Below are 275800 nucleotides of genomic sequence, written 5' to 3'. Positions count from 1 at the left end.
CAAGAAGTCTTTTTGGACTCCCTCCCATAGAGTGATACAGGGGTCTTCTCTGATCATCCACGATGGCCTGTCCTACTCCATTAAAGCTCACTTAGCTCTAGACCAGGTCTGTCTTTGCCTGAATCTGCTTACTCCTAGACTGGGAGTTCCAGAGGACAATGCCTGAGTCTGATCCATTTATGTCCCCAGCTTGGTCCAGAGCCAGTGCCCAGAAAACAACTGGTGAATGACTCAACATCTGTGCAGATGGAGAGTTTGGACCCATGTCCTTTTCCTCTCCTCCCAACCCGGCTCCACAGGTGCCCAACCGGTGCCAGCTGCCGGCCGCCCAGCCTCACCGGAGCTCCTGCTGTGCGTTGGTGGAGTCCAGCGTGTCCTCCAGCTCGCCCCGCAGTGCCTCCAGCTCCTCGCCCAGGTCCCGGCGCTGCTTCTCCGCCTTGGCCCTGGCCGCGCGCTCAGCCTCCAGGTCCTCCTGGGCTTCGGCCAGCCCAGCCTGCGCCTCCCTCAGGGATTTGAGTAGCTGGGCCCGGACTCCACCCTCTTCCTCTGCCCTGGGGGTAGACAAGGACCAAGGGGGTTAGTACAAGGACAGGCAGGGGGTGGGGATGATTTCTGGGGGCGTGGAGGGACTAGACATGGCCAGTTCCAGATTCGAATCCCAGCTCTGTCCTTGGACACGTGCCTCTAGGACTCAGAGCCTCGACTTCCCTAGCTGTAAAATGGGGATGACACCACTGGTATCACGAGGATACTAAGTTCCCTCCACTTGAGACCCCTCTGCCTTATCATCCCATGTGATGTTCATGCCCACGCAGGAAACTGAGGCGCAGAGTGGGAAAGTACTTGACCTGGCCACGTGGTCAGTGGGTGGCTGACCCCTGAATTCCTCCTCATAACCCCTCTAGGATCAAGCTCTTGCAAAGAGGAGCCGGATGAAGGGGCAGTATGGACTGCGGATTAAACAGCTCAGGGAAATATGCTGATCACAGTTTGTGTCCCCTGCTTGGCCACCTGCCCTGGCAAGTGACAGCCTCTCTGAACTGCAGGCTCCCGGTTTGTGAGAGAGCATGACCGCCCACGTCACAGGACTGCCAGGAGGGTGGTGATGGAAACAGTAATACATAAGTGCCAAAGGCTATGTGTTACACAACTCCACTTAGGAGAAGTAGCAATAATCAGCACATCTAGGCAGACAGGAAGCACACTGGTGGTTGCCGAGGGCTAAGAGGAGGGACAGATGGGGAGGGATTGTTTAATAGGATTTTTTTTGAGGTGATGGTAGTGATTGCATAGCATTGTGAATGTACCAAACACCCCTCAGAGGTATGCTTTAAAATGGCTAATTTTGCTATGTGAATTTCACCTCAACGCAAAAGGGGAAAAAATAACAGTAATAATGGAAAGTAGGAACAGACACACCACAGCATCAATTGAGGCCTTAGGGTGTGCGAAGCATGTCCTCAGCACCTTCTTATTTAACCCCCACACTAACCCTGGGCTTCCCTGGTGGCTCAGATGGTAAAGAATTTGCCTGCAACACAGGAGACTCAGTTTCAATCCTTGGGTCGGGAAGATTCCCCTGGAGAAGGAAATGTCAACCCACTCCAGTATTCTCACCTGGGAAATCCACTGGACAGAGGAGGCTGGTGGGCTACAGTCCATAGGGTCACAAAGAGTCCAACACGACTAAGCGACTAAGCGACTGTTACACTAACTCTGGGAGAGCTTCTATAATCACCCCCATTTTCCAGATGGAGAAACTAAGACTGGAGAGGTGATGTTACTCGGGTAAGGTCATGAGGCCAGAAAGCGGAGGAATTGGGATTTGAACTCAGAAGTCAGGCTGGAGGGTGCACAGTTCTTAACTCCCCTCCACCAACCCACGTCCCATCAATTCTGCAATCCACATTTCCCCAACATTGTAGCTGCTCTGAATTCCAGCTGCATCCATACACAAGGGCGCCTAAGGTCACAAGGGTGAAAAGCATCTAAAACAGTGAGCGCCATATCTGGCATACAGTAAGCGCTCAATAATTGTGAATGGCTGGCATTATGATGATTATGATTCCTAAGACGGCCAGATCACTTATCCAATCACAGCAGATTCTGAGTTGTTCAGCTTTGAGAGGCTGGGGAGAGGATGGGGGGAAGAAGAAGAAAAAAGCATTTGCTGGCCTCAGTGCAAGAAACTGTTAAATTACTAGACACGCAGGGCCCGCTTTCAGTTTTCCCTTAACCAGGCGGGCTTGGAACTCTGGCTGTGTCCATCTTACAGAAGGGTACACTGAGGCTCTGTGGGTTAGCGGGTCTCAGCCGGGCGCCTCCATCGCCGCTAGGCGGCGCCCTCGTGCCGCGCGCTCCGCCAGCCCACCCCGCACCTGGCCAAGGCGGCCTGCAGCTCCTCCTCCTTGCGGCCCAGCTGGGCGCGCAGCTCTTCTGCCCGCTGCTGCTGTTCCGCCATCTGCTCCTGCAGCTCCGAGCCCTCCACGTCCAGCCGCCGCTTCAGCTTCTCCAGTTCCTGGCGGCTCTTCTCCTCCTTCCGGAGGCGGTCTGGAGGCGGGAGCGGGGTGGGCCATGCATGAGGGAGCCAGACCCACACCCCCAGGGAGACCCCCAGCCCCCTCGCCCCAGTCATCGCATGCACTTTCGGGGCGTCAAGCTGAGCTCAGCCTCTTTTTCCACCCCTCCCCATCTTTTCCAGCTTCCCCACCCCTGGGATAGCCCACTGGCCCCGATCTGCAGCAGACCCCAGAGGCCGTCCTCTCCCCCACCGCCCCCACGCCCCCCGCCGGCCCCTGCCGGCTGGCCGGCTAGTTCTGCCCTGTCTTCTTCTCCCTGCCCCCCACCAGCCTCCTCCTGTGCTCCTTCTCTTCTGTTTCTGCTTCTGAGTCCTCAGCAAGGGACAGAGCGAGAAAAAAAAAATGTGTCTGAAACAGTTAGTGGGGCCATCAGCTAGAGTCACCCAAGATACCAAGGAGAGAGGAAGAGAACTGGATTGGGAAGGAGGACACACAACCTGTCCCCAGCCTTCTTTCCTGCCTGCATTTAGCAGATGTGACCACTGAGGCCCCACAGCACATGAGGACTGTCCCCCCACCCCACCCTCGCCCCTGCTGGAGTGTGCATAGGTCCCCCTGGGGGGCGGGAGCTCACCCTCCATGTCCGCAATGGTGGCCTCATATTTGAGTCGAAGCTTATTGAGGCTCTTGACTTTCTCCTCCTCCTCGGCTGCCTGGGATGAGAACTCGGACAGCCGCTCCTCCAGCAGCTTCCGCTCCTGAGCACAGTGGGAGGTGGGGGTGGGAGTCAGGGGCTCGTGCTCATCTTGGCTGTCATTCCCATCTGTGTTTCTGCTCACCTCCTTCCTCCCCTGACCCTTCCTGCTCCCACCCCTTCCCTCCTTTCCCATTCCCTAGTGTCTATGAACCCATCACACCCCCATCAGACTGTTAACCGCATAGACTCCCACTATTGGAAGGATACCCCCATTCATTAACCCGACGGTCCTTGGATGGATGCTCACGTTGATTCGCATCACCTGCTATTATAAACAACACTGCACTGAACATCCTTGCACTTCAGCTGCGTGTACGGGTGAGCCCTGGAGCCTCATCACTACTCCAGGTCCGATTTACGGACCAGCGGCATCAGCACCAAATGGGAGCTTGCTAGGAATGGAATCTCAGGGTCCCCCCCCGAGACCTGCCAAGTCAGAATCTGCACTCTGACAAGTTCTCCCTGTGATTCTTGGGCACATGGGAGTTTGAGAAGCACTGGCCTGGACCAGCATTTTTTTCTTTTGTTTTTTTATTATTTTTTACTTATTTTCATTATTTGTTTATGTATTTTTTGAGCAGCGTTTTTCATACCGTGAGTGGTTTTGGAAGTCTAAGCAGTGGGTTGGCACTACCTTAAAAAAGGAAAACATAGAACAGAGTAGGAGAGAAGAGCCATTGCATCCAAGGAATGTTCCAGAAGACTCCTGTGCATTGTTGAGCTCTCAACTCAGGCAACACTGCCTCCGGGAAGCCTGTCCTGACCACGTCTAGTGGAGGTTGGGCCATCCGCGTCCACAGTTTTCTATTCTTTTCTGACAGTTTATAATTAGTTCACAGTGTATGATTATGTTGATTTCCTGGGGTGACTCAGCTAGCATCCCCCTTGCCCATGCCCTTGTAAGGACAGAAATGGTTTTCTAGTTAGTTAAATGCCATATCCCCTGTGCCGAGCCCAGGGGTTTAACCCTGAGCAGGTTAAAGATGGTGGCAGACTCTTCACCACATGCCCAGCCATGGACAGAGTCCAATTCTCCACCCCTTGAATCTAGACTGAGTCTGCTTTAAGCTCTGCTGCTGCTGCTGCTGCTAAGTTGCTTCAGTTGTGTCCAACTCTGTGCGACCCCATAGACGGCAGCCCACCAGGCTCCCCTGTCCCTGGGATTCTCCAGGCAAGAACACTGGAGTGGGTTGCCATTTCCTTCTCCAATGCATGAAAGTGAAAAGTGAAGGTGAAGTCGCTCAGTCGTGTCCTACTCTTCGCGACCCCATGGACTGCAGCCTACCAGGCTCCTCCGTCCATGGGATTTCCAGGCAAGAGTACTGGAGTGGGGGTGCCATTGCCTTCTCTGGCTTTAAGCTCAGTGGTCTGCAAATCACAGCCTGCAGGCCAAACCTGGCCCACTGCTTGCGTTTATAAATAAAGTTTTATTGAGACGCAGCCATGCCCATTTGATCACAGGCCATCTGTGGTTGCTTTCACATTACAATAGCAGAATTGAGTGGTTGGCACAGAAACAGAGCGGCCTGCTGAGCCCTGAATGTTTACTATCCGGCCTTTTAGAGAAAACCTTTGCCAACACCTGATGTATAGAATTCAGAGAAGGTGATGTCAGTTCCAGGCTTAAGCTTTTAAGAGGCCTGGTTGCTTCTGCTTCTTTTTCTGGGAGTCCTGAGCTGCCAGATGAGAAACCCAGGCTCTCCTGTGAGCAGAGAGGCCGCATGAAGGAGCACCCAGATACCACCTTCCAGCCCCTGCCATCATGTCATGGCAATTCTTTAAGGGGACCATAGCCCAGTGGGCCCACAGAGCAATGGGATGTAATGAAATGGGGGTTGTTTTTAGCAATGAGGCTTTAGGGTGTCTGATGGCACAGAGATAAAGAATGACTCATAATAGCTGCTCAGTAAACACTGGCTGGAGTGAAGCTGTGAAACCAGAGTGACAGAGAGGCTAGGAGATGGGAAAAGTTCAAGGGAGACACAGCCAAGAAAATGGAGAATCCAAAGACTCCTAGAGGTGGGCATGCTGGGGGTGGGCGATGCAGAGAGGGACCCAGCCCACCAGTGGGCCCACACCCTCCACGCTTGGGGGCTCACTGGCCACTGACCTTGCTCAGCTTGGCGTTCTGATCTTCCAAGAGTAACAGATCTTCCCCCAATTTTTTCAGCTTTGCCTCCGTCGTCACCTTCTCCAGCTGCAGCTTCTGCCGGGCCCCTTCCTCAGCCTCGAGGTGAGTCTCCAGCTCCTGGAGTGTGGAGGAGGTGGGGTGAGGACCCAGGGGTGGGGACTGGGGTGTGATGGGATGGACAGGGGTGGTGGGGATGGCTCACAGACCCCCGGGGCTTGTGGCTCAGACAGGTCCACACTCTGGGCGGGGCTGGGAAGGACCCAACTATTACTTTCATTCATTGGCTCAATAAACATTGACTGAGTACCTGGCAGGGGGGCCAGGCACTGTTGGAGACATTGAACCTGGTGTTCAGCATACAATATCTATACACTGTCTACACTGTGTGTATAGATATCTATACACAATATCTCTACAGGATAGATATTATATCCTGGGGACCAGACAGTGTATCTGCTTATCCTTGTCTAGTGCGCTTCAATTACTTGGTAGTCCTTGGAATTATTTAAACAAAGCAATTGGGACTTCCCTGGTGGTCCAATGGTTAGGACTCCTCACTTCCAATGCTGAAGGCATGAGTTCAGAGGCATGGGGGTGGGGTCCCTGGCCAGAGAACTAAGATCCTGCATGCCATGTGGTGCAGCCAAAACATAAATAAATTAATTAAATAAACAAACCACATCTTCCTGCAGGAATGTGGGGTCACCTCATTCTCTTGTTACTGCTAAGCCTGCCTCCCATAGCAGCAGCTGGTTCACTGCATTCCTGAGTGCAACCCCACTGTGACTCTCTGTGTCATGGTGTCTGCCTCCCTCAGGCTGTGAGTATGTGCGACCAGTAACTTGCTTTGTAGCACATCTGTCCAGGATCAGGTGTGGTATGTTAGGCCATCTCCATAACCACAGGACAGGGCTCTCCCTCTCCAATGGGGTCAAGAGGCAATGATTAAAATGCTACTGAGTTCTCAAAATGTGCCCAGTCTGACTGAGGAGCTAAATTTTCAATTTATCTCAACTTCTCTTAAACTGAAAACCAGTCACTCAATTAATTATTGGGAAACTTTGAAGTATGTTTGGACCAAGTTGGGGATATGAATCTACTTGTTTCCACTGAAGAAGTTATGAAGCACAAAGGCCGATAAAGTCCTGCCAGTGAGAATTTAGCATCTGAATTGAGATGTGCCTTAAGTGTAGAACACATCTGCGGATTTTGAAGGGGAACCAAGGGAGGGCAGCCAGCCTCAGAATGCAGCAGCACAGAGGCAAATGGAGCCAGAAGATGGAGAGAGCCTGAGTACTGAGGCGATTGCTTGAGCACCTGTATCCAGCCATGCCTGAAGCTTACACAGTCTAGAGTCTCCCATTATTTGAAAAGAACAAACAAAAGTAGTCTCTTTGCCTAAGCCACTTTGAACTGAGACTTGTTTTTAAGAGGCAGGGCTTGCTGAAGCAGAGGTGGGCGGGGTCAACAGAAGGGGTGGGGGGAGGTGGCCTCGGGGCGCAGGCAGGGGGTGGGTGGGCAGACCTGTATGTGTTGCTGCAGCCTCTTCTTCTCGGTTTGCAGCTGGCGACTGCACTCCTCCTCCTCGCCCACGCGGGCCTCCAGCTCGGACACCACCAGCTCAAGCTCCTGCTTCCGGGCTGCCAGCCGGCCCCGGGTCTCCTCAGCCTCAGCACACAGGTCTGCCTCTGCGCGCAGCTGCTCTGCCAGGCGGGCACGCTCCTCTTCCAGCTGGGGAGGGGGTGGACGGGGGTCAGCGGCTGTTAGGCAGTGCTCCCAGGATGGCCCTCCGCCGAGCACCAGGGTCTCCTGCCCCCTGATCTAGTCTGGCCTGGGGGCCTGGGGGGCAGGAGGGAGGGATGGAAGACAGTCCCCAACCTGCCCGTCACCTCAGGATGAGCCCCAGTCACTGAGTCAGCCAGCTGGGTTCCGCCCTCTCCCTCACTTCCCTATAGTCCGTCAGTCCCCCTGCATCCCTCCTGCCTTGCCGCCCCACTCTGCCCCCATAACCCTAACAGGCTCAGGTTTCACCCTCTCCCAGTGGACTCTTCCCGGCCTCCCAGCCTCCAGCTTCTCCATCTCCAGTCCATCCTCCAGAGAAATGGCCTCTGGAGGACTTTCTGTCAGCTCACATTGCATTTACTACTCCCACGCCTAGAAATTCAACCAAAGGCAATAACTCGGAAAAAGCAAACAGAAAAAATGAACGAGAAGGGCTTTGCCTCGGCGTTATTTTAAGATACCAGAAATGCTGGCAACAGTGGAAGGTCCACCGCCTGCGGAGGGTGGCCCCGCCACGAAACTGGGCTCCTGCCCTGCCCCCGTGCTGGACCAGCTACCGAGCATCTTGTCTCAGCAGCACCAGTCCCACTCCCACCAGATACCTTGGCCACATCCCCAGGACCCTGCTCCCTGCATCTCACTGCTCACCACACCACAGTTTCCGCCCCCATTCTATTCCTGCAGCGGGCTCCGTCGGAAGCCCCGTCCACCACCACCAGTCCCGCCCACTGGCCCCGCCCCCGCACGGTGGCCCCGCCCCTTACCTGCGCCACCCGGCCCTGGAGCTCGCCCACCTCGCGGGCACTCTGCTGCTGCAGCTCCTGCACTTTCTGTAGTTCCTGAGCCCGCGCCTGCAGCACCTCATCCTGCCGCGTTACCTGCAGCAGCGGCTTCACCTGTGGGGACAGGAGGGGGTGTGGATGGCTGGCTCCCACCGTGGGAGGCCACTGGGCTCGGAAGCTAACAGCTCACGCTCTGAGGAGAGTCCCATTCCTGGGTTCCCATGCCAGCTCGTCCACTACTGGCTGTGTCACCTCATCTAGAAAAGTGGGATGAGAGGGGCTTCCCGAGCGCTCCAGTGGTTAAGACTCAGCCTTCCAATGCAGAGGGCACAGGTTCGATGCCCTGGTCAGGGAACTAAGATTCCACATGCCCGCTGGTTTGGCCACAAATTTAAAAAAAGAAGAAGAAAAAGACTCTGTGCTTTCAAGGAAGGGGGCGTAGGTTGGATCCCTGGTCGGGGAACTAAGATCCTACATGTCCCTCACTGGGGCCAAAAAATGAACAAAATTGGGAATAATAGCAGCCCCTATTTCACAGGGTTTTCAGAATGCATCAATGACTTCATATTTACCAAGAGTCTGGAACAGTCCAGGGTACATGACAAGCAGCACTAAAAGTGTCCCATTTTGCTACGGGATCGCTTTGCCTGCAGCAGCCACTGGCCACTCACAGTGTGCCTCAAAGTTCTTCATCCAAGTCCGTGGTGAAAGATGCACTTTACACTGTGTGATTCTGGCTGGAGAGACAGGCCAGCCCCACCCACACCTGAAGAACCCAAATGGAAGTCTGGACTATGCCCTGTGCGCCTTTTACCTTTCCTGACTTTAATGTCCATCCTTTCACTGTAATAAACTGTAACCACGTGTGTAACAGCTTTCCTAAGTTCTGTGAGTCCTTCCAGTGAATCACTGAATTCTAGGGGATCTTAGGGACACCCAACTCAACCCTAGACTCAGCTGCACCTAAAGCTATCCCGAATCTACTACCCATGCTGGTTTGAGTCGGATTTTCTGTCACCTGTTAACTGAAGACTCCCAAGGAACAAGTGTTGGGCTGATTGGTCCCATTTTACAGATGCAGAAAACTGAGGCCCAAACCAAGGAAGTCACTTGCCCAAGCAGACCTGGCCCCAAGGACCTGTCTCCTTGCCACTGGGGTCACCCCTCCAGGTGCCCTCACCTTGATGAAGAGCCGCCACCACTGCCAGTGTCTCAGCTTGAGGTAAGCCGCACAGTTCCGCTGCATCACCCTCAGGGCACTCTGCTGCTGCTGCCGCTTCTGGAAGGCCCTGGGTGGGGAGGCAGGCAGGTGGGAGAAGGGAGACGCGGCCCCTCCAGGCCCTGTCCCCTTAGCAACCATTATTAATTGCCTACTGGGCTTCCCAGGTGGCACTAGTGGTAAAAAACCCGTCTACTAACACAGGCGATGAAAGAGGCTTGAGTTGCATCCCTGGGCTGGGAAGATTCCAACCCACTCCAGTATTCTTGCCTGGAGAATCCCATGGACAGAGGAGCCTGGTGGGCTACATTCCATGGGGTCGCAAGCATCAGACATGACAAGCAACTTAGCCACACCAGCCATGTGCGAGCATTGTTCTATTGTTGATAAATCTTGTGTGGGCAGTTCATCAGTCTTTCTGCCCTTGACTCTGCCCCTGCCTCAGCTCCAGTTCAGATCTCATTTTCTACCCCACCAGACACCCCAGCTTCCTTCCCAGCCTCCAACCCATCCCTGACATGCTTCCAGAGAGGTCTTTCTATGCCCACAGCTGACTCGGCCCTCTGCTACTCCCACTGCCCCTGGACACAGTCCCTGCCTCTCAGCCTGGTGTTTGGGGAGTCCTTTATTCTCTGATCCTTCCTCTGGGCCAGTTCCCAGGGAGAAGGGGACTTTCCTGAAAACTCGCTGCCTGCCTGAAATGTGCCAGGCTCTCACATCACCAGGCCTGGGCAGGCTGTCACTCCTGCCTGGAACACCTTTCCCGTGGTCTTTCATCCACCTGGTCTGCAGGGCCTCTCGCTGCAGCTGTACGACCCCCACTGAAGCACATCTCACCCTGGACTGTGACCCTTTGTGCTGGTGTATGTCTCCCCGTCCAGATTGGAGTCCCTTGAGGTACCGGCCGCTAAGGTGACCACCTCAACCCAACGTTTGCCTGGGGCTTCCTCTGTTTTAGCATGAAGATCACGCATCCCAGGAAACCTCCAGTCCCAGGCAAACTGGGATGGTTGGTCACCCTATGGCTGAACTGAACTCTTCTCTGTGGTCCTAGCATCACTCAGGAGCCTCAGGGACTGTAGAACCAAGAAGCCTGGGCATCTAGTAGCTCCATCCTTTTGTATCTCAGCCCTTCTACCATCTCAGAGGCCCTGCCATCTGGAGCCAGCTGGTCAACCCCTTCCTGCATCGCCTCTGGGGACATCTGATCAACCCTCCCTGAACCAGTAAAGGCCAATGTGACCCCAAGAGATAGTGTGGAGCCCTACTTGCGAGCCAGGTATCCCCGGGCAGCTGCCTGGAAGGACACAATGATATCTGTGACCTTCAGGTCCCGCTCTTCCTCTAGCTGGGCCAGAACGCCTGCCCTGAAGAAGATCTTGCTTTGTCCCACGCGGTAGAGGTTGGGGTCCAATTCTAGGGCCTGGATCTGTGGGGGTGGGGGAGGGGTTGTGAGGAGGAGGGACGAGGAGTGGGGAGGTTTCCAGCTCAACCTTCTCCACCCCTTGAGACCATGCACACACATACACACACACACACACACACACACACTTGCACTCCACCTCTCACTCACCATCTTCTCGCAGGCCTGCTTCCCATCCATAAAGCCTTTGGGGATGGCATTGGGCGTCAGGATCTCATACCTGCAATGGGGGGACAGGGGTGGGGTAGGGTGAAGAATAGCAGCAGACTGTCACCACGTGGGGCCAGGCACTGGGCTCAGAGGGACAAATAACAATAGTAACAACGACACTAGGAACAGTAACAGAAAGAAATATTCAAACATCACCGAGGGTCGCTCACCAGGCTGAGAGCATTGATATCACCGCCAGGAGCAATGTCATCAATAAAAGCTCTCCTCCTGGGACACAGCATGTGTTGATTACCAGTGTTTAATTACACCAACACCATAAGTAACTGGGGCTTCCCAGGTGGCGCTCGTGGTAAAGAACTCCTCTGCCAATGCAGGAGACTAAGAGACACGGTTGTGATCCCTGGTTTGGGAAGATCCCCTGGAGGAGGGCATGGCAACCCACTCCATTATGCCTGCCTGCAGAATCCCATGGACAGAGGAGCCTGTGGGCTACAGTCTACTGGGGTTGCCAAGAGTTGGATGCAACTGAAGTGACTTAGCACACATGCGTGCATAGGTCATTGAGGTGTAAAAAAAGGTGCGTCTTGGAAGTGTGAGAATAACAAATGGGGGCTGATGTTTTTGAACTTATTACGTGTCAGGTCCTGAGTTAAGTGCCTTACAGATATTTCTTTTACATTTCTCTGTGCAAATCCTAATTTGAAAAGTACATTTCATTAAACACATACGTGTCCATCCTCAGCGCCTTTCTCCTTCTATGCCCGCTCCCTGGATCATGACATTTCATTAAAAATATGGATATGATATATACAACATACACACACACATGTATATCATATGCATGATATATTAATGTCATATATTAATATGCCATATTTTTAAACTGGTGATTGGGAAATGTGTGTGTGTGTGTATCTACGTGTATCAGAGTTTCTCAGTCACCAAGGATCTTGTTAAAATGCAGATCCTAATTCAGTAAGTCTGGGGAGGGGCCCCAAAATATGCATATCTAATAAGCTGCTGGGTGATACTGATGCTGCTGATCCAGGGACCACACTTTGAGTAGGAAATTGCAGACCTGAGCTGTCCAATATAATGCTATTGGCCACATGCAACTACAAAGAGCCCTGGAAAGATGGCTGGGGCAACTGGAGACCAGGATTTGTAATTGCATTTCATTTTAATTAAATGAAACTTCAATTTAAAAACTGAAGCAGTGCAAAATATTTTTCTTTTCAACACAATTCCATTGTCTTAATAGGAGTATATTTCTCTTTGACCATTGGAAATTTTGTGTCCAAGCTGAGATGTGCTATGGATGGAAGACATACACTGAACTTCAAAGATTCAGTAGGAAACAAAATAATGCACAATGTCTCACTACTAAATTTTTATATTGACTACATGTTGCGTGGGTGCTCAGTCGTGTCCAACTCCTGTGACCCCACGGACTGTAGCCTGCCAGGCTCCTCTGTCCATGGAATTTACCAGGCAAGAATACAGGAGTGGGTTGCCATTTCCTTCTCCAGATTACATGTTAAAATGATCTAATATCTTGGCTGTATTGGGTTACATAAACTCTCTTGTTATCATTAATTCCCCCTGTTTCTTTATACTTTTAAAAATATGGCTAATAGGAAAATTTTATATTGTATATGGGGCTCTCATTCTCTAGTGAATGATTCTGCTACATACAGCTTGTGTGAAGCATAACTTTTGTTTTAATATTTACCGTATATATACATGCACATAAATATCATATACATAATATATTAATATCAAATATTAAAGTGCCATAGTTTTTATTGGTGATTGAGAAATGTGTGTATCAGACTTTCTCAATCACTAGGGATCTTATAGGTTGATATTTTCTGTTCTCTTGCTCGACTGCATTTTTATAAGAAACGCTTGTTGCGATAACCGATTGCAACGTAGTGCTCTATGCCCTTTCTCTTGGGGAGCCCACTGAAGGGGACGTTGAAGGGGACGTTGCTCTCCTACAACACAGAGAAAGCTGAGACTCAGCAACCAAAGGAACTCGCCCAGGGGCCCCGCCCCTCCCCTCGCGCCGAGGCCACACCCCCGCCCAGCCCAGAAGTAGCGGCGCGGGAGAGGGGAGCTTTGAATGTTGATACGGTGGCTTCCAAACCTGGCCCCATCCCACCCATGTCGCTCACCGCTGCCGGAACTCCTGGAAGAGGATGCGGTTGGGAAAGCCCTGGCGACAGATGCGGATGCCCTCCAGAACGCCGTTACAGCGCAGCTGGTCCAGCACCAGCCGGGGGTCCAGCTTCCCCGCCTGCGGAGAGCAGTGACAGACACGCGAGGTCAGCGGCCACCACACGGGGGCGCCACGCACCAGCCGGCAGCCGGCAGGGGAACGCAGGTGGATGGCAGTTTGGGCAGGTGGAAAACGGTAGGCAATTTCATCTGGTTCAACCTATAAGTTTGGGCTTCCCAGGTGGCCCTAGTGGTAAAGAACCCGCCTGCCAGTACAGGTAGATGTAACAGACGCGGCTTTGCTCCTTGGGTCGGGAAGATCCCCTGGAGAAGGAAATAGCAACCCATTCCAGTATTCTTGCCTAGAGAACCCCATGGACTCAGCCTGGCAGGCTACATACAGTCCATGGGGTCGCAAGAGTCGGACATGACTTAGCAACTGAACCACCAGCCTATAATTTACTGAGCACCTACTATACGCCAGGCAGAAATGCCTGCCCCTGGGGAAGCCCACTGTCCACTGCAAGAGACTGACAGTGAGGTCAAGACGTCACTGCTGCTGCTGCTGCTGCTAAGTCACTTCAGTCGTGTCTGCCTCTGTGTGACCCCACAGACGGCAGCCCGCCAGGCTCCTCTGTCCCTGGGATTCTCCAGGCAAGAATACTGGAGTGGGTTGCCATTTCCTTCTCCAATGCATGCATGCATGCTAAGTCACTTCAGTCATGTCCAACTCTGAGCGACCCTATGGACAGCAGCCCACCAGGCTCCTCTGTCCATGGGATTCTCTAGGCAAGAATACTGGAGTGGGGTGCCATTTCCTTCTCCTCAAGACATCACTGATAAACGTCAAAAGTAAATGATTAACAGCGTTGCATGGCAAAGAACAGAGAAGAGGGGAAGGAGCGCAGGAAGGCTGAATTTGCATAGCATAGTCTAGGAAGGTGAACAAAGCACATACATTATTATTTGGGGCAGTTAACTTTCAAGGACTTCCCTGTTGCTCCACTGGCTGAGACTCTGGGCTCCCAATGCAGGGGGTGTAGTCCGATCACTGGGGGCAGAACTAGATCCCATATGCTGTCACTAAGACCCAGTGCACCCAAATAAATATATAAATATTTTTGCTATTGTTTAGTTGCCAAGCCGAGTCCGACTCCTTTGTGACCCTATGGACTATAGCCCCCCAGGCTCCTCTGTCCATGGGATTTCCCAGCAAGAATACTGGAGTGGGTGGCTATTTCCTTCTCCAGGGGATCTTCCCAACTCAGGGATGGAACCCTCATCACCTGCATTGGCAGGCAGATTCTTTACCACTGAGCCACCAAGGAAACCCAGGAAGTGTTCACCTCCTCCAGGGAGCCCTCCCTGGTTTCACTGTACCCCTACTACCTGGCACTTGGTAAAAATCTAAACACTACAAAAACTATGCATTCTAAAAGACAACTCTTGCCTTGCCCAGGCCCCCAGAATAATCAACACAATAACCAGTTTTTTTATGGAACTTCTAGATCAGTTGTTCTCAACCTCATCTACATGCTGGAATCTCCCTGGAGTGACAGCTTGATACCATTGAGCACACCGAACACCCACATCTTAAACTCTAAGCACCATTTTCCACGTAAAAGGACCAGGGCTCTATGGAGAAGTGGCTGAGTCCACGTATGCCATATTTCATCAAATATAAGGCACCCTCAATTATAAAACACATTGTTATTTTATATACCACCAAGAAAGAAAAACTCCTGCTAATTACACCCTGACAGGTCACTGATTGTTAAGCCACTTTCCAACTTCAGAGGGGCTTCCCACGTGGCACAGTGGTAAAGAATCCACTTGCCAATGCAGGAAATGCAAGAGATGTGGGTCTGATCCTTGGGTTGGGAAGATCCCCTAGAGTAGGAAATGGCAACCCACTGCAGAATTCTTGCCTGGAGAATCCCATGGACAGAGGAGCCAGGCGGGCTCTAGTCCACAGGGTCACAAAGAGTTAGAAACAACAGAGCAACTAACACACACACAGTATTTACAGAGAAGGGAGACACACACACAGAGCCACCTCCCCAATAACTGCAGCTCCTACTTCCTGAGGACAGTACAAGCCCCAAGCACCTAATTCTGTAGTTTCATCTTCTCTTATGTTGACCCTTCTCTTCTGGGTCTATTCTCTGATTTTCTCAACTAGAAAACTTACTGATGGCCTGGGAGGCCAGGCATGGTCTCCCTACACCTCCCCAGCTCCAGCAGCCTTTTTTCTATCCCTTGCACATTTCATACTCCAACCAACTACTGGGTTTTGGCACAAGCAGCTCTCTGCTTGAAATACCACTTATCCTTCCAAGCTCAGACCTCACCTCCTCCAGGGAGCCCTCCTTGATTTCACTGTATCCCTACCACCTGGCACTTAGTAGGTGCTCAATAAAATGTAAGCCCCATGAATGAATGAATTTTCCAGACAGGGCCATGAGCCTGGGAGGGAAAGCAATGTACTCAAGGTCACACAGACAGACAGCCAGAAGTGAGCCTGGGACCAGACATAGCTCCAACTAAATTCAATGACTGGGACTTTTCCTCTCCCCAGAGCCACCTTCCCTCCCCAGGCCAGGTCACTCACCCTCTTCTCATGGTTGGGGATGATGCAGCGGACGAAGCTGGGGTTGGTGTTGCTGAGAGTGGCCATGAGGCGGCTCAGGGACTCCTTGTAGAGTTGTCCCACTGTCCGGAACATGCCCCGGCGCGGGCGGCCACCAGGCGGGCCATCCCCAAGGCTGCTCACTTGCTCCAGCCCCACGATGCCCTCCACTGTGGGAGAAAGAATAAAGTCAGGGGTCAGTTTTAGGGGACTGAGTTGGCTGAAGTCCAGGATCTCATTATTTATAAGACCTGATACTTTACATATGAGCCATCTCTCATAGCCCAGCAAGGCAGGTATTATCAGCCCATTGGGCTGATGAGCAAACTGAGGCTCAGAAAGCTGGACAACTGTGCCCAAGGCCACACAACTTAGGATCTGAAGACCCAGGATCTGAACCAAAGTGGTATGAATCCTCTCAAACCCTGACCCTTCTTCTCCATTTTCCGTATCAGCAAATGATGATGATGATACCAAATGCTTCCTTAGCACAGATTCTCTGCCCGGTTCTGCTCAAAGCACTTGACATATATCGGCTTATTTATAAGCCTATAAGAGTCACCCCCATTTGACAGATGAGGAAACTGAGGCACAGAGAAAGAAAAGGGTGATAACCACAGGTGCATTTTTAGGAACTTAAAACAGTTTCATGTTAAAAATGCAGTGAAATGTGGCTTTATTATGATATTTGAAAAAAGGAAAAAAAAAAAAAAGAAGAAAAAAAAAAAGGCCAAAAATAAAAAAGAAATTTTAAAAAAGAAAAGAAAAAACAAATAACACCAACTACCTCCACAGTCACCATTTTCCCAGAAAGGCCTGATGATAACTTTGTCTTTTAAAAATACATATTTATTTATTTATTTGGCTGGCCGGATCTTACTTGTCACACGTGGGATCTAGTTTCCTGAGCAGAGATCGAACCCAGGGCCCTTGAACTGGATGCATGGCACCCTCGCCATGGGGCCACCAGGAAGGTTCTGTAACTTTGTTTTATTATTTGATGGTGTCACTTCAACTAGTGAGCAATAGCCTCTCCTTTGTCACAAATTCAATGTATTAAATCACGTGCGGTTCCAGAACCTGCAGCTGGGGCAGAATCTGATGGCCCGCAACCCCCAGTCGTGAGGGTTATGGAATCAATAGATAATTCTCTCGGAAAGCAGAGCTTGGTGAACAGTGGGGGTTCAGATATGGCATTTTCCCTCCCCAGGACTAAGTCTCCCCGCCCCCACCACCACGCTCCTAGTTATCATCGGAAGGACAGATGAGAGGGGAGGCTCTGGGTTCGAATCCCAGCTCGGTCCCTTACTGGCTGCATAACCTCAGACAGGTGATTTAACCTCTCTGGGCTTCCACGTCCTCATCTATAACAGGGTAGGAGCTCTAACACCTGATTGGGTGTCTGGAGGATTCCACGTGTTAATAATAGTAAAAGGGCTCGGCGCAGCACATAGCACACACTATATGCTCGGTTAATGCCAGCTGATAGAGGGATGGCCAAAAGATTCGTCCGGGTTTTTGTACAATATTACAAAAAACCCCGAATGAGCTTAATACTGTCATAATTGCTTGTATTTTTACATGCGGTTTAGTTCAAAGAAGGCCTTGAGCTGCCACAAAGAATCTGGAAACTGCTGAGGGAGCTGACAAGAGGGGGGAAAAGACGAGGGGGAGAGCTCTGGATGGAGAGGAAAGGGGATAGACATTCAAAACAGGTTCCCGGTCCAAAGGGCCCACCCTCCTCGTGCAGGAAATCTCACCCGTTGATGCACAGCAACACCCACCCCCTGATGGAGAAATGGCAGAGCTGTGCCTCCCTGAAGATCCTGGGGGCGATGGTGGGAAGGAGCCAAGGAAAGAGAACTGCTGCAAGCCCCCGTGTTCTGGGGGGGCGGTGAGGACAGATGGGGGAGAGTCAGGGAGATGGGGTGGGAGATGCAAGGGGAGCGGCATGAGAGGACAGAGAAGGCAGCAGGAAAGAAAAAGAAGAGAGGGTTATCAGTCAACAGTGCACAGCAAAGCAGGAGCGGAAACCTGACCTTAGCCATTAATTTTTTTTTTCTTTTGGTCACACTGTGTGGCATGTAGCATTTAGTTCCCTGATCAGGAATTGAACTTCAGCCCCCTGCATTGGAAGGGCAGAGTCTTAACCACTGGGCCACAAACTTTTAAGCCAGGGAGACTGTCCTATTCACATTTATGTTGACTAGTGATGGCACCAACGTTGGCTGAAAGGATAAATGTCCTCTGAGAATTTAATGCCTGGGGTTGCGGGGGTGGGGGGAAGAAAACCTCTTTTCCTAGAGGTTGGGTCTGTATCTGTTTTTATTAGGTATCCCCTTTTTGCCCTGGCTGCCAGGAAGCTCAGGACTAACTCAAGGTCCCCACCCAGCTTGTTGTGTTTGCCTCTCTGAAGAGAGCATGTCTCACTGGTCTCTTCCCCTGAGCTGCCAAGGATGCTGGGTACCCAATGCTGGGCTGTCAGGATGCCAGAAAGCAAAGCTGACTCTGGACTCAGGGCAGCTGTAGTGAAGACTGATGCAGAAATGGCCCCAGTTCCCCATCCCACTCTGGGACTGGCAGGTCCTTGAATCTGGGCTGGTCTTAGGACGTGCTTTGTTTGGGAGAACTGTGGAGGAGACAATACTGTGCTGGGTTTCAGACTAGGACACTCGAGAGGCTTTGCCACTTCTACTTTCTCTCTTGAAGCCTATGAGAGCCAAGCATATGTGGGGTAGAGCATGTGAGGGGTTAGGGGGAACGTCACGTGGCCACGAATAGGGCATGAATTTTAAGGAGGTTGAGAGGGGAGATTTTCAGTCTGAAGGAGATGTTTATTGGCAGAACCTGGTTCTGTTGCATGTGTATGCATGCTAAGTCTCTCAGTTGTGTCTGACTCTTTGTGACCCCGTGGACTGTAGCCCGCCTGGTTCCTCTGTCCATGGGACTCTCCAGGCAAGAGTACTGGAGTGGGTTGCCATTTCCTCCTCCAGGGAATCTTCCCGACCCAGATATCAAACCTGTGTCTTTATGTCTCCTGCATCGGCAGGTGGGTTCTTTACCACTAGCACCACCTGGGAAGTCCTTCTGGTTCTGTTACTGAAACTCAAACACTGCTTTTCAAACCTTCTTGTATAAATGGCATGAGATACTGTCTAAAATCAGCTCACTGTATCAAGATGCCCTATGCCATTTTGCTCTGAGTTTGTTTTGGAACGACTGTTCTTGATTATTTTGTTTTCTTGTCTAATTGCATGGGTGGACATTTCTACTTCAATACAAGATTAAAACAATTAACAGATTCTGGAAACCTGGAATCAGGGAAAACGGAGAGGCGGGTTTTGCTAGTTTTATAAATCATCTCTCAAACTTCCTCTAAGGATTGGAGACAAGCATGGACACAGCTTTTCTATCTGCCTCCTAGGAGTGTCCATCTGAAAAGACTGATGGCCAAACTCACATGGGTCTTGTTGGAACAGAAAACCAAAACTCTCTCTTGGTTTCTGCTCCTTCCTTCTTCCCTGAATCCCTGAAGGGAAAGCAAAGTCTGAAAGTTGACTAACATGTAAAACATCACTCATTTGAGTTCTCTTGTTATTCATTCTTTTTCAGTCAAATCTCTTGATCTTTTTTTGGGGGGTGGACCATATGACATCTACAATTAACTTCATAGCTTCCTTTTGACTATTCATATGCTCATTTATTTTGCTGGTCTGATTGCATAAAGTACTATCACCAAAACAGTATTTCACAGCAGTGTTGTCAGGGGGCATCCTTGTTTCATTTCTGATTAAGCTGGAGTGTTTTATCGCTTGGTGCGAAGCTGGTTTGAAATAACAATCCCTCAGTCACTAACTGGAAACACTATTGTGAGGCTGTTAGTCCTGATGTATCTGAGCAGACAACTCAGGTTCAGAAACAATGAAGGGATGCACAGAGCTCCGGGGACAGGGCCGGGGGAAGCGCGTCCTCACCGTCTTTCCAGATCTCTGCCGTCAGCCGGTCTGTGCTCTGGTGGAGCAGGGTTGCGACGTTGTCATTCAGAGGGTCCATGTTTTTCATCAGCCACTCGTTGGCCTTGTAGTCGACCTGAATGAGATCGGGCAGAGGAGGGTGGTGCGGGAGCGGACTGAGGCTCTTCAGATTTCCCAAGGAGCCTCCCAGAAGCTCTGAAAACCCCCAGTTGGGGTGGGGGTGGGGTGGGGGGGCGGAGAGCGTGCTCACGAGCGCGCTGGCGCCACCTTGTGTCTCTCTCCTGAACTTCACCCACCCGCCGCCTGGCTCTTCTACCCTTTCTGCCTTTCCCTTGGGAGAACTCTGGCCCCGCCTCCATGACCTCACCCACTATCATCACTTCTTTCCTTATTTTTGCAGGCACACTCTTCCTCAAACGTGCAAGCTCCTTTCCACCTCAGGATCTGGACACCTGCCGTTCCCACCCCCTGTGGCTCGCCCCCCGCAGAGTTTCACAGGACCGGCTCCTTCGCCAGGGAATCACAATCTTGGACCACCACGAGTCTCTGCCTGTGCCCTCCTGCCCCACCCTCCGGGGTGGCTCCCAGAGGCCAGGGTCTGAGTCTGAGTCAGAGTCCAGCACAGCACTGGGCACGCGGGAAATCTTAAAAAGTATGTGGGAAACAACTGAGTTCTGGGACAGGACACACGGGTCTCCTGCCACTCAGCCCTGGGGTATGTGGTTCCCTCAGCCTGAAGACCACCCCTCTCCACACGTCCTTCACCAGCTAAGTGTTACTCATCATTTAGACCAGGGGTTGCCAGATAGCCCCGGTCCGCAGGCCAAATTCAGCCTGCCACCTCCTTTTGTGAATAAAGTTTTATTGGAATACAGCCTTTATTTACGTGTGAACTTGTGGCTTCTTCTGTGCTATGATGGCAGAACTGAGTAGTTGTGCCAGAGACTGCTCCACAAAGCTGAAACTAGTGGCAGAAAAAGTTTGCTGATCCTTTAGTTATTTATTTGGCTGCACAGGCTCTTAGTTGTGGTGTGTGGGATCTAGTTCCCAGACCAGGGAACAAACCCCAGCTCCCTGAATTGGGAATGCAGGGTCTTAGCCACTGGACCACCAGGGAAGTCCCTGACCTTTGATTTAGAGCTCGATCAAGCATCAGTCTCCTCTGCGAGACCTTCCTTGGCTTTCCTCCTCTGGACTTTGATACTCTCTCTGTAGCTGCCTCCGTTAAGGCACTCATGAGCAGTTTATCCCAAGGGTCTGTATTAGTCTCCCTCCCAGATAAGGAATTTTGTGAGGACAGAATGATGTCTGATGTAGGTCCCCAGCTTTGCTCAGCACAGGGCTGAGCACCCAAAAGGCATATGTTGGCCAAATGAATGAATAAAATGCACTGAATTCTCCACCTGGTGAACTTCTATTCATCCCTCAAAACCTACTGCAAATATCCCCGCCTTGAGGAAGGCTTTGCTGACTTCATCAGACAGAGTCCTCACTCTGGGCCCCTGGCCTGGCTGTGACTTTTCCCAATGGACACCAGGTGGCTCCTGCCTACCCCTTGCATCCTCCCTTCATCCTCACTCCCACCCACGTGCCTCAAGGCTGCCCCACCACTCCCTGTTCCCTACCTTGCCCGCATAATGCAGGACACTGAAGTCGGCTTGATCCCGAAGGTGCCTTGGCCTCTGGAATTTGGGGTGACCACCCTGCTCCTGGGCTACCTTCTCCACAAAGGACTTGTCCGTGGCTTTTGGGAACCAGCACTCCTCATCTAGCAGAGCCAGGAGTCCGGGGGGGTTGGCCTGACCATTGAGAGAGCAGGGAGAAGCCTTAAGTCAGATCCCCCAAAACTGGACACTTAGGTTGCTGCTAATTTTTAGCTCTTGTGCCACTTGGGACCTACTAGCAAACAGGAGAACAACTATCACCGTTCTAGCTGTCAATCAGCCCTTGACTGGAGCAGGGCTGCTGGTAGGCACATTCTGGGTTCCGATCATCTAGCGGTCACACAGATCTAGACCGTTTTCCCCATTTAACTGATGGAGAAGTCCAAGGCCTGGAGAGGGGAGGGGCTGGACCAAGGCGACAAGGAAGGCAGAGGAGATGCGGGTGAGGGGCGGGGGTGGGGCGGGAGGAGCCGTGCGCTCACCGGCCGCTCGATGAGGTCGATGCAGGGCTGCAGATCGAGGCCGAAGTCGAGGAAGGTCCAGGGGATGCCCTCGCGCTGGTACTCCTCTTGCTCCAGCACGAACATCGTGTGGTTGAATAGCTGCTGCAGCTTCTCATTGGTGTAATTGATACAGAGCTGCTCGAAGGAGTTCAGCTGCAGTGGGGAAGGGACGCATGAGAGAGAGGGGCGGGGACCCAGCGGGGGTGGATAGAAACCCAGGAAGAGGGGACAGGGACCCAGGGAGAGGGGGACAGGGACCCGGAGTGGGGACAGAGGCCAGAGAAAGGGGGACAGAGACCAGGGAGAAGGGGACAGGGACCCAGGGAGAGGGGGACAGGGACCCAGAGAGGGGACAGAGGCCCGAGAGAGGGGCACAGAGATCAGAGAGGAGGTCAAAGACCAGAGAGAGAGGGGGACAGGGACCAGAGAGAGGGGGATGGGGACCCGGGAGAGGGGGACAGGGACCCAGAGAAGGGGAGCCAGGCCAACGTGGTGGAGCCCTCCCAGCCCCCACCAGACACAAAGAGCAGACCTGGAAGATCTCAAAGCCCGCGATGTCCAGGATGCCCAAGAAGGAGGCGCCCTGCCGGGGGCTGCGGTCCAGGGCTCTGTTGAGACGCAGGACTAGCCAGCGGAAGAGGCGCTCGTAGGTGGCCTTGGCCAGCGCCTCCAGCGCAAAGTCAGCCTGCGGGGTGGGGCGCACAGTGAGGACTGGGCCTGCCCGTCAGCGGCCCCGGTCCTGAGCCCTGGGGGCTGGCGAGGGGACTCTGGGTGCAGACGCTGCCATGTAGTGGGTCATCAAGAGTGATGACATTAACACTGGTGGACCGTTACTGAAGGCCTACTGTGTGCCAGGCCCTGTATGAGGTGCTTGGGGGCTCATTAGTTCATGACTCCTCCACCCAACGCTTGAACCAATTTCCACTGTAAAACAGGGAAGAGAGTGGGGTCTGGGGCCTAACACCAAGGTTGGAATCCTAGCTCTGCCACTTAAAGGCTGTGACCTGAGGCATGCGAATAAACCTCTGTGCCGCAGATTCTTCATCCGCTCTTTCACTGAGAGTGGAACCTGGGTCAGTGTGACACTCAGTCTCCTGTTCCCCCACTGTGCCAGCACCTTGAGTGCACTTGAGGGTCAGGCTGAGGCTGTAGCCCAGAATTGGATTCTGAAAATAGCTGGTCCGTGTTCACCTCTCCCCACCCCCCTGCACCACCTGTGTGCGTGCCGCTATCACCGCTCCCCTAGACTTTGACAGTGGCCTCCTCCTGTCTCTCTGCTTCCACCGGTGTCCCCTGGAGCCAATTCTCCACATAGTAGACAAGGCAGTTTTTATAAAAGACAAACTGAATCAAACTGGTCCCTGGCTTACATCCTCACTGGCCTCCTAAAGCACTTTGAAGAAAACTCACCTCCTTACTGTAGCCCTTAAGACCTTGGATAATCTGTCCCCTTCCAACCTCTCTGGCTGCAGCTTCTGTCACCCTCTCCCCAACTCTCTAGCCTCACTGATCTCCTTAGTGTTCCCAACTCACCAAGCTTGTTCCACCTTCAGGGCCTTTACACATGCTATTCCCTTTGTCTTAAACCATCCAAGCCTCAATTCAAATATCACCCCCTCTGAGAAGGCTTTCTTGACCACCTGAACTCCCTCCTGCATAGAAAGCCTCCCTGTTTCTTCTATTATCTGATTCCTTACTACCCTGAGCTCTCTGAAGGCATGGTCCTTGTTTCCACGACTGCTCTTATGCTAACACCTAGACAAGAGTCCGTAATTGAACAGATATTCAGCCAAAGTTTGCCGAGTGAGTGAGAAAGAACAGGCATAAGCTGTTTAAAAATCCAGGACTCTCCCTGTACCCACCGCCCCCAGCCTTGCCCACCTGTTCCTTGGTCTGTGCTTTCTGGACGTAGTCCCGGCCAACTTTGATGCGAGGGGTGAGCAGGGCACGGGAGAAATCCGTCACCCCCAGGCCCAGGAGGCGGCAGAGCTTCTGCGCAGCTGAGGGCAAGAGGCACCAAGATGGGGTCAGCACTGGGAGGTGGGGACAGCGAGGAGTGGGGGAGAGGGTGCGACCTCCCCAGCTGTTGGTGGGACTCCAGCCTTTCCCACTAGAGGCATTAGGGGTCCTAAAAGTGTGTGTTTTTTGGCCTAACAATTCTCCTCCTGGGACCCCAAGTTGGCAGAAATAAACCTGGAGGTGAGTAAAGGCTGGACTAAGAGGGTGTCCATCACGGTGTTATTTACAATAGAGAAAACCAGGAAGCAACCTGAATGCCCAATGGTTGGGGATTGGTTAAAGAGTCAGGGTCCATCCATTTGAACGAGTGTTCTGCAGCCACTAAGTATTATTATTATAAATAATTATTTAATAAGTAAATGATAATTATAAATTGTTATGTGGTACACTTAAGCCATGTACATTTCATGATATGTATGTTTCACTTCAAGTTCAAGAAAGAATTCTAAACAAATGTTGGACGCCAGTAAATGATACCCATGCTGAAGGGTCTTTATCAGTATCTGCAACTTTGAAATGTGCCAGGAAAAAAAGACAAGTGAACAGAGGACGGAAAGATAGTCGATGAAGCAAATGTGGTAAAATGTCAATGGTAGAATATTGGTGGTGGATCCGAGTGTTTGGTATAAAATTCCTTGAACTTTTCTGTATGTTGGAAAGTGTCTCAATAAGATGTTGGGGGGACAGCTCTTGGAATAAGAATCCATTGAGGTGGCCAAACCCAAAAGAAATCTTTAAAAATTCATTGATCTTCCTTACTTCTGTAGGAAAAATAATTGCCAAAATGTTAACGGCTCTTTTGGCAGAAGATGGAGGCAGGACTGTGCAGGAAGTTGTGTTTCTTCTTTTGCCTCTGAATTAAAATGATCGTTAAGAAGTGTTTCGAAGCTTCTATCACTTGCATCATGGGAAGTTAGCTACTACAAATACTCAGCACCAGCAAAAAGGAAATACACCTAGGAGGAGTTTTTCCAGCAGTGGTTATTTCTGAGAGGTGATGAAGATTTAAATCTGTCTCTCTCTCTGCAATTGCAATTTCTAATTCATCTGCAGTGATTTTGCCTTATCCAAGAATATCTTTAAATGGAAAAAAAAAAAAAGCACAAAAACCCAAACCCAGCACAGAGTACCACACTGCCAGTAACAGGATGGCCTATCAGGGTTCTAAGCCCTCCATGTGAACTTTTCCTAAGGGTTGTTTTTTTTTTGTTGTTTTTTTTTATGTGAACCATTTTAAAAAGTCTTTGTTGACCCCAATTTGTAAACCAAATGAATGAATGAGTTCATTCCGCACACCTGCTGGGTGTGTGAACCCACCACATGTCACAGGAATAGCTCAGATCAATGACACTATCAGAGATGCTCCTTCCGGATTTCCCTAGTGGTCCAGTGGTTAGGACTCTGAGCTTCCACTGCAAGGGGTGCAGGTTTGATCCCTGGTTCAGAATTAAGATCCTGAATACTGCATGGCTCCGTATTGATATTGGTATACATCCCACCACCACGAAAAAAAAAAAAGAGAGAGAGAGGAATGCCCATTCCTTCATATGCTCTGTGTTGCACAGCTTTTGAAAATGAGCCCATAGGGTTTCATAATCAGGACAGCAAGCTCTTCCCATCCCAAGGGGAAGGGGGTGTCAAGCACGATTCCATTTCTGTGATAATTATCTCCACATTGATATAGACATAGAACAAAGCCCAGAGAGAGCTGCCCCAAAATGTGAGCAGTAATTATGGGTAATTTCCCTGCCTTTATCCTTCGCTGTCTTGTCAGAGTTTCTTTCCCATCCAGATTGTATTATTTTATAATAAAGAAGCAGAGCTATTTTCATTTTGATAAAAAAAGGAATATCAACTATACTTCTGCTTTTGAAAGGCAGAAAAAAAAAAAAAAGCAAAGCACAGAGGCCAGGAGGAGACATGCCCAGCGCTAACGGTGGTTCTCTGGGAGGGGCGGAGATGATGGGGGACCCTGCCCACCCCCTCTTTGGCACACTAGTGTTGTTCACATTTTCAGCAGAGCTCACACTCTGTATAATCAAGTAAAGAGTGGAAGGTGTTTTTCAGTAAAGATTCAGCCAAGGGCAGGAAATCAGGGCGGGCCTGGGGGGAGGCAGCTCTGTATGAGGGTGGGTAGCGGGCCAGTGGTGGTACCTGTGTTGTCAGGCATGGAGGCTTGGTCAGTGTTCCGTTCTCTCTTCAGGACGATGTTGCCAAACTGGAGAACGGCCGAGACCATCCGCAGCATGGCTAAGGGGCAGCAGAGAGAGAGGTCACGACACATGGAGGAGGGTACGAACTAGTCCCTCAGAAACCCAGCAGAGACAACGAGGATGTGCCGCATAGCCCAAGGACTTTACTCAGTCTCTTGTAATAACCTATCATGGAAAAGCATCTGAAAAGGGATATATACACATATAACTGAATCACTGTGCTGTACATTGGAAACTAACACATAATACATCAGCTAAACTTCAACTCCTCAATTGCAAAAGGAAAATTTTAAAAATGAATCTAGCTTAAAACCTTATGTCAAATTACACCTCCACCTGACTCCAGGCAGGTCTTAAAATACCTGAATGGATAAATGAATTCTGTATTTTACAGACGTGCGTCCATGCTAAGTCGCTTCAGTCGTGTCCGAGTCTTTGTGACCCTATCAACTATAGCCCACCAGGCTCCTCTGTCCATGGGATTCTCCAGGCAAGAATGCTGGAGTGGGTTGCCATTCCCTTCTCCAGGAGATTTTATATACGAGGTTTGCTTTATTGCCATTTGGTGTCTGCTCATATCTGTTTTGGGCTTCCCTGGTGGCCCAGCGGTGAAGAATCCACCTGTAATGCAGGAACCACAGGAGACACAGGTTCAATCCCTAGGTCAGGAATATCCTCTGGAGGAGGGCATGACAACCCACTCCAGTGTTCTTGCCTGGAGAATCCCATCGACAGAGGAGCCTGGCGGGCTATGCACACTCGTCCATTTTATAAAGTTATGTATATAAGATTTATATATAAAAAACTATATATATATACACACACACACATATATATGTATATGTCACTCTGGTGTACAGTGGAAATTAACACAACATTGTGAATCAACTATATTTCAATAAAAAAAAGTTAAAGACACCTTATCTAATATATATAGCATTGATCACATTGAGCTCACAACCAACATTCACTATAACTGGAACCTGAAGGAAGCTTTTCTTACACACCTATTTTCTCTGTACCCAGCATCACAGTCTTCTTGCTCCTAGCGACGCCGGATGGCATTAAGCACTATGCTTGGGGGAGCATTTCAAACAGTGAAATCGCCAACCAAAAGCATCCCCAAAGTGAAAAACGTGGCACTCAGTAGGTTGCAGAAAGGATACTGGTTTGCAGTATGAGCTAGAACAAGAAAGCGGAATGCAGCCCCCGGGACCTCGGTTGGGTGCACCCTGGGCAGCTCAAAACTTTCACTCCTCTATGAATGACCCCAAGGACCACACAAACACCAGGACTGTTGGCTTGGGGGTTACAAATAACTGCCGTGTGTAGCTGATTTCTCCAACTCGGACGTTGTAAAAGATGGATTGTATTTGCATGTCTGTGAAGAGGAGCCTGGCTGGCTACGGTCCACGGGGTCGCCAAAAGTCGGACACGACTGAAACGACTTAGCACTCACGCACCAAAGGGGCTAGACATCTCGCCATAAGTGGGCAATGCTGCCCCCTAGAGGACATCCTGGGAACGTGCAGGGGTTGGTTGGCACAGGGATGGGCGCCACCCCAGCAACATATTGGGGTGTTTCTGGACATCACAGAGGCTGCGCGGGTGGGCACCAGACGTGATGCAGAAGCCTGTCTGTATCACAAAGAGATGTCCACATCCTGAGTGATTTCGAAACGTCCCAGTGGACATTCGTGTCTATGAATAATGGTTTCAAATGCTCTGAGACTAATCCGAGCTGCTTTACATATACGCACGAAAGTGTTTTGTCTGGTTTTAATACCCAGTGCATTTTCCAAGAGGGTAGTCACTGTGGTCTTTGGTTTTGTTCAGAACTTGATCTAGATTTGGTCAGGACCTCCCTAGTGATCCAGTGGTTGAGACTGGTGCTTCCAATGCAAGCGGTCTGGGTTCAACCCCTGGTTGGGGAACTACGGTCCCACATGCTGCCAAGCAACTGAGCTCTTGCACCACAACTAGAGAATCCAGGGGGCACAACGAAAGATCCACATGACTCAAAGATCCCAAGTGCTTCAACTAAGACCTAATGCAGCCAAATAAATAATTTTTAAAAAGGAAAGTGCACAGAGTCTGTGGGTCTGCTTGCTCCAAATTCAAGAGGGCAAGAGGAGAAGGGGGCGACAGAGGATGAGAGGATTGGATGGCATCGCTGACTCAATGGACATGAGTTTGAACAAACTCAGGGAGATAGTGAAGGATAGGGAAGCCTGATATGCTGTAGTCCATGGAGTCGCAAAGAGTCGGACATGACTGAGCAACTGAACAGCAACAACAAAATAACTCCATGCTGTTAGATGCCAGGTTACAGGGGTTTCTAGTGACCGGAAGGAGCTTGTGGGGACTTCAGGTGCTGATCATACAGGGTGTCACTTGCAGAAACTTTCCCAAGCTGGGTGCTTCAGTGCCAAGCTCACTTTTTGGCGTCTGTGCTACATAAGCTCCTGCACAATGTTTACTTAGCAGAAAAGCGTGGTGGGAGGTGGAAAGGGCAGGGAACTCTTCTGGGAGACCCGTGCCAAAAACGCGTAACCTGAATCTAATCAAGAGAAAGTGCTCCCACACTGAGGAAACAACTAGCCTTTAATCTCCCAAAGTGTCAAGGTCGCAAAAGATAGAGAAAAATTCAGGACCAGTTCCAGATGGATGAAGAGTAAAGTGTGACAGCTAGATGCAACGTGTGTGATCTTGGACTGGGGAAGTGTGCATGTGCGTAACAAAAACTTTTTTTTTTTTTTTTTTTTTTTGCTATAAAAGACATTACTGGGACAGTTGGCATAAGGTCTGTGAAAAAAAAAATTTTTTTTTTTTTTGCCATAAAGGACATTACTGGGACAGTTGGCATAAGGTCTGTGGATTAGATAAACAGTACCCATACTGCCAATGTTAATTTCCTAATGATGACCCTGCTGCGTTTGTGTCAGAGAATGTTCTTGGGCAGTCTGCACTGACAGATTCAGGGGGTGGTGAGATGAATAATGTCCCCACCCCAAGTGTCCACGGCCTGAATCCCACGAATGTTACCTCAAAGGGAGAAACAGACTTAACCGACGTGATGAAACTGAGGGTCTCAAGACAGGAGATTAGTCTTGCATTATCCAGGTGGGTCCTAAATGTAACGGGAAGGTCCTTCTAAGAGGGAGGCCGATGGGGCAGGCCACGTGAGCAGCGGTTAGAGTGATGTTCTTTGTTTCTGTTTTCCCTTTTTTGGCCCGGCCAGACAGCTTGAGATATCTTAGTTCCTCGACCAGGGATGGAGCCTGGGCCCCAGAAATGAAAGCACTAAGTCCTAACCACTAGACGGCCAGGGAATTTCCTAGAGCAACGCATTTTGAAGATGGATGAAGAGGCCACGAGCTAAGGCATGTGGGTGGCCTCTGGAGGCCGAGAAAGACAAGAAAACAAATCTCCCCGGAGCCTCCAGAAGGGACCGGCTCTGCTGACACCTTGATTTTAACCAGTCAGATTGATTTTCAACTTCTGACCAGGGGAGGGAAGTACTTCTGGTCAGGGAGTAAACGTGTTATTATGAGCCACGACATCTGTGGTCTTTTGTGTCAGCGGCCATCAGAAGCTAACACGAGGGGTGAAGAGGGCCCCGGGCAACACCCCTACTCTCGAACGACTCAGAACAAGTAATTAGAAAGACAGACGAGCATAAAGTAGACGTAGCAAGGTGGTGACATTTGAGAAGTATGGGAGAAGGCACGCAATGTTTTTGTGGACTCTCCACTACTTTTCTGTAAACCTGAAATTATTCAAAATAAAGAGGGTTTTAAAAAATCCCCGAAGGACTTCCTTGGTGGTCCAGTGGCTAAGACTGATTTCTAGTTGGGGACCTAGATTTCTAGCTGATTTCTAGTTGGGGACCTAGATTTCCAGTTGGGGACCTAGACCCCACATGCCACAAGTAAGACCCGGTACGGCCAAATAAATAAATATTCTTTAAAATCTCTGAAAACAGAAGTGGAGAGGGTGGTGGTCACTGGCTTGACAGCTTCAAGAAGCCTTGCTCTGGAGGACACACAAGAAACTGCTAACCAAGGTGGCCTCCTGGGAGCCCAGGACACTGGAACGATCACATACCTTTAATTTTTTTTTTTTTTAATTTCATACCCTTTCAAATGTGAGACCTAGTCTGGAAAACAAAATCACTGCTGAGAAAAGACTCAGTTTCTGGAATTAGGCAGTGAGATTGCACTGATGATCACACAGCCTTGGGAATATAGTATTAATACAAATACTGAGCTGTGTACTTGACAATGATGAATTTTACTGGTATGTGAATTCTAGCCCTCAAAGAAAAAAGGAAAAAGGCTTGGTAGAGTTTGTGGGACACGCCAGGATGTGCAACAAATATTCATTTTTCCACCGAGGTCATAACTCTTTGTCTATCGGTTCCTTATTCATCTTCTAACTGCTTCTAAGCCCTCCATCAATGTGTTCATGAATGAACTTCAGCTTGCCACTTTACGGGGCAAGAATCCCCTCCACAATCATCACTACCTCTGGGATTCAATCTAGTCCCTTGTCAGGATCCTTGGTACACCCTGTCCCCAACCCTCCCACCCGCTCCAGCCCAGGGTCCCCTCAGTCCAACCAGCCAAGCCAACCACGCTCTCGACATGCAACACTCTTTTGCCCCCAGGCTTTTGCCCTGGGACTTCCCTCACCCTACAGGCCTTCCAGGCCCATACAGTCCACGGAATTCTCCGGGCTAGGATACTGGAGTGGGTAGCTGTTCCCTTCTCCAGGGGATCTTCCCAACCCAGGGATCGAACCCAGATCTCCCGCATTGCAGGCAGATTCTTTATGAGCTGAGCTATCAGGGAAGCCCAGTAGTACCATCAGCTGCTGCTGCTGCTAAGTCGCTTCAGTAGTGTCCGACTCTGTGCAACCCCATAGAAGGCAGCCCACCAGGCTCCCCCGTCCCTGGGATCCTCCAGGCAAGAACACTGGAGTGGGTTGTCATTTCCTTCTCCAATGCATGAAAGTGAAAAGTGAAAGTGAAGTCACTCAGTCGTGTCTGACTCTTCGCGACCCCATGGACTGCAGCCCACCAGGCTCCTCCATCCATGGGATTTCCAGGCAAGAGTACTGGAGTGGGGCGCCATCACCTTCTCTGAGTAGTACCATCTCAGTTCAGCTCAGTCGTGTCCGACTCTATGTGACCCCATGAATCGCAGCACGCCAGGCCTCTCTGTCCATCACCAGCTCCCGGAGTTCACTCAAACTCACGTCTATCAAGTCAGTGATGCCATCCAGCCATCTCATCCTCTGTCATCCCCTTTTCCACCTGCCCCCGATCCCTCCCAGCATCAGAGTCTTTTCCAATGAGTCAACTCTTCCCATGAGGTGGCCAAAGTACTGGAGTTTCAGCTTTAGCATCATTCCTTCCAAAGAACACCCAGGGCTGATCTCCTTTAGAATGGACTGGTTGGATCTCCTTGCAGTCCAAGGGACTCTCAAGAGTCTTCTCCAACACCACAGTTCAAAAGCATCAATTCTTCGGCCCTCAGCTTTCTTCACAGTCCAACTCTCACATCCATACATGACTACTGGAAAAACCATAGCCTTGACTAGACGGACCTTTGTTGGCAAAGCAATGTCTCTGCTTTTCAATATGCTATCTAGGTTGGTCATAACTTTCCTTCCAAGGAGTAAGCGTCTTTTAATTTCAGGGCTGCAGTCACCATCTGCAGTGATTTTGGAGCCTCCAAAAATAAAGTCTGATACTGTTTCCACTGTTTCCCCATCTATTTGCCATGAAGTGATGGGACCAGATGCCATGATCTTCGTTTTCTGAATGTTGAGCTTTAAGCCAACTTTTTCACTCTCCTCTTTCACTTTCAAGAGGCTTTTTAGTTCCTCTTCACTTTCTGCAATAAGGGTGGTGTCATCTGCATATCTGAGGTTATTGATATTTCTCCCCGCAATCTTGATTCCAGCTTGTGCTTCTTCCAGCCCAGCGTTTCTCATGATGTACTCTGCATATAAGTTAAATAAGCAGGGTGACAACATACAGCCTTGACGTACTCCTTTTCCTATTCGGAACCAGTCTGTTGTTCCATGTCCAGTTCTAACTGTTGCTTCCTGACCTGCTTAATTCCTGCGGATCAACGGGGCTCAGCCAAGCGCCGCCCCCTCCAGGGGCTGCCCCGCCCCTTCCAAGACACCACACCCCGCCTCTCCAGCCCCTTTGCCGCCACAGTCACCGCACCATGCACCCTCCAGGGGTCACTCTTCCACTGGATCAACTTTAATCTATTTGTGTCATTTGATGCTCCCTGGGGGTCTCAGCGCTCCAGGGGGCAGAGGCTTGTTCTGTTTTGGCCACGCTTCCTTTCCCCCAGTGCCTGCAGAGATGCGGCCCAAAGATTCCATCAGATGTCCAATGAATGAAGAATGAATGAATACACGACAAAGGGTTAACGAGTGGAGGTGTTCTCTGGCTGTGTGATCTTGGGCAAGCCGATGGCCTCCTGGACCTCGGGTTCCATCCCCTCCCCCTGCAGCACAGTGGGCGGGGTGGGGCTGGGGTCAGGGGGCTGGCCAGACGGGGACAGCCAAGAATCCCGGAAACACTGGGAGGTTTTGCGGGGCAGGGAGCAGAGAGACACCTCCCAAAAGATAAATACATGAGGACATCTCCTGACGGACAAGGCCACCATCAACTGAATGATCATTCATCCTTAACGTCAGGCCCGACTCAGACTCGCGTTCCCCCAGTGGCCTTTAAATGGCCTTTCACGGTTGGCTTAGCAACCTGCGTAGGTGCAGAGCACCTGGTGAACCTGACGCCTGAGGGGTTGGCAGTCAGCGCTCGCTGGTGACTTCAGCCCAGCCGACCGCAAGCAAGCCCCGGCCTGCGAGGGTAGGGGCGTGGGGCTGGCGATGCTCTGACGGCCTCACGTGAGCGCGAGCCCGCCTCTCTGCATGTCAGGCTCCCTGCGCAACCTCCCCGGTGGCATTGACCGCGCCAGTGTGGACGGGAAGTCGGGGGTGGGGTGGAGGGCTTCCCTCCACCGGCCTCCAGTGCTCTCTGCCCTGGGCCTCCCGAGGGTGACCCAGAGGCACACACCTGCCTCTCTGGGAGCGGATCAGGGGCTGGCTTTGGAGTCAAACTGGGTTCCAACCACCTCCTGGTCAACTGTACTGACTAGGACGGACACCCCACTTCCCTGGACCTGTCTCCTTTTTCGTTTTTGTCTTTTGGCCGAATTGTGAGGCTTGTAGGATCTTAGTTGCCAGATCAGAGATAGAACCCAGGGCCATCCCAAACCTACGAGTCCTAACCACTGGACTGCCAGGGTTATGTGTGTCTGTCTCCTCTTTTGTCCAAAGGAGTCTAGAGAAAAAAATAAAACCGCCTGACCCCACTCCTTGGAAGGGAGATACAAAATCACACTGTTACGAGACCCCAGCCACCTGCCACACCAGCAGAAGCAAAAAAGGCGACAACACTGGCTGCCGGCATCCGCGTCGGGAACAGGTGCGACAGAGGCAGGGTCTGGAAACTAGCGCCCCCTTATGGGCGGCGGCGAGGTCGATTCAGCACGATTCTAAAAACAGCGGCTATTTCCCCAGCGGTCCAGTGGTTAGAATCTCGGCTTCCAATGCAGCGGCCGCGGGTTCCATCCCTGGTCGAGGAGATAAGATCCCACATGCCGCGGGGCGCCACCAAAAAAAAAAAACCAGTCGGGGGAAGAAAAATGGCGGTGACGGGATGGAGATTAGAGTTGAAGACCAAGAAGCCATGAGCAGGTAATTGTTGGTGCCTGGGGATTCATGACCTCCAGGGGCTGGTGGTAGAAACTGGCAGGAAGACTGCAAAGGGGCCCACGTTATCTTCTTGGGTCACTGAAAATGTTCTAAATTGATTTTGGTGATGGCTGCACAACTCTGTGAAGCTAAAAGCCACTGACTCATACACTTTAAATAGGTGAATGTTTTGGTATATGAATGATATTTCAAACAGTCGTTAAATGTCCTGCTAAGCTGGGTAAAATTTAAAAATGGCACTTCTCCTTGGACTCAGAATTTCGTTGCTAAGAACTGATGCTGCAGTTCTGTTCACCTGTGAGCACAGAGACCTACTTCTAAGGATGTTCTTGGAACTTCCCTGGTGGCCCAGTGGTTAAGAATCCATCTGTCAATGCAGGGGACACGGGTTCGATCCCAGGTCCCGGAAGATAGCCACATGCTAAGTCGCTTCAGTCGTGTCTGCCCCCAACCTCGCTGCAACTGGGCTCACTAGACCCAAGTAGCAGTGAAGACCCAGCACAGCCAAAAATAAATTTTTTAATCATAAAAAGAATATTTTTGGCCCCCTTTTGGGGGTATGTGTCATCCCAACAGCAATGGGATGCATTCACCTTAAGAGTGCGTCTGCAAGGGGCAGACATGTTCCAAGAGTCACAGTTACAGTGAAAGAGTACTGCAGGAGACATGGATTCGATCCCTGGGTCGGAATGATCCCCTGGAGGAGGAAATGGCTACCCACTCCAGTATTCTTGCCTGGGAGATCCCACAGACAGAGGAGCCTGGTGCGTTACAGTCCATGGGGTCGAAAAGAATCAGACACGACTGAACACACACACATGCCTGAACCTCAGTCCTGGAACTGGAGAATAATGTGTGTCTTTTCTTTCGTGTCTAAGATATTTCTGGCAGGAGATGCAGGAAGCTTAACAGTGGGCAAACTAGGGCTCAGGGGGGCTGGGGGAGACTCGGTTTTCACACGATGACCTTTGATCATATTCAGATTATGTCATTACACACGAAGTCGGTGCTGCAAAATTTTTGTCTCAGGTTTGCAAAAATCGGGGCTGCTGGCCGTGCCCACCACACTGCAGGAGGGTTACTTGAGGCGACCTGTGTCCAGAGGCCAGGAGGGACCTGCGAGGCCCAGGCCCCCACCGTCACTTCCCTCCAGAAATTTGTCAGCTGCCCAGGGAGGAGAGCGGAGACACACAGGCGGGGCAGTTACGCAACCTGCAGTTGGGAAATAGAGCGAGGAGGCCTGGGACCCTGTGTCAATATGCCCAAGGAAGCCCGGCCTGTTTGCAGCCTGGGTGGACAGCCAAGCTGGCACTGGGTCTCCAGCCCTCCCCACTGGCCCTGGAGCCAACAATAGCTCCCGGGGCCTCCTGCAGTGCCGGAGACCGGAGGAGAATGAGACCCAATCCGGCCCCTGCTCAGTCCTGGAAATCAGGGTCTTTCTCTACTGGACTGGTGAAAGGAATCACAGTTCAACCAAACAATGAAATGCCAGGCAGCCACAAAAAAGACTGAGATTCGCCCTCTATGTATGTGTCACGGGTTGAACCCTGTCCCTCTGCTGCTGCTGCTAAGTCGCCTCAGTCATGTCCGACTCTGTGCGACCCCATAGACAGAAGCCCACCAGGCTTCCCCGTCCCTGGGATTCTCCAGACAAGAACACTGGAGTGGGTTGCCATTTCCTTCTCCAATGCATGAAAGTGAAAAGTGAAAGTGAAGTCGCTCAGTCCTGTCCGACTCTAGCGACCCCATGGACTGCAGCCCACCAGGCTCCTCCATCCATGGGATTTTCCAGGCAAAAGTACTGGAGTGGGGTACCAATGCCTTCTCCATGTCCCTCTACTCCCTCCAAAAATATATTAAAGTCCTAACGCCTGGGACCTCACAGAATGTGACCTGATTTGGGTATTCGGTCATGGCAGCTGCAATTATTTAAATGAAGATGGGATTACACTGGAGTGCAGTGACCCCTAATCCAAAATGACGGGCATCCTATAAAAAGGGGAGGCTGCAGAAAGACACGCGGGCAGGGAGGTGCGCCCCGTGAAGCTGAAGGCAGAGATCAGGTGATGCTTCTACCAGCCAGGGGAAGCCAAGCTGCCAGGAAACCACCAGAAGTCAGGGGAGAGAAAGGAAGCAGAATCTTCCAGGACCAACCAACCCTGCTGACACCCTGATCTCAGACTTCCTGCCTCCAGAACAGGGAGATGATTGATTTGACGTGTTTAAAGCACTCATTTAGGCTTCCCAGATGGTGCTAGTGGCAAAGAACCCGCCTGCCAATGCAGGAGAAGTAAGAGACCCAGGTTCGACCCCTGTGTCAGGAAGATCCCCTGGAGGAGGGCATAGCAATCCACTCCAGTATTCTTGCCTGGAGAATCCCATGGACAGAGGAGCCTGGAGGGCTACAGTCCATGGGGTCTCAAAGAGTGGGACACGACTGAGCGACTTAGCACACCAGCAAGGCACTTGTGTGTAGTACTCTATGATGGCAGCCCTGGCAAATGAAAACAGTACTGCAAAGGAACTGCTGTCAGAAGTACTGTTTGGTGAGAAAGGGGCGGGGCAAAGCAGCAGAGCATGGGCTGATGAGCTGAGTGTTTCACCCCAGTGCTCCAGGGCAGACTCGGGGCCACAGTCAGGGTCTTCCCTGTACCCTCATTTCAGCCTCCTCTAGCCTTCACACAACCCAGAGCTGCTCCTCTGTGGTTCCCAGCCCTCCCATGGCTCCCTAGTGCCCTCAGAAAAAAGTCCCCCACCTCAACTGCCTCTGCGGCTTCATCTCCCCAACCACCTGGGTCACTGACTAATTGAGGCCATTCGAGAATTAGACAAGTTTCTTTCTTTTTTTTTTTTTTTTTGGCCATACTGAGCAGTGTGCAGGATCTTAGTTCCCTGACCACGGCTCAAACCTGTGCCCCTGCGATGGAAGCATGGAGTCTTGACCAGTGGACCACCAGGGAAGTCCCTCAAGAAGTTTCAATGCCTCAAACACACCATGCCTTTCCTGCCTCAGGGCCTTTGCACATACTGTCCCTCCCCTCCGCCGCCTAGTCCGTCCTTCCCTGATAGCACCAACATTCACATGTGAGCTCTCCAGACCTCCGTGCAATCATCACCATCTCACCATGTCCTTCCTGATCCCCTATTTAAAGCTCCCTCCCTTCTCCGTTCCCTGTTGCAGTTTTCAAACTGAGCCATGAACGGCCAGGTGCCCCTCCTTCCCATGCAGCCCACACCCCCACCCTTTACCAGGCAGGGTCTGGGCTCACTCACAGGTGATCTCCTCATGGGTGAATCCCAGGACCCGCAGGGACTCCAGCGTCTCCTGGAAGAGCTCGCGCTCCTGGCCCGGAGAGGAAGACGGCCCGTTGGTCAGGAAGCGGTAGTGGGAGAAGGGCTCCAGGAGCAGGTCAGCTGTAGGGGTAACGGCAGGGGCCAAGGTCAAGTATGAGCCGTAGCGTCAGACTCATGTCCTGGCTTCCTAAATGGCCACCCGAGGACGTGCATCACTGCCCCACTAGGGACCTTGGTCTCTTCCTCTGTCAAATGAGTCGAGATCCTTTCTTCACGGGTTTGGTGGGAAGGGCTGGCCTGTGAAGTGGGTACTTAGCACATCTCAGACCTTTCCTCTTCTCTCCTTTCATAGTGATTCTCAAGACGCAGAACTGCCCAGAGCAGGTGAGAGGCACACACCGGCAGAAGCAACAGGGCTGCGGATGCCCGAGTTAGCAGAAGCCACCGGACAGCAGGGCTCGGGCGGCAGAGCGTGTGTGGGTTCGGAAGCCAGAGCGGGAGGCTGGGTGCGGAAGGATCAGTAGGCGACCCAAGCTACAGTGTGGAAGGAGCCAGAATGCGAGGGAGCCGCAGGGCAGCGGGGCCGCCATAGAAGAGAGAGCCTGGGGCGTTTCCGCAGCCAGAGGGCTGGAGGGGCGCAGAGCAGGAGACAGAAGGGGTCTCAGGCAGGAGTCAGGAGGCAGGGGCTCAGAAGCCACGCAAACCACGATCATCATCGGGAACCACGCGGCGGCAAAGCTGGAGTCGTCACAACACGCGGCTGGAGGAAGTGCAGCCCCGTGAAGGTTCAGGAGAGGGTGGGCAGGAGCCATGTCCCCGCGGAGCTGGCGTGAGCAAGACCCAGGAGACAGCAGGAGCCAAAGGAGAGCAGAGTCTGGGGGCGGCGGAAGTAGAGAGGCAGCGGGATCTGAGAGGCAGAGAAGCCGCCACCCAGCAGGAGCCCAACATAGAGCAGGTGCTGGACAAAGGTTAGCGCCTCCACGTCCTCCTCCCCAGGGGGTCCGCATGCAACTTGCGCCCAGTCCCCCAGAGCCAGTTCCCCGACACTGACCCTTGAGCTGCTCCCCGGCGCCTCCCAGCAGCTGGTAGAAGATGTGGAAGCTACACTCGTCCTTAGCCTGGCGGATGGCCCGCGACTTCTCCAGTAGGTCTGGGTGGGCCGAGTCAAGGTGCCGCAGAGGAGAGGACCCCTTCCTGCTCTCTCATGGAACAGTAGAGGCGCTCACAGACCTGGAGGGCAACCTAACTGGACCAGTAACTGTGGACATGTCACTTTAGCCTTGTGCCTCAGTTTCTTCACCTGTGCCAGGAGCCTGATACTAACACCCATCCATGAGCCCTGAGGTACCGTGAGGGTAAATGAGTTATTATGTAGCCAACACCTGAGCAGGTGCCTAGTTTGTCGTTTACCGTGGATAAGAATGCTTCCCGTCAGGACTTCCCTGGCAGTCCAATGGTTAAGACTCTGCACTTCCAATGCAAAGGATGCAGGTTTGATCCCTCGTAAGGGAACTAAGATCCCACATGCCATGTGGCATGGCCAAAAAAAAACAAACCTCCTGTCATCATGACCCTCCCAGCCTCAGTTTCCCCGTACTGGGGCTCTCAGCTTCTCCCTTCTGGGAAAGCCAGATGGCTGGTTTATACACTAAAAATTGTCATGGACCACCAGGAACATGATACTTCCCAGGTGGCTCAGTGGCAAAGAATCTGCCTGCCAATGCAGGAGACAGGAGACACAGGTTCAGTTCCTGGGTCAGGAAGATCCCCTGGAGGACGAAGTGGCAACTCAGTACTTTTGCCTGGGAAATCCCATGGACAGAGGAGCCTGGCGGGCTGCAGTCCATGGGGTGGCAGAGAGTTGGACATGGCAGTCCAATGGTTAACACTTGGCCTTCCAAGTCTTACAAGGGGGTGAAGATTCAATCCCTGATCTGGGAACCAAGATCCCCACATTCGCAGCCAAAAAACCAAAACATAAAACGGAAGCAGTGTTGTAACTAATTAAATAGGGATATTAAAAAAAAAATGGTCCACATTAAAAAAAAAAGCCTTAAAAAATAGCATCTGCTTCACAGGGTTGCAGATATGAGGCACTGAATTAACAGACAGAGAGTTCTTAGGGTGGCCCCAGACACAAGGTCAACCCTCCAGAAATGTTGGTCATGAGGGATGCTGGTGTGGAAGGGATCAATCCATCTGTTTGGGGGTGAGAACATCAGTCCACAGCCTGGTCACTGGCCCTGAGGCAGAGACAGCCGAGCAGGAGAACCGTGCCCAGTGGGAGCAGCCCCAACGGGATGGGGAGTGTGGACAGGAGAAAGTTAGCATTCGGAAGCTTACAGGGAAGACACAGGTGAACAGGAGAGGCTGCTGGAGCCCTGGGGTCCACGGAAGCTCAGGGTGGCAGGATGGAGGAGGGGGTGGGGCAGAGAGAGCCCTGGGCTTTAAGAAGCTGTGTGAGCAGGAAGCACCATGAAGTGGGGTGATGGGCCGCAGGAACCGTGGGGATCAGGGGCTGGTGGCTGCAGGGGTCACGAGGCCTTGAGCCCAAGGAAGTGCTTACCAGGCAGCAGTAGAGTCTATGGGGCCCAGGGCTTGACAGGGAGGTCCCTGCTTCCTTACTCCCTAAGCCTCTAGTGGTAATGAATCTGCCTGCCAATGCAGGAGATGCAAGAGACTTGGGTTTGAGCCCTGGGTTGGGAAGATCCCCTGGAGAAGGAAATGGCAAGCCACTCCAGTATTCTTGCCTGGGAAATGCCAGGGACAGACGAGCCTGGTGGACTACAGTCCATGGGGTCACAAAGAGTCGGACATGACAGCGCACACACACAAGCCCTCTTAGGAGAAACTCTTTGCCAACACACTGCTTCTCAATCTCTCCCTGGATGACAGGGAGAGGGGGCAGGTATGGGACAGTGAGCTGACACCCCAGGGATGGAAATATGATTTGTTATTAATATGTCCACATTAATAATTATAGAACCCAGAAGGTCTAATAATTCATAATTATTAACCAACATTAACATATTAACATTATAAGGACAGTGCTAACTTAATCATTCATTTCTAATAATGATAGCTCATTCTTTTTTTTTTTTTTCTTTTGGCCCATCCTTGCAGTGGCTTGTGGGATTTTAATTCCCAGACCAGGGATTGAACCCAAGCCCTTGACAGTGAAAGCACCAAGTCCTAACCTGGACCACCCACCAGGGAAGTCTCAGGTAGTTCAGTCTTCCTTTTTAAAAATAAACTTAAATATATATATATATATATATATATATATATATATATATATTTGGCTGCACCAGGTCTTAGTTGCAGCATGCAGGATCTAGTTCCACTGACCAGGGATCGAACCTGGGGCCTCTGCATGGGGAACATGGGAGTCCTAACCTCTGGACCATCAGGGAGGAGCTGTGCTAAAAATGTACCTCACATTGTCCTTCAGACCCTTCAAGGGTAGCTTTTATGATTTGACCCCTTCTACAGAAGGGGAAACTGAGGCCCAGAGAGGTCAAATCACAGGCTTAAGGGCCCCCAGCCTCAAAGCCGGGATTCGACCCCAGGGTCAGTGTGATGTTTTCCCTTATTCTCTTAAGCTTTGCACTCCTGGACCTTCTGGGTTCTATCTTGTAAATTTCTTCTTCTGCTGCTGCTAAGTCGCTTCAGTCTGTGTCTGACTCTGTGCGACCCCATAGACGGTAGCCCACCAGGCTCCCCCATCCCTGGGATTCTCCAGGCAAGAACACTGGAGTGGGTGGCCATTTCCTTCTCCAATGCATGAAAGTGAAAAGTGAAAGTGAAGTCGCTCAGTCACGTCCGACCCTTAGTGACCCCATGGACTGCAGCCTACCAGGCTCCTCTGTCCATGAGAGTTCTAGGGAGCGTTTTTGCCACCGGTGGGGAAAGTTGGACACAGCTTGGCGGGAGTCAGCAGGCTTGCAAGGCCCGTCTTCGGCTGGTGTCTGGGAATCTGAACTTCAGGAGGCTGATAGCACGGGCTCCCTGCACCTCAACTGTGTAAACCAACATGCTTTCTGCTGAACATATGTTTTCCTTCACGGACTCTGAAATTTGGGTACGCGCTGGGCAGGCGGTGCCTATGTGACCAGCCCCCAATAAAACCCCCCAGTGCAGAGTCTCTGATGCACTCATCACACGTGTTGGAACACCTTGGGATTAAGCACGTCCCACGTGACTCCACGGGGCCAGGACTCTGGCCCCCACACGCCTTCCGCTTTGCCTGCATCGTTTCTCTGTGCTCGCGTACCCTCCGCCCCTTGGCTAGGTTGGGAAAGCGTTCTCTTAAAGGCTACGAGAGGCCCCGCCATCCTCCCCGCAACGTGGAGACGCTGCGCCTGCCCCTTCCTGAGGGTCTAGCGTCCTTCTCCTTCTGCAGAGCGGGAAACGGAGGCACAGGGTGGGCAGCAGGGAGCCAGGGCTCCGGGAGAGTGTGGACCCCTGTTTCCTATACGCGGTGAGACCCCGAGGGCCGCCCTCTATGGCCGCTACCGCTCTTCCCCGCCCCCGGGTGCCTCCTCTGGGCGGTGAGAGGATACAGGTCTCGATGTTGGCGCCCACGATATACCCGGCAACGTCGAAGTTGATGCGGATGAATTTGCCCTGCAAGGGAGGCGGGTGGAGGGGCTTAGCCGAGGGTCCTGCGGGCCTGGGGAGCACCCCCAACCCACACTCACCCCTCCGAGAGTCAGCCTGTCTCTTGACTATCTCCCTCCATCTGAACCCCTTCCGATCATGAGGTTCCAGCTGGGGCTGGGATTCGGTGGGGAGGGGTGCCTCCCGGGGAGAATTCAAGGTCCACGCGCCTCTAACTTCTTTCCTTAGGACCCAGGTCCCCAGTTCCCCTTCATCCTTCAGGCCCAGGAGCCGTGGACCCCAGGTCCCTCCCCGCTCACGGACCCACACGTCCTGTCTCCCCCCCCACCTTCCTTCGCTCCCAGTTCCAGGTTCATTAACTCGAGCCCAGGCCCCGCCCTCCCCCAGCACTCACAAAGCGGGAGGAGTTGTCATTCTTCACCGTCTTGGCGTTGCCAAAGGCCTCCAGGACCGGGTTAGCCTGAAGAAGCTGCCGCTCCAGCTCACCCTGCAGGGCGTCGGGGGATGGCTTGTCAGTGGCGGGGTCGCGGGGTGAGGGCACTGGCCCCGCTGGGGTGTGGGGTCTGGCTGAGTGTCTGTGTGTGAGGGGCCTTTGTGTATCTATCTGGGCGTGTGCCAGCTTTCCCGAATCTGGGCTTGCCCTTCAGTCTGTTGTGAAGGGAATGAGGAAACTTCTCTAAGATCCATTGTCCAGCGGAAACAAAACCAAAAAAGCAAGTCTCAGGACAACACCTACAATGTGATTCTATTAATAATAATAAAAAAATGAACCGAGAAAACACCACCACAGAACAAGACTCCCATATCTATACGTACAGACACATGTTGGTAGACGTTTAGAGAAAGGTCTGCAAGGATACACACCAAAATGTCAACAGAGTAAGCCACTCCAAGGAAAGAGGACTGAGAGAAGGAAAGAGGAAGTTCATTTTGCCTGGTTTGTCTGTTGTTGTTACAGTGAATGCATACTCATGTATCACTTGTGGACCTAAAGAAAAATCTATACCATCTATGTAGAGTTCTTCAAACTGTTTGACACAGAGTACACATTCAAGAAATGGTAGTTTCCTTCCGCAGTCAGGCTAATCCTTGAGTGGGGACTTTTTTTTTTTAAGAGCAGTTTTAAAAAATTGAAGTATAGTTGATTTGCAATATTGAGTTAGTTTCAAGTGTACAGCAATGTGATTTGGATATATATATATTCTTTTTTTCTGATTCTTTTCCCTTAAAACTTATAAAATATTGACTATTGTTTCCTATGAAAGTGCCAGTTGCGCAGTTGTGTCCGACTCTGCAACCTGGTGGACTGTAGCTGTCAAGGCTGCTCTGTCCATGGAACTCTCCAGGCAAGAATACTGGAGTGGGTTGCCATTTCCTCAGGGGATCTTCCTGAACCAGGGATTGAACCCGGATCTCCCACATTGCAGGCAGATTCTTTACTGTCTGAGACACCAGAGAAATTCAACTGTTCCCTGGGTATATAGTAAATCCCTGTTGTTTATTTATTTTATACATGGTAGTATGCACCTGTTAATCACCTACTGCCAATTTATCCCTCCTCGGGCCCCCATGGCTAGAGATCTTATTCTGAGCTTCCCTACAGCCACTTGGGTGTCAGAGCCAGGAACACAGTAGGTGCTCAATACATGACAACCCTCTTCTCCTCTTTCCTAGCCAGGTTCTCAAAGATCCCGACTATTTCTTTAAATGCCCTGTGAGCCCTCAGACACCAGCCTGAGGTGGGGGCACAAAGTAGGCCTGCCTACCATGAATGGAACTGTGGGTCCCTGGGCTGTGTGAAAGCGTGGTGACTGTGGGCTCTGCCTACATTCATTTAGCAGATCAGCAACAAATGGTAGTTACAGGCTCTGGGTTGTTTCCCACTGGGATCTGTGGCCGCTCTGCACAGATGCAGTAGGGCTAATATACACAGCTATGTGGTAGGGTCTCCACATGCACAACAGGACCACACGAAATGGCCCTGGGTGTGTGCACACAGTTGTTCAATCACTAAGTTGTGTCTGACTCTGCAACCCCATGAACTGCAGCACGCCAGGCTTCCCTGTCCTTCACTACACAGTTGGGCTGCCATAAGCAACCGTGGGGGGCCCTGGGTGTGTGCCCACTGTAGGGTTGCATGAAATGACAGTGTGGCGCCTGCTGTGCACATAGTAGGGCCATCAAAAGTGACAATGTGGCCTCCAGGCAGGGGTGACTGTCAGTGCCTTGGGACCTATCTGCCAGGACGACTGTGGGTTGGGGTGACCGGGGTGGTATTAGGGGTGGCAGGACTCGAGGTGATTCCCTGCTACTCACATAAGACACGGTGCTGGCGGAGGCCTGAGGAAGTCACAGGACACGAGACACGGACCAGGACACGGCACATGGAACATGGACAGACACACAGGTGAACGAGGTTAGGGGAGGGGGCAGGGGGTGGGATAGAGAGACAAGGGGCTGGAGAAACTGGCCTGTGGAGCGGGGTGCCTGGGGGTGGGGAGCGGGCGGTGGCCCCATCACCTGGGGTTTGAATCTGGGCTAGCCCTTCCTGGGCGTGTGACCTTGGACAGCCGACCCACCCCAGGTGTGACTTTGCTTTCCCATCTTTAAACCACACCCACCTCACTGGGGTGTTACAGAAATATAAGTCAAAGGACTAGGGCTATATATAAACGCTCACTTACAAAGCAAACCTGGGCACTGCAGGAACCTAAACAGGCCAGACACATAGTGGGTGCTCTGGGATGTAAGCTCCTACTACGTGCCAGAGGCACTGTTCCAAGGGTCAATGAGGCGAAGGACTGGCTGTTGCAATTTTTATGTCCATCATGCCTCGGCTCCCAGCACTATATATCAGGCACATAGTAGGGATTCGGGGGTGGGGGTGGGGCAGGGGCAGCCAGGAGGAGGCCTGTGACTGTGTTCTTCCATGGGAGAGGCGGGGAGTTAGTTAGGAGGGGAAGCAGAGCCTGAGAGGGAGGGAGCATCTGGTGGCAGGCTCCAGAGTACGTCCCAAGGCAGGTCACTTACCGGGACACCAGGCTCCTTCCGGCCCTTTGGTGATGATGCCACGTGGGCAAGGTACTGGATGACTTTCTTGGTGTTTTCTGTCTTCCCAGCCCCAGACTCCCCACTAAGCGGGGGCACAAAGGGAAGCAAAAAGGGTCAGCCCAAGTCACCAGGTAAGCCCCGTCCATTCCAAGCAGAGCCATGCCCAGCTGGGATCCCACTTCCTCCAGGAAGTCCTTCAGGATTACTCACGTGCAGAGAATGGACTGGTCCTCACGATCTGTAGGGGACAGAGGGGGATGGGTCACCTGGGAGGGTTTTTCCAGCGAGATGCTGGCCACCCTCTTTTCAAAATCCTTCCCAAGGGCTAAGGAAAAGCTGGGTTTTTGACATATGATCCTCCTAGATTCTAATACCTGATCCTGACTCAGCCTCTTTTGGCTGTATGGCTCTGGGAAAGCAGCTGTCCCTCCCTGAGCCTCAGTGTGTCCTGACCTGTAAAATGAAGACAACAAACTCCAACCGAACAGAATGTAATTCATTCAACAAACTTCAATTTGAGCCCCTACTATGTGCCGCCTCGGGCTGAATGATGACATTCAAAGATGTGAGAGTGAGATCCTAGACCCCAGGCTCAGCCTGTAATAGCAAACAGGCCACTGAATGTAGTGATGGTGACTGATGGCCCACGGGGGGTCATCTGTCCTGAGGGCAGAGAGCACAGCTCGGTCCCCACTGTCTCCTCCTCCGCTCATCCTGGGGCTGACAAGTTGCTGTTAGTCATTCTGCCGTGTCCAACTCTTTGTGACTCCATGGACTGTAGCCCCCCAGGCTCCTCTATCCATGCAATTCTCCAAGCAAGAATACTGGAGTGGGTTGCCATGCCCTCCTCCAGGGGGTCTTTCTGACCCAGGGATCGAACCTGAGTCTCCCTCATTGCAGCCAGAGTCTTTACCATCTGAGCCATCCCTTCAATAAATGCACACAGACCACCTACTAAATGTTAGGTACCAAGGACGGTGGGAAGTGGCAAGGTCCATGGCTCTCCCTAGGCTTTCTGACTCTGCAGGTCAAGAGTAAAGGCTGAGTTGACATTTCAAACAAGTTCCTAAGTGATGCTGAGGCTGATGATGAGAGGATTACACTCTGGGAAGCACTGCTTTGAAAATACAGCTTATATGCTGCCTACTATTAATGTCATGATAGAAAGATACAAACTTTAAAATGTTTAATATGTTTTTTAATATATACAAGTATTTATTAAAATAAATGACCTACAATAAATAGATAATGAGTGTATTATGTGTACCACATGGAATTATGGAATTTTGCCCCGAGTGATCAATTGTCATGGAGTAAATGGCACCCCTCTGATGGACATCCTTATACAACACACAACCTGCCCAGCTGTACACAGCGAACCCATGCTACCCATTCTCTAAGGGGTGGCATTCACTCACAACAATGTAGATCGCGTCAGCAACATAAATGTCGAATGAGTGAACACTCTTAAGAAACACTGTTTCAAGAGGAATTTTTGTAGAAGCCTGGAACCAATGAGCTTCCAAGTGATGCTTGTTGCGGGGAGGGGTAAACAAGGAGACAGATGAAAAGGGACCTGTCTGGTGGAACTCAGAGCCTTGCCCACTCGGCCCTCCATTTGTGTTCCCTCCTGCCCCACAAAGAAGCCTTGCAGAGTCTGAAATCCTTGAGCTGACATCTAATCCTGACCCCCAGCCCAGTCCCCATTGAAGAGGCACCTCCAGCAGCCCCCACCCCACACTCACCCTGGAGCATGCTTCGGTAGGCTCCCTCGGTCACTGCGTACACATGGGGCGGCACTTCGTGGCGCTTCTTGCCCCGGTACATCTCCACGATGGCCTCCGTGTAGATGGGCAGCTGCTTGTATGGGTTGATGACCACACAGAAAAGGCCGGAGTACGTCTGCAGTGGGCAAGAAGGGAGAGGGCCTCAGCTAGCTACCTGCCTGTGACCTAGGGGCAGCACGGAGTTGCCACGTACAACTAGGCAGGTTGTGCACTGCACAAGGACATCCGGCTAAGGGGCTGCCATTCGCACAATGACAATGTAGATTCAGCATTTGTTATGGTTTCAGGCTGATGGTTGAAAAGAAGCTTTCCAAATTGCACAAAGGTGCTGTATGAATGAGGATTCACAAGGGGAGAGAATGGAGGCTTTGTAGCCCTGTCACTGCTTGGACTCACACACGCATGAAAGGACCAAGTGCAAGTTCATCTGTAGCATCATTCTTTTAAAATAATGAAGGACCGGAAACGATCTGGATGCATGGTCATACAATGAATTCCTATGAGGTTTCTGGCCTCTACAGACAGAGAACTATCTCCAAAACAACATAAGAAACAAGGTAAGAACTTTGCAAGAAGAACACTTTTCTGAATTTGCTTGAATACACACAGAATATTTCTGGAAGAGTGCTTCCTGTATCTGCAGCCGCTGAAACTTGACGGGAACATGTCTGTGGTTTCTGTTGATAACAGACTCACAGGACCTGCGTCCACGACAGTTTTGGTGGTTCCCTCTTATTGGAGGACATGCTAAATTTCAGGTTTGAGGTGCGTGAAAATAAAGATGTAATTTTTTTTTTTTGCATCCAAGTTCATGGATGCCCTGAATTTGTCCACACACCTTCTGGGCCTGAGTTCAGGACCTGGTAATCATTTAAGCACTGTTCCAGCTCTAACGGAGCCTCAGGTAGACAAGAGACAGGAGGGATCAAGGCAGTTAGACCGGCTAGAGAACCAGCTGACCACCTAGCTAACACAATCCAGAGAGCTAACTAGTTAACTTAGCTGGGTCAAGCTAGCTAATACAGCCAGAGAGTTGCTTAGGGGCTCAGCTGTTGTTTAGTTGCTCAGTCATGTCTGACTCTTTGCGACCTCACTGACTGCCAGGCTCCTCTGTCCGTGGGATTTCCCAGGCAAGAATACTGGAGTGGGTTGCCATTTCCTTCTCCAGGGGATCTTCCAGACCCAGGGATCGAATCCATATCTCCTGCACTGGCAGGCAGATTCTTTACCACTGAGCCACCAGGGAAGCCCCAGGGTCTCAGCTAGTTAACTATGAAACCAACTAGCTACTTAGGCAGCTAGTTAGCTACTTAGCGAGTTAAATGACCAGCTGTTTACTTGTCGATTGATAGCAGAACTGCTTTAAGCTCCCAGACAACTTGAGCTTCTCAAGCAGAGTGAGGGTGTGGCCACCGCAGGCTGCCTGGTGCCAAGCTTTTAAGGATGGGAGGGTGGGTGGCCAGCCTGGAGCAGAACAACCGGTTTGCTGGGTGTCTGCCTGCCCCGCCAGCAGCTCCCCAGAGCTCTCAAAGGGCGGGGCAGCCAGACCACATTCCCGGGGAGGGTATCTCATGGCTGCTGGCGCCCTGGCCCCCACTTCTGGCTGGCTGAGGAGCCCACCTCCCGCACCCCATCCCCGTCCCAGCCCCCTCCTGCCAGCCATTACTTATAGCCAGGGCAACACCCTAGAGGGAACCTGAGCTGGCTGCCAAGGCCAGGGGGAAAGGGGCTGAGGCCGGTGCGCCTAGAGAGGGCCGGGGCCACCTGAGTGGCCAGCGCACAGCTGCAGAAGCCTGGCTGGAAAGGCCTGGGGCAGGACTCTGAGGGCGGACCCGCCAGGTCCAACTCCTCGCTGCCACCGCCCCTCCGCAGCCCAGTGACTCTCCCCTCAGTCTCGGTTTCCTCCCTGAGAAACCCTCCCCAGCTCGTTACCGAGGCGGTAGGGATTAAGGAAGACAGTGAATAAAAACCAGACAGCCCAAGGCGGGGCGGTAAAAGGCGCTCCAGTCGCGGCGCTGAGACACACTCAGGTTCCAAGCCCACCTGGGAGCTAAGACTTCACTCAGACTCAGATGCTGTGTCATCCCACGTATCTGGCCTGTGTGACTGGACTCCAGGTGTTTGCCCTCTCCGAGCTCAAGTTTCCAGCTCTGGAGAAATGGAGCTCCGAACCTCCACCATCTAGAAGGATTCTGAGAGTGACATGATGCCAAGCATCTTCAGGTGCCTCCCGGAGCAGAAGGCACAGTCAGCATCCAGCAGATGGGGTCCCCTTCTGCCCTGGGCATCTCAGGGAAGGGACCACATCAGGCCAAATAGCCTATGAGCAACAGGATCTGGTTTGTGGAATCCCGGACACCCCCCCTCTCCCTTTCCACTGGAAAGCACTGTCTTTCCCTTTGGCCAGTTAGTATTTACTAAGCACAGCCCAAGGACAAGCCAGGTGGAGCTTGAATCAAATCTTCTAGCTGGGTGGCTTGAGCACACTCCTTAACTTTCCCGGGTCCCCTTTTCATCACACGGGGATGGGAACAGTGCTTCTACAGAGGGCTTTGGGGAGCTACCCACAAGTTCATGTTGCAAGTACTGAGCTGAGCATGAGCCCTGGAACCCTGTGTGTGATTATTTTTTATTTATTTACTCAATTATGTCACATCTCAAAGCATGCAGGATCTTAGTTCCCTGGACAGGGCTCAAACCCACACCCCCTGCAGTGGAAGCGTGGAGTCTTAACCACTAGACCACCAGGGAAGTCCCTATGCACGCCTAATACGTTAGCTGTTAACTACTCCTGGGCCAATGTCTTTTCTTCTCCAAGCCGTCGGCAAAGGAGGTGATAACCCCTACCTCACAGCCTTATGTGGTGAGGGGGTCAACAAGATCATACTGAAATGAAGTTTAGAACAGCACTTCACGGAGAAAGCAGGCACTCCCTGAGTACTAATGATTATTGTTAAGGCCCAATTTCCTTCCTGTCTGGGCTTCTGGAAACTTCCATCTCACTTTCATTTGTCAGGTCCCAATTCTCTGACTCTCAGACCATAGCCTTCGCTCAGGCCTCACCATTTTCCCCCCTGAACTTTCCCAACAATCTTCCCACTGCTGTGGATAGAATAGGGGGTCTAGAGTCAGAAGGCCTGGGTTCAAATACTGGTTAAGCTGGTTGGTAGCTGGTGGGGCGTGGCCTAAGTCTTGGCCCCTCTCTGAGGCTCAGTGTCCCCACCGACAGACTGGGGATGATAGAAGATACCCTACAATGCTGCCGTGAGGGTTCAGAGTGTTTACTAACAGGAAAGGGGTGGCTCAGGGTTTTGGGTGCCTCTCTGATCCCCTGACTTTGATGAGGTCCAGGGCAGTGGCCTGGACAGAGGCTCACAGAGCTCCCACGGCTCACAAAGGCAAGTGAGGAATCCTAAGGGCCCAACATAGGCTGCAGAAGGTGTCACCTCAATCCAGGGCCAGAGAATCCTGAGGTCAAATCCCACCTCTGCCACCAAAAGCTGAGGGGCCCTGAGCCAGCCACTGGCCCCTCTCACGGCCTCACTCTCTCCCCCAAACAGGAGTCAGAATTCATAAAAATACCCTCATCTTGTGCTTATGACCCTTAACGGGGTGGACATTGAGGCCAGGCTATTTATTTTTATTTTTTTGATACATCTCATCATTTAGTGACATATTCTTTTATTACTTTCATGAAAGTTTTGCAGTTTTTAAAACACATAAAACCAGCACTTTTCCTTTTAGGGTCTTAGGGAGATATTTTGCATCTATTCTTGATGGGCCAGTTTCAATGAGCAAGGCAGTGAGACTCCAGCCCTCTAAGCTGGTATTCAGAGTGTGACTCTGCGGCCAGCTGCCTGGGTTCAAATCCTTCACGTCCATGTGACCTGGGACCCAAGTCACTTAACATTCCTGAAACATCAGGCGATAAGGACAAATCCCCAGCCCAGAAGTGAGCTGATAACCCACATGCAGCACTTAGAACAGTACTTGGCACATCATTAAGTGCTCGATAAATATTTGCTAGCCACCCATGATCATTATTTCTCATTATTATTGTCGACATTCCTTGTCAACATCTCTAATCCTGTTTGCTCTGAACGACACTCTGGCTGCCCATTAGAACCACCCTGGAAGCTTATTAAAAATGCCAGTGTCCATGTCACACCCCCCAGAGAGTCTGATTCAAATGGGGTGGGGAAGGGCTCCAGTGCTGGCATTTTGTAAAAATTCCCCAGCTGACTATAACAAGAAGGCAGAGCTAAGAACCACTGCCCTACTCCACCTGCTTGCTGTTAAGATTAAACAACGTGAGACATTGAAAGGTTAACAGTGACTAGGGCACAGTCAATCTCATTGTGACCTGCTGCTGCTGCTATGTCGCTTCAGTCGTGTCCGACCCTGTGCAACCCCGTGGACGGCAGCCCACCAGGCTCCCCCGTCCCTGGGATTCTCCAGGCAAGAACACTGGAGTGGGTTGCCATTTCCTTCTCTAATGCACGAAAGTGAAAAGTGAAAGTGAAGTTGCTCAGTCATGTCCGACTCTTAGCGACCCCATGGGCTGCAGCCCACCAGGCTCCTCCGTCCATGGGATTTTCCAGGTAAGAGTACCGGAGTGGGTTGCCATTGCCTTCTCCACTATGACCAGTCCTGTCTTAATCCTGCTGCTGCTGCTGCTAAGTCGCTTCAGTCGTGTCCGACTCTGTGTGACCCCATAGACGGCAGCCCACCAGGTTCCCCCGCCCCTGGGATTCTCCAGGCAAAAACACTGGAGTGGGTTGTCATTTCCTTCTCCAGGGAAACTTCCTTACCCAGGGATCAAACCCGCTTCTTCTGGGGCTCCTGCATTGCAGGCAGATTCTTTACCACTGAGCCACAGGGGAAGCCCAATAAGGAGCATCCAGCCCACTCCAGTACTTTTGCCTAGAAAATCCCATGGATGGAGGAGCCTGGAAGGCTGCAGTCCATGGGGTCGCTGAGGGTCGGACATGACTGAGCGACTTCATTTTCACTTTTCACTTTTCACTTTCATGCATTGGAGAAGGGAATGGCAACCCACTCCAGTTGTTCTTGCCTGGAGAATCCCAGGGACGGGGGAGCCTGGTGGGCTGCCGTCTATGGGGTCGCACAGAGTCGGACACGACTGAAGCAACTTGGCAGCAGCAGCAGCAGCACTGTATAACATGAGACGCCTGCAATGGGGTCTCAGGCAGTCCTGGTAATCCAATAATTTATCACTTGGCAACTAAGGGTGGGCATCGTCACCCAACCTGAGGGGAAAATTAGAAACAGCCTCACGTCGGTTCCAGCTGGGGTGCTGACACCCAGCCGCCCCACCCCAGGCAAGGCCCTCCCAGGGAAGGAGGCCACTCACATAGATGAGGCCGGAGTAGTAGCGCTCGCGGAGGTTGTGCAGCACGGAGGCCTCGTTGAGGCAGGTCAGCTCGGCCATGTCCTCGGCCTTGCTGAACTTGGGCGGGTTCATGCGCTGGATCTGGTCGCGCGGCAGCCGCAGCCGCCGGCCGCTCTCCGCCAGCTCCACCTCGGCCTCCTCGTCGCCCTCGTGCCGCAGTGCCGCGGCCTCGAAGCCGTGTAGCTCCGACGGCACCCACACCAGGCGCCGTGCCGTCCACTCCACCTGCGGGGACGTGCCCGAGCCCCCAGGCCCACTGCCCACGCCCGGCCCGCGAGGCGCGAACAGGAACGGCTGGGCGGCCTCGGGCACCGGGCCCGGCCTGGGGGGTGCCTTCCGCCCGGGCACCGACACGGTCACTGCTGCCATGGTCTGCAGGGAGAGAGCAGAGGACCAGGGTCAAGGAGGGGTTCCATCCCCACCCCAGATTCCCCTGACAGTCGCCACTGCCTTCCCCACCAAACCTCAATTTACATTTCTGCAAAATGGGTTCACAGACCTTTTTCACCTATTCTACCATCCACCTCTCTATCCATTCATTCAATAATTCGTGCGTGTGTGTGTGTATGTGGCTGGACCACGAGGCTTCCGGGATCTTAATTTCCCCACCAGGGACTGAACAGGGGCCACTGGCACTGAAAGCTGGGAGTCCTAACCACTAAACCACCAGCGAATTCCCAATTCAATAATTCTTGAATAACAATCTGAATGTCCATTGACAGATGAATGGATAAAGATGTGGTACAAATATACAATGGAATGCTACTCAGACATTCAAAAAACAGAATGAAGTAATGCTATTTGCAGCAACATGGATGGACCTAGGGGTTATCGTATTAAATGAATTGTCAGAGAAAGACAAATACCATATGATGTAACTTATATGTGGAATCTTAAACATGTAACAGATATACTTATCTAGGAATGAGAAACAGACTCACAGACATCGAGAACAGATTTGCGGGGGCCAAGTGGTGGGGGACGAGGGAGACAAGGATCGGAAGTTTGGGATTAGCAGATGCCGACTATTATAGATAGAATGGATAAACAGCAAGGTCCTACTGTTTAGCCCAGGGAACTCTATTCAATGTACAGTGATAAACCATAATGGAAAAGAATATATATGTATAACTGAATCACTTTGCTATACAGAAGAAATTAACACAACATTGTAGATCAACTATATTTCAATAAAATACATTTTCTAAAAATAATTCTTTAATAAGCCAGGCTATAATACTGTTCAAGGTGTCAGCCATATAGCAAAGAACAAGCCAGAAAAAGATTCCTGCCTTCCTAAGGTGTTTACATTCTAGCCCTGATCTGGCTATCATAGGAGCCATGGCCACGTGAGGCTACTGGGGAGTTGAAATGGAGAATCCACACTGAGATGGGTTCTGACCATAAGACACACACCCAGTTTCAAAGACAGCACAACAAAAAGCTCATTCGTGTTTCTTACATTTGGTAACATATTGGATTAAAAAAATACATCATTAGCACTTACATCACTTGTTCCTTTTTATATCTTTATTTTTAATGTGGCTAGAAAATTTTAAATTACACATTTGGCTTGCATTGTGTTTCTGTGAGTTAGTGCTGCTCTAATCCCAGGAGACAGATTCAAAGATAAATAAGTAAATTATACAGTATGTTAAATGATGATACATGCCAAGGGGGAGAATGAAGCAGAGAACAGGGACTGTTAGGGTTGAGGGCCATTGAAGTTTTAATTGGGGTGGCCAAGGAAACCGTCTCTGATGTGGCATCTGAATAAAGACCTGAGGGAGATGAAGGGAATGGGCCATGGGAATGTCAGACAAAAAAGCATTCCAGGCTGGGAGAACAGCCCGTACAAAGGCCCTGGGGCAGGCATGTGCCTCTATGTCTGCGGCATTGTGAGCGGCCAGTGTAGCTGGAGCCAGGTGATCCAGGGAGAAAGGGTGGTAGGAAAGGAAAGATTAGGGACAAAGGGGGTCAGACTGGGTCATGCTGAGGACCTTGACCTCATAGATGTAAGCCCTAGAACAGTGTCAACCTGATTTCTGTAACTCAGGTTCCCTGACCACCTCTAGGTTACCCCAGAACAGATCTGAATTTCATCACTTGGTTAGCAGTGGCTTTCTTCCCTGCAACCTGAAATCCTTCTCTTTACCACGGGCTGGCCCCATTCATTAACTTCTGCATTCACTCAACATTCCCTGAAGTTTTCTTAAGTCCTGAGCTCTGCCCAGAATGAGTCTGGGGATCCAGATATGAGTCAGATGAGGCCCTGCTTCGAGGAGCACCTGGTCTGGGGTCGATCTAGTCTCAGACACGTCTCAAACAGTCACAATCCAAGATGAGCTTTGAGATCCGAGCCAGCCTGTGCTAGACCCCCTTCCTGCCCTTAAAGGGGCTGCAGACCAGCAGGGAACAGAGCTTGGCAATCCCAGAGTAGTTTAAGCACCCTTGAGGAAAACTATGCCCCCTGTCCCTCACCGTGCCCTGCCCCTGAAGAAGCTGGAATCTGTTGTCTCCCACGGCCTCAGACGGCCACATCGCTGCCCACACACCAGTCACAGGACCCCCCAGTGCTCTGTCTCCCCCACCTTGGTGCTTCTGCCTCTGCCCTCCAGGCCCCCCAGCCCCCACCTCCAACATATCTCTGGAGATGTCCCTCCAAACACCCAGCTCCTCTTGGACATCTCTGGATCTGATCCCAACAGGCCCTTGTCTTTCCCTTACCTGGACACTCAGCTCCAGGCCACACGCCCTTCTTACCCCCAGGCACTCTCCCTACCACCAGTGGCCCCAGGCCCTCACCCTCACCCTATGACATTTGGTCCTGCTGCTCTCTGGCCTCAAACCCAAGGCCCCTGCATTCAAACAGTGGGCGTCTCCTGCCGTCCAATGCCATATCTTTCTCCACGTCCCAGGCCCCAGGTTGCCCAGACTGACCAGGCCTCCTAACTGGCCCTCATCCCTTCAGAGCCAAGTCCCATCCCTGGGACTTTACCCTCACCCTCACCCCACCCACTTCCTCTCCAGCTCACGGCCTTTGACCAGGAAGGGTTTGGGAGTTTTTTTGCAATCACCCAGCCCTGTGCCTCCCTTCACTAGAGCCAAGAGTCTGAGCCCCGGGTCCCTTCTCCCTTGGACCCAGGAGTCCAGGCCCCCAGCCCCTCCTCCTCCAGACTCAGGAGTCTGGGCCTCCGGCAGCTTACATTTCCAGGAACCCTCAGACCTCTCCTCCCTTGGACCTGTGAATTCAAGCCCCCTCACCTCACTGCAGCCGGCTAGAGGTGAAGAGGCTAGAGGCGAAGAGGCTAGAGGTGAAGAGGCTAGAGGCGAAGAGGCTCGAGGTGAAGAGGCTCGAGGTGAAGACGCCTGGGACCAACTTCTGAGAGCTGAGAACAGCTCTGATGGGGTGGCCTGGCCCTCTGGCAGCCCTGCCCTCCTTAACCAGCAGGAACACCTCTGCCAGGACTCATTTCTGTCACCATTGCAGGTGAAAGCACCTGCCTGGGAGGGGCAGGGACTGCTGGCTGGAAAGGAAGGAGCCAGGGATCCGCCCCTGGGGCAGGGATTGGGGCCCTTGGCATCCAGCCCTCTGACCTCAGTCTAGTGCTAGGATCCAAGGGTCCTCTCTGCCTCCAGACTCAGAAATCTGGGCACCCAACCCCTCCTCCCTCAGACCCAGGAGCCCAGGCTCCCAGCCCCCTCTTCCCTCAAGATGTACACATTCCAGCTCTCAGGGGAGTCCTGGTCTCAGCGCCTTCCTCCCTGGAGACCCATGAGCCCAGCCTCCCAGAGCCGTCCTTAATCAGACCTGGGGTTCCCGGCCCCGGGGCCCCCTCCTCAGATCCCGGAATCCCAGCGCGCAACCCCCATTTCCCCAAGACCCAAGTGCCTCACCCCGCGGACCCTGGGGGCTACCTGGGGGGCGCCGGCTGGTACAGGAAGCGGGAAGCTGGGGAGGGGGCCCAGGAATCCCCCGGCCTCTTCAGAGCTCCCAGGTGCGGCTACCTCCGCGGTCCAGCGCGGGGCGGGGCCACGTCGCGTCACCGGGAGGGAGTCCGGCTCTGATGTCACCTAGCACCTGCCCGGCTGGGGAAGGGGGCGGATCCCGGGGTTGCAAGGCCCTAGACAGGGGGATGGGGAGAGGCGGGGATGAGCCTGTTGCCAGGTGGGCGGCGGCGGCGCCAGGGCCCCTCCTCCTTTGGGCGAGCAAAGGTCAAGGACCCGCAGCGGAGAGGACTGAGGACTCTGGTGGTTCGAATCCCGCTCAAGCTTTCTGGGCTTTGGCTTTCCTCTTCGCGAATGGAGGTCAATGAAATGAATAAACCCATGTGGGAGAAAGTGCCCAGCCCAGCGTTTAAACAAGTAATGCCCGGAGACATCATTTAATCTCGCAGAACTTTAGTTTCCTCAACCCTGGAAACGGGGCCGTACAATCCACAGGGAGCTCGAGACATACCGAAGAAGACGAGAACATGATTTTCTAGAGTCTGGAGCTTCAGTTCTGTGAACTTAGGACTAAATAATGGTAACTAAGTGCACCTACTATGGGCCGAGGGTTTTCCGGCTTTTAGAACAGTTGACCAAACTCATAGAATGATCTCAAAACCAGTGAGATAAGGACAATCAGCATCTCCATTTCCCTGGAGAAACTGAGGCATGGACACGTGAAGGAAGTAACCCGCTCAAGGTCACACAGCCAGTAAGAAGGAGGGCTGGGGTTCAAGCCCAGACCATTTTCTAAAGAGGGGATTTGGGTGGAATGCGTAGTAGGTCCTCAAAGATTTCTAGTTCCTCTTCCCAAGTGGTAACTCTCAACCTCCTTCCCCATTTACTTCTTAGGAACTACAGCCGTCCTTAGCGGACTTCTGTTGGATTAAAAACGTTAAGGAACCCAGTACACAGTCGGTCTTCGAAGTGTTATTCTCAGCCCTGTCGCCCTGAGTCACCGCCTTTGTGCGGCCTGTTTTTCTTTCCCTGTTAAATGGGTGCAATATAACCCATCTCGGGTTAATATAAAGTTAATTATTTAGTTATAAAAATAAAAGTGCCCAAGTACATCGCGGGGGCTCAAAGATGTCTTTCCCCACCCCTCTGCTCTGCCAGTCACGATGATCCCTGTCTCCGGTCCGCAATTTTTACACGTGAAGACAGAGACACAGTCATCGAGTGCGGGGGATTGAAGGCAATGACTCAGTATTAAAGCGCCCAATGTCCCAAAGCGAGCCTCAGTTTCCCCATCTGCGAAACAGGCCTGGGGCCTCCAGCGAGGACCCGGACCCGGCCTCTCCTAGAGGAGGAACTCGAGTTGTGGGGGCGAGTGGAGACGCCCCGCCCCACCCCGTCCCCAGGCCCCCAGCTGCCGTCCCGCTGAGCGCAAGGTGAGTGTCCACGTCACCGCCCCTCCCCCGCAGTTCGCGCCGGCCTCCGGAGCCCCGACCGCAACCTCGGAGCTCCAGCCTCCCGGGACCCAGTTCCACTCCCCGCCGCCTCAGGCGGGCAGCGGGCCCCGGGCACTCACCGGCTTCCAGGGCCGTCCCGAGGCTTCGGCCTGGGGAGAAGGAGGGGCGGGCCAGCCAAGAAAGCCCCGCCCACACAAGCGCAACAGGGGCCAATCGGCGCCCGCTGCGACAAGCTATGGACTCGCCCACAGGGTGCGCACCCGCCAATCAAGAGGAGCGGCTGTCGGGAGGGGCCAATCAGAAGTTGCCGGAGTGTGCCAGCCGTGGGAAAAGAACAGCTCTGGAGCGTGGAGCTAGGCGGCACGGCAGCAGGCAAGACCCGAAGCCTGACAGGCAGGGGGTCCGACCAATGGCGAGGTACAAGGGGCGGCCAGGGGCGGGGAGCCCAAGGGACCTGGGTGAATGAGCCGCTTTGTGCACCAGACATGAATGAGGGCCTTTGTAAGGGTCGGCGTTGGGGGGGCGGCCGGAGGCCGGAATGCCTGGGTCCCCCGGGAGCCGGCAGGCATGAGAGAAGGGCGAGAGAATTCACTTTTGTCAAACGCCGGCCGCGTACCACCAGGCACTCTCCAGGCTCTCACCCACCCAGAGGTGTGGGCATTACTGTCAGTAATAATAATAATGATCCTTTATTGAGTGCCTGATATATGCCAGGAGCTGTGCTAAGCGCTTTACCTGCATGATCTCATTTAATCCTTACAACTACCCCCTTGGAATTAGTGCTGTTAAGATCTTCATCTTCCAGATGAGGTAAACCGAAGCTTAGAAAGAGGATGTCTAATTGCTGGAAGTCATAGAGCTGGCAAGCGGCAGACCAAGGACTCGGATCCTGCCAAATCTGACTCTAGAACTTGCGCTTTTAACCACCAGGCCACACCCAGACGTTGGTTAATGCTTCCCAAATTATAGATGGAAAAACAGAGGCTCAGGAGAGAGGTAGGCACCTTCCCAAGGTCACAAAGTAAAGGCTCCTCTGAACCCTGAGGTGGTGCCCACTTCTGGAGCTAGCATGTTCTTGGTGAGCCGTGCACCACTGGTCTCTGACCTGTGTCCCGATTTTACAGGTGTACACTGAGACTTCAGGAGGGGTGAGCAGCTAGGCTTGAGAAGGGGGAGGGGAGGCTGGACTAACAGGACTCAAGTCCCAGCCAGCCTGCCAACCTGTCTCCACTGCTCAACAGCTGTGGGGGCTTGAGCCTGTTGCTGGCCTTTTTTTGACATTCCATTTATTTATGCATCTGTCAAATGGAGAGGATGGCCCCTCTGCCCCCACCTTCACCACCCCTCCCCCCACAGCCTATTGCCAATGGGATCCTGTCAAACTTTGTCCAGACTGCACCCCTCCTCATCTCAGAACCTTTCATGGCTCCTTGTCAAAGTAAAAACCAAAGTCCTCACTGTGACCCACAAGACCCTGCATGATGTGGTCCCAGGGGGGCCCCTGTGTGAGATCAACTCACCTTCATTCAGCTCCAGTGATACAGGCTTTCTGGCTGTTCCTCAACTCCTCAAACACTCCCGAGGCATGGTTCTGCCTCAGGGCCTTTACACTGGCTGTTTCTTCCCACAGATTTTGCATGGCTGCCCCACCTCACATCATCAGGTCAGATCCAATGTCACCTCCTCCAGAAAAGTGTAAGTGATAGTCGCTCAGTCGTGTCTGACTCTTTGCGACCCCATGGACTGTAGCCCACCAGGTTCCTCTGCCTATGGGATTCTCCAGGCAAGAATACTGGAGTGGGTTGCCATTCCTTTAGCCAAGGGATCTTCCCCACCCAGGTATGGAACACGTGTCTCCTGCATTGCAGGAGAATTCTTTACCGTCTGAGTCACCAGGGAAGCACACACCTCCTTCAGAAGGCCTTTCCCAACCATTCTATAGAAAACATTTCACTTTCTTCCTTTGACTTCCTTGGTTTTTTTTCCCCCATAGCACTAGAAGAGGTGTTTTTTGTTTGTTTGTTTACCTTTTTATCGTCTGTCTCTCCACTAGAACGTGAGTCCCATGAGGGCGAGGATCTTTCTTTTGCTCCGAGCTGGATTCTCAGGGTCTGGCACACAGGAGGCACTCCGTAAGTGTTTGTTGAACCAACAGTAACAAGTCTTTGTGTGAATTAAATGAGTTAATATGTGCAAAGAGCTGTCCTAGTATGGGGGAAAGATTAAATACACAAATTATGATTGCTATCACTATTTATTGCTCTACAAACAGTCTTCTGATAGCATGCAGGAGAGAAACAAGAGAGAAAGAAAAAGTCTAGAACAAGGGAAAGAAGCCAGAGAAACGGGAAAGTTGACAGTTAAGAGATGGGGAGTGAGGAGACAGAAGGAAAGAGCTGGAGCTGGGCTGAGGGCAGACACGGGTGGGAGCATCCATCTCCCAACACCTACACTCAGCGATAGCAAAGCTGAGTCCTTATAGGCAAGAAGCTTTGAGATTGCCACAGGCACTGCCCATTTCTTTGCAGGTGGGCAAACGGTGCCAAGGAGGGGAGGACCTTTGCAAGGACATCCTCAGTGATTATACGGTTCACGTGTACGAAGGCTGTGTGCCGGGAGCATGGCCGTCATCATGCTGATGCCTCCTCGTGCCCGTCCTGTGAGCTGGCACTGTCAATATTCCCACTTTCAGGCCTGCAACGTGCCCAGGGTCTCCTGGCTGCCTTTGAAGGCAGATCTGGGCTCAGACTGCAGTGGGTCAGACCCCTGAGTCTGTGCTCTTAGCCAAGACTCCCAGACAGAGAGGAGAGCACCTGTTACCCTAGCCAGCGTGTCCACCGTGGAGTCCTCTTGCCATGAGGCTAACAGGAGCTGCTGTCAATTGAGTGCCAGCTGTGCGTGGGACACTGTGGCCTTTGTCTGTATCTAACTCATTGGATTCTTTCAACAATCCTAGGAGACTGATACTTTTATTATCTGCGTTTGATTGATAGAAAACTGAGGCGCAAATAGGTGATAATCCCATGTGCCCCAGAGAAGAGTGTGGACTGGGACACAACAGAAATTCAAGTGGGAATGAAACCTCTGGCGTGTACATTCTAACCATTTTCTACCTGGTAACTGGTGATGTCATCATTCGCACCCAGGGTCTAAACTGAAGATGTCGTTCTTTCTGCTCAGTGTATAGGATAATTGATGGCATCACTAAATGATAATAGGATGCCTGTTGCTAAGCACTTTTAATAGTTGCTGATATTTACTGAGTGCCTACTCTGCGCCAGGTGGGCTTCCCTGGTGGCTCAGCGGTAAAGAATCTGCCTTCAATGTAGGAGATGTGGGTTCGATCCAGGGCTTGGGAAGATCTCCTGGAGAAGGAAATGGCAACCCACTCCAGTATTCTTGCCTGGGAAATCCCATGGACAGAGGAGCCCATGGAGAGAGGAGCCTGGTGGGCTATATATAGTCCATGGGTTCACGAAAGTATGGGACACGACTTAGCAACTAAACAACAACAATTGTGTGCCAGGCACAGTTCCAGGTTCTTTGTATGTATTAATCCCATGATCCTCCCAATAACACTAAGTGGTACGTACTAGTCATATCCATTTTACAGTAAGGACACTGAGGGAAACCTACTCAAGACTACATAGTTAGAAAGCATGAGAGCCTCTGGATTTGAACCCAAGCAATCTGGCCCCAGTGTCTAGGGTGTGGATACCTATGTGAAATCACCAGAATGTACACCAGGTCAGAAGGAGGCACCCTGCTACCTCAGAGCTCTCCATCTGGCCTCCATCCAAGTCTGCCAGAGAGGGTCCTCAGCATAAAACTTCAAACTCATTCCCTTGATGGTCAAGTCATCCCCACCATGGATGGTGGATGGATGCATCCCACTGTGCATCCATCTCTTTACCCCCAGCCCTGGGATTGTCTCCATTAAACTGTGAGTTCCCAGCTCTCAGGGACTGGCTCTGATTGCTCTGTGGATCCTGAGGGTACAGGACAAACTGCAGTAAAGGAGAAACTTGGAAAATGAGGACAGATAGAATACTGCGATCGATGTGTGTAAGAAGAAAAGGAAATTGGAGTGTGGGAGCTCTCTCAGTTCCCAGAGATATTCCTGCCAGCTGGCACAGCCCCATTATTCTTAACTCATAACTGCCTCATTATGCAGAATCTGAGTAATGGGCATCAGAAGCATGGGAAAAAAAAAAAAACAGCTGGGACCTAAGTCACGTACAAAAACAAAACGTTGGAGTTGACAGGAGACGAGACAGGAAAGTCGGTGGCGGGGTGCGGGGGGCTTCTCTATGGAAGAGGGTTTGGGGGATTTTTTTAAGTGAGAAAAAAATGGGGGGAGCAGTTTCCACACCTGGCAGGGGAAAGGAGCCCCAAGTCTTAACAAAGAAAAATAAAAGGACGAAGAGTATGCTGAGTTTCTCTGTGGGTCCTGACTATATTCCTGCCTGAGCAGTTCCTCCGTGGCAGAGATGTGAATGGTTCCAGTATTTTATTTTTGGTCCCTGGGCTGTTGTTTTCCCACATGTGACTGGAACTGGCTCTGAGACAAGAGCAAGCTGGCAGCCTCGTGTGGGTCACAGATGAGAGACCGGCTCAGTTATGTGACAACAAATATTTACTGAGTGCCTACTATGTGCCAGGCCTTGTTCCTGATGAGGGGTCAGCACAGTTTTTCTGTAAAAGGCAAAGCAGTAAATATTTTCAGGTTTGAGAGCCAGATGGTCTCTGCTGTAACTATTCTATTTAGCAGGAAAGCAGCCATAGATAATATGTAAACAAATGGGTGTGGGTTTGTTTCAATAAAACTTTATTTATACAAACAGGAAATCCGAGGATTTAGCCTGTGGGCCGTAGTTTGCAGACCCTTGTACTAGAAGCCAAGGAGACAGAAGGGACAAAGATGTAGTTCCAGCCATTAGAGAGCTCACATCGATCTACTCCTACATGGCAGGCGAAGGGAACCAGTTCACACCTAAGTTAGATCTTGTCCCTCCTCTGCTCAGCGTCCACCCCTGGCTCCAGTCTCAAAGTTAAAGCAAGGTCCTACCCCACCTGGCCCTCCTTGTCCCCTCTCTACTCACAGCTTCCTCCCTCTCCCCTTGATTACTTTGCTCCAGCCATGCTGGCCTCCTCAATGAATCGCCAACACACCAAGCTCAGCCCTGCCTTAGGACTTCCGTACACGTCATTCTCTCTGTCCTGGAATGCAATTCCCTTAGAAAACCACTTGGCTCCCTCATCTCCTTTCAGTCTTTGCTCAGAGACCACTTCCTCCATGACGACTTATCTGAGCAACCTCTCCTCTGGATCACTAATACCTCTCACTGGTTCTGTGTTTTCTTTGACCACAGCACTGATGGGTGCAGGCTAAGTCGCTTCAGTCATGTCCGACTCTTTGTCACCCCATCAGGCTTCTTTGTCCATGGGATTCTCCAGGCAAGAATACCGGAGTGGGTTGCCATGCCCTCTTCCAGGGAGTCTTCCCGATCCAGGGCTCAAACCCTTGTCTCTTACATCTCCTGCATTGGCAGGCAGGTTCTTTACCACTAGTGCCGCCTGGGAAGTCCACAGCACTCAGCATTCTCTAACTTGCCAGTAATTTACTTACTACACTTATTACCTATTGTCTGATGCCTCCCATTATAATATCAGCTCTGCACAGGTGAGGATTTTTGTCTGTCTTCCCAGTGCCTACAACAGAGCCTGGCACTCAGTCGATCCTCAACAAATACTTGCCGAATGAATGAATGTGTTTTGGTGATGGACACAGACACCAAACGAACAGACATATAATTAGAAGCACAGTGACAAGTTGGGGTCAGTGCTACAAAGAAAAAGTACAAAGTGGAGGGTCAAAGACGGAAGGTCTTGGGGGGTTCTTTAGGGAGAGAGTCAGGAAAGGCTCCCTGAGGAGGTGACATTTAGAGTGAAAAGATCATATGACTTTGGATCTCTGAGGTGAGTGAAAGTCATTCAGTCATGTCCGACTCTTTGTGATCCCATGGGCTATGCAGTCCATAGAATTCTCCAGGCCAGAATACTGGAGTGGGTAGCCTTTCCCTTCTCCAGGGGATCTTCCCAACCCAGGGATCGAACCCAGGTCTCCCATATTGCAGGCGGATTCTTTACCAGCTGAGCCACCAGGGAAGCCCAAGAATACAGGACTGGGTAGCCTATCCCTTCTCCAGCAGATCTTCCTGACCCAGAAATCAAACCAGGGTCTCCTGCGTTGACTTTGGATACTGATGAATAAATACATGTATGAGTGGATGTGTAACTGATGGAATAAGTGGATGAATGCGGGCATAGATGACTGAACAGGTGGATGGATGGATGGATAGATGGATGGATGGATGAAGAGTATACACAATGAATAAGTGGATAGATGGCTGGAATAATCAATTACTGCATAAATGGAGGAAAAGCTGGACAAATGGAGGCAAGGATGGATGGAGGGATGGATAAATGATCTTTCATGCCTCCATACCTTTGCACATGCTGTGCCTCCTACTCGTTACACCCCTCTATCTCTTCACCCAGGAAACTCCAGATCAACTTCTCAAGGCCTGCTCTGTGCTCAGAGTGTGTCGAGGGCTTCCTGGTCTCACTCCACCCTATGCCCCACAGGAGTTTGCTCGCTCTCCTGTTGATGCTCTGATCACACTGGATTGGAATAATCTGTCTGTGAATAGCTTACAGACAGGCATCCTCCACCTCATTTCCCTAACCAGATGTACCCCCCAGGAATATCTGATGTATATTCTCTACAAAAAGTTTACTATGTAATATTATGAGGTTCCTGATCCATTGAAACTGTAAAATGATAAATATGTGTTGTTTTGAGTCACTAATTTTTTTTTTTCCATTATGCAGCAACAGGCTTGGGTAGTAGGCTCAGAGAGGTAAAGCAACTTGTCCCAGATCACACAGCCAGAAAGTGACAGAGCTGGAAATTGAACCCAGGCAGTCTGACTCCAGAGTCTACGCACTTAGCCACTCTGCCATGCTCCCTTTAAGCCTTGAACTTGCTGGAACATTCTTGGCACCTCCATCCTTTACAAATGTCCACAGCATTGTCCTGCTGGGCACCGTATCTCCCTAGAATACGTCTTTTCCCATCACTGTCAGATCACTGTCAGTTCCTGCTCCCACTCTGGGCTCCCATAGCCCTGCCCCTCCTCTAACATATTCTGACCTCCCTGGGTCCTGCCTGCTTGAGCCCAGCATTTCCTTGCCCACCAGACAGAGGTCTCTGAAAGATGAGAAGAGGGTCTAACTTATCACCTTGTCCCTGTATTCCTCGACACGGAGCCAGGTTCACTGGAGTCTGCAGGAAACCATGACTTCTTGGTGATCAGTTTGGCTCTTTGCCTGGTCTTTATCATCTTTGGAAGAGGGTGCTAATTATAGCTGCCCTTTATTGGGAGCTCGTGTGTGCCGACACCAGTTTAAATATTTTATACACAGGAACTCACTCAAATCATACATCAGCTCTAGGAGGCAGGTGCTGTCACAGTCCCCTCTCACAGATGAAGAAATCTGTGGCTGCGAGATGTCACCCCAGGCTGCACAGCTAGGAAGTGACAGGGCAGGACTCCAATCTGGGAACCCGCTCAGCCAGCCGATGTCCTGTCCCTGAGTGAACCCCCAGAGGGGCCATCATGGTTACCTTGGGGTCTGCCGTCCCCAGCCTTCACTCGAGGAACTGACTCAAAAAGTGGGTTCCTGCACCCTGCCCTAGAGGTGCCGGTTAAGTAGACCTGAGTGGGGCCCAGGCACCTGCATTTCTACAAGTTCCCAGGTGATCTTGTGGCACGTGGTTCTTGGTCATACCTAGGTCAAAGAGCCTGGCATCATCCTTGATTCCTATTTGCTCCTCACCTCCAACATCCAACCCACATATTGTCAACTTGACTTTCAAAAAGTCTCCAGGATCTGATCCCTTGTTGCCCCACCCCCAATGTGACCACTCAGGTCACATCCACCATGATCTCCTGCTTGGACCATGGCAGTCACCTTCTCTCTGCACCCCTGCTTCTGCTCGTTGCCTCTCTCAGCCCATTACCCTCAGTCAGCTCACGTCCCTCTGCTCAAAGTCTTCCTGTGGTTCCCATCTCACTCAGAATAAAAGCAAAGCCCTCACTGGGGCCCCAAGCCCTTCTGGATCTGACCTGCTGTCTCACCCCCCACCCTCTCCCCATCACCCACTCCATCCGTACCACCCTGCCCACCATTCCTTGAACACACTCGTGTTCCCTCCTCAGGGCCTTTGCATGGGCTGCTCCCTCTGCCTGGAAAGCTCTCTCCCAGATAGCACCATGACTCTCTCCCTTTGTTCACTCAGGTCTTTGCTCAAATGTCACCTCAGCAATGAGGCCTTCTCTGACCAATCTCTCTACCCATCGCAACCGGCCCCCAGGCACCCCGACCCCAGTCACTTGTTCTCCTGTCTGTTTTCCTGTAGCACTTTGAACTGTCCAGCATATTATGTCATTTTTATTTACCGTGCTTGGTATTTCCTTTCTGTCTCTCCTTGATCACAGAATATTCAGCCATATAGAGGATGGGGGCTGTGCTTTATTCAAAACTCTCTCCCAGCAAATAGAACAGTTCCTTGTACCTACTCAGTGCTCCATAAATATCTATGGCATGAATGAAATAAATCCTTTAAGAAATTCTGCTTGGCCTTCCCTGGCAGTACAGTGGATAAGAATCCATCTGCAAGTGCGGGAGACACAGGTTCAATCCCTGGTCTGGGAAGATTCTGTATGTCTCCAGGCAGCTAAGCCCATGCACTGCAGCTACTGAGCCAGCGCTTTAGAGCCTGAGACCGCAACTACTGAGCTGAGGTGCTGCAACTCCTGAAGTCTGCATGCCCTAGAGCCTGTGCCCCTCAAAAAGAGAAGCCTGAGCACTGTGAAGAAGAATAGCCCCTGCCCACCACAACTAGAGAAAACCAGTGCCCAGCAACCAAGACCCTGGCAACCAAAACCAAAATAAATAAATAAAAAAGAAATTCTGTTCAAGCTGGTGGGATGATGGGGAACTTTTAGTTCCTGGCTATTTTTACAGGCTGCTGATATTTTGAAAAACGACGACCATTACCTTATAATCCGGGGGGAGGAAAGGTCACCAAGCTACTTTTTAAGCATTCCTTCCCTTTCAAATTCAAATTTTTCATTACACAAGGTGGAAAAAATTCAAATAAGAGGGTACTATTTCCTTTGACCAGCACCTTCCTTCTCACTTCCCCTTTTGTAGGTACCCATGATAATATCTTGGTGAGGAGTCTTCTAAAAACATGTGCTATTTATTTACATCGGGGGTCTGCTGCCTGTGTCTGTAAATAAAGTTTTATTGGCACACATTGGTTTATGTATCATCTATGACTACTTTCACACTACAAGGGCAGAGCTGAATTATGATAGAGATGGTGTGATGGTCGAAGCTGAACATATTTACTCTTTGAGACTTTACAGAAAAAAATTGCCAACCTCTAATGAATACATAGAAAAAAGTATTTAAGGAAATAGTCCCACTAATTTCTTATGTTCAGGCAATGGAATTATACTTGATATATTGAACTGTGACTTATTTTTCTAGCTTATCAATATGTCTTGGGAGACTTGATGCTCCTACATTTCACCTTAAGCTTTTTTACACCTGCATAGTATTCCACACAGAGAAGGCAATGGCACCCCACTCCAGTACTCTTGCCTGGAAAATCCCATGGATGGAGGAGCCTGGTGGGCTGCAGTCCATGGGGTCACTAAGAGTCGGACAAGACTCAGCGACTTCACTTTCACTTTTCACTTTCCTACATTGGAGAAGGCAATGGCAACCCACTCCAGTGTTCTTGCCTGGAGAATCCCAGGGACGGGGGAACCTGGTGGGCTGCCATCGCTGGGGTCACACAGAGTCGGACATGACTGAAGCGATTTAGCAGCAGCAGCAGCAGTATTCCACAATCACAGTCTAATTCCTTTGACTTCTCTCCAATTGGTGGAGCTTTCAGTGACTTTCCAGGTTTCATCCTTACAAAAGAAAACCCAGCGAACGCCATTCTTCCTCCTTCCTTATGAACATGTAGAGATACTGCTGGGTCAAAGAGTATAATGCAGTTAAGATTTTCATAGAAGATGTCAAACTGACATCCACAAAAACACTAGTTTCCTTTTTAGGAAAGAAAATGAAAAATAAACCAATCTGGTAAAGTATTTATTCCCCGGCTGTTCTGTGGGAGTATCCCCCTGTAGGGGAGGGGTTCCCCTATAGTTTCCTGACCCCTGGACACGCTGTGGACTTTCCCAGTCCTGTGCACTGGCTGCTCCCTTCCCCACCCTTCTCTGCCCAGCTTGAAATGCTTCTAGGACCTCCAGATCCACCTTAGATGACTAGACAGAATTTTGTGACATCAGCTAAGTGCTTATCCTCTGTGTAGCAACTGTTTCTAAGTAGGTACCCACAGGAAAGCATGCACAGTGACATAAGAGGACATATCCAAAGATGCCCGAGGCAGTGAGGTGGGTGGGAGTCAGGACCCAGAGACAGCCACGGCGTCTGTTCCTTTGGGAATGGGCAGGTCAAAGGGAGCGGATTGCCCCACGGCGTTCAAGAAGCAATAAATCAGAGCTACATATGGAAAGAGGGAGAGATCCTAAGAACACATCGAGTGAAAAGAGTGAGACCCAAAACTGGGTCTATAGCACCATTTAAAAGATATAATTTCTCTTTCATATCAGTTTAGAAGATAGAGTTATACCAAGTCAGGCTGCCCGGCGTGCAAGCGTTTATACCTAAAGGATGCATGGATGTTAAATGTGTTGGCTTTGTTAAAAGGATACTGAGGAGGAGACAGGAGTAAGCGGGAGAATTAGAGAGAAAAAGAAAAAAAGAAAGCAAATAGAGTCTAGAGAAATGAGAGAGAGACAAGGACTGAAATTATGATGCAATTCTCTGCATTTAACTCTATCCTCCATCTCAGGAGGTCATCTCTTCTTGGGGTTGGGGTCTCCCCAAACCCTCCACTCCTCCGCCCCTTGGTCCCACCTCTTACCCCCATTAGAACCCAGGTTCACTAGACTGAGACTCTGTCCATGTCTCCCCAACCAAAGTAGGAGCATTTGGAAGTGGGGAACCAATTATGTGCCTCAGTTTTCCTCATCTGTAGAAGGGGGATAATGGTAATGGTCGCTATCTTATAGAGTTGTGGGGAGGTTAAATTAACTGATTCCTGTCCTGTGCTTGGCACAGTGAATTTGGCACATTTCAAACACTCCATCAAGGTTGGGGGCTGTTATCATATTATTAGTATCAATATTGGGATTGAGATTGGCCTCAGGACATTGGGAAAGGCCTCTCCCTTCATGAAGTCTTCCATGATTTCTAGCAGGGAGCTCTGCCAGTGCCTGGGGTCCTTTCAGTATAGCCTCTTCACCAGGTAGGGGCACTCACCTGTCGCTCTCCCCCACTGGGCAGGGAACTCCTCAAGGGTGGGGACCAGAGTTGGCTCCCCTTGGGTTCCTCAGAGCCCGACATAGTGGCCGGTGTCCCTCCGGCCTCCAGGACTGTCTTCCCACCTAAATGAAGTGCAGGCTGGGAGGGCAGATAAGGCAGGTGTATCATTAACGAATATATAGCAGGCTGTACATGATAATAGCCTGGTGACAAGGTAGAAACCATATATGGCAAAAGTCCCCATCTGGTTTCTACCTGCCTCCTCTCCTCCCCACTCCCCTGGATCGTCCCTGCGTTCCATCCTCCTGGGTGCACCTGGCCTGAGACCCAGCTCTGAGCCCCAGCCTGAACCCATGCAAGGACCTCTCCTTGGAATGCCCTTCCTTTCCCTTCTTTCATTCTCACTGTGACAGGTGATTCAGACAATGCCCACAATTCACCCATATGAACTCACCTTTCCACACTGGATGATCCTTGCCTTTGTCACGAATCCCTTCAGCATCTGATAAAGCCTACAGACTCTTTCTCAGAATAGTCATGTTGGGTTCATGGAGGTATAATTTGTAGACCAACAGATAATCACATCATCAATATGAGCTTTCCTGGTGGCTCAGACAGTAAAGAATCTGCCTACAGTGCAGGCTTCCCTCATAGCTCTCAGTTGGTAAAGAATCCACCTGTGATGCAGGAGACCCCAGTTTGATTCCCGGGTTGGGAAGATCCACTGGAGAAGGGCTAGGCTACCCACTCCAGTATTCTTGGGCTTCCCTTGTGGCTCAGCTGGGAAAGACTCCGCCTGCAATATGGGAGACCTGGGTTCGATCCCTGGGTTGGGAAGATCCCCTGGAGGAGGGAAAGGTTACCCACTCCTATAGTCCATGGGGTTGCAAAGAGTCAGACATGACTGAACGACTTTCACTTTCACTTTTCACAATGCCAGAGGCCCCAGGTTCGATTCCTGGGTGGGGAAGATCCCCCGGAGAAGGAAATGGCAACCCACTCCAGTATTCTTGCCTGGAGAATCCCATGGACAGGGGAGCCTGGTGGGCTACAGTCCATGATCGAAAAGAGCTGGACATGACTGAGCGACTGAGCACACACATCGTCAGTATGTGCACAAGTTTCCGAGGTAGAATTCATTCTTTGTAGTGTACAGTCCTGTGGGTCCTGACAGCTGTGCAGCCACCACCAAGATCAGGACACAGGGCGGATCCATCACTCTCGCAGTCCCCTTGTCCGGGTCTACAAGCACTGCCGCACTCAGTCGACTATATAGCCTCAAGATTTCTCTGTGTTAGTACATTCATGTCTTTCTCATTAAAAAAAAAAAAAAGGCAGCACAGAATTCCATAGCATAAACGCACCACAGTTTATTTTAGACAATCCCTAGTTGATAGGGGTGGATGGTCATTTAGATTAATAGACCGCCTGAGATTGTTTCCAGGATTTCACTATTATAAACAAGGAAGTGGGGAGAACGTGGAGGTCCTAATAGATGCCTTTCTGTGAACAAGGACCAGTTGTTTCTCTCTGCTGTTGTTTAATCGCTAAGTGGTGTCCGACTATTTTGGGGTGGATTCTAATAAATGGTACTGCCGGATGGTAGGGCACGTGCATTGTTCTCTATGCTTGTGAAACATATCAAGCATATGGAAACACTGGGGGAAAAAAGTATGCAATGAACACACAGTAGCACTAATTAGATCCTATAGATGTTACCCTTTTACTGTATTTGCTTTATTACACTTCCTTCCTTCTTTCTCAGTGGTTCTGAACCAGGAACAATTTTGCCCCCAGGGAGGACATTTGGCCACCTCTGGAAGCATTTTTTCATTGTCACAACCTGTGTGTGTGGGAGAGACTCTCATTAGTATACTGAAACCCACAGGACCGGCCCCTCATTGTCTGGCCCCAAATGCTAATGGCACTGAAGTTGAGAAACATGGTCGTCTGTCCACTCACTTAAATAATCAGTCCAGTTCATCCTACACACTTCATCACACACATGATCAGCTGGAGTTTGCTGTTTCTTCAGTGGATCTTTCTATGAGCAAATTTCTTTATATACAGCAAAACGCCCAAGTCCTAAGAACACCATTCAATGCGTTTTGATGAATACACACCCAACTATAAAAATACAGAGAACGATGGCATGCCCCAGAAAGTCACCTCATGTTCCCTCCCAGTCAATCCCTGCCTCCACCCCACCCCAGGCAACTACTGTTCTGATTTTTATCACCTTAGATTAAGTTTTATCTGTTCTAGACCTTTTTATAAACAGAAACCTACAGTAGGTGTTATTTTGTATCTGCTTGCCTTCACTCCACATCATGCTTTTGATATTCATCCATGATGTTGTATGAATGGGTAGTCTCTTCCTTTTTAAAAAAATTTATTTTTATTATTTATTTGGCATCATTGCATCATGCGGGAACTTTCTGTGTGGCGCCAGAGCTTAGTTGCAATGCAGCGTGTGGGATTTCAGTTCCCTGACAAGGAATCGAACTCAGGTCCCCTGCATTGCAAGGCAGATCCCTAACTACTGGGCAACCAGGGAGATCCCTGTAGTTGCTTCCTTTTTACCACTGTTTGGTAAAGCATAAGCTGGAATCAAGATTGCCGGGAGAAATATTAATAACCTCAGATATGCAGATGACACCACCCTTATGGCAGAAAGTGAAGAGGAACTAAAAAGGCTCTTAATGAAAGTGAAAGAGGAGAGTGAAAAGGTTGGCTTAAAGCTCAACAGTCAGAAAACGAAGATCATGGCATCTGGTCCCATCACTTCATGGCAAATAGATGGGGAAACAGTGGAAACAGTGTCAGATTTTTATTTTTGGGGGGCTCCAAAATCACTGCAGATGGTGACTGCAGCCATGAAATTAAAAGACGCTTACTCCTTGGAAGGAAAGTTATGACCAACCTAGACAGCATATTGAAAAGCAGAGACATTACTTTGCAAACAAATGTCCGTCTAGTCAAGGCTATGGTTTTTCCAGTAGTCATGTATGGATGTGAGAGTTGGACTGTGAAGAAAGCTGAGTGCCAAAGAAGTGACGCTTTTGAACTGTGGTGTTGGAGAAGACTCTTGAGAGTCCCTTGGACTGCAAGGAGATCCAACCAGTCCATTCTAAAGGAGATCAGTCCTGGGTGTTCATTGGAAGGAATGATGCTAAAGCTGAAACTCCAGTACTTTGGCCACCTCATGGGAAGAGTTGACTCATTGGAAAAGACTCTGATGCTGGGAGGGATTGGGGGCAGGAGGAGAAGGGGACGACAGAGGATGAGATGGCTGGATGGCATCACCGACTCGATGGACGTGAGTTTGAGTGAACTCCAGGAGATGGTGATGGACAGGGAGGTCTGGCTTGCTGCAATTCATGGGGTTGCAGAGTTGGACATGACTGAGCGACTTCACTGAACGGAACTGAACTGTATGCATATACCCATTTGTTCATCCCTTCTCCTATTGATGGACACATATATCCAGTTTGGGGTTATTATGAATAAAGCTGCTGTCAATATTCTTCTACTGGTCTTTTCCATGGATACAAGTTTTTATTTCTCTAGAGTGGAATTTCTTAGTCACAGAGTAGATGTGAATTTAATGTCTAAGAAAACACCACACCTTTTCCGGAGGTGACTATATTAGCTTCCTACTGCTCCTATTAAAAAAAATTGCCTATTAAAAAAAACCTGCATTGCAGGCAGTTTCTTTACCACTGAGGTACCAAGGAAGCCCATAGCCCTTGAGGAAGAACTAAAGACCCTTGACTATGCTTAGTGACTACATTATTACTATTTAGTCTCCTTTGACTGTTTTCCTTTGCTTCTGCATTTCTTATTTCTCTCATTAAACTTATTCTTTGACTAAAGCTTTCCAGAGACAAAAGGCAGGCACAGAACATAGGGCTGGGGAGGTGAGTGAGGGGCAGTGGGCAGGGATCGTAGGGGTTCTGTTCCATGTCAAATCCAGAAGAATCCGCCCAACTCAAGATCCTGAATCTAACCATACCTGCCGAGTCCCTTTTGTCACACAAGGTAATATTCACAGGTTCTGGGGACTAGGACATGGACATCTTTAGGGGATATTACTCTGCCTACCATTTACCTTCCTTCCAGCAATAAATGGGTGTTCATGCTGCCCCACCTCTTCATCCACATTTATCACTGTCAGTCATGTTAATATTAACCATCATGGCTGCCACTAGTCACATAATTCTAAGTTGAAATGAATTAAAGTTAAATAAGATTGAGTATCTGGTTCCACAGTCCTGCTAGCCATATTTCAAATGCTCAATAGCTACTGTGTTGGCAGCACAGACGTGCAACAGTTCCCTTTCCGGAAAGTTCTAGAAGTATCTACCAGGGAAATCAACCTGTCTCTTGCAGAAGTGACTGCCTTTCTTAAGATTACACAAATGTGTTATTATGCCAGACAACTGCCTTCCCACTAGGGTGAGAAGAGGAAGAAATAAAGAAGAGGTGAGAATGAGAAAAAAATCCAACCATAATAATAATTGTCTGGCACTTTATAAGCATTCATTACATTAAAAAAAATACACACTCAGTTACCAACTAATGAGTATTTACTGAGTGCCAGGTACTTTCTTGACTAAGTTATCTGATGTGTGTTTATTCCCAGAGACATAAAGGAAAAGAGAGAAAGACACTTTTGTTGTTGTTGTTCAGTCACTGAGTCGTGTCCTACTCTTTGCAACCCCATGGGCTGCAGCACTGCGAGGCTTCCCTGTCCTTCACTAGCTTCCCCAGTCTGCTCAAACTCATGTCCACTGAGCCGGTGATGTTATCCAACCATCTCCTCCTCTGCTACGCCCTTTCTCCTTCTGCCTTCAATCTTGCCCAGCCTCAGTTTCTTTTCCAATGAGTCTGCTCTTGCCATTGGGTGGCCAAAGTATTGGAACTTCAGCTTCAGCAACAGTCTTTCCAGTGAATATTCAGGGTTGATTTCCTTTAGGACTGACTGGTTTCATCTCCTTGCTGTCCAAGGGATTCTCAAGAGTCTTCTCTTCGAGAAGCATCAGTTCTTCAATGCTCAGCCCTCTTTATGATCCAGCTCTCACATCTGTACATGACTACTGGAAAAACCATGAAAGTGAAAAGTGAAAGTTGCTCAGTCTTATCCAACTATTTGCGGTCCCATGGACTGTATAGCTCGACCCCATGAATTCTCCAGGCCAGAATCCTGGAATGGGTAGCCGTTCCCTTCTCCAGGGGATCTTCCCAACCCAGGGATCAAACCCAGGTCTCCCACATTGCAGGGGACCCAGGTCTCCCACATTGCAGGTGGATTCTTTACTAGCTGAGCCACCAGGGAAGCCCAAGAATACTAGAGTGGGTAGCCTATTCCTTCTCCAGGGGATCTTCCCATCCCAGGAATCAAACCCAGGTCTCCTGCATCGCAGGCAGATTCTTTACCAGCTGAGCTACTAGGGAAGCCCACAGCTACTAGGGAAACCATAGCTTCATATGGAAAAGCCATAGCTTCCATATGGAAAAACCATGGCTTTGACTATACCAGCCTTTAAACAAGCCCTTTCTTTTCCAAATAGCAGAGGAATTAACTCTTTAAATTCCACATTACTTGGGGCCAGTCATCCTGAAAGAAAGTCTCTCATGGGTGTGCCTTGCACTTACCCTAAAACAGGGCTCATTATCTTCCCTGCCAAACCTGCTCTAATACCTCTACTTTCTCTCCTGGTAAATGGCCTCTCCACACATCCAGTCGTCTAGGTTGGCTAACAGGGACACCATCATCACTGCCTCTCATTGCCTACCCCCCACAACTGGACCATCTTGTCCCTGTCTGTGCCCAAGCCCATCTCTCCACCCTCAGGGCCACAGCCTCAATTCAGACCCTTACCTTATCCTCCTTCCAGGCCTCCAGGTTTCTCCTGTGGCCTGTCCCCCATATGGTTCCAGGTCTTTCTATGCCCAGAATTCATCCCTTGCTCAGTCCTCCCAGGGCTCCCACTGCTTCTAGAACAATATGTCAGCCCTTCAATTTTCATCTCTGCACAAGCACTGCCCCCTTTCCCAGAATTCCCTCCCCCTCTCTCTTTGGTGAACTCCTATTCATCCTTCAATACCCAACTCAAATATCCTCTCTGCCTGGGACTGAGAAGGAGGTTAAGTGTCCTAGGGATGCAGGGTTAAGATGCCTGGGTTAAGTGTCCTAGAGATAAAGCACCCTGTAATACAGCCTGGAACAGTCTCATCTAACTAACCTGCTCTTTCTCCTCTGTGTACGCCCAGGGGGTTCCTGCCTCCTTACCTTTACTGAGTCTGTTCCCTCAACTTGAATGCCCAACCTCTCTCTTCCACTTATCTGAATTTTGCCCATCTTGGTAGTTTACTAGGACTGTCATAACCAAGTTCTGCAAAAATGGGTGCCTTAAACAACAGATGTATCATCCCACAGTTTTGGAATATAGAAGTTCAGAATCAAGGTGTAGCTTCGGTTGGTTCCTCGTGAGGGCTGTTAGAATCTTCCCAGGATCCTTGGAGATCAGGACTCCAACATCTTTGGAGGGTTGGGGACATAATTCAACTTGTCAAAGCTCAGCTCAAACCCAGATTCTTCCTTAAATGTTCCCTCATTGCCCAACCCACACTAATCTATTTCCTAAGACTTCAGAGCCTTGTCCTCCAAAACCACTTCTTTTTTTCTTTTTAAATATTTGTCTATTTGTCTCTTCTGGGTCTTAGTTTTGGTAAGTAAGGTCTTAGCTGTGGCATGTGGGATCTAGTTCCCTGACCGGGGATGGAACCTGGGTCCCCTGCATTGGGAGCCCCGAGTCTTAGCCCCTGGACCAACAGGGAAGTCCTCCGACCCATTTTGTATAGATTTGTCCAGTTATTTTTGTCTGTATTCTGTAACTGTCCCCTTAGGATGGGAGATCACTGAGGGCAGTTTCAATGCCAAGGCCAGACTCTCTGTCCACACAGGGCACTGATGTATTAATACAAAGAAAGTGCTTGCTCTACATTTTCAGGAATAATAAATTAATTCAACACACATATATTGAGGACCTACTAATGACAAGCTCTGCGTTAGTCCATGGTGCTGCAGCAGTGGACAAGAAAGACACACGATCCTTAATTTCATGGGTTTTGCATCCCAGTGGGACGAGAATAAACAAGGTAAATAAGCCAGAGGGTGATACACACTATATCTGTTTCCTAGAGTGGCCGTTAACAAAGTACCACAGGGGACTTCCCTGGTGGTCCAGTGGTTAAGCCTCTGCACTCCCAGGGCAGGGGACATGGGTTGGATCCCTGGCCAGGGAACTAAGATGCCCCATGCTGAGTGGGGCAGCTGGATGGCTAAGAACAAAAGAAATTTGCTGTCTCAAGTTTCTAAAGGCTAGAAGCCTGAGATCAAAGTGTCTGCAGGGATGTGTTCCCTCTAAAACCTGTAGGAAAGAATTCTTCCTTGCCTCTTCCTAGCCGCTGGTGGCTGTCAGCAATCTTTAGCTTTCCTCAGCTTGCAGCTGCCACCCTCCAATATCCACTTCTGTTGTTACATGGCATTCTCCCTGTGCTGTATCTTCACAAGGTTCTCTTTTTATAAGGGCACCAATCACATTGGATTAGGGGTCCACCCTGCTCCGGTATGGGCTCATTTTAACTAATTATATGGGCAATGATTCTATTTCCAAATAAGGTCATTTTCTGAGCTATTGGAGGCTAGGATTTCAACATATCCTTTTGGGATATGTCGACGTCAGCCCCTCACACACACTAAGATAAAACACAAACAGAGAAGGGGGACAGGAAGTGGTGGGGTGAGGGGCTGCTCCCTCAGATAGAGCGGCCTGGGAAGGTCTCTCTGCCACTCAAGTCACAGCCTGAAGGAGAGGAGTTGACAGCGTTCTCCTATGAGAAACATATAAATTTCATCACCTGGTGTTTATGACATTCCCCTTGGTATCTTGAATGTGTTTAATTTGTTGGGTTTTGTTTTTTTTTTTTTCCTGCTCATTTCCTGGTTTGAAACCAGTGAGATTAAGAAGCAGTAGACTCATGGGGGTGTGGTTCCTGTAAGAATCTGAGAATGTTTCCACCATGTCGAATTCACTCCCATCAGTTCTGAGAAGCCCCAACAGCTGTGAGGCTGCAAAATCCTCCGGTCCCGATTCCAGCGAAAGGTCAGCGGGCCAGCTGCTGTAGTCCAGCCAAGGCCCCTACCAGCTTTATTTAGACTAACAGGCACACAAAAGAGGGGCTCACACCATAGGTGCACAGCTCAATGAATTATCACAAAGCCAGTGCATCCTTGGACAGGGCGGCCTGGCGTGCTGCGATTCATGGGGTCGCAAAGAGTCCGACACGACTGAGCGACTGAACTGAACTGAACTGAACTGAACCAGTGCATCCAGGAAGCCAGATTAAAAAAGCAGGACACCCCCTCCCAAAGCCGTCCTTGTCTTCCTTCCCCCAAGGCTCACCTTTGTCCTCTCTTCTAAAGCCATAGACTAGTTCTTCCTGTTCTTTTTATTCTTTTGCTCTCTTTTCTTTCAGTTCTTGTTCTTGAATTTCATATAAATGCAATAGGACAGCCTGTTCTTTCATAGGGTTGGACCATAAAGCAGGTTGAGTTCCAAAGAATTGACGCTTTCAAATTGTGGTGCTGGAGAAGACTCTGGAGAGTCCCTTGGACAGCAAAGAGATCAATCTAGTAAATCCTAAAGGAAATCAACCCTGAATATTCATTGGAAGGATTGATGCTGAAGCTGAAGCTCCAATACTTTGTCCACCTGCTGCAAAGAGCCAATTCATTGGAAAAGATCCTGATTCTGGGAAAGATTGAAGGCAGGAAGAGACGGGGACGATAGAGGATGAGATGGTTGGATGGCATCATCGACTCAATGGACATGAGTCTGAGCAAGCTCTGGGAGGTAGTGAAGGACAGGGAAGCCTTCGTGCTGTACTCCATGGGGTCGAAAAGAGTAAGACACGGCTGAGTGACGGAACAACAATGACAATAATCCAGGTTCTACATTGTGGATTTTTTTGTATGTCTGTATTTATTCATTTGGCAGCATTGGCACTGGCGATCTTCCTCACATCAGGTGGGATCTTTCACTGCGGTGCACGGATCTCTAGCTGTGGAATGGGGGCTCAGGGATAGCCGTCTCTCCCATTTAGTTGCTCTGTGGCATGTGGGATCCTAGTTTGCTGACCAGAGATCAAATTCGTGACCCCTGCATTCCAGGGCTGATCTTAACCACTGGACCACCAGGGAAGTCACTGTTTCGGATTGCTCATTCTCATTGTTGTATGGTGGGTGTTGGCAAACTAACTACAGCTTGGAGGCCAGACCCAGTCTGTTGCCTGTTTGTTTAAATAAAGTTTTATTGGAACACAGCCACACCCATTCATCTACTACTGTCCATAGCCACTCACATGGCACAGTGGCTGAGGCAGAGAGGGAAAGCTGAAAATATTTACTATCTGGTCCTTAACAGAAAAAGCTTGTCAGCCCCCACTGGATGACATTCCATTGTAGGAAGACAACACTGTTTATTCATCCAACTGTGAATGGGTATTTGTGTAGTTTCCAGTTGGGGGTATTACAATCGGGCTCCTAAGAAACATTCTAGCAGGGGTTGTCAAACTTTTTCTAATCTTTTTCTAATTAGATGAGTGATTATCCGCAGGGAGCAATTGTGTCACTCAGGGGATGCTTAACAATGTCTGGAGAGCATTTGATTGTTGCTAAGGTCTGAATGTTTATGTCCCTTAGAGATTCATCTGTTGAAATCCTCATACCAAGGTGATGGTATCAGGAGGTGGGACCTTAGAGCGGTGATTAAGTCATGAAGATGGAGCCCTCACTACTGGGATTAGTCTCCTTATAAAAGGGGCCCAAGGGACTTCTCTGGTGGTCCAGTGGCTAAGACTCCGAACTCCAAATGCAGGGGGCATGCCACAACAACATCCCGCCTGCTACAATGAAGACCTGGTGCAGCCAAATAAATAAAAAGAAATATTTTTAAAAGTAAAACTTAATAAAAGGGGGGCCCACCCCTACAAGCACGTTTGGATACAATGAGAAGCCTGTGACCCTCACTCAACCAGGATGGTACCCTGGTCCTCAACTTTCAGCCTCCAGAATTGTGAGAAATAAGTGTCTATTGCTTATAAGCTACCTGTCTATGGCATTTTGTTAAAGACAGACTAAGACAGTGGTCATGACTGGGGAGGAGGGGTGGGTGGAGCCAAGGGATGGAAATCAACATCCTACAGTACATAGGAAGTCAGCCCTAAATGTCAGGAGTGCCGGGGTTGAGAAACCCCCGCTCCAGAGCCTAACTGGAAGGGCAATTCGCGGAGCAGCAATAGCCCTTCAGATTAGCATAGCTAATCTGAGAAGCTTGTTAGAAATGTAGAATCAGGGACTTCCCTGGGAGTCCAGTGGCTAGGACTCTGCGTTCCCAATCCAAGGGGCTCAGATTCAATCCCGGGTTCCAGAACTAGATCCCACATTCTACAAAAAAAGATGGAAGATCCTGGGTGCCACAACTAAGACCCAGCACAACCAAAAACAAATTTTAAATTTAAAAAGTAAAGTTTGTTGTTTTTTTTTAAGGAGCCTTTTAGAAATGCAGAATTTCAGGCTCCACCCCAAACCTTGATCAAAATCTGCATTCGGGGGAAAAAAAAGTAATTTAGAATCTGCGCTTGAACACCTCCACCCCCAGAGGAGTTACACATTCATTGCCAGGCTACATAAAGAAGCTGCCAGGGCTTGTATGCATAACAATCAACATGAAAGCAACAGTTACCAACCCAGACTGACGAGGGGACAAGTATGAAGTCAAAAACCAGGAGATGCTTTACTGTCAGATGTGGGATTTTTTTTTCCCCCAAAGGGCGGTCAACTCTTGCTAATGTTCCCAGGATGGTGCAAAATCTCTCAGTATATGTACCAGCCACACCCCTGGAACAGTTGGTATAAACCCAAACTGAGAAAGAGGTAATTCAAGTTTATAGGCAAAACAGAGTTATGTTCCAGGCTCAGGTCATTATAAACAGGTTTTCCATTTACCCAATTCTCTTCCCCTTGGCTGCCAGTACCCAAGAGGCTGATGTTCCTTGATTAAGACCATACAGGCAGGATTCTAACCCTCTATTCTTATCTTCAAAAGACAAGCACACTTCCTGCTTACTCCATTCCTGTATTTACTCAATCTTTTACACATTCATTCATCACTCATCCTATATATCCCTCCAGACTCATCTATCGCCTCCTCAATGGGCTCCCTGCTTCCATCCACAGCCTATTCCCTCCCTGGCAGCCAGAAGGATCCTGTTAAAACTTCAAACAGATCTCATCCCCCCCTGCTCAAAATTCTCCCAAAATGGACTGAATGCTTGTGTCCCTCCCAAATGCATCTGTTGGGACTTCCCTGGTGGTCCAGTGACTTAGACTCCCTGCTCCCAAGGCAGGGGGCCCAGGTTCAATCTCTGATCAGGGAACTAGATCCAAGCTGCTACAACTCAGACCTGACACAGTTAAATAAATAAATAAATATATTTTTAAAGCTTTTGTTGAAGCCTTAACCCACAGTGTGACAATATTAGGAGGTGGGGTCTTTGGAGGTAATTGGGTTTAGCTAAGGTCATGAGGCTGAAGCCCCCAGGATGGGATTGTTATCCCCATAAGAACAGGAAGAGAAACCAGAGCTCAAGTTCTCTCTGCTGTAGGACAGAGGGAGAAACTGTCATCTGCATGCCAGGAAAACAGCTCCTACTGGGAAAAGTATCTGCTGACACCTTGATCTTGGACTTTGCAGCCTCCAGACTGTGAGAAATAAATTCCTGTTGTCTGAGCCACCCAGTCTGTGGTATTTTTTTTATGGCAGCCTGAGCCAGCCAAGACACCACCCCTGGCTCCTACCTCACTCAGAGGAAAGGCAAAGTGCTCACCATAAGGTCTATAAGGCATGTGTGACCCACCCCATCTCCCCTCTCACCCTGTTTCAAATCTTCCACTCTTTCCTGCACACACTCAGCTGTTGTCACACTGATTTCTTAGCTGTTCATTGAAAACGCCAAGCATGTTCCCACCCAGGGCCTTTGCACATGCTGTGCCCACTGCCCAGAAAGCCATCCCCTGGAATACCCTCCTGCCTCACTTCCTCATTTCCATCCAGATGTCTCCTTCATCACTGAGGCCTCCTCTGGCAAAATGATGGAAATTATCAGCAGCCCCCTTTGGTCTCATTCTCTTTTCCACTTTATTTACTTCTCCTTGGTGCATAAGACCATCTAACAGTTTACATGTTTTTGTTTGGCTGGTTGGTTTTATTTTGACTGCACTGGGTGTTCATTGCAGGACACGGGCTTCTCTAGCTGTAGCGCATCGGCTCAGTTGCCCCACAGTATGTATTTGGGATCTTAATTCCCTAACCAGGCAAAGAAATTGCATCCCTTGCACTGGAAGGCAGATTTTTTTTTCTTTTCAAGAGGTAAAATCCCAGGATATTGTGCCAAGAAAATAAGACCAACAAGAATAGATACAAATGAAATGACAGGTAATGGCAAAAATAAAATGGAAATTGAGAATGTAGTGAATTGTGCTTTAAGCGTACAGATAAATGATAGTGAAGGCTTAAATACGATACCAAATTTATACTTTAAAAAAGATTTTTAACTATTGCCTGTAACTCCCAAATCAATGTTGCTAGTCCTCAGCCCTCCCCTAACCACTGCACTTATGTCCAACTAGCTGGTAGACATTTCAATCTACATGTCCCAAATATACCTCAAAGTCCTCTCCTCCCCACCACCAAGTCCACTTCCCTTCTAATTCTCCTGATGACATCATCATGCTCTCTGTCACTGAAGTCAGAAACCTGACAATCCCAAGTCCTAATGTTTTCTCATTTCCAGTGTTCAAACTATCACAAAATTCAGAATATTCTAGTTGTTCAAACGGAGAAGGCAATGGCACCCCACTCCAGTACTCTTGCCTGGAAAATCCCATGGACGGAGGAGCCTGGTAGGCTGCAGTCCATGGGGTCGCTAGGAGTCAGACACGACTGAGCGACTTCACTTTCACTTTTCACTTTCATGCATTGGAGAAGGAAATTGCAACCCACTCCAGTGTTCTTGCCTGGAGAATCTCAGGGACAGGGGAGCCTGGTGGGCTGCCGTCTCTGGGGTCGCACAGAGTCGGACACGACTGAAGCGACTTAGCAGCAGCAGCAACGGTTGTTCAAAATTCCTCTCTTTATTCCTGAATCTGGAAGGCAGATTCTTAAAGTTACACGTTTAAAGTGTTCATTTGCTTTATGGTCTGTCTCTCCCTTCGGAACATAAGCTCCAGGGGTTTGTGTCTGTGTTGGTCTCTGTTATAGCCTCAGTGTCTAGAACAGTGCCTGCGTGTGTTGTCTCTGTGAATGAATGAATTCAACCAATATTTCTGCTGTGCTCCTAGGACAGGGGGGTAGGCTGGGTTCTGGAGACCTACAGAGCTCAGATAAGGATCCTGATCAGAGAGTTCAAGGTCTGGGCGTGGGGAGGGCTGGACCCCTAAAGGGAAAGAGAAACTGGATATCATAATACAGTCTGATAAAACTGAGGGAAATGAGTTTGGCAGTTGGAGGGGCATAGAAGACCTTTTAAAATAAACAGTTACCTCTTCTTCAATGCTAATACAGGTCTCAACCATGACCCATGGGCCAGCTGTCTGTTATATTAAATAAAGTTTTACTGGAACACAGCCTCGACTATTCTTTGATGCATTATCTGTGCTTCTGCCCAATAACAACAGTATTGAGTCATTGCAACAAAGACCATATAGCCAGCAAAGCAAAAAATGTCTACTAACTGACCCTTTACAGAAAAAGTTTGCCAATTTCTGCCCTAAAAACTCACATTTAATATGTATATGCGTGGTTCCCTTCTCACGATTTGTTAGTAATCTTCACCTCAGTCTTTATGATGAATATCCCATTTTATAGACAAGGAAATGGGGGTTCAGAGAGGTGAGGTGATTTTCCCAAGCTCACACAGCAAATCAGGAAAGGGCAAAGCTCAGAGTCCACTTGATTTTGCACCTTATTTTTCCCCTTAATAACGTATCTTGAAGAAGTTTCCATCTGCAATTGTGGGCATCTGTAAACTTTGTTTATTTTACAGTCTCCTCCTGAGGTTTTCCTGACAGTCCCCTCCTGATGAACATTTAGGGCATTTCCCCTCTAATCTGCTAGGATGCATAGGGCTATGGTGAATATTCACATGCTTAGTTCTTCAAGCTCATGCATGAGTGTTATCTGAAGGCCGAATTCAAAGATTGGAGTCCCTGGTCAAAGGACACATGACAGGTTGTGTCTTGGGCGTGGAGTTGAGTCCACTGGGCAAAGTGGGAAGGAAAGAATGGGGCAGACATTCTTCGCGGAGGGACCTGCCCAGACAAGGGTCTGGAGGTGTGAGTCAAGCTATTCTTGAGCGCTTGAGTCTACACAGTAAAGGGCAGGAGATGCCAGGTGTCTCCAATGAAGGGCTGGGCTCCATCCTGGGGGCACTGGGGAGCCATGGGAGGGCAGAGAGCAAAGGCGGGACTGGATTAACTCTGCGGCCCTGGAACCCGGCTAGATGGTGAGACTGGGGCAGGGAGGCCAGGGAGGGAGCTAGGGGAGAGGACAGAGGCTGAGTCTTGCCAATCAGAATTTCTGAATGGATCAATTGGACACCTCTCCTGCTGCTTCCAGCTCATGTTTATGGGGGTGGTAGTTGCATCCAGGAGTCACGTACAGCTGTGAGAGTTGGACCATAAAGAAGGCTGAGTGTCGAAGAAATGATGCTTTCAAACTGTGGTGCTGGAGGAGACTTTTGAGAGTCCCTTGAGCAGCAAGGAGATCAAACCAATCAATCCTAAAGGAAATCAACCCTGTACATTCATTGGAAGGACTGGTGCTGAAGCTGAAGCTCCAATACTTTGGCCACCTAATTCAAAGAGCTGACACATTGGAAAACACTCTGATGCTGGGAAAGATTGAGGGCAGGAGGAGAAAGGGACGACAGAGGAGGAGATGGTTGAATGGCATCACAGAACCAATTGTCATGAGTTTGAGCAAACTCTGGGAGATAGTGAAGGCTAGGGAAGCCTGACATGCTGCCATTCATGGGATAGCAGAGAATTAGACACAACTTAGTGACTGAAAAACAACAAATTGCATCTCAAGGGCAGAGGCCAGAGATGAGGCTAAATATCTTACAGTGCATGGGACAGCTCCCACAGAAGAATCATCCAGACTCAGAAGTCAGCAGGACCTCAGAAATTCTGATATTTATTAATAAACATAAGTTAACACTATAGAAACCTCATAGCTCAGGGTGAGAGGTGGGGCCAGGGCCAGGTGATCTGAGTTCAGTTTCTGATCCCATTACTTAGTCGCTTGATTTTTGGGCAAGTCTAACCTGTAAACCCAAGTCTCTTTATCTGAAAACTGGGGGCAACGCCTTACCTCCTTCACCGGGATGCTGTGAGGGGTAAATGAGTCATCATGTCTGAAATCTTAGCCCAGGGACAGGAGCAGAGTCACCAATGTTGGCTGTGGTCTTGATTGAGCCCCAGCTGTATACCAGGTGCCCTGAGGATATGTGGCAACTCCTTTCAGCTTCAAAGCAGCCCTGTGTGTGCCACAGTACAGATGAGAAATTAAGGCGGAGAGAGGCAAAGGCTCCTGCCCAAGGTCACACAGCGATTATGCGGCTCCCCGAACAGAGAGGAAAGGATGGAGCAGGAAGAAAGGAAGGAAAAGAAAAAGTAAACCGAGAGAAAGGAGAGCCATGGGAAGATGGAGATCCAGAGATGAAGGACAGAGACCCAGAGAGAGGGAAAGACAAAAAAGAGGGAAAGACAAAAAAGAGAGAAAAACAGAGTGAGGGGCCAAGCTTGAAGAAGAGGAGGGACCTGGGGAGGGTGTGGGCTGCCCTGGCCCCAGGAGCAGCCTCGGAGCCAAAGTCTGAAGAGAAACGGGGTAGCCGCCCGGCAGTCCAGGGCGGGTGACAGAGCTGAGAGGAAGCTGGCTGGAGGGTGTGACAGTATTTGGAGCCTGGAGTTTGTGGGTGTGAGGGTGCCCCACCCCATGGGTGTGAGAGTGCCCCAGGAGATGCCCCAGGTGACGGGCGCTAGCTCTGCCTCGGGGTGACACCCAGGCACAGGTCAGGGTGTATGTGTGTGTGTACTATTAATTCAGCAAACGGCACTGTGCATTATTTATTTTAATTTTTTAACTGAAGCCTAGTTGATTTACAAATAATAAATAAAGCTCCTCTGTCCATGGAATTCTCCAGGCACGAATACTAGAGTGGGTAGCCATTCCCTTCTCCAGGGAATCTTCCTGACCCAGGAATCGAACCTGGCTTTCCTGCATTGCAGGTGGATTCTTCACCATATGAGCCGCCAGGGAAGCCCACTGTCTACTGTACTGCAAAGTAATTCAGTTTTGGACTATACAGTCCATGGAATTCTCCAGGCCAGAGTACTAGAGTGGGTAGCTGTTCCCTTCTCCAGGGGATCTTCCCAACCCAGGAATTGAACCCAGGTCTCCCGCCTTGCCCAACGTTTCTCATGATGTACTCTGCATACAAGTTAAATAAGCAGGGTGACAATATACAGCCTTGATGTACTCCTTTTCCTATTTGGAACCAGTCTGTTGTGTGCTCCAAAATCACTGCAGATGGTGACTGCAGCCATGAAATTAAAAGACGCTTACTCCTTGGAAGGAAAGTTATGACCAACCTAGATAGCATATTCAAAAGCAGACACATTACTTTGCCAACAAAGGTCCGTCTAGTCAAGGCTATGGTTTTTCCTGTGGTCATGTATGGATGTGAGAGTTGGACTGTGAAGAAAGCTGAGCACCAAAGAATTGATGCTTTTGAACTGTGGTGTTGGAGAAGACTCTTAAGAGTCCCTTGGACTGCAAGGAGATCCAACGAGTGTCCATTCTAAAGGAGATCAGTCCTGGGTGTTCTTTGGAAGGAATGATGCTAAAGCTGAAACTCCAGTACTTTGGCCACCTCATGGGAAGAGTTGACTCATTGGAAAAGACTCTGATGCTGGGAGGGATTGGGGGCAGGAGGAGAAGGGGACGACAGAGGATGAGATGGCTGGATGGCATCACTGACTCGATGGACATGAGTTTGAGTGAACTCCGGGAGATGGTGATGGACAGGGAGATCTGGCGTGCTGCGATTCATGGGGTCGCAAAGAGTCGGACACAACTGAGCGACTGAACTGAACTGAACTGAACTGAACTCCCGCATTGCAGGCGGATTCTTTACCAGCTGAGCCACCAGGAAGCCCAGTTTTACATATACATATACACATACACATATTCTTTTTCGCATTCTTCCCCATTGTGGTTTATCTCAGGATAGTGAATAGTTCCCTGTGCTATACAGTAGGACCTACTGTTTATCCATCCTTATACAATAGTTTGTATCTCCTCATCTCAAATTTCCGATCTCTCACGCCCCACCCTCCTCCCCCTTGGCAACCACGAGTCTGTTCCCTGTGTCTCTGAGTCTGTTTCTGTTTCATAGATAAGTTCATTTGTGTCCGATTTTAGATTTCACATAAGTGATAGCATATGACTTTTGTCTTTGTCATACTTCGAAGTGCGGTAGTCTCTAGGGCCATCTGTGTCTCTAACACTGGCATTACTCCATCCTTTTTACAGTCAGCGATCTTCCACTATATACGCTTCTTTATCTGCTCGTCTATCAGTGGACATTCCTGTTGTTTCCACGGCTTGGTGTTGCAAATAAAGCCAACATGAACATAGGGGTGGGTGTATCTTTTTGAATTGTAGTTGTGACTGGATAAATGCCCAGGAGTAGAATTGCTGGATTATATGGCAACTCTATATTTAGCTTTTGGATGCACATTATTAATTTATAAAGCTTTTCTTTATTGCAAAATATAACACACATCCAGAAAAGGACATAACACGCAAGGTCAAAGCAACCCATATGTTCGTTGATGGATGATTGGATATAGAAAATGTGGTCTACCCATCCAATGGAATATTAATCCACCTTAGAAAGGAAGGAAATTACAACACAGGCTACAACATAGATGAACCTGAAGGACATTATGTTAAGTGAAATAAACCAGTGCCAGAAATGCAAGTACTGCATGATTCCACTTATATGAGATCCTTAAAGTCAAAGAGGAGAGTGAAAAAGTTGGCATAAAGCTCAACATTCAGAAAACGAAGATCATGGCATCTGGTCCCATCACTTCATGGCAAATAGATGGGGAAACAGTGGAAACAGTGTCAGACTTTATATTTTGGGGCTCCAAAATCACTGTAGATGGTGACTGCAGCCATGAAATTAAAAGACGCTTACTCCTTGGAAGGAAAGTTATGACCAACCTAGATAGCATATTCAAAAGCAGACACATTACTTTGCCAACAAAGGTACATCTAGTCAAGGCTATGGTTTTTCCTGTGGTCATGTATGGATGTGAGAGTTGGACTGTGAAGAAGGATGAGCGCCAAAGAATTGATGCTTTTGAACTGTGGTGTTGGAGAAGACTCTTGAGAGTCCCTTGGACTGCAAGGAGATCCAACGAGTGTCCATTCTAAAGGAGATCAGTCCTGGGTGTTCTTTGGAAGGAATGATGCTAAAGCTGAAACTCCAGTACTTTGGCCACCTCATGGGAAGAGTTGACTCATTGGAAAAGACTCTGATGCTGGGAGGGATTGGGGGCAGGAGGAGAAGGGGACGACAGAGGATGAGATGGCTGAATGGCATCACTGACTCGATGGACATGAGTTTGAGTGAACTTTGGGAGTTGATGATGGACAGGGAGGCCTGGCGTGCTGCAATTCATGGGGTCGCAAAGAGTTGGACATGACTGAGCCACTGAACTGAACTGAACTGAATTGAGAGTAGTTAAGGGCTTGCCAGGTGGCTCAGTGGTAAAGAATCCACCTGCCAATGTAGCAGATGCAGAAGACTCAGGTTCCATCCCTGGTTGGCAAGATCCCCTGGAGAAGGAAATGGCAACCCACTCTAGTATTCTCATCTGGAGAATTCCTTGGACGGAGGAGCCTGGCAGCCTACAGCCCATGGGGTCACAAAGAGTCAGACACAAGTATAGCTTGCACGCATGCACAGAGTAGTTAAATTCACAGAGACAAGTTAGAATATTGGATGCTGGGGGCTGCAGAGAAGAATGGAGTTAGAGCTTAATGGGTACTGAGTTTCAGTTTGGCCAGATGAAAAATGTTTTGGGGACAGATGAAGGTGATGGCTGCATAAGAATGCGAGTGTTCTAGAGGCCACCACATTGTACACTTAAAGATGGTGGAAACAGCAGGTTGTGTTGTATGTCCTTCGCTACAATTTTTAAACCATTTTTAATTGAAGTAGAGTTAATTTACAATATTGTGTTAGTTTCAAGTGTACAGCAAAGTGATTCAATTATACATAAATATATATTCTTTTTCAGGTTCTTTTCCATTATGGGTTATTACAAGAAACTGAAGATAATTCCCTGTGCCATACAACCAGTCTTTGTTATTTACTTACTGGAATGAAGTATATACATGAATTTGAAAATTGTAATTTGCAGCTTAATTGATGGCTATGAAATGAAATCCTTGTCCAGCGGGTCAAGAAAAAGAGTCCCGCCAGCCCCTCTGTCATAGGTCCGCCCTCCTCACTTCCCCATCATCACTTGATTTTCTCCTCCATGTATTGGCCAAGCAATCAGTCCGACCCTGATATTTGCTTTGGCCTGTTTTGAGCTTTCTGTCTATGGAATGGTAGGTGGTATCTTCTCTTGCGTGTGGCTTCCCTTGCCTGTCAAGCATGATACACGCCTTGGAGCTAGTGTGCGTGTCTGGAAAGCATCTCAGTGTCTTGCAGCATTCCATCGGATGCATGCGCCACAGTGGTTGTGGAGTTGTTGTTGTTGAACGATTCATACATTTATTAAGTCACACATGCAACACAGACCGCTCCTATGGCTCGCTGCATCAGTGAAATTCATTAGTTAGTGTTAGTCGCTCAGGGGTGCCTGACTCTGCGACCCCATGGACTGTAGCTCTCCAGGCTCCTCCATCCAAGGAATTCTCCAGACGAGAATACTAGAGTGGGTTGCCATGCCCTCCTCCAGGGAATCTTCCCCACCCACAGATCGAACCCAGGTCTCCTTCATTGCAGGCGATTCTTTACCATCTGAGCATTAGCAAAAGCTCAATGTAAAAAGGCCCCACATTTCTGTGCCTGCCAATTTAAAAAATTGTGTTCTAACGGTTGAAAGGTCCAACCTTGCATTCTTGCTAATGAACAAGTGGTAGGGAGCTTTGCTAGCAGCAGCAGCAGGGGGTTGACACCAGAGGCCCAAATGAACATCATTAGGCAAAGTGTATGTCCACGTGGGGCTTGTGAGAAGGAGGGTAAGAGTCCAAGTACAGAGTTGGCAATGGGGCAACACAGAGATGTTAGCGAGGTTCATAGTTGAAGAATATTTTAAATATTTAAAAGACAATGTCGATGAAAAAATTATAAAAATTAAAAATTTTCATTAAAAAACAAAAAATATTTTTAAAAACCATAAAGCTGCAACACTTGTTTATTATACCTGGGTGCCTGCTAAGTCGCTTCAGTCGTGTCAGACTCTTTGCCACCCATGTAGACTGTAGCCCGCCAGGCTCCTCTGTCCATGGGATTCTCCAGACAGGAATACTGGAGCTTGTTACTATGCCTGCCTCCAGGGGATCTTCCCCACCCAGGGATAGAACCTGCTTCTCCTGCATTGGCAGGCGGGTTCTTTACCAGGAGCGCCACCTGGGAAGCCCCTTTTAACACCCAGTTACTGAAAAGGGAAGGAAAGCCCTGATTGGTTTAAAATGGGAAAAGGAATGCATTTTTACTAATCCACAAAAGAACACAGCGGGTTTATCCAGTGGGTCTCTTGTTGACGGACATTGGGCTGGTTTGGGGATCCTTACAGAGAATGGAGGCTGGGGGCATCCCTGTCTCCTTGGCGGCCGCGTGCACCCATTTCTCACCCGCACACGCCGAGGAGGGGACGTGCAGACTGCCAGCCCTCCCGGATGCTGCCAAACTGTCTTCCAAAGGGCTTGTCCCAATTTCTCCTCCCACGGCAGTGCTTGAGAACAGGCCACTGTTTTCTGCCACCGCGCGGTGTGGACTGGGGCGTGGGGGCGGGGCACGGGCTGCAGACGGTGGGAAAACAGCCCCCTGCCCCACCCCCATCCCGGGCGCTGGCACCGCCATCTCTCATTCCTCCTCCCCCTCCCACTCCCCCGCCTCCCCGGCTCAAAGCCAGATCCCTCCCAGATCCTTTCCCTGGCATTCTTTCCCGCCTGCCTCGCGCCAACGCCAAACCAGGCCACTGGTGTTGCCCAGGGGAGCGGCTCATGGCCGGGACCGCGTCCTTGGCTGCCGGGTCCCCCTCCTGCTTCTGTCTCTATTTACTCGACCCAGCGCAAGTGGTTTGACCCTGCTAATCCTGAGTTTCCACCGCTATCACATGGAGATTTTTTTAAAAAGTGGCACGACCGTTAAATGTACTAAATCATGCCTTCATTCAGGCAATACACTGTTTCATGTCAATTACTTTACAAGGTTCAGAGAGCACAGTAAATCCTCTGAAAAGAATGGAGCAGCGGGCACCGCTTTTTACGATCACAATGGGTGCGTGGAGCATAACGTCTTTTCTTTATCATACAGTGTTCCAGAGCCTGGATGCTGGAACCCGACTGCCTGGGTTCAAATCCCAGCCCTCCCACTCTTTTTATTATTAGCTGTGCCTCCTTAGAAGAGTTTACTTAGCCTCTCCACTCCGAAGTTTCCCTGTTTGTCAATGGAGGTCAAACTGTACCTGCCTGATTGAGTCGGTGTTGAGATTAAATATAAAGAAAACACTTAGGACGGTGCCTGATGCTTAGCAAGGACTCAGTAACCATAAGGTGTTGTTCTGTGACCGAGTGATTGTCATGAGGATGACTTGAATTAAACACATGCTCAAGGGGAAATCAGATTTTGGTGGCAACTAGCAGGCTTCCCTAGCGGCTCAGTAGTAAAGAATCTACCTGCCAATGCAGGAGACATTGGTTTGATCCCTAGCTCAGGAAAATCCCCTGGAGAAGGACGTGGCAACCCACTCCAGTATTCTTGCCTAGAAAATCCCACAGACAGAGGAGCCTGGAGGGCTACAGTCCATGGGGTTGCAAAAGAGTCGGACACGACTTAAGCGACTAAACAACCAGCAGTTTCGACCCCCATTTCCCTTGTGGCCCTAAGCCTATAGAAGTTTACGGCAACTTCTGATGTCCAGACACACACCCATTTCACCATATGGCTGCCAGAGGTGGTTTTAGAACATACTCACACATTCTTTGACCCTCCTCCCTTCAAAAGGTGGAGACTAATTCCCCTTCCTTTGAATGTGAGCCAGACTCACTGGCTTGCTTCTAACAGATAGAATATGCTAGAAGCTATGGTGTGTGCCTTCAGAGACGAGTTCACGAAAGACATGGCTGCTTCCTCCTGGCTTTTTTTTTGGAATGTTCACTCTGGGGAAAGCCAGCTGCTATACATTGTGGACCCTTGACAAGCCTGTGGAGAGACCCACACAGCAAGGACACAACACTTTCTGCCAAGAGCCAGTGCCAGCTTGCCAGTGAGCCATTCTGGAAGCAGACTCTCCAGCCCCAGTCTGGCCTTCGGATGACTGCAGCCCAGGCTGAACGTCACAAGACCCAGTGACAGAACTATCCGCCTCCTAACACCTGACCCATAGAAACTATGAGATAACAAGCATTTATTGTTGTTTTCAGGCAGTGTGTTTGGGGGGTACTTTTTTTTTAAATTGGAAGATAATTGTTTTACAATGCCGTGTTGGTTCTATAAGTACACAAGTGTCCCTTCCCTCTTGAACCTCCCTCCCACCCCTCACCCCATCCCAGCCCTCCAGGTTGTCACAGAGCACTAGGTTGAGCTCCCGGTGATATGTAGCAACTTCCCATTGGCTATTTTATATATGGTAACGTATGTTTCGGTGCTACTCTCTCAGTTCTTCCCATCCTCTCCTTCTGGGGGCTACTTTGTTACACAGCTGTAGGCGATTATTACACTACCCCACCATAATGGTATGAGAGAACTTCTCTGACAGGCTTGTCTTCTCTCTGAACCAGTCCTCGACTTTCAGGGTAAGTTTTCTCAGCTCTCAGGTCCCTAAGTTTCAAGAAGGCTTCAAGCTGATCATTCAAGCTGCTCACAAATATCCCAACCCTCAATCCTTCTGGACCCCTGAAAGATCATTCTTCCTCACTCTGGTAAAGTGTGATGTGGCCTTGTGACTCATTTGGCCAACAAGCAGGTGTCATTTGAGAGTGAAAGCATTTAAGAACTGTGGGTTCTTTTCTTTTTTCCCCCTCTGCCAGAGTTCTGACCCGCCAACCAAAATGACACCACAAAAAAATAAATTTGTGGTTTTAAGCCACTGAGATATTCAGGCTATTTGTTACGGAAGCATAATTCAGCCCACTCTGACTAATACAAGCATCTTACATGCCCCCTCACCCCTGCCATACTCAGAAGTCCCCATGCTCACATACAAATCTTGTTTTCTCTCTCACACAACTCTCTCCCCTGCCCCAGCTCAAAAGCCCTCCCTTTCCTTTCCATTTCTAATAACTTCAGGTGTAGAAGATAAAGTAAATAATCTTCAATTCCTAAAACATATAAAAACAACCAGCTGTTAGATAGCACTTGCTATGTACTATTGTAAACTCTTTATATTGTTGTAGCTCAGTTGCTAAGTTGTGTCCGATTCTTTGGACCCCATGAACTGTAGCCTGCCAGGCTTCTCTGTCCTCCACTATCTCCCCGAGTTTGCTCAAATTCATGTCCACTGAGTCAGTGAAGCTCTCTAACCATCTCGTCCTCTGTCACCTCCTTCTCCTTTTGCCTTCAATCTTTGCCAACATCAGGGTCTTTTTCAGTGAGTCTGCTCTTGACAGCAGGTGGTCAGAGTATTGGAGCTTCAGTTTCCTCATCAGTCCTTCCAATGAATATTCAGGGTTGATTTCCTTTAGGATGGACTGGTTTAATCTCCTTGCAGTCCAAGGGACTCTCAAAAGTCTTCTCCAGCACCACAATTCAAAGGCATCAATTCTTTGACTTTCAGCTTTCTCATATTTTACGTTTTTCATTCTTGGGAGAACCCTATAACTTCAGGACTCTTGTTATCCCATTTTATGGATGAGGCAGTTGAGGCACAGAGAGAATTACCTAATTTCATGGAGGGCTCCCAATTATTAAGTGGCAGAGCTTAATTTTAACTAATTAATTAAAACGGGCAGTCTGACCCTAGAAGGACCCTTAACTGCCTGGTTCACACAAAAGCCAGTGTTTTATTTCTTATTCATTTACTCCAGTTTGCCCTCACCACCTGCTCTCTTTTCCTTCCCAGCCAGAGTCACTATTTCATCATGTTTATTGTGGTTCTTTTCTTTGCAGGTGCTCTTACGCATTGTGTATTTTTGCTTAGGACCCATGCATTTTACATTTATATAAACAGCACTGGGTTGTTAACAGTTTTTCACTCAGATGTATTCCTGGTGTGTGAGCACAGCCTAGTCGGTTGCTTCCTACCCACAGAACCCTCCGTTCTGGACACCCACAGACACCTCCTCCTCCCCAGTGATGAACACCAACTTGCCTTTGATCCCCTCCCCCCCCCACTAGAAACACCGCTGGGTTGAACATCTTTTTCCCTGATGGGCGAGTGTGAGAACGACTTCAGCCTCTTCTCTAAAACCAGTGGGAATTGCCAGACTGTGACATCTGCAGATAATCAATTTAACCAGGTTCTACCAAATGGCGCGTTAGCGTGGCTACATCATCAGAGAAACCAAACCTGTTCTGCTCCCTGATTCTTCCTGCCTCCCACCTGGACCTGAGGCTTTGGGGCTTAGAAGCAGAAGAATTTGCAGTTGTTTCCCCACCTTTGTTTTCCGTCCCCTTCTGATAACTCCTTTTCTTAGGGCAAATAGCCCCTTGCTTCCCTGCCTGCCTGAGGCATGGTAATAGGGAAAAAGGAAAGGGCGGGGAAGAGCATATCTTGATTCATGTCTCAAAGTTTGATCTGCACCGCATTAGCTGTAATTTTAAGTGGCTAATTCTGGGAAAGGTAGGCGAGGGCGGCAGGAAGCCGAGAGTGAGATTTCTCAGGTGGAAAAGAGAATTTCACTGGGGTGAGAGCACCCTCTTGTGGTCCAATCTCCCCATTACATCTTGAGTCATTATTTTTCTTCCCATTCAGTTCAGTTCAGTCACTCAGTCGTGTCCGACTCTGCGACCCCATGGACCGCAGGACCTGTCCATCACCAACTCCCAGAGTTTACTCAGTCTCATGTCCATTGAGTCGGTGATGCCATCCAACCATCTCATCCTCTGTCATCCCCTTCTCCTCCTGCCCTCAGTCTTTCCCAACATCAAGGTCTTTTCAAATGAGTCAGCTCTTCGCATCAGGTGGCCAAACTATTGGAGTTTCAGCTTCAACATCAGTCCTTCCGATGAACACCCAGGACTGATCTCCTTTAGGATGGACTGGTTGGATCTCCTTGCAGTCCAAGGGACTCTCAAGAGTCTTCTCCAACACCACAGTTCAAAAGCATCAATTCTTCGGCTCTCAGTTTTCTTTATAGTCCGACTGTCACACCCATGCATGACCACTGGAAAAACCATAGCTTTGACTAGATGGACCTTTATTGGCAAAATAATGTTTCTGCTTTTTATACACTGTCTAGGTTGGTCATAACTTTCCTTCCAAGGAGCAAGCGTCTTTTAATTTCATGAGTACAGTCACCATCTGCAGTGATTTTGGAGCCCCCAAAATTAAAGTCTGTCACTGTTTCCACTGTCTCCCCATCTATTTGCCATGAAGTGATGGGACCAGATGCCATGATCTTAGTTTTCTGAATGTTGGAGCTTTAAGCCAACTTTTTCACTCTCCTCTTTCACTTTCATCAAGAGCCTCTTTAGTTCTTCTTCACTTTCTGCCATAAGGGTGGTGTCATCAGCATGTCTTGATTCCAGCTTGTGCTTCATCCAGCCCAGCATTTCTCATGATTTACTCTGCATATAAGTTAAATAAGCAGGGTGACGATATATAGCCTTGATGTACTCCTTTTTCTATTTGGAACCAGTCTGTTGTTCCATGTCCAGTTCTAACTGTTGCTTCCTGACCTGCATACAGATTTCTCAAGAGGCAGGTCAGGTGGTCTGATATTCCCATCTCTTTCAGAATTTTCCACAGTTTATTGTGATCCACACAGTCAAATGCTTTGGCATAGTCAATAAAGCAGAAATAGATGTTTTTCTGGAACTCTCTTGCTTTTTCAATGATCCAGCAGATGTTGGCAATTTGATCTCTGGTTCCTCTGCCTTTTCTAAAACCAGCTTGAACATCTGGAAGTTCACGGTTCACATACTGCTGAAGCCTGGCTTGGAGAATCCTTCCCATTAACCCCAGCTAATTCAATTAGAATTAGAATCACATCTAATTCAATTCAAATGATACCTATTGGCACCATCTATGTGCTAGACCAGCAATGTCTAATTCAAACATAATTCAAGCCCCACATGTGATTTCAAACTTTCTGCTGGCCAAAATAAAAGGTAAAAAGAAACAGGTGACACTAATTATAGTGTTTTCTTTAACTCAATAGATCCAAAATATTATCACTTCAACTTGCAACCAATATAAAAATTATTGAACTAGTTTACCTATTATTGTACTGAGCCTTTAAAGTGTTCTCAGGACAGCCCAGGTTAATGTGGACACTAGTTTTTTCGTTAAAAACACTTGAGCTCTATTTAGACTTCATTACATTTACAGTTGAAGAGGTAGATTCCCATACTGAAATATTTTTCCAAATACATTTAAAGGGTTTAGATAACTGAATTGAGGTTCCATTTTTTTTTTTTAATCTAAGTTTGAATAGATTACAGATTCCCTGCTAGGGGTTGGGGACATGCTGGTAAAGAAGATACACATGGTTCTTGGCCTCAAGGGGCTCATCAGATGATATAAAAGAAAGACAAAAAATAATTATAATTAATGTTATGGCAGAAACTAACAGGATAATGAGTTAGAGTTAATGGCAAACCACCACGACTCTTCAGCTAAAAATAGTTTTTACATCTCTAAAGGTTAGTCATGTATGGATGTGAGAGTTGGACTATAAAGAAAGCTGAGCACAGAAGAATTGATGCTTTTGAACTGTGGTATTGGAGAAGACTCTTGAGAGTCCCTCAGACTGCAAGGAGATCCAACCAGTCCATCCTAAAGGAAATCAGTCCTGAATATTAATTGGAAGGATTGATGTTGAAGCTGAAACTCCAATACTTTGGCCACCTGATGCGAAAAGCTGACTCATTGGAAAAGACCCTGATGCTGGGAAAGATTGAGGGCAGGAGAAGAAGGGGATGACAGAGGATGAGATGGTTGGATGGCATCACCGACTCAATGGACAAGAGTTTGAGTAAACTCTGGGAGTTGGTGATGGACAGGGAGGTCTGGTGTGCTGCGGTCCATGAGGTCACAAAGAGTCGGACACGACTGAGCAACTGAACTGAACTGAAAGGTTTAAAAAGTCTGAATAACATTTTGTGACAAGTGAAAACCATGCAATTCGAATTTCAGTGTCTATAAATAAAGTTTTATTGGGACACACCTTTTCATTTCCATATTGTCTGTGGCTGCTTTCCTATTACAGTAGCAAGAGAACTATGGATCACAAATCCTAAAATATTTACAACCTGGCCCTTTCAGGGTATAGGCTGATCCCGAAAATAGAGGAGAACAGAAGGAGACATGCTTTACAGGGAGGAGTAATGTGGGAGGACTTCTCAGAGGAGGTGAAGCAGCAAAGTGTCACGAGGCATTTAAGAAAATTCGAATATGGTTAAACCAATCAAACCAATGTTAAAAATCCTGAGTGTGAATTTACTTTAGGTATTCTAGATACCTTGTATAAGTAGAATTATGCAGTATGTGTCTTTTGTGACCGGCTTTATTCCACTTAGCATAGTGACCACCAAGGTTTATCTGTGCTGTCACATATATCAGAATTTCCTTCCTTTTTGACTGAATAATATCCCGTTGCATGTGTATACTGCATTTTGTTCACCCATTTGTTAGTCGATGGGTTGCTTCCACATTTCAGTTTTTGTGAATAATGGTGCTATGAAGATGGGTGTACAAAGATCTTTTTCAGTCTCTTTTCAATTCTTTTGGATAAATACCTAGAAGTCGAATTTCTGGGTCATATAGTAATTTTATTTTTAATTATTTGAGAAACATCCATACTGTTTTCCATTGCAGTGGTGCCATTTTACATTCCCAATGACAGTCTACAAGGCTTCCATTTCTCCACATCTTTACCAAGACTTGTCATTTTCTGTTTTTTAGATGGTAGCCATCTTAATTGGTGTGAGGTGGTAGCTCATTGTGGTTTTTTTTATTTTTTTAATTATTTCTTTTATTTATTTATGCTTGGCTGTGCTAGGTCTTTGCTGCTGTACTCGGGCTTCCTTTAGTTCTGGAGAGTGGGGGCTACTCTGTAGTTGTGGTACCTGGGCTTCTTATTCTGGTGGCTTCTCTTGTTGCAGATCAGAGGCTCTAGGGGTACACGGGCTTCAGTAGTTGCAACACGTGGGCTCAGCAGTTGCAGTTCACAGGCTCTAGAGCACAGGATCAGTGGTTGTGGTGCACAAGCTTAGCTGCTCCTTGGCAAGTGGAATCTTCCTGGACCAGGGACTGAACCCATGTCCCCTGCATTGGCAGGAGGATTCTTATCCACTGCACCACCAGGAAGGTCCTCTCACTGTGGTTTTGATTTGCATTCTCCTAATGCTCAGTGACATTGAGCATCTTTTCAAGTGCTTATTTGCCATTCTTATATCTTCTTTGAAGAAATATCTATTCAAATCCTTTGTCCATTTTTAATTGAAACTAACATTTAATTAATCTCTACATGTTATATTTTCTTGAACAGATCTCTAGTCTTTCCTATTCTATTGTTTTCCTCTATTTCTTTGCATTGATCACTGAGGAAGGCTTTCTTATCTCTCCTTGCTGTTCTTTGGGACTCCGCATTCAGATGGGTATATCTTTCCTTTTCTCCTTTGCCTTTAGCGCCTCTTCTTTTCTCAGCTATTTGTAAGGCCTCCTCAGACAACCATTTTGCCTTTTTGCATTTCTTTTTCTTGGGGATGATCTTGGTCACTGCCTCCTGTACAATGTCACGAACACTACAATGTTAGTAGTTCTTCAGGCACTCTATCATATGTAATCCCTTGAATCTATTTGTCACTTCCACTATATAATCGTAAGGGGTTTGATTTAGGTCATACCTGAATGGTCTAGTGGTTTTCCCTACTTTCTTCAATTTAAGTCAGAATTTTGCAATAAGGAGTTCATGATCTGAGCCACAGTCAGCTCCCAGTCTTGTTTTTGCTGACTGTATAGAGCTTCTCCATCTTCAGCTGCAAAGAATATAATCCCTCTGATTTCAGTATTTACCATCTGGTAATGTCCATGTGTAGAGTTGTCTCTTGGAGAAGGCAATGCACCCCACTCTAGTACTCTTGCCTGGAAAATCCCATGGACGGAGGAGCCTGGTGGGCTGCAGTCCATGGGGTCGCTGGGAGTCGGACACGACTGAGCGACTTCACTTTCACTTTTCACTTTCATGCATTGGAGAAGGAAATGGCAACCCACTCCAGTGTTCTTGCCTGGAGAATCCCAGGGACGGGGGAGCCTGGTGGGCTGCCGTCTATGGGGTCGCACAGAGTCGGACACGACTGAAGCGACTTAGCAGCAGCGGCAGCAGCAGCAGAGTTGTCTCTTTTGTTGTTGGAAGACGGTGTTTACTATGACCCTCTTAAAGTTTGCAAAACTGTTAGCCTTTGCCCTACTTCATTTTGGAGAGAGAGACATACAGAGGATGTGAGTGTTAATACGGTATATTCGAGTATTTATTATACTGCTCCTGCAAATTTTCTCTAGGTTTGAAGATTAAAAAAAAAAAAAAAAAAAACCCAGGGCAAAAACAAAGTACATTTTCCTCTTCTGTGGCATCACTGAATTTGTTAAACATTTATCAAGCACCTAGGGCGTGCCAGACATTAGACAAGAGCAGTGAACACAACCCTGACCTCGGGGCAGTAGCATACCAGGAGCTCATCATATATCACAGGGTTTATTTGCTTCTCAGCACTTAATGCTGTGTCAGGATCTTATTTACTAATCTGTTTACTAGGTTTTACATTTCTTTTTCCTGGCTCACCTCCTTCCACCTCTGCTAGAAGGAACCCCCTGAACAGGAACTGTGTCCATCTCCTTCAGTGTGTCTCCAGCGCCCAGTACATAGTGGGCTTTCCACTGACATTTCTTTAACGGTAAACTATGTGAGTAGAGACTATCTCTGTCTCCGAGCTCCACTAGGAGCCTAGAACTGGGCCGGGCACATAGTAGGTGTTCAATAAATATCTGTTGAATTAAAGAATGTAAGTGCTGAAGAGAACAAGGAGCTCCTGCTTTTCTCAGCTCTAACCCTAATTTCTGGAGGAGCACCTGGCACATAGTAGGTGCTCAATACACATAAGTTGAAAGAATGAATGTTAGATCCAAGAACACAGGGCAGAGACTTCTGGGTTCTGAAGACTGTCTCCTTAGCTCCCAGCTCCACGCCTGGCACACAGTAGGTGCTCAGCCAACCCGCCCCAGCGCGCACTACCCCCGGGCCTCCCTGACCCCTCCTCTGCCTGAGGGGCGGGGCCGACCGGGGTGCCCTCTGTGACGTCACAAAGGCCCCGCCATGCCTCTAGCCTGGGCCCTTCTGCTGCTCTTGGGCCTGAGCGCCCGCCGAGACTGGGGCTGCCTGCAGTGTGACAACTCGGTGCGGGAGGCCCTGAAGCAGCTGCGCCTCGCCCTCATCCCCAGCCGGTTCCAACAAGGGCAGCTGCAGGCCCGCGCTCAGGTCGTGCTGCGGGGCATGGAAGGGCCTTTCTTCCGGGACTACGCGCTAAACGCCTTTGTGGGCAGAGTGGGTGCGTGCTGGGGCGGGGAGAGGGCCCTGGACCTTGGAGAAAGGGACCAGTGGGCGAGCCCGAGGCTGGGCGGGGAGGCCACGCCCTCGAGCGGGGGGGCGGGGCCATCCCGAAGGGAGTTGGAGTCGATGATCCCTTGGCTTTCCCAGGGACCCACGGGAATTTCCTCCCCTCTCGTCCCCAGGGACAGACCGTCTGGACCTAGTGGCGTCCTTTGTCAAGAATCAAACAAGCAACTTAATGGCTAGTTCTCTGAGAGGTAGGAGCTAAGAGGGAAAACCTTTTCCCAGCTCCCTTGCCCCTCCTCCCTTTCCACCGGTCCACTAAGCCTTCTCTTCATACAAAAATAAAAGCAATCGCACGTATAGCCTTTACTGTGTGTCTGACAGCGTTCTAGAAAAGCCTAGGACAGTTCATCAAGGTAGGCGTTGTTGTGACCTGCCCTTTACGGAGGGGAAGACTGAGACTCAGAGGGGTTAGGCAACATGCCAGCCCCGTTGTTTTTTTCTTTTTGGCAAATAAAGTTTTATTGGAACACAGCCACACCCATTTATGTAGGTATTGTTTATGTTGCTCCTGCTCACCAAGGCAGAGCTGAGTAGGGACAATGACCATATGGCCCTTAACGCTGAAAATATTGACTGTCTGGATGGACCTTCACAAAAAAGCTTATAGCCACAGGTTTCAACTCAGGCTGTAGGCTGGAATCCCCTAGGAAACTTTTAAAACAGTCTAGGAGCCCAGGCCAATTAAATCAGAATACAGGGGATGGGGCTTGAACATCAGTCATTTTTAAAGCTCTCACCTTTAAAAAAAAAACCTGATTTTTATATTTCAAAGAACTTCTAATAGAAAAGTTGTATGAATAATACAATAAGCACCTATACACCATTCTTTTTAAATATTTTTAATTTGGCTGGGCCAGGTCTTAGTTGCAGCATGTGGAATCTAGTTCCCCAACCCAAGGATCAAACCAGAGCCCCCTGCTTTGGGAGCAGGAAGTCTTAGCCACTGGAAAGTGAAAGTAAAGTCACTCATTCGTGTCCAACTCTTTGCGACCCCATGGACTGGAGCCTATCAGGCTCCTCCTCCTTGGGATTTTCCAGGCAAGATTACTGGAATGGGTTGCCATTTCCTTCTCCAGAGGATCTTCCCGACCCAGGGATCAAACCTGGGTCTCCCACATTGTAGGCAGACACTTTACTGTCTGAGCCACCAGGGAAGTCACCATTCTTACCATTTCACTACATGATAGCCTATTGCCACATTTGGTCTGTCTGTCTGTGTGTGTGTGTGTGACCATTTCAGAGTTAGTGACACTTTAAATTCTTCAGCAGGCACTCTTCTAAAAACAAAGACATTCTCTCGCACAATGAATGTAACTTGGAATTTATATTACAGTGTATACAGATTTATATTACAATTCCATACTATTAGCTAGTAAGTAATCTTCATTCAAATGTTCCCAATTGTTTCAATCATGCCATTCATCACTAGTTTTCTTTCAACTCTGGATCTGTTCTGATTCAGCTGTCTTTTATAACAATGACATTTTTGAAGAGCCTGGGTCAATGATTCTACCAACTAATATTATTGGAGGTTGGCTACATAGGCATGGAGCACCCAAGTGGCTGATCTTAGTTATTCTGTCTCCAGCTCCCCCAGAGATCGACCTGCTACCCTGTGGCCCACAGCCACCACCATGAATCACATCGTTAGCATAGACTACATGGTGTGGCCCAAGGCTCCCAAGTAAAGACAGACACACTTGACAGGCAGGATATTCCAAAGGACTTAGAGATTACCTCCCAGGAGGCAGGGAGTCAGATGAGAGCCAAAGCTTTTGTGGAATGTGCACATTTGGACAACTCAGGCCTTCTGAGTTAACCCTTTACTAGACAATATGTCAAATGGGGCCAAATGCCATGGAGAAAAGAATAAAGCAGGGACCAGGGGATAGGGAGTGCTGGGAATAGGGGCGGGGCTTGCAGGTAAAAACAGGGCAGCCAGGGGACTTCCCTGGTGGTCCAGTGGTTAAGACTCCGCACTTCCACTGCAGGGGGCATGGGTTCAATCCCTGGTCTGGGAATTAAGATCCCACATGCAGCGTGGTGCAGCCAAAAATTAAAAAATAAATACATAAAAGGATGGTTTTTTAAAAAATAAGGCAGCCAAGAAGGATGTCACTGAAAGATTAGCATGTGAGAAAAGATGTAGAGGAGAGGGGGAAGCAACTATGAAGGGGTAGAAGTCTAGGGTAGAAGGCTGAAGCAGAAAGGATAACCACGGTAATACCTGAGATGGGTCAATGATTGGCATATTCACAGAACCTCGAGGAGGCCAGGGAGGCTGGAGTGGAGAGAAGAGAGAGCAAGGGAGAACTGTACAAGATGAGATTCTAGAGGTAACAGGGTGGGCATGCATAGATTGGTACCCATTAATTGGTAGGGACTTTTAACGGTAAGGACTTTTGACTTCTACTCTGGGTCACATAGGAGGATTCTGGGCAGAAGCGTGATGCTAGTGAACTGCCTGAGCTTTTAATGGGGTCCCTCTGTCTGCAGAGAACAGATTTAGCAGGGCAGTGGGGAAGGCTGGGGGACCAGTGGGAAGGTTGTAGCAATCAATGGCCCAGGCAAGAGACGATGATGGCTGGCACCAGGATGGCAGGTGGAGGGGCTAAGAAATGTTGGATTTCTGGACCTCTCTTGAATATTCACAGACAAGGTTTGCTCACATGCATGTTGACAAATTGCATATGAAATGTAAGAAAAAAAGAGCCAAAGCACCAAGGATTTTGGCTTGGGTAACTAGAAACATGATGGCTCCCTCAATGAAGATGGAAAAGACTTCGTCTTCATAGATGGAGTTGGAAGTGGGTTTGGAGGAGGATGTCAAGGTTCAGTCTTGGACTCACTGAGTTTAAAATGCCTGTTAGACATTGAAGGTGGAGATCCTGAATGGGTAGTTAGAGATATGCCCCTGGATATCAGTGTGTGGTCTAGGTTAGTGACACCAGCTCAGGAGGCCTCACTGTATATAGAACAGTGCTGTCCAATGGAGATATGTGAGGCACAAATAGTCACACAGGTAATTTAAAAATTTCTGATAGCCACATCTTTTAAAAAGGTAAACAGAAGCAGGTAAAATAAACTTTAATAGATTTTATTTAACCTAATACCTAAAATATTACCGTTTGAACATGAGAGCAACACAAAAACTATTGAGACGTCATAGTTATTTTTTCATACCCTGTCTTTGAAATCCAGCATACGTTTTATACTAACATCATCTCTCAATTCAGACTAGCCCATTTCAAGTGCTCAATCCTCATGTGTGTCTAGTGACTGCCATATTGGACAGTGCATGTCCAGGTAATATACAAAACTATTCAGCTGGATGAAATCATGAAGGTGTGAGTGCAGACAGAATAGAAGAAAAGAGGAGAGCAGGTCAGGGAAAAGGAGAGGAGAGGTGCTCAAGTCCACCCTTCTATTACTTACCAGATGAGGAAACTGAGGCCAAGGGAGGATGGTTTAGCCTGGGTCCCTGCAGTGGATCAGAAGGTAGACGTAGGTTCTCCAGGCCATAGATTTGCCCAGCGGATCCAGAGGAATAGACAGTCTTGCTTAGAAAAGGAGTTTCCTCATCCCTCCTCTATTCTTTCAAATGTTTGTTTTGGCTGCATCTCAACTGGGGATAATCCTGCCCTCGGCAGTGAAAGTTCCGAGTCCTAACCAATGGACCAGCAGGGAATTCCCATCACCTCTTCTCTTTGAAGCTGCAGGTGAGGCGGCTTGCTGAGTGCCTCCCATCAAGTAAGGATCTGCTTCTTTCCTCAGATGAGCCTCTGCTGGATGAGCTGGTGACTCTTAGAGAGAAGGTAATCAAGGAACTCAAGAAAGTGTTAAGATCATATGAATTAAAAGGTGTGGCATCTCTCTCCACTAAGCCCCCTTCTCCCCTTCCTCATCATCACTTGATTCCCTTCTCCCACCTTGTCTTCCAGACTCCTCTCTTTACCTCCCCTATGACTCAGCCTTCTCTGCCTCTCCCCCAAATTCCCTTCTCTCCTTTTCCAATCTCACTCCTTCCTCCCTCTCCCAGTCCTTTCCCATTAAATTCTTAAATTGCTGGCCCAATCTAAGTCACCTCTGTTCTTTTCTCTTGCAGCCTGCGATCCCAAAATTTGCCGTAAGTCCTGGGTTTATTGTCTGTTCTTCCCTTTGCTACCCTCCTACCCTTTTGGGCTTCCTTGTGGCTCAGCTAGTAAAGAATCCACCTGCAATGTGGGAGACCTGGGTTCAATCCCTGGGTTGGGAAGATCCCCTGGAGAAGGGAAAGGCTACCCACTCCAGTATTCTGGCCTGGAGAATTCCATGGACTGTATAGTTCATTGGGTCACAAAGAGTTGGACACGACTGAGCAACTTTCACTTCACTTTACCCCCTTTTCACCTTGTCCCCCCCAAATCAAGCCCTGCTATCATACCTACGCCATCTGGTATTTCCTCTACCCCAAAGCTATGGCACCAAGGGGTATCTAACTTTTGAGGGCTTATGAAAGTCATTGCAACCTGCAAAAAAGGATTTGTGGGGGAGATTTTAGGCTAGGATAGGCTATGTTGTAGTGAAAAATAAACCCCCACATCTCAGTGGTTTAACGGAAAAAGGGTTTATTTCTCTTTTGCCAAAATTCCATTGAAAGTTGAACAGATATTCCAAGTAGCTCAAGAATCCAGGCTGCACCTATATCATAGCTGCTAAGCTAGCTCCAGAAGGGAGAGTAAATAGAGAATCCCGCAGGGCCTTTTATAACTAGGTCTGGGCGTGACATACATCCCTCTGCCTACCTTCCATTGGCCAGAACTCAGTCACATGGGTGCAACCTACTGCAAAGGAGCTTGGGAAATGTAGTCTTCCTGTGTGTCAGGAAGCAGGGAAGACGGATGAGTGAGCAGGCAGCCAATCTATGCCTCTGGGGGCAGCAGAATGAGAACAGAGAAGAAAGCACATTCTTGTGGTAGACATTTAATTTAAAATTAATTTAACATAATCACATGTCTACCAACTGAATGTTAAGTCAACTACACAACTAATTCCACCCTTCAGTGCTGCTGCTAAGTCACTTCAGTCCTGTCCGACTCTGTGCAACCCCATAGACGGCAGCCCACCAGGCTCCCCCATCCCTGGGAGTCTCCAGGCAAGAACACTGGAGTGGGTTGCCATTTCCTTCTCCAATGCATGAAAGTGAAAAGTGAAAGTGAAGTCGCTCAGTCGTGTCTGACTCTTAGCAACCCCATGGACTGCAGCCCACCAGGCTCCTCCGTCCATGGGATTTTCTAGGCAAGAGTACTGGAGTAATTATGTACAAATTATTTTTAATGTGACTCATCAGTGCATTGAGCAAAATGGGACCTCCAAATTCAGGAAGGCCAAGGGACTCCCTCTCTTCTTTCCCCTTCTGCCTTCCTGCCCTTTGCCAGTCCTCTGGTATCTCCCCTCATCCCACTTCTCCCTTTCCTCTTGCTCAGGCTTGCTGAAAGAAGAAGTCCTGGATTGTTTACATTGTCAGATGATCAGTCCCAAATGCATCAGAGAAAAGTACTGTTTCAGTAAGCTCCTGGAGTAGGGGAAGGCATGGTACAGGTGCATGAGAGGTGAAGTCAGCCACATCCCAGTGAATATGGCTTTTTAAAAAGATGTTTATTTATTTATTTGGCTGTACCAGGTCTTAGCTGCAGCGTGTGGGATCTAATTCTCTGATCAGGGATGGAACACATGGCCCCCTGTATTGGGAGTGCGGGCAGAGTCTTAGCCACCCAACCATGAGAGAACTCCTGAATATGGCTTTTGAGGTCTCCCACATACAACCTTGAACTCTTCCCTTGCCATTTGATTACTGTATGGCCCAGAAGTTGCTTCCATATTCTGAAATTCACTTTCCTCCTACTAATTGGAAGACCCCTCTGTAACTTTACAATGCTTCTAAGGCCAAAATGGCAGGTACTAGAAAAGCATTTTATTTATAGCCAGTGCCATACTTGGGGAGTATGGCAGGACGTGCTGAATTCACTCATTCAGAGGCTTTAAAAATATGTATCTTTATAGTACAAAGCGTAATACAGTGAACTGCTATAAATCCATCAAGGTTGAATAGTTATGTTCAACCTTTTCACACGCTGTTCCCACTCTCTCACTGCTGCTCTTTGTCCCTTACTTCAATAAAGTCTCAGAATTCCCCTCCTCAGAGAGAACTCCCCGATCACAAACTAAAGGATCACTTCCCTGGGAGATGTGGGCTTCCCTGGTGGCTCAGATGGTAAAGAATCTGCCTGCAATGCAGGAGACCTGGTTTAATCCATGGGTCAAGAAGATCCCCTGAAGAAGGGAATGGCAGCCCACTCCAGTATTCTTGCCTGGAGAATTCCATGGACAGAGGAGCCTGACAGGCTACAGTCCATGGGGTTGCAAAGAGTCAGAACTGAGGGACTAACATTTTCACCAAGTCCTCTCCGCCACCTCCACCTCCCATCCAATGAGATGCATTTGGCGCTGTGCTATGTTGACTGCTCCATGAGAGCAAGGATTTTGCCAAAGGAATTTCCAGCAGTATCCCAAAAGCCTAGAAAGGTGCCTGGGACACAGAATATGTGGAACGGATAAATCAAAAAGTCAGACCCAGGAAAGGGCAGGGACCAAGCAGGGAGAAGGGAGAGAGAAGCCCGACCCTGGCCAGGTTGCGGAGTGAGCAGGTGGGTGTGGGTGCATGCCCAAGGAAGGGTGATGACTTGGAGGTCGGGCTGTTTCCCCTCCCTCTCGACCGCCCACCCCTCCACCCCAGTCGACGGGCAGCCCCGCATGGACCTGCAGTATCATAAGAAAAATGAATTCCAATGGAGTCCTGGCCTGACTGGCAGCATCATTTCCGTGTGTCTTGCTGTCTTGGCCTTCGGTATCATCGTGGCTTCGTGAGTCATCCCTGCCCTCTCCTGAGGTCGCCAAATGCCCCCACTGGACCCCTCAAGGAATGGCACTGCCCTGGATCAGTCACTGTGTCATTTGGGAATCTCCTCCGCAGTCACTTTATGCCTCTCTCTCTGTTTCCCTCTGTCTCTCCGCACCTCTATCTCTTTTTTCTTTCTTTCATATCTCTCTGTCCATTTCTCTCTCTCCTCTCTGGGCCCAGGAGAGAGCTGGTGGGTGTGGCCCCATGCTCTCCCCCACCCCTGGGCCCCATTAAGTCTTTCCTGGGTCCTCAATCCAGAGCCTCCTGTCTTTTTCCCTTCTTTCTGTTTTCACATTTCATATCCTCTCTCCCAGTCCCAACTTTTCTCTCCTCCCTCCTCACGTAACTGATTGGCTGAGAACCCTGGAAATCTGCCCAGAGACTCATGATGTCACTGGCTGAGCCAAATAACGCCAATGATTGGAGGGAAAGTTTTGGGTGGTCGGTAGACCTGGTGGGGTCTGAAGTTCTTTTTCTAACCGGTGGGCTTTGTCTCTCTGACCAGGGCTATTACATACAGGCGAAACCGAAAACTCCTGCTTCAGTAGGGCGCTGGTTTTGAGGTTTGTAAGGGGAAAGGAAAAGAAGTTTATTAAAGTCTGTGACAAATTCCTCAATGTCTCCATCAGTATCTGGAGGACTCTGCCTCAGCTGGTGTAGCTCTGCACACCTGACTGAGTGCTTCTCAAGGTTGGAACCATGTCTCACTCATCTGTCGATTCCAATTACCCTAATTCAAAGTAGAAGTTATTTAGACTTTCAAGAGTGATCGATAACCTACGATGAGGACTTGAAGGGGGCAACCATTCCTACTTTTGGGGAAAAAAATGCATCCGAAAGGAGAAGTACTGTGGTGCGACCATAGAGGTCGAAAGCTTGCCACCTGTTGCCAAGATACCAGTTTTAATACCTGCACAGTAGAGCTCACTTTGGGGCGGTTTTGAAGAGAGATAACAGAGGAGGTGACCTCTGAAACAGAACCATCTCCAATTGAGAGGGTTTTAGAGTTGTTTCCAGCCTCTCCAAGCATAGGCATACTTCACAGGAGGCTGCAGACGCTGGTTCCCTTGGCCACATTGCTTCTGATGCGCTCGCCATCCCCTTCACCTGCACCGCTGGCCTGTGCTCTGGGGGTACTGCAGCCCCTTCGGAGATGCTCACTTCTTAAGCTGGTGGGCAGACCAGTATCTACCCCGGGAAAGGTTTTAGCTTGGGGGGATGAGGAGAGCCTCAGCTGGTGGCTTCAAAATGCTTTTTGCTTGGGTAGTGTTGTTTTGGTTTTTAGAAATATCTTCACACTACAGGTCCAGCCACTGCCTAAGTTCCTGGGAATTTCATGGAGCAATGCACAATAGATTGGTACTTAAATTGTTCATAAATTATAGTGTGATAAAAAAATTATAGTGTGATGAGAGCTCCAGGAGAGCTCAATCTGGGGTGGGAAAGACAGTTACCTAATAATTACAATACAGCAATTATTATACTATCAAGTTGGTGGGAACCCAAGGGTAGGAGTTGACAATCCTGGCTATGCCACATGGTAATGAAATGGAGCAGGACTCCATGGTCCTTCCCCCCATGTCCTCAGCCAGCCTCCCCCCAACCCCCGCCCTGTGGAAAAACTTCAACCAAAGAATAAACATCATCAGAAAAATCAGAAAATGCAGAAGAAGAAAAAACAATCCAACAAGACTAAATAAGAGTTTAGTATTTAAGCATGGTTAAGGAACTTTAGTTCCTTCTCAGGGGTTATAGCTAATATTCTGAGCCACATCCAATGAGCTGTCTTGTAGATATTTAAATACCACCCCCATCACATGGCAGAAGTTATCTACATGATAGCCAGACTGTAGCTGTGACATAAACTGCCACAATTCTGAGAATTGGCCTCAAGGAAATAGGAACAAATCAATCTTGGAAGTGAAGGTTAATTGTACTTAAAATAATCAAGATGACGCTAGTCAGACCACTGATGACCAACTTCAAGATGACTGTCAGAGCTGACTGTTCTGTTTCTGCATGTAGCCCCCTCTCTCAGCCTATAAAAGCTTTGTCCACTGGTTGTGTGTGTGTGGGGTGACCGCCATCTCCCCAATTTCAGTTCAGTTCAGTCTCTCAGTCGCGTCCGACTCTTTGCAATTCCATGAACCGCAGCATTCTAGGCCTCCCTGTCTATCACCAACTCCCAGAGTTTACCCAAACTCATGTCCATTGAGTCAGTGATGCCATCCAACCATCTCATCCTCTGTCCTCCCCTTCTCATCCTGTCCTCAATCTTTCCCAGCATCAGGGTCTTTTCCAATGAGTTAGCTCTTCGCATCAGGTGGCCAAAGTATTGGAGTTTCAGCTTCAGCATCAGTCCTTCCAATGAACACCCAGGACTGATCTCCTTTAGGACGGACTGGTTGGATCTCCTTGCACTCCAAGGGACTCTCAAGAGTCTTCTCCAACACCACAGTTCAAAAGCATCAATTCTTTGGTGCTCAGCTTTCTTTATAGTCCAACTCTCACATCCATACATGACTACTGGAAAAACCATAGCCTTGACTAGGTGGACCTTTGTTGGCAAAGTAATGTCTCTGCTTTTTAATATGCTGTCTAGGTTGGTCATAAATTTCCTTTCAAGGAGTAAGCATCTTTTAATTTGATGGCTGCAATCACCATCTGCAGTGATTTTGGAGCCCCAAAAGATAAAGTCTGCCACCATTTCCACTGTTTCCCCATCTATTTGCCATGAAGAGCAATATTGCATAGGAATCTAGAATGTTAGGTCCATGAATCAAGGCAAATTGGAAGTGGTCAAACAGGAGATGGCAAGAGTGAACATCGACATTCTAGGAATCAGCAAACTAAGATGGACTGTAATGGGTGAATTTAACTCAGGTGGCCATTATATCTACTACTGCGGACAGGAATCCCTTAGAAGAAATGGAGTAGCCATCATAGTCAACAAAAGAATCCGAAATACGGTGCTTGGATGCAATATCAACAACAGAATTATCTCTGTTCATTTCCAAGAGAAACCATTAAATATCATGGTAATCCAAGTCTATGCCCCGACCAGTAACGCTGAAGAAGCTGAAGTTGAATGGTTCTATGAAGACCTACAAGACCTTTTAGAACTAACACTCAAAAAAGATGTCCTTTTCATTAGAGGGGACTGGAATGCAAAAGTAGGAAGTCAAGAAACACCTGGAGTAACAGGCAAATTTGGCCTTGGAGTACAGAATGAAGCAGGGCAAAGGCTAATAGAGTTTTGCCAAGAGAACTCACTGGTCATAGAAAACAACCTCTTCCAACAACACAAGAGAAGATTCTACACGTGGACATCACCGGATGGCCAACACCAAAATCAGATCAATCATATTCTTTGCAGCCAAAGATGGAGAAGCTCTATACAGTCAGCAAAAACAAGACCAGGAGCTGACTGTGGCTCAGATCATGAATTCCTTATTGTCAAATTCAGACTTAAATTGAAGAAAGTGGGGGAAACCACTAGACCATTCATGTATGACCTAAATCAAATCCCTTATGATTATACAGTGGAAGTGAGAAATAGATTTAAGGGACTAGATCTGATAGAGTGCCTGATGAACTATGGATGGAAGTTAGTGACATTGTACAGTAGGCAGGGATCAAGACCATCCCCAAGAAAAATAAATGCAAAAAAAGCAAAATGGCTATCTGAGGAGGACTTACAAATAGCTGTGAAAAGAAGAGAAGTGAAAAGCAAAGGAGGAAAGGAAATATATACCCCATTTGAATGCAGAGTTTCCCCCAAGTTGCCAGCATCCAAAATAAAGCACATTTTCTTCTCCACCAGCCTTGTCTCTTTATTGGCTTTTGAGAAGCAAGCAGTGTGATCCCACTTTCACTTATAGAAATAGAGGAAAGTTTCCTACAGGAGGTTGTAAGAGGTTTTCCTGCAAGAAAAGTAGGAATTTTCCAAAAGTAGAAGAGAAAGGATATTGTAGGCAGAGGGAACTGAAAATACAAAGATCAAGAGATGGGAGCTATTAATAACTTGACATAGATGGTGTTTTCCATTTACATCACATATTCTACTGGCGTTACTTATATCAACGTATTTAAACCTCACAACCCAACGCAGAGGATATTTTTTTATCTCCCCATCTGCAGTGAAACTGAATCAAACAGGAAGGCGGTTGGTTGCCCAGGAAAATTGAACAATTAAGTAACAGGCTCGATTCATTCACCAGCAGTGTTAGTTGGTGTCTTGAAGACTTTTGCTTTAGTCGGAGATATTTCAGTTAGATGGGTTAACTTGCCTATGACGTCGCCTTCTGTGGAGGACAGTGAAAGACTCTGGCTATAATAGGAACACTCACTGTGCCAGCAGAGCCATGCATTTCCCAAATACCATGATTTCACGAGCTGCAAAGCAGCTATTTACACCTGTTCTCTCTCCCGACGTTCTATTTCTGGACTCCATTTCCCAGCATTCCCGCGCTCTCAGAGACCCGAGGCCTGGAGGAGCGTGAGCCGCAATGGTTTCCGGGAAATGTGGTCCAGTTTGCGAAACCGAGTTTAAAGTACCGGGACTTGTGGCACCGCGCAGGCGCTCTCCGGGGCTCGAAGGAGGGCGGGAAGGCCTGGCCGCCTTGCACCACCCGCGGGGGCGCACAGGTGAGTTCCGATCTGGCGGATCCTAGGGGCAGCAGCTGGGTGTGGGCTGCCCCAAGCAGGCAGGCAGGCACGTAGGGGGCGGGCCAGAGTCCGCCTGGGTGGGAGGGGAAGGGCGCTGTGGGCAGCGCCCCGCCCCCTCCTGCCGCTCGCGAGGCGGCCCCAGAGCCGACTGCCTTCCACTCAGCGCGCAGCAATTGGGCGCCTGCTGTTTTCGAGGAGTCTATCCGAGTGCGGAAATGTTGCGATTTCTTAAAAAGGACAAAGTACCAGTTCTTCACTTGGCAGGTGAAGAAAGAAGCCAAGGAGATTCTGTGGCTTCTCCCAGAACCCAGTGCTGATGAGTGGTCGACCTGGGCTCACGCCCAGGGATGTCCAACCCCAAAGCCCTAGCCTACTCTGCACGGTCACGCCCTCGGTGCCTGTCCTGATACTGAGCGTCTGTTCCCCTCTCTTTGGGTCTCATCTTCCCTCTCTAATCTCCCACCATCACCCTAATCCCCATTCTGTCTCCCTCTCTCTCCCTAGGTCTCTGCTTCTTTATCTCTGAGTCTGTCCCCTTCTCTCTCAGTCTCTGTGTGCCCCCAGCCCCCATAAGTCTCTGTGTTTTTTCTAAAAACAAAGTTTCAGTTTACTCCAAAACCATTGCATCACGATCACACGAGGAAGTGAACATCCATACAATACTATTGATTAGCTACTCTGCAAGCTTTCCTTAGATTTTGATAATTGTCCTAATGTCCTAAATGGCAAAAGAAAAATCCCATATCATGCAGTGCATTCGTGCTCCTGTTTAGTCTCCGTTAACCTGGAACAGTTCAGTCTTTTTTTGACCTTCATTCATCTCGGCAGTCCTGAATATATAACAGACTGTGTGCTTCTCCTATGGTCCCTCAGTTTAAACATGTTGAAGTTCCCTCGTGATTAGATTTAGGTCACATGCTTTTGGCAGGAATACCTTAGGAATGATGCTGTGTCCTTAACAGACCAGCAGCCTGTGATGTCAGCTTGGCCATCACCAGTCACATTGGTCTTGATCATTTGGCTAATGTGGTGTCTGCCAAGTTTCTCCGCTTAAAAATTATCTTCATTTTATAATTACAGTAGATCCCCTTCCCCTTGGAGGATACATTCCAAGATCCCCAGTGGATGGCTGAAATCTCGGAAAGTACTGAACCCTCTATATGCCATTGTTAACTAAAGAATAAAACAACCAGTTATTTTACCAGCAAAATGGGCTTATTCAGGAATAACAGAGAATTGTAATTCTGGAAAAGAAGGTTAGAGCAAAACCCATGGGAAGTCCAACAAATGAGAGAGAAACTTTATTTTATAAAGAAAAAACAAAACAAGGAATTCGGGAAGAGTTGTTTCTAACAGAAGTCCATTGGAGAAAAGTGAGAGTTCCAGCCGATTATGGTTTCTCATTGGCCTAGTTGCTGCGGTAATTTCTTGAAGGAGGAGATGCAGTGTACATCTTTTCCAGTTTTATGCGTGTCAGTCGCTAAGTTATGTCCAATTCTTTACAACTGTAGCCTCCTCTGTCTCCTCAGTCTCCTCTGTCCTTGGAATTCTCCAGGCAAGAATACTGGAGTGGGTAGCCATTCCCTTCTCCAGGGGATCTTCCTGACCCAGAGATTGAACCTGCATTACCGGCAGATTCTTTACCATCTGAACCTCCAGGGGAGCCCCACTTTAAATGAGGTTCCCCTTTATTAATTTTCACACCATGTTTTCTTCTAAGCATTTGTACCTATGATAAAGTTTTATTGATAAATTAGGCACAGTAAGAAATTAAAAATAATAAAATAGTATAACAATACACTGTAATAAAAATTTTATGAATGTCATCTCTCAAAAAATATCATTGTACAAATTTAATGCCTCTTGCATCTTAACTAAGCACTTAGGCACTGTGACTAACTTTGCAGGTTGAATTTTTTTTTTTTTTTGGCTGTGCCACGCGGCTTGCAAGATAATCCCTGACTAGGGATTGAACCCAGGGCCATGGCAGTGAAAGTGTCCTAACTACTGGATGCCAAAGAAGTCCTGAATTTCTTTTTCTTTCTTCACAATTTCACGGTTAGAAGATTAATTCTTACTGTAGGTCTTAGCAACCTCAGCATGATTTTTTCTTCTTTCCTTATTAAGTTGAAAACTTTCACCTTTTCACTTCAAGCTTCTTTTTGGCGTATTCAAGTGGCCAGCATCAGCATGACTACTCTTTAGCTTTGGGGCCATTAGTAAGGAAAATAAGAGCTACTTGAACACAGGCAGTGTGATACTTCAAGAGTCAATCAAGACAACTAAGTGGCTATCACACGGGATGGAGCTTCCCAGGTGGCTCAGTGGTAAAGAATCCACCTGCCAGCACAGGAGACATGGGTTCGATCCCTGGATCAGGAAGATCTCCTGGAGTAGGAAGTAGCAACCCATTCCAATACTTTTGCCTGGAGAATCCCATGGACAGAGGAGGCTGGTGGGCTACAGTCCATGCAGTCGCAAAAGAGTTAAGACATGACTGAGTGACTGAACATCTGACAGGATGCACTGGATAAGGAGATGATTCACACCAGGTGGGACAAAGCAGGACTGCACAATACTCAGAATGCTGTGTGATTTAAGACTGATGAATTGTTTCTTTATGGAATATCCCACTCTGTTTTTGGACCACACTTGACCTCAGGTAACTGAAATCACAGAAAGCGAAATCGTGGATAAGGGGAAACTCTGCAGTAATGAGTGACTTGTGAGGAGAGAGTTAAGACTGTGTAAGACCTTCATGAAAATTCCACCCCCTGGTTTCAGCCCTCAGGTACATGTGTTCCTGTGGAGCTAAGTGTGTACGCGTGGCTGTTTGCCACCTGTGAGGCTGAGTCTATTTCTGGACTGTGTTAGTTTCCCATTTCTGCTGTAACAAATTACCAAAACTTACTGGCTTAAAACAACAGAGCTGTAGTGTTCTCCTACAGTCCTGGAGGCCAGAAGTCTGAACTGGGTTTCAGTGGGCTGCTATCAAGATGTCAGCAGAGCCATGCCTCCCCTCACCCGAGTCTCCAGGGGAGAATCCATCTCCTTGCCTTTTCCAGCTTCCGGGGGCTGCCTGCATCCCTCGGCTAGTGGCCCCTTCCTCCAGCTTCAAAGCATGGTGCCTTGTCTCTCTGACTCCACTCCTCTTTACATCTGTCCCACCGCCTTCTCCGTGTCAGATCGACCTCTGCCTCCCTCCTATAGGGACCCTTGTGATCATGCTTAGGGTCCAACCAGATAATCCAGGATGGCCTTCTCTTCTCAAGATGCGTGACTTACTCACATCAAAAGTTCATCCTGGGGGACTTTCCTGACAGTCCGGTGGTTGAGACTTCATCTTCCAATGTGGGAGATGTGGGTTTGATCAACCTGGTCAGGCAGCTAAGATCCCACATGTCTCGTAGCCAAAAGACCAAAACATGAAACAGAAACAGTATTGTGGCAAATTCCATAAAGACTTTTAAAAATGGTCCACATAAAAAAAAATCTTTAAAATCTTATTTAAAAAAAAAAAAAGTTCATCCCAGGTCTTCTCTGGTGGTCTAGTGGCTAAGACTCTGATCTTCCAACGCAGGGGGCCCAAGTTTGATCCCTGGTTGGGGAACTAGATCCCACATACTGCAACTAAGGGTCCACATGCCGCAACTGAGACCCAGTGCAGCCAAATAAATATTTTTTAAAAGTTCATCCTGGAGATATGTTTGGGGACCATTATTCAGCCCACCTGGTCTATTGCTCATACCTATTTTCCCCACAGGCAGAAAGTCCCTCCAGGGCAGAATCACAGCTTACTCATCTCTCTGCCTTAAAACCCTAAGTGGATCCTGTTACTCACATGGGGCACAGAGCATGTTTGATGAATGAATGAAGGGGACCACAGTCTGAGCACCAGCTTCTCTGTCTCTCTTTCTTTTTTCTTTTGGCTGTGCCACGCAACATATGGGATCCTAGTTCCCTGATCAGGGATCAGATCCATACCCCATGCAGTGGAAGTGTCGAGTCTTAACCACTGAACCACCAAGGAAGTCCCTGAACACCAACTTCTCTATGTAGAGGATTCTTGAACTTGGTTTCAGTAGCTGCAATCTTTCTTTAAATGACATCTTAAGCAGGACTCCAGGATCCTGAAGCAGGATTTTGGGACAGGTAAAAGGAGCTCTGCAAAATGTGGTCCATCCATACATTGGAATATTACTCAGCCATTAAAAGGAATGAGGAAGGACTTCCCAGGCAGTCTAGTGGTTAGGACTTCACCTTCCGATGCAGGAGGCGCGGGTTCAATCCAGGGGTCTGGGAGCTGAGATCCCACATGCCTCGGGGCCAAAAACCAAGTATAAAACAGAAGCGATACTGTAATAAATTCAATAAAGACTTTAAAAATGGTCCAGATGAAAAAAATTTTTTAAAGAGAAACCATCACAATATTGTAAGTATCCTCCAATTAAAAATGAAATAGGAATGAGGCACTGATGGTGAGCTGTAACATGGAGGAGCCTTGAACACACTGTGCTGAGTGAAAGAAGCCAGACACAAAAGCTCATATGTGGGTGGCTCCATTTATGTGACATGTCCAGAATAGGCAAATGCATTGAGACAGAAAGATGAGCGATTATGGGGGGTGGGGGAGGCTGGCACGGGAGAAGCGAGAGTCAAGGGCGACTGGTTAATATCACAAGGTCTCCCTGCAGGGCGGTGGTGAACGTGTCTTGGAACTAGATAGCGCTGACGGTTGCACACCATTGTGACTGCATTAAATGCCACCAAGTTGTATATATTCAAATGGTTAAAATGGTGTATTTTCTACGTGTTTTACTACAATTTAAAAATTATAAGACACTTCTATGTATAAGATAGATAACCAACAAGGACCTACAGTAGAGCACAAGGACGTCTACTCAATATTCTGGGATAACCTGTAAGGGAAAATAACCTAAAAATAAAAACAATGAACACATATAGGTGTGTAACTGAATCACTTTGCTGTACACCTGGAGCGGACCCAGCACTGCAAATCAACTCTACTCCAATATTTAAAATTTTTTTTAAGATAAATAAAAATTGTAAGACAAAAAGGAGGGGTTGGTGGGATTTCCCTGGTGGTCCAGAGGTTAAGAATCCACCTTGCAGTGGAGGGGACACGGGTTTGATCCCTGGTCTGGGAACTAAGATCTCACATGCCGTGGAGGAACTAAGCCTGCACGCCACAACTACTGAGCTGTTGGGCCACAACTAAAGAGTCCATGTGCCACAGTGAAAGATCTCACAAGATGCCACTAAGACCCAACACAGCAAATCTGTAAAAAAGAATTAGCTCTGCGAGCAGACTTCTGGATTTGATTCTCCCTCCAACACTTGATCTTTCTGTGACCTTGAGCAATGACCTTGGCCTCTTGGGCTCGGATTTCCTCACCTGGGGATAACTGTAGCTACTTCTCTGAGAGCTGTTGTTTGGGTGCAGTGGGCTGAACCCCTTGATTGTGAATGGTGATGGTTACAGAATGGAGGCCTCAGGCAGCCTGCCCTGAGCCTCTGCCTTGGCTCTCAGGAGAGCAGGGGCCCCTCTGTCACGAGGCGTCTTTGGCAAAGTGTCTGTCCAAGCCAGAACTGACGCCCTCTCTGCTCTGTCTTCCTCTAGTAGCTTTGTGGACTCAGGCCTGGTCCTTCCTTTTGGAGATGCATTCCTGGGACCCTGCAATGGCCATCAGGACCCTGACGAGCAAGGGCCAGGTGAGTCTGGGCTCCCTCTTCCCGGAGATAACTTGTGGGCCCTAGAGGGCCTCCCTGCCTCTGTGTGTGCCCTCAAGACCTTCTGCCTCTCTCAGTACTAGGAAAGATACAATGATGGGATTTCTCTGAAACTGGGAGGTGCGGGGTGAGGCACAGGATGCTCTGAACTGGGTAGGGTGTTAGATGAGGTCTAAAAATCAGTCATCTAACGCTCAGCAGCCTTTTGGTTACCAGGTAAAGTGGGTAGTGATGGCTTTGCTTCACCCCTGAGCCTTAGTGAGTGAGGGTTGGGATCCGAGTAGGAGTCTAGGATGGAGTGTGACTTAGGGATAGCTCTGGCACACAATGACTTGGTAGTTTTTTAAGTGTTTCTCAGGGTTGTCATGTACAGGTGTGTAGGTTACGCACTACACAAGGGCACCTCATCTCAATGGCATGATTAGCATATCCTCCCTCATACATCGGTGTATTTATTATAGCAATTTACACGCAGATGGCAGTCAACTGTCATATGCTAGAAATAATTGGTGTAGTATAACAACTTTCCACTAGATGGCGGTAAAGACGGGGGACCGTGTTCTATACGGTTGGCCAAAAAGTTCGTTCGAGTTTTTGCCACCCTAATCTGCCGAGTCAGAATTTCAGGCCAGAGAGCAAGTGGTAGGCTCTTGACCCATGACTTGTCCCACCCCAGGATCCTAGAAAGACATGCCCCTCTGTGATGTAATATTGGCCCTTGCAGGAATCAGTGACCTTCAAAGACGTGGCCGTGGACTTCACCCTGGAGGAGTGGGGCTGCCTGGGGCCTGGCCAGAGAGAGCTGTATCCGGACGTGATGCTGGAGAACTACCAGAACCTTCTGTCTTTGGGTGAGGCTCTGCCTCCTGCCGTCCTCTCATGGCCTCTATGCCCACCCACTGCTTAACTGTGGGCATTCCTTCACTGGGGTCCTCTCTGTTCCTCTCCCGGGCTCTTGCTGGGTGGCCCATTCATCTGTCTCTCCAATGGCTTCTCCCAGAATCCCAGGCCCCGAGTCTTCCGCCTGTCCCACCGACCCTTCAGCCAGTGCCCCTGCCTTCTGCTTCTTTTTAAAAAAATTTTATTGTAATCTAGTTGATTTACAATGTTAATTTCTGCTATGCACCCAAGTGACTCAGTTACACATATATATATCCTTTTTCACATTCTTTTCCATTTTGGTTTGTCACAGGATGTTGAATAGAGTTCCCTGTGCTATACAATAGGACCTTCTTTATCCATTCTATATATAATAGTTTGCATCTGCTAATCCCAAACTCCCATTCCTTCCCTCCCACCCCCCCTCAACCCTTGGCAATCACAAATCTGTTCTCTATGTCTATGAGTCTGTTTGTTTCATAGAATGAAACATCTGTTTCATTTGCCCTGTACTCGCATTACCCCAATCTCTGCCTCTTATCTTCACCTGGCCTTTTTCCCTCCCAATGTGTCTGTGTGTGTCTATTCTTATAAGGACCGCAGTCATTAGAATTAGGGTCCACCCTAATCCATTAGGACCTCATCTTAATTAGTTACATCTGCAAAGCCCCTCATTCCAAATAAGGTCACGTGCTGAGGTCCCTGGGGACTCACTTCCCCCCACTGCAGGAAGAGAGGAATTGTTTGTTTAGTTGCTAAGTCATGTTCAACTCTTTGTGATTCCATGGACTATATAGCCCACCAGGCTCCTCTGTCCATGGGATTATCTAGGCAAGAATACTGGAGTAGTGTGCCGTTTCCTTCTCCAGGAATGTCCCCACTCAGGAATCAAACCAGCATCTTCTGCATTGGCAGGAAGATTCTTTACAACTGAGCCACCTGGGAAACCCAAAGACAGCAGGTCTGGGGAAAAAAAAATCAGATGAGATGAATTTTAGTTATCTGTTTTGTGGCACCCAATCTAGCCAAAGTATGATCATGTGGGCACATGTTGACATCATAATACCCAATTAATTATTCATGAGATCATTTTCTTTTTTCTCCATGTCAAGTCTTCAGAATGTGGTGTGTATTTTGCATTCAACTTGAACACAGAGCTGGAAGCTTAAACAGTGACGTCGGGGCTCAGGCTCTCTCTGGAATGGAGTAGGCACTCAGTAATCAAGTTTTGTGTTGGCCATTAGATCATCCAGTCATTAGGCATCCAATGTATGCATCTCCTCTATAGACCCAGAGCCTGGAGCCCAGCCCTGAGGCCTCCCTGTAACCATGGCCTCCATGGCCTAGTCTTGTGTCTTTTCCAGGGGCAGGGTTTCCTGGGGCCAAACCCGATGTGATCTCCCGTCTGGAGCGAGGGAAAGAGCCCAGGATGGAGAGGAGAGAAACCCAGCAAGTTACCTGTCCAGGTGGGTAAGTGTGTCTAGCAGGTGTGAGACATCTTCCCACCCCATCTGTTGTGATCAGTGATGGTTATTCAAGAGTGAGGGAATGTAATATACAGGCTGTCACTGCGGGCCCTGGATTTGAATCCAAGCTCCACTACTTCCTGGCTCTGTAACCTTCAGGCAAGTCATTTAGCCCTTGTGTACCTCACTTTCCTCATCTGCAAAATGGGATCAATGATAGTACCTGGAATTGGAAAGAATAAGTGAGTTAACACATAGAGGGCAGCCTGGAGCTTCTCACCCAGGAAACCCCATGCTCAGACTAGGCTCCAGTGGTTATCATTGTGGTACCCAGAAGTGGTGCCTGGCCTGACATGTTAGGAGACAGGAAGAAGCCAGATTTCTGCCCCTACTAACCCACAACCTCATCAGAGGAGGGGACAGAAGCATCTCTGTTTCCATCACTGTCCTCCTGTTACGGGACCAGGACTTGCCCCCTCCCCCCCCTTCAATCATCACATCAGGCTCCAGTCCTGTCCCTCCTGTCCCTTCTCTTTGTCCAGTTCTGCTCCCCCTCTCCCACAGCACTGGCTCGAGGCCTCAGCAACCCTTACCCTCACCCCAGCCTCCTCCCTGGCCTCCCAGCTTCTGGTCTTACACCCTATGGTTCATCTCACAAACAGCCCCAGAGCCCATCCCTCCCCTGCCCACAGCCCTCCTGTGACTCCCCAGTGACCTGAGTCAGAGTCCTAGCCCAAACCTGCTACTCGAGGCCCTACATGGTCCAGCCCGTTCTATCTCTGGCCTCATCTCTCATCACCATCCACCTGTGGTGATACCCTACACCGTACGTCACTCACCAAAGCCCCTGTCCCTCCCTGAACTTGAACGTGTGTTCCCACTTTGGGTCTTCGCATATGTTGTTCCCTCTGCCTGAAACACCCTTCCCTGCTTTGTCTGCCTGGCAAACCCCTTTCATGTTCCTCAAGGATACAGGTCTCCTCTTCCAGGAGGCCTTCCTTGACTTCCAGGCTGAGTGACCTGCCCCTTCTTGGTGCTTTCACGGCTGCTTGCTTGAGCTACTATTAATGCAGTGGTTCATGCGGCAGTGGGAGTGTGCGCCCTAGAGCCAGACTCTCTGAGTTCGAATCTAAGCTCTGCCACTGACAGGCCATGTGACTGTGGGCAAGTGACTTAAGCTCTGTGTGCTTATATGTAAAGTGGGACACTAATAGTACCCACTTCACTGAGTTTCTTATGAGGACTAAGAGAACTCTGGACTCTTGAGACTCAAGTGGGTTTCCATGGATGAGATCATCTCCCATATGTCTTTGAAGTTCACATCAGTAGAGAAAAGCACATTCACGTGACTCTTGCAGAGAGGATGACTCAGAAGCCCACATGCGTGCTAAGTCACTTCACTTGTGTCCGACTCTTTGCAACCCCATGGACTCTAGCCTACCTGGCTCCTATAGGAGAATCCATGGGATTCTCCAGGAAAGAATACTGGCATGGATTGCCATGCTCTCCTCCAAGGGATCTTCCTGGCCCAGGGGTCAAACCCATGTCTCTAAGGTCTCCTGCATTAGCAGGCAGGTTTTTCACCACTAGCGCCACCTGGGAAGCCCTTTACCCACACACATATTTGTTATATATTTTGCTGTAGAAACTTTGGGCATTCAACTTGTTAGTCATGTAAATCTTTCCAGAAAAAAATCACCAAATGAGTGGATGGTGGTGGGATCACTTCCAGAGATATGACAACTAAATGCAGTGTGGGATTTTGAAAATAATCATGATGTCATTGGATTAGGCAATGGTTTCTTAGATATGACATCAAAGGAACAAGCGGCGAAAGAAAACATAAATCAGACACCATCAAAATTTTAAATTTTTTTGCTTCAAAGACACTGCAAAGAAAAGGCAACCCACAGAACACAGGACACATTTTGTAAATTATATGTCTGGCAAGCAGCTGATAATTCATACAACTCAATAATAAAAAAATCTCGTTAAAAATAGGGTGGCTTCCCTGGTGGTCCAGTGGCTAAGACACCACACTCCCAGTGCATGGGCTAGTTTCCCTCCTTGATCAGGAAACTAGATCTCACCTGCCACAACTAAGAGTTTGCATGCTGCAGTTAAAGATCCTGAGTGCTGCGGCTAAGACCCGGTGCAGCCAAATAAATAAATACAAGGAAAAAAGTGGGCCAAGGATCTCAATAGCCATTTTCTTCAAAGACACACAAATGTTCAACAAACACATGAAAAGATGCTCTAACATTAGCCTATGTATGTGCATGCTAAGTTGCTTCAGCCCACATCTGACTTTTTGCAACCCTACGGACTGTAGCCCAGCAGTCTCCTCTGTCCATGGGATTCTCCAGGCAAGGATACTGGAGTGGGTTGCTCCACTGGAGGGTGGAGTGCCCTCCTCCAGGGAATCTTCCCAACCCAGGGATCAAACATGTGTCTCTTACATCTCTTGCATTGGCAGGTGTGTTCTTTACCACTAGCACCACCTGGGAAGCCCAACATTAGCATATACCTGCTACATAACCAGCCATGGTGACGTCCACAAACCAGGCACCAGGTGGACATCATGAATCCTCCACGTACAGTAAACAGTGCTGACAGCCTAGCACATCTTGACCCATGGTTTCGAGCACACAGAAAAAGATAATTAACCTGTAGCTATGTAAACATCCCAGGAGTTCAGTGCTCAGAGCTTAGCCAAGTGTCATTGCCATGGTTACAGAGATAAAAACTGAGTAAAGTGGACCTTCTGTGTTAACTCTTTACAGCAGTGGTATGAGAATGCTCCTACCATCCTCATTTGCCAACACTGAATAGTTTTTAATATTTTCCAATCTAAAAAGTATCAAATGGCATCTGAGTAACTTGACCTTTTCAGAGAAGGCAATGGCAACCCACTCCAGTACTCTTGCCTGGAAAATCCCATGGACAGACGAGCCTGGTAGGCTGCAGTCCATGGGGTCACTAGGAGTTGGACACAACTGAGAGACTTCACTTTCACTTTTCACTTTCATGCATTGGAGACAGAAATGGCAACCCACTCCAGTGTTCTTGCCTGGAGAATCCCAGGGACGGGGGACCCTGGTGGGCTGCCGTCTATGGGGTTGCACAGAGTCGGACACGACTGAAGTGACTTACCACCACCAGCAGCAGCAGCAGCAGCAATTTGACTTTTTAGACTACCACTAATGTTGAGCAGCTTTTTACAGTATATCAGCCACTTGTTTTTCTGTAGAATGTCGGTTCACATTCCTGCTTCACGATTTCATTAGACTATTTCTCTTTTTCTTATTGATTTGTGAAAATGTGTTAAATATTATGGCTAAGAAACGACTATGCACATAAACTGCTTTGCCACTCAATTTTTTGTGTGTTTAGAGTATACTGAGTCCATCCTTCTGTGTCACAACATGAGTCTACCTCATGCCTTTTGAACTAGCAATATGAACTTGGAAATCTTTTTGAGATTACAATGCCATAACTAAATAATCAGCTTCTTTTGTCCTGGGACAGATGAAGTTGATATTTTCCATTTCTTTTAGACTTGGAGACAAGCTCTGCAACCAATCAGGAGATGCTTCTAAAAAAGAATATTTCTGAAGAGGTGGCTTCCCCAATGGCAAAGATGGAGGGAATTTTAAGGGCAGTGCTTGGAGACGCCAAGCTGGGGGAGTCCTGGACACGTGGCTGTCAGCTGGAAGACCAGGGCAAGCAGGCGAGGTGTTTGAGGTGGTTGTTCGCTACTCCCAGGGAAGATACCCATGGGGAGAGGGGCCTTGGCTGCAATGAGCTTAGGAGAAGCTTCAAGAGGACCTCAGCCTTCATCAGGAAGCAAAGAGTGCCTGGGGGAGAGAGGCCTCAGAAGTGGACCGGGTCAAGAAAGAGCCTCAAATGCCAAAGGTCCTTTGTAGAGAAGAAACCATTTAACTGCACAGAATGTGGGAAAGCCTTCGTCTACCATTCTGACTACATTCTACACCAGAGAATTCACACTGGAGAGAAGCCCTACAAGTGTAACGAGTGCGGGAAGACTTTCAGCAACAGCTCGTATTTCATCCAGCACCACATGATCCACACAGGAGAGAAGCCCTACGCCTGCAACGAGTGCGGCAAGACCTTTACCCAGAGCTCATCACTCACTGAGCAGCAGAGGATCCACACTGGAGAAAAACCCTACAAATGCAAGGAGTGTGGGAAAGCCTTCACCCAGAGTTCCTCCCTCATCAAGCACCAGAGATGCCACACAGGGGAGAAACCCTATAAATGCCACCAGTGTGGGAAGTTCTACTCCCAGGTGTCCCACCTCACCCGCCACCAGAAAATCCACACAGGAGAGAAGCCCTACAAGTGCAAAGAGTGTGGCAAGGCTTTCTGTCACACCTCCCTGACTCAGCACCAGACAATCCACACCGGAGAGAAACCCTACAAGTGTAACGAGTGCGGGAAGACTTTCAGCCACAACTCATCTCTGACGCAGCACCAGCGAGTTCACACTGGAGAGAAACCTTATGAGTGCCCTGAGTGTGGCAAAGCCTTCAGCCACAGTTCATCGCTGATTCAGCATCAGAGAATTCATACTGGTGAGAAGCCCTATGAGTGTCACGATTGCGGGAAGGCTTACACCCAGATCTCCCACCTCATGAGGCACCAGAGTATTCACATAGGGGAGAAACCCTATGTATGTAATGAGTGTGGAAAGGCTTTTGGTCACACCTCCTCCTTTACTCAACACCAGACAGTTCACACTGGTGAAAAGCCCTACAAGTGTAACAAATGCGGGAAAACCTTCAGCCAGAACTCCTCGCTTACATGCCACCAGCGAATTCACACCGGGGAGAAGCCCTATGAGTGTAAAGTTTGCAGGAAGGCATACACCCAGATCTCCCATCTCATTCAGCACCAGAGGACTCACACTGGAGAGAAACCTTATGAGTGCTGTGAGTGTGGGAAAGCCTTTAGCCGGAGTACCCATCTTATCGAGCATCAGAAGATCCACACGGGTGAAAAACCCTATAAGTGTAAGGAGTGTGGGAAAATGTTCAGTCACAGCTCATCCCTCACTCAACACCAGAGAATTCACACTGGTGAGAAGCCCTATGCCTGTAAGGAATGTGGGAAAGCCTTCAACCAGAGCATCCACCTTACTCAACACCAGAGGATTCACACTGGGGAGAAGCCCTACAAGTGTAAGAACTGTGGGAAAACGTATACCCAGATCTCACACCTCATTCAACACCAGAAAGTTCACAGGGGTGGCAAGCACTCTGCATGTAACAAATATGGAGAGGATTTCAACTGGGGATCACACCTGGCAGAACACCAGAGACTTCATACTATGCATGGTGGCTATGTCTGTGGTGATTTTGAAAAAGCCATTTCTTAGAGCATGCAGCTCGCTGATCAGAGAACTCATGCTGACTAGAGAGCCTGTGAGTGAAACAGACTAGCGATTCTGCTGTTGAAGTCCATTCAACCTTCATCAGCAGTTGTAACTTCCTCCCAGAGAGGAGCCCTAACACTATGTATTGAGAGAGTTGGTTCCTTTATTTTCCTAGAAGGAGGATGGCACCATTTATCACCAGCTGGGACAGCTTCTGATCATTTAAAGGGCTTCACTCTAAAACCCTGGCTTCCCCTCTATTTCTCAGCTTTTCAGTGTCTCCAGGTGGTGGTAAGTATGGGGTGGTCTAAATGAGATGCATCTTCATCTGGGATCTTTAATAAGGTCTCTCAGTTTTCTGCTGTTTCTCCCTTTCTGTTCTTATGAAGTATATGAAAACTGAAAATGTTAGTCATTCATGTCCAAGTCATGAGTCATGTCAAGAGTCATGTCCAACTCTTTGCAACCTCTTGGACTATAGGCCACCAGGCTCCTCTGATGGAATTTTCCAGGCAATACTGGAGTGGGTTCCTGGGTTGGGAATATCCCTTGGAGGAGGGCATAGCAACCCACTCCGGTATTCTTGCTGGGAAAATCCCATGGACAGAGGAGCCTGGTAGGCTTCAGTCCATGGAATGGCAAAGAGACACAACTGAAGTGACTGAGCATGGTATGGCACACCTAAAATATTTATAGGTATAATCACAGATACGTGATTTTATAAACAACTTTTAACGATATAATGTGAATATTTTCCCATGACAATGCAAAAAATATATATAGTACATATTGTACAAACATAATATATATACATGTGTACATATCTGTGTCATCATTTGCCATTTTTAACAGCTGCATAATATTTCATGCTAGAGTTTCTTGAATTTATTTAACCAACCTCTGTTAATGGATATTTGTTTTATTTACTTTTTCATCATTGGACATACATTATTTAACACTTGTGCAAATTATCCCCATAAGATGAATTCCTAGAAGTAAGCTTATGGGATCACAGAATGTCCATATTTAAAATTTTGATAGTTATTGCTAAATAATCCTCAGAAAAGGATGAACCAATTTACATGACTCCTGAAAGTCTATGTGAGTGCCTGTTTCTTTGTTCCTCCATGTTGTTCATAAATACTCAGTATTAGTCTCATTATTTTTAACATTTCTAATCTAATAAGTAAAATATCCTATTGATAGGGAAATTAATGATCTTTTTATACACTTATTGATATTTTGTCTTCTTCAAATTGCTTACTTGTGTATTTTGCCCATTTTTAATTAGGCTGCATTTTTTAATCGATTTATAGGAACAAGTCTATGTATTACACATATTAATTCTTTGGTATTTTGTTTGTTATTTCTCTTAGAGTTGCTTATAGTATATTTGGCTATATAGAGTTTTTAAATTTCTATGTATTCAATTCTATTTTCTTTCCTATTTCTTGGATAAACTGTCATGCTAAGAAAGACCTTCCTCATACCCAAGATTATGAAAAAAGTTTTCCTATATTTTATTCTAGTACTTTTATGATTTTTAACAATTAAATTTTTATTCCTTCTGCATTTATTATGTCTTATGGTATAAATCAATTTCTAGAAATCACTTGCACTGATTCCTTGGCCAGTGGCCCCTTCATCCTTAATGTCAGCAGCGTGGCATCTTTAAATAACTCATCAGAATATATTCCACAACATATGTAACTTTCTCAGCACTTTTGGTCCACTCCCTTCTCAAAGACTCACCCCTCCTTTACTAACATACTGGTGTAGAATAATTGGATTTTTAGTCTAAGAGAACCCAATTTTGAATCTTGCCTTTGCCGTTGTCTTGCTGACTGATCATTTCTTTGTACTTAAAATGAGATAGTAAGCTATATTACAAATACGTCTGGGTTTCAGGTAACAGAAAACTCAAAACTACCCAAACAAGAAAGACAGTTTAGGGTTTCCCTGGTGATTCAGTGGTTTAAAAAAAAAGAAATCTGCCCCTCAGTGTAGGAGAAACGAGTCTGATCCCTAGTCTGGGAAGATTCTACATGCCACAGAGCAACTAAGTCCATGTGCAGCAACTATTGAGCCTGTGCTCTAGGGCCTGGGAGTTGCAACTGCTGAAGCCCATGTGCCCTAGATCCTGTGCTCTCCAACCAGAGAAGCCACTACAATAAACCTGCACACTGCAAACAGAGAGTAATGCATGCAACAATGAAGACCCAGCACAACCAAAAATAAAGCTGACCTACATATAGGTTTCTAAAGAGGCAGGTCAGGTGGTCTGGTATTCCCGTCTCTTTCAGAATTTTCCACAGTTTATTGTGATCCACACAGTCAATAATACAAAACTGAAGCTTGTGTTACTTTTTGTCTCACTCTTCATTGTAAGGGGGCTTCCCTGGAGGCTCAGACAGTAAAGAAGCCTCTTGCAATTCAGGAGACCTGTATTTGATCCCTAGGTGGGGAAGATCCCCTGGAAAAGGGAATGGCTACCCTCTCCAGTATTCTTGCCTGGAGAATTCTATGGCCAGAGGAGCCTGGTGGGCTACAGTCCATGGGGTTGCAGAGTTGGACACCACTGAGTGACTAACAAAAGAGTCTGAAATGCAGTACTTGGATGCAATCTCAAAAACAACAGAATGATCTCTGTTCATTTCCAAGGCAAACCATTCAATATCATGGTAATCCAAGTCTATGCCCCAACCAGTAATGCTGAAGAAGCTGAAGTTGAGCGGTTCTATGAAGACCTACAAGACCTTCTAGAACTAACATCCAAAAAAGATGTCCTTTTCATTACAGGGGACTGGAATGCAAAAGTAGGAAGTCAAGAAACACCTGGAGTAACAGGCAAATTTGGTCTTGGAGTACAGAATGAAGCAGGGCAAAGGCTAATAGAGTTTTGCCAACAGAATGCACTATGGCTCAGATCATGAACTCCTTATTGCCAAATTCAGACTTAAATTGAAGAAAGTAGGGAAAACCACTAGACCATTCAAGTATGACCTAAATCAAATCCATAATGATTATATAGTGGAAGTGAGAAATAGATTTAAGGGACTAGATCTGATAGAGTGCCTGATGAACTATGGATGGAGGTTTGTGACATTGTACAGGAGGCAGGGAGCAAGACCATCCCCAAGAAAAATAAATGCAAGAAAAAGCAAAATGGCTGTTTGAGGAGGCCTTACAAATAGCTGTGAAAAGAAGAGAAGCAAAGAGCAAAGGAAAAAAGGAAAGATATACCCATCTGAATGCAGAGTTCCAAAGAATAGCAAGGAGAGATAAAAAAGCCTTCCTCAGTGATCAATGCAAAGAAATAGAGGAAAACAATAGGATGGGAAAGACTAGAGATCTCTTCAAGAAAATTAGAAATACCAAGGGAACATTTCATGCAAAGATGGGCTCACTAAAGGGCAGAAATGGTATGGACCTAACAGAAGCAGAAGATATTAAGAAGAGGTGGCAAGAATACACAGAAGAACTGTATAAAAAAGATCTTCATGACCCAGATAATCATGATGGTGTGATCACTCACCTAGAGCCAGACATCCTGGAATATGAAGTCAAGTGGGCCTTAGGAAGCACCACTACGAACAAAGCTAGTGGGAGCAATGTAATTCCAGCTGAGCTATTTCAAATCCTAAAAGATGATGCTGTGAAAGTGCTGCACTCAATATGCCAGCAAATTTGGAAAACTCAACAGTGGCCACAGGACTGGAAAAGGTCAGTTTTCTTTCCAATCCTAAAGGAAGACAATGTCAAAGAGTGCTCAAACTACAGTACAATTGTACTCATCTCATACATTAGCAAAGTAATGCTCAAAATTCTCCAAGCCAGCCTTCAACAGTACGTGAACTGTGAACTTCCAGATGTTCAAGCTGGATTTAGAAAAGGCAAAGGAACCAGAGATCAAATTGCCAACATCCATTGGATCATAGAAAAAGCAAGGGAGTTCCAGAAAAACATCCATTTCTCCTTTATTGACTATGCCAAAGCCTTTAACTGTGTGGATCTCAATAAACTGTGGAAAATTCTTAAAGAGATGGGAATACCAGACCACCTGACCTGCCTCTTGAGAAATCTGTATGCAGGTTAGGAAGCAACAGTTAGAACTGGACATGGAACAACAGACTGGTTCCAAATCGGGAAAGGAGTACGTCAAGGCTGTATATTGTCACCCTGCTTATTTAACTTATATATATATATATATGCAAAGTACATCATGAGAAACGCTGGGCTGGAAGAAGCACAAGCTGGAATCAAAATTGCCAGGAGAAATATCAATAATCTCAGATATGCTGATGACACCACCCTTATGGCAGAAAGTGAAGAAGAACTAAAGAGGCTCTTGATGAAAGTGAAAGAGGAGAGTGAAAAAGTTGGCTTAAAGCTCAACATTCAGAAAACAAAGATCATGGCATCTGGTCCCATCACTTCATGGGAAGTAGATGGAGAAACAGTGGAAACAGTGGCAGACTTTATTTGGGGGGGCTCCAAAACCACTGTAGATGGTGATTGCAGCCATGAAATTAAAAGATACTTACTCCTTGGGAGAAAAGTTATGCCCAACCTAGGCAGCATATTAAAAAGCAGAGACGTTACTTTACCACTAAAGGTCTGTCTAGTCAAGGCTATGGTTTTTTCCAGTAGTCATGTATGGATGTGAGAGTTGGACTTCAAAGAAAGCTGAGCACCAAAGAATTGATGCTTTTGAACTGTGGTGTTGGAGAAGACTCTTGAGAGTCCCTTGGACTGCAGAGATCCAACCAGTCCATCCTAAAGGAAATCAGTCCTGAATATTCATTGGAAGGACTGATGTTGAAGCTGAAACTCCAATACTTTGGCCACCTGATGCGAAGAGCTGACTCATTGGAAAAGACCCTGATGCTGGGAAAGATTGAAGGTGGGAGAAAGGGATGACAGAGGATGAGATGTTGGATGGCATCACTGACTCAGTGGACATGAGTTTGCGTAACTTGAGTAACTCAGGTTACTCCAGAAGTTGCTGATGGACAGAGAAGCCTGGCATGCTGCAGTCCATGGGGTCGCAAGGAGTCGGACCCGACTGAGTGACTGAACTGAACTGAGTGACTAACACTTTCACTTTGTCATACCAGGTGTAAATAATCTCTCAGGAATGGAATGGCCCAAGCCTTGTGATGCTATTTTCCTGGTGAGTTTATCAGTTCTTTTCTGTTTCTCTGTAACAGCTGATATTTACCAAACAAGGATGTTTTCTGACTCAGCAGGGATTTGCTTTTTTACAGCTTCTGATACAAAGGGAACAATTCGTTTCTATCTTGTTGGGACTTTCTTTACCAACAGAGAGGTAAGTCTACCCGTAAGTTTCAAAACCAAGCAATTAAATGCTGTAAGTGCCCCCCTCCCCCAAAAGGAAATCTTCATGTAATAATCGCTTTTTTTTTTTTTTTTAAACTGCACCATGCGGCTTTTGAGATCTTAGTTCCCCAACCTGGATTGAACCCTGGGACCAGGGCAGTGTTAGTGCCATGTCCTAACCACTCAACCACCAGGGAATTGACTTTTTTTTTTTCTTCTTCTTCTTCTTAATTATAGCCATCCTAGTGGGCAGCATCTCATTGTGGTTTGGATGTGCATCTTGCTAATGATGTTCAACATCTTTCATGTGCTTCTTGGCCATTTGTGCATCTTCTTTGAAGAAATCTATATTCAGATCCTTTGCCCATTACTAAGTGGGCATTTTGTAAAATTGCCTTTTTCCCCAGCTCCTTGAAACCACCATTTCTATTAATAGGTATGATTTTCCCAGACCAGTAACTTCTCAGTGTTAGGTATCCACATGCCACCTCCTTGGTTTATGCAGAATGGCTAACTTCCATTCTCCTAAGATGCCGCTGCCTGTCTGAAGATTCTACTAATTTCAGTCTATGTCCTTAAAAACTTTCAACCACAACTATGATTAAATGATCAGTATCACTTGCCATGAATGGAAATTTGCACATTTTCAATGGACAGCAATGCCCACCCAAAGTGCAGAGTTTGGAGTCCTTGGAGTGAGGCGGTGTTAAAGCTACTTTCAGCCACTTAAGGTGGATAGAGCAGATACAGCCCCACCCCTGCCAACCCACAGTGAACATGAAGCACTAGTGAGGGGAATGAACAGTTGCTGTGAGCTGACACACAGTGATCAGATCTGGCAACTGGATTGCCATAGCATAATCTAGTTTATCCATTGGCAGGATGCAAGGCTTTAGCTGAATGTTCCCCAACCTCAGTGATATACTGCCATCAAATTTTTCAGCTGCAGATGTATGCCATATATTTTCCTTCAGATCAGCTTTAAAAAAAAAACACTTAAATCGATCTATTTTTCAAGAGGACTTACTACCTTTCCAGGAGTGGGAAACTGGTCTCTCATCAGTAGAGGATAAAGGGGGAGAGGGAAAGTAAAATAAGTACCAGGAGAGCAAAATAATGTTAAATTCTAGCAACAACTCTTGCCTGAGCCCAACTGTATCTTTATAACTAGAAAAGAATAAACAACATGCAGTCCACACTTCCCCCTTGATTAGGCAGAACTAATGAGGATGGAAAATTGCTGGTTGATGATGTGCTGATGAACAACTGAAAATGAGTGGCTCCCTAGTTGTCCTTGACCCTCCCAAGGCTTTGGAAAAACAGAATTAACCATCTCATCATGGGATGGTTTTCACCATCAGGAGCCCTCCCCTCCCAGAACTGTGAGCACTCGACAGTGACTGTACATGCCCAGCCCCTGGCCGGGTGTGTGGCACTGAGCTGAGAAAAGCAATCAACCCTTAGAAATTCAAAAACTTTTAATCAGAGAACAAACACTCAAACGTGAGGGTAGACGTTTCTATCCTGGTCCACAGAACACAGATCATTAGTTACACAGATACCACACACACACACACACACACACACACACACACACAAATGGCTGCCAACTTTCCACAGGGCCTCTGACTTCTACCTTTGGTGTCAAAACTCTTGCTTGAATACACTTAGAAATTTGAGTTCCCACCTTTACCCCACCCCTTGGGTATATATCAGGCCCCTTGCTCAGATACAAAAGGCAGAGAGAAGTTGGACGTTTTCAGCCATTTGAAAACCAGTACACTCCCCACTGTGGTGTGGTCAGCCGGTAAGTTCCCATTTTCAACAAACTAACCAGTGCAACTCAAGGTGTAAGGTTTTAAATATCCCAAGGGCCCAGAGTATAGACTCCTGAACATTTTTTAGCACCAAAAATAAATAAATTTATATTAAAAAAAAAAAAGAAAAATATGAAAGATTAAAAGTGCCAGAGTCCAGTATCTTCCTAAGATTGTTTGTGCTTCAGCAAACAGGTGACTGGATCATGTAGCAAGTGGAACACAAAAGCTCAGAGCTGAGGAGGTGCCATCAAAAGAGCTGGTCATGTGGTTCCCCGAAGTGAGACTCAGTTGTAGAACAGGCCTGGCCACGGTGAGCAGTGAATGCAAGGACTCTAACTCCAAGGAATCACCTGGCAACAAATAGCACTCCTCTATGAAATGAGGTCATTCATTTCCCTGATTCCAGAAGCTTCAAGGCAAGCGCAGCACTTTAAAGTATTGGTGTTCCCCACCTTGGAGCCTATAGTAAAGTGCTTGTGAGTGGCCAGGTTGGACAAATGATGGAGGAGGAACATTCCAGAAGTCATTTCTGTGCATCGCTATTTCTGCACCAAGCACATCTTCTGCATAGATCGTGTGAACCACGTGGAGACAATGATAATCCACTGCAGCTTTCATAACTGAATCCAGCTGTTTACAGCTTTAACTTTCATGATAAATTTGGTCTCATCATTTAACCAACCACTTGAAATGGGAGACTGTGGGAAGGGGTAGCATGTGGATGTGGGAGGGATCCTTTTGAGTGAGAGGTTTGGGAAGCTAAGAGTGGAAAGTTCTTTCTGTGAGATGTTAGATGTTACAGATTCTTCTCGGCTTTTTGTGGGTTAGTTAAGAAAGTACTAGGACAGACCTGAGATGAAGGGAAGGAAAAGGCTAGACTTTTTTTTTTTCGTTTCAATAAAGAACAAAGTGCTGACATTTTGGAAACAATTAAACCAAGGGTATACTGAAGGAAAACTTTGAAAATTAAAGCCATGAGTAACAGTAACAACAGTAACTGCAATTGAATACAAATAGAGGGTTACTGAATCATCTCTTTGTTTTAATGTAAAAGAGTGTATTTGTTATATCTGATGCGTATTTGTAGCTCACACTTGGTGAGTACTCACTATCTGATAGGTACTTGGTTCTAAGTACTTTGCATCTATTTATGTTCACAGTAGTCTTTTGAGGTAGTAACTAGGATTGTGCCCATCTTAAAGATGAGGATACTGAATCCCTGAGAGGTTCCATGACTCTCTGTAGATCACCTGGCAGATGGCAGAACTGGGATTGAAGTCAGTAAACAGGGTCCAGTCTATCTGACTTCCAAAGCTCCAGTTTTCATTGTTTTAATGAAATGTGTGTAAATTTTCTAATCAATCTTTATTACCAGAGAGATTAATTACTCATGGCAGGGAGGGGCTTACACTGGGATGGTTTCAACTTTGGGCCTCAGAGGAACATTCTCAGATGTCTGGGAGCCTGCTGCTACCCAGGGGTCATAGGGAGGATTGCTACCTGCTACTTTGGAGTGTGAACTCACTGCTGTCGGCTGAGACTTGAGCAGCAGCACAAAGCTTTCTGACAATGTTGACACTGATATGATTTCTCCTGGGTGTGAATTCTCTGGTGCTGACTGAGATGGGCCCTAAGGCCAAAGGATCTCCCACACACACCACAAGCATAAGGCTTCTCCCCTGTGTGAGTTGTCTCATGCTGCATCAGATTTGTTTTCTGTGCAAAGGCCTTCCCACATTTAGCACACACATAAAGCTTCTCCCTGGTATGTACTCTCTGATGCTTAGAAAGGCATGAGCCCTGCCGGAAGGCTTTCCCGCACTCCTGACAAACGTAAGGCTTCTCTCCAGTATGAATCCTCTGGTGTTGGATGAGCGGAGTGCCCCGACTGAAAGCTTTCCCACCGTTGTCACATTTATAGGGCTTTTCACCTTTGTGAATTCTCTGATGCTTAGAGAAGCACGAGCTCTGGCTGAAGGCTTTCCCGCATTCCTGACAAATATAAGGCTTTTCTTCGGTGTGAACTCTCTGGTGGTAAACGAGCTGAGCATGCAGGCTGAAGGTTCTCCCACAGTCACCACACACATAGGGCTTCTCATCTGTGTAAACTCCCTGGTGCTTGGAAAGGCATGAGCTCTCCTGGATAATTTCCCCACATTCATTCTGCTCAAAGGGCTTCTTTCCAGCCTGAGTTCCCTGATGCTGAATAAGGTGGTTACTGTGGGCCAAGACTTTGTCACACTTGTTAGGTTTCAAGGGCTTCTTCGTGGTGTGGATTAACTGATGTTCTAAGAGACGTGCACTTTGGCTGAAGATCCTTCCACATTCGTTACATTTAAAGGGGTGCTTGATCCCGTGGAGGGACTGATGTTTGATGAGGGAGGTCCTGTAGATAAAGGCCTTCCCACAGTCCCCACATCTGTATGATCTCAATCTAGAGTGGATCTTCTGGTGCCGGATGAGATGTGAACTTTGCCCAAAGGCTTTCCCACAGTGGTTACACTCAAAGGGCTTCACCCTGGCGTGAATCAACTTGTGCGGAGTCAGGTATTTTCTGCAGCAGAAGGTTTTCTCGCATTTGTTATACTTAAAGTGCTTCCCACAGATCCTTGGATGCTCTCTATGCTCGGGTTTCTCATATAAGATCTCCTGGCTCTCACTGAGACCTTTTTCTCTATTGTGAATGCTCTGGTGGCAAGTTAGGGTTGAGCAGCAAACAAGTTGCTCACCACACTCCTGACATTCGTAGGGGGTTTCCACAGCATGGATTTTCTGGTGCTGAACAAGGTGTTCATTGTGGCTGAAGGTCTTCTTGCATTTGGCACAGCTGTACAGCTTTTCTGTAGCGTGCACGGACAGGTGTCGAATCAGGTGGGAGGGCCGGGTGAAACTCTTGACACATTTGTGACATTTGTGGGGCCTGTAACCCGTGTGAACCCTCTGGTGTTCACTAAGGTGACTGTTCCGGTAAAAGGCTTTCCCACATTCGTTGCATTTGTAAGGCTTCTCTCCACTGTGAACCCTCTGGTGGATCTTTAGGGCCAGGCTATAGCTAAAGGTTTTCTCACACTCATCACACTTATAAGGCTTCTCTGCAGTGTGAACAGACTGCTGTTGGACAAGAAAGGAGCTCTGCTTGCAGGCCTTCCCACACTCCTGATCCTCAGTGATCATTTTTGCAGCATGAATTTTCTGATATTGGAGGAGGTATCTGTTGGAGTTGAATGTTGCCTTGCATTCGGCACATTCACAGCATTTCTGAGTATGTGTCTTCTGATGCACAGAGAGATGAAAGGTTTGGCTAAAACTCTGGCCACATTCTTTACAATTGTAGGTTTTACCTGGGGGTGGTTTATGACACTCAAAAGGCTGTGAATTGTGATCTGCTGGACAGTCACCATCTTGACTCTCCCATGGTGGTTGTTCAGTGTGAACTTTTTGATGACACAGAAGGTGTGTATTCTGACTAAAAGTTTCCCCGAACTTGTTACACACATAGGATTTGTAGCCTGTGTGAGTCACTGGTTGCATGAAAACGCAGGAACGCTGGTTGACATCTTTCTCATACTCTTGAAGCACAGTGGGATGCTCCCTGTTGTGAAGAATCCAGTGCTGGGTCATATGGTAACTCTGGCTGAAGCTCTTCCCACACTCACTGCACTCATATGGTTTCTCCCCTCCCTGGATGGTATCCTGCTGGCTGTGGTCTGAGTAGCACCCAAAGTCATTCCCACATTCCTGAGAGTTAGCTGGTGCCAGGCTCTTTTCAGGGAAATCAGGTGTCATGGAACCCGCTCCTGGGGAAAGGTGGGACTCAGGACTGAGGTCTATCTTGAGTTCATGGCTCTTGAATTCGTGGCTTTTGCATTCTGTGGGACTTTCCAGACTGATAATATCAGACCTCAGAAGACTTTCTGAATCTCCTAGCAAATTATCTAACCAGCTTTGGCCTATGGAGGCTTCTCCCAAATGGGAGTTCCAGAGATCATCCTTGGAAAAAGTCTCAGTAATCTCCTGGAAGAGTCCTTCTTCCAAAAAGTCCTGAGGCAGAGGAGAAGTCTCAGCTATGCCTGAAAGAGAAAGCAAGTGCAAATGTCTCCTGTTCCCTAGGAGTTAAAGACAGGAGCTGCAGGCTAAGAGCAAACAAAAAGGAGAACAGGTGATGCATCCTGAGTCAGTCCTGACTGGGAAGGGAATGAAGGAGACAGGGCCAGCATGGTGATCCAGTGGGTACTGGCATCACAGGAAAAAGAGCCCATTTCAAGAGGTATTAGGAGGGGGAGCTGGGGGACTTGCTTAGTGACCCAGTGGCTAAGACTCATGCTCCCAAGGCAGGGGACCCCAGTTCAATCCCTGACCAAGGAACTAGATTCCATGTGCTACAACAGAGACCTTGACAACTAAGACGCAGCACAGCCAAATAGATATTTTAAAAAAAAGGGGGGGTGGGGGTGGTGCTGGGCAGCCATGGAGGTTCCAGAGGGATACTTGCCATCATCAGCCCCATCAGCTAAGGCATACTTCCTAGAGAAGTGCACTCAGTGGAAAAGAGGTATAAATGATGACAACACAATACCATTGTCACCACAGGAGGACTTATCTGGATGTGGCTACACAAGCCTGGAGTCAGCCTAGATGTCAAGGTGGCAGAAAGGGAAACGCATGGTGCCTGGGTCCCTGTGAAACACCTGTGTGCTCAACAGGAGGCTACAGAAGGTCCACGCTCACGAGAGGTGAACCAAAAAGAGTTGCCTGCTGACAGCTAGGTTGTAGGCTGAGACTGAGCCATGCAGCCCCCACACCATGGCCTCTGGTTCAGGGGCCCTTCTCCTCATGTGAACAGTCTAACAATGAGAAAAGCTGCTGGCACCCCAGAGAGGGCCCCTGACTCTCCCTTCAGGGATGTCTCAACCAGCACACCCGGGAATCCTGACTACCTGACTGATACCCCAGGGAAACTGTGGCCTGGGAGGGCAGAGTGAATGCTCTTAGCAGTGTTTAGGCCCAGGCTTGAGTCACTAACAGACAGGCCATCTGCTGGGCCAGGAAGGAAGGATGGGCCTGCCTGAAGGCAGGTGAAATAGGTAGACCGGGAGGCCCACAGTGCTCAGGGGGCACAAGACAGAAAGGAGAGACTGACTCAGAAAATGGAATGCTGAGCCCTGCTGAGTCTGGAAGGATGCAGAGGGGACAGAGGAAGGGCACCAAAACAGCCATGTGCTGAACACAGAGGTACACACAGAAAAGGTATGCAGGGCGAGGCTCCCCAGCCTGAAGCCAGTGATGGCAGAGTGAAGCCGAGAGGCAGGGGGTGGAGATGTGTCAGCAGACCTAGTGGGCAGGATGGAGGTCCTAAAGACAGAGGGCCTACAAAGGACCACACCCCATGAGCTCCCTCTACCCTCCCCTGGGGGGGCCTGGCTGCCCACTCACCAGTGTCTGTTGACTCTGGGCTTTCTTTCACCAGGGCCTCCAGCTTTTCCCCACCATCTGGATGGAAGGTCAGGTTGGGTCCGGGGGGGTCTGTAGGGAGAGAAAGGCATTGTCACCAACCAGATGACATCAGCATGGGGGGGCTATCGGGCTGCTGAGCAGGAACTTCCTGGGTGTCCTGATGATTATTCAGCACCTGATCCAGCTCTGCAGGGTTCCTGGCCCAGTGGAGGAGAGGGACCCAGTCACAATCCAGGGTGATCAGAGATGTGACCACCGGGGCTGGGGACACAAAGGATCTGTAACAGCTCTTGAGAGATAAAAGAGAGTTGCCAGGGAGAGTCATGTACCTCCTCAGTCATCCGTGATTCACTCATTCTCCCATGGACTGGACATACCAGAGGCCTCCATAAGATGCGCCCCATGATGGGAGTGTGTAGGGGGTCCCAAAGACCAATCCTGCTTCCTACCCTCTGCAAACTTCCTCAAGGGCAGGAACAGAGTTGTAATCCCAGGGGATACATGCTACAGTGGGGAGACAGCCACTGCTGACTTCAAAGATGAGAAGCCGTGAGCACAGCAAGTAGGTTTCATTTGGCTTTTAGCTGAAAGAGGACAAGGAAAGAGATTCTCCCCAACGGCCCCCCAGAAGGAACCAACTATGCCCATGCCCAGATTTTAGCCCAGTCAGACCCATCTCCAGAACTGTCAGAGTCAGTGTATGTTGTTTTCAGCCACACTTGTGGCATCTGTAAAAGTAGCTACAGGAAAGGAATACACCGCTAATAAATACACACAGTTGAGTGTCTGGAGGACTAGAGGAGAGCATTCTAAGTGCTGGCCTGGCACAAGACCTAGTTCCTAACACACTGACTCCTGCTTCTCCCTCTTCTATTCATTGAGCCCTCAAAGCCAGTACTGTCTGTTCCAGACACAGGGGCTCCACCAGGGAGCAGCACAAGTTCCTGCCCGCATGAGGCTCCCACTCCGGCAGAGGGAGACAGACCATAAAATGAGCGGTGAGCAAGCCAGACAGGGGAGAGGCAGTGAGTGCTCAAGGGGTTGCAGTTTGTCTTAAAGCAGCGAAGCCCCTGAAGTGTCAGCTGGAGGAATTCCTCTACCATGAGGAAGAGGAAAGTGCTGATGGAGCTAGAGGGCAAGCACAGGTTTCTCTTCCCAGGCAGTACTGACATTAGGGGTTGGATAATCCCTGAAATTCTGGAGTGTGTGGCAGCACCCCTGGGCTCCACCCACTGGATTCTAGGAGTACACCCTCCACTCCTCCCAAGTGGTGACAATCAAAAAGGTCACCAGGCACTACTGATGTCGCAGAATCAGGCAACTAAGCACAGTGATATGAGGCGCTCAGGAGCCAGGAGATCACCCCATGGGTGACAGAGAGCCATGGGTGATCCTGAGCAGGGCGGTGACTCCCCAGGGCAGGGGTGGCACTCACTCAGCAGGAAGAGGTTCTGGTAGTTGTCCAATGCCGTGTCCCAGAACAGGTCTCCCTGCCCCTGCCCCAGCTGCTCCCAGTTCTCCGAGGTGAAGTCCATGGCTATGTCCTTGAGGGTGGCAATTTCCTGGAATGCAGTGGGACTAGGGTCAGGGAGGGGCCAATGGCTCACCTCAGCACCCTCATCCGCCACATGCCAGGCCTCTGGCAAAAATCATCTTGTGAGAAGCTTCAGATGTGAGACCCCATATTTTCCAGGCAAGGACAAGGAGTCTAGAAAAGGAGACATGCTATCCCCTCAAGGTCACAGAGGCAGGTCTGCCTCATCCTAACATCCACCTACCTACCTTGACTTTTGCTTTTTTCAGTGTTCAAGATTTTAAGTTTTTAAATTTTTTTTTATTTTAAAAATTCAAGCATAGTTGATTTACAATGTGTTATTTTCTGCTGTACAGAAAAGTGATTCAGTTGTATATACATTCTTTTTCATATTCTTTTCCATTACAGTTTATCACAAGATATTGAAAAGTTCCCCAAGTTATACAGTAGGACCTTGTTTACCCATTCTACAGTTTGCCTCTGCTCATCCCAAACTCCCAATCCATCCCTCCCCTACCCCCTCCTCTCTCTGCAACCACAAGTTGGTTCTCTATGTCTGTGGGTCTGCTTCTGTTTCATTTCCATTTTCATTCATTCATTCAACAAACACCTCAAGGCTTTCTGTGTGCCAGACTAGTAATGTTCCTAGGGACCCAGAGATGAGTCCCAATTAGTACCTGTCCCTGTGGAGTGCACAGTCTGATGGGACTGACAGATATGGGCAGAGACACCCCAACCTGGTGGATCTGTGTTACAGTGGAGGAGGCAGGGGTGACCTGGGAAACCAGAGCAGGGAGGAGCTAACGTTGCCCAGGAAAGGTGGGGAGACTAAACTGAGTCTTGAAGGCTATGGAAGATTTACCAGCTGGAGATAGTGGCTGCAGTATATTCTAGCAGAGGGAGGAGCCTGATCAAAGGCAGGAAGCTGGAAAGTATGGAATAACATTTTCACACAAGGCCAAGAAGGGAGTAGTACAACTTGTGTGAGGGAAATGGAAGAAGAGGAAAGAGGAGGGCAGGACCCAAGCCATGCAGGGATGGGCTGAGAAACCTGGATTTTATCCAGGGGGCAATAAGGATTTCTGGAAGGGTACTGGGCAATAAGGATTCCTGGAAGGGTACTGGGCAGGACAGTGATGGTGTGAGAGCTTTCCTTCGAGACTGATTGGGGGCGGGGGGCGGGCATCATAAGACAGTGAGCTGGAACAAGGCAGGCCAGATGTGCAGCCTCTGGGGATGACAGGTTGGGATGAGAGGGACACTTGACTCACCTCAGTCGTAGCTGATGGGGACCCAACAACCAGTTCCTCATTTAAGCTCCCCCTCCTTCCCCTCCACAATCCTGGCTGGCAGGGTGGCAGAAAGGACTAGGAAACTGGGAGAAAGTGTGCCTTCCTCCTAGAGCTGACTCTCTGGCCATGCTGGAGGAGCTCCCAAAACGTCCGGAAGCAGGAAGAGTGAGGACGTGCGTCTCCCTGCAGGAATCACACAATTCTATTTACTAAAAGCACCCAGCCCCAGTGCTTCAGAGCCTACACAGCCCCCCTTAGCACTTGTCAGGGTTAAGTACAGTCCGTAAATATCCACGTGGGAGATGTGGATGTTCAGATCTCTCACCTTGCTGGAACCTTCTGTCTTGCTCACCACTGTGGGCACAGTGCCTGGCACACAGTAGGGACTTGTATCATCTCTAAGACTAGAGTTCAGGCAAGTCTCCAAGACTGTGCTATTTCTACAACAGCATGATTTCAACTTTTTTTTTAAACCATGACCCACAGTAACACAGATAATATATACTATGACTTCTCATTTGCATACATAACTGAACAAAAGCTTCGTGAAACAATACTTCATCTTACAAAGTAGGGTGGACTAGGATGTTTACCATTCTATTTACTTCACTTAAAAAAAAAAATATGGTCCCTGCCCACTGGGTCATTCTCAACTCAAAATAGGCAAAACACTGTACACTGGTGTGGCCTCTATGTACTTCCTAAGTGGCATATATCTATGGGTGTTGAAAGCATTCCACATCATGAAGCAACACCATGGGTCCATAATTCTTAAGCTTCTGGGCCAAGTATGCTTTAAATTCAGAAGTTTTCAGATTATAAAAAGGTAATCCACCATATATGGTGTAGTTCATTAAAATCCCAGTACAGGGGGGAGGGGAGAGGAATAAGGGGAGCATTTCATAACTGAACACTTCAATATTCCCAGAGTGGAGGTAAAAATATCCACTCTAGCTAGGATAATTCAAAGTAATAAATCACAGCATTTCCAGTCAGGTTCAGGTATCAAATTCATGGAAAAAATATTTGGTTTTCAGAGCTTTCTAGATTTTGTGACTGCAGATAATGGAATGTGATAGGCCTAAGAAGTGAAGTGAAAGTCTCTCAGTCATGTCCAACTCTTTTCGACCCCATGGACTGTCACCTGCCAGGCTCCTCTGTCCATGGGGATTCTCCAGGCAAGAATACTGGAGTGGGTTGCCATGCCCTTCTCCAGGGGATCTTTCCGACCCAGGGATCGAACCTGGGCCTCCTGCATCTCAGGCAGATTCTTTACCGCTGAGCCACCAGAGAAACCTCAGGCCTATAATAAGAGCTAATGTTTTACACAACAAGGATTTTCCTCACAAAGAGGTTAAGACTTGACTTGTGAGTATAAGTCAATCCACAGATTTAAAAAAAAAATTTTAAGTATAATTAATTTACAACGTTGTGTTAGTTTCTGGTATACAGCAGTGATTCAGTTATATGTATATATGTATATTCTTTTCCATATTTTTTCCATTATTATAGGATACTGAATATAGTTCCCTGTGCTATACAGTAGGATCTTCTTATCCATCTTATATATAGTAGTTTGCATCTGCTAATACCAAACTCCCAATCCATCCCTCCCTCAGTCCCCCTCCCAATTGGCAACCACAGGTCTGTTCTATGTCTGATCCACAGATGTTTTATCTGGCCTGAGTTGGCATAGAATGTTTGGTTTATTTTTCTTTAAAAATTTTTATTTTTGGTTGCACTGGGTCCTCATCGCTGTGCAGGCTTTTTTCTAGTTATGGCAAGCAGGCTCTACTCTGTGCTGTGGGGTGCGGGCTTCTCATTGCGGTGGCTTCCCTTGTTATGGAGAACGGGCTCTGGGGCGTGCAGGCCTCAGCAGTTTCGGCTCATAGACTCTAGAGGGCAGGCTCAGTAGTAGTTGTAGCACATGGACTCAGCCGCTTCATGGCTTGTGAGCTCTTCCCAGACCAGGCATCGAACCCGGGTCGCCTACATTAGCAGGCAGATTCTTTACCAGTGAGACACAAGGAAAGCCCCGGCACAGAATGCTTTGACAGAAAATTCTTCTAAGTAATCCCAAAATCAAAAGCTGGGAGATTTCACCTAAAAATTCAATTTCCAGTTTCCGAAAAATCCTAGGATTTGGCCACATGGGGTCTGCATTCCCACAGAGCTAGTTTGTTGGAAGCCATTTAGAGCTCTCCACCCCTTAGATGGGATGATCCCTCTGAGATGCCGCACAGTCCTCACCCAGACTCTTCTCTTCATTTCCTTATCTGCCTGGCCCTCAGACATCTGAATTTGAGAACTCTATGGACAGTTTCCAAATCCCATTCTGTCCACATCTCATAAACTCTTAGACCTGGGAGGGAAGAAACTGGAGCCCTGAGGTGAAGCTCAAGGTCACCCACTCTGTCATAGTAACTTAAGGCAAATCATTACCAGACTGGAAAGTCTTAGGCTCTGGAGCCAGGGAGTCCTGCCTCTTCCCGGTGTGGGACCACGGCCACATCATTCACCCTTTTTGTGTGTCACTTTCTACATGTACAAAATAAAGCAGAAAAATACCAACCCACAATCTCTTATCTACAATTCTAAAAACAAAAGGCTTAGAACCAGAACTTCATTCATAAATTGGTAGTCAAACTGAACCCAAATCGCCACAGGCTATGCATAGTCTTTATTCTCCTTCAGTGGGATTAACGCCTTTTCCAGCAGAAATATTCAATTTCCAAGAATTGCCCCAGATATCACTGGGGGTGTGGCCTAATTATGAAATACTGTTGTTTGGTTTGCGACTAGATGGACTGTAGCCCGCCAGGCTTCTCTGTCCATGGGGTTTCCCAGAAAAGAACACTGGAGCGGGTTGCCATTTCTTCCTCCTTCCCCACCCAAGGATTAAACTCGCATCTCTTGCATTGGCAGGCGGGTTCTTCACCACTGAGCCACCTGCGTGCCCCTGTGCTCAGTCGCGTCTGAGTCTGCAACCCTAGGGACTGTAACCTGCCAGGCTCCTCTGTCCGTGAGATTCCCCAAGCAAGAATACCGCAGTGGCTTGCCATGCCCTCCTCCAGGGGATCTTCCCTACCCAGGGATAGAACTCGCGTCTCCTACGTCTCCTGAATTGGCAGGCGGATTCTTTACCGCTGAACCACTCACTGAGAAGCCTTGAGCCGCCTGGGAAGCCCCAATTATGAAATACGCACACTATTAACTTTCTAAAGTCTAGAAAATTCTGATGACAGGGTAGCGGCTGCGGAGATTACAAGAGAAAATGTGAGAACAGCACCTGGCACACAGATAGCGCTCAAATGAATGGTAAATATCTTGAATTCCTAAAGAACTCCCATTCATTCATTCCCCAAGATCCTGCCCAGCTCTGCCAAAGACTTCAGGCAACTCACCACCTCCTTCAGTATCAGTTTCATCATCCGAATAAAATGAAATAGAATCGTTCCTCTCAGGGCGGCCGGTTAGCGTTGGAAAGCACTTTAGCAAGATGCGGTGGTGGTTTAGTCGCGCCCAACTCTTCGGGACCAAGGACTGAAGCCTGCCAGGCTTCTCTGTCCATGGGATTTTCCAGGCAAGAATGGGTGGGTTGCCATTCCCTTCTCCAGGGGATCTTCCCCACCCAGGGATCGAACCTGGGTCTCTTGCATTGTAAGCGGATTCTTTACCAACTGTGCTACCAGGGAAGCACGTTAGCAAGATCCTGATCCTTTACTCTGAACCAGCGTTCGAGGCTCCACCTAGATAACCACAGCCCAAGGCGACGCGCCCAGAGCCGAAATCGCCCCAGAAGCATTCCGTCACCCCTCGGGAAGGACCTTGCCCACAAGGCTCCAGAGTCCTCAGTGAGCCCAGCCCCAGTATATCCTCACCTCGAGACTGCAGTCCACCGGATTAACAGACACGACTGCAGCCAGGCGGGAGGCGGAGACGCGACCGATCTCAGGCGCCTCCTCGTATCCACTTCCGGTGCCGGGCTTATATCTTCCCGACTACTTCACCCAGTAGCCTCTGCGCCAGAGCCAGGACTGTTTCCCAGAGGGCTGTGCGAAGGCCTCCCCTTGTCTTCCTATCTCCACCAGCCTCTTGTCTTTAGCGGGCCCGCTGAGCACGCTGGGAAATAGACTAGAAAAACAACCGGCCCCAAGTGGCATTTGGGTATTGTAGACAAGGCTTTGAGGGGCAACCAAATCAGTCTTCTACCTTTTCGAGAAGATTGAGAGGGTTTTCCATTTCTGAAGGAGACGGAGTGTCACCATGGGAACACATTGAGGAGGAAACAATTCCTGAGGGGACGCGCGATGGTAAGGGGCGGAGTTGAGGCGGGAGAAATGAGACTGTGACCTCTGATTGGCGGGAAAATGCCTCGGAGTTCATCCCGCCTTACGATTGGCCCTATGTTGGCACATGCGCAATAGAACCAGGAAGCGTTCCACTAAAGGTGGAATAGGGTTGGGCGATGAGGGAATAATCCATCCCCCAGCCTTGAGTCTTCGGACTGGCCTGCCGCAAAGGTGCCTGGGAAATGGAGTTCCCAGGCAGGCACAGCCCACAGGCAGTCGGGAAGTCGGCATAGGCTGCGCGGGCGCAGTCCTCCCTCTGGCGAGAGGATGCGCGCGCAGCGCCTCCCGCCCTAGCGGAAGTTTCCGCAGGGCAACTGAGAAGGTGAGTCCCAGTTCCCCTGGAGGGTCAAGAGAGTCTGGCTGCAAATATCTGTCTGCCCACTCAGCTCGCCAAATCCAGAGGTGAGGGGAAGACGAGGCGGAGTAGGGGCCTAGCCACAGTTCGGTCGTGGTGCCTGTGACGTCAGCGCGACCCTTTGTGGGAGACTGAGTCCTCGGGAGCGGGGATCGCGGGTCAGGATGAGAGAATCTTCTGGCCTCCGAGATAACCTGTCAGCTGCAGCTGTCCGGTCTTGGTGGTGGGCGTGGATACAACGGAGACGGGCAAGGCTAATGGAGAGTGTGACGGAAGCCCCGCCTTGGTACTACGTCATCCGTGGTCCCTGCAGAGGGCGGGGCCGAGGCAAATAACTTCACTGTTACTCCTCCTGCCCGAAGGTGAAGTCTAGCCATTAGCTCTTTTGCTGTGCTGCGTTTCAGGACCTGCCAGGAGGGATACAATACTTAACACACTCCATATGTTCAGTAAATATTGAACAAATCAATAAAGAAAATGTATGAATGAATGATAAAGACTGACTTGAGTGTTGGAGCCTTGGTTTTGAGTCCTGAGCTAGCCAGATGACGTTGAAATGGTGACTTCAGCCCTCGGATTCCTTTCTTCTATACATATTTATTGAGAGTTTACTATAGCTCTTTCCTTTTGTGACTTTTTAAAGTTACTTACTTATTCGTTTATTAAGCTTGTATTCCCCCACTAGAATGAGCTTTGTCAGGTCAGGAGCTGTTGGTTTCCTTTGCTGCTGTAGGAGTTCAGTGAATAATTGAATAAATGAATGAACTTAGCATGTGTTGGTTGCATAGCCAATTCTCAATAAACACCAACCATTATTTTTTACTCCCACGTACAGCAAGCCTGAGTCAGCCTCTCCACGTTTATTCATTTACAGGACACAGTTAAGATGGAGTTTCCAGCCCAGTGAATCTGAGGGCCAGATCGTGACCCCATAAAGGTACCATCCCCTCGGGCACATGCCCCTGAAAGCCTGTTCCCCACCAGCAGCCTGTTCCTGCTCCATCTCTTGTGTGTTGCTTCTCTCAGACTTCATTCCCAAGAGGAAAGTTTTCATGGGCATGGCAGTGGTTTCAAGGGAGACACTGGAGTTTCATGAGTCTGCCCCAAGAGGAACTAGAGAGATCTGAGAGGCTCAGAGCTTAAGATATAGAAAGAGGAAAGGGAGGAATAGAAATATTAACAAATGGAAGATGATAACCAGTAACATAAATGACTTTCCTGTTCTTTGCAGTTGATAGAAATGTATTCCACTTATGCCTCCAACCATTTTCAAATGTGAGCAGGCTCAGTTGTGTCTGACTCTTTGCAATCCCATGGACTTCAACCTGCCACGCTCCTCTGTCCATGGAATTTTCCAGGCAAGAATGCTGGAGCGGGTTACCGTTTCCTCCTCCAGGGATATTCCCGACTCTGGGAACAAACCCGCGTCTCATGTATCTCCTGCATTGGCAGGCAAATTCTTTACCACTGAGCCACCCAGGAAGCCACTCTGTCAAATAGGAACTGTTAAAAGCCCCATTTCACCATTGAGAAGACTGAGGCATAGAGAGGCTAAGTAACAGGCCCAGCAAAGAGCACATCTGGAATTCAAATCCAGGCAGCCTGGGACTAAAGCCTGGGACTGTAAGGACTCCCCTCCTTGCAATTGCAAGAGACCAGCCTTTAAAGTGAATAAGGAAAATGTTTTAATTGGATTGAGTCACGCACAGAAGGATAAATATGCCACGATCCCACATATATGTGGAATCTAAAAAGAAGTGTCAAACTCGTGATAACAGAGTGGAATAGTGCTTACCAGAAGCTGTGGGGGAAAAGGGATATTGATCAGAGGGTACAGACTTCCTATTGTAAGATGATTAAGTTCTGGAGACCTAATGTATAACATGGAAACTATAGTAAATAATAATGTGCATCAGCTGCTGCTAAGTTGCTTCAGTTGTGTCTGACTCTGTGCGACCCCACAGATGGCAGCCCACCAGGCTCCCCTGTCCCTGGGATTCTCCAGGCAAGAACACTGGAGTGGGTTGCCATTTCCTTCTCCAATGCATGAAAGTGAAAAGTGAAAGTGAAGTCACTCAGTCGTCAGACTCTTAGTGACCTCATGGACTCAGCCTACCAGGCTCCTCCGTCCATGGGATTTTCCAGGCAAGAGCACTGGAGTGGGGTGCCATTGCCTTCTCCAAATAATAATGTGAGTGTATACTTGAAATTTGCCAAGAGAGTAGATCGCAAGTTTCCTCACCACACACACACACACACACACAAGTTGGAATTATGAGAGGTGGTGGATATGTGAATTAGTTTTATTATGGTAATAGTTTCATAATATATACTGGTAACCAAAATTTCAGAAATGGGGACCTGATTAAAATAGGCATTTATTTGAGGTTTGTTAGGACTGCAGCCCAGGAGACCCAGATTCAAGAAGCACTTGAGAACATCCTAATAAAGAAATACATCAGGACTTCCCTGGTGATCAAGTGGTTAAGAGTTCGCCTTCCAGTGCAGGGGGTGCACGTTCAATTCCTTATTGGGGAACTAAGATTGCATGTGCCTGGCTGCCAAAAAACACAAAACGTAAAACAGAAGGAGTGTTGTGAAAAATTCAATAAACACTTTTATTTTAAAAAGGTATACCTATATTCGTATTTTGGTAAAATAATAAAAAGAAGCAACTTGAATTGTGTTCTGTTGGACTACAAGTGGAGGAGGCTTCTAAAGGCAAAAACTGCAAGGCCACAGTTAGTTACATGAGTTGTTTATCGAGAATTACAATTGGAGCTGGCAAGAAGTAAGGGTGCTTGTTAAGCAAGAATTAGTTGGGATCCAAAATGGTTGTTTGGTTACAGGGGAAACAACCCTGACACACAAGATGCCAGGTAGCAGATGTTTCAGAACACGGTTTGTGTCCTTGGGTTAGGCAGCAGTCACAGAAAGTTCGAGTTCTCACAGACCCTCAGTGACCACCCAGTTGTGGTTTTTTATGCCTGAACTATGACCACTGTTTTAATCTCAATTTGTCATATATATATATATAGGCTTTTCTGATAGCTCAGCGGGTAAAAATTTGCCTGTCAGTGCAGAAGACCCAAGAGACACAGGTTCAGTCCCTGGGGTGGGTTCAATCCCTGGGTCAGGAAGATCCCCTGGAGGAGGAGATGGCAGCCCACTCCAGTATTCTTGCCTGGGAAATCCCATGGGGAGAGGAGCCTGGTGGGCTGCAGTCTATGGACTCACAAAGAGTTGGACACAACTGAGCACACACACAGGCATATACTTATACACACAAGTTTTACACTTTAAATATAGACAGTTGTTATTTGTCAAAGATAAATAAAAGTAAAAAGAAAAAAACCTTTGTCTTTCAAGGTTAAATGAAGTCATGAGCAAAAGTTTATTTTGACTTTGATTTTGATATCCCAGCTAATAACCGGGACTGTACACTAAGAACAAATAAAATAATTTTGCTTTTTTTCCTTTTGCTGTTTAAAATATATTCATTGAAAATGCCTGTTGTACTGTTATCCCTGTTGAATTTCTCTACTTGTCTTATGAACTAGTTTCATCCTGCTCTCATGACCTGAGTTGTGTCCCACAAAAATTCGTTCACGGAAACCCTCAACCTGAGTATTTCAGAATGTGTCCATATTTGTAAATAGGGCCTTTAAAGAGGCAATTAAAATGAGGTCTTTAGGGTGGGCCTGCTATGGCCTAAATGTTTGTGTCGTCCCAAAGTTCATATGTTGAAATGCCCAATGTGATGGTTTTAGAAAGTGGGGCCTTTGGGAGGTAGTTAGGTCATGAAGGTGGAAAGTGAAAGTGAAGTCGTTCAGTCATGTCCGACTCTTTGTGACCCCATGGACTGTAGCCTACCACGCTCCTCTGTCCATGGGATTTTCCAGGCAAGAGTACTGGAGTGGGTTGCCATTTCCTTCTCCAGAGGATCTTCCCGCCCCAGGGATCAAACCTGGGTCTCCCACATTGTAGGCAGATGCTTTACCATCTGAGCCACCAGGGAAGTCCTGGTGAAAATAAAGCTCTCATAAATGGAATTAATGCCCTTATAAGAGACCCAGAGAGCTTCCCAGCCCCTTCCTCCATATAAGGACACAGGGTGAAGTTGTCAGTCTGGAGCCCAGAAGAGGGCCTTTATCAGGACCCAACCACAGTGGCGCCTTGATGTTGGGCTTCCCAGTCTCTAAAACTGTAAGAAGTAAGTTTCTATTGTTTGTAAGCCACCAGGCTATGGGCTTTTTTGTTTTGTTTAGTTTTGTTGGCAGTGTTGGGTCTTAGTTGAGGCATGCAGATTCTCTAGTGTGACTCACAGGCTCACTAGTTGCAGTGTTCAAGCTTGGTTGCTCCATGGCATGTGGGATCTTAGTACCATAACTAGGGATCAAACCCACATCCCCTTCATTGCAAGGCAGATTCTTAACCACTGGACCACCAGGGAAGTCCCATGTTTGCAATATTTATTATATTTATTATGATTATTATGTTATTATAATATTGATCATAGCCATTTAAACAGACTAAGGTAGGCCCTAATCCAATATGATCAGTATCCTTATAAGAGGAGGAGATTAGAACACAGACAGAGGGACAAGCATGCGAGGACACAGCGAGAAGGTGGCCATCAGCACGCCAAGGAGAGGGGCCTCCGAAGAAACCAAGCACTCATACCTCAATGTCAGGCTTCTGGCCTCCAAATGTGAGAAAATACATTCCTGTCGTTTAAACCATCTAGTCTGTGGGAGTGAGTTGTGGCTGCCCAAGCTAGTGAATATACCTGCTGTGTCCTCCTTTGTCACAAGCGCTGTGTGTGATTTTGGCTTTGATTTTTGTTTAAAGTATTAGGAAATACTCCAGAAATACACAAGGCTTAGAGTGTATCACAGTGAACATCCATTATCTGACTAAGTTAGTCAGGATGTGGTGGACTATGCTGCAGTAACGAATAAACCCTGAAATCCTGGTGGTTTGTAGAAGGAAAGTTTATTTGCCAATCACGGGCTTGCAGTGTGGACTGGGCAGCCGCCCTTCATCTCATGCCTCTGCCGCTTCAGGGCCATCCCTGCAGAGAAAGCCTGGCAGAGGAGGTACTGGGGCCCCTAACTACCTTGGCTGGAAAATGACTTCTGCTCACACCCCATTGGCCAGAACTAGTCATGTGGCCCCAGTCTCACTGTAAGGAACCCTGGGAATTGCAGGGGGAGTATGTGACTATCTGGTGAGCACTAACCGTCTCTCCCATCCCCATCACGTGGTTCAAGAGGTGAGCATCACGATTACAATTGAAGACCCTCCATGCTTCCATGATTGGAGCAGTTCTCCTGCCCAATTTTATTGACCTCAGGGCATTTGTGTACCTTTTGTGAGCTCTGTATTTTCACTCTGCGTTTGTTCTGCTTTGCACCTGCCCTGGGCCCTTAGGGAGAGACTGGACACGGGGCAGGAACTCATTTTAGAAGTGGCCATTTTGTGGGAATTCCCTGGTGGTCCAATTGTTATGATGCTGTGCTTCCACTGCAGGGAGCACAGGTTCGAGCCCCGGTTAGGGAACTAAGATCCAGCATGCCACAGGGTGTGGCCAGGAAAAAAAAAAGGCTACTTTCTGAGAGGGTGTTCCAGGTATGATAACTTTTCTTCCTTCTGCATTCTTGTCACCAAAAGGAACTCAGGTGACTACTCAACAGCAACAGATTAAGTTTTTCAGCTTCCTGTCCCCCCCCTCCCCACCATTCTGTTTCCTAGCATGATCTGTCCAGATTGTGGCCAAGGTATTGAAGCAACATTCAAATTCTGCCCCTACTGCGGAAAACCTTTGCCTGCAGAGAAGCATGAGGGGTCCCAGTCCTTTGTCAAACCGTTTACATCATCCTCCCAAGGTAAGAACCGGGCCTTTGTGCTTCTCCCTGGAGGAGGGGTGATGTGTGTGTGTGCGTGCATCTAGGAAGAGGCCACAGACGCCTTTACAGCCTGCCAGACCCCGCGTGGATACTAAAGCCCAGAGCTCAGGCTCTCTCTACTCAGTCTCTCTCTACTCAGTCATCTTTAGCAGACTCACGGCTCTAAACTTGACATTGACTCATTTCTGTCTCCGGCTTGACTCCTCCCCTGAAATCTATATCCATATAAATCAGACTGCCTGCTTGACATCTATTGGATGTCCCATACATGTCTCCACGTGCCTAGAACCAACCTTTTGATAGGCCTGCCGCCCTGTCTGCCCCTTCCAGAGACTTCCCCATCAAGGTAACAGCAACTCAGTTTGTCCAGTTTCTCCGACCTTAGAGTCATCCTCCAGTTCTCTTTCTCTCCCACCCCACAGCTGCAGCCCTCCAGCAGATCTCGTCAGCTCTCCCTTTAAAAATCACTGCGAATCAGACCACTTCCTCCCACCACCCTGGTCCATCTCACCCACCCCAGAATTGTCATAGAAGCTTTCTTCCCCCTGCTGTCCCTGCTTCTCCATCACCTGCGGTTCTCTTCAAGTGGCAGTCCAAAGGATCCTATAAAAACAAAGTCAGGGGACTTTGCTGCTGCTCCATTTCTTATCTCCAGAGGCTCTTCCCAACCCAGGGACCAAACCTGCGTCTCCTGCACTTCAGACAGTCTCCTGCATCACAGGCAGATTCTTTACTGACTGAGCCACCAAGGAAGCCCTAAATATATTATTTTACTCATTTATATTACTGTTCAGCTTTGAGCTCTGTAAGGATAGGAGTTTATCCTGGTTTGTAAGCTCTGTTGATTGTGGTTTGTAACCCTGTTGTTTGCACAGCACCCAGGACCATGCCTGGCACAGATTTGGGTGCGGAGAAATCTTATTGATAATGAAGGAACAAAAACTAGTTAGAATTGATTAGGCAGAATTTTAAAGAACCAAATAAAATCTATGATAATAAAAATAAATATTGGGACTTCCTGGTGGTCCAATGGCTAAGACTCTGTGTTCCCAACACAGGGGGCTTAGGTTCAATCCCTGGTCAGGGAACTAGATCCCACATCTTGCAACTAAGACCCAGCACAACCAAATAAATAACATCATGGCAATGAGAAACTCATAGTATTGTTTAAGCTGTGGACTAGACACAGCTTAAGGGAAAATAGTGAATTGGAAGATAGATCTGAAGAGATTATGTAAAGGAGACCACACAGTGCTCGAGGGTTTATAAGGGGTTCTGACCCATGAAGAAAAGAATAACTAAAAGGGAGAGTTTGCTTAGATTATTCAGGTGATAGAAGTTGGCTGTGAGGGTCAAAGGGAAAAGAGTGGTTGAATATGATCTCAGGGTTTCTGGTCTAATGGTTCCTGGAAAGGACCTTTGTAACTGCAGTCTGCATTTGGGCTGCCTCTCTAGGCTCAAGGAGAAAGACGAACACCAGTTCTGAAACATCTTCCAAGAAAGTGAAATGGTGCAGCTATGCTGCCTCCCCCTCCTTACCCCTCCCCTCAGAAGGCAAGAGTTCTGGATCTGAAGACACCTTGAGTACCAGTGGGAAACCCAAAGGTGAGAGTTTTACTCAACCTGGCCTGACTCTCGGTCGGGGGAGAGGAGGGTCATCTGCCAGTGGGGCATCATGCCTCTGCTCAGGCCTGCCTCCCCCTTGCTGGACCCTCCTCCCAGCATCCTCCCCCACCACCCTGCCTACAGGCTGCCCTTGCAGTCCATCTCTCCATGGCCGGAGCTGACCTCTCCCCTCCCTGCTCACAGCTCCCTGCCATCCCCATGGCTGCCTTTCCTTTATTCTGACCATCCTCCTGCAGGGCACCTGAGCAGATCCCCAGCTCCCTGTAGCAGCCCTCAGACGACCAGACAGAGCCCTCAGACCCTGAAGCGAAGCCGGATGACCGCCTCGCTGGAGGCTTTGCCAGTGGGAACGGTGCTGACAGACAAGAGTGGGCAGCACTGGAAGCTGAGATGCCTGCAGACCAGGGATGACCAGGGCATTCTCTATGAAGGTACGCTGTGTGCACAGGCGGGCAGGTGCTGGGCTGGGTGGGCCGTCTTGGAGCCCAGGCAGAGGGGAGAGAGCCCCTTTCTGAGAACAGAAATGAAAGTGTATCCCAGCAGCAGACTGGCCTCACGGCAGCTTTCTTGTAGATTTGGGGCTGCAGACGTAGTCGCCTACAGCGTAGGTGCCTGCAGCTACCGGGCAGGTAGAGTAAGCGCAGGAGGCGGGGAGTCAGGCGACTGGGAGTGGTGGGGACTGTGGCCAACCAGAGAGCTTGCGCCCTGTGTAGAGGCTGCTCCTGTCCTCACACGGGAGTGCAAGCCCAGTGCAGCCGGGAGATAAGGGCACTGATGACTGTTCTGTCCGCCCTGCAGAGATAGGATGGATGCATGCATGCTAAGTCGCTTCAGCTGTGTCTGACTTTTTACAACCCTATGGAATGTAGCCCACTGACCTCCTCTGTCCATGGGATTCTCCAGGCAAGAATACTGGAGTGGGTTGCCATGCCCTCCTCCAAAGGGTCTTCCTGACACAGGGATCGAACCTGCGTCTCTTATGTCTCCTGCCCTGACAGGCGGATTCTTTACCGCTAGCACCACCTGAGAAGCCCATCTCTGCCACCAGAGATAAGATAGACCCTGCCGCCGAACGTTGGTTGGAATCAGTGAATGAGGATATGAAGGGTTTATTGCTTGCATTATGAGATATGAGGTGGGGGGCAGGGAACAGCTCTACAAGAACAAGGAAAAGCACCCAGCACAGGTTTTTATTGTGGTTAAGCGGTAAGGCGGGGGTGAGGAGTCTACATGAGCCAGAGCTTCATTTGGTTTGAATCTCCACCATTAGCAAAAGAGGGAGCTCCAGGCTTTCTTATCAGCAGGAGGGGAAGAAGCAGGGCCAAGCTTAAAAACCGTCAGTAGGTAAACAAACCCCCATGGACAGAGGAGCCTGGTGCGCTGCAGTCCATTGGAGAAGGAAATGGCAACCCACTCCAGTGTTCTTGCCTGGAGAATCCCAGGGGGAGCCTGGTGGGCTGCCGTCTATGGGGTCGCACAGAGTCGGACACGACTGAAGCGACTTAGCAGCAGCAGCAGCAGCAGGTAAACAAAAAAATGCAGTCAGACACCTTGTTTCAATAAAGAAAAAAATAACTGCGCTGGAAATATTAGTCTTAATCAACCTGACATTTACCGTGTGCATACTCCAGACCCAGACCTTGTCTAAGTAAGAACTTTATGTGGTTTTGTGAGATTTTTTTTTTGCCTTTTTAAAAAACTGAGATAAAATTCATATAACTTAAAATTCACCATTTTAAAGTCTACAATTTAGTGGTTTTAGCAGATTCACGATGGTGTGCAACCATCACCTCCATCTCGTTCCAGAATATTTCTGTCACCCCGAAAGGAAACCCTGTACCTCTAACAGTCACTCTCATCCCCTGGCAGCCACTAATCTACTTTATGTCTCTATGGATTTGCCTGTTCTGGACAATTAGGGCAAATGAAGTGATACACTAGGTGGCCTTTTGTGTCTGACTTCTTCCCCTCAGCACGATATTTTCAAGGTCCATCCCACGCTGTCGCCTTTGTCAGAACTGCCTTCTGTTTTATGGCTGAATAAGATGTGTCTGTGTCACATCTGGCTCTATTTATCGGTTGGTTTTAACTGTGTCCGCTTTGGGCCGTGATGAATAATGCTGCTGTGAACATGTGTGTGTATAGGTTTTCACATGGACATATGTTTGCTTCATGTTAATCAGTTTAATTCTCACAACAGCCTCACGATGTCAGTATGGTCATCATCCCTGTTTTCTCGATGAGGAAAATGAAACCCAGAGGTGTTAATGACTAGCCCTGGCTCCAGAGAGCTTCCAAGTTGTCAGGAAAAGCCAGAAATGTGGATTCGGAGAGGAAACCTTGGACTTGGAAGTGCCAGGCAGACACTCGTGCAGGCAGTTCTGAGCTTCAGGTTGGTTGTCCTGCCGTGGAGCCTGGGCGTTGGAGACAGACCCAGGTAGAGCCGTGACTCGGCTCTGGTGCACCCATTGGGCCTGGGCAAGCAGCTGTCCCTCAGCGTCCCCGTTGGAAAGAGAGAGAGTGTCCTGCCCGCCTCCTGGGGCTGTTGACCCCAAAGCACGAGAAGGGACAGAGGCAGTGAGCTTGGAAAACTGTAAAGGGATCTTGTCAGGCAGAGGCAGCGTTAGGCGTGGAGGGACAGAGGCACGGGCGAGAGAGAGGGGAGCATGAAGGGACACTCGGGAGCTTGCACTCCCTGCCGGACACTGTTCTGGGCCACTTATTGCTCCTAGCCATGCTAGGGGGAGACACTCATGTTACCTCATCGTACCACTGGAGCAGAGAGAAGGGAAGCCACTCACCCAAGGTCACATGGCCTCAAAGAGGCAGAACTGGGACTTGAACCTAGGTGTTCTGGCTCCGTAAGCATTACACCACAAGACGGGGAGGGAGGGAGGGAAGAGGAGGGAATCTGAATGAGGAGGAGTGAGAAGAGGATAGAGGGAGTGTTGCCAAAATCTTGACTGCCCTCTGTCCATCGATGCTGAATAAAAAAAATTACAGAGACAGGGTTTGAAGGAAATAGAAGAATTAGCTTTATCACAGCAGGCAAGCACCTCAAGAACTGCGCTCCCCTCTCTGGTGAATAGGGAGAGGTTTTATATCCCGGTGAAGATCTTGCTTTTTTGTTTTTCTTTCTTTGCAAAGTTTCAAAATGACCGCAGCTGACATCAGGCAGCTCAGCAGCCGGGCGTGGTGTCCCTGAAGTTATCAGCCCGTGACCTTCTTTCTGAAATGCAGGCTGCTACAGAGAGTGTAGGGGGAGAGGGACGCCGGGTGCAGAGCGCGATCTGTGTGGGGTCAGAGAGTAATGAACCTCGAGAAGGACAAGCCCAGCCACAGGTGTCTGTTAGTGGTGCCGGCTCAACAGTAACCAAGATTGGCAGACTCGGCTGGAGGGAGAAGGATGGGGAGAGCCCCAGCGGGCGGGGAGGGAAGAGGGAGAAAGGCAGACAAGGCAGGAGGCATCTGAAGGCGGAAGCCACCCGTGCCCTCACACCAGCACCCCGCAGTGGAAAGTCAGGCTCTGGGCCGCGTGTCTTCACCTTCTGTGGCTCGGGTTGTTTGATGAAAAGAGCAAACCCCTTCCCAGCCTGCCAGTATCATCATTCTTCTGCAGATACCCACCTGGTGCCAGGCCCAGGTGCTGGCGTGGGCACAGTGGGGTGGGGGGCTGTGTGTGGATGTGCTTCAGGGCGGCGTTACCCCAGGACAGGTTGCCCTTGGCTTCAGCCAGTTTTCACCAGTCGGGAGGACGTAGTTGAAAACTGACAGTAATACAACAGCAGCAACCAGAATGGTGATTTGTATTACGGCAGCTGACACTCCCGGCCTCCTCTGGGTGCTCCCTGCTAAGTCCTTTATGTCTGTTAACTCACCAACTCGTCTTACTCCCGTAACAGCCCTGTGAGATGGCACTCTCTCTTCCTTTGTCAGACACTGAATTGTAACATCACCCTCCCTGGTCTCCCTGGCACAATTTGGGAGGACCAGTATAGAGGCTTCTACATCCATTTCTGCAGCTGCTCACTGCAGTGTGTGTGGAGAGCTGCTCCCTAGAAGCAGCTAGGATTCAAGTTCAGGCCCACCCTCCAGGTCTGTGCCCCTGTGGATGGAGATACACGCCTTGTAGTCCCTTCCTGTGGCCGCCATCACAAATCACCACAATCTTAATGGCTGAAGACAGCACACATTTATTCTCTTCTGGTTGTGGAGGTCCCAAGTCTGAAATCGGTCTCACGGGGCTAAAGTTAAGACACGGGCAGAGGGACTTCCCTGGTGGTCCAGGGGTTAAGACTCCAGGCTTCCATTGTACGGGGCATAGGTTCAGTCTCTGGTTGGGGAACTAAGATCCTGCATGCCTTGTGGCGTGGCCAAAAAAATAAAAAGATGTGGGCAGGGCTGGTCCTGCCAGAGGCTTCAGGGGAGAATCCATTTCCTTGCCTGTTCAGCTCCTGGAGGCTGCCTGCGTTCCTCAGCTTGTGGCCCCTTCATCCTCAAAGCGTAACATCACCCCAGCCTCTGCTTCTGCCATCACATCGCCCTCTCCTCCTCTGTGGTCAGATCTCCCCCTGCCTCCCTCTCAGGACCCTTGTGATTACACTGTGTGTGTGCGTGCTAAATCGCTTCAGTCGTGTCCGACTCTGAGACCCCATGGACTATAGCCCGCCAGGCTCTTCTGTCCATAGGATTCTCCAGGCAAGGATACTGGAGTGGGTTGCCATCTCCTCCTCCAGAGGATCTTCCCGACCCAGGGATTGGACCCATATCTCCTGCATTGGCCAGCAGGGTCTTTACCCACTAGTGCCACCTGGAAAGCCCTTGATTACACTGGGGCCCCTCTGGATCCCTTAATTTACTCATACCTGCAAAGTGTGTGGTTCTAGAACCTCCACTTGCAGCCCCTTAACACACCCGTGTGTTTCTCCCAGTAGCATCCCTGAGCCTCTTCCTGGTCCTCAGTTTCAGCTGCTCTGTGGGGAATGGTTGCCTCTCTTTTCCATGGGTTCCCCCACGGGCCCTTAGAGCTCGTTTTAAGTATGCCGTTTACCCTCTTATAAATTAGGCCAGGGTTTCTAAGCCTCAGCACCCTTGGCGTTCACTGTGGGGACTGTCCTGTGCACAATAGGGTGTCTAGCAGCATCCTCAGCCTTTACCCACCAGCTGCCAGGAGCAGTAGTCCCCTGTCCTCCTCATGACAACTGGAACTGTCCCCAGACATTGACAGATGCCCCCTGGGGGGCAGAACCGCCCACCGTTGAGAACCACTGAGTCAGGCTGTCCCAGAGTACCTTGCAAAGACGGAGAGACCGTCGGCTAGTAATCCTCAGATGGAATCACTGTTCTTTAAAAAAAAACAACACACATTAGTTTATTTACTTGGGCTTCTCTAGTGGCTCAGTTAGTAAAGAATCTGCCTGCAATGCAGGAGACATGGGTTTAATCCCTGGGTCGGGCAGATCCCCTGGAGAAGGGAATGGCTGCCCACTCCGGTATTCTTGCCTGGTGAACTCCATGGACAAAGGAGCCTGGCAGGCTACAGTCCATGGGGTAGCAAAGAGTCGGACACAACTGAGCAACTTTTACTCACTCACTTACTTGGCTGCGTCAGGTCTTAGTCGTGGCACATGGGCTTAGTTGCCCCACGGCATGTGGAATCCTGGTTCCCCATCCAGAGATCGAACCCACGTCCCCTGCATTGGAAGGTGGATTCCCAACCCAGCTCACCTGCAAAATGGAGAGCTTTAATATTGACCTCACAGGGTTGTCGTTGGAGAGTTGAACAAGAAGAACGATGTGGACAGCAAGCAGCATATGAGTGCTGCCTGTTGTCACTCTGGTTTGTTTTTTTGTTTTAGTTTTGGGGGGGTGGGATTGGGGATTTTGGCCACGCTGAGAGGCTTGTAAGATCTTAGTTCCGCAACCAGGGATTGAACCCAGGCCCTCACAGTGGAAGTACCGAGTCCTAGCCACTGGACCACCAGGGAATTCTCAGGTATTGTGGTTATGATGGATGCCAGCATGGCATTCTTGCTCCAAGTTCAAGGTCACCTGTCTCTTGGCGATCGGAGGCTGCCACCTACCTGCCTGCCACACTCTTGTTTTCCTTTGGCACATGTAGGGACCTTCCATACATCCATCAGGGGTCTCCCAGGTCACAGCATCTGGAGCTCCAGGGGTTTACATCCAGGCTCTCCAGGGGCCTCGGCCACGTCCACTGCCCTTCCTGGGTCTCTGCTGGCTCCTTTCTGTGATGGGAATTTCCCAGCTGACTCTCCAGCTGTTGGCGGGAGGGATGGTTAGAAGAGTGGAGGAGAAAAGCCCTTTATAATCTGCAGAGAAATGCAGGGAAATTGTATTTAAATTGCCAGCTGTCCTACCTGCTTCTGAGTGTCGGGCACGTAGGATAACGCTTTCATCGAGTGGTTGATTGAGTGGTACTTACCCTCAGACCTCGAGGTGACTCTGTGAGACAGATCCTGCTATTATGCCTACGAGGTGCCCCGGCCATTTCCTGGTTGCCCCTCGAAGATTCCCCCAGCCCCCTCCTCACAGGTGAGGAGGACCCCCTTTCCCCTGAGATCCAGCACCTTCCTAAGTTTGCCTCCTAAAGGCCGAGCTCATGTCACCTTCGGCCTTGACTCAGTAAGCCCTGGTTCCCGCCCTGCTCCAGCCGGAGCTTCCTGTGGGCAAGCGTGGCTTCTCAGTCACTTTACCACCTCCTTGCCCTTTATCTCAGTGTCTTAGACGACCGCAGCCTGGGTGGTTAGGAAGGGTGGGGAAGACGAGATAAAAGGATGACGCAGAGGGCCGCTGGGACCCTGGGCGATAGTTCAGTTCACAAACTCCAGAATGAGCTGTGTCTCGGCCAAGGCCGCTCTGCCACTTACCAGCTGTGGGCCCTCAGCTGATTAGATTAAAAGCTGCCACATATTGAGTGCTCCCGGTGTGCCCAGAGTGGTGCCGGGCTCTGAGGCTGGGAAGAGGGTCATTGAGTGGCTCATATGAAGGGTGAAGCTGGGACTTCCTTGGTGGTCCAGTGGCTAAGACTCCCAATGCAGGGGGCCCGGGTTCCATCCCTGGTCAGAGAACTAGATTCCACATGCTGCAGCTAAGAGCTGGCGCAGCCAAATAAATAAACATTTTTTTTAAAAAAAGGTGACACTGAGGGATTCCCGGGCGGCCCAGTGGTTAGGACTCTGCACTCTCACTGCTGAGGGCCCAGGTTCAGTCCCTGGTCGGGGAACTAAGATCTCACAAGCCATGCAGCACAGCCAGGAAGAAAAAAAAGCTGGCTGCGATTCCTGCTCAGTGGCACCACTGTTGTTCCTGCCCTCTGAACCGTTGCATGCACTCTCCAGGGTGAGCTTCATCACTCCTGCTTTACTGACGTGGAGCAGAGAGGCCCGGGGGGTGAGCCTGGGTGACACCAAGTCACACAGAGCTGACGGAGGGCCTGGGCTTGAGCCCAGATCTGCCTGGCACAGAGCCTCCCGTGTCACGTGACCTCTCTAAGCTTCAGCGCTCTGCTCTCATCCGTGAAGTGGGAACACGGAACAGTTCTCAGAGCTTTCTGAGATACTCTTCCCAGGTTGTAATCCTCAAATTTGGCTTGGATAAGATTTTTCCGTTTCTTTTCTTAAAAAAAAGAATGAGAACTTCCCCAGCGGTCCACTGGTTAAAACTGCGCTTCCAATGGATGGGACGTGGGTTCTATCCCTGGCACTAAGATCACACATGCCGCAGAGCAGCGGAGCCTGCATACTAAAACTAAGACCCAATGCAGCCTATATATATATTTAATATAGCTAACGACAACCACCATAATTTTATGGTAGTAGAAAGATTCTTGTTTGATCCCTGGGCCAGAAAGATCCCCTGGAGGAGGAAATGGCAACCCACTCCAGTATCCTTGCCTAAAAAACCCCATGGACAGAGGAGCCTGGCGGGCCACAGTCCATGGGGTTGTAGACGAGTCAGAGGCGACTGAGCACACAGACCTTCCCTGGGCTGTCACGAGCCGTAAAGGAAACAATGTGTGCAAAGTGCACACCTGGCACAGGACAGGAGCCTTTGCAGGGTCTGTAATTAAGCAGAAAGGGCCGAGCTCCAGGAATGTTTACGAGGAAGTGCCCCGGGGGAGATTGACACCTAAAGATGGGAAGGGAAGGAAGTGGTGAGGCAGTGGGAGAAACGGGTCGGGGGGGCCTCAGCTGGAGCTCTGGGCTTTGGAGCAGAAGTGGTTCTTCAGTATGGTTCTGTGCTAGGCCACCACCACTGGGCCTTCCTATTCCCCTCCCCCCCTACCCCCACTCGCCATCAGCCTTTGCATACGGCCGTTCTGGCGCTTGGAGCTCAGGGGATCCCTGAGGGGCTGAAGGCTGCTGCAGGGGCCCTCCCCCAAGGGGAGGGAGCTTATGTACTGGTCAAAGACAGGAATAATGAATAGTATCCCCTGACCTGAGAAGGAATCTTGAGATTTAAAAAAGAGAAAAACGAAGTGGAGGGACTTTCCTATTGGTCCAGTGGTTAAGATAGCCACCTTCCAATGCAGGGGATGTGGGTTCGATCTCTGGTCTGGGAACTAAGATCCCACGTGCCTCGGGGCAGCTAAGCCTGCATCTTCCGAGCCCACACGCCACAACTAGAGAGTGTGAGTGTGGCAACTGAGACCCAGCACTGCCAAAAAAAAAAAACAAGGAACATAAAGTACAGTTATGAAGATTATCATGGGTAACTTACATATGGATAGGATTCAGTGGTCAGCAATCCGGAAGCATTTGCAACTGCGCTGTGTTTTGCCAGAGGGGTGCAAAGGGATTTAAAGGGGACGAAGCTAAAGATAGAATCCAGCTACTGAGGGAGAAGCACGTCTAGGCCAACAGGAACCAGGGGGTTCCTTCCCCTGGGATCTCATGACCATTATTCCTCATGAACCATTAACCATCTGTATCAGCAGAAGGCGTTCTTCCAGTTTTCAGAGGAAGGCAAGAGTTAATGAGTAACGCAACTGGTTTGGGTACACTCCTCATAAGCAAAAGCTCAGTGGCTAAGAAAGGGGAGGGGGCAGAAGAGTGGGCCTAAGATGACCCTGACAAGACGGAGTCAGTGTGGTTCAGCCGCACACCCGTATATGCAGACACATGCATACAGCGGCTGAGTCAGGGGCTTCAGGACCACCCTCCAGGCTCAGTGATTCACTAGGGGAACCCACAAGTGTGCACAGCTGTGTATTAGAGAAAGCGGTAGAAAGAAAGAAGCTGTTTGAAAATGAGAAGGTTCAGGTCTTGAAAGTTAAGAATGCACTTGACCCCACGGGAACTTGTTAACCACAACTGCTGCTCGTTACTTGGAGGACAGTGACCCTCATCTTCCCTGCACATGATAACCTCGCTCATTTTGTCCGTCCACAGCTGAGTCTGACTCCACCACTGGCAGCGAGTCAAGTCCCCAGAAACAAAGATTCTCACTTAAACTAGTGAGTGGGCCCAGGTGGGGTGGGCAGCCCTGAGGGGAGGGCAGGGCAGGGGAGGGGAGGGGAGGGGAGGGGAGGGGAGGGCTGGGCTGGGCTGGGTGGGCCAAAGAGCACAGCCTTGGCCAGCAGGGAGCAGTGGGGCCTTGGGCGGGGCACACCTTCCTCTGGCCTCGGGCTCTCCGACACGGGGCCCCTCCAGAGGCTGCAGTCAGGTCCATCCCTGAGACCTGACTCGGATGTTTTCTGGCCCTGTGATCTGCACAAGCACCCAAAAACTGGGACAGCTAGTTCAGATGCCCTCCCTTGGATCTAGATGGAGGCCCTGTGAGTGATTTGGAGTGAGGGCTCCGGAGCCAGACTTGCCAGATGAGTAATAGCACCTACTTGCTGAGAGCTTGTTCTGTGCCCAACCCGAGTTCATAATCAAACCTTTAGGATAGTCACCATATTCCCCCATTTAACAGATGAGAAAATAAAATCTTGGTCACTTGCCCAGGGGCACCAGTGGGCAAGTTGCTTTGTTTACTGCTGTATCACCAATACCCAAAAGAATACTAGGCACATAATAGGTACTTTATAGAAAGAATGAATGAATGTCAGAGCTGGGATTTGAATCCAGCTCTCTTTGATGCTGTGCTCTTAAGAACCCAGCTTTACTAATTGTATTTAATTAAAGTATTTGGGTTGACTGCTTGGGAAAAGTGACCCAATGTTAATAATGGCTTACACAAAAATAATATTTTATTGCTCTTTCACTTAAAAGTCTGGGGCAGTGGCCCAGGGCTGACATGGTGGTTCCATAAACAAGGGGTTAATTTCCTTCTCTCTTGTTGCTCCAAGACCTTCAACCTATAATCATCTCATGGGCTGAAATGGCTGCTCCAGCTCCTGCCATCTCATCTGCATTCCAGCCAACTGGAACAGGAGAAGAGACGGGAGAGCCTGCCTTAGCCCTTTAAGAGCATAACCTGAAAGTTGCCCATCTCTCTTCTGCTCACATCCCCATTGGCCAGAACTTGATCGTGTGGCCATTCCTCACTGCAAGGGACACTGGAAAAATGTAGTGTTTAGCTGAAGGGCCTGTATCTAGGGGAAAACTTGTGGATCCTGTCGTAAAAGAAAAGGAACCTAAGCAGTAACTCAAAGTCTCTGATATGTGGTCACATGAAGCAACCTAGGGTGTTGCTGGCATTACCCTGGGATGACCCACGGCCAGTGATGATCTGGGAGCCCTTGCCTATGAGATTCCAGTGTGACAGCCTTTTCCCCTCCCCTCCCCCACTAGGATGCCAAGGATGGGCGCTTGTTCAACGAACAGAACTTCTTCCAGCGGGCTGCCAAGCCTTTGCAAGGTATTCCTCAGGGGAGTGGGCAAGTGGGGTGAGTTTGGAGGTACCAGCTTGATCAGAACAACTGGCTTCTCCCTGAAGGTGTGGGAAGGGTGGCGATGAAATTCAAGGCCCAGGTTTGCTCCCATCACCCCTCGGGCCTCAGAGGACAGACAACAGACATGGCCTGAGGCTGGCTCATTGTCCCAGCTCTTGAGAGCCGAGTATTACATTTTCAGAAATACTGTAAGCCAGTTATTAAAACACAGCCATCATAAACTAACAGTACCAGAGACTTCCCTGGTGGTCCAGAGGTTAAGACTGCACTCCCAGTGGACGGGGCCCAGGTTCAGTCCCTGGTCAGGAAGCTAGATCCCGCAGGCCACATCTAAGAGTTTGAATGCTGCACTTCAACTCGGAATTCCCATGCCGCAACTAAGATCTGGCGCAGCCAAATAAATAATTAATTATATCAATTTACAATCAGGTTAAGAACAAGAGTGGGCTTCACTGGTGACTCAGTGGTAAAGAATCCGCCTGCCAATGCAGGAGACACAGGTTTGATCCCTGACCCAGGAGGATCCCACATGCTGCAGAGCATCTAAGCCCATGCACCGCCACTGCTGAGCCTGTGCTCTACAGCCCGGGAACCGCAGCTACTGAAGCCCGCACCGTAGAGCCTGTGCTCCACATCAAACAGTAGCCCCAGCTCACCATAGCTAGAGCAAAGACTTCACAGCAACCAAGATCCCACACAGCCAGAAATAAAATGTAAAAGAGAGGAGCAAGGGTAATAAACACTCAAAGTTGATCACTTCCTTATTATTTGTCTACATTTTCCATTACCTGTCATCTATAATCTGTGCTTTTTTTTTTTTTTTTGGCCAGACTGTGTGGCATATGGGATCTTAGTTTCCTGACCAGGAATTGAACTGGACCCTGGCAGTGAATGCACGGAGCCCTAACCACTGGGAAACCAGGGAAGTCCCTATTATCTATCCCTTGAAGTTGCTTCCATTCACTGTATCCGTGTGATGGAAATACCATATAAGGCCATGCTACTGCCTCTCACCCCAACTCTCTATCTTCGGTGATACCACATTGGTAGCTTGTAATTGGCTGTACTGGGAAGCATTTACACCAAGGAAGTCTGCAAACACAAATCAGGGCCATTTTTTTTCCTGAACAACCAGTTATTAAACTTTCATCAGTACACTGCTCCATGTCTGCCATCCAGCTGCGATCCTGAAAGGTGGTCAGACATCTAGCGACACAGTGACCAGTGTAGACTTCTCCCGATCTCATCAGCTCTGCGTGAGAATTCATGGGTTACACGGTCACTCTACCCCTTCCACTCTCCAGATTTGTCAGTGCTTTCTCAAAACCACCTTCACACCCCCCGTCATTGTCCCCCTAGCCCTCACCCACCCACAGAAGCAATGTCTCCAAGCAGGAAGGAGACCCAGGGTCTGGCCGGGACTCAGGTGTGTTCTGCTTCAAGTCTCAGAATGGGCTGTGGTCCGCTGTGGGTGTGGGGCCAGGTGGGCCCTGACCTCTCAGGCCCCTGCCTCCCTCAGTGAACAAGTGGAAGAAGCTGTACTCAATCCCCCAGCTGGCCATCCCCACCTGCATCGGTTTCGGCGTTCACCAGGACAAGTACAGGTGAGTCACTTCACCTGGCACTCGTTTGCTGGCTGCTTCCTGTCTCTCTGTCTCATGACCAGGCGTGGCTGGGACCCTAGAGCCACTGGCCAGTTAGTCGCTTCCTTCCTCCCCCAGCTTTGAGCCAGACCGATCCCCCACCCATCCAACCCTTCATCTCACCCTGGACTAGGACCTGGGAGTCCCCAGCCACAGTCCCTCCTTGGTGAACGATACTCTGTCCCCACCCCAGTCCTCTCTCCCACCTCCTGGGACGCCCATGTCTTCCAGGTTCTTGGTGTTTCCCACCCTGGGGAGGAGCCTTCAGTCGATCCTGGATAACTTCCCAAAGCACGTGATGTCGGTGAGGTCTGTGTTCCAGATGGCCTGCCGGCTGGTAGGTACTGGAGGGTCTCAGGCTCCTATCCAGGGCATGCTGCCCCAGGTCCTAGTTTATCAGTCTGTTTGCTCTTTGACACATTCAGCCCGCATCGCCCTCCGCTGGGCACTGGGGCAAGCAGGGTGACTGGCACAGCTGAACCCCAGACCATTAGAACCAGAGCGATAAGTATTGCCATGAGGGATGTTCAGGAGGCTGTGGGAGTTGGAGGAAGGGTCCCAGCCTAAATTGAGGGGTTTGGTTGTGCTTCCTGGTAGAGTTTATTTCTAAGCCAAGGGTGGGGAATAACAAGGTGCTGGGTAGAGTGGGAGTGGAAATGCATGGGGAGAGCATTCCAGCCCAAGGAAGTAGCTTAGGCAAAGCCTCGTGTTGGGGAGAGCGCACAGGACATCTGTCATTCGTTCCTTCCTCCATCCATCCTCCCATGAAATATTTATGCTGTCCCTGCTGAGTGTCAGACACCATCCCAAGGCCTAGGAGTGCAGTGCGGGCTGCACAGACATGGTTTCTGTGTTTGCTGGGACAGGCTGAGTTTAAGCCACAGTTGCACCAATAGTGAAAAGTGCTCTGGATAGAAGTGTCCCCATGCTGTGACGGAGAAGAGGACCTAACTTAAACTGCTGGAGGGGGGACTTCCCTGGTGGTCCAGTGGCTAAGGCTCCTCCCTCCCAACGCAGGGGGTCCCCCCAGGTTCAATCTCTGCTCCAGGAACTAGATCCCACATATTGCAAGTAAGAGTTTGCATGCCGCAACTAAAGACCCCGCATGCGACAACGAAGATCCCATTTGCCACACGTGAGACCCGGAACAGCCAAATACACACATAGTGACTTCCCTGGTAGCACAGTGGCTAAGAATCCGTCTGCCAGTGCAGGGGACATGACTTCGATCCTGGTCCGGGAAGATCCCAGATGCCATGCAGGGCAGCTAAGCCCATGCACCGCAGCTACTGAGCCCGCGCTTTAGAGCCTGTGCTCTGCAACAAGAGAAGCTACTGCAGTGAGAAGCTTGGACACTGCAGCAAGGAGTAGCCCTCGGCTGCCACAAGTAGAGAAAGCCCTCACACAGTGGTAAAGACCCAGGGCAGCCAAAGATAAATAAAAATAAATGAGAAATATAAATAAACAGCTGGCGGGATGGGTCCCAAAGGTATGACACACAGCGTTTGCTGTGTGATGTGTCGAGGGTGAAAGGCAGGAGCTGCGGTTGGTGTGGAGGCTCAGCAGTGACCAGAGGACCCAGGGCCTTGAACACCAAGCTGAGGGGCGGGGACCCCTGTCCCGAGGGCACCGGGAACCCACGTGGGGACTAAGGACAGGGGAGGGGCAGCGTCAGCTCGGTGTAGAAGGACCCCGTGGGCCACGTGGGGATGGCTGGGGAGGGTGCGGTGGAGGCTGAGTGAAGCAGGCACAAGAGAGGACCAGGCCTGAGGAGGAGCTGGGCTGTGGGGACGGAGTGTCTGTGGAAGCAGCAGAATGGGGTGGGCAGTTAAGCCTTGGAGTCAAGGGGGTTGCAGTCAAGATATGGCGAGCACCTGGGGGTTCAATATATGCAATCAGAGCTCAGTGGAAAAGTGAGGGCTAGAAATAAAAATACAAAGTGCTCAGCTAAATGTATTTCTGCTTCTTTGAACAAATGAGAAAACCTCTTTGGTATATATGAGTGTGGGTTTGTTTTTTTTTTTTTGCAAGGGTCAATAAGTAACCAATAAGTAACCAACTGTTTCCCCTCTGGAGATTTTGATCAACTAAGAAATAATGGGTTGGTCAAAAAGTTAATTCGGGTTTTCCTGTACCAGCTTGAGGACAAACAAACTTTTGGCCAACCCAATAGATACAAGAGATTGATGGGAAATGAAATATCAGCTTTAATACTGAATTTTTCAAAACCCTAATGTCTTCTAAGACATTCTTAGATGTGCTGTCACGGCGGGCATCCAAATGCTTCACTCAGAATTAGGCTCAATCCACCACCGGGGCTTCCCAGGTGGCTCAGTGGGTATAGAGTCCGCCTGCCAATGCAGGAGACTCAGGAGACACGGGTTCGATCTCTGGTTGGGAAGATCCCTTGGAGGAGGGCATGGCAGCCCACTCTAGTATTCTTACCTGGAGAATCTCATGGACAGAGGAGGCTACAGTCCATGGGGTGGAAAAGAGTTGGAAATGACTGAAGCAACTGAGCGCACACACAGGCAATCTACCAGTGTTACCAACCCCCTGACAAGCAGGACCTCGTGACCCCAGGCCCAACAGTGGGGTTTCCTTCCAGGGCTTCGCATCGGAGCCTCTTTGTGTTGTTAGCACTTCTCACAGAAACACTTGCTTTCCTCCCCTAGCTGGATGCCCTGGAGTTCCTCCATGAGAATGAGTACGTTCATGGCAACGTGACAGCTGAGAATATCTTTGTGAATCCAGAGAACCTGTGCCAGGTAACTGCCAGATCCGCGCCCTCCCTGGGGGCTCTCTGGGCTCCTGGGCTCGCCTGTCTTAAAACCTGCATTTATTTCACAACGCTTATTGCAAAGAATTGCTATCCATCATGTATAAAGTGCTTCTTCGAGTAAATGAGAAGAGAGAAGCCACTTAGTAGAAAAATGGACAAAGGATAGGAAAAGCAGTTCATAGAAAAAGGAATCCACAAGTCAGTTAAATGTATGAAAAAATGCTCAACCTCCCGCAATTATTATTAGATTCTAGTAATCATGGAAATTAAACTTAAAATAACTACTACTTTTTACCTTTCGGGTGGACAAAATTAAAAGAAAAATAATATCTCTTGCTGATAAGTATGTGAGGAAACAGGAATTCTTATTGGAAGTGTACTTGGGCAAACTTTTTGGAAGGTAATTTCTTATAGCAGTCAAAATTTTAAATGTATATGGATTTTCAATTTGCTTTTTGTAGGATTCACATTTATTGGTTCAAATACAGCACCTAACATTTGCTAAACATGCATTTCATACTAATTGGTCACCATTTCCACAGGCAGTCAGTGCACAGAAGAGGGCCCCTCCCCTGCCAGTTGTCGGGGTGGGAGGTAGCAGCGGGCCTGGGTAGCAGAGCCCACCAACTGTCATTTGGTTGCGCAAGATTGATGGAGCTAACTGCATAGGTTTTTTGACCTACCGGTTCCTCTGTGAGGAATTTATCCATTCCATATATTGAAAGATATATTACAGGGACTTCCCTGGTAGTCCAGTGGTTAAGAATCCGCCTTCCGATGCAGGGGACACAGGTTCAGTCCCTGGCAGGGAGCAGAGATCGCACATGCCTCAGGACAACTGAGCCCATGCACTACAACAAGAGAGAAGCCCCAAACCAAAGGCCCTCACACCGCGATGAGGGTACCGAGTGCCGCAACTGAGGCCTGATGCAGCCAAAAATAAGAGGAAAGAAAGATACACGTACAAAGTGTTCCTGACAACACTGATTCTGACAGTAAAATGGGAAAACCTCAATATATACTCCTGATAGCGTACTGATTGGTATTTACAGTAAATCATAATTACTCTTTCTAATGATAGAAACCAAATGTAACATGCCTTAAGCAAAAAAAAAAAAGGTGGGGGGGAGGGTTAGTTTAAAAACAGGGAGGTACAAGTTATTGCTTCTTGGAGTGAAAAAATCCAGGACTTCACTGGCTTCAGGCGTGGCTGACTCTAAAAATTCAGAGCCTGTCATTAGGAAACTGGATCTTCGTCTCTGGGCTCTTCTCGTGTTTGCATTGCTCATTATCAGGCAGTCCCTCTTTGCTATGATGACAAAATAACCACCAGCAAATGAGGCCTAAGTCCCCTCCATTTAGCCACCCCAGTGGACATGGATTGGGTGAGCCCCACCTCAATCACTTGCACTGAGTTGGAGAGGGGTGGTCTCAGAGAAAAATCCTAGAACCATATTAGGCAAAGCTAGGACTTCTCTGTTAGTCCAGTGGTTAAGACTCTGAGCCTCCAATACAGGGGTCATGGGTTTGATCCCTGGTCAGAGGACTAAGATCCCACATAGCAGGAGGCCAAAAAGAAAAACAAGAAACAGAACCAACAGAATGAGTATGTGTGTGTGTGTGCTGCTGCTGCTAAGTTGCTTCAGTCGTGTCCGACTCTGTGCGACCCCATAGACGGTGGCCCACCAGGCTCCCCCGTCCCTGGGATTCTCCAGGCAAGAACACCGGAGTGGGTTGCCATTTCCTTCTCCAGTGCATAAAAGGGAAAAGTGAAAGTGAAGTCGCTCAGTCGTGTTCGACTGTTCGCGACCCCATGGTCTGCAGCCTACCAGGCTCCTCCACCCATGGGATTTTCCAGGCAAGAGTACTGGAGTGGGGTGCCATTGCCTTCTCCAGTGTGTGTGTGTGTGTATACATAAACATATATATGTATCTATGTATATATACAGAGAGAGAGAGAGACTATAAGAATTTGACTCAAATTCAAAAAGCTCAGAGTCCCTAGATCTGCAGCTGGCAAGCTGGAGAACAGGAGAGCTAATGGTGTGCTTCTGGTCAGAGTCCAAAGGCCCGAAGAAACCTGTGTGAGTTCCAGTCTGAAAGGTGGCAGACTCGAGACCTGAGAAGAGTTGGTATTTCTGTTCAAACCTTAAGGCAGGAAAATGCTGATGTTCAGCTCAAGTGGACAGGCAAGGGGCATTCCCTTTCACTTAAGCCTTTGCGTCCTGTTCTTCAATTGATGAGATGAGGCCCACACACTAGAGAGGGCAGTCTACCATCCACTCCAGTCACACCCTCACAGACATACCCAGATTAACCTTTGGCGACTCGTCTAGGCACCGTGTGGCCCAGTCAGGTTGACGCACAAAAGTAACCATCACAAACTGACCAGAAGAATGTAGGTCTCACATGGACAAAGCCAACAGGTGTCCCCTCTCCATTCAGCAGAATAAGAGGTAGCCGTTAGAAAGCCGATGTGGCTGACTGTGTATCTGGTGGCTAAGTACTTTGTGTTTTAAACTCAGTTAAGCCTCCTCACAGCCCTGCAAGGTAAGGACTATGATTATCTTCATTTGACCAATAGAGAAATCAAAGCACAAAGAGTTTCATAATTTCTCCAGAGTTGTATGGGCACTAATGGGCCAAGCTGGCACTGGAGTCTGGTCTGTCTGGCTCTGCAGTTAATACGCTGTTAAAGTGCAGAAAGCTGTGTGCCCAACAGGAGGTACAGTGCGATCCCTCTGTGGAAAATTAGAGTGTCGTCTTTATCCATATGCGTTTGCTGATTATTTAAAGAAGATGAACATATGAGAAAGCTATTAGTGGTTACTTCTGGGAACTGGAACTGAGCAGTGATGGGAATGACTGGTTTGGGTTCTTTCCACATCCTCCTGTACTGTTTGGCATTGGGTTGTTTCAAATTGCACCCACAATTGAAATCTCTGACTCCAGAATACAGATTCCTAATCTTCAAACTGTATGTCTTCTCCCCATGTGCACACAGGTGACCCTGGGAGGCTACGGCTTCACCTTCCGCTATTCGCCAGGTGGCAGACACGTGGCCTACACCGAAGGCAGCAGGAGCCCACATGAGGGGGACCTTGAGTTCATTAGCATGGACCTGCACAAGGGATGCGGTAAGAGGCCAGAGAAGGGATTCAGGAGCTTGGAGACATGCTGCTCAGACAAGGGCAGCTCCTGGTTGTCACAGCCATGGACAGCAGGTGGCCAAATGCAGGAGTCACACTGAGGCGGGGAGCCATGGTAGGGGTCAGAACCACGGACAGCATCCCCGCACGTCAGGCGTTGCAGGGCAGCACTGACGCCAGTGATCAGTGGACTACCAGGAAGCCCTGCGGGTCCCCAGGCTCACGTTCAGGACCTGTGTGGACTTAGAAGGTGAGAGGGGCCCCGACGTCATCCAGGAGGGGCTGCTGAATACCCAGTTGTAAACCATTGACTATCCATCTCTGCAGCATACCAGTGAGGTCTAGACAGAGACCCAGATGTCAGTGGTATTTCAGAAGTTGTCAGTTGAAGCCCAGGGACAGGAGTGAGATTATCCCGGGCAAGCGCTTGGGGAGAAAAGAGCGCACTTTGAGGAGACGCCTTGAGGAGGTCTTGGTCTCTCTCGCCCAAACCCCTTGAAACCATGGCCATCCAAGTCCTTGCCCGCATCCTCCCATTATGCTAAGTCCCCCAGGGACGGGATGGTGCGTGTGCCCCCAGCACCAGGTGGCAGAGGGTCCGACACAGTCAGCTCGCAGTGTTTGTCGAGTGCTTATGTGAAATGTTTAAATCATGTGATTCAGGAAGTGTAAGAAAACCAAGCCCCACTGTCTGCTCTGTTTGTCCTTCCCTACCAAGTGAGGCTGAGTTCAGTGGCCATCCTTCTAGGCACCTTCATGCCTCATTACATCTCTCCACTGGACTGTGAAGGACTGTCAAAGGCTGGGACCCGACCAAACTCTTGTCTGGAATTTAAGACTATGGGAAGGAGGCCTTCTCTGGTTGTCCAGCAGCAAAGACTCTACACTCCCAATGCAGGGGCCCCAGGTTCCATCCCTGGTCAGGGAACTAGATCCCACATGCTGCAACTAAAGAGTTCATGTGCTGCAAAGAAGATCAAAGATCCCACGTGCCAGTTAAGACCCAGTGCAGCTAAATAAATAAATACAAAAAAAGAATGGGGGAAGGGGCTTGTCACCTGAGGCTCTGAGGATTCACGGAACAAATAGGTTCATGAATGAAGGACAAGTAGGTGAGGGAGTGAGCTAGTGAAACCAGGGATGAAGAGATGACCAAGGGAGTGAATGAGTAATTGACTCATGAAGGAGTGAGAGTAGGCAAGTGAAAAGTGGATGAACAGTTGAGAGCCAGTATATGTGGATGGTTGCATGTGTGAGCACATGCTTGAGTTGGTGAGAGAGAGAAACGATGAGGGTGGGCGTGTCAGAACGTCTGCCTGAGTGGCCACGTTCCTTCCCTCCCTCCCCAGGGCCCTCCCGCCGCAGTGACCTCCAGACCCTGGGCTACTGTTTGCTGAAGTGGCTCTATGGGACCCTGCCATGGACAAACTGCCTTCCCAACACCGAGGAGATCGTGAAGCTGAAACAGAAGTGAGTCTAGGGGTCAGCAGAGCCCAGTGCTGGTCCAGCACCCCTGCAGGTGGGGCAGAAGCTCAGAACCCAAGAGGGGACAGAAAAGAGGGGGAGGCAGCCTCTGGCCTCTGCAGTTCTCAGGCACGTGCTCTGCGTCAATTCCAGTAGACCAGAGCGTGGGCTCTGGAGCCACACTGCCTGGGGCCAGACTCTGGCCCCACCACTGCAGACTCTGGCCCCATCCCACCCACCACTGCAGGCTGTGGGGTGCAGCTTAACCTCCACAAGCGTCAGTGTCCTCCAGTGTCAGGGATCCTATTAGCGCCCACCTCAGGGTGGAAGGATTTGAGGGAGCTGGGTGCACAGCACTCAGCACAGAGCCTGGCCTGTAGAAGATGCTCACGGTGTGCAGGACACCATGATTCATTCACTCCCACAGGGACACACGGGCAACCTGAGCAGTTGGGCCTGGGCTTTGCCTCAGTATCTGGCAACACTGGCCTCTGGTGTCCACACTTCCCTCTCTTCTGTGTGTGAAACCACCAGATCTTGCTAGTTCTGGTTTAGATGTTCAGCACCAAGGACAGTGGGATAAAACCAGAAGTGTAGGGAGGTGTGGTTCAGCACCAAGGACAGAGGGCAGTGGGGGTACAGGGGGTGTGGGTGGGTGCGCGGTTCAGCACCAAAGACAGAGGGGTTGTTGGCTGTAAAGGGAGGTGCTGCTGCTTGTGTGGACAGTAGACAACTAGACCCAGGGCAGCTCTGCAGGTCCAGAGCTCGGGATTCAAGCTGTGGTGTAGGCTTGGGGAAGGAGAGCTACCCCAAGAGGAGCCATTCAGGAGATGGTTGGGTATCACATCTGAAGTGCAAACTTGAAGTTCAAACGGAAACTCAGAGTTCAGCAGTGTCTCAGGAGCTGTCTGCAGAAGCCCTGGGAGAGTGGAAAGAGAGAAAACTCTCCAGTGAACAGCATCAAGTCTGTCTTCTCAGTTCCAAGCATGCTGTGTCGATGGTTCATGTTGAGCCTCTCACTTTGCCCCCTTTATTATCCCATCTTCCTTTACTCAACCATGGATACCCACTCATACATACTGAATATATATGTGTCCTACTGATATGCTTGCTTAAATGTATTTGTATCTTAAAATTGCATGACGCTCGTGGCACTGTATGTGACTCGCATAAATGTTACTCTACTTCGAATCTCACCCGTTTCTGGCTTTCTTCACTCAACACTTCCAGTTTAACCCCAGTTACATGTGCGTCGAGTTTACTGTTTCTGACTATTGCTTTTAAATAAGGTATAGGCACATCTGTGTCCTTAAACAACAGTTGTTTTCTTAAACATGTGATGAGTGCATTTGACTTGCATAAATGGTCTTGTGCTCTAAATCTCATTCTCCTTCTTTCACTCAATGCTTTATTTCTTTAACTTTTTACATTGCTAAAGAAGCTCAGTGCTTCTCCTCAAGTAATTTTAGATGTAGCTGTGTCCTTGAAAAATACGTTGTGTTTGATTTTTGCCAATCGAACACTCACCCGTATGTGTGTGTTCCGTTGGTGTAAGTGGTACCCCGGCCCAGATCTCATCCTCCGTCATGTTTCAGCTTAGTCATCACTCCCCAGGGAGCCCTTCCCTCACCCCCACCGCATCGGGTCTCCTGCTTATTCACTTCTGAGGAAGGGACACCTGTCACATGGGCCTGCCCGTAACAACCTGTTCACGGCTGACATTGCTGTATGCTTTTCTGCCCCCGGCAGTGTGCCCACCACTTCTCTGTGTCAACTCTGAGGCAAGTGCTCTCCCAATCTGAAGCACAGAGATCTTAGGTGATCAGCCTGGGTCACACAGCTGATGAGAGGTGCTCCCAGGCCCTTTGACTCCCGAGGAGGCCCTTTCACCTGGAAGCTGGTACCTCCCAAGTGTAAGGCTCATCTCAGGAGATCGGTGGCGTTTAGATGCAGCCACCCTCCACTCAACAGATACTCACTGAGCACTTCCCTGCACTAGGCTCTTCTAGGGCCTGGGGATACAGAATAGCTAAGACAGACACCCCTGCCCTCAAGGAACTCAGGTTCTAATGGGAGAGGCTATGAACAGATAGTGAAACACAAAGCATGTCAGAGGTCAGAGGGCGGGGCAGTCAGCTTAGAGCCCTGGGCATCCACCAGTGGCACTGGCAGGGTGTGGGCATGCCTGCTCTTTTAGATTTAAAGGGCAGGTCTCGTGGCAATGGTGACAGGTGAAGCAACTCTAGAAGGTGAGTGAGGAGGTCCCACCTGGGTGCTAATACGCCCTACTCTTGCTTGGAAAATCCCATGGATGGAGAAGCCTGGTGGGCTGCAGTCCATGGGGTCGCTGAGGGTCGGACACGACTGAGCGACTTCACTTTCACTTTTCACTTTCATGCATTGGAGAAGGAAATGGCAACCCACTCCAGTGTTCTTGCCTGGAGAATCCCAGGGACAGAGGAGCCTGGTGGGCTGCTGTCTATGGGGTCGCACAGAGTCGGACACGACTGATATGACTTAGCAGCAACATCTCTGCAGAAGGGGGAAAGAGAGAGAGAGAGAAGCCCTAAGCAACCAGGCTTCCGCAGGCAACCTCTGCATTGGAAGGCAGCCTCAGTACCTGCCGTAACACAAGCCCGTTGCCCTGTTTTCTTCTTTTCTTTTTGCACTTATTTTCTAGTTTTCCAGTAATTTTGTGTTTTTGCAATGAAGCCAGGTGAAAACAATGGGCCTCAGGATTAGTGACACAGGTAGTCGGAGGACACAGCCCAATCACTGATGTGTTTAGTGTGGCTGAAGTCTGAACTGCTCCTTGACGCACTCTGCTGTGTTAGCAATGAGACTGAGCTGCTCGTATGAGGAGACCCTGAGAGAATAAGTAACAGTTCCTTCCAGAACCCCAGATCCTAACCACAGCCACAGAGAGAGGGCCGGGAACATGAAGATGCTCCTCAGGGAAATGTCAGTGATGATGCGGGACTCATTCTAGACCCCCCAGCCCAGCCTGTCAGCTGACCTAAGGGCCCACAAGGGGTCATGTTGCAATAGGAACATTTTCTTCCCTGGCGGCTCAGATAGTAAAGAATCCACCTGGAACTCAGGAGACTTGAGTTTGATCCCTGGGTCAGGAAGATCCCCTGGAGGAGGGCATGGCAACCCACTCCAGTATTCTTGCCTGGAGAATCCCATGGACAGAGGAGCCTGGCGGGCTGTGGTCCGTGGGGTCACAGAGAGTCAGACTCTACTGAAGCGACTGAGCGTGCGCACAGGCACACACACAGGTGAAACCGGGTGATGTATTGATAAGTTGGTAAAAATGTTGCAGTTGGAAGCCTGCAAGTACTTAACGCTGTGCTTCCCCTAAACGCCTGGTTCAGAATTCACTCATCCAGTGTCCACAGTGACTCTCTCGAGCCGCGGTCCCCAACCTTTCAGGCACCGGGGACTGGTTTTTCAGACTGCTGGAGGGCGGGAGGATGGTTTCAGGATGACTCAAGCGCCTCACATTTATTGTGCATTTTATTTCTATGATTACGACATCACCTCCACCTTGGATCATCAGGCATTATTAGGTCCCGAAGTTTGGGGACCCCTGTTCTAGATCACAACTAATGAGAATAAGGAAAACTAGGGCAGGTCTACCAGACCTCCTGATTCAGAAGGTGACTGTCCTTCCCCGAAAGGCCTTTCACACGTGCCTCTGTCCCGTCAGGTTTCTTGACAACCCGGAGGGCCTCGTGGGACAGTGCAGTCGCTGGATCACCCCCTCAGGTATGTCGCAAGGGAGGGAGCAGGCGGGGGCCGCGGAGGGACCAGGGCTCGGGCCCACCCGGGGGGTGCCTGTCCTCACACCCCTCTATTTCCCTGGAGTTTTCCAAATCACATGTGTATCTGTGCCCCTCGTAGAAACAAAAATCTCCCCCCCACAAGATTCAGAAGTGTGTCTGAACAGTAACAACAGCAATGCGCACACACACACGTAACCACATACACATAATGTATGGTTTTTTTTTAACAGAGTCATATCACCTATATTTGTCTCTGACTTACTTTTTCATCTAAGAAGATTCCTTGGAGATTTTCTGTGTCAATACTTATAGAATTTTATGGATATTTTAAAAATTGTGGTAAAATACACTTAACAGCTGAAACTGCAGTTGTGACTCATGAGTCAGTCATGAAATCCATTTAATGGGGATTTTAAAAGTGAAAAAGACAGGGACTTCCCTGGTGGTCCAGTGGTTAGGACTCTGGGCTCCCAATGCAGAGGATCTGGGTCTGATCCCTGGTCAGGGAACTGGATCCCACATGCTGCGACTAAAGATTCTGCATGCTGCAGCGAAGATCAAAGGTCCCACGTGCCACACCTGTAGGCCCCTGCAGCCGAATACTTACATATATATATATAAACCACACGTGGTCAGGGAGAAGGAAATGGCCACCCACTCCAATGTTCTTGCCTGGAGAATCCCAGGGACGGGGGAGCCTGGTGGGCTGCCGTCTATGAGGTCACACAGAGTCGGACACAGACTGAAGCGACTTAGCAGCAGCAGCACACATGGTCAGATCCCATTTTCATTATTAAAAGGTCTCATCAGAGAAGAAAATCTGAGAAGAAAGCATTGCAGAGGATGTGCAGCCAATGTTAACAGTAATTCTCTCAGGGATGGAGGGCCAGGTGGTTTTTTAAAAAAATTAAAGGACTTCCCTGGTGGTCCAGTAGTTAAGAATCCACCTGCCAGGGTATGGGTTCGATCCCTGAGCTGAGAAGATTCCACATGCCAAGGGGCAACTAAGCCCCTATGCCACAACTGCTGAGCCTGCATTCTAGAGCCTGGGAGCCCTAGCTGCTGAGCTCACCCTAGACCTTGTGCTCTGCAACGAGAGGAACCACTGCAGTGAGACGGCCAGGCGCCACAGCTAGAGAGCAGGCTCCCACTCGCCGCAACTAGAGAAAGCCCGAGCACAGCAGAGGAGCCCCGAGACAGCCAAAAACAAACAGATAAGCAAAACTTAAAAGACAGAAAAAGTATGCCTTGCAGAAGGAAATGCTTAATGAGATACTAACTTCAGTGATACATATTTATAGTCATGTATATATATGTGAGTAACGGGTTATAATGAGAAATACATATTTCATATGACAAATGCCTTTCTAATTATACATCTGTTTCTGTTTTATAATTTCATTTGTATCTTTTGAAAAAACATCAAAAGAACATCGTTTCGTGACACATGAACCCTGTGAGGTTCAAGCTGCAGCGTCCATCAGTAAAGCAGTCTTGGCGCACTGGCTTCCCGGCCTCCCTCCTTGGGCCTTTTGTGGGAGAACAGCCGAGTTTGGTCCTCCCCTCACAGGCTCCCTGCGTTCTGAGCCAAAAATATTTACTCTCCGGCACTTCACAGTAAAAGCTTGTTAGCCCCCATTTCAGAGATACACACCAAATAGTTAGAGATAAAATCATATAATCAGCTGGGATTTGCTTTAAAACAATACAGGAGGGGGAAGCAGTAGGGGTTTTGCTGAAACAAGGTTGGCGTGAGTTGATAGCTGATGATAAATCCGTGCACCTCAGATTAGGCCTTGACCCCACTGTCTTTTAATTGGAATCACTCACCTGATGCCTGGACTTACCAAGGCTCAGATTCTTTTTGTCTCAGCTCAGAAGAGGTAAAATCATAGGCATGATGTAGATTTATTAATACAGGATGCTCATGAGAGGTGCAAGCCAGCAGGCAAGTGGGCTCTGCCCCAGAATTAAGCGGGCTGTGTGTGTGTGTATGCCTGCTCAGTCGTGTCCGACTCTTTGCGACCCCACGGACTGTGGCCCGCCAGGCTCCTCTGTCCATGGGATTTCTCAGGCGAGAGTACTGGAGTGGGTTGCCATTTCCTCCTCCAGGGGATCTTCCTAACCCAGGGATCAAACTCACATCTCCTGTGCCTCCTGCTTTGGCAGGCGGATTCTTTTACCACTGCGCCACCGGGAAGCCCCAGTAGCTTTCTTGAGGCAGCATCAACTTAAAGTGGTCTCCAAAAGCTGCCTAGGTTTCCTCTCTATCTATAGTCCCCTACTGGGGCTTCTACAACGTCCTGACTGTCTGTCTGTCTTGCCATAGTTGAGCCCAGGGTAGGCCAGCTGCAAGCCAGGCAGCAGATAGGAAGCTGGAAGAAGATGCGAGGAGCTGCAGACACGCTTTGTTCGCAGCAGCAAGGCAGACAGGCTTTATTCTTCTCTAATGGTTGACATCACCCTACCGCGCGGCAAGGGCTTTTCAGGTGGAGCTTCTGTAGGCATGATTCTCCTGCGCAGTGCTGTAAACGATCTCAGCTGTTCCATAACCACGCAGGGTCACTATTTACACAATGTGGACCAGAGCAAGTGGACCGTGGGACAGCAGTGAGAGGGAGCCGGGCGAGAGAGCCGGACCACCGCCGTCTTGACTGGCTGTTGTTTCCTTACACTGTCCTATTCTGTCCCTATCAGTGACGCTAGGCGACAGACACGCTGCTGCTCTTGGTACCACTTTCCCAGTGCTTATGTTTAATGTTTTAAAAAAACTAAAATCTAAGTGGCTGCAGCAGTGCCAGGCACGGAGGAAGCACTGAGCAAAGGAGCACCGTGGCTGAGACCCTCTGGGCACAGCCCCCCGGGCTCTGGGTTGGGGGGCTGCTCCCCTCAGACCTCCCCCATGTCTTGGCCGCAGAGACCCTGCAGGAGTATCTGAAGGTGGTGATGGCCCTCCAGTACGAGGAGAAGCCGCCCTACTCCACACTGAGGAACGAGCTGGAAGCCCTGCTGCAGGACCTGCGGGCGTCCGCCTACGACCCCTTGGACCTCCAGGTGGTACCCTAGGTGGGTTCCAGCAGGAAGAACCAGGGGGGTCTCAACCCTGTCCCTGGCTCCCATGGCTATCTCCACTGATGCCGTATGATGGGATGGGCACAGAGCGCTCCAGAAATGCCAGGTTGTTTGTTCAGGAACCTAGCACACTGTCCACCTTAACCACAGACACTCTCCAAAAATGAAGGCATGACCTCCTCCACCCAGCTTGACCACACCCCGTGCCCCGCCCAGTCTCTGTCCGCACCCCCACAGCTGTCTGAGAGACCCCTGGCTTCTCCCACACCCCTCTCTCCCCGGGCAGTTCCTAAGTTCCTTCTAGTCCACCTCCTCCAGGGCTCTGCGTCCGTCCTCTGTCCGGGATCCCCTGGAGCATGGGCACTTGTCATAGTCACCTGCTGGCAATGAGCTCTGTGAGGACCAGGTCGAGTCTGTCTCTGCATCTCTGTGTTCCCCACGCACGTCGCTGGCCTGGCTCACAGATGCCCTACCCATATTTACCGAGTGGGCCATCCGGTCTTCCCGTCGATGCTGGCCTGTCTTACAGTACCTCCCCGTCCAACCCATATGGTGGAAATTTAAAAGCAAACCTAACGGCCCTTTTCACGACTGTAGTTTCCCGTCTGCTCAGTCTCCGAGGACCACTCACTCAGCAGCAGGGTTGTCCCTCAGGACGTTAGTGAGGAGATGCTCCTTAAGGAGCCCGGGGACCTTGGAGTAACTTGGCGATCCTCTTGGCTCTGCCTAGGCCCGACTGCCCGTCCTCCCCTCAGATTCCAGCCCACGCAGAGATCAGTCCCACCTCAGGACCTCGGCATGCCCCATCCCCACGGCCTGTGACCATTGTCCCCTTTGTTTTTGCCATGACCAGCTCCTTCACATCACCGCCCATCAGATCCCAAGGCCTCCCCAGATCGCCCCAGTGAGGTGCCTCCCGACCACCTCCCTTATCAAGTCTCCTGTTTTCTGCACACCCCTTGTCCTCTCTTGGGGGGAATCGTGTGTTTAATCTGTCGTGTCTCCACAACTCTCCTCCAGATTATAAGCCCAGCAAAGCCTCCTTGGTCCTCTTATTTGTGGTGGTGTTGCCCATCCCTAGAAAGTATTGATGTAAAGCTGCTATCACACTGCTGCTGCTGCTGCTGCTGCTGCTGCGTAGGGTCTTAAAGGGCACCCTTTGAATGAATGACACTGACAGCCATTTCTATTGTCTTCTAGAACTTTCAGCCTGGAGTTTGAAATAGAAGAAAAAAAAAAGGAGCTATGTGACTCAAGGCCTGCTGTAGAATCACAGATAAGCGTCTCAAAAGATCCCTCAAATGTGCATTCCTGCCACTTCTTTAGGTGAAACTGCTCATCATCGGTCTAGATCAGCCTCAGGGAACCCGGAAGTTAGGCCCCAGATACTGTGAACTCCCTCCTTTCGACTGTCCCTCCCTTCAGCTGTTGTCTCCCGCCAGCCCCTGAGGTTTTGGGCGGAGAAGACCCCTGGTTCACAGTCGGGGGTTGGGCTGGTCCCCTCAGTGGGGACACTGCCATTGGCACCACTATGCTTTGACAATAAATTGTTTCACTGGAACTTGGAGAGTCGACTGTCTGCAAAAGAAGTTCCTTTTGGAAAAATTTAGCTCATTTTTCTTCCCCATCCATCCATCCATCCATCTCCTCAACCTTTCATCCAACCATCCACTCTTTTTTTTTTAATATCTATTTATTTGGCTGTGTCAGATCTTAGTTGCTGTGAGAGGGCTTAGTTGCCCCAGAACATGTAGGATCTTAGTTCCCTGATCAGGGATTGAACCCACGTCCCCTGTGTTGGAAGGCAGATTCTCAACCACTGGACCACCAGGGAATTCCCTCCACTTTTCCATATATCTGTCCACATTTTCGAGCAGACACTCATTCATCCATTCTTTCACTTATTCATCCATCATCTATCCATCCATCTATCTCTCCATGCACCCATCCATATGCTTGTCCATCCATCTATTCACCCTTTCATCCATCTACTCATTTACCGCTCATTCTCTCATCCACTTACCTCTTCTCTTCCACACATTCACCCTTCCTCTTATTCAACAAACATTCAGCAGACATGTCTTGAGTTCATGCTATACGACACCCATCGTGCTGCCCAGAGGACCCCGATGAACCAGACCTATGTGCCAAGGCCCTTGAGCTGATGGAGTCTACAGTCAAGCAGAAGGACACGACTTGGGGCTGTGATCGGCACTCTGAAGACAGCACCGGTTGTGATGGAGAATGAGGGTCCTCCAGACTGGAGGGCACCTCTGGGGGGAGCCTGGACACAGAGAGACCAGGGAGGAGGCCACAGGACAGAGCGAGCGAGCCTGGGGAGAGATTTCAAAGGCAGGCTGGCTGGCAGCATGTGCAAATAATTAGGCTGGGAGGGATTGCGAAGGAGGAGCTTCAATTAAAAAGAAAAAGAAAAAAAATGGAGGAGGAGATAAACATGCCTTCTTGAATTTCGCTTTCGATATTTTAAATTATGCACCCTGCTTTGGGATGGGAAGAATCAGAGGCCGGAAGCAGGGATAAACTGCTCAGAGAAGCCTCGATTCTCCCCCTTCTCTGGAGAGGAAAGAAGAATGAGCAGACTGATGACAATTTCCTGGCTGAAAGGAAGGGTGTATAACCCTTTGCAGAAGGACGTATTCTTCAATGAGAGAGAAAACCCATCAGAAAATCTCCCACTGGCAGCCCCTCTGTGTTCATGAGTCCACAAGGGAAGAGGGACGTCAGCCACCCTTGGGGATCCCAGATCAGGCAGGAGGGATGGTCACAGTCGACGCCTGCCCCCCGACTCCACCACCCTCCTGCCCTCAGACCACTTGGCCAAGGTCCAGCTACCCTCCTCACCCTGGCCCTCCCCTCCCCTCTCCGAGCAAGCCCACCCAGCAGGACCAGCACTGTTCAAACAGCGGGAGAAGCCCACATCCAGGCAGAGCGGCAAGAGTGTGGGCGGTGGGCAGTCTCCCTCCCTGTCTCTCAAGCAGCCTTTATCTGTCTCCAGAGCCCAGGTTTTGACAGTTCATCCCAACTTCTGAAAGAGGAGGGTGTTGTGCTCAGTATTAATGATCTTCATTCTCGGAGCAGTGATCAAACTTGTATCCTCTGCGTTGGCAGGCAGATTCTTAACCACTGGACCACCAGGGAAGTCCGGACACATTTCTAAAGGTCATTGATCAAGAGATGCAATATAATCCTGAAAAATGGCAAGGCAAAATGTGCCATGAAAGATGGAATTACGACCTTCAACACCTCTAGTTTGTAGAGCAGTTACAGCCTGAAGTTATTAACTGTATGCTAAAACATACTCCTATATTGGCTCATAACACTACTGTTGGGCGTGTTCCCTCATGAACGGAAACAATGGAAAAAGTTAAATGGATGCTCAATGGGAAAAAGAACAAAAGCAGTTGGCCGTGACCCTTGTAAAAACTATATTACAATGTAAATGGACACAGAATGGAACTGCAAGGAATCTTATACGCAGATTCTACAAAAAAAAAAAAAACCACCTCTTTAAGAACCACAGTATCAAGGACACAGAATTAAAAAGTACCCTTGTCATTTATTTCAGATAATCAGTGAATGATTTTTGTGTCTGAGAAAATAGACAAGTTGGGTTTCCAGGAAGCAGGCTCAGAGAAAGACCAGTTTGCAGTGTGTTCGCAGAAAGTGCCCCAGGGGTGAGTCCCGGTGGAAGGGAAGGGGGGACTGGCTACGTGGAGCCTAAGGATGTGATCCTGCCTAATGACAACCTCTGCTCAGCCTTGGGGGCAGGGGGAGGCACCTCTGGAGCTAGATAGCCCTGCAGAGTGGTCCCCATTTGGCCCAGCATGCCAGACCTTTATCCCAGCAGGTTGTCTTGGGAAGAGGTTTAAGCTTGGGTGAGATGCCCTTTGCACATTCACCCCCGTGGGACACTATATACGTTAATTACTGCCTTGACGCCCCACGACAACCCTGTGAGTTAGGTTTGTGGTGTCCATTTTACAGAGCAGGAGACTGAGAAGGGAGAAGGTGACTCGCTCAAACTCACACGCATGTTTGGTGACGGGTCTGAAACGTGAGCCCAGTTCTGCCCATCACGCCACCAGCGGGACTCGCATACGCTAGCTGGTAGCCCGTGTGCATGGAAAACTGTTCTCTCAGGCATCGTCCCTGATGTCTCTCTTCCCTGAGAAGCCCCAGGTGCCCCAGCCGCAGGGTGCAGAAGGTTGCGGGAGGCGGGGCCGGGAGGCGGGGTCGTCATTTAGGATCTTGACCTCTGCATATTCAGTGGTGCTGGTGGCAGCCTGGTCCCGAGGCTCCCAGGGCCTCAGCTCAAGGAAACTGAGGGAGGCGTAATGAAGCTCCTGATCCTCCCCTGAGAGGGGGGCGGCCACGGCTGGGGGCGGGTAGTCCAGGGGGCTGCCTGAAGGACACTCATCCTGGTAACCCTATGTGGAGGGGAAAGAAGGGCGTCATATTAGGATAACAGGGTCTGGGGACTTCCCTGGTGGGCCAGTGGCTAAGACTCCACCCACTCAGTGCAGGGTCCCTGGTCAGGGAACTAAGATCCCACGAGCCACCACTAAACATCCCACATGCCCCATGGAAGATCAAAGATCCGCAGGCTGAAACTGAGACTCGACACAGCCACATAAAAATAAATAATTGAAAAAATTTTTAAAGGGATAAAGAGATGGAAGAGAGCAAGAAGGGTCCACAAGTGAACCTGGAAACTGAACGTTCAGTCTTTTCATCTATTCACTCCAAACATTGGCTGGGCCCCCATTCAATTCGTTCATTCAATGCTTGAGAGTATTAATGCCCGGCACTTGGTAATCAGTTGCCAGTCTTCTGGATTTCTCACAACAATCTACTTGGGAGACACTGTTATCCTCATTTATCAGGTGGAGATAAATGAGGGCTGTGGCAATAAATTTGGGCTTCCCTGGTGGCTCAGACGGTAAAGAATCCGCCTGCAGTGAGGGGGACCTGGGTTTGATCCCTGGGTTGGGAAGATCCCCTGGAGGAGGGCATGGCAACTCACTCCAGTACTCTAGCCTGGAGAATCCCCATGGACAGAGGAGCCTGGTGGGCTGCAGTCCATGAGGTCTCAAAGAGTTGGACATGACCGAGCGACTAAGCACACACACATCAGGTGGGGAAATTGAAGCTAAGTGAATGTCCCCAGGCCCGACATTTAATCTTTGGTAGAGCCAAGATTTATGCTAGGTCCTTCTGACTCCAGTACTGCCTTAAGGACCTGCTCTCCTGGTGCCAGGCGCTGGATATTCAGTGAGGAACAAAGACGATGCCACCCCCTATCTCGCAGTTGCAGTGGGGGAAGCAGACACTCAAGCTGTAGTCAGTTATATTACTATCTAATAGGACCGGAATGGGATGGATGGTCAGGGATTTGCTCAGGCCTGGACTGACCTCAGGGACCACTCATCATTACAGAGTCAGGCAAACACAATCCCCAAACTGCATTATAAGCCTTTTTGTTTGCCTGTTTTTTGTTAATATTTATCTGGCTACACTGGGTCTTAGTTACAGCATGCCAACTCTTAGCTGCAGCACGTGGGATCTAGTTCCCTGACCAGAAATGGAACCCGGGCCCCCTGCGTTGGGAGCATAGAGCCTTAACCACTGGACCACCAGGGAAGCCCCCATTATGGTGTTATAATTGAAAGATCTTAGGGCGGAAAGAGTTAACCTTGCCTGAAGAAAATTTTACCTTTTGCTCCAGCACCTGGGAGGGAACCTCTAAGCCCCTGAAATGTCTTGCCTGATAAGTTTGTCTCAGAACTTGCCTGGTGGTATCTTGGGGACCCCTGAAATTGATTTTGTTGGTAGTACATAATAGTTATTTTGGGGAGATCCTTGCGGCATCCTGTCTTGGGGAGGTGAGGTAGGAAGTGGGGGCAACGTGGGTCTGGGGTCCAGACAGAAAGGAGGAGGGCCCGGTTGGAAATAAATGCAATCAGTAAGATGGATTAGTGGTCCTTGGCTCTCGAGAGAGGAGATAGAGGGCAAAAGGGAGGGGCTCCCAGGTCATTGGACTGAGTGGCTGTGTTGATGGGTTGTTGTTTTAGTCGCTAAGTCGTGTCTGACTTTTTGCGACCCCATGGACTATATCCCACCAGGCTCCTCTGTCCATGGTACTTCCCAGGCAAGAATACTGGAGTGGGTTGCCATTTTCTCCTGCAGGGGATCTTCCCAACCCAGGGATAGAACCCATGTGTCCTGCATTGGCAGGTGGATTCTTTACCAGCTGAGCCACCTGGGAAGCCCCATGCTGATGGGACCCAAGAAGAAAAGTCTGTGTGGGTCGTGATGAGCACCTGAGTCATCACGAGGACTGCGGCCATGGCAGTCAGCGAGGTGGGGAGTCAGCCAGCTGGGATCCTGAGGGACCGAGGGCTCATCACTCACCTGGGAGGTGGGACCCAGTGTGCAAGGTTCATCCTTCTCACGGGCTGCCTTCCTGCAGGTCTTCACTCTGAGAGGGGAAGCCAGGACCTCTGAGCAGCCCAGCTGGCTCAGAGCTTGGAGAGTGGCTATTGCCCCCTTCCTAACCCCCTCCCCATCCCCACTTGAGGCTAGCAGGGGCTGGGACTTCCCCTGGCAGGCCAGTGGCCAGTGGTTAAGACTCGGCACTTCCACTACAGGCTCGATTCCTGGTTGGGGAACTAAGATCCCACATGCTTCGTGGGGCAGCCAAAAGATAAGAAAACTTAAGAGAGAGACAGGCTAGAAGGGCTGACCAAGGCCAAGAGGTAGGGCACGCCCCTCATCTCATGACCTTCATAGCAACAACGGGCATCCTTCACCGATGGCTGGGGTGCACGGTGGGGACAGATCCTGCTCTGATTCCCTGACCCATGACCCGGTTCTCCAAAGCGCCATACCATCCAGATTCCTCCAGAGGGGGCCCTCCAGGGATTCCAAGGCCATCCCCTTCCCCACCCTGCACTCGCCTGGCCCCCAGAGACGACACTAACCTGAAGAAGATGAGGCAGGAGCAGAGACTGAGCAGGCCAGCGGCGCCAGCTCCCCCAATGGCCCCCAGAAAAAATTCCCCTCCAAGCCTGGGCTTCCCTGCAGATGAGCAAGATTTAGGGTGACTCCCCTCCAAGCCCCAGGACCCACGTGCCCCCTCCTCCTGTAGAGTTTGAGCTCTCCTGTCCTCAGTCCCCAGCCAGCCAAAGAACTGTTCTCTGCCCCCACCCCTGCCTCTCAACCCTCCTGCCCAGGTGCCTCTCCCCGCCAAGCGTCATCTTCTCTAGGATGACTCCTGTCCCCTCTAAGCCTCTCCCCCCAACAGACCCCTGACCTGGCAGCAGCAGGACAGACCCGCTCTGGGCCCCGTGGACGTTCAGGGCCTCGCAGCTGAGGCTGAGGCCGGAGCTGAGCCCCTCGCGGAGGCTCAGGGAGCCATTGGTCCAAGGCCCGGCGGAGCTGGAGGCGACCTCGAAGGAGGCGTTGCTGGTGTTGCTGAGCTCCCCCTCCAGCAGCCCCTCGCCCAGCCGCCAGCGCAGAGAGGGGGCTGGTCGGGCTCGGGAGGAGCAGCTGCAACGCAGACCCTCGTCCTCCTGGGAGCAGGAGGGGCCCAGCAGCTGCGGGGGTGCTGCAGGGAGGGAGGAGAGTCAGTGGTGTCTGTCCCCTCCCTGCACCTGAGTGTCCTCTCCCCGGGGGGTTTTCTTCCCCCCTCCCCCCCCGCAGCTCACTCTGCACAGAGAGATGCACGGAGATCCACAGGGAGCCCCGAGGGTGCTGAGCTCGGCAGGTGAGTTCGCCTTCGTGGCCCGACTCCACTCGGGGCAGGTACAGGACCCCAGGGCTTGAAGGATGTGAGGGGCTCAGGGTCCGGCTCCCCCGGGACCAGCTCAGTGTGGCCGGGGGGTTGCTGTCGGTGTTGCAGGCCAGGCGCAGAGAGTCTCCTTCCAGAACAGGAAGAGATGAGCCGTTCCCCAGGTGTTTCAGCTCTGGAGAGAGAGGGACACAGAGAGCTGAGCCCAGACTCTGAAGCCCTGTCTCTATTTCTCTATCCTGTTTGTTTTTTTCAAGTTGCCAAGAGATCCCACAAGTAGCTTTAAGCAGCTTTATAGAGACATAATTCACAAAACGTAAACTCCATTTACATACCACTTGAAAGTCACTCGGATAACCATCACCACAGTCAATTTTAGAACATTTTCACGACCCCCTCCAAAACACTGCACCCCTCAGCCATCTCCCCCAATCCTTCCATTACCCCAGCCCTATGCGACCACGACTGTCTCTCTAGATTTGTGTCTTCCGGATGTGGCGTGTAAACATCCGGCTTCTTCACCTCAAGGTGATGTTTCTGAGGTTCATCTACGTGTATCCGGAATGAAAGGGGTGGGGGGGGGGGCTCTCCCTTCTCTGCGATCCCTGCCATGCTGCACGGCCCTCCCTTCCTACCTGTGCCAATTCCTCCGGAGACACTGATGGTCAGCTTCTGGGGAGGATCTGGGGGGCAGAGACGCCATGGTGAGGAAGGGAGTCAGAGCCGCCCCTGCCCCAGCCCCCTTCCCAGGGCCCCCACACTTCCGGAGGCACAGAACCAGAAGCAAAGCAGAACAGGACCCCCCCCCGCCAAGCCCCTGGCCTGGGGTCACCAGCGCCCATTCCCAGCCCCACAGGCACCCCGCGGGCCTGGCCCGGTGCTCACAGGACACATTGAGTGTGACGGTCCTCTCCGCGCTCACAGAAGCCCTGCGGAAGGTTACCCGACAGGTGAGGCTCGTCCCGTGATCCTGCGGGCGGGGGGTGAGCAGGATCTCCGAGGAGTTATAGTCCTCCTTGGAGTCCAGTCCCAGGGGTCTGAGGGCAGCCCCGGTCCAGGAGATGGTGGGGGGCGTGGCCCAGTCACAGGCCTCAGGCAGGGAGCATTTGAGGTGGCTGCTGGAGCCGGACTCCAGGGGCTCCTCGATGTGGACATTGGGGGTCCATGTTCGTGCTGGAGAGGAGAGATGGAGAGGCCAGACCCCGAGGGGGACCCCGTGTGTGCCCACCCTGATCTGACTGTGGGCCACTGTCTCCCACTGCCCTCAGAGATGGAGGGGCAGGGTCCATCCTTCCCACCCTCCCTGACCTCGGTTCCTGGGGACCCTTCCATACCGATCACGTTCACAGTGAGCTGGTTATTCTTGTAACTGTGTTCTGCAGCTTCTCTTATCAGCTGAAAATAATAGTTTCCACTGTCCCTCTTGCGGGCCTCTGCGATGCCCAGGGAGCAGTTGTTGGCCCTGGGGTCCCCAAGGAGGTGGAATGAGATATTTCTCTTCTTCTTCCCACCCCGGGCTGAGTTGTCTGTGGCCACAAGAACGTCCTCGTGGAGTCTATCCTCTTTCCGGAACCATGCGCCGTAAACGCGTGTGGACTTGGCCCAGCCAAGCTGGGGATAGGAGACGTTACAGGGCACAGAGACGCACAGACCCTCCTGCACTGTCACCGATCCCTGCACTTGCAGCTGGTATAGTGATTCCTTCTCCAGGGACCCTGGGGGAACACAGAGGCTCAGCTGCAGCCCCAGAGCCAGCCTGGGACCCACTCTCCCCATGACCCACTCACCCGCCCACAGCAGGGGCAGCAGCAGCAGCCTCTCCATGTCCAAGGGGCCAGGAGTTCCCAGGGCAGTCCAGTTTCTGAGCTGCTTCTCTGTCCGTGAAGGAAGCTCCAACAGGACAGGGAGAGTGACCATCCACAAATGAGCAAAAGAGGAAGCTCGGAGCTGCCGAAGTCTGGTAAATATCTCTTCTGACTTCTCCTTTCCTGCTTGGACGTTGCGGGGCAGCTCTAATTCAGGACGCAGCCACCCTGGGTGAGCCTTGGGCCAGTGGGGCTCTCAAGGGAAATGGGTGGGGAGGGGCTGCAGAGGCAGGGATGCAGTCATTCATTCATTTGCCAGGCAAATGTCGACTCCATGAAGGAGCTGAGGGCAGAGGAAGGCAAGACCTCACAAATCCTGCCTCACTGTTTGCGTGACCCCAAACCCAGGATCCCCAAAGGACACAATCTCCCCGCCTGTCCTGGGGACATGTCTGTGTCCACATAAGGCCTCCAGCTCCACAGTAGGAAGTGAACTATTTACACAGGGCCCCATGCTCCAAAGGGCTTCCCGACTGAGGTCTGATGCTCTAAGAGGGTCATCTTGAAATTGCTAATAATTTTGATCTTGGACTTTGTGTTCTGTAAGTGAAATCTCATGGGATAAGGAGCACACACCTGGGGAACTGGAAGCTTGGATCACACCAGGTCGATCCAGGGACAGCCTAGATCAAGAGACAGGTTCTCAGCCCCCTTCCCACCTCCATCCCCCTACTCGGGCATAGAGAGAGTCTGGAACGTGCCGTGTTGAGTGCCTGTGAGAGTCTACACTGCTCACCCGCCGCCCAACTCCCAGTCAAACCTGAGGAATTGGCCATTAGCTAGTAAATTAAAAACACTGAAGAGGGACTTCCGAGGTGGTCCAATGGCTAAGACTCCGGGCTCCCAATGCACGGGGTTCAATCGATAGTCTAGTTGGGGAACTAGATCCCACATGCTGCAATTAAGATTTGGTATGCCACAATGAAGATCAAAGAACTAAGAGCTGGCCCAGCCAGATAAATATATTAATATATATATGTTATAATTTATTATTATTATTTATTATAACATATATATATTTGCACAGGGCCACATACTCGGAAGGGGCCTATATTTTAAAGTAGACTACTGGTTGCCTGGGGCTGTGGGTGTGACTGTTGATGGGCGTGAGGTCTCCTTTTAGGAGAGATGTAAAAGTTCTGGAACCAGATGGTGGAGAGGGTGGCACACCATCAAGAATGCACTTTGTGTCATGGAATTGTATACTTTAAAATGGTTAAAATGGTAAATTCTACGTGATGGGTATTTTACAATGATTTTTTTTTTTATTTGGCCACACTGCATGGCTTGTGGGATCTTAGTTCCCTGACCAGGCATTGAACCTGTGCCCCCTGCAGTGGAAGCTCTGTGTCTTAACCACAGGACTGCCAGGGAAGTCCCACACCAATTTTTTTTTTAATGTTAAAAAAAAAAGGAAAAAGGTTTTTCCTACTTTTTTTTTTTTTTTTTGTCAAAGGGGCCGCACATTTTCATTTTGCTTGGGGGCCTGCAGAAGATTTAGCATCTCCGGTGAGAAGCTTCCAGACTGAGACCCGCGCTAACAGGAGAGCGTGGTCAGCACTGCCCAGAGGCTGAGTTGATGAGTGTCCATCCCTCTCCTGAAGGTCAGAACAAAATAGCAACGAAGGACGCGTATCTGGGCCGACTCTGCTGGCCAGCTCCAACCCAGCTCCCCAAGTGACTGGCAATGCACGTAGTCAAGAATTAACCTCAGGATTTCCCTGGCAGTCCAGGGGTTAAGACTCCATGCTTCCACTGCAGGGGGTTCGGTTTTAATCCCTGGTCTGGGAACTAAGACGGCCAGAAAAAAAAAAAAAATTACCTTCATCCAAAGAGAGGTGTGGGCTTTGCCCAGCAACTGGGAGGGAATGCTAAGCCCTTGGCATGCGTGTCTCGGTGTCCACATTTCCTTTTTTTTTTTTTTTTTTAAATAAGAATACCTACCAGTCATATTGGATTGCATGATGCGTGCTAAGTCGCTTCAGTTGTGTCTGATTCTTTGCAACCCTATGGACTGTAGCCCACCAGGCTCCTCTGTCTATGGGGATTCTCCAGGGAAGAATACTAGAGTGAGTTGCCATGCCCTCCTCCAGGGGATCTCCCCGACCCAGGGATCAAACCAGAATCTCTTACGTCTCCTGCATTGGCAGATGAGTTCTTTACCACTAGCACCACCTGGGAAGGCCTCATATTGGATTAGGGTCCCCCACCTCCCCCCGCCGCCCCATGACTTCATCTAACTTGATCACGTGCAAAGACCTTGTTTCCAAATAAGGTCCCATTCACACGGATTGGGGGTTGGGACTTGAACATCTTTTGTTGGGCGAGGGGACACAAACCTATAGCACGCCCCCAGTAAACACTAGACTCCAAGGTCTATGCTCCATCTGCGTTGTCATACGTTGCCCCTGGGTGTATTGGTCAGTTTTGAGTTGCCGTAACATACCACTCAGCTGGTAAAGAATCCACCTGCAATGCAGGAGACCCTGGTTCAATTCCTGGGTTGGGAAGATCCCTGGGGAAGGGATAAGCTACCCACGCCAGTATTCTTGGGCTTCCCTGGTGGCTCAGACAGTAAAGAATCTGCCTGTAATCCCGGAGACCTGGGTTCGATCTCTGGATTGGAAAGATCCCCTGGAGGAGGGCGTGGCAACCCACTCCAGTATTCTTGCCTGGAGAATCCACATGGACAGAGGAGTCTGGTGGGCTGCAGTCCATGGGGTTGCAAAGAGTCAGACACGACTGAGTGACTAAGCACAGCACAACATACCACACTCTGGGCAGCTTATACAACATAAATGTGAAAGAAAAAACAACAAAAAACAACAACAACAGAAATGTACTTTCTCACAGTTCTGGAGGCCAGAAGTCCAAGATCAAGATCAAGGTGTCTGCCTGGAGAGGGCCTGCTTCCTGGCCGGGAGATGACTGCCTCCTCACTGTCCCCTCACGTGGCAGAGACAGAGAGAGGGAGAGACAGAGAGAGAATGCTCCTGTCTGTGTCTCTTCGTCTAAGGACACTAATCCTATTGTATAAGGTTCCCACCCTTATGACTTCAATAACCTTGCTCCCTTGTCTTCCTCTCCAACTACAGTCATGTGTGGGGGTTAGGGCTTCAACATATGAACTGGAGGGGACACAGTTCAGTCCATAGCACTGGGAAAATTAACCACTGTCCACAGTGGAAGAGGCCACCAGAAGCGTGTGCCTGGCCTCCCCTCAATACTGCCTTGGGCAATTTTTACTTTGCAGATTCTATTCTATTTTCTATTCTCTTCTATTCTATGGATTTCCCAGGTGGCTCAGTGGTAAAGAATCCACCTGCCAATGCAGGGTACTGGCTTCTATCCCTGGGTTGGGAAGATCCCCTGGAGAAGGAAATGGCAATCCACTTCAGTACTCTTGCCTGGGAAATCCCATGAACAGAGGAGCCTGGCCAGCTACAGCCCATGGGGGTCACAAAAAGAGTCAGACAGGACTTAGTGACTAAACAACAACACAACATTCTATTTTTCCCTTTGGCTGCGCCACATGGCTTGCAAGATCTTAGTTCCTCCACCAGGAATCAAAATCGGAACCTGGGCAGTAAAAGTGCAAAGTCCTAAACACTGGACCACTAGGGGATTCCCAGGTGTGCAGATTTTAATCTGTATCCTTCTGTTGTAACAAAGCATCAGCATAACAATTTCTCTGAATTCTTTAAGTCCTTCCAATGACTCATTAAACTTCAGAGTGGTTTGGGGGCATAACCAGAACAGTCTGTTTCCCTCCTCAGACTGCGGTGCAAAAAGCCATGGTTTCCTTAAGTGGGGATGACGGTGCCCACCTATGAGGGTCTGTCCAACCTGGGGACCAAAACTCACGTTCTCGGGTGCCACCTGCCCCCCATCCCCACTGCTGCCCCACAATCATCAGCTCTCACAGAGCTCAGAGCTTGTGTAGGATGGAGAGTTGCTGACCAGGAAAACTGCTGAGTTTTATTACAGATACTAGAAGGAAACAGGGGAAATGCAGCCTGAAAATGCACAAACGCTCAGTTCCTTTTCATCTCTGGCTAGTTCCTCACTTTACTTCCCTATTGCTTGGTCTCTCAAACAGGAGGCTACATCACTTTTAACTGAATGGCCCCCGCTGGTACCAAGCTGCGGCATGTCCCTCCCCTTGCCCTTGCTACTGTGTCATCTGCACCCCGGGCTGGGGGCCATGGAGAGCAGCCCTTGGGGCACAGGCTCTCAGGAGAAGGAGCACCAGGACCTCTCTCTCTGCTTTGTCTTGTTTTGAGTCAGATTTCCAATTTCTGCTGAGTTGCAGAATGGGCCCAGAACACTTCCCTTCTTTCAAATTAAGTAGACTGTTCATGGCTTGTCCAATAGATGGCCAGAAAGACTGGGAGTGGGGAGGTCAGCCACTGGCAGGATTCCAGGGAGACCCAGGGCCACGGGACATGGGCACTTAGTGGGTGCTCAGGACCCAGGTGTCACTCCAAGTCAGGAACTCTATTCCTTCTCTGCTGCGAGAGATGTCATTGCCTCTGGGTCTCCTTGGCCTGAAAACTACGTTCAGCTGCCTGAATATAGGGTTCCACCCCTCTCGGGAGAAATAGTAGGTGGAGAGTGTACCCCAGATGTGTGTGTATGGAAACTCTTGCACGTGTCTGCAAGTGTGTTTGGGGCCCAGGACAGGCCATCTCAAAATATGCTTCAGGACTTCCCTGGTGGTCCAGGGGTTAAGAATCCACCTTCCAGTGCAGGGGATGTGGGTTCGATCCCTGGACGGGAAACTAAGATCCCACATGCTGCGGGGCAACTAAACCCACAAGCCTCAACTACAGAGAAGCCCGTGCAACTGAGACCTGATGCAGCCAAAAATAAATGTTTTTTAAAAAGAAAAAAATGGCCAACAGAAGACACTCTGACCCCTCTTTCTTTCTCCCTGAAAGCAGGAAATAAATCTCTCCTGTGAAAGGTATCCTCCCCACACCTAAAGGAGGACACCCTTATCAGCAGACATAGGGAATCAAGCCAAGAAGCCTGAGTAAACAAACCTTCCTGTGCTTAGTCACAGACGTGTCCGACTCTTTGTGACTCCACGGAGTGTACCCTCCAGGCTCCTCTGTCCATGGGGATTCTCCAGGCAAGAATACTGGAGTTTGTTGCCATGCCCTCCTCCAGGGGATCTTCCCAATTCAGGGATCAAACCCAGGTCTCCCGCATTGCAGGCTGATTCTTGACCATCTGAGCCTCCAGGGAAGCCCAAACAAACCTCAGGAAACCTTGGGTTACTGCCTTGATTTCCTGTCACAAGACTAAATTCTCTTTAGATTCTCACTAATTGGGCCCCCAAAGCCTCTTTATCCTGTCAACTCCTCACAGATTTATTGTTTCTTTGCCTGAAAAGTATAAGTGCTGTCCGAGTTGGCCACTTCTTAAGTCCCATCCCAGGTGGAGGATTCTAAAAGACAGTGTCTATGACCAGCTGATAGCAGCCCCCAGAGACATTCCGGTCTTAATCCCTGGAACCTGTGACTGTGTTACCTTGCAGGACAAAAGGCCTTTGCAGCTGTGATCAAGTTCAGGATTTGGGGATGGAGAGATTCCCCAGGGGGATCCTCACTGTGATCACAGGTTTATGAGAGAGAGGCAGAGAGAGGGAGCTCGGACCACAGCAGGGGGAAAGGAGTAGACGGCAACACAAGAGATTGTAGTGATACCTCAGGGCTTCCCTGGTGGCTTCCTGGGAAATACCATGGACAGAGGGGCCTGGGGGCTGCTGTCCAGGGGGTCGCAAAAGAGTCAGACACGACTGAGCGACTAAACAAGTGATGCCACCCCCCCAAACCTGCAAAAAGCAAGGAGGAGATTCACCTTAAGATCCTCTGGAAGAAACAACCGCTGCCAACATTTTGATTTTATCCCCCTGAGACTCCCTTTAGACTTTTGGACTCCAGAACCCTAAGACGATGTACTTGTGTTGTTTTAAGTTGAAATTGAAGCCCTGCTCCCTTGAGAGGCTCCAGGGGAGAACCCATCCTCCTGCCTCCAGGCCCCTTCCGCCATCTGCAAAGCCAATGGCATCGCTTTCTCTGCCTGACTCCACTTTCATCTGCTTTTCCATCACACGTCCTTCTCTTCTGTGCTCAAATCTCCCTCCGCCTCCCTCTTAGGAAAATCCTTGTGGTTACATTTAGGGCCAACTCAGGGAACCCCCGATAATTGCCCCATCTCAAAATGCTTAGCTTAACCACATCAGCAGGGTCCTTTCTACCACAGAAATTACCATCCATAGGTTTCCAAAGATTAGGACCTGGATACCTTGGAGGGCTCTGTTCTTGCACATAAATATTGCATGATTCCCTTTACACGAAGTGCTCAAACTGGGCAAAGTCACAGGGGCAGAAAGCAAATTAGTGGTGTCCAGGAGCTGAGCGGAGGGCGGTTTGGGGGGTGACTGACTGTTTAACTGGCTTAGGGTTCCTGTTTGGGGGTGGGGGAAGGGATGGAAAAGTTCTGGAGTGAGATAGCAGCGATGGTTGTGCCACATTATGAATGTGCCAAATGCCACTGAATTACACACTTTAAGATGGTTAAAACCGTAAATTGTACGTTATGGATTTTTAAAAAATGGAGTACAGTTGATTTACAGTGTGTTAGTCTCAGGTGTGAAGGCAATGGCAACCCACTCGTGTTCTTGCCTGGAGAATCCCAGGGACGGGGGATCCTGGTGGGCTGCCATCTGTGGGGCCCCACAGAGCTGGACACGACTGAAGCGACTTAGCAACAGCAGCAGCAGCAGTCTCAAGTGTACAGCAAAGTGATTCAGTTAAATATATACATATATATGTTCTTTTTCAGATTCTTTCCCATTACAGGTGATTACAAAATATTGAGCAGAGGTCACTGTGCTGTATACAGTAGGTCCTTGTTGTTTGCCTATTTTATATATAGTAGCTCATATCTGTTAATTCCAAACGCCTCATTTATCCCTCTCCCTGCTTTCTTCTTTGGAAGCCATAACTTTTTTTCCTGCACTGGCAGGTGGATTTCTTTACCACTGAGCCACCTGGATCATGTATGAGTCATGTATGGATGTGAGAGTTGGACTATAAAGAAAGCTGAGCACTGAAGAATTGGTGCTTTTGAACTGTGGTGTTGGAGAAGAATCTTGAGAGTCCCTTGGACTGAAAGGAGATCCAGCCAGTTCATCCTAAAGGACATCAGTCCTGAATATTCATTGGAAGGACTAATGCTGAAGCTGAAACTCCAGTACTTTGGCCACTTGATGTAAAGAACTGACTACTTGGAAAAGAAAAGACCCTGATGATGGGAAAGATTGAAGGCAGGAAGAGAAGGGAATGATAGAGGATGAGAGGGTTGGATGGCATCTCCGACTCTATGGACATGAGTTTGAGCAAGCTCCGGGTGTTGGTGATGGACAGGTAAGCCTGGTGTGCTGCAGTTCATGGGGTTGCAAAGAGTCGGACAAGACAGCGACTGGACTGAACTGAACTGAGCCACCTGGGAAGCCCAAGATTGTCATAGGGAACTCCAAGCGGAACTTGAACATGGTCGAACATTCAGGGCAAGACCACAGAGCAGCAGGTATGATACAGGTATCTTGGGACCTGGTCATGTAATTGGCCTGCACCTCCTGGCCCCGTTAGATCCCCTTCTCCTGAAAGAGGGCTAATGCCATGCCCAACCTTACTTCCTAGTTCATCACAATTCAGAACTGAAGAGGCAGCTCCATGAATCTTACTGACCAGCTCACTTTCCTTTCCTCGTACATCTATACTTCAGTGTGGATGTTGTTGACAGTAAGAAAATGATTTGTTTACTTGTCTGGCTATTCTGCTGACCCGGAGACAGGGCCCCAAGCTAGTTTCAGTTGTGATTCCAACACTGACTGTTGTGTTGTTGGGGCCTAGGCTCCGCTCGAGTATTTCACTGCCTTCAGCACCCACACCGCCCCCTCCTCCGCCCCACCACTATGCCAAGGGAATGGGGTTTTTTTCTACCCCAAGTTCTATGCCAAGGAAAAGCCTCTAGGCTGGGAATTGGGGATCACTGGGCTCAACTCAAGAGTTCTCCTTAGGAGAAAAAAAATATGGCTTTGGTGATCCCTACTCTGATCCTCAGTTTTCTTTTCTGTAAAATGGGAAATTTTAGCAATTGATTTAATGAACATACCAGACCCTTCAAAATAATTTACAAATATTAACTCATTTAATATTCATGATGGCCCTATGAAGCAGGTGTTATCAGACCCATTTTAGAGCAGAGGAAATTGAGGCACAGAGAGGCTATGCAAACTGCCCAAGGTCACACAGCCGGCAGGACTCCACCCGGGTTGTCTCACACCAGTCTAGGCGAGGAGGTCTCCCTGAACCGGCGGGGTGGTGAATTGGAGGTACTCTCCGTCCTCACCCACCAAATATGCGCTCTGGGAGATGCACGGAGGCATTTAATGAACATTGTGGAATGAAGGGATAAGTGGGTATCTTAGGATGGCCACATTCCTTCGTGACCACCTGGGCCCTCCTGCCGTGCTCTGTTCGGGGAATTCTATTCGTGGTCAGGGCTTCAGTCCCAGTAAACCCGACCCTCAGGGCGAGCTGGAACCCCAAAGAGATCAAGCGCTTGGGCTGAGTAGAGGATAGAGGATAACTCATTCACGTCGGGGCACGGGCGCCCCCTGGCGGTAGAGTCCTGCTAAGAGGGAGCCTCCGGGACGCAGGAAACGTTTGCTTTGGGCAGAGTGGGATCTGGCATCTCAAAGTGAGTTGATAGCGATTGTATTAGGTGGCAGTGTCTGAAAATCAGTGTATGATGCTGGCTGCCGTCTACCAGTGGCTTCCAAACTTTTCTTACCGTGATGCAAAGCTATTACATCAACATAGTCTGGCAAAATACTACTCTCTGATACATGGTATTTTCTGCTGTTCTATTAGTATCTTTCAACACTGGTCAGAACCCTTTCGGAGAAGGCAATGGCACCCCACTCCAGTGCTCTTGCCTGGAAAATCCATGGACAGAGGAGCCTGGTAGGCTGCAGTCCATGGGGTCGCTAGGAGTCTGACACGACTGAGCGACTTCACTTTCACTTTTCACTTTCATGCATTGGAGAAGGAAATGACAACCCACTCCAGTGTTCTTGCCTGGAGAATCCCAGGGACGGGGGAGCCTGGTGGGCTGCCGTCTCTGAGGTCGCACAGAGTCGGACACGACTGAAGCGACTTAGCAGCAGCAGCAGAACCCTTTAAATTGATTCCCAACTCTGTAAAGGGTGCCCATCTGCACGAATTTTTTTCCAGCTCATAAAGAAAGATTATCATGGAGAAAGTGTTAGCACCCAGATCGGGCTCTCCATTACCAGGTCACCGCTAATTTACCTCCTGACTTCCCCTGGAATCTCGGCTCTGACAGCGCAGTGCGATTGCTCTTCAATACCGGGTGCCCCACAACTGTGCTCCAGCCACCCGGCCCCTTTGGTGTCACCCTCTTTGGTGACAAGGACCACGGGGAGCTGGCACCTTTGGCTATTTTCACTGTCTACATCCTAAATGGAAGTTAAAAGCGGGTCTTGTATCTCTACCAGTTCAGTCAGTCTTCTAAATGGAAGTTAAAAGCGGGTCTTGTATCTCTACCAGTTCAGTCAGTCTCATCTTGGCTTTGACCCTGTGTGGAAAGTGTGTGCTTGACTGTATTATGTTATTTCCATTATTATCATTATTGCCTTTGGTCTAAGACTGCCCTCCCCCCCTTGCCTTTGGTCTAAGACTGCCCTCCCCCCAGCTTCTCCTTTCAAAGACCAGACGCACATAATCAGAGGAAATTCTTCCTTTTATTTCCACTCACAAAGCCCCCTTCCAAAAGGATCAGTCCCTGCCCTCCCGCACCTCCCCCAACACCTTCACAAAACACTGATTTCCTCCCAGAGCTAAAACGTACACCCCGTCACCCATTATGGCCACTCCCCCAGGTCCCCCAAATATGCACCTGCTCTGCCAAGTCGGCTACCTCTTGGTTCCACCTCCAAATGTAGTTCCCAAGGTCATTTGGCTTGTTTTGCTCATTCCTTGGGCACCTTTCTTTGAGCCCTCCCTGACTTGGTCTCCAGATGGCTTCCCTGTTCTCCTTTGCACAGACGTTCTGCAGGGCTTCCTGGGCTCACTTCCCTGCTTGAGAGATGGGGTTTCCAAGCTCTCCCCTGCCTCCCAAATTCCCCATGGGCCTCTGTTCCTCAGATGTTACTTGAAGGGTGTAAATGCTGACTCATGTCAAACGTTTCATGATTCTGGGGGGTGGGAAGGGGAGGTAAGAATAAAAGGGGAGGGGGAGGGAGGAGAGAGAGAGAGGAGGGGGAGGGAGGGTTTGGAAGGAAGCTGGAGGCAGGGGGATGACTGGGGACCCTCCCCCCTCCGCCCCGGAGCCGAAGACCAGCGCCCCCTACAGCTCGAAGCCCCCGCCTGGCTAGCTGTTCCTGGTCCTCTGGCTGCGAGCCTTGTACACTTCGATGAGCAGATCCTTGACGTACTGGATCTCCCGCTCCACCGACTCCGCCCTCTCCCTCAGCTCCCGGTTCCGCGCCTCCAGCCCCTGGCACTCGCCCTCCAGGGCCTCGCCCTCTGCACGCTTCCTCTGGCGGTACCTCAGAGCTGCGGACTTGTTCTGGTCTCGCTTCTTTTGCTTGCGGTCTCCTCTGCTGGCAGCAGGACTGGGGTAGGGGGCGGGGCGGGGCGGGGGCGGGGCTTGCGGAGGTGGGGGCAGGGGCGCCAATCCCGAGTCCCCCTGCCCAGCCTCACCGCGGCAGTAGATGGCCAACAAGTCGAGGGTGTCCAGGGAAGGGGGCTGGGGGAGGTCAAAGGTGGGCAGGGGGAGGGGGAGAGGGAGGGAAGGTGCCGGTGCCGGCGGCTGCGGCGGCGGCGGCGGAGGTGGGGAGGATGGTGGGAGCAGAGGGGCATCGAGGAAGTAGTCTTCCATCTGCTCCAGCTCCTTCTTGAGCAGGGAGGCCATAGCTTCCAGGTCAGGTGGGGGTGGGGAAGGTGGGGGGAGGGCACCTGAGGGCAAGGGGGGCTCCAGAGGGAGCAGGGCTGTAAAGTCGACCCGTTCGGTCATCCAGTCAGAGAAGCCGTCTCCTGGAGGATTGCAGAGGGACAGAAAGCTCCTTGATTTCCTAATCCTCCACCCAACCAGATCTCACTCATGCCCACCTCATTCATCCCATTCATTGAGTTAAACCACCAGCCAGCCAGCTAGCCAACCAACCAATTAACAAATCATCAAACCAGTCAACAGACCAGCCAACCAACCAAGCAATAAACCAAACATCTAACCAACCCGTTAACCAACCAACCATCAATGACCCAAATGAGAAAACAGTCAACCAGCCATTTCTTCAACTGTTCCAACATCCTCCTTACTGATTACCCTGCATCTCTGGTTTCTTGATTTACTCTCTAATTTATTATAAATGGCAAACTAGATCACATGTAAACACACCCTGTTTCATCTTTAATTACTGAAACCCCACTATGTACCAAGCATTTGGGATACACTTCCCTCATAGCTCAGTCGGTAAAGAATCTGCCTGCAACGCAGGAGACCCAGGTTTGATTCCTGGGTAGGGAAGAGCCCCTGGAGGAGGAAATGGCAACCTGCTCCAGTATTCTTGCCTGGAAAATCCCATGGACAGAGGAGCCTGGTGGGCTACAGTTCATGGGGTCACAAGAGTCAGACACAACTTAGCGACCAAATCACCACCAATGAATAAAATGGGCTTCCCAGGTGGTGGAAGAAGTTAAGAATCCACCTGCCAATGCAAGAAATGTAAGAGATGCAGGTTCAATCCTTGGGTCGTGAGTATCTCCTGGAAGAGGGCATGGCAACCCACTCCTGTATTCTCGCCTGGAGAATACCATGGACAGAGAAAGGAGCCTGGTGGGCTACAGACACGATTTGGCGACTTAACACCCATGCACGCAATGAATAAAATAATTCCTGCTTCAGGGGCTCTGCCTGTGCTGTTTCCTGCATCTGAAAAGCTCTTCCCTTGGGTCTTTTTATGGGTCATTCCTTACCATTCCTTAGGTCTCAGCCAAAATGTTACTGACTTGGAGAGGGTTTCTTGGCTCCCCCCACCAAACTTGTCCTCGTTGTCATTTTTATTTTTTTTTTCTCATTGCCATTTTTAAACTCAGCTAAGTGTTTGCCACTTATTCCCATGCATCATTTGTCTCCTGCGTGTCTTCCCAGTAGTGTGTGTGCTCCAAGAAGGCAGGGATCATGTCAGTCTTGTTCCCAGCTGTGTCCCCTAAAACAGTGCCTGACATATTATGCTGTTGTTGTTGCTTAATTGTTCAACTTTTCAAGCCATGTCCAACTTTTTGTGACCCCATATACTGTAGCCCACCAGGCTCCTCTATCCATGGGATTTTCCGGGCTGGAGTGGGTTGCCACTTCCTCCTCCAGGCTTTCTTCCCAACCCAGGGATTGAACCTATGTCTCCTGTGCCTCCCGATTTGCAGGCGGATTCTTGACCTACTGAGCCATTGGGGAAGCCCTATTATAGGTACTCATTAAAAGATATTTATCAAATGAATGAATTCTTCTTTCTTCTCCCTCTCCCCCTAGCTCACCCCACCTCCATTCTTCACCTACTCTTACCTGCCAGGGGCTCTCCCCCCCCTGGAAGCCCGCCCTCCAGGGCTCCCCCAAGGACCTCATAGGGGCCCAGGGGGGCAGGGGCCAGGGGGAGTTTCCCATAGTCTACGAGCCAGCCCAGCCCGCTAGCTGGGAGCAGAGTCCTGTCCAGCTCCAGCCCCAGGGTCGCCAGGAATGACATGGTTGCAGCACGGGCGCTGGGCACCGACGGCAATGGAAGAGGCTGCACCAACAGCTGGGAGGAGGCTCTGGAGGTTGCTCAGCTGGGCGAAGACAGGCACCAAGGCAAAAGTGGAGGGCCTGCAAGTGTGACACAAAAGTGAGTGCGTCAGGATCAGCCTCACCTACTATTGCCAAAGCCACAGGGAAATCAAACCACCCCCGCCGAGTCCCAGGATTCCTCATCCTTTCAGAATTCTAAACCTGTCCTTTCCCTGTATCTGAGCCCCACCCACTCCCAAGGGAATTCTCTTTACGTTTGGCTTATTTCTCAGAATTCCCAAGACCCAGTCCTTCCAATACAGAAACCTAATGGTCTCCCAGGGAAATTTCCTTAAAGTCCTTCCCACTCACCCCATAATATTTCCTTTCATTTAAAAAAAAAAACAAAAAACCCACACTCAATCCCAGGGGAATTTTCTTCCAGTCACATCTCTTCCTCTAAAATATAACTTTTAGGCCTCACACCCTCCCTAGATTCCAGCTCAAATCTGTTTCCATGGGAATTCCCCCTTGTCCCGCCCGGTCATCAAAGTTATCCGTTCAAATCGCAGTCCTCCCTTTGAATTTTGGGGCTGATCTCCACTGTCTCTCGAAGTCCCGCCCCCACGGTTTATTTTAGCTCCACCCCTGCCAGATGATTCCCCAGAGGCCCCGCCTCTTTCTCAGGCAGAAACCCCCCCCCTCAGCAAAAGGTTTCGTTAGCCCCGCCCCAACCCCGTCCTCGGCGACGCCTCTTATCCTAGCTCCGTCCCCTAAACCGGTCGTTTCTAACCCCGCCTTCTCCCCTGTCAATCTAAATCAGTCCCCGCCCCAGCAGGTGCCTGAATAAAAGGGAGGGAAGATAAGCTCGGCGCCTGAGCAAAGTGGGAGGCGGCTCTCTCGCTGAAAGTTACAGCGCATGCGCCACGTCCCGAGCCGCACCATAGCTCCTTCAGGCTACCGCCCTCCTGGGGAACAGTGCGCATGTGCGGCTGCTTATTGCCCGCCCTTTGCGCAAAAAATACAGCCTCAGGTGGGCAGCTGCGCATGAGCAATCGCTCGCAGACGGTCAGGGCGGGGATGGGGGGAAGCCACCGTGTCTGGAAACTAGTGCGCAGGCGCACACGCACGTGGCTCTCTTTTTTAAACACCAATTGTCTGGAAGAACGCACCCGCCCGAGTGCGCATGCTCGGTCGCGCGAGAACGCTCGTCTTCCCTCTTCTGCGCCTGCGCGACCGTGATTCCTCAGTCTCCCCACCCCCCCCCAGGCTCGGTCGCGAGGGCCGCGAGCTTCGAAAGGGCGGGAAAGGCGGTTGGAGAGGGAGGGGCGAGCGGTTACTCACTCCATGGCTGCGCAAAGGAGAGGCGGCGGCGGCCTCGGCTGAAGAGAGAAGGCAGGAGCGGAGAGCGCAGGCGCGGTGAGCGCGGAGACTGGCCGGGGGCACAGAGGGGTCGCGGCTACAGAGCCATGGCTGGGGGTACGCGGGCGGAGGCGGCGTGGCGGTAGAGTGAGGAGAGCCCGAGATCTGAGGATGGGGAATGAGGCGGCCCCGGGGCCTGGACACAGATATACCGCGGGCGGCGCAGCACGGCCTGCGCGGATCCTTCCGCGCCCCGCCCCGCGTGGCCCCAACCCGGAGGCGAGCCTGCACCCCTGCCCTCGGGGATCGGATCCTGGCTTTCGGTCCCGAGGGTTCAGACATCTCCTTCCTTTTACCCGTGGCTACCTCTAGCCCCGCTTTTCTCCCGACTCCGGGGGTTCCGACCCTCCGTTCCCTCTGACTCTGAGGTCCGGCCCTTTGCTCCCTCTGATTCTGGTGACTCGGTAACCCCTCTTCCCTGAGGGTCGCGCTAGTTCATTTCTCCTTTGCTTTCCCCTGCTTCGCGAATTTCCGGCCAGCCACATGCTACTCTCTTCATCCTTCAACTGCCGTCCCACTCTGAGAACCTTTCCTGTGGCTTAGAACCTGGTGTGAGTCACAGAGCGCGCTCCATTCAAATCACAGGCCGGCGAAGGTGGCCTTGGGCAAATGACCTGAATTCTCTAGCAGCCTAGATAGGAGACTATCAGTAAAACGCGGAGAATAATCAACTCTACCTGGTGGGGTCATTTGTGAGAATCAAATAAGTCGATGCCTGTGAAACTGAGAGCCCACTTCATACATGCTCTCTCAACCTCTTATTGTGAGCAGGAAGGAACCCTAGGGCCCGGTGTCACCTTTTCCGACCCCGCTGGCAGGAACCCCAGACGCTAGACCATACAGCACTTGCTAAAAGGTCATCCTTGTGTCTCCTTTATCTCCTCCAAGGTATTTCCCAGCCATCCCCGCCCTTTCCCATTGACAACATGGACGCTCAGCCCCATCTTGGTGCAGGGAGTCAGTTATCGCCCTCAGGCCTGTTATCTTCTCTGTGTCTCCTGCGCACCTACCCTCAACGTTTATCCTCAGCATTCCTTTCAGGCCAGTTGGTTCCTTCTTTTGTCCATACCCCCGACCTAGGCTCCCTTTCAGACTGTCCTCTACCTCAGCTCCCCCCACCCCATCGTCAGTCGTGCAGGTCTGCCAGAAATAGGAAGATCTGTAATCCATTGTTCAAAGAGATGGGACTTCCTAGCCATCCCCTCCCGGTGCGCTGGACCCTCCCAGCCCAAGTGGTTGTGGGTCTTTCCTGTGCTGCAGAAACCCCTCCTCTCCCCACCTCCGTTCATCCACAGCAGGACGTTACAGCTGGAGTTGAGCTTTTCCTGGTGCTTATTGAGACTGAATCAAGATCCATAGAAGACAGGGGAACTTGATCTTGAGAGTTATCTGAGAATGAAGACATGCAGGCTTTTTTTTTTTTTTTTCCTTCCTCTAAGTTCAGGTGCTTTTTTTTTTTTCTTCCATATTTATTGGGATATGATTGACATGTAGCACTGGGTAAGCTTAAGGCCTACAGCATAGTGATTTGATTGAACATACCTCATAAATTGATTAGTAAGTGTAGTGAACATCTCCTACAGATACAAAACTGAAGAAATAGAAAAAAAATACATCCTGTTTTCCTTGTGATGAGAACTCTTAGGATTTACTCTTGTAACAGCTTTCATACACAACATATGGAGGTATTAGTTAGGTTTATTGTATATTGCATCCCTAATCCAGGCTACTCTTGCATACCGGAAGTCCTTGGGATCTGACCACATTACTTTATCCACTCTTCCAGTATTTGAACTCTTGCCCATTAGGGGCTATGTTTTTTACTGAGGCAACAGAGTAATGTTTAAGAGCACGGACTCTGGAGCCAAGTTGTTGGATTCAACCCCTGACTACACCCCACTTAACTAGCTTACTGGCAATTTCCCTTCCATGTGTCTTGCTTTCCATGAATAGTTCGAGAATCAAATATGGAGTTGAGTTAATAGAAACATGCTGATGGCCAATGTATGTGGCCATCGACAGTACCTATTTCTTAGTACTGTTTTGAGGATTAAATGAATTAATCCAGGTCAGGTGCCCTTGGACTAGTGCCTGGCACAGAGTAAGGTGTTACATAAGGGGTTCATTGTTATTATTAAGGTGGATATGTTTTATGTCCAGTGCCCAGCAGTAGTGCTTCTAAAGGTGTTTTAAGTAAGGATTGACTTCCACTCCTCAGTGTTGAGTACTAGCAGGTGGGATTAGGGGAGGCCACTGGACAGGCTGCTGGCAGTGAGGGGGGACAGTCATCCCCCAGTCTTCTCTTCTAGATTATAACTGGCGGACTAGGTAGAGTATTTTTCTTTAAATAAACTTTCTATTTTGGAGTAACTGTAGATTGACCACAAAGCTGCCAAGACAATACAGAGTTCCCGAGGAGCCCCTCACACAGCCTCCCCCCTCCCCGTGGGCATCTTGTGTTACATCTTGTGTTACACTGGTGTTTGTCACAACTCGGGAGGCAATGTCAGTCTGTTTCTGCGACCTACCCCCTCGCCCACCCTATCTTCTGATTTCACCTGTTGTTCCCTAACCCCTTCATTTCAGGATCCCCCCAGGATGCCGAGTTACACTTAGTTTTCACGTCTCCTCTGCAACCTCTGGTCTGTGGAGGCTTTTCAGACTTTTCTGTTCTCCTGTGACTTTGATGTTTTTGAAGAGTGCAGGTTGGGTATTCTGTGAACTGTTCCTGTTTGGCTTTGTCTCATAGACTGGGACTTGGAGAAGGAAATGGCAACCCACTCCAGTATTCATTCTTGCCTACAGAATCCTGTGGATGGAGAAGCCTGGTGGGCTGCTGTCCATAGGTCTCACAGAGTCAGACAGGACTGAAGCGACTTAGCAGCAGCAGCTGGGACTGTGGGGTTTTGAGAGGATGGTCAGGTTAGACAGTTAATAACTTGAGAATGAACTTAGTATGGAAATCTTGCTACCAGTTGCTTGCAGTTTGCTGACTGAGAAGACCCTGGGCGGGTCGCGGTCCCTGCCCCGTGTGCCTCTTTCTCTCCAGCTGGGTCCCACAGAATTGAGTCCTGGTGCCAATCACCCCGCCCACGCAGCCGGTGCCAGCAAGCACAGGAGCTCCTAGCCCTTCCTAGCCTATTCCAACTTCTGAGCAACGGGTCATCAGCGGTGCCTGGAAGCCCGGGTCTTGGCACCCTGCACCCTCTCCCCACACCCACCCCTGATCTGGATCCATGGGCCCTCCAGGACTCAGATGACTCCGCCTCCCTGAGCTTGGCCAAGTATTTGGGGTCCAGCTGCCCGCCCCCGCCTCCCCCGCCCCTCGCGCCCTTCAGCTCCTGGGCTGAGGCTGGGAGCCTGGGTGGGGCTGCTGGGGACTCTTTTTCATTGCGGAGGATCCAGGCTTGGGGAGTGAGGTGGCAGTTGCAGGCAGGTTGCGTCACCCCGGCTCTTTGATGGGGAGGGGGAGTGGGGGGAGTTCTCTGGGGGCCGGCTGCACACCTGGCAACGGTTAGCGAAACCCTGGATGGGGGAGACGCCCAGTCCAGGGGATTAGGCAGGAGGAAGGAGAGCCTGTGCAGAACCCTGGGAATCAGGCTCGATGCCAAGAAGGGGCTCAGATCACAGAGGCTGACCCGCGGGGCTTGCAGGGGGCAAGGCGGAGGCCTGGGGAAGCGAGAGGGATTGTGCAGGGCCACATTGCTGGTTAGAGCGCTGTCCCTGCCACACACCTTCCAAGGGCCTGCAGGCCCCAGGGAGAGCTTGTCTCCTCTCAGACGTCTGGGGTCCCTGACCCCCAGCTTGGGACATAGCCTGCTGGGAGGCTGCCAGACCTGGACCTTCACCTCAAGTCTGCTGCTGCTTAGTGCTGCCAGGTTCTGTTGGTTGCCACCTGCCCCTCCCCCACCCCCCTGCGCCAAAGGAGACCCCCCTTGTCTGTTCTATCGCAGAACCCACTGCTTTCCCAGTCACGGTGACAGCCTGGTGTGATGGAAGAGGCACCAGGTTTCCATCAGATGGACCCAGGTTTCAGTCCCGTGCCCACATCACCTGATCCTGGCCAAGGGTGCCGATGTGGCCCTGACTGCTGGGCCTCCGCTGCGTTCTTACAAATGGCTCCGGTGGCTCCTTGGCCCTTTGATCAAGGGAAAGGTGGCTCAGAGCATTGTCTCTGGAGTCAGCCTGTTAGGTTCACACTCCAATTCCGCTTCTTCTTTGACCCTCAGCAGGTGGCATCTTCTCTGTGTGACTCAGTTTCCTCATCCATAAAATGGGGATAAGATGACCCACCTCATAGGCTTATTGTGAGGATTAAATACATAAATGTATGCAAAATTCCTAGAACGGGGCCTGCCTGCCTAAGTGTGAGCGTTATTTCTCTCCAAGTCTTGGGTGCTGAGAAGATTGTGTGAAATGCTGTAGGTAAAGCCCGCACTACGGCCAGCCCGTGGTCGTTTCTCTTCCTGTTCCTACCACACTTCGTTCTGCTTTCAGAGCCCCTCGAAAGCAGATGTCTGTGTGCCTGACGGTTTCCCTGAGCACTTAGAGTGTAAGTCAGGACCTCCTCATTCCCAGGAACTGCTCCACACAGCCCCCAGCCTTCTGCTGTGGCCTCACAAGGCATCAGAACTTTTTTGCCTGGCTGTGCCTCGAAGCATGCAGGCTCTCAGTTCCCCAACCGGGGATTGAACCCATGCTCCACCCCCCGCGATGGGAGCAGAGTGCCAGCCACTGGATCACCAGGAAAGCCCCACGTCAGTTCTGTTTTTGGCTTTGCTGGGACTTTGTTGCTGTGCAGGCTTTTCTCTAGTTGCAGTGGTGGGGGGGTGCTCTTCGTTGCAGGGCATGGGTTTCTCGTTGCGGTGGCTTCTCTTGTTGAGGGGCGCGGGCTCTGGGGCATGTGGGCTCAGTAATTGGGGCAAGTGGGCCAAGTTGCTCCTGGGCATGTGGGATCTTCCCGGACCAGGGACTGAACCCGTGTCTCCTGCCTCGGCAGGCGGATTCTTGACTACTGAGCCACCAGGGAAGCCCTCACATCAGTTCCTTTTTAAAATGAGTTGCTGAGGCACAGAAACTGGGGAATTCAATTCTGTGTTCCCTGAAGAGGCCCTTGGGCAGCTGTCTAGATCATGCAGGCCAGGAGCAAGGGTTGGGAGTGGGTGTCCTGGCAAACAAGGACAGGAAGGCCAAGGCCAGTTCAGCTGGGGAAAGGGCAGTGCGGGGGCCAGACACACAGCACAGGTCTGCCACGTGGCCTGGCAGCTCAGAGTCCGCCAAAGCCCCTTCTCTTAGTGGCTTCAGACAACACACATCGATTCCCTTTCCGTTCTGGAGGCCGGCAGTCTAAAAGAGTCTTCCTGGAACAGTGATCCCCAGTCTTCTAGGCACCGGGGACAGGTTTCGTGGAGAACAGCCCCTCATCTCCCACTGTGCGGGCTGGTGCTAACAGGCCGCGGCCCCGGGGGCTGGGGACTCCTGTTCTCAAGGCTCTAGGGGAGAATCCGTTTCCTTGTATTTGGGCCCTTGTGAGCACTCTGGGGCACACCCCAATAATCCAGGATAGTGTCTTCACCTCAAGATCATGAATGTAACGTCTGTAAAGTCCCTTTGACCATATAGGGTAACATACTCACAGATGCTAAGGATTAGCATGGGGACGTATCCATCCCACCATGCCTCCCTCTCAGAGCCTCAGTTTCCTCATCTGAGAGCTGCAGGCTGCCAGCCCTGGGGTGCCCTTCCTCACATGCACGCAGAGACTGGACAGGGCAAACTGAAGGTAGTTAGCAACACAGTACCCTGGCCCTTGGGACACTTGCTTCTCCCCGTGTGCCCTTAAGCAGGGCCCCGCTCACCCATGTGCCGCATTAGCGGAGCAGGGACGGGAGCAGGGCGGAGGACCCAAGAGTGTGGAAGGGCTTCGGACAGCGCCCGCCCTGCAGGCACGTGTGCCAGCCTGGCGGTGCGGAGCTTCAAGTTTTACAGAGATGAGAAATAGACCTTTCCACAAGGTCCAAGTTTGAAAAGGTTGGTGAGTCACTCACAGAAACCCTGGTGAACTGAGTGTGGAGAGGTGGGGGCCAAGGGCCCTCCCTGACCTTTGCGTGCAAAGTCGCCCCGTCACACACCCCAAAAATATGTCCTCCTCTGCCAGGGCAGAGACCAAAAGAAACAGAATTCTCAGGGCAGGGTCACCCGCCGGCCTGACCCAGGTTGAGAGGGTGCCAGCCTTGCTCAGACACTGCCGGTTCCTGTGTAAAGACGTGGGGGGCAGTGTTTGTGGGGAGCAGGGAAAGGGGTCTCTAAGAGTCATCTGGGAGGGTTGGGGGCCTCCGTCAGCCATCCATACCCCAACCAGATGCCACCACGGACACGTGTAGTTAAGCAATTTGGGTTTCCTGCTTGCTGCAGTTGGGGGTGCCCACCCTGGGGGCCCACGGGGCATCTCAGGTAGGGGCTGGGCTGGGCTGAGTGACTGGGGAGGGCTCAGGGGGGCGGGTTTCGCTCTGGATCGGAGGCCAGCAGGGAGCGGGGCCTCTGTGGCAGCGTCGGTCATCCTTGGAGCCAGCGCTGCGCTGTGCTGAGCGAAGAAGCGGCTGTCAGCTCTGAGTCAGGAGGCTGGTGGCTGGTCATTTTTGTGCTTTGTACAGCGTTTGTGTTCTGGTCTGTGTTGAGCTGCGCAGTGATCCAGCGGTCCGCGTGGCCTTGCCCGGTGCGTCCGTGGAGTTGTTTGTGCCCAACAGGAAAGCACCAGGCGGCTGTCAGAGCTACTCTTCCCTCTCTCAGCAGATAGGCTCGTCCTGCCGGATGGGGGACGGGAGTGGGGGCAGCCTGTACCCCTGCCCTGGATGCACATACCCCTGGGGTCCTCGAGCTCAGAGCAGAGGAGCAAGGCCAAGATGAAGGCAGCCAGCAGCACTGGATGGCTGGTCACTGGGAGAGCTGGGGGAATGGGGCAGGGGTGGAGGCTGGGGCAGGGGAGCTCAGAGGGGAGACCTCCCAGCCCCACCCCCCCACAGACCCGTGGGGACTGCCCCGTGGGGATGTTCGCGGGCCAGCAGGGCCCTGGACCTCAGCCCCGTTAGGTTTGCTCAAGAGCCCTTTGTCCCCTTCCTCCTGCCCACCCCCACCCAGAGCAGGAGCAGGCTCCAGGGCGGGGAACAGGGGGCAGGAAAGAGGGGCTAAGCCCCCCCCCCCCCCCCAGGTCTCTAGGTGTCTAGCTTGCAGTGGGGGAAACGGGCAGCACTGAACTGGATTTGAGAGTGAAACCCGAACCACTGAACTAGTCTGGAAGGTGACGAGATGGCCTGGGATGACGTCAGGGAACCGGAAGGGGTACTGGGCGTAGCATGCGAGGGGGCGTTGTGTGGCAGTGGGAAAGGCCCTTCTGGAGAGGCTCCCGAGGCCCCGGTTCAGCTCTGGGGCCAGACGGCCTCAGTCTTTGCTGCCGTCTGGGCGACTCTGGGCGAGTTACTGAAGTTCTCTCCACTCCAATAACATCTGTGAGATGGAAACGCTGGTGGTTCCGCTCTTTGGGTTGTAGTCGGTACAGGTAAAGGTTTCCCAGGTGACTGAGTGGTAAGGAATCTACTTGCCAATGCAGGAGACATGGGTTCGGTCCCTAAGTCAGGAAGATCCCCTGGAGGAGGAGATGGAAGCCCACTCCAGTATTCCTATCTGGGAAATCCAATGGACAAGGGAGCCTGGCGGGTACAGTCCATAGGGTTGCCAGAGAACGGGACGCGACTCAGCACACACACTCAACAGCACAAGTAAAGCACTGCAGATGAGGCACGGGATAAACGTCCCGCGGTGTTGGTGTGGCGACTGCCAGCCAGGGACAGGTAGGGGCTGTGGCTGGTTCTAATCTCAGTTATAGCCACCCCGCCCCCACCTCTGGTGGTTTTAACCTGGTTCCCAGAGAAACCATCTCCATGGCGACTGCCTCTCCCCTGGGACGCGGGTGTCGGTTGCAGGAGAGAGGCTGGGCGGGGGGAGCACAGGGCCGTGGATTTCTGTGTAGCTGCACAAACACACGTGTCCACCTGTGGGGCCCATAAAGCTCCTGGCCCTGGCAAGTCTCCCTCTCCGAGTCTTGTCTGGGTGGTCTCTCTGCTCCAGGCTGTGTTTCCACTGGAGTCCCCTGCTGGCCTCAGCTGACTGGAGCTTTTAGTCTCCAGTCTCCTCCCCAGCCTGTTCTCAACCAGCTTCACTCATCCCCAGAAGAAACCACAGTCGCGCCTTTAGAAGCATCTCTGCCCAGCCCCTCCCTGGCATCCCGTGCTTGGTTGGTTTGTTTAATGGCTTTATTGAAATAGTGCATAATTCACATCCATTTATTAAACTGTACAAATTCTGTGGGTTTTAGTACATTCAGAGTTGTGAACCTATTACCACAATGTAATTTTGGAACATTTTTATCACTCCAGAAAGAAACCTCATACCTCTTAGCAGGCACTCCCCATGCCCCCATCCCTAGGCAGCCTCTTCTCTGTTCTCTATCTCTGTAGATACGCCTGTAATGGGCATTTCGTGTGAATCAGATCATACAGTAGGAGTCTAGTTTTCTTTTTTTTTTTTTTTGGAGTCTAGTTTTCTAGGTTCATCCGTTCTATAGCATTTATCAATAGGGTTTTTTAAAGGCTGTATAATATTCCATTTTGTCCACTCATAAATTGATGGTCATTTGGGTTGTTTTTACTTTTTGCTGGTACAGAATATTTGTGTGCTAGTTTTGTATGGACGTATGTTTTCATTTCTCTTGGGAGAGGTGTAGGAATGTAACTGCCAGACTGTTTTCCAAAGTGGCTGTCCTGTCATACACCCCCACTGGTGATGAATGAGGGTTCAAATTGCTCCACCCTCACCAGGCTTGCTGTTACCCACCTTCTTTATTATCGGCATCCTAGTGGCATCCGTAGGAGAAGGCAATGGCACCCCACTCCAGTACTCTTGCCTGGAAAATCCCATGGACGGAGGAGTCTGGTAGGCTACAGTCCATGGGGTCGCTAAGAGTCAGACATGACTGAGTGACTTCACTCTCACTTTTCACTTTCATGCACTGGAGAAGGAAATGGCAACCCACTCCAGTGTTCTTGCCTGGAGAATCCCAGGGGCAGCAGAGCCTGGTGGGCTGCCGTCTATGGGGTCGCACAGAGTCGGACACGACTGAAGCGACTTAGCAGCAGCAGCAGTGGCATCCGTGAGCTGGTATTTTGTGGTTTTGATTTGCATTTCCCAGTGGCTAAGGATGCTTTCCCTGTGCTTACCAGCCATTGGTATACCTTCTTTGGCATCCCGTGGTTTTGACACAGGGCATTTTCCACTGTTCCTCAAGGCAGCAGACCCTTGCCCGTCTGAGCTTTGACCTGGAATGAGCTACTGATCTAACCTCTTCTCACCCTAACTCCTCCACATCCTTCAAAACAGTTTTAAACACCCTTTCCTTCGCTAGGATAGTGTCCTTGTCCCTCCCCTGAGCTTCTAGTAGGTTCTCACCAAAGCCCTTGCACGGTGTCTACCATGCCATCCGATAATCTGATTGTTACCCTCAGTAAGCTCTGAGTTATTTGAGGGCCGGGACCTTGTTTGACCCTGACTTTGACATTTATGTTGACACTGAGCAGGTTTCTTAACTCTAGAAAGGAGATGCTAATGGTACCTACCCCACGGTAGGAACATTGTAGAGCTAAACCGATCAGTACATGAAGAGCACTTGGAATGGTAGCTGGCACAAAGCAACCTGGACCTGTTTACTCAGTAACAAGCGTTTGCGGAGTGCCTGCAGGGGCCCGCAGCTGTCCCAGATGTTGGGGTACAGCAGAGGCGAGCACAGGCCCAAATCCTGCCCTTCCTGCCCTCTTCTAATGGGGAGACAAACATCTAACGAGATGTGTAAATGGAATGTACCGTATTTCAGGTGGCGCTGGCTTCCTCAGGACAGCCAAGGGAGATGTCGCTGAGCAGGTGACACTTTACATTTTAGCAAAGACCTGAAGGAGGCAAGGGAGGAAGCCATGGGGCTGTGGCGAGAGTGTTCCACGGAGCGAGAACAGCAGGTGCAAAGGCCCTGAGGCAGGGGTGCTCTCGGCATGTGTGAGGAGCAGCAGGAAGGCTTGTGGGACCGGAGTGGCATGAGGGAGGCAAAGGGTACTTAGAGGTTGGTGCATGGGCACCTTTTGGCCATTTGGGAGTAATGCTGCTGAGAACATTTGTGCACGAGTGTTTGTGTGAATACCTGTTTTCATTTCCTGTGGCTTTTCCTTCACCACATTTATAACACTGGGGTGTTAAGGACAGGCGGCCATGCCATATTGTCTTTTGTTTGCTCAGTTCAAGGCCTGTCTTGTCCCAAGTCTCAGTGGATGTTTGTTGACTGAATGAATGAGGTATGTTTGTGGATTATCCACACACGTGGCACATAACAGCACTGAATGGCTGGTGCGTTTATCATTTTTTAATAAATGCAGTTGGTACATCAGATTGGCAGAACTTTGCTAACTAAGGTGCTGACAGGTTGTAGGGAAATGGTTGTCTCAGGCACTGCCAGTTAGAATAAAGTGGATAGAGGCAGGTTGGAGAGTAGTTTGGTTGTCCCTAGTAAAACCAAGATGCAGATATGTGGCCAGTAGCTCTTCTTCTGGGATCTGCCCTGGAAAAGTGTGTGCGCCTGTGCCTGAGACAGCATGACTGCGCGTGCTTGCTGCACCACTGTTTATAGTAAAGAAAAGCCAGAAGCGTCCTACATGCCCATCGGTAGCTTGTTCAGTTGCTCAGTTGACTCTGCGACCCCATGGACCGCAGCACGCCAGGCCTCCCTGTCCATCACCAACTCCCAGAGTTGACTCAAACACATGTCCATTGAGTCGGTGATGCCATCCAACCATCTCATCCTCTGTCATCCCCTTCTCCTCCTTCCTGCCTTCAATCTTTCCCAGCATCAGGGTCTTTTCCAGTGAGTCAGTTCTTCACATCAGGTGGCCAAAGTATTGGGGTTTCAGCTTTAGCATCAGTCCTTCCAGTGAATATTCAGGACTGATTTCCTTTAGGATTGACTGGTTCTCCTTGCAGTCAAGGGACTCTCAAGAGTCTTCTCCAACACCATAGTTCAAAAGCATCAATTCTTTGGCACTCACCTGTTTTATAGTCCAACTCTCACATCCATACATGACTACTGGAAAAACCATAGCTTTGACTAGATGGACCTTTGTCAACAAAGTAATGTCTTTGCTTTTTAATATGCTGTCTAGGTTAGTCATACCTTTTCTTCCAAGGAGTAAGCGTCTTTTAATTTCATGGCTGCAGTCACCATCTGCAGTGATTTTGGAGCCCAAGAAAATAAAGTCTGTCACTGTTTTCATTGTTTCCCCATCTATTTTCCATGAATTGATGGGACCGGATGCCATGATCATAGTTTTCTGAATGTTGAGCTTTAAGCCAACTTTTTCATACTCCTCTTTCACTTTCATCAAGAGACTCTTGAGTTCTTCGCTTTTTGCCATAAAGGTGGTGTCATCTGCATATCTGAGGTTATTGATATTTCTCCTGGCAATCTAGATTCCAGCTTGTGCTTTATCCAGCCCAGCATTTCTCATGATATATTCTGCATATATGTTAAATAAGCAGGGTGACAATATACAGCCTTGATGTACTCTTTTCCCGATTTGAAACCAGTCTGTTGTTCCATGTCCAGTTCTAACTGTTGCTTCCTGACCTGCATACAGATTTCTCAGGAGGTAGGTCAGGTGGTCTGGTATTCCCATCTCTTGAAGAATTTTCCACAGTTTGTTGTGATCCACACACTCAAAGGTTTTGGCGTAGTCAATAAAGCAGATGTTTTTCTGGAACTCGCTTGCCCATCGTTAGAGGCATGGGTGAACGTGGTCTAGTCACACCACATTTTATTTATCATTCCTTCCAGCTTACTGGTTTACAGCAGCTGTAAGGAATGAAAAGCCTGTTGAAAACTATAAATTGTGGAGTGACCCACGTAGTAAGAGCCCTTGGGAGTAGAGAAAACGTGAGTAAAAGTATTTCCTCTGGCTGTAAACACGTGTGCAAGTGTATGTAGATAAGAGATATACGACAGCTTTTCACCTGAGTACCTCACGGGTGTGGGGACCAGGGGTGACAGATAGTGATCAGGTGACTCTTGGCTTTGTCAGTGATAGCCAAAACAAGATTTTAAAGAAAGGACTGGTGTATTGATTGTTCCATTAAAATTTAAATGTTGAATGCACTTAGGTGGAGGGAGAAAAATCTTTCAGTACAAGAACAAGATCTTGTCTAGTCAGATTATATTAAGAGTGTTTCTAGAATCTTCCTTAAAATCTACCCCTCTGGCTGTTTCCTGACTTTTCCACACGTCTAACCTGATTTGTTTTCCCTGTGGGGAAATTTGCCGTTTCCCACCACCTGAGCTCCTTCGGGTGCAAGTTTGGGCCTCAGGAGTGAGAAGTGAGAAGGAGAGTGTAATTGCTCATTAGTGGTGAGGTGATTGCTTGGGGTAGAGAGGCTGTTTTCCAGGGAAGAAAGGGAGAAGCCAGATAGCTGAGAACCTCTGGGTCCAAGAAGCATTTTTGTACCAGCTGGAGGCAGTTCAAAGGGCAGGAAGCGGAGGGGTTTCTGAGAGCGCTTCCTCCTCCATCTGGTGAGGATGATACGTGTGCGTGCTCAGTCGTGTATGACTGTTTGCGACCCCATTGGACTGCCGCCCACCAGGCTCCTCTGTCCATGGAGTTCTGCAAGAATACTGGAGTGAATAGCCATTCCCTTCTCCAGGGTATCTTCCCGACCCAGGGATTGAACCTGTGTCTCCTGCTATGGCAGGTGGATTCTTTACCACTGTGCCACCTTGGAAGCCCCGGTGAGGATGATAAACCTGCTTAAAATGACCTCTAAAATATTGTCAGTACAAAAAAGAGTGCTCCTGACTCATGCAGCCTTGTGTGGACAGAGGGAGAGAGTGCAAACTGCATTTGCTTAAATGTGTCGAAAATCTCTGGAAAGAGGCCCGAAAAACCCGAAAGCTTGTCTCCAGGGAAGAGAGGTAGCTGTGGGGGTGAGGGGGGACCACAGAGACCCCTCTTGTATCTTTTGAACATAGAACCATGTGAGCAGACTGTTCACAAAAAGTATGTAATTTTTGTTTTTAAAAACACCCACGAATAGAACACGTGTGCGCAGGCCTCCTGGGGGGTTGGTGTGCGGGGGCATTTGGGGATCTGTTCATGTGAGCGGGGCATGGCGGCAGGACAAGGGCCAGGGTTCCCACAGACCCTCCTCCCCGCCCCCTGCAGGCAGGCAGGCACGTCTCCTGTTTGTCTGATGCCTGGGAGGGTGAGAGGCCTCCGGGGTGCCGTCCACATGGAGGCACAGGCCCGCAGAAATCAGGACCAGAGCCCTGGCCGCCTGAGGAGGTGAGAGGGCACCTGGAAACTGCCTCTTCCTGGTCTCTGTCCTGCCTCCCAGTGGGGACGCCTCATGCTGTGGAGGAGGAAGGGCTTCTAGCTGCCTGGGAACGGGGCTCTGTTTCCAGCCCCTGGGATTGTCTGGTCCTACCGGGCAGGGCGGTTGGGTAAGAGCCAGGCGGAGTGGCCCAGGTCCCCAGCAGCTCCTGCCCGGCCCCTGGTGCTGTCTGCTCCGCCCCCCACAGCCTGTCCCTTCGGAGCCTCTCCCGTGGCTTCACCCCATGCTCTGGTTGGACCCCGCAGGCCGCCTTGCTGCTCTTGAACCTGGAACAGCCAAACTCTGCCCCAGCTGAGGTCTGGGTAGCAGGCGGCTCGCCCCGATCGGCTGATTTCCATTCTTGCAGGACAGGCTCTCTGGGCTCATCTATCCCCTGAGGTTTAGAGGGGTTTTCTCTGACTCAAGGGAGAGAAGGGATCTGTTTCAAGAGAGATTTAAGAAGCAGGAGTTCGTGGGCTTGGGCCTGGCCTGTGGTGAGACAGCCCAGGGGAGGTGTGGGGGCAGGCGGGGGTGGGGGGGGTGGTCGCTGCACTCACACTGCAGAGGTACCGGCCCGGCTGAGGACCACTGGTGTCTGATCCCCTCTCTTCTCTCCCATCTCTCCTCCCTTCCTCTGGTCTCTCCGAGCCTGTGGCTGCACTTCCTCCAAGTCTTAAATGAAGAGCTAATTCTGCAGGGAAAGTGTAGTGGGCACTGAAGCTGCCTGACCTGCCTGGGCCCGGCTGGGCTTGGCACTGTGGGCAGCGCCACCAGGTGGCTGTGGGTGGGATGCCGGGAGCGGCTGCTGGGTCACTTCCCACGGCTGCAGTATTATTAACTGCACTGATAGTTGTTTCCTGGGCCCCAAGAAGGCACCGGGCACAGTAGTAAGTGCTTGACACAGATCGCTGACTGCTTCATCTCCCCAGGGACCATATGATTCTGGAGCCGTCATCCTGTTGTTTTCAGATGAGGAAACTGAGGCCCCAGGAGATGAACTTAAAACTAAGATCCTAGGGCTGGGAGTGGAGGAGCAGGCGCTTGGAACGACAGGCTGCAGCGCCTGCTTCTCGGTGCTGGACCGTGTCCTGCCGGGCGCCGACAGAAGAGCGCGGGCTGGATGTGTCAAGATTGCCGCAGGCCTGCTGCCCTCCTCCCGGCCCGCTGGTACCTAGACAGCCCTGGGCATGGAGCTCATTGGCCGGACTCATTGCTGCCCCGAGTGAAGAAGAGTTAGTTATGAAGGAAGGAGGCAGCCTTTGGGGAGGCAGCTGCCCCTGCCTTGGAAAAGCCTTGCTCTGGGAGGGTCGCTCAAGCTTCTGAGGTGACAGGTGAAGGGCTGCGGGGGTCGGGCAGGAAGCAGGGTCTTCCCGGCTTTGCTGTGGGTGTGTGGCCTGGCTGCCAGTTCTCCGTGACCAGCCCTTGACCCCGGCTGGCGGCCTGGAGGTGCATCACTCCCTCACTCCCTGGGCCACGCATCTGCCCGAGCACCCCACTGCGCCTCTAATACTGATTTCTGACACCTGCTCACCTCCTGCCCCAGAAGCTCAGCTCCCTTCCGGGAACTCCTGTTCGCTGCTGTGTGACCTTAGAGAAGTCGCGGCACCTCTCTGAGCCCGTCTCCCATCCAGGAAAGTTCAGTGTGCTGCCCCCTGGTGCTCTTGGCTGGTCCTGCTCACACAGGTGGCGCCCAGTGAGCGACGCAGGGACATCCTGCCCCCTGGGGCTGAGCCTGTCACTCCACGAGCCCCCTCAGTGCTCCAGGCCACCCTGTCCCTCCCTTTGTCATATGCGGCCCATTGCGGCTGGGTGTCTCACACGTCCATGTCCCAGGAGGTCGTCCCGCGGCAGAGGCTGTCCATGTTTTCAGAATCACAGCATTCTTACCCCCTCGCCCGCAGCTGCCAGGCCCAGCAGTGGCAGCACCCCGTGTCCTCAGCCAGCACCCCCACCCCGCCCCTTCCTCAGCCCATGCCAGGACAGGTTTCCCATTCACTTACCTTTACCACACCCAATCCTTCTCCTCCTTCGTCCCCCACTCTTGTGTTAAGTTCCTGTTGCTCTTGTTACACATTACCACAAACTTAGCAGTTTAAGATAACACAAATATTTCCTTGCAGTTCGGGGGTCAGAAGCCTGAGGCAGGTGCCCAGGGCTGTGTTCCTTGTGTGGGCTCAGGGGAGGGTCTGGACTGTGCCTTTTCCAGCTCACGGAGGCCACCTGCTCTGCTTGGCTCATGGCCCCATCCTCCATCTCCAGGGCAGCAGTGTAGCGGCTCTCGGAACGTCTTTCCAGGGTCACAGTCCCTCTGGCTCGCCTCTTCTGCCTCCCGATTCCATTCAGAGCTCTCATGATCACATCAAAAGCTCACGCAGGTGATCCAGGGTCGTCTGCCCGCTCGGGATCCTTAGTCACATCCGTGACATCCTTGTTGCCACGCGAGGTCCCAGGTTCTGAGATTAGGGTTAATCTTCCCTTTGGTCCAAGGCTGAGGTCTTCCCTCCCCTCGTATTCATTCCCAGACAGACACCCCTGTTCTGAGTATCTAAGGAAAGGGGAGCCCAGGGCTCAGAACAGTGCTGCCTGCCCTGGTCCCACGCTGGGACTTGTTCTGGCTCCTCTGGCCGCCCCCTCGCCCCTGCCCTGGCACCCTGCTGCCCCGCCCCACCCGGTCTTCCCTCCAGGACACTGAGCCTCGTCTGACACCCCGAGCACTTCCCTGCTGGGGTGTGAGGGCAGACTCCTCTGTCTCGTCCACAGCCGTATTTCCGGGGCCTTGAGCGGTGTCTGTGCAGAGCAGGTGCCCGCATACCTGTCGTGTGCTCTTGGTGCCCCTGTCCTCCGGGGGTTGACTGTGTTTTGCGGTGTTGTTGCTGTACGTAGGGTAGGGCCAAGTGAGTGCTGGAGTGAATAAAGTAGATGCAGCTCGGGCTTGGAGAGGCTGAAGAACTAATGACAGAGAGAAGGTTGGTGGGTCTGAGCGAAGGTGGCGGTGACGGCACAGAACCTGTGTCCTTGAAGCTGGGGGTGGGCTGCGCCTGTGCGTGGGGATCCCAGACTCTCGGGGCTGTGCAGGCACCTGGACGTGGTGTGGAAAACAAGGGCAAGTGTGCGGCTGGCGGCTCTGCCAGTCTCGCCCTCAGTGACCTCAAGGCAGCCCCATGGGCTAGAGAACCCGCTGCGGCCGTGGCTGCCCAGGCCGAGCACCCGGCCCAGGCCACCTTCCCCTCTTCCCAAGAACAGCATCACTTCCCCTCAACAGCGTCTGCTTCTCTTTTAGGAAAGCTCACCCCTTTGGTAACAGTGGAAAAGCCCTCATAAAGGGCAGAGGGTTTTTTGCGTGTGTTTCACCACGTCTGTGAGAAACTCCCAGTGTTCTGGGGGTCAGTGGTAAGTGAGCAATAACACCCAGGACAAACTGCATCAGGTCCCTGGCATCCGAGGTGTTGGAAGGAGAGGAGGCGTTTAATAAACAGTGAACCGTTAAACCAGACAAGATACCAGGGCAGGGGCGGGTGGGGGAGATTGTCTTCTTTGTGGTTTCTTAATCATATAAAAAGTGAAAACTTGCTATAAATGCTTTTCGGAAAAATTTTAGCTGCAGCTTATTAATAGCAAAACCTCTCTTGAGTGCGCTGTTGCGAACTGAGCCGTGTGGGTGTCCAGGCACTTCTGTCCGCTGGCTGGTAACAGACCCGGCTCGAGATGGCGCTGCAGTGAGCTGGGCTGGGGTCTCTTTGTGCCCAAAACAAGGAACCCAACTTCGTGCCTGAAAACAAGGAGCCGTCTTGCAGCTGCTTTTAGATGAAAAGAAACGTGTGAGGGAGTAGAGTGGAAGCCGGGGTACAGAATAGTGGCCGTGTGCCCTGAGCAGGGCTGCTGGCCCTGTGACCGGGGGCCCATGTGATGAAGTAGAAATCAGAGCTGTACAGTGCGGGGTGCGGGGGTTGGCTAGTGCCCACCTAGGGGTGGGATTGCAGGTTACTTCCATCTGAGTCTGCCCTCCCCGATCTGTGCCCCGGGGTCATCATCCGACCTCCACGTAGGATGGGTGTGAAATTGGCTGGGGTGGGGGGCAGGGGGTGACAACGTGCTGGGCACACAGCGCTGTTGGTGCCCGAGCCAGCCGCCCCCAGACCACACTCATCTCAACCGGGGAATGGGTCACGTAGCCCGAGGCCCCGGTGGGCAGTGGCAGCCGACCGTGAGTTCGCATTAGACTTGAGGCCAGCTACCACCACAGTCTTTTCCTGAGAACGTCACAGCTGGGTTGGACTCACGGCCCCTCAGGGCTCCCTCGCTTCTTCCCCGGCTTCCAGAGGTGACAGTGCGGCGTGTGTCTGCACGGGAACCGTGGCCGTGAGCACCGCGCCCTCCGGACTCGGCACGCTCCAGGCCTGCAGCAGCCACTCCACTTTCCTGACGAGGGCGCTGGGTCTCGGGGTCCTCAGGAGTCACAAGGTCCCCCTGTACCGTCAGACACTTGCTGCTCCCCAGCTGTGTTCATTTCCTGTGCTGTTCTCACAAATATCGCAAACTTAGCAGCTTGAAACGATGCACCTTTATTCTTTTGAAGTTGAGATCGGGGTCCAGAATCAATCTCACTGGGCTGAAATCAAGGAGGGCTGGTTCCTTTTGGAGACTGCAGGGGAGAGCCATTCCTTGCCTTTTCCAGCTTGTAAAGGCCCCCCGCATTGCTTGGCCTGTGGCCCTGTCCTCTGTCTCCCGAGTTCAAGGCACGTTACTGCAGCCTCCGCTTCCACCTTCCGGTGGTCTCTTCTCTAGTCTGGTCTCTGCCTCCGCATTTCAAGATCCTTAGTCACGTCTGAAAATCCCTTCTGCCACTTAGGGTCGTTCGCCCCAGGCTCCGGGCAGCGGGGCCTGCGTGTCTCCGGAGGGCCACATTTTTGGTCCTGGTGTTGGTGTTACATCCATGTGCTGGCTCCCCTGCTGCCTTCAGCACGGCCTCTGGGATCCAGCGCCGCCCCACAGCCAAGACCAGGTGTGGCTGAGCGCTAGCCTGGGGGAGGTGGTTTAATTCAGTCATCCCGTCTGTCCCACTCATATGGTGATTCTAGAACCCAGCTGCATAGGTTCACTGGTTCTTCGGAGTGAATTTACACTCTATAATTAGAGGATCGTTTTCAAAAACCTGTGTTTATTGTACAGGCAGGAATGAGCACTTGGAAACTACTGCAGATTAGCAGGGAGGCCATCCATGTGTGGTCCCACATCTCGGTGTATTTCTTTCCAGCCCTCCTTGTTCAGGGTAGCTGTGTTTTTCCATAGCGGAGATCACACTGCAGTAGTAAATTTGTGTTCTGCTTCTCTCTGTTGTCATTCCCAGCATTTCTTGAGTATAGTTAAGAGGCTGTATCAGTAGGTAGGCTGCAGAGCTTGCCTTATATCTGACGCCCAGTTGCCCCCTAATTGGTGCCTGCGCTTGACGAGGAGCTTGGTGGATTGGGCCTGTGGCCTGGGGTCAGCTCCTAGTAGATCACCACAGCCCCCTGAGCCCCAGTTTCCTCATCTTGGACATGGGGACACCATCTCTGCCTCCACAGAGCAGTGAGATGTCACTTACATGACAGCAGCCCACCAACAGTCAGTGCTTAGCCTGTGATCACTTCCCTGAAAACGCCTCTACCCAGGACACCCTCCAACTCTTTCTTCTCCAAGTCACCTTTGACTCTCCAGCTACCAGATGGCTTTGCTCGGGGCTTTTTCAGATAGAAAGCAGTCACCTTGCACTGAACAGGGATGTGCTGGCTCCCAGAGCTTCTAATGAAGACCAGGCGGGGCTGGTGAGCAGGACCAGGATTTCTGGCGGCTCTCTCACTCTCTGCACTTTCCCTCCCTCCTCTCTGCCCGCTCTGGTGGCGCTCACTGTCCCCCAGTGCTCATCCTCCGTGCCCTGCACCTGCAGGTGGGGGCGGGCTCTTGGCCAGCTCGAGTCTCCACGTCCCCTTGAAACCAGTCCCTGCGGTCAGGGGCACCAGGTGCTCTAAGCACTCGGGTCTCCTGCCCACCCTGAGTTAGGAGGGCGGGGGAGTGCACCCGCGTGCCCTCTGTCCTCCTAAACTGGCTCAGGGTGTGCCCAGAGGGAGCCTTTGGCGCCCAAGGCCCTGTCGCAACGCAGCTTCCCGGGGCCTGTCTCTGAGGTCCAGAGGGGCACTCAGGGTGGTGCCAAATCAGCCTACCCCTCACCCACGTGCAGTCAGCAGGGAGACCTGGGGGCAGATCCCAAAGGCTCCTGTGTGTGTCTAATCCCACTCGCCAGAGGCGCCTGCTCTTCAGCCCCCCCTGCCCCAAGCAGCGGGCCTCCCGCTGGTACTGACCCTGCTAGACCCCCGGGGTGGGGGCTGTGTCCTTGTCCGTCTTTCCTAGTTCAGCAGGGCCCGGTTGGATTCCACAGCAGGAAGAGGAGTGGGGGGTGCTTATCAGGCTTGAGTCCCGCCCCCCTGCAGACCGAGCTCCATCATGCCACTGAGGTGGTTTTTCCAGATCTGCCGCCTGATCATGTCACTTCCTCTGCTTTGCAAATCTTCCCAAGGTTGCAGACACCGGTGGATTTGCTTTGGAGCCGGAGTAGCTGCTGCCCCCAGAGTCTGGAGCCATGAGCGGGTTTAATTTTGGAGGCACTGGGGCCTCCACAGGAGGGTTCACATTTGGCACCACAAAGACAGCAACGACCACGCCCGCCACAGGCTTTTCTTTCTCCACATCCAGCACTGGCGGGTTTAGCTTTGGGACTCCCTCCCAGTCAGCCGCCAGCACCCCTGCCACCAGCCTGTTCTCACTCAGCACCCAGACTCCCGCGACACAGACCCCGGCCTTCAGCTTTGGGACCACGACGCCTGCAGCAGGAGCCACCGGATTTTCCTTAGGGAGCAACACCCCAAAGCTGAGCCTGGGCAGCACGGCCCCGGCCCCAGCCCAGCCCGGCGGCTTCGGGCTCGGGGGCAGCACGCTCAGCAGCGCGGTCTCCAGCGCCAGCACGTCCGCCCAGGGTGCAGCGCCCGGCGGCTTTGTGTTTGGCTCCGCCACCGCATCTGCCACCCCGCCCACCACATCCACGTCCGGGGGCTTCTCGTTCACAGGTGGGAGTACATCCCAGACTGGGACCTCTGGCTTCAACATAGGCTCCCTGGGGGGCCCAGCCCAGCCCCCAGCCCTTGGCGGGCTGCCCTTCACTGCGGCCGCTCCAGCAGCCACTGGAGCGGGAGCCGCACAGCCGGCCGCGCCCACCCCCGCCGCCACCACCACCAGCGCTGGGCCCTCGCTCTTCACCTCGCTGGCAACTGCTCCCACCTCGTCCGCCGCCACCGGGCTCTCCCTTGGCACCCCAGCGACCACCACGGGGACAGCAGGAGCGGGGACGGTGGGCTTCAACCTGAAGGCCCCTGGAGCAGCTTCCACCACCTCCACGGCGACAACCACCACGACCACGACCGCTGCCACCACCAGCACCACCGGCTTCTCCCTTAACATAAAGCCCCTGGCTCCGGCCGGGATCCCCAGCAACACGGCGGCCTCCGGGAGTGCACCCAGCGGTGCCAGCACGGCTGCCGGGGGGTCGGGCAGTGCTGCGCTGACCTACGCCCAGCTGGAGAGTCTCATCAACAAGTGGAGCCTGGAGCTGGAAGACCAGGAGCGGCACTTCCTGCAGCAGGCCACGCAGGTCAATGCCTGGGACCGCACGCTGATCGAGAATGGCGAGAGGATCACCAGCCTCCACCGCGAGGTGGAGAAGGTGAAGCTGGACCAGAAGCGGCTGGACCAGGAGCTCGACTTCATCCTGTCACAGCAGAAGGAGCTGGAGGACCTGCTGAGCCCGCTGGAGGAGTCGGTCAAGGAGCAGAGCGGCACGGTGCACCTGCAGCACGCCGACGAGGAGCGCGAGAAGACCTACAAGCTGGCCGAGAACATCGACGCGCAGCTCAAGCGCATGGCCCAGGACCTCAAGGACATCATCGAGCACTTGAACACGTCGGGGGGCCCGGCCGACACCAGCGACCCGCTGCAGCAGATCTGCAAGATCCTCAACGCGCACATGGACTCGCTGCAGTGGATCGACCAGAACTCGGCGCTGCTGCAGAGGAAGGTGGAGGAGGTGACCAAGGTGTGCGAGGGCCGGCGCAAGGAGCAGGAGCGCAGCTTCCGCATCACCTTCGACTGAGCCCGCTGCCGTGGGGGGGGTGCTGTGGCGTTGTTGGGGTGCAGGGAGATACGTGTTTCTGTGCTCCTGTCTTTCGAACAGTCGTGCTGTTGATAGAACTGTTCTGTGGTTTGACTTTTCGTCTTAGTGAATAGAAAGTATTCTCAGCAATCTGGGCCAGGCCGCAGCCTCGTAGGTGTGGTTTCTCCACGTCCTAGACCCTCTCCACCTGCTACAACCACCCGCCTCCAGTTGTGCTGGAGGAGGGCTGAGCCGCCAGAGAGCCGCCTGTCTCCCAGCGGGGTGCCAGGCCGCCACTCTGCCCGACAGAGTCAGAGATGCGGGGAGGAGAGCTCCATCCTCACGGAGCCAGCCGCCTGGAGTGAGTGTGAGCGGTTCAGAGAAATGGCCTGTGGGTGGAGCGGACAGTGGGACGTAGGATCTTAGAGGAGGAGAGACAGGTCAGAAGAGAAGAGAGGTCTCTTCTTGCCTGGCTGACACACCGCATTGGCCACCCTGAAGCCGGGTTGGTGTCGTCCATGGGCCAATCCACCCTGAGCTTGTGAGCGCACACCTTTGGTAACACTGGCCACACTAGACTGTGCAAACTACTCGCTTCTCCACCTCACCGTGAGGTTGTGCGCCCTGTGGGCAGGGCCTGTTTCCTGTCCCCCTTGTGTGCTCAGCACAGCAGTCCCTGTCACAGTATCAAACAGATGAACAGTAGAGATGAGACCGGCATAAAACGCTCACCCACCGAATGAATGCCTGTGGAAGTGGCCAGGGTGCCAGGGGCAGCCACAGACTTGATTCTGAACCTCCCAGAGTCAAGGCAAGCCTGGTCGGTTCCAGTGAGATCCAGTGTCCAGAGCCAGCTGTGTCCCGGGTGGCTTTTATGTTTGTCTTTACGCTCTGCTGTACTCTGAAATACCTATAACTGTATGTTGCTTTCCTAAATAAAATGTGGAATTTAAAAGCTGCTGTTTCTGTGGGTAACTTAGAAGGAGAAGGTTGGGAAAAGAGTAGGTTCCAGGTCATGCTTGGGGGGGAAGGTGCTCAGATCTTGCTCGTGGCGCAGGGCGGGAAGTCTGCCCTCCGGCCTCCCTTGGCTCGGGCACACTAAGCTGTGTTTTGGCTCTCGAGTGCCCAGGGCTCGTTCCTGAACATACATGGTCCAGTTTCCCAAAGTCATGACCATGAGTCATTTCCTCAGGCCATCTTGGACTTCTAGAGAACACTTTCTCATCCAAGCAGAAGCCACGGAAGAGGGGGGGCTACAAACCAGAGGCGGGAGACCCCAGCAACCCCAGTTGCTTCTCCAAAGGCTCCACCCCCTGCGACAGTGGCCCTTTGTGTAGTCTGGGAGCCATGACCCCATCCAGTACCTGTATCCCACCCCCTTGAGTCCCCGTAGGAAGTAGTATTTTACCTACATGTATTCATTCAGCATCCATCTTTGGAGCATTTGCTGCACACCAGATCCCAGTCTGGCACAGGGGTTTCAAAAAGGGAACCATCCATGAGGGTCCCTGCCCACCCGTGAGGTCATCCTGGCAGGGGCCACATAGTCATGATAAGAAAAACAAATTTTGAGCCTGCATTTCCAATGCATAGCATATACCTGTTACTTGGCATGTTAAACATAAGTGAAGCTTAATTGCTTTCTTAGTTTTTTAGTTGTTGTTGTTGTTTTTAAAATCAGAGTTTCCTGGCTGTCCAGTGATGGAAAGATTGAAAGACTTTGCCTTTCGATACGGGAGTGTGGGTTCAGTCCATTGTGGGCAGCTAAGATGCCACACGCCTTGCAGCCTAAAAACCAAAATGTAGAACAGAAGCAACATGGTAACAAAAACTTTAAAACTGCTTCATGTCAAAAAATCTTTTTAAAAAGACTGTAGTTGCAATATTTTCCTCCCACACCCCGAGGGGTCTCGCGCACAGAGCTCTTGAAGAACGCAGGTGGTTGTGATAAGTTGGCACGACAGCCATGCAGGAGGGGTGGTCCTGGTACTCAGGCACCACGGGGAGATTGGCCCCCAACGGCTTCCTGGGGGACCAGGGAGTCCCCCGGATTGCGACAGGGCCAGCCGCTGTGACTGGGTGCCGCCCTGTGCTGCCGGCTTCATTGTAACTGCAGTTTCCCTTTCCAGGAAGAAAACACAGATGCGTTTCCCTGTCAGTGCAGACACATGGCTTCTTAAGTTCCTCTTCATTCATTAACATGAAGACAAGTGTGGTGACTAAATTTGGAGTCAGAGGCTTTTAAAAAGGTGAATCTCTCTTCTCAGTAAGTGGTTACGGCATTTCTTCCCCCTATTTAGGGAGAAGAGTAGCAACTGGGTTTATGGTTATGACTGTTCATCTCCCGAGACGCCCTCAAACAGCTTACGGCCCATCCCCTTCCCCGGGAGAACGCCCCTGCCTCCTCTAGCACCACCGGGCATCAAAAAGTCAGTGTTTGAAACATTTCCCGAGGGACAGCAGCCTTGATCTCCAGCAGGAGGTTGAAACATGATCCCCAAGCAGTGGCGGCCCGGCCAATGTTTTAGCAGTTGGTCCTCCAGGGTCAGAGGTGGCACGTGCCCATTTCCACAGTGAATTCTCCCACTGTGGATGATTTCAAGCCACCAGGATGAAGTCGGCGAACACGAATTTGGGAAATGGACGCACACTGTAGATACAACCAGTTTACCTGGAAAGTATATGTGTAATAGTAAAAGGTAATCAAATACTTAAGGGATGGGTTTTGAGTTTTACCCTTGTTTTTAATAAGACTCATCGTAAATGTTTTCATCTTTTAATAATGGTTCACAAACCAAAACCGCAAAGAGATCTGCAAATTAAATGGCTCTCGTGAAAAGGTGTGAGCCGGCTCCGCCACACCACTGCTCCCAAGGTTTTCAGTCAACCTTGAAATCGCCTGGGTGCTTTGAAAATCTGCCCTCCTGGGACTTTCTCAGATTCTGCTTCTGCTGCAGGAGCCACAGGTTCAATCCCTGGTCAGGGAAGTTAAGCTGGTGCACAACGTGGCCAAAAAAAGCCCAAGTCTTCCTTCAGACCAGCGGCTCTCTGCAGAACGTCCCAGGAACGAGTTGCCTCACCCTCACAAGTCAGGTCTGCTCTTGGACACCACTCAGACCTAACTGTCCCGAGCTGCCCCTGGGCCTGTCTGTCCCACAGCCCTCAACACACCTCAGCCCTGGTCCCTTTCTTTGGACTCCAGTGCCTCACCTGGGCACTGCCCACACCTCACCTCAGACCCATCCTGGTTCAGACGTCCAGAAATGTCCCTGAAGCAGTGATCAGATCTGGTGGGCTTCTCTTCCAGGCTCAGGCCAAGCCTGGGGAAATGGGGTCTCATCAGATCCCCACAACTCTCCCAGTTCTAGGAACACAGACCCCAAATCCACTAAGCTGAAAGTGACAATTAATGACAAGGATAGTATCACTCAGATGCAGTGTGGGCTCTTTGAATGTTGATTCAAACCGTTGTTTTTAAAAAAAACAACATGTTTTGAGTCAATAAGGGAAGTATAAGCATTGATTTTATGTCATTTTTTAATGTGATGATAATACTGGAATTTTAGTAAAAAGCAAATAATGCATATCTTTCAGAGCAGAGGTTGGCAAACTATGGCCCCACTTCCTGTTTCTGCAAATAAAGTTTTATTGAAACCCAACCCAGCCACACCCATCTATTTACATGTGACTGTGGAAGGATGGAGTTGAGTAGGCCAGGCAGAGACCACGGGGCCCCCAAAGCTTCAAATGTTTATAGAAAAAGTTTGCCAATCCTTGTCTTAAAGAAACACTCTCAAGCATTTACCTCCAAAGAGAGAGTAATGTCAAAGTAATCCAGTGGGGGAGGGAGAGAGTGTAAGTGAAATAAGACTAGGCGGTGATCAAGGCACCTGGCTTCATCATCCTAGTCTCTCTAGTTTTTGAAATTTCTCATAACAAAAAGCTTTCCAGACAGGAGGGCCTACGCTCCACAGCCTCCCAGCTGCTCCAGCCCCACACCAGGACCCTGGCATCTCCAGTCTAACGGGAAACAGGACAGAGCCAGAGCCACTCACCCCGGTTTCACCCTCGCCCGACGATGACATCCGTCCCGGGCTAACCAGAAAGGCCATGGGCACTGAGAGAGCCCGCCAGAGCCAGCCATGCAGTGAGTGCCCCCACAGTAGCCCTGGGGTTCTGGAAACCAGGGAAGGAGGGGCAGGGTGCCCTAGGGGAAGGGGCCTCAGGTAAGTCTGTCTGCCTTCCACTCTCTGTGCCCCCTGCCCCTCCAGGTCAGGACCCCTGACTCCCTCCTGGGGCCCTTGGCATCCCCTGAGTAGGCCCTGCCCTCCTCTGAGACATGGGGGAAGTTCTAATACTGACTGTGCAGGGTCTTGGGCTTCCCTGGTGGCTCAGTGGTAAAGAACGCACCTGCCAATGCAGAAGATGCAGGTTCAACCCCTGATGTTGGGAAGATCCCCTGGAGAAGGAAATGACAACCCAGTCCAGTATCCTTGCCTGGGAAATCCCATGCACAGAGGAGCCTGGTGGGTTGTAGTCCATGTGGTCTCAAAGAGTCAGAATGACTGAGCAACTAAAGAACAACTCGGGGTCTTTGTTGACCCAGAGGAAAGAACATACGTGAGGGTCTAGCCCTGTCCCCCGCCCATTGCTGTGGCCGCCGTCACTGTTAACTGTCCTGAGGGGCCGTGGAGGCTCCTGGGAGGCAAGAGCCAGGTCTCTGGCTGCTCTGGAGGTGACCTAACCCCGTTAGAACTGTCATCAAGGTTCCAGAAGCAAGTCAAATAAGGTAGGGCTTTCTCCCAAAAGACAATTTTTATCTGAGAGGCTTGACATTGTTTTTAGAAACACCAAAATCACCTCCAAATCAACTGAAGCAACCGGTACTGGATTTGGTGGGCGGCCTGGTGCGTCTTGTGTCTCCTGCTCACAAGCTTTGGAAACCCAAGCTAACCTAACCCCCATTTTCCTGCCCCTAATCCTTACCTTGAAATCAACCCTAACACCAATCTCTGATATTATCAGGAATGACTCTGGGAGGTCCCGTTTCTACCCAAGCAATCCCCAAATGACTCACAATCTCTTGACCCCAAAGTAACCTGTTCGATCCAGACTTTTCCTCCTGCCAGGTGTTTCCTGGACCACATCTGGCTGCTCTTGGGCGTTTCACCCAATATCATCCAAGCCCTAGCCCAGTGCTTCCCCCAGCCTGGGAATGCAGACATCGGTGGCGGTTAAGCCTTGAGGGGCAAAGTGCTGCTGGCATCCAGAGGCCAGTGGTGCTTCTCACATCCTGCAGTGCATGGGACCCCACAAAGATGGTCCCAACGGCCGGCCCGTCCCCAGTCCATGAACCTGAGCTAATAACCAAGTGGTTAAGAACACCGCCTGGACATGCCCAGACATGCCCTGGAGCCCCTTGGCTCCGCTGCCTCCACCCTTTCTGCGTCCCTGTTCTTGCCACTTCCTTTGTGGGGCCATCGCTGTGCTGTTTGGCCGTAGAGCAGAGGGGCCTCTGGGCAGGGCACGGGGACCTGAGGTCAGCCGGACTCCCAGCTCTGCGGTTCCCCACGGGGGCCCCCAGTGCAAATGCCCACCCCCGCCCCGCCAGGACAAGCCAGTTCCCTCCCTCAGAGGGCCTGACCAGGTGCCGCTCCCACCCTCCAGGCACTGAAGGGAGCTGGTGGGCTCTGCGACGGGAAGGCCTGCCAGTTCTGGGGCCTTGGGCAGGTCCGGGGGCGCTCCCCAGTCCCTCTGAGCCTCAGATTCCTCCTCTGTCCAGTGCAAAGCTCTGATCACAGACAGGCTCAGAGAGGGGAGAGTCCCTCTTGCTGCCAGTCTCTGCTGACTCGCCCTTGGCTTTGTCTCCGAGGCTCTGTCCAGTTCACTGATTCTGTTTCCTTCTTGGCCACGCCTCTCCACCCACCCGTTTCAGATGCCTTCTGACTCACTCTGCGCACTCCCCAACTCCCTACCTCCACCAGACCACATCCCTCTTTGATTTACAGTTTGGATTTTCCCATCAGCTGAAAGGACCCGCTGCCCTCTGCCTTTCCTCACCACCCGCCCGCCTGGTGCTCTCTCCTCCAACCCCAAGAAAAGTCCCCACAATCGCCTCTCCACCACCCCCCCCCACCCCGCCGACCCTTTCAAGGGACCTATCGTACATCCCTTAGCTAAAGCCCCGAAGCTGAAGCCGTGAGCCAGGTGGGGGTTCCTTGGAGGCAGATCAGCCTCTTCTCCCTGCCTGCAGCTCACCTCTCAGGAGAAGAGCACCCACAGGCAGCGAGTGGTGATGGCCGAAGGCAGGGACAGACAGAAGCACCCGAGTGGTTTCTCTGAGGTCGCCCCCACCCCCACGCCCTGGCCTGAGTGAAGTGTCAGTGGTTCCCAGTGCAGGCGCAGGGAGCACTCCCGGTGCAGGGCTGGGCTTGAGGGGTCCTCACTGAATCCCCCTGGGCTCCCCCTGGGCAGCACTCACTGGTATTTCCTAAGAAGCAGCTTTTAGTCCTGACCCCAGGGGCTGTTCCTGGCCCCGACCTGGATTCACTGCCTGTTCCCACCGGTGCTGCAGTGGCCTCCACTTGACAGATACAGGCCCGAGCCACCTAGAAGGGAAGGCCTTCCCCGAGTGTCCGCTGGCAGGTGCTGGGCTCAGGACCCGGGCAGGCTCGCCCAGAGCTCTCCCTGCTGCCCACGGGTCCCCCTGCTGTGCCCATTTCACTGAGCAGGAAACTGAGGTTCAGAGCGGCCACATGGATGGGAGCCAGTGAGGACCCTCCAGGGCACCAAGACGGCTGACACCCAGGACTCAGGACAGGACTCAGCCGTCCCTGGGAGCATGCTGCCTCAAGGCCAGAAACGCCCCCGCCCCGCCCCCGCCTTGAGAAGGCGGCAGAACAGAGCGCAGGCACAGGGGCCAGCTCAGGGGGACCCGGGGCTCGGAGCAGGCCGGGCCAGCCCCCGCACTCAGCACGGTCACCTGAGTGTGTACTTGCAGCCGCCCAGCTGCCCCTGAACTATTTGGGGCAAGAGGAAGAAAACAGATTGATGTGCTCCCCCCGCCCCCGACCGGCTCCAGCCTTGAGTAGACTCTGAGCATCTGACCTGCAGCCCAAGAACGGAGTTTCATTTCCCACAGCTGGGTTTCCCAAAAGGGAGGGGAGGGCGGGGTGCCACTGGGTTTAAGGCCAGCGAGGGGGACACGGCGGCAGGCAGATGAGCGGAGGGGCCGGAGGAGAGAGGGGTGCGCCTGGGAGCCTGAGGTGGCGAGAAGGCTGCGGACAGACAGACGGGGCCCCACAGACCCAGACGGGGGAAGGGGAGACAGGGCAAGCCGGGCCGAGGTGGGAGTAGCAAGGAGACCAGAGGAGGTGAGACAGAACGCACAGAGGAGAGACAGGCAGGACAGGAGAGCGGCGCTGGGCAGGGGCCAGGAGCCGGCCAGCCCAGGGTTAGCGAACGCACACAGCCCTAGGAGCAAGGGCTGAGGTGGGAGCCGGCAGCCCCCAGCGGGCCAGGCTTGGGGGACGCAGGCTCCTGTCACAGCGGCCTTGCTTCCCCTCCGACCCAGACACATCTCCAACCCAGACACGAGAGTCATGGACCCCTTGGGTAAGTCAGGAGGGGAGGGGGCAGAACCTGCTTTGCTCCAGCAGCCCCTGTCCACACACCTGCCGACCTGCCCACTGACCCTGTCCTCCTGCCCCCAGCCTGGCGCCTCCTCGCCCTGGTCCCCGTCTTCCTTAGCCTGGCGGCCTCCCTGGACTGGCAGACGGCCCACATCTATGACCCCTTCGAGAAATGCATGCACGACCCAGACTACGAGCAGCTGCTCAAAGTTGTGACCTTGGGCCTCAATCGGACCTTGAAGCCCCGGAGGGTGGTTGTGGTTGGTGCGGGCGTGGCCGGGTTGGTGGCCGCCAAGGTGCTCAGCGATGCTGGACACAAGGTGAGAAGTGATGCTGGAGGTCTGCCTCAAGTCTTTCCTGCTGCAGCTGGGAGTCCCGGGTGGAGGGACCCGGCCATGTCCCTACTGAGGGGTGGGTATGATGGGGGGAGGGGGGAGGGGAGAGGGATCTCTGCTTTCCTTGTGGTCTGGGGGTCGGGGGCCTGGAACCCTCTGCAGTAACATGAAACCCAGAGGGATTGCGCGTGTCTGTGCTGAGACCTTTCACTTCCCCTGCCCCACTCTCATCCTAGAGTGAAGTCTCTGGAAACCTCCGCCCAGCTCCTGGGGGGGGATTTGTGTTGGTGGAGAGGGAGGGAAAGTCCAGACAGGGGAAGTGCCCCCTGAAGTCGCACCGCTGTCCCCCTCACTGAATCCAAGAATGAGTATGGGCTGGGCCAATGGCTTTAGTCTGCACAGGGAATCTCCCCACTCCCTAAGCCGGGAAGTCCCTCTGAAATCTGCCCAGCAGCCTTCCTGCTGAGTCTGGAAACCAACCGTCACACTGTACATGTTCACTGTGACCTGTTCTCCCGCCAGCCCCTCACCTCCCCATAAAAAAGGGTCCTTCTCTGGTCTCCATCTATGCTGCTGTGGGGATGGAAGGCGGGGTGCAGGGGGGCTGCCACAGAGTGGAGATGGGGGCCAGTGGGAAGAGCTGAAAGACCTGCTTGCCGCCTCTCCCCAGGTCACCATCCTGGAGGCAGACAACAGGATTGGGGGCCGCATCCTCACCTACCGCGACCGGAAGACAGGCTGGATTGGGGAACTGGGGGCCATGCGGATGCCCAGCTCACACAGGTGAGGCCGGGCCTGGCGGCCAAGCAGGTGCGAGGCCACCCCAGCCCCGAGCCAAGGCTCAGTGGGATGCTCGGCTCCATCACTGCTCCAATGCCAGCCCAGACCAACCCGGACCCTAAACTTGCCGCCCTGGTCAAGTCAGGCCTAGACTCCGCCCCCAAATCTGGCCTCCCGCCTCTAGCCCCACCACCGCACCCCTGAAGCACTCAGGCCACGGTGTCCAGCCCTTCCAGACCCCCAGCTCTGTTGTCCCCGACCCTGGTCCTTTCCCCACCCCCAGCTCCCACCCCCATCCAGCCCACTCTGTCACTATTCCACTTCACCCCCAGTGAAAGCGAGCCCTGAACTCCCGCTCCAAACCCAAACCCTCTGCCTTCTAGCCTTGTTCTCACTTCAGTCCCTGGTCCCTGGCACCGAGGACCCCCAATCTAGCCCTGCCCCAGGCTCATGCCCATCCCTAAACCCCATATCCAGCTGCCCCACCTACGCCCTTCCCTTCTCCAAGTCCTGCTGGGGAGAGGGGTCCCCGCCCCCGCCCGACTCTCACAGGCACCTCCACCCCCTCAGGATCCTCCATGAGCTCTGCAAGAGCCTGGGCCTCAACCTGACCAAATTCACCCAGTATGACGAGAACACGTGGACAGAGGTGAACGAGGTGAAGCTGCGTAACTATGTGGTGGAGAAAATGCCCGAGAAGCTAGGCTACAAGCTGAACCCCAAGGAGAAGGGCCGCTCACCCGAAGAAATCTACCAGATGGCTCTCAACAGGGTAGGCACATCCACGAGCCCTGCAGCCCCGTTCCCCTGCCCCGTCCTCCCGGGCCCACATGCCTCCTCCTGACCTGGCTGCCGTTTTCCCATTCCTTCTGGTCTCCCGTTGCTGGCTCTTCCGTCTTTAGGCTCCCCTTAAATACTGCTGATGCCCATCTCCCATCCCCTTCTCAGTGGCCTGGACCACCTCAAGGGTGGGCACTTAGTGGAGGTCTTTTCTGTGCCCTGGCACTGCCCAGTTTAGGGAGTCCAGGAAAACATGAGGGGAAGGGTGAGTGTGAGTGAAGGGACACCTTCGGGGAGTTCCCTGGCCACCTGGGAGAAGCCAGGTGGACAAAGGAGAGGGCTGAAATCAGAGGGGCAGGAGGCTTCCAGGATGGGAACAGAGCGGTGAACGATGGCCACTCAGGTGCCCTGCAGAGATGATATGGGGGAGCAGGAGCAGGGGCGCGGAGGTGGGGGGCCAGAGGGCGGTCTGGGCACGGGACACTGCGCTGTAGACCGGAGCTGCCCTAAGGGATGGTGACCAAGGGCCTGGCAGCCGCCTTGAACGCCAGGCCGAGGGCTGGAACTCCGTGGCTGCAGGCGCTGGGGAGCCACGGGAAGGCTGGGCTAGGGGAGGTGCCAAGAATAACTCCCCTTGAGGAGTCATGCCCTGTCAGGGCTGATGGCTGACTCGGCTTCTGTCTGGATGCACGGCGATCCAGATGACAAATAATTACTGGGCACCAGAAAGACACAGGGCCGACTGAGACCGGCTCCATCCCTGCCTGTGAGGGGCTGGGAGCTGGACGGGCAGGCAGAATAACACCCAACCAGGGCTGTGTGACGCTGTGACTCGGAAAGACTTCCCAGGGGGAGACACTGAGTTGCAGTGGAGGGCAGAGCTGAGGGCACAGCATGGGCCACGTCCTGGGAGCTCGAATGACAGCAGTAAATGGGCGGCCGTGGGCAAGAGAGCTGGGGAGGGCCTCCCAGGTCCTGTCCCCACAGCTCAGCAGCTTGTCCCACCACAGGCCATCAAAGACCTCCGGACACTGGGCTGCAAGAAGGCAATGATGAAGTTTGAAAGGCACACGCTCCTGGTGAGTGGGGGCCTCCGTGTCGCTATCTGAGCGGGAGTCGGACAAGGAGGGTGCTCCTGGGGCTTAGGCGCCGACGGAGTCAGAAGGCAGGAACCGGGGATGCCGGGCTTGGGCTTGCCACCACCTCCTTTCCTGACGAGGCTGGACACGCCCCTCTCTGGGCTTTGGTTTCCTTCATCTGTCACAAGAGGAGGGACCGTATCGCCAAGGTCCGGGGAACCGACACAAAGCGAGAGGCTCCGCGGGAAGCGCCCCCCGCCCCCCGGGAGTAGGGACGGAGCTGGTCGGCCTGGCCTGCCTGGGCCCTGACGCGGGCCGTGCCGTCCCCAGGAATACCTCCTCGGGGAGGGGAACCTGAGCCAGCCGGCCGTGCGGCTCCTGGGAGACGTGCTGTCCAAGGACGGCTTCTTCTATCTCAGCTTCGCAGAGGCCCTGCGGGCCCACAGCTGCCTCAGCGACCGGCTCCGGTGAGACTGCGGGGCGGATCCGGGCGGCCACAAGTGGGCGGGGCATGTGGAGGGGCGGGGCCGGGACAAGGGGCGGGGAGACACGCTAGGCCCCGCCTGCACTCTCCCTGCGTCCGGGGTCCTCTGGAGGAAGGAAGGTTCCCGGAGAGGGGCGTGGTCCGGAGGGGCCGAGACGGCGTGTCCGGGTCACATCGCTCTACCTCCCGGCCTCGAGGGATGTCGGGGACGGGCGAGGGGGGCGGTGGACGAGGAGGCAGGGAATTAGAGGGAACCGGGAGGTGAGACCTGAAACGGGGAGCGCCAGGGGATGGGGGCCGCTGGGGAGGGGCGGGGCCCCAGAGTCCATCACACTCGCGCCCTTCCCGCAGGTACAGCCGCATCGTGGGCGGCTGGGACCTGCTGCCGCGCGCGCTGCTGAGCTCGCTGTCGGGGCCGGTGCTGCTGCACGCGCCCGTCGTGGCGATTAAGCAGGGCACGCACGAGGTGAAAGTGCACATCAAGTCCTCGCACGGGACCCGGAACCTGAAGTCCATGATGGCCGACGTGGTGCTGCTGACTGTGAGCGGGCCGGCTCTGCAGCGCATCACCTTCACTCCGCCGCTGACGCGCAAGCGGCAGGAGGCGGTGCGCGGGCTGCACTACGTGCCGGCCACCAAGGTGTTCCTGAGCTTCCGCCGGCCCTTCTGGCACGACGAACACATCGAGGGCGGCCACTCGAGCACCGACCGCCCGTCGCGGGTGATCTTTTACCCGGCGCCGGGCGATGGCGCGCTGCTGCTCGCCTCGTACACGTGGTCGGACGCGGCGGCCCCGTTCGCCGGCCGGAGCCTGGCCGAATCGCTGCGCTTGGCGCTCGACGACGTGGCGGCGCTCCACGGGCCCATCGCATACCGACTTTGGGACGGCACCGGTATCATCAAGCGCTGGGCGGAGGACCCGCACAGCCAGGGCGGCTTCGTGGTGCAGCCGCCCACGCTCTTTCAAACCGACAAGGACGAGGGGCGGGAGTACGATTGGTCGGTGCCCTATGGCCGCATCTACTTCGCCGGGGAGCACACGGCCTACCCGCACGGTTGGGTGGAGACGGCAGTCAAGTCGGCACTGCGGGCCGCAATCTTGATCAACAGTCGGATCTCCGGCTCTGGCTCTAGCAGCAGCCTGAAGGAGCCCCGGATTGTCAACAAGGTGGGACATGGGCACCTGGCGCCCTCCCACCACCAGCACCACCACCACCGGTGCCCCTTCGAAAGTGAGCAGGGCACCCACTCTCCAGCCTCACATGCGGTAACCGCCGCGCACTCGACCCTAAAGAAGAGCCAGTATTAAAGTACTTTTGGAATCAGCCGTGTGGTCCCGCCCTCTCCCGGGCTCAGTCGTTTGTTTCCCCAGTTCGCAGGGAGGAGAACCGGAAGCCTTCGCGGTAGAAGGCGCTGCGCCTGTCCGGGAGCCCTGGAAGAGGTCCTCCTCCTTCCTGCGCCGTGGGGCTCCACTTGGGGTAGTAGGAGGTACAGGATGGACACCGCTTTGCGCCACTGGTAAATAGTGGTAATCATAGTGCCCTTCACGGTTGTAAATGACACCGATGCATCCTTATGCAAGTAAAAGCCCAGCTGACAGTGGGTGAAACACGAGTTTATTTTTCTCATAACAAGAAGCTGGTAGGCAGGGCCCGAGCGAGCAGCTCCGCAGGCCCTCCCATTGAGTTAGGTCCGGGATGTACCCCAGTTCATCTACTACGTGGCGGCCGCACACCAGTACCCCATCCTTGCTCCTCCAAAAGCCCCAAACTCAGGCAAGTAAGGGAGCCCTGCCTCCACAACCACCCATCACTCACCCACCCCCAAGGGGCTGCCTCTTACACCTCATCGACCAGATCAGGGTCACAGCAGTCAGACATCGACTCTGCAGAGCGGTCTGGGGAGACCATGAGCTGCCACCACCCGCCTCCCCATCCAGGGCCAAGCCAGCGTGGTGGCCTTCCTCCTCCACCCTCTCGAGGCCACCTGGACAGGAAAGTGTCAGTTTCAAGAAATCAGCGGAGAGAAGAGAGGCGTGGGTGGAGGGCCCCGCCCCTCTGCTCCTGCATCCCCAGACTCCAGCAGGGGTGGGGTCGTGGGGCGGGAGCTGGATAAAGTGTCTAGTCCTGTGGGGCTACTGTGGTCATCCAGCACGGTTACGAGTCGACGCCTTCCTCGTCGTCCTCCTCCTCAGGCAGGATCTCCAGGCTGCTGTCAGGCTGCGTGGCTGTGGCCGTGTCCGCCGGGGGCAGCGGAGCCGGTGGGGCCCGGGTGGGCGACAGCGGCAGTGGGGAGGCAGGGGGTGAGGGGCTTTGTGGCTCTGCGGGCGACGCCAAGCCTAGGACCTCCTGCACGTTGTGGGGTAGCTCCTGCAAGGTTGTGGGGTGGGGGGTAGGAGCGTCAAGTCAGAGGTTTCCTAGAGGTTGGGGGGAGGGTATCAGGAGGGGTCAGGGACTCACCCGGCAGGCGGTTAGCTGCCGGTAGAGGGCCTCGGCCCGTGTCAGCACGTCCTCCACGCTCAGCTTCATGGTCAGCTCGTTGATGTGCTGCGGGAGGAGGTGGGTCAGGCCCGCCTGCCGGCCAGCACTCAACCACCACCACCCCAGCGCCTGCTCTGTGCCTCTTGCTGGGGACACAGTGGAGGGAAGACTCAAGGGGCTGGCCCTCTTACGGTTCACAGTGGAGCCCGGGGATCAGGACAGGTCATGCTCTCAGGCTGCTTGCCAGGCACAGCATACAAGGAGGGGAAGGGCCCGCCCCACACTAGTGCACTGGGGGAGGGGCAGGTGGCCCACTCCTGCAGGGGCCACATGCTCTCTGAGGGAGCAGGTGATAAGACGGAGCAGGAGACGCACAGAGGCGCCCCCAGCCGCCGTGCCCACAGCTTAGCTCACCACACTTTCAACAACCCTATTCTGAGGACCCCCCACCCAAAGGGACTGTGGCACAGGGGAGGTGCCCACCTCCACAGAGCTCACACCCTGCTGATGTGCCTCCAGGGGAGGGGACTGGGAGGGAGCCAGGGTCTCACCTTGAGGATCTCATTGGAGCCAAAGCCGGAAAGCATGAGGGTATCCCGCTCCATGTCCAGGATGGCGCAGGCCACCAGCAGATGCAGATTGGGGCCGGGGAGCCCTGTCCACAGAACCTGGCAGTGCCCAAGGAGGGGGCGTTCACTGGCAAAGCCTCCACCCCAGGCCCCACCCAGGTCGGCCCCATGCCCTGCCCACCTCCCATCAACCTCCCCGCCCACCCTCCAGTCTATCTGCCTCAGTTCTCCCCCTCAACCCAGCTGGCGCACCTCCCACAGCCGGAGGACATCCGGGAAGGGGAATTCCCTCTTGAACCAGATGAGCAGCCACCGGAAGCAGAAGCAGAGAGAACCAGAGTCCTGGGAGTCTGGAGCGGGGGACAGTGGCGGGATGGGCAATGCTATCAACCCCAATCCCGCTCTAATTCACAGGGCACCTGACGTAAGGACTGGACTCTAAGAAGTCATGCTGGTGGCTAAGAACCCACACCAGTCTCGCAAGTGGATGGAGAGCTCATGGGGGTGGAGAAGGTGGTGGGGGGAGCTGCTCCAGTCAGCAGGAACCCTTCCCATCCTGCCTTCCAGGCTCCAGATGCAAGGAGGCACCCCTGGTCTCCACTCTCATGTGGGAGGGAAGCAGTAAAACCAATCCCCTCAAAGGAAGAATAACAATCTGGTCAACACCCAAAGCTGGTGGGGACGGGTGTGAGCGACCAGGCCCTGGAGTACACTGCTAGCGAAAACGTAAGCTGGCAGACCTTTCCAGAAAAGCAGTGACAGGGATGAATGTTTCAAAAGATGTAAAAATACATGCGGATAGAAATCATTTCTTGGAATTTAAAGGCATTACCCACAAATAAAGATTTATCATGGTGAAAAACTACAAACAACCTAAATGTCCAGCAGGTCAGGCTAAATCTACTCTTGTACATCCTTAAACGGAACAGAACACCATATAGTTGATAAAACTGATGGTTTAGAAAACTTCCAAATGACACAGAGAGGCAGCTAACGTCCTAGCGTCCCTGAAAGTGGCGTGTGCTTTCTAAGCCATAGTTTTCTCTTCAGTGACGGGAGGCCAGCTACATCTCCCCTCCCCAGCGTGACCCTAAATTTTGGTGAAGAAATGTCCACCCATCAACTAGCTTATTTATCACCATCTGTGTTCAAAAGAACAGTTCTAGCAACAGCAACTTCAACTTCCTTTCCCTGAATTTCCTGCATTTTTTATACTGAACAAGTAATGCAGACAAATTTTAAAGCCAAAAATGCAGCAGTCCCACCCTCAGGAGCCCAAAGAACCAGTATCCAATCCCTGGCTCAGGGGTGAGTGCAGAAAAGAGCTAGATGGAGCTGGGAGTTGTGAGGAACCAGGCCCGGGTCCTTCATCTGAAAAGTGTAACTGACGGGACACAAAGGAGCCACCTCACTGGGCAGCGGGGACATGGCGGGCGGGGACGGGGGCGGGGGGGTGCCCACATCTCCATTTATCGAGGTTTTGCTCCAAACTGCAGTCCTGCTTTTACACATCACTTCTGGGTTCTGGGGGGTTGTTTCTCATTTGGACCACATCCACACATCCACACGTTTGGATGCCATCTGTGGCCCCACCATCCCCGGCTCCACCTGCCAAGACACGTACCCAGGAAGTCGCACAGCGGTGGGTCCAGCACCCTGAGGAGCAGCAGGAGTTGCCCCAGCTGCCGCTTCATGGTCTCCTGACTCTCCTCGAAGTTCCCGTGCTGTGGGCAGAGGGCCTCGTGAGGAGCCAGAGCCCCCGGGGCCCGTCAGGGACCTGCCTCCCACCCCTGCCCTGAGCCTCACCACAAGCTCCATGAAGCCGCAGAAACACCAGAAGGCGTCCACCTCGTTCTGGGTGACGTAGAGGATCGGGGAGAGAAGGTCACTCATGCCCTGGACGTAGCCTGGGGGGACACAGGGTCAGGGCCCAGCCCAGGCCTGCAGTGCCCCTGGCCCCCTGGAAGGCCGGCCCCAGCCCCTCCCCGGACTGCAACGCACCGAGATCGAAGTGGTACATGCAGTAGGTTAGGAGGATGTCGTTCAGCAGGCCCAGTCCTGGGTTCTCGGGGCCCTCGTAAAATTTGTTGGTCCTATCGGTGCGGCTCACGTCCCGCTCTGCGGGGACAGGAGACAAAGTGAAGGTGTGAAAGGAGCGGGGTCCGGTCCCTGCCGGCCGCCAGCATGCCTAGGCAGCTGTGGGCCCTCCAGAGACCGTCTGGGCTGCTCCCATGGGAGGTGCTGCATGTCAACACTCAAGGGCTGGCCACGCCCTACCAGCCTCAGTCACCAAACCAGCGACAGGTGGGGACACTGCAGCCCAGGGAGATCACATTGCTTGCCGAGATCGCTCAGTGAATAGAGATTTGAACCCAGGAAGCCTGGAGCGCCCCCCGTGCCTCGCCTCGCCTCGCCATCCTGGCCACTCACCCCTGCTTGCGCCCATCTTGCTCCCCCTGACCCCTAGATGACCTCGTTTCTGGCCTGGCACCCTCATCCCCGCCGCCACCCACCGATGAGGCTGCGGTATCCGTGTAGCAGGGAGTTCCTCCGCTCCTGCTCGGGGCTCACAGATTTCCACTGCAGCTTCATGCGGAAGTACTCGTCCCTGAGAGGGGAGAGGGGAGCAGTAAGGACACCCCTGACACCTCACCCGCGGGCTCAGCCCAGCTCACCGCCGCTCCCCTCCGCGGCGTCTCTTGGGACACAGGACACCCTTGTGGGCTTTGCTCACAGTCTGTCAGCCCCAGTGGAGAGAGAGCCCCAGGGGCAGGGACCAGAATACACAGCAGAGGCACAAGATAAGCCAGGAGAGGTGGCCGCACGGTGGGTAGGAAGCCCGCTGCACATCCGTGATATGGCATGGCCCAGGGATGAAAACGGCATCAGACACCGGCCCACTGCCTCCATCCCGCTATGTGTGGGTTGATGTCCCTGATCCCTTTGATCAAGGGATATGCGGTTGATCAGAAACCTCCAGTGGACTCGGGAGGCTAGGGCAGTCAGGGGCTAAGCCCAGCAGGGCAGGGGCCGTGCCTTCTCACTCACGTTTTCTTGCGCACATGGGCCTTGTGCTCCTCCGTCGAGCCCTCCCAGCTCAGGTACCCCAGGAGGAACTTCCAGGCCTCGCGCCGCAGGCTGGGGCTCAGACCCTGGGGCAGAGGTGGAGGGCAGCTCAGAGGGGCCTCCCCTTGGCTGCCCGCTGCCCTGCCCCGCCCTGCCACCCCCCCAGTTCCTCACCCCTGAGAAGATGCGGGCTTTCAGCTCTGGGACCCGCTGCAGGCGGCCCTCGGGACCTACGTGGCTGGCCCACTCCTCCTCTGTGACGGGAGGCGCCCGCTCCACGGCCGGCCGCGGCCCCAGCTCCACCTGGGGGACACGAGGCGAGGCGGGTGAGCCCAAGGCCTAGGCCGCCCAGCAGTCCCCAGCCCTGCCCCCCGGCCCCCTCCAAGGCATCTCAGAGCCTCTCTCAGCTGGACGGACACACAGAACATGCAGGGCTGGAAACATCTCCTATGTGGCTCAGTGAGAAGCCCCCCACCATTAACCACAGGCGCCAGGCGCAGCGGCCACAAGCGCTTCCAGCACAGCCCCTCAAGCAGCCTGGTGAGGGAGGCGCTGTTAGAATCCGAGCCTAGGGAGACGCGGCCCCGCGCCCACGGTGGCTGCGAGAGCAAAGGCGACCACGTGGATACTCACACAGGAGATGACCTCGAACCCGGGCTCGGGCTCGTCATCTGGGGCCGGGGGCAGGTCAGGGCAGGCCCCCTCCAGGTGTGGCTGCAGGGCTCCCCGAAAGAAGTTGGTCACACGGGAGAAGCTGCTGAAGGTGGTGGAGTAGGGATCCTGGAGAAAGCGCTAGGGATGGGGTGGAGGGGTGGTCACAGCCCAGCCTCCGGCACGGTCCGCCCCATGCTGCCCACGCCCGCCAGCCTGGCCCTGCGGACTCACAGACACCACGTTGGAGCTGTCCTGGTCAAAGAGCTGGAGGTGGTGGAAGGAGCTGGAGAGCGCTGAGGAGTCGTGGGGGAACACGAGGTAGAGGCGGGAGTCCTGCGGGGAGCTGCGGGGGGCGGTGGGGTGTGTGGGCAACCCCAGGCAGCATCCTGACGGCCCATGGGGAACCCCCATCCCAGGCCTGAGACCACGAATGCACCCCAGGGGCGGCCCGGGTCCCAGGGCTGGCCAACGAGGCCCTCTCACTGCCCGGCTAGTATGACCGACTCAGGCACAGGCCACAGAGGGACAGCCCCAGGAAGTGCTGGGGTGTGGGATAGAGGCGCTTTCTGCCCCAAGACCCCCCAGAAGGTAATACAAACTGAGGGAAAGGAGACCAACTCTTTCTGTGATCTGGGGCCCGTCCAGCCCGATGCCAAACTACCCTTTATCTCAGGGTTATATGCGCCACGCCCCTCGATTCTCTTTTTCTGCCCTGAAAATCAATCTGGGTTGTATCTCCTTTCCAGCTCCGAAGGGTCAGGCTGTGGCCTGGGACCAGGCTCACCTGGCCAGGAGCAGGTAGCGGCTGAGGACGCGGAGCAGGGCGCGGGTGCCCCCACGGTGGAAATGCAGGGCGGGCAGGGAGCCACCGGCCTGCGTGACCAGCACCAGGTAGGCCCAGCTGAGGCCCGGCTTGGAACGGCGGATGGACCTGAGCTCCCCCAGACTCACTGAGAAGGCCCAGGAGCCCCGGGGGGAGCTGGGCTCCGCACCTGGAGGGGATGGGGAGCGGGAGGGGCTCAGACATCTCCTGAGAGGCCTCCCCTCTCCGGCCCCCACCCCAGTCAGCCCAGGCCCTCCAGGAAAGGACTGAGGAAAACAAGGGGAGCCCGGGGAAGACACGTGCCTGTTCCAAAATCTCCCCGGGCTCCCCTCAACCCCTCAGGTCTGTCCCCTGGGCCCCGTCTGTCTCACCTCCCACCCTCTCTTCTCTCTGGACCCCACACTCCAGCCACAGCAAAAGGCTGCGGTTTCCCGGCACCCCACACCTCTGGCCTTGCCCCAGCTGCCCTGTCGGTGGGGAGAGAAATCACTCACACGTCCCCCAGAGCCTGGCTCTTGCAACATCTCTTCCTGGAAGGCTTTTCCGTCCCCCGGGGGTTAGATAACTCCTCTGGTGCCCCCAGCCCCCCGTGTGACTCCAGGATGGCCTGAATTACCCTGTCACCCTGCGACTATTGCCCCACAGCCTGGAAGACTCCAGGGGCAGGACTTACATGGGAGTGCCCACAGTCAATCAGAGAGCCCGGGGTAGGGGTGGACCAGGCTGCATACCCCGGAGACACTGGCCGAAGGCTGGCGACCACCCTGCACCCCCACCCACTCTCTGAGGACTGGAGGCCAGTGTGGGTGGCCATCTTGACTGTGGGCAGCAAAGCCCAGGGAGCCATGACCACTGAGGGCAACTCATGTGTCTCCACCTGCCCACCCACCCCCAAGCCCGGGCAGCAGGTTAGTCTACCTCTCTTGGGCTCTGAGTGGCGGGGCCTTGGCCGCACGGTGCTGATGACAGCCCAGTCGGGTTCATAGCCGGGGTCAAAGGTCGGTTCCTCCTCAGAGGTGCAGGGGTCACCCCCACTGGTGTCCTTGGGGGAAGACAGGAAAAGAGACTGAGGGACCGTGGATTCGGAGATTCCAGATCTGAGCCTCGAGGCCACCCTGGGAGGTAGCCCCACTGAACAAAAAGAAACTGAGGCAGAAAGAGGGCACCGCACTTGCCCTCAGGGTCACCCAGCTCAGGAAATTCCTGATAAAAAGGCAGCGACAGGAGTGAACGTCCTGTTCAGGCAAGCCTCTGGGTGCCACGAAGGGAGGAACGGCACAGACAGCTGCCCACAAGCTGCCAAACTAGCCCCTGGTTAGTTTCTGCCCTCCGTTTTGTGACCTCAAGAATTTTATACTTTTGCCAACATTTACACAAAACAGTGATAATTAGTAGCACTACGGGTCAAATGTTTGCAGCTGTCCGTCTCGCAGGCATACATCAGGATGGATTATAGCTCACTGAACTCTACCATGGGCTTTGCTGAGTGGAGACAGGCACCTAGTTCTGGCCAAAGAGCTGGATATGTCACTTCCAAGACGGACCATTTAACTGCCAGGGCAAGACTTCTAGAGACTTCCTTCTACCACTAGGAGTGGAGACCTTTAGGATGGTGGCTGCTCTGGCAGCATGTTTCCTCGAGTAATCATGATGAGTAGAGCACTTCTGCCCACCTGAGATACACATGTAAAGTGAACAAAAACAGTTAAAAAGGCTGGAGCTCCAGCAGCCCTTTTGGACCACAAGGATATGTTGAGGATAGATGCCATGTGCCGAGGATTACGAAGCAAAGCCGGGAGGAAGCTGAGTCACTGATACCATATAAACCTATACTGCTGCCTTCTGGGCTTGGTAGAAAAAGAGAAATAAACTGCTATCTTGCTTAGGCCATTGGCATTCCTGTTTCATTTACGAACACCCAAATGCAACTCCTAACCAATATAGAAGGCTTCTGGGAAATCTCCTGCTTTTCCTGATGAGAAGGATAGATGTGACTGGTACCCTGCTGGCCCCCTTTTCCCTTCTTATATGCTCCTTCAAGCCCGTATGGGCTGAGAGCCCCTGGAACCTGAATCCACAGACTGAGTTGTTCTCTTGCACCCTGGCAGGGCTGTCCCAACAAGCAAAGGGGGTGAGGTGGCAGGCACTGTCTCCACGGCCACAAGTCGCATGGCGTCTGCTTTCTTTCCGTGAATGGGCTTCTTCAGCCTCATTTCACAGAGAAGAGGAAACCGGGGGGGTAGAGAGAACTTAACTAGGCTCATACATGGCCCAATGGTAGGTCTGGAATTCGACTCAAGTCCTTCAAATGCTTTCGACTGCTCCGACCTAGAAAAAAGCAAACGGAGAAGGGGAAGCCAGGGAAGCCTACCTTCTTGGAGAAGAAGATTTGGGAGGAATCGCCAGCCTCCTCTATAGGAGCCCAGTGCAGGAGGACATCATTGTCCTGTGGGAAGGAAAGAGGGATTGGAAAGGCTACCCTCCAAACTCCCCAAAGCCTATTTCCAAACTTCTTCCCAGTTCTGAACTCTCAGCCTTAGAAAGCCACCTCTCCTTCCTAAGATCCCATCGCTGACCTCCACACTGTACTCCTACAGGTGCCGCCCTCCATCCCGCTCTGGGCCTGCCCAAGCCCTGCTCTCTCCGGGCCCACCTTCTCCACAACACGGATGACGCCGGCGATGAGCGAGTCCGGGTCTTGGTGCTTCTTGGCACTGGTGTGCAGGTACACGCCTCCTTTCTCAAACACCACCTGGGAGCAGGTACCATTAAGGGGCGGGCCCAAGGGGCGGGGCCCCAAAGAGAGCCAATGGGAACAGACTCAGGGGAGGGGCTATTCACCAGGGGGCGGGGCCCCGAGGTACCTTTACTTAGGGGATGGGGGTCAGCGAGGTGAAGCCTGAATACAGACCACGCTTCTCTGGGACACTGGAAGACGGGGAAGGACTAAAGTGCATTCCAAAGAGGGCGGGGCCCAGAAGAGCGCCTCAGCAGCCCAAGGGGCGGAGCTAAACGATATGAGTCTCCCTAGGAAGTGGAAGGAAGGGGTGACAGCGCGTTTATTAAGGGAATGGTGCGCTTGTTGAGGATGTGCCGGGCTCCCAGAATCCCTGCAAGGCCTGAGAAAGAAGCAGGTCACCGGAGAGGGAAGTTTCGCATTGACAAAAGAGAAAGAATGCGTCTCTGGTACTTACCCTGTAACCGGCTCCCTCCATAGCCGCGGCCGAGGCCCCACTGCCCCGGCCCCCTCCTTTTCCGGGTCAGCGTGCTGTCACATCCGGATTGGACACTCCCTGCAAGCCCAGACAGTGGTAGCGTCCCTATCTGTTCTAGAGCAGGAGTGGGTGTAACCATTTTCCAGAATGGGGTGGTTGAGTTTGAACCACGAGGTTTTGAGTCACATGCTACAGACGCTAGAGGCGGAGCGGCCAGTGTGCAGGCGCAGTACTACATTCCTAACCACGAAGTAAACAAGGGGGCGGGTCCAGGAGCTCCACCCCCTCGATCAAGCTGGCTCCGAGAGGTCTAGTCCTTTCTCCATATTGCATGCTGGCATCGAAGCCAAAAGGATGCCATTTTGCTCTAGGGCAAGGCCGAGGCCGGCGAGCTGAGGCCATGTTAATGCGGGGCAGTCCCATCTCTCTGCGGGGCGCGAAAGCAGGGTCCTGGAAGAACAGGATAAAAGAAAAGGTGAGAGGAGCTGTGCATCACAAGAGGCCCTGAAGGACTCGTGTTAAAGGGATGAAACCGTCGGTTTCCTCGGGAACGGAGCAATCCCGGATGAATTCCTAAGTCACCGTCGAAAGCGGCCTGAGCCGCCATATTTAAACTGGGCAAACTGAAGCGAGAGAGGCTGCCATGTTGGCTCTTTGCCAGTCTTGGTGCTGAAGAGGGATAGGCTTGGAGAGCCTATGTATATGTTATGGACAAACGATGTCTGGCTGGTTGCCATGTCATTAATGGACATTGCTTTCCACTAGTTCTGTGTAAGAGGTTATTAGTGTGAGGGACGTCAGCTCGCTTGAGTTAGTATACTGTAGTCCTGAGTGTGCGTGTAGCATTTTCCCCATATTTTGCGGGGACAAATCGAGATGTGGGTTTGTGTCTGAGAAAGCTGAAGCCTTTCTTTCACCATCTTTCTTATGGACACTCTGCCGTCGCCAATGCCCCACCGGGATCCGGCGAAACACCCGTGCCGCCATGTTGGTCTCCGGAGTCTGGTGTTAGGGAGGCGGAGTGTGCGACGTGGAGGCGGGGCAAAGACGCGGAAGTGACGTAATATACCGCCATGTCTTTTGAGGGCGGCGACGGTGCCGGGCCGGCCATGCTGGCTACGGGCACGTGAGTGGAGGCGGCGTTGTGAACCGCGGTGTGGGGAGGATTTGGCCGTCCGGAGGAGAGGGGCGCTGGGTGGGCGAGCCGCTCGTGGGAAGGGTATAGCCTGCGTTGATCAGAGGGCAGAGATCGCCCAGTGACCTCACGCTGAGCGCTGGCAAGGTGTCGGCCGCGGGAACCGTTGTGTCTGACTCTAGGCAAAGCTTGGACAGCTTTATCCTCCGGTCTCCAGACCCACTAGGATTCTTGACTTAGGCGTGGACCATGTCCACAGGGTCGGGGGGTTACTCGGTGAGGCCGCGGGGCGCCCCTCACCCGTCCAAAGGCGGGACTTCCGGTCCTGGCCCCTACCTGGGCGGGATTTCCTGTGTGCTTCCTAGAGAAGTGGGTCTTGACCTGAGCCCCCGGACCAAGTAGCGAGTTCTGTGAGCGGTAGAGAAAGACCCCGGACATTCACCTGCCCCAGGCCACAGGGTGCGTCCCCGAGTTCCTCCCACCTTGGGCCGGGGAAGGGGTTTACTTCCAGTTTGACAGGTGATTGGGGGGGACTTCGCTGGCATGCTAGCATCCCTCATTCCTTGGGGGACTTTTCCTCTTTCCTCATCTCTTCCTGGAGTCGCTTTCCTCACCTCACCCCCCACCTCATCCTAAAAAGCCAGTCGCCTTACCTGTCCCTTCCTCCTATGGGGGACAGGTCTCACCTCCCTCTTTCCCTAATCTTCAGTTCAGTCGCTCAGTCGTGTCCGATTCTTCCCTAATCTTAAATACCTCTATTTGGAGGGAGAGGGGGTCTTCCATCTATCAGCTCCATGGAAGATAACAGGACTTCCTCTGGAACCTGAACGGCTGGGAGACTCTCCTGGGGTGGGGGGCGGTACTTGGCTTGGCTACTCTCCTTTTAGGTAACCAATGCCAGAGACCCCACCCCCCCTACCCCCCCACCCCCCGCACCAAGATCCCCAAGCCTTGGCAGAGGGATCTGCGTAAGTCACTCTCCTCCTCTTTGAGGTATGTGTGGGGCTCTCGTGACCCACTCACTCCCACTTGACTCTTTCCAGGTATTCCCAGGCTCTTGGAGTTTGATCTGCTCTCAGATCTCCTCTAGGAGAGGAGCCATACCTTGATGTCCCAAGGAAGAGCCCCCTGGCCTGGCATTACCAGGCTGTGCGACCTTGGGCCACTCACTTTCCTGCCCTGAGCCTCAGTTTTCTCCATCAAGTGGGACCCAAGGAGTGGCTGTGAGACCCTGGGTACCTCCCAGTTCAGTTGGGCTTTGGAGTCCGTCAAGCAGACCACAGTTTCACTTCACTTCTGCCCTTTCTAGCTGTGCGCCTCTGGCCACTGCCTTAAGTTTCTGAGCCTCACTTTTCCCTTCTGGACTATGAAGTCATAAATCTTTCCTCATAAGATAGGCAGGGTGGCATTTAGGATTAAGAACAGGTTCTGGATCCAGGATGACCAATCCAGGTCCCAGTCCTCCATCTCCGTCAAGACATTGACCCCAGTCAAGGCATTGAGTCTCCCCGGGCCTCAGTTTGCAGCTGTAAAGTGGGATGATCATAGTTCCACCCTCACAGGGGTGGTGAGAGGGTGGGATGAGACTGGATGACACGCTCAGGTCCCTGCCTGGCCCGTGGGAGGGGCAGTATCAACTTGCTCCAGGGTCTCTCCAGACTGGCAGTGCTTGTGCTCTCACTGCACGTGGCTTCCGGCAAGGGCTTTGTACTCCGTGAGCTTTGTCTCGTTTGTGAGGTAACAGCTCCCACCTTTGTAGGTCAGGTAGGAAGGATCATGACCAGTGCAGAGTCCCTGCACAAAGCAAGTGCTCAGCAAACTCTGGCCTCTCTGATCATGAGTCACAAAGAGGATGCGAATTGAAATCTAACTTCTCCGACCCCGGAGGGCTAGATCACAGTCCTGCTTGAATCCCTCCGGTGATGAGGAGCCTGCTGCCTCTTTGGGGAGGCTCCTCAGCTGCCTAGCAGCCCTGGCTCAACCACTGGTTTACAGGGAGAGGACAGTGAGGCACAGAGAAGACCTCTCAGTGGTCCGAGGTCACACAGCAGTCAGGGCGGGAAGTCAGGCTCCTAGTCCCTTGTTCTTCTCTGCTTGTAAGAAGATGCATCCAAGCAGGTCATCTACTTAGGGCAAACCTGTCCTGGGGACACAGATCCCTGACTTCGGGTGGCTTGTAGGCTGATGGAGGAGGCAGCCAGAGGTGCAGCAGTCGCAAGCTTGTGTGACAAGAGCTGTAACGGAGGTAGCCGAGGGCATTCTGGGTCGAGGGGAGGCATCTGATCCATCTTGAGGGATCAGGGGAGACTATCAGAGGACCTGCTGGAAGTGCAAGGACGTTGTGGGCAGAGCCCAGGTGCAGAAAGCAGCCGGCATCCCATTTTCTGCTCAACTCCAGCTTGCTGAGACCTGCCATGTGTCAGGCAAGGCTGGTGTCTCAGAGGTGAATCCGACAGGCCGGGCCTCGAGGGCCTCCCACACTGGTGGGGAAATGGATGTGGATCCATCCAAGCAGGGCTCCAAGAGGGATCTGGGCTAGAATGGGGATCATTCAGACATTGCAGGAGCCTGTGGATGGGGAGGGGCCCCCCTGAGATAGGGGTAGGTGCAGAAGTGACAAGTACAGAGGACAAGTGGTCCAGGCTGGGGGTGGGGGTGGTTCACCTGGACTGAAGGCCTTGGGCTTCAGGAGTCTGGAAGTATGTGAGGCCGGGGCGGGCCTTCCGGTACTGGGCTGAGGGACTGTGACCTTGTCCAGGGGATGCTGGAGCAGGTCAGCTCCGGGGGTAAAAGGACCCGCCGCCCCCAGCCCGGGGCCTGGGTGCTATTGGACTGGAGGCTGGGGCCATGGTGCAGGGCAGCACAGTCCATCAGAAATATGATCTGAGCCATGTGTATAACTTCACGTTTTCTATGAGCCACATTAAAAAAATAGAAAGAAAACAGATGAGATTGACTTTTACCCTCTTATTTTATTTAGCCAGCATAAATAAACGTCATCATTTCAACATTTAATCAACTTCAGATTGCTCATGAGATATTTTACATCCTACCTTTTTGTGCTAAGTAAGCCTTGACAGTCCGGTGTGGATTTCACCCTCCTGGCACGTCTCATTTTGGATCAGTTACATCTCAAGTGCTCCGCAGTCACGTGTGGCTGATGGCTTCTATGCTGGACAGGGCAGGGCTAAGAGGAGAGTCGGGGGCTGAGGGGACAGGGTGAGGATGGGCCGGGGGCCCAGGACAGGGCCTGGAGGTCTGGATGAAGAGAAGTCCTGCAGAAACAGAGGGTGGGGGTCAGGTTGGGGGAGGGGGGTGGGAGCTGGGATCAGGTGGCCAGCAGGGCTGGGTGTGTAGTCCAGGGCCTGGTGGACACGTGGGGCTGGGTGGACAGTGAAGTCTGCTGGGCCTCAGCCTCCTCTGTCCTGCTCTGCCCCCAGGGCGCGGATGGCGTCGGGGCGGCCCGAGGAGCTGTGGGAGGCCGTGGTGGGGGCCGCCGAGCGCTTCCGGGCCCGGACGGGCACGGAGCTGGTGCTGCTGACAGCCGCGCCACCCCCGCCACCCCGCCCGGGCCCCTGCGCCTACGCGGCCCACGGCCGAGGGGCCCTGGCCGAGGCCGCCCGCCGCTGCCTCCATGACATCGCCCTGGCCCACCGGGCGGCCACCGCGGCCCGCCCCCCCGTGCCCCCACCAGCACCTCAGCCGCCCAGCCCCGTGCGAAGCCCACCCCGGCCTGCACTTGCCAGGGAGGAAGACGAGGAGGACGAGGACGAACCCACAGAGACGGAGACCTCTGGGGAGCGACTGGGCGTCAGCGATAATGGAGGTGAGGCGGCAGGGGCCGGGGTGGCTCTTGGTCAGTCGCCTTCTCAGTGGGCTTTCCCAGGGGGGTGCAGCTTGCTTGTCCTGTGGGCTGGCCTGTGACCTGGTCACTCTGTGACCTTGAGCGAGTCATTTCTCCTCCCTGAGCCTGGGTTTCCTTTCATCATTTCCTGGGACCAGCTCTGCTAGGAGGTGCTGGGTACAGAGAAAGCCAACTCAGGGCCTTTTCTCTAGGTACTGCAGGTCTGGCCAAGGAATTAAGAGTCCTGGCATGAAGCAGTGCCCTGTGGAGGGCGTGGGGCAGGTGGGGAGGGAACCTTCTGAGCTGGGAGCGTGAGTAGGACAGGACTTGTTTGCAAACTTGGGGTGCCTAATGCCAGTGAGAGCAGAGACAGGAGTTAAAGAGGGTCAGGGGCACAAGCAACAATGGAGGGTGCAACTGGCTGCAATGGGGGAAACAAGAGCTTGGATGCTTTCTAGAGACTGGACTGTACATTAGGGTTTTGAAGAGTGAGTAGGAGTTCTCCAGTGGCGGGTGGGTGGAGGGCTTAACTAAGTAGTTAGTCACTTGTTACTGTTACTACCAACAACTGACTTTCTCACTGTTGCTGGACAAACCCATGGGGTTAAGGGCTCAGACTGTGAAGCCAGGTGACGTAGGTTCAGATCCTTATTAGAGGTGAGACTAAGGGCAAGTAAGTTCATCTGTGTGCACCATCGGGTCCTGGTTGTCAAACAGGGATCATAATCATCTCATCTTCCTCTCAGCCTGTATTTTGAGTCAGTTCATCCCAAATGAATCTTACAGATTTTGTGTTCATCCAACCAGTTGTTTTCACCCAGGGAGATACCAGATAGACAGAAGCTAGATTTATTTCTGCCGAAGGCCAGCCAGATAACCAGGGGAAAGGTGTGCGAGGCCTGAGGCTTGCAAGGGCCTGGCCAGTGCAGGGGATGGGGAGGCGTTGGCAGTGGTCGCAGTCCAGAGCGCTCAGAGCGCAGCAGGCACCAAGTGGCCGGGCCTCTGACGCCACCCACAGGACTCTTTGTGATGGACGAGGACACCACGCTGCAGGACCTACCCCCCTTCTGTGAGTCAGACCCTGAGAGCACGGACGGTGAGTGTTGCAGGCTATCCCCGTCACCGGAGTGGGGGGCGAGGGGAGCTGGGATCAAGGCGGGGACAGAGCCTGGAGTCCACACTCTCTCCCAGATGGCAGCCTGAGCGAGGAGACTCCCGCTGGCCCCCCAGCTTACTCGGTGCCCCCAGCCTCAGCCCTGCCCACACAGCAGTACGCCAAGTCCCTGCCCGTGTCCGTGCCCGTCTGGGCCTTCAAGGAGAAGAGGACAGAAGCTCGGTCATCCGATGAGGAGAACGGGCCGGTGAGGGGCAAGTGGGGGAGGCGGGGAGGAGGGTGTGGGGAAGGGCTCAGAGGCGTCTCCTCCAGGAAGCCCTCAGACATGGATGCCACGTTTCCCAGGTTTGATCTGCCCCTCCTTCTCACAAGGCTGGTTCTTGGACAAGAGTCCTGCAGCTTTTAACTGCATCGTAGCCTTGTAGAGAGAGAGTGGCCTCTCCTTCCCCAAAACAGCTCTGTTAGTAGAATACCTGATCTGGACAGGGCGCAGGTGTTTGGTGTCCCCTCCAGATGGGGAAACTGAGGCTCAGCGGGGTCTGATTGCTTTCTGCCCCCACCCCTCATATTCCTGGCCCCTCTGGAGTCTGTGCCACCTCCCTTGTGCTCCATTCCTCCCACACCATCCTACATGGATTCCTGGGCTGGCCTGGGTGGGTCCTCATCGCCCACCACTAAAGCTCTGAAGCAGAAGGAAAGCCGAGGCACTGAGGGTACACAAGACTTGCTGAGACTCAGCTGGGATTGGAACACCGCTTCCTTTTGGAAAACAGCTCTGGAGGGAGGCGGCCTTGGGTCCTGTGGTTCCCCCTCCCTATGACACTCAGCGTCCTCCTTTACAGACTGGCAGGGTTCACTAGCTGCTGCCGTCCTTGTTTGTTGGTGGAAACATAATTAACCGAACCTCTGAGGCCTGAGTGCTGGGTCCTAGGCTGGCCTCCAAGAGGGCCTGAGTCCGGCTTCTGTCTGTGAGTCCGGCTTATGTCTGTGGCCTCTCTCACTCCGCTGGGCGTCAGGCCCAGCCAAGGGTGACAGGGCCCGAAGGGAGGTAGCACTGGGTGCTGGGGCTGCAGGTAGAATGAGGACCCCTCCCTGGTGGAGACTGACAGGGAGAGGGCTCCTTTCTCTACAGCCCTGGTGACTTGGTTGTTCAGCTTTCTTTAGCAATCACTATGGTGATTAGCCCACACCCTACTATCTGCCCCATTTTTCAGAGGGGAGACAGAAACCTAAGGAGATAAAATCCCTGTTGACAGCTAGTGGCTGGCAGAAGCCTGATTAGAACATGACTGAGTCCCAAACCTGGTCCTCATGAGACTCTGGGTGCACACAGCCTTGATGGTCAGCACCCAGGCAGCACTTCCACTCTGGAAGGACGGGGGTGAGACAGGCTGCTGTGCATGCACAAAGGACCAGGCTGAGAATGCGGGAAGGAGAGGGGCAGGAAGGCTTCCTGGAGGAGGTGGTGCCTTGAGTTGGGTAGCAGAACCCTAAATGGAGCAGGACAGGATGAAGGGCCTGCCAGGCCGTAGGCGTCGCAGGGGCAAAGTGCTAGGAGAGGACCTGGAGCCCTGGGGTGCAGGCTCTGACTGCGTCCGTGTCGCCGGTCCCGCAGCCCTCTTCGCCGGACCTGGACCGTATCGCGGCGAGCATGCGCGCACTGGTGCTGCGGGAGGCCGAGGACACTCAGGTCTTCGGGGACCTGCCGCGGCCACGGCTCAACACCAGCGACTTCCAGAAGCTGAAGCGGAAATACTGAGGCCCAAGGAGCTTCCCGGCCCGGCGTCCGTCCCACCCTTACACTACACCCCTGCCCCGCCCCCCGGGCCAGCCAATCCGAGTCAGATCCGGGACCGGCCTCCCACCCCCTCCCCGGGCCACCAGGATTGACCAGTTCCTGCAGATTCCCGCCACCCTTCCAGCCCACGATAACTCCCGCGCCGCCGAACGGGGCCTATCCAATTTCCGGATTGGGTCTGTCTGCTCTCTGCCCAGCGACAGATTTTTTTTTCTAGTAAGGAATTGGCTCGCTCCGCGACCGGGGCGTGGCTAATTCGCAAGGCTTTGGCTCCATTCCCGGAAGAGTCAAGCTCCAGGATTGAGGGTTATCGTCCTCCTCTTCAGCATAGCGAATGGACAGCTCCTTCATTTGATTGACTTGAACACTGTAAAGGGCTTGACCAATCTCCCGAGAGGCTCATCAACACTTCTTGAGTTCCCCCATTTGATTGGCTCTAGCCTCCTGGGGGCGTAGCCAACTCCTCCTGTGCCCAGGATTGGCCTGTGGCGTTCAATTTACGTTCTTTACACTACTGGGGCTGGGGTTGGTTTTCGCCGAAGTCCTGACAATTGTCCCTCTGGCCCCCTCAGGGATGGCCTGATCCGGTTCTTGCGTCTGACACCCTCTCATTGGTTACATCCCACAACTGCCTGCCAATCAAACCCGTCCTTGCATCCAGGACGTTACCAGCTCCCGCCCCTCTCCTCCCACCCCCACAGGTGCCTTAAAGGGCCCTCGTCCACCCAAGGTGGGGGGCAGGGGGCCTCACTCTCCGGCCCTGGTGTGGGGGGGAGAGAGTCGGGGGTGGGGATCGGGAGTTGGGAGGGGCGCTCTGAGATTAAAGAGTTTTACCTCTCACAAATGAATATGAAGTGTGTTCTGGGTATTCATTCTCAATGCAAAGTTGGGAATTGGAGTCGTCCCCATTTCACAGATAAGAAAAGGTAGATACACAGGGTGGAAGAAAGGATTCCATTCCTGTGTGATCGTGGAATCCCAATCTTCAGGGCTGTAAATTTCGGAATAAGAGTAGTTTTGAGTCGGTCTCCTGAGCCCAGATGCTGCTGTTGCTAAGTCGCTTCAGTCGTGTCCGACTCCGTGCGACCCCCATAGACGGCAGCCCACCAGGCTCCTCCATCCATGGGATTTTCCAGGCAAGAGTACTGGAATGGGGTGCCATTGCCTTCTCCGCTGAGCCCACATAGTGCCCAGGAAAAGCCAGGAACCCCCAGCTGAGGCCGGGAGGTTTCGGACTAATGTAAGACAGCTGGAGGTAAAAGAACAAACGGCTTCTGGTCTGAGGATGCAAACGCGGAATCCCCGTCTCCCATCAGATCACCACCGATGGAATGCTAACAACAGACAAGACTTCAACAGGGTAAACTATTACCTAGACAACTTTACAAATTATTTACATGTACTAACTCTATCTTCCTTGTAACCCCACAAAGTGGAAACGATTATCCTCACACTAGATGAGAAAACTGCAGCATTGCTGTCCCGACGGGGTTTCGTCAACTGACAATAACCTTAAAGAGAACTTCATGCCGCTGTAACTATCTCCGGCAAAAGAAATGAAACATTAGACTTCAACGCGGAAAGAGGAAAATCGGTGAGCATGGAATCCACTCCCCCCTACAGGCCTGAGTCTCATACTGCAGCAGAGGAGATGAAGGTCAGAGCTGCAGGGGACCGTAGGGTGCCTGGGCCTGAGGGGGCGGGGCTTATGCCGCAGCGGCGCCAATGCCCCGCCCACCTCGGTAAGAAGAGTCATTTCCGTGGGCGGAGAGACAGCAGCCAGCCGAGTCGCCGGCACAGCGCCTCCGGCAAGCCCTCCCCGGTCGGAAGTGGCGAATGAACCAAGCGGTGGGCAGGGGTGAGCGTGGGGCCGAGGCGAGAGCGCGAATTTTTCGGCCTTTGCCCTGGAAAGCGGGGGGTCCAGGCTCCCGGAGGTAGAGCGGGGCGTCGTCGCCTGGGAAACCGAGCTATCCCGAGGCCGACGAGTGGGTGGGACTTCCGGAACGTTTAGCGGAAGAAAGGAATTCCTAGTGGAGACGGCGGGAGGAGGCGGGACTTCCTGTGGCAACTGAGGGCTGCCAGTCAAACCGGTTTCCCTATTTCCCCTTAGGCCGACTCCCAAAATGGCCAGGGTGGAGGCCCAGGGTCGCATGTGGCTGGAGAGCCCCGCTGGGGGAGCGCCTCCCATCTTCCTGCCCCCAGGAGGGCAAGCTCTGGTCCTGGGCCGGGGACCCTTGACGCAGGTTACCGACCGGAAGTGCTCCCGAAACCAGGGTAGGCGGGGCGGGGCCTGAGCTGGACCGGGTGGTGTGGCGTGTGCTTAAGGAGCGGGAACACAGGCAGTTGGAAAGATAGACAGGAGGGGATATGCTTGGCCACCATGCGGAACTGCGTGGTGCGGCCAGCCCCGAAGTTGATAGGTGCCCCCTGTGGAGAGCACAGAAAGAAAAAGGGTGCTTGACCTGGATTTAGCCAGACGCCTTAGACGGGAGCGGATGGAGTCCATCCCGAGACACGTGTCACTGGACAGAGAAGTATACTCACAAGCTGCCGCGAAGACTTGAATGAGGCCACGACCCTTGTTAAGCAGAGAGCCGGTTCTATGGATAAAAGTGCATATTGCGGGCCAAGCCCGGAATCTGCATCTTGTCAAGGTCCTACATTGTCAAGGAGAAGCCATTTCTACACAGAAAAATACCTGCCGTCTCCCTAGGCGAGGACTAGTGTCCCAGGCAATTGTAAGGCCTTTATCTGGCTCCTGCATGCCAAGGAGTGAGCCAGTCCTACTTAGAAAATAAACTGCTTCCTCCTGCCGAATGGGTGCTGTGGCCCCATCCTGTGGTTTGAAGCGGGGCGTGCTCCCCAGTAAGGAGGGAACCAGTCACCCAAGGATTCAGATCCTGACTCCACCCCTTCAATCTTCAGTGGAGCTGGTCGCTGACCCTGAGACTCGGACGGTGGCAGTGAAACAGGTACCGATTCCTTAACAAGAGGCAGCAGGCCTGGGGGTGAGGATGGAGGGTACGGAGAATCGTCACCCAGCGGGGAACGGGCCCAATTGGGAAAACCAGACTCTGGGAGGGGAACAGGTGTAGCCCGCTGCAATAGGGTAAACATCCATCTCCATTTAAAATGGGTAAGACTGGAGGCTGCTAATCTTCCCAGAGCCTGATTGGCGGTACACGGTGAAGAGGCGGGGCTCAAGGGCCTGATTGGCTGGTGGAGAACGGCGAGTCCTTTCCCGTGTTATTTGATTGGAGGAGGTTGCCGGGGGGTGGGGCCAGCTCCAGTTACCGCCTCTCTCTACAGCTGGGAGTTAACCCCTCAACTGCCGGGACCCAGGAGCTGAGACCTGGTTTGAAGGGCGCTCTGGGGGTGGGGGACACTCTGTATTTGGTCAATGGCCTCCACCCGCTGACCCTGCGCTGGGAAGAGGCCCTCACTCCAGAATCCCAGCCAGACACTCCACCCAGTACCCCTCCTGTGACCCGAGAGGGAGAGAAGGAAAATGTTGAGCAGCAGAAAAAGCGGATAAGGAAGTCATCCCCTGGCTGGGAGACCTTCGAGAAGCTGCTGGTGTTCACAGCACCTGGTGTGAAGGCTCGGGGCAAGGTGAGGCCCAAGCTGAAGACTGAGCTCTAGCACAGTCCAGTTAACACCCAAACAAAACTTAGCTCCTATTTGGATTTTCATGGTTATTAGTCCCCAAAAGTGAAATGGAAGGAGGCTGGGTCAGATACGAAACCCATTTTAAAGATTGAAATACTGAGGGGCTCAGGAGGAATGGGAGGTGGTAGAGAAGATTTCACTCTCTGCTGTCCGGGTGGCATCCTTGTCCTTACATAGGGTGGGTAGGCCCGCTGTGACTGGGTTTCCCCATCTGTAAGGGGCGGGCGGTCATAGTCCCAGCTTGCAGAATTGATGCGAGCCAGCCTGTGAGCTAGGTGGACTAGAGGTGTAACAGTGCTGCTCTTTTTTCTGGGTGACGCCAGGTGGCTGGTTTTGATCTGGACGGGACCCTCATCACCACACGTTCTGGGAAGGTCTTTCCCACTGGCCCCAGTGACTGGAGGTGATTGGAGGCAGTAGGAGGGGGTGCTGAGGCACATCCGGGCCCCAGGTCACCTTGCGCTTCCTCGCCCGCCCTAGGATCTTGTACCTAGAGATTCCGCGGAAGCTCCGGGAACTAGCCGCCGAGGGTTACAAGGTGTGTGCCCCGTGGGGGCCGGCTCACAAGGCGGGCCTGGGCCTGATGAGGGGCCCGGGTGACACCCCGTCTCCTTCACAGCTGGTGATCTTCACCAACCAGATGGGCATCGGGCGCGGAAAGCTGCGAGCGGAGGAGTTCAAAGCTAAGGTGGAGGCTGTGGTGGAGAAGCTGGGGGTCCCCTTTCAGGTATGGCTGCACGGGAGGCTGAAGGACTATGTAGAGGGACAGAGAGGCTGAGACAGGGCCCAGAGATAGCGCGGTGGGCCGGAAAGGAGGAAACAGAGACCCGGGGAGAAGGTGTGACATGGTGAGCCAGTTGGGGAGTGGGTGGGAGCCCCGGGGGTGGTTATGCTGACAGATGCATTGCAAGTGGTGCTCACCTTGGTGAGGGTTGGCGTAGTGTCTTTGGGATTCAGGTGCCCTTGAAGGACTCTGGGTGTCGGAGCAAGAGTCAAGGATGGTGTCTGACCCCCGCCCCACCCACAGGTGCTGGTGGCCACGCACGCAGGCTTGTACCGGAAGCCGGTGAGCGGCATGTGGGACCACCTGCAGGAGCAGGTGAGCCTCCGACTCCCAGGGCTCCCCGCCCATCTGCCCACTCCAGGTCTCTGCTCCATGACCTTCCCTGTCACCCCCTCCCCAGGCCTGGCCGCCTCAGTTTCTTTGCTGTCATGTCCTAGTGCTGGTGGGTGAGGCCAGTGCTTTTAAACTCGGAAAACCGGAGTGGTCCAGAGAGAAATCACCTGTGGATTCATTCATGGGTTTGTTCTTCAGAACAAACAAAGCTTCTTGAGCTGAACGTATTAGTGGACAAGACAGACCTGCCTGCGCCCGGGTGCTCCTGGACTAGGGAGGGCGCGGACGATAAATGTGTTGATGGATGTGTAAACAGTGAGGGTACAGCCGGGTGTTGATTAAAGGTGGTTAGTGAGGGAGCCGTGTGTCATCTGAGGAAAGAGCAGAGTAACAGCAAGTGCAACGATCTTGAGGTGGATGGAGTCTGGTGTGTTCGCGGGCAGGGAGGAGGCCTGTGTGGCTACCGCTGAGCGGGTGAAGGGGCGAGTGCGAGGTCAGACTGCGTGGGGTCCGGAGCCGCGCCAGGTGGGAGCGGGCGCCCTCTGGTGGCCGCTTGTGGAACAGACGGTGAAGCGGCTGAGAAGTGGCTGAGGTCTCAGAGGCTGGAGGGCAGGCCTAGTGCCGGGCACTGACGGAGGGGACCTCCTGGCGGGACCCGTTAGTGCGACAGATGTGGGCGTGGGTTCCTTACTGCCTCTCATGTGTCCCCGTCCCTGCCCAGGCCAACGAGGGCGTGCCCATCTCCATTGGGGACAGCGTCTTTGTGGGAGGTAAGGGCCTTGGACTGGGGAGGTGGGTGGGTGCTGGGCCCTGATGCGGACGGGCCGCCCCCAAGGATGCGGGTGGAGACGAGGCTCCGTGTTCCAGACGCAGCGGGACGCCCAGCCAACTGGGCCCCTGGGCGCAAGAAGAAAGACTTCTCCTGTGCAGACCGCCTGGTGAGTGCTCCACACCGTCCCGCCCCCGGAGCCCGCCCCCACCCCACCCCACCTCACCCAACTTGCGCCCTCGCCTGCAGTTCGCCCTGAACGTGGGCCTGCCCTTCACCACACCAGAGGAGTTCTTTCTCAAGTGGCCCGCGGCCCGCTTCGAGCTCCCAGCCTTTGACCCGGTGAGGCCTGAAGAGCGGTGCAGGTGACAGGGCGGGGGTGGGGGGGCGCACAGGGATGGGGCCGGGTCTCTCTCATCTTGTCTGTCCCTCCCAGAGGAGCGTCGCCCGCTCTGGGCCTCTCTGCCTCCCCGAGTCCAGCTCCCTCTTAAGCTCAGACCCGGAGGTGGTCGTCGCCGTGGGATTTCCTGGGGGTGAGACTCCCTGACCCCCAGAAGCCCCAGCCCCTCTCGACTCCTCAGGCCCCACTGACCCTGCACCCTTCACAGCCGGGAAGTCCACCTTCCTCCGGGAGCATCTCGTGTCAGCCGGATACGTCCACGTGAACAGGGTAGGACTCGGTCTTCATTGCCCCCGACCCCGCAAGAACTGTCCTCTTGGTCTCCGCTCCCTGGACAGCAGTCCTTTCTGACTCTCTGTCACTCTGCCTCGGTGTCCCCCCGCCGGCCCTGGGTCCCTGTGCCCCTGTGCCTCCCAGGCCCCATCCCTGATCTCTCTCGGTCTCCAGGACACTCTGGGCTCATGGCAGCGCTGTGTGACCGCATGTGAGGCGGCCCTGAAGCAGAGGAAACCGGTCGTGATCGACAACACAAACCCCGACGTCCAGAGCCGGGCCAGGTACCGGGGTCCCAGGGAAGGCCCCTGGAGGGCGGCCCCGGGCCCTTTACCAAGCCCCCCGCCCTCCCCTCCCCAAGGTACATCAAGTGTGCCCGGGATGCGGGCGTGCCCTGCCGCTGTTTCCTCTTCAGTGCCACCGTGGAGCAGGCGCGCCACAACAACCGGGTGAGCAAGCACCCCCAGCCCCCCCAGTCCCCCCAGACCCCACCAAGCCCTGGCCTCACCGGCCCCACCTCTGCCCCTGCAGTTCCGGGAGATGACCGATTCCTCCCACGTGCCCGTGTCCGACATCGTCATTTACGGCTACAGGTGGGGGCTACAGGGTGAGGTGGGGGGACATCGGGTTGAGCCCCAAAGTTGGGCCTCGCCTCCAGCCCGCACCCTCTGCTACCAGGAAGCAGTTCGAGGCCCCCACGCTGGCTGAAGGCTTCACAGCCGTCCTGGAGATCCCATTTCGGCTGCATGTGGCACCGCAGCTCGAGCGGCTGTACCGACAGTTCTCAGAGGGCTGAGCCATCTTGCGCCCCCCACCCCGGCCCTTGCCCCTCCCCACAATAAATGCTATTTTCCCTAACGCTTGGCCAGCATTTTGCTAGGGAGAAGGGTGGTTCACCCAGCCAGGCCAGCAGCACAGACCCACTGGGCCCAGGGTCCCAGGAAGGCGCTAATGGGGACCCTGCCCCCTGGGGGGCCCCTGCCTCTCCTGGGTTGGAGAGGTTTATGTTGGTGGCAGCTGGAACCTGCCTGGCCCTGCCTCGTGTCTGCTTCCAGCCGAGTGAGGCCCGTGGAAGCCACAGGGCAGGGAGGGCAGCCTGGGAGCAGCTGCAGGAAAAACCCTGGAAGACTTGGAGCAGCAGGTACCGCCCAGGCTGGGCAGCTCTGTGCGCGGTGGCATCCTCTCCCAGCTCAGCTGAGGGGCCCGGCCTCTCTGGAGGCAGGAGTCTGAACAGAGCCAAGTGGCCGGACGGCTTTTAAAAGACTTTATTGGGGAAACGCATAGGGTAGGGGGCTGTCCTCGGAGACATCTCAGGACGTGGTCCTCCATCTCGCCGGGCGGGCGCAGTCCCCAGAGGCTCCTGCTCAGAAGCATCTGATCGGGGGTGGGGGCAGAGAAAGAGGAGGACTGGGTGGGGAGCCCCGCTCCCCGCCCCAGGCCAGAAGCCTCCCAGGGGCTCAGCGGGGGCGGGCGGGCCTCTCCCTCTCTGGTCTCCTGTAAGCCAGGGTCACACCACCTCCCAACCGCAGGCGTGTCCACGGGGCCCTCCTGCCCTGGGCCGGCTGCCACTCACCAGTCTTCGCAGGGGCCTCATCTGTGACTCCTGGAGAGGCCCGGCCCCAGGGGGGGCCCATTACCCCCCCATCTGTAGGGAAGGATAGTAGGGAGGAGTCAGCCGCGGGCCGGGGCGGGTTGGGGAAAAGGGGCGCGGCGAGGGGGGTCCTCACCCCTCGCTGCTGCTGCTCCTGCTCCAGGTTCCGCTGCAGCACCTGCTGCTGGTTGGCAATGACGCGCCGGATGCCGTTGACGAAGTTGCTCTGGTCGTGGGGGATGAGGCCAATGAAGATCTTCTTCTCCGAGGAGTACAGGAGCATGAGCACGCGCACCTCACAGGAGGCCTTGTAGGAGAAGTGCACGCAGCCCGCCTGGCGGCGCAGAGAGCGGTCACAGCCGGCCCTCAGCGCGCTCCTTCCCTTGAGAGCCCGCGTCCAGAGGACAGAGCATTCCGGGCCGTCCCCAGGCCTGTCACCACTCCCAGGAGGGGACCTGAGACAGAAGCGCCTGCCCGAGGGTCCTCCCAGCACGCTCCGGTGATCCTGTGACCCCCACGCCGGCTGGGCGAGCACCCAGGCTGCCGCCACAGCCGTGACGGACAGCACCGCACACAAGCCACCCCACGCTAGGGGAGAGACGGTGGGGCCCCAGGGCCGCCTCCACTGGGGAAACCCTCGAGGCAGTCGAGAGCAAGGAGGCTGGGCAGGTGGCGCACCCCGTGGCTCAGCACCACAGCACCCACAGGTACCAAGCGCCTCCCGACCCATCTCGCCGGCTCCTCGCCCTCTGCAGGCCCGGGCGTCACCGTCCCTACCTCCCAGGCTGAGAGCTTGAGGCCCCGCGGGCCCCCAGAAGAGGCTGTGCGCCACCACGGGGGCCAGCGGTGACAGGGCCAGGGCTCTCCCAGTACCCACCGGAGCTGAGAGCCTGCGGGGGTGCTCACAGTAAGGTCTCCCTGAGGGAACTCTGAGCTTTTAAACTCTTGTTTTACCACAAAAGGCATACACAACCAGCCCCTCAAAAGCACGAAAGCACGACTATGATGCCTTCAGCTGATTTAGAAAGAAATGCTGAGCTAGGACAGCCGGACCCAGTAGAGCAAATACCCAAAAGCGCACACAGACAGCTGTGGCTTCAGGAGCCCAGGAGCCCGACGCCCTTGCTTCCCAGAGGGAGAGACTGAGGCCTGCAGAGCAGAGGGACCAATTGAGACGCGCAACAGATGAGCGCCGGGGGTAAGAGCGCGGGCTGGAGGAAGACAGACCCCGACCCAGGGAAGGGCGAGGACACGGGGCAGGTAAGGGCCTGGGAGCAGGGGTAACCCAGACAGCGAGCAGGACCCAGACGCCCAGCATGTGCGGGCACAGCCTCTGAGCCTGTCTCCCCATCTGTAAACCGGGGTCAGGACAAGTGATGTCCACGCACACAGCACTGCCTGCTTCCCCACGGCCGGTTCTGGGGGAACCTCCCCTCCGTCTCCTTTCGGTTTCTGCGCCCCGAGTCGCTCTGTCTGGGGTCGTCAGCCCGGCGCGCGGCCCGCCTCACTCACAAAGCCGTTGTCCATGATCCGGCACAGGCTCTTCAGCGTCTCCAGGTCCTTGGTGAAGTGGAACTGCACCAAGCGGGAGTTCCGGAAGAGCGGCACCAGCGTGGTCTGCAGGGCCCAGGGACGGCTCCATGAGGCCCCCACACGGTGGCCACCCAGCGACCCCGCACCTCACCCCGGCTGTGACCCCCTCGAAGCCAGGCCTGCAGCACCCCACGCTCCTCCACGTGCGTAACAGGCAGCACCCCCCAACCCCCGCCCGGGGGTGGAGGCAGGCGCCCCTCCCCGCTCACCAGGAGCTGCTGCGGGATGAGCTGCATGTACAGCTTCCTCGGCCACTGCTCGGTCCTCCTGCAGGGACACGCCCGCGGGTCAGGAGGCGGGGCTCCCTCCAGCCCCGCCCCCGCCCTCCAGCCCCGCCCCCTGCCCACCACTCACAGGATCTCCCCTTGGTTCACGTAGATGTGCGAGGGCAACCACCGCTTAGACCGGCTGTGGGGCTCAGGCCTGGGCTTTTGGGGGGAAGAGGCTCAGGTCAGGAGTGGAAGGCGCCCTGGGTCAGTGACGAAGCACTGGTCCCAAGGTCCCCTTGGCCTCACCTCCTGCCACTCCATGACTCCGCTCCACGCCAGGAACTTGTTGTTGACGATCTGGACGGGGCCCGCCACGCCGCCAGGTCCCACTGCCTGTGGGAGGAGACAGGTGGGCTGGTGCTCCAGGTTCCCCAGAGAAGGAGCCTGGGAATCTGGAGGCTGCCCCAGGGCCCAGCCCTGCCTCGGACCCCTGCCAGGCTTGTGTTTCCAGGCTGCCCACAGGCCTAGAGGACTCCCCAGTGCTGGCCCAGCCCCGCTGCCCCCATGCCCTCAGCTGGGACACTTTCAGGTGAAGGAGACGCTGTGAACCGCTGGTGAGGTGGGAGCCATGGTGCACACACACCCCATCCTGCCAGACTGCTGTGCCCGCCAGCCTGTCCAGCTCCCTGTGCCCCACCAGCCCTGCAGAGCCTCAGGGCGAGCGGCAGCCCCGGGGCACACCTGTTTCCGGGTGGTGATGACCTGCCGGATGGCGTTGACGAAGCCGCTCTGGTCATAGGGGATGAGGCCCATGAAGATCTTCTTCTTGGACGAGTACAGCAGCATGAGCACGCGCACCTCGCATGGGGAGATGTGCGGGAAGAGCATGCAGCCCGCCTGCGGGAGGGTGGGCATCAAGGGGCAGAACCCTCCAAGGGACCAGGGCCGCCGCGGCCTGAGAACCTGCACCTTGGTGTCGGCCCCACAGTGATCTGGGGTCAGGACAGGGGCCCCATGTCGGGAGGTGAGGGTCCTGAGAGGGCTCCATCTCCCACGCCCGCCCCCCACCCCAGGCTGGCCCTGTCCCGGGAGCCTGGGCCCAGCGGACAGAGGCCACCACACCGGGGGGAGACGCCAGACCAGAGCCTGCGAGCAGACCCAGCTCTGCGTCCTCCTAGCTTTGACCCAAGGCAAGTCACCTCTGCACCTCAGTTACCTGATCTGTACAATGGCATAACAACAGTGCACACAGCAAGTGCCACATAAATGCCTGTTGCATGAAAAGCTACTGCCTCCTTGGTGGGACTGCAGGAGAACCTGAGCCCCAACAGGCATCCCCGTCCCCACCGGGGTGGAGCAGGCGCACTCTCAGCAAACAGTGCTGAACCAGGCAGGAGAGAGACCCCCCCCACCTGTCAATCCCACGAAGAAGGGGAGGGCCGCACAGCGCCCCTTGAAGACCACAGCCGGGAAGCAGGCTGTCCCAGAGGGGACCAAGGACTGGAGGAACCCCAGAGCAGAGCCCTCCAGGCAGCTTCCCTTGGACAGCTGCTGGAAACGTGCCCACGCCAGCTGTGTCTGAGCCCTGACTCTTAACAACCTCACCAGCTCAAGTTTACTGAGCACCCACTACCCTCAGACCACTGCCTCAGTTTTACACAAATGCCCTGGCTCCCCCCAGGGGGCCGCAGATAAGAACTGTTCCCTGCTCCAGCTCTTTCTCGTCACCCCCACTTCCAGGTCCCTCCCTTTGCTCCTGTGCTCCATGCCCGCCACGGCCTGGTCTAGCGGAGAGCTGGGTTCCTCCGCTGTCCCCTCTAAGCAGTGAGACCCCAGTTCACAAGGACGGGGGATGCCCCCAGAGGTCTCCCCGGACCCTGCCACCCGCCTCGATTGTCCCAGCAGAGTTCTGCCTACCACTTTACTTGGTCACCATGGTGTTCCCAGGGCCTCTGTCCCTGCCCACCCCCGTCACCCCTGCCCCACTCACGAAGCCGTTGCCCATGACCCGGCAGAGCCCCTTGAGGGAGTCACAGTCTCTGTTGGTGAAGTGGAACTGCGCCAGCTGGGAGTTGCGGAACAGGGGGCCCAGGGTGGTCTGGGGGCGACATGGGGGCAGCAGGGTCAGGACTGGGCAGGTGCTCATGGCCGGGGCAGGTGAGGGTGGGGTCTCACCAGCAGCTGCTGCGGGATCAGTTGCATGATCAGCTTCTGTGGCCACTGGTCAGTCTCCCTGCAGGAGGAGAGGGTCAGGAGGGCGCATCCCCTCTGCCACCCACCCTCGCACCCTGCCCGCACTCACAGGTTCTCGCCCTGGTTCACGTAGGCCTGGCAGGGAAGGGCCCGCTTCAGCTTCGCGGTGGAGTCCGAGTAGGGTCTGCGCTTCTGTGGTGGGGGCAGAGGGGTCTCTGGACACAGCCCAGCTGTACGGGCTGGCTGCCTACCTGCGGGACCCCCAAATCAGCCCCCACCCTGCAGACTCCCAGGGCTCAGGCCGCGGGCGCTCACCTCCTGCCACTCCAGGACACCGCTCCAGGCCAGCAGCTTGTTGCTGAGCCGGTGCTCACCAACGGCCAGGCCCCCGAGGGCGAGTCCAGGCGAGGAGGGCCCGATGGGGCCCAGGGCCCCAAAGACCCGAGCACCTTGCTGCGGGAGAGGGGGAGGCGATTGAGGAGCTGCCCCCACCCACCCCAGAAGGGACACCCCAACCTCCAGACCCCAGGCCCCCTGCGGCAAATCGCCCCGGGCAGTCTCCAAACTCTCTTCCAGAGCTGACACTCAGACTGGGTGAGCCCCACGTCCTTTTCTGCCCGGCCTGCCTGTCCTCTCAACGCTGGTCCCTGAAAGCAACCAGCTGCTTCCCCTTCAGCCTTTGCTCGGGCCAGGCTCTGCTCTGGCCTGCCATGCCCGCCCCTTCAAGAGATACACCCCACTCATCCTCCCAGGATCATCAATTTTGGGTCCCTCTATTGAGATACGACTCTCAGAACACCCCACGACGCCCAGCCAGCTTGCCCCATCCCGCCCAAGCACAGAACTCTCTTCCATGGTTCCCCCTGCCCTGGAGAGAGAATTCAGGCTCTTCCCCCTGCTCCTGCCAGGTAGGCTCCAGCTCTCCCTCACACAGCCCAGGCTGCAGCCACTTCAGGCTGACCCTGGGGAGGCGGGAGGAAGCGACCGGAAGCACAGAGAACAGAACTCTGGGAACTGGGAGCCAGACAACAAACAGAGGGTCTCCCAAACACAGTGTCTTGAGAGCTTCTGCAGAACACCAGAATGTTGGCAGAATGAAGCCAAGCAGGACACATCCTACTCGTGGGGCACTATCCCGTCATCTTTTAACACACACACACCAAAAACATCTCAAAACAAACAAGGTGGAGTTCTGGACTGCGGGGCAGCAGGAAACTCTCGAAAACCTCTCAAGTAGGCGCCTCCAGGCAGCCAGAAAAAATAAAGGTGGTTATTACTTTTCATCTTACTACTAATGAGTATTTTTTTCCAAATTTCCTATAAAGCACACAGGTGTCTTCTGCCCCAGAATATGAGGCAGGAAAAACTATATTTCGCAAGAGCTTAAAAGGCAAAGAAATCTGAGCCAAGCGTGCTCTCCGTGTGGGCAGGTGGTTCTGGGATTCAGACAATCCAGTGAGATCAGGAAGAAAGGCAGAGAGCTTCCCGCTCTAAGAACATGGTGGTGTGTGTTCCTGAGATGGAGATAGACTGTCGGAGCCCTGGGTGCGTAGGCACCACAGCCAGAGCCCGTAACATCCAAGAAACTAGTTAGATCACACAACTGTAGAAGCCCTTGGGATCCAGACAAACGCACTTAAGGACCTGGGTAATGTGAGCACCAGGGACACCTGTTTAAACTCTTCCGTATTTCTAGCCATCAGACTAACCACGTTTTAATCTGGGGGGTGACGATCAGAGAAGCTTAAGCCCAGGTCTCACCGAATGCAGGATGAGCATCAAGGTGGAGGGTCACGTTTAAGGACTAGACCTAAATGCAATCCTAAAAGGAAATCTCACATCTGGACAGGTGTGCATGTAAACTGGCTGTGCCTCCCACATGTGTTTTGCTAGTCGCTGCATAGGAAGCCTTTTTAATACTTGAAAAAAGATGAAAGCCTGAAGACGCACGTTTAAGGACCCAGGAGACGCTTGTGAACAAGAGGACATGAACGCTAAGAAACTGGGAAGCAATGGAGTCAAGGGTGATGTTCAAGAGCAGAGAGGTGTTCAGAGTCCGGGCATCTGACTCTTAACATCAAGAAAACCTGCTCAAGGCTGGTGTGCAGCTGCCACAGGTCCCCGCCACGTACAACGGTGAGGCAGGGTATTTATTAATTAGCCCCAGGTTAGGGTAAACGGCGCATCTGAGCAAGCGTGTCACAGTTTAGCTGTGCGTGATTTAACGTTGGGATGTGTGAATTTACCGCCCCAAAAACCTTAGAAAGATTTTTGAGAAGTATGTACAGGTTGTGAGTCTGGGGAAGCGTGTCTAACTTAGCGTCCCCGCGAAGCTATGTTTATGTTTAAGATCTGGGCTTGCCGTGATCAGTGGGGACATCCCACACCTGGGCAAGCGCGCAAACGAACCCCGGGCGCACACGCCACGGGCGCCCTGCTGAACGCCCCCGGGGGCAACACCTGGGCGCCCGACTGCGAGACGCGGGGACCCTCGCCAGCGCCCCCCGCCCCTCCCCCATCTCCAGCTTCCCTGCGCGGAGAGAGAGCAACTTTCCAATTGGAAAAACAACAGTACATGCCGACCGTCCGCCCGCCCCCCACCCAGCGTTCGAATCAGGCCGCGGAGTCAGCAGTAATTTGAGCCCTTGCCACCCCCGTACCCCACCCCCGCCACCCCATCCCGAACGCGAAACAAAGGGGAGAGCCCGGCGCGTACCACCCAGGGGGTTTCACGGGGGAAGCGGGTCCCAGGCGGGACCACCCTTCGGGTCACCGGAGAAACCCCCGAGGGGGTGGGAGCCGGGGGACAAAGACACCAGCCCGGGGGAGGGGCCGGCGGGGGCGGGGCCGTGGAAAGCTCTGGAAAAAGGGCGGGGGGCTCACCATGGGAGGGGCCGAGCGAGCCCGGATCCGCGGCGGCTGCGGTCCCCGAGGGCTCGCCGGCCAGGAGCGCGAGCGGGCGGCGCGCGCCGTGAAGGGCCGCAGGGGGCGGCCTCGACCCCCGAGGGGGCCCCCAGCGCCGGAGCGGTGCGGGGCGCGGCGCGGACGGACCATGGCGGGCGCGGGCCGAGCGGGCTGGGGGGGCTGCCACGGGCCGCACGGGGGGCTGCGGGCTGCGCCGACTGAGGGGCGCGGGCGCGCGGCTCCGGGGGAGACGGGCCGGGCTGTACCAAGCGCAGGGGACGCGCCTCCGGAGAGGGGTCGCCGCGGCCGAACCACTGCGGCGAGCGGGGGAGCGCGGCGCGTACCAACAGCGTCCGCGAGGGGGCGTGGCCGGGGCGTACCAAACGGGGCGGGGGGGGCCCAGGGAAAGGGTGTGTGGGGCGGGGAACTCGGCAATTGGACGGGGCCGTGGGCCGCCGCGGACGAAATGGAGGGCCTGAGAGGACGTGAAAGAAACCCCCTCAGGGGGCGGGGCTGGGAGGCCACACCGAAGGGAGACGGGGCGGGGGGCGGGGAATGAACTTAGAGGGTGATACCAAGCGGGCTCCGGGCCTGGGGGGGCATGCCGGGCGGCGGAACCGGGAGACTACGTCGGGACGCGTCAGAAACAGAGGGAGGAAGGAATAATAGGCCTGGAGGCAAGGGAACCGACCTAGAGGTTCGGAAATACGGATCGTTCCAGAAACTCAGGAGACGACTTAGGGTTTCAAGGGAGTGACGTGGCCAGGCGGCCGAGGGACCACAACTCCCAGCGGCCTCCGCGCGGCTTGGGCGGAGCCGGCGGTCCCACAGCTGCGTGCCCATTGGCTCCCGCGACCTAGGCTCCGCCCGCCTCCCTCTTCTCCTTGCCACTCGGCACTCAGGACCATTCATTGATTCGCTCATTTACTGAGATTAAAGGACTGCGTATTCACATGCTGCTGCTGCTGCTGCTGCTAAGTCGCTTCTGTCGTGTCCGACTCTGTGCGACCCCAGAGACGGCAGCCCACCAGGCTCCCCCGTCCCTGGGATTCGCCAGGCAAGAACACTGGAGTGGGTTGCTATTTCCTTCTCCAAATGCATGAAAGTGAAAAGTGAAAGTGAAGTCGCTCAGTCGTGTCCGACTCTTAGCGACCCCATGGACTGCAGCCTACCAGGCTCCTCCGTCCTTGGGATTTTCCAAGCAGGAGTACTGGAGTGGGGTGCCGTTGCCTTCTCCGATTCACATGCTAGTACTTGTGTATAACATTTCTTGCTTCAGTTTCCTTGTTTCTTAAATGTGGATATTAGCTTACCCTAAAATGGCTATGAGAATCAAATGAGTTGATAAACTATTAGATCGGTGTTTGGCACAGTGACGACGTAAATGATAGTTTTTCTCCTTGTAAAATCATTATTAGTGCCATTTCCAGTTCTGTGCTGGGCACCAATTGTGATGACCAAAGAGACCAGCCCCACTGGAGAAAATAAATAATCGCATTTTGTGATGTGTTACAAATAGAGCAAATGCACACTATTTATGGGGGGTGGGATGATGATGACCGTGAGAACTCAGCAAAGTGACCTTTAGGCAGCCTGCAAGGCCACATAGGCTGCAAGAGTGTGCTAAGATGAGGGACCAGCCAGGGCACAAATCCTGAGAATGCAAGGGAAGCGGGGGTGGAGGGGGGTGGGGTGGGGGGCAGCACGACTGGAGCAGAGTGAGGGTGAAGGAGAGCTGAGGAAGCAGAGTGGCCAGGTGCCACAAGCCGGGTCCTATAGCCTCACGATGGAATTTGGATTTTAGTCTCACTTTGCTGGGGAACCATCAAAAGGTTTTTTATCAAGGAAGGGACAAAGTCTCATTTACATTTTAAACAAATCATTCACAAATGCATAGAGTCATGCCCACAGTGTCTCTACAAGTCTACAGAAGAAGCTGGATCCAGAGTCACCTCTGAGGAGAGAAGACAGCAGATGGAAGAGTCAAAGACATGGAAAGGAGACTCAGTTTGTTCTTGTAGACTATTTGCAATTCTTACCATATGCAAACTTTTGAAATAGTAACATCTTTTTTTAAAAAGATCCTTCCAGCTGCTGTGTTGAATATGAGGTAAGGGCTAGTGGAGCAGGAGGGCAGATAAGAGACTATGGCGATAAGCCAGCTGAGAGTCACAGGTGGCTTAGATCGCAGGGAGTGTGGCCACAGTGGAAGTACACACTTTCACAATTTATTTTCAAGCTGAAGCCCAAAGGACTTATGTGGGGAGTGAAAGTGAGAGGGTGAAGTGATTTCAAGGGTTTTGCTTGTAGAGGTGTCATTTCACGAAAGGGAAATAACTGTGGGAGAAGCAGGGTGGGGTGGGTGGAGATGGAACTCCAAATCTGACCTGGATTGTGGCCAAATAGGGAATCACTACTCTCGGGACCCAGACTGCCAGCTAGATATCAACAGTTAGAATCATAGGGACAGAAGTCCCCTTCTCTTCCTTAATCTATTTCTGTATCTATGTGGTACATTTGCAATGTTGACTAAACAGTGTAAATGGGGGAAGGTCTAGAGATATAACTTGGAGAACCTTCAGTGTTTCCTGAGAATGCATGACATCATGAGGAGGTGTGTGTGTATAGAGGCTGGGACACTCCATCCCTTTAGAGTTCAGATCTATGAGGAGCAATCAGATGGGAGGAGAAGCCCCAGGTAAGGTCATATTGGAGCCCCAACCTGAGCCCCAAATCTGACCTGGATTGTGGCCAAATAGGGAATCACTACTCTTTGGACCCAGACAGCCTGCTAGATATCAACAGTTATCTCCAGAGGCAGGACTATGTCAGGAGACCTCACTGCTGGTAGTAGGAAGGCAAATCGTAGGGACAGAAGTCCCCTTGTCCTCCTTAATCTCCCTAAATCCTCAGTTCTCACTATTCTTAGTACAAGCCATTATGATCTCTTGCATGGGTAATAGCCTTTTAACTCTTGTCACCTTGACTTTCATTCCACTCATCAAAAGACTCCAATGAGACTTACTTGGTGGCACAGTGGATGAGAGTCCTCCTGCCAATGCAGGGGACATGGGTTTGATCCCCGTTCCGGCAAGATTTCACAATGCCACAGAACAACTGAGCCGGTGCACCACAACTACTGAGGCTGTGTGCTGCAACAACTGGAGCCCACACCTGGAGCCCGTGTTCTGCAGCGAGAAGCCACCGCAGCGAGAAGCCTGTGCACCGCCACAAAGAGCAGCCCCCGCTCACCGCAACTGAAGAAAGCCCGCACAAGGCGATGAAGACCCAGTGCAGCCGAAAATAAATAGAAATACAAAAGAACATGTTTTTTTTTTTAAAAAAAAGACTCCAATGGCTTCCGAGTGCCGTTGGAATTAACTGTAGAATTAATTGTGCCATTGGAATTAACTGTAGAATTAATTGTAGAATTAACTACAAACTCTTCCTCTAAGGCCCCACATGGTGGGACCCCTGCTGCTGTCTCTAGACTGATCTCTTCTGCGCTCCACCTAGTTGATGCCTTCCATACTTCAGATCCCATCAGGACAATGAATCCCTAGGATTTTGGTATGAATCCCTAGGATTTTGTATAAGCATGGAGAAAGGTGTGCCAAGATCCACTCCAGCATGAGCAAAATGGCAACCCGAGTGAGAAATGAAAACACAGGGGGAAATTCTATTAGTAATTACTGTAGTTAGTACAGTACAGCTCTCTGAAACCATCTAGCTTACCCAATTTGCCGATTTGTAAGACATGGTTCATCGTATCTGTAAAATCTGCCCAGCCTAGCTGGCTACTATTATGATGAAGCAATTCTGCTCCCATCTGTTAAGCTGTACACTTCCTGAGGAGTAGCTGTCTGTCACCAAACTTGTTTACGCCAGTTAAGCCTCAGTTAATAACTTCACCCTATCAAATGAATCAAATATTCAAAGAGAGTTGTTTGTATGCAAAGCGTGTTGCCTGCATTGGAAAGAATAAAAGTGAGTTGCCTTAAAAAAATGCCAGATGAATTGCAAGCAAAGTAACTGTAAATGATTAAACGTTAAAGCTCATAAAAACCTAGGAAGGTCCACCCTTCAGTTTGCTTAATAAGTGTCTTTAGTTCTCCTGTCACTTTTTAAAAAGAATTGGAAATGATAAATTACTTTTTATGGTTTATGGGTGCAGTTTATACAAGCATGTGACACAGAATGAGAACTGGGAGGCTGACTGGTTGTCAGAGCTGGTGCCTGTCTGTAAAACTTAATTTAAAAATATATCATTCTTGGAGAAACTTCCCTGATGTGGTTAAGACTCTGGGCTTACACTGCAGGGGGCATAGGTTCAACCCCTGGTTGGGGAACTAACATTCTGCATGCTGTGTGCAGTGCAGCCAAAAATATAAAATGTTTTTAAAAAATAAATCATCCTTGAAAAAGCAATAATAATAATAAATATCTTAGCTCACTGAACCCTTACACACTAGGCCATGAGGGTGACAACCTTATTACCTCATTCTGCAGATGGGGAAACCAACAGTCCACAGCTGCCCCCAACATGCACTGTTCCGAACACTCCCACATTGGAAAACTCAGACCGTGCCCATCTCCAAGACCAGAGGGCTTTCTCCTTGCCTTCAGAAGCAAGGTGCCTTGAGATGGCTGTGTCCTGCCCAGCCTCTTCCAATGCAGGATCATTCACACTGGTGAACTGGCAAGAAATGAGTTGGTACAATCACTGACATGCCACATATTTTTTGGAGGGGGCAGTTTGGTCACAGTTTAAAATGGGCACCCTGCTAAAAAATAAAAATAAAATGGGCACCCCAAAAGACCAGAAACATTCTACATGGCCAGTAAGAGACCGACTGAGAAAATGATGGCATTCCTCAGGGGAGTACTATGCAGCCATACAAATGGATAAGAGACTTCCCTGATGGTCCAGAGGTTAAGACCCCATGCTTCCAACACAGCAGGTGTAGGTTTGATCCCTGGTCCAGGAGTTATTAAGATCCCACATACCTTGCAGCCAAAAAACCAAAACATAAAACAGAAGCAAAATTGTAACAAATTCAATAAAGACTTTAAAAATGGTCCATTAAAAAAAAAAAAAAAAGGGATAGAAGGTTTTTTGCCCTGGTATAACCTGCAAGATACATTGTCAGATAAAGTAATCTACAGAATAAGGCAGAGTAAGTTCTAGAGACCTTCTGTAGCACAAAGCACCTGTGATTACTGACACTCTACCATGCACTGACATTTAAGAGGGTAGGTCTGCTGAAGTGTCCTTACCACACACATGTAACACAGAGAAGACCGAAGGGACACAGGAAAACTTGTGGAGGCGATGAGTGCCTGCTACCTTGTCTGCAATGATTCTTTCACAAGTGTATGCGCATATCCAAACTCAATCATACCTCCATCAAGCTGCTTATAAAAGTATAAAGCAAGCTGCCACTGGCCAGAAGAGCTAGAAAACGAATACACTTGTTTGCTTCTACCTGCTAGTCCAGATCATCAAAGAACACACAAGAAATCGGTTGCTAGCCTCCAGAGAGGGCTGGAAGAGGCCGTGCATTGGGTTGATTTGGAGGCCTCTAAAAGTGTGAACCACAGGAGGCTTTATTATGCAAAAAATAAGTTGAATTTTTTTATAAGTGAAGTAAATAAAAATAGAATCGGCATACACCTCAATTTGGAAATTCTCCACTTGGAAATATATCACACGGGAATCCCTGAACAGGAACTCCCCTGGCTGTCCAGTGATTAACACAGCTCGCTTCCACTGCAGGGGGCACAGGGTTGATCCCTGGTCAGAGAATTAAGATCCTGCATGCCCCAGGGTGTGGCCAAAAAAAAAAAGGAATGCCTATACAAATGAAAGGGAAGAGATACATGTTCATGCTGATTCTCTGAAGCATTTTTTATAATAGTGGAAAACTATACATCTACCCAGCTGCCGCGAAGAATGTGGCAAAGAGCCTCAAAGACAGCCCCCTGTGACCCCACCTGCTAGTATTATAATCCTTTTATTGTCCTCTCAGCCTCACTGTGGGCTTGACCTAGCAACTGTTCTAATGAACGGAATACAGCAAAAGTGATAGGCTATCACT

General features: G+C 51.6%; 13 protein-coding genes and 4 long non-coding RNA genes across 41 annotated transcripts in view; 10 read left to right on the top strand and 7 right to left on the bottom strand.

Moving 5' to 3' along the window:
• Positions 1-68969, bottom strand: part of MYH14 (myosin heavy chain 14) — a 91654-nt gene extending 22685 nt beyond the window's left edge. Inside the window, exons 1-28 of one of the 7 annotated variants that reach the window (XM_025270025.3) lie at positions 68852-68969; positions 59404-59487; positions 51936-52346; positions 46520-46676; positions 44985-45012; positions 44754-44856; positions 44040-44063; positions 42118-42210; positions 41666-41729; positions 38155-38253; positions 37083-37223; positions 25948-26043; positions 23656-23774; positions 22307-22459; positions 21754-21927; positions 21233-21406; positions 19608-19722; positions 15616-15803; positions 12962-13083; positions 10764-10833; positions 10459-10619; positions 9152-9260; positions 7954-8085; positions 6932-7138; positions 5387-5524; positions 3154-3277; positions 2379-2550; positions 339-551 (exon numbers count right to left, since the gene is read on the bottom strand). In XM_025270025.3, coding sequence (XP_025125810.2) covers positions 339-551; positions 2379-2550; positions 3154-3277; positions 5387-5524; positions 6932-7138; positions 7954-8085; positions 9152-9260; positions 10459-10619; positions 10764-10833; positions 12962-13083; positions 15616-15803; positions 19608-19722; positions 21233-21406; positions 21754-21927; positions 22307-22459; positions 23656-23774; positions 25948-26043; positions 37083-37223; positions 38155-38253; positions 41666-41729; positions 42118-42210; positions 44040-44063; positions 44754-44856; positions 44985-45012; positions 46520-46676; positions 51936-52346; positions 59404-59487; positions 68852-68935 — 3755 coding nt within the window. In that variant the 5' untranslated portion in view covers positions 68936-68969. Of the gene's footprint in view, positions 1-338; positions 552-2378; positions 2551-3153; positions 3278-5386; positions 5525-6931; positions 7139-7953; positions 8086-9151; positions 9261-10458; positions 10620-10763; positions 10834-12961; positions 13084-15615; positions 15804-19607; positions 19723-21232; positions 21407-21753; positions 21928-22306; positions 22460-23655; positions 23775-25947; positions 26044-37082; positions 37224-38154; positions 38254-41665; positions 41730-42117; positions 42211-44039; positions 44064-44753; positions 44857-44984; positions 45013-46519; positions 46677-51935; positions 52347-54701; positions 54725-54785; positions 54811-55238; positions 55382-55892; positions 56099-57495; positions 57623-59403; positions 59488-68851 lie in introns of those variants that run through there. The other 6 variants (XM_044931356.2, XM_044931354.2, XM_044931357.2 and 3 more) reach the window with 6 other exon arrangements.
• On the top strand, positions 57622-60728 carry LOC102414795. Its single transcript, XR_003104798.2, has 4 exons — positions 57622-57793; positions 59007-59071; positions 59430-59508; positions 59905-60728. It is a non-coding gene; the product is annotated as an uncharacterized LOC102414795 (long non-coding RNA).
• Positions 68970-98995: 30026 nt separating the features above from the next.
• IZUMO2 (IZUMO family member 2) lies at positions 98996-107605 on the top strand. 2 transcript variants are annotated; one of them, XM_006080063.4, is made up of 7 exons: positions 99010-100003; positions 100188-100262; positions 103846-103932; positions 104177-104197; positions 105537-105617; positions 106847-106973; positions 107517-107605. In XM_006080063.4, the coding sequence occupies exons 1-7, from the start codon at positions 99772-99774 to the stop codon at positions 107557-107559; spliced, it is 666 nt and encodes a 221-aa protein (XP_006080125.1). In that variant the 5' UTR covers positions 99010-99771; the 3' UTR covers positions 107560-107605. The 2 variants fall into 2 exon arrangements, with proteins under 2 accessions (XP_044787333.1, XP_006080125.1); XM_044931398.2 differs by lacking the exons at positions 105537-105617; positions 106847-106973; positions 107517-107605 and having other exon boundaries at positions 98996-100003; positions 104177-104810.
• Positions 107606-111504: 3899 nt separating this feature from the next.
• LOC102388998 (zinc finger protein 260) lies at positions 111505-126746 on the top strand. Its single transcript, XM_044931364.1, has 5 exons — positions 111505-111658; positions 117321-117412; positions 118155-118281; positions 119674-119775; positions 123333-126746. Exons 1-5 carry the CDS (start codon positions 111520-111522, stop codon positions 125171-125173), a joined length of 2301 nt encoding a protein of 766 aa, XP_044787299.1. The 5' UTR covers positions 111505-111519; the 3' UTR covers positions 125174-126746.
• Positions 126747-130085: 3339 nt separating this feature from the next.
• On the top strand, positions 130086-132651 carry LOC112580410. Its single transcript, XR_006546054.1, has 3 exons — positions 130086-130343; positions 130438-130499; positions 132516-132651. It is a non-coding gene; the product is annotated as an uncharacterized LOC112580410 (long non-coding RNA).
• On the bottom strand, positions 131971-144681 carry ZNF473 (zinc finger protein 473). The gene is made up of 5 exons (XM_025270075.3): positions 144492-144681; positions 140590-140793; positions 139220-139346; positions 137764-137853; positions 131971-136400 (listed from the first exon to the last, which is right to left on the bottom strand). Exons 3-5 carry the CDS (start codon positions 139317-139319, stop codon positions 133852-133854), a joined length of 2739 nt encoding a protein of 912 aa, XP_025125860.2. The 5' UTR covers positions 139320-139346; positions 140590-140793; positions 144492-144681; the 3' UTR covers positions 131971-133851.
• A 39-nt stretch (positions 144682-144720) lies between these two features.
• Positions 144721-181172, top strand: VRK3 (VRK serine/threonine kinase 3). Of its 4 annotated transcripts, none has more exons than XM_044931351.1 (15): positions 144721-144923; positions 146192-146254; positions 151072-151205; positions 152682-152831; positions 153089-153283; positions 162266-162330; positions 163613-163679; positions 165233-165317; positions 165588-165693; positions 168032-168124; positions 171143-171275; positions 172637-172757; positions 176464-176522; positions 179457-179605; positions 180812-181172. In XM_044931351.1, exons 3-14 carry the CDS (start codon positions 151073-151075, stop codon positions 179603-179605), a joined length of 1356 nt encoding a protein of 451 aa, XP_044787286.1. In that variant the 5' UTR covers positions 144721-144923; positions 146192-146254; position 151072; the 3' UTR covers positions 180812-181172. The 4 variants fall into 4 exon arrangements, with proteins under 4 accessions (XP_044787286.1, XP_006080127.3, XP_006080126.3 ...); XM_006080064.3 differs by lacking the exon at positions 144721-144923 and adding an exon at positions 145117-145364; XM_025270050.2 differs by lacking the exon at positions 144721-144923 and adding an exon at positions 145118-145284.
• On the bottom strand, positions 156031-161735 carry LOC123330265. 2 transcript variants are annotated; one of them, XR_006546056.1, is made up of 3 exons: positions 161595-161735; positions 158936-159132; positions 156031-156142 (listed from the first exon to the last, which is right to left on the bottom strand). It is a non-coding gene; the product is annotated as an uncharacterized LOC123330265 (long non-coding RNA). The 2 variants fall into 2 exon arrangements; XR_006546055.1 differs by lacking the exon at positions 156031-156142 and adding an exon at positions 158055-158196 and having other exon boundaries at positions 158451-159132.
• A 1996-nt stretch (positions 181173-183168) lies between the features above and the next one.
• SIGLEC11 (sialic acid binding Ig like lectin 11) lies at positions 183169-189364 on the bottom strand. 3 transcript variants are annotated; one of them, XM_006080066.4, is made up of 9 exons: positions 189209-189364; positions 188756-189136; positions 188307-188594; positions 188057-188104; positions 187339-187596; positions 186945-187238; positions 186613-186709; positions 186044-186110; positions 183169-184059 (listed from the first exon to the last, which is right to left on the bottom strand). In XM_006080066.4, exons 1-9 carry the CDS (start codon positions 189336-189338, stop codon positions 183769-183771), a joined length of 1854 nt encoding a protein of 617 aa, XP_006080128.4. In that variant the 5' UTR covers positions 189339-189364; the 3' UTR covers positions 183169-183768. The 3 variants fall into 3 exon arrangements, with proteins under 3 accessions (XP_006080128.4, XP_025125824.3, XP_025125823.3); XM_025270039.3 differs by lacking the exon at positions 186044-186110 and having other exon boundaries at positions 188307-188391; XM_025270038.3 differs by lacking the exon at positions 186044-186110 and having other exon boundaries at positions 183786-184059.
• Positions 186117-192254, top strand: LOC112580412. Of its 2 annotated transcripts, XR_006546053.2 has the most exons (6): positions 186117-186387; positions 187334-187397; positions 188270-188371; positions 189308-189381; positions 190743-190890; positions 192140-192254. It is a non-coding gene; the product is annotated as an uncharacterized LOC112580412 (long non-coding RNA). The 2 variants fall into 2 exon arrangements; XR_006546052.2 differs by lacking the exon at positions 192140-192254 and having other exon boundaries at positions 190743-191225.
• A 6854-nt stretch (positions 192255-199108) lies between these two features.
• Positions 199109-203631, bottom strand: ATF5 (activating transcription factor 5). Its single transcript, XM_025270020.3, has 3 exons — positions 203492-203631; positions 201950-202246; positions 199109-200421 (listed from the first exon to the last, which is right to left on the bottom strand). The coding sequence occupies exons 2-3, from the start codon at positions 202125-202127 to the stop codon at positions 199757-199759; spliced, it is 843 nt and encodes a 280-aa protein (XP_025125805.1). The 5' UTR covers positions 202128-202246; positions 203492-203631; the 3' UTR covers positions 199109-199756.
• NUP62 (nucleoporin 62) lies at positions 203432-226152 on the top strand. Of its 2 annotated transcripts, none has more exons than XM_006080068.4 (2): positions 203432-203566; positions 223572-226152. In XM_006080068.4, exon 2 carries the CDS (start codon positions 223635-223637, stop codon positions 225195-225197), a length of 1563 nt encoding a protein of 520 aa, XP_006080130.1. In that variant the 5' UTR covers positions 203432-203566; positions 223572-223634; the 3' UTR covers positions 225198-226152. The 2 variants fall into 2 exon arrangements, with proteins under 2 accessions (XP_006080130.1, XP_025125803.1); XM_025270018.3 differs by lacking the exon at positions 203432-203566 and adding an exon at positions 216856-216990.
• IL4I1 (interleukin 4 induced 1) lies at positions 203435-237611 on the top strand. Of its 6 annotated transcripts, none has more exons than XM_006080067.4 (10): positions 203435-203566; positions 227327-227446; positions 229149-229344; positions 232771-232811; positions 232910-233148; positions 233834-233946; positions 234514-234715; positions 235734-235802; positions 236133-236269; positions 236638-237611. In XM_006080067.4, exons 3-10 carry the CDS (start codon positions 229340-229342, stop codon positions 237593-237595), a joined length of 1764 nt encoding a protein of 587 aa, XP_006080129.3. In that variant the 5' UTR covers positions 203435-203566; positions 227327-227446; positions 229149-229339; the 3' UTR covers positions 237596-237611. The 6 variants fall into 6 exon arrangements, with proteins under 6 accessions (XP_006080129.3, XP_025125799.3, XP_025125800.3 ...); XM_025270014.3 differs by having other exon boundaries at positions 229149-229423; XM_025270015.3 differs by having other exon boundaries at positions 229141-229423.
• A 269-nt stretch (positions 237612-237880) lies between these two features.
• Positions 237881-247294, bottom strand: TBC1D17 (TBC1 domain family member 17). The gene is made up of 17 exons (XM_025270013.3): positions 247073-247294; positions 246532-246630; positions 246250-246324; positions 244797-244920; positions 243840-244047; positions 243287-243398; positions 243035-243193; positions 242576-242704; positions 242384-242487; positions 241849-241943; positions 241337-241453; positions 241142-241242; positions 240960-241059; positions 239588-239685; positions 239318-239434; positions 238746-238832; positions 237881-238655 (listed from the first exon to the last, which is right to left on the bottom strand). The coding sequence occupies exons 1-17, from the start codon at positions 247091-247093 to the stop codon at positions 238443-238445; spliced, it is 1959 nt and encodes a 652-aa protein (XP_025125798.3). The 5' UTR covers positions 247094-247294; the 3' UTR covers positions 237881-238442.
• A 138-nt stretch (positions 247295-247432) lies between these two features.
• Positions 247433-255832, top strand: AKT1S1 (AKT1 substrate 1). 3 transcript variants are annotated; one of them, XM_025270023.3, is made up of 5 exons: positions 247433-247568; positions 251669-252054; positions 253091-253168; positions 253264-253433; positions 254802-255832. In XM_025270023.3, exons 2-5 carry the CDS (start codon positions 251676-251678, stop codon positions 254943-254945), a joined length of 771 nt encoding a protein of 256 aa, XP_025125808.1. In that variant the 5' UTR covers positions 247433-247568; positions 251669-251675; the 3' UTR covers positions 254946-255832. The 3 variants fall into 3 exon arrangements, with proteins under 3 accessions (XP_025125808.1, XP_025125806.1, XP_025125807.1); XM_025270021.3 differs by lacking the exon at positions 247433-247568 and adding an exon at positions 247640-248219; XM_025270022.3 differs by lacking the exon at positions 247433-247568 and adding an exon at positions 248230-248687.
• An 859-nt stretch (positions 255833-256691) lies between these two features.
• On the top strand, positions 256692-262070 carry LOC102391206 (polynucleotide kinase 3'-phosphatase). Of its 3 annotated transcripts, none has more exons than XM_044931349.2 (17): positions 256692-256842; positions 257095-257258; positions 257910-257956; positions 258294-258596; positions 258977-259056; positions 259134-259191; positions 259273-259341; positions 259681-259752; positions 260492-260540; positions 260638-260708; positions 260789-260881; positions 260976-261072; positions 261148-261209; positions 261387-261496; positions 261574-261661; positions 261744-261805; positions 261891-262070. In XM_044931349.2, exons 2-17 carry the CDS (start codon positions 257108-257110, stop codon positions 262006-262008), a joined length of 1530 nt encoding a protein of 509 aa, XP_044787284.1. In that variant the 5' UTR covers positions 256692-256842; positions 257095-257107; the 3' UTR covers positions 262009-262070. The 3 variants fall into 3 exon arrangements, with proteins under 3 accessions (XP_044787284.1, XP_006080131.1, XP_044787285.1); XM_006080069.4 differs by having other exon boundaries at positions 259273-259380; XM_044931350.2 differs by lacking the exon at positions 257095-257258 and having other exon boundaries at positions 256737-256842; positions 259273-259380.
• Positions 262071-262462: 392 nt separating this feature from the next.
• PTOV1 (PTOV1 extended AT-hook containing adaptor protein) lies at positions 262463-270016 on the bottom strand. The gene is made up of 13 exons (XM_025270019.3): positions 269682-270016; positions 267114-267251; positions 266908-266990; positions 266781-266838; positions 266596-266703; positions 265347-265502; positions 264912-264998; positions 264751-264824; positions 264606-264663; positions 264316-264420; positions 262940-263137; positions 262786-262857; positions 262463-262586 (listed from the first exon to the last, which is right to left on the bottom strand). Exons 1-12 carry the CDS (start codon positions 269850-269852, stop codon positions 262846-262848), a joined length of 1248 nt encoding a protein of 415 aa, XP_025125804.1. The 5' UTR covers positions 269853-270016; the 3' UTR covers positions 262463-262586; positions 262786-262845.
• Positions 270017-275800: the final 5784 nt, after the last annotated feature.

Source organism: Bubalus bubalis, chromosome 18 (assembly GCF_019923935.1).
Source record: "Bubalus bubalis isolate 160015118507 breed Murrah chromosome 18, NDDB_SH_1, whole genome shotgun sequence".
NCBI classification, from domain to species: domain Eukaryota; kingdom Metazoa; phylum Chordata; class Mammalia; order Artiodactyla; family Bovidae; genus Bubalus; species Bubalus bubalis.
This window is presented reverse-complemented; position numbering and strand designations above follow the sequence as displayed.

Bases quoted from the DNA above. Each gene is read 5' to 3' on its own strand.
- IZUMO2 (XM_044931398.2), top strand. From the start codon at position 99,772: ATGCCTCTAGCCTGGGCCCTTCTGCTGCTCTTGGGCCTGAGCGCCCGC. The intron at 100,004-100,187 runs GTGCGTGCTGGG...TCTCGTCCCCAG, and splicing joins CGCCTTTGTGGGCAGAGTGG to GGACAGACCGTCTGGACCTA. The intron at 100,263-103,845 runs GTAGGAGCTAAG...TTCTTTCCTCAG, and splicing joins AATGGCTAGTTCTCTGAGAG to ATGAGCCTCTGCTGGATGAG.
- LOC102388998 (XM_044931364.1), top strand. From the start codon at position 111,520: ATGGTTTCCGGGAAATGTGGTCCAGTTTGCGAAACCGAGTTTAAAGTA. The intron at 117,413-118,154 runs GTGAGTCTGGGC...TGGCCCTTGCAG, and splicing joins CCCTGACGAGCAAGGGCCAG to GAATCAGTGACCTTCAAAGA. The intron at 119,776-123,332 runs GTGGGTAAGTGT...CATTTCTTTTAG, and splicing joins CCAGCAAGTTACCTGTCCAG to ACTTGGAGACAAGCTCTGCA.
- ZNF473 (XM_025270075.3), bottom strand. From the start codon at position 139,319: ATGGACTTCACCTCGGAGAACTGGGAGCAGCTGGGGCAGGGGCAGGGA. The intron at 137,854-139,219 runs GTGAGTGCCACC...CTCTCCCTACAG, and splicing joins CCAGAACCTCTTCCTGCTGA to ACCCCCCCGGACCCAACCTG. The intron at 136,401-137,763 runs GTGAGTGGGCAG...TTTCTCTTTCAG, and splicing joins CCCAGAGTCAACAGACACTG to GCATAGCTGAGACTTCTCCT.
- VRK3 (XM_044931351.1), top strand. From the start codon at position 151,073: ATGATCTGTCCAGATTGTGGCCAAGGTATTGAAGCAACATTCAAATTC. The intron at 152,832-153,088 runs GTGAGAGTTTTA...ATCCTCCTGCAG, and splicing joins TACCAGTGGGAAACCCAAAG to GGCACCTGAGCAGATCCCCA. The intron at 165,318-165,587 runs GTGAGTCACTTC...CATGTCTTCCAG, and splicing joins GTTCACCAGGACAAGTACAG to GTTCTTGGTGTTTCCCACCC.
- SIGLEC11 (XM_006080066.4), bottom strand. From the start codon at position 189,338: ATGGTCACTCTCCCTGTCCTGTTGGAGCTTCCTTCACGGACAGAGAAG. The intron at 188,595-188,755 runs GTATGGAAGGGT...TCTCCTCTCCAG, and splicing joins GCTCACTGTGAACGTGATCG to CACGAACATGGACCCCCAAT. The intron at 187,597-188,056 runs GTAGGAAGGGAG...CTCTCTCTCCAG, and splicing joins CTCCGGAGGAATTGGCACAG to AGCTGAAACACCTGGGGAAC.
- ATF5 (XM_025270020.3), bottom strand. From the start codon at position 202,127: ATGTCATTCCTGGCGACCCTGGGGCTGGAGCTGGACAGGACTCTGCTC. The intron at 200,422-201,949 runs GTAAGAGTAGGT...GCAATCCTCCAG, and splicing joins GGGGGGAGAGCCCCTGGCAG to GAGACGGCTTCTCTGACTGG.
- NUP62 (XM_006080068.4), top strand. From the start codon at position 223,635: ATGAGCGGGTTTAATTTTGGAGGCACTGGGGCCTCCACAGGAGGGTTC.
- IL4I1 (XM_025270014.3), top strand. From the start codon at position 229,308: ATGGGCACTGAGAGAGCCCGCCAGAGCCAGCCATGCAGTGAGTGCCCC. The intron at 233,149-233,833 runs GTGAGAAGTGAT...GCCTCTCCCCAG, and splicing joins TCAGCGATGCTGGACACAAG to GTCACCATCCTGGAGGCAGA. The intron at 235,803-236,132 runs GTGAGTGGGGGC...TGCCGTCCCCAG, and splicing joins TTGAAAGGCACACGCTCCTG to GAATACCTCCTCGGGGAGGG.
- TBC1D17 (XM_025270013.3), bottom strand. From the start codon at position 247,093: ATGGAGGGAGCCGGTTACAGG. The intron at 242,705-243,034 runs GTGAGTATCCAC...CGTGTCCCCCAG, and splicing joins GGTTCGAGGTCATCTCCTGT to GTGGAGCTGGGGCCGCGGCC. The intron at 239,686-240,959 runs GTACGTGTCTTG...CCCCCGCTCCAG, and splicing joins ACCGCTGTGCGACTTCCTGG to ACTCCCAGGACTCTGGTTCT.
- AKT1S1 (XM_025270021.3), top strand. From the start codon at position 248,167: ATGTCTTTTGAGGGCGGCGACGGTGCCGGGCCGGCCATGCTGGCTACG. The intron at 252,055-253,090 runs GTGAGGCGGCAG...CGCCACCCACAG, and splicing joins GGGCGTCAGCGATAATGGAG to GACTCTTTGTGATGGACGAG. The intron at 253,169-253,263 runs GTGAGTGTTGCA...ACTCTCTCCCAG, and splicing joins AGACCCTGAGAGCACGGACG to ATGGCAGCCTGAGCGAGGAG.
- LOC102391206 (XM_006080069.4), top strand. From the start codon at position 257,108: ATGGCCAGGGTGGAGGCCCAGGGTCGCATGTGGCTGGAGAGCCCCGCT. The intron at 261,210-261,386 runs GTAGGACTCGGT...CTCGGTCTCCAG, and splicing joins GATACGTCCACGTGAACAGG to GACACTCTGGGCTCATGGCA. The intron at 261,497-261,573 runs GTACCGGGGTCC...CCCCTCCCCAAG, and splicing joins GACGTCCAGAGCCGGGCCAG to GTACATCAAGTGTGCCCGGG.
- PTOV1 (XM_025270019.3), bottom strand. From the start codon at position 269,852: ATGGTCCGTCCGCGCCGCGCCCCGCACCGCTCCGGCGCTGGGGGCCCC. The intron at 264,999-265,346 runs GTGTGCCCCGGG...CTCCTCCCACAG, and splicing joins TCATCACCACCCGGAAACAG to GCAGTGGGACCTGGCGGCGT. The intron at 264,825-264,911 runs GTGAGGCCAAGG...TCCCCCCAAAAG, and splicing joins GAGTCATGGAGTGGCAGGAG to CCCAGGCCTGAGCCCCACAG.